Here is a 279,165-nt window from a genome sequence, read left to right on the forward strand (position 1 = left end):
TTTAAAGTTAGCTTCTTCGAAAGCTGTTAGCCATAGTTCCCCAGCTCAGATGTAATAGAAAATGATAAAGTTCCTGGTTTGTTTGCCGGCTTGTGCAATGGGAAGAGGAACGTGCCGGGATGTGAGGCTGTTTATTTCTAGAAAACAGCTACCTTTTCCCGTTCTAGTTATTACCATATTTCAACAAGTGCTATTCTTTTAGAAAAAGAGGTGCCGGAATTCACCATGAACACCTCCCTTGTTTTCTTATAATGGCAATGGTGCCAGAACTGAGTTCATAGCTGTCAACTTACAGATTTGAAAATAAGGGGCCAGCAGCCTCGAAAATAAGGGATCAGCAGCCAAAATAAGGGATTTGGGCTAAGCTTATACAGAAATCCGGCACTCATGGAACCATGCTGCTTTGGCTGCGACTGACTGTGTTTTGCAGGGGGTTGGACTAGATGATTCTAAGGGTCTACAACTCCGACCAAAGAAGAGTGGCAGACAAAACTGATGAATGATGTCGAGATGGCAAAGCTTATAAAAATAGAGTTATGAAAGGGATGCAGACGGGGAAATCACTACATTAAGATGCTGCACTGGTTGGAGGGTATGCTAAGCAGCACGTTGGTGCTGCCGTCGTCCCGGTGTGAGGAGTTCCATTGGCCCTTCCCCGCCTGAGAGAGAGTGAGGGAGGGAGAGAGACTCTCACCCACGCCGCCCGCGAGCCTGGCATGAGGTGGTTGCGGCGCTGCGGCGGCCGCTGAAGCACTGCCCTTCTGTGTCCCTTCCCATCCCCTCCTCTTCCTCCTCCAGTGTGGTGTAGTGGTTAAGAGCGGTAGTCTTGTAATCTGGGGAACCGGGTTCGAGTCTCTGCTCCTCCACATGCAGCTGCTGGGTGACCTTGGGCTAGTCACACTTCTTTGAAGTCTCTCAGCCCCACTCACCTCACAGAGTGTTTGTTGTGGGGGAGGAAGGGAAAGGAGAATGTTAGCCGCTTTGAGACTCCTGAAGGGGAGTGAAAGGCGGGATATCAAATCCAAACTCTTCTTCTTCTCTTCTTCTTCTTCTTCTTCTCCTCCCTCAGGCCGCCTCCTCAGCCACAGCCACCGCTGCCGCCTCCGACTTCCCCTTGCAGCGCGGTGGAAGTCTCGCAAGAAAGGGGCTTCCTGCCCACCCACCGCCACCCGTCTCCTCACGACGCGCCCCTGAGGAAAAAAAGGGAGAGACAGAGACACGGCAGCTCGTGCACGCTCTCTCTCGAGGCGGAGGACCCGGAACCACTGCTTCCCTCCCGAGCCGGGCGAGCATGAAACCCGGGAAATTTAAGGGACATAATCAGTAAGGGACAGCAGCGGGACACAGTGCTGGGATAAGGGAGTTTCCTGCCAAATAAGGGACAGTTGACAGCTATGACTGAGTTCTGGTGAATTCTGGCTGAAAAAAAGCACCTTGATTTCAATCTGCTTTTACAATCTCAGGTGAAATAGGATGTGAATGTTAAATATATAGACATGCAGTGCTTTCAGATTGCCTTCCAAACAAATGGGCATGAAATAGGCATTTCTCATTCAATTCATAGCACTGACTTCGCTGGTGATTGACCGACTCATTCTTCAACAACATGTCCTTATAAAACCACGAGCCCTTAGTGACCGCCGTGCAGGAACTTGGTGGTAAATAGTAACCCACTATTGACTTGTGGTTGCTGTTTATCAGGCCGGCTCAAATTACATTTGGAGAAAGAGGGCTGGCATTCTTTGCGTGAGTGTGTCACCTTGTGAATGCTAACAACATTCCTCTGATTTCCAGACGTTATTTTTGAACATGGAGCTTCCCTTCTCTAGTGTCGTTGAGAGCAAGCAAGAACTATTTCAACTGCTAAGGGAGGCCATGTAGTCCTTATAGGACTGTACCATGCAGAACACGAGAGTAGAGGCATTGCCTGGCATACCCTCCTGTATTCCTCAGGTGAAAATAGGGACATTTCTCATTCACTCCCCTAAATTATGTAGCCAAGATAGCCACCAACTTTAAAGGAAGTGAATTTATTTGACCCTATCTACATCAAGCTACATTCTATCTTTATCACCAAATTCCGAATATAATTGCACATTGAATTAATTAACATTATTTTTTAATATATTAATGGCCATGTGATGATTTTAGCTTATAAATTTTATTGTTTAATGTCTTAACCTGTATATTAAGGTACTTTTATAGCTCTGTTTAGAGTAGGTAATGTCTTGATAATATAAATGTTTTAATTTTTTTGTATTAATCCAGCATATTTTCTTTTAATTGTTTAATGAGTCTGTGTACATTGCGGCAGCCTTTGGCTATGTGCAATAAAACTGACTGACTGACTGACTGACTGACACTCACTCCCCCCAACTGACCCTCCTCGACCCCCCATTTTTGCCATGCAGAGCATTTCCTGTCAGACGAAGGTTGAGTGCCGCCATATCAATGGGTCATAGCACACACGCCTTCCACCATCCTGAGAAAACTCCTTAATCCCCCCTTTTTTATTACTCTTTGGTAGATTTGCAAAAAGAAAAACACACACCAATAAATAAATTTTAGAAAGGGGCAAGATTAGATGTGGATGGACAAAGCATTTTTCATCAAGACTCCTTGCACTCCACTCCACTCCTCCTTTCTTTCTGCCCAGGGTGGCTTCAAATATCACCCCACCTGAATTGCCTCCACAGCCAATCTCCTCCTCCTCCTCCACCACCTCCCTTGTCAACTCTTCAAGCCAAAAAAAATGCTTTGATACCACCCCCCATAGACCATTGCCTTCAGCACAAAATTGACTTCCTCTCCTCCATATCCCTTGTGCTTCATGGCTTATTTCCCGAATAAATACTGCACTACAGATATGTTGTATGCAAAAATGTGTACATTAGGATAACTTTGTGCTAAAATGCTGCTGGTGAATTTTCATGAGGACACACACACACACACACACACTATACAGGGCCAAATTAAGATTTTTTAGAGGCCATAAGCACTTAAAAGATTTTGGTGCCACTATATATATCTAATTCAAAATATACACAACAATAAATCCTATATCATTAGTCTCTATTATTACTATTTTATTATTATTATTATTAGTAGTAGTAGTAGTAGTAGTAGTAGTAGTAGTATAAATACAGTATATGATATATTTGGCAATGGAAAATTTCTGTGGTGTTCCCCTTCCCTTGATGTCCTAAATGCATGCTTATTTTGCTTAATGGCTAATCCAGCCCTGAGATATATCTATCATCTATCTATTCATCTATCTATCTATCTATCTATCTATCTATCTATCTATTCATCTATCTATCTATCATCTATCTATCTATCTATCTATCTATCATCTATCTAATCTATCATCTATCTATCTATCTATCAATCTATCACCTATCATCTGTCTATCTATCTATCTATCTATCTATCTATCTATCTATCTATCTATCATCTATCTATCTATCTATCTATCTATCTATCTATCTATCATCTATCTATCATCTATCTATCTATCTATCTATCATCTATCTATCTATCTATCTATCTATCTATCTATCTATCTATCTATCATCTATCTATCTATCTATCATCTATCTATCTATCATCTATCTATCTATCTATCTATCTATCTATCTATCTATCTATCTATCTATCATCTATCTATCTATCATCTATCTCTATCTATCTATCATCTATCTATCTATCTATCTATCTATCTATCTATCTATCTATCTATCTATCTATCTATCTATCATCTATCATCTGTCTATCATCTATCTATCTATCTATCTATCTATCTATCTATCTATCTATCTATATCTATCTCAAATGCTTTCTTCTGGGGGTACGTGGGGGTACGCATACCCCTAAACATTTTGTGAATCTAATGGGAGAAGAAACTAAAATTTTTAATGTTTCTAGTGTCTTCTCTAGCACGGTGAATCATCAGTTCTGTTGCTACCCCTGATGGCAGCCTCGTTTCCTGTCACGGTGTTTCCTGAATCTCAGACAGAAGAGAGCATTTAATGTGTGAAGTAGGAGTTGGAATCTAGCACGGTGATTGGTCAGTTTTGTTGTATTTACTGTATTTAATTCCCCACGCTTTGAACTATAAAATGGTGGTTTTCTTGAGACAAAATGAGAGTACCCCTAAGGGAAAAAAAGCACTGTATATATCTCTGTGTGTGGAAATGTTGTGAACTGAACTCAAGATTGGAAAAATGGGGGGATGAGAGAAAGCAGATTTGACATATTTGCCTATCCCAGTGGGCTAGTTGCCACGAGGCCCCTTCCTCACACGTGAGCAACACTTCTGAACAAGGCTTATAAACCCCAGCTTTCTGTCTTCCACAGCTGCTAAACAGTCTGTCATGTGCCAAGTTAGCCTGAGGGAAAGGTTTCTCACTGTACCTTCTGGGGTGTGTTACATGAACAAGGAAATTTTGACCAGGTAGCACTTTCAGATGAGTAATCCCACTTGCTTTGCATAGCTGAGGTACCGCAGATCATGCATCCTGATGAATGTTCAAACAGGCATCAAGTTAACTTCCGTCCAGTAGTAGTTTCACCCATAGAGGCTTTCAACCAGTAGGTGGAGTCGGAGCCATTGACAGGGAGAGCCAACTAAGTTTTGTTTAATAATAATAATAATAATAATAATAATAATAATAATAATAATAATAATTTATTTGTACCCTGCCCATCTGGCTGGGTTTCCCCAGCCACTCTGGGTGGCTTCCAACAAAGATTAAAAATACATCAAAATGTCACACATTAAAAACTTCCTGAACAGGGCTGCCTTCAGATGTCTTCTAAATGTCAGGTAGCTGTTTATCTCTTTGACATCTGATGGGAGGGCGTTCCACAGGGCGGGTGCCACTACCGAGAAGGCCCTCTGCCTGGTTCCCTGTAACTTGGCTTCTCGCAGCGAGGGAACTGCCAGAAGGCCCTTGCTGCTGGACCCTCAGTGTCTGGGCAGAACGATGGGGGTGGAGACGCTCCTTCAGGTATACTGGGCCGAGGCCATTTAGGGCTTTAAAGGTCAGCACCAACACTTTATCCCCATTCTCCTCCCTGGTGGGTTCGACAAGGCACAAACACCGAGATTCACCTCCCCGGACTGTTTGTAAATAAGAAGGCAGGCAGGAGCGGGCTGCCTGAGGGCAGCAGACTGAGGTTGATGGGGCAGTGCAGCCCATTCCTTTTCACCACCTGAGGTGAATTGGGAATTGTTGCCGCCCGGCCCACCGCAGTGCCTCATCATCGCCATACCCTGGTCCTTGCCAAACTCAGCAGGAGCCGCGGGCATTGATCAGAGTGTTGCTAACTGGCTTCTTCCCAGGGAAGAACTGAGTGCCAACTGGCATACAGGAATGCTCCAACTCTTGCCGAATTGGCGGGAGCCGGAGAGCTCCTCAAATTGTTGCCGCTCTCTCTGCTTTTCTGCCTGCAGATGGGGAAGGTGGGCGGCAATGCCGCATGCTGGAGTCCCTCCGTCTAGGCAGCAGAAGTGGAGGATGGGTGGGGCGCCGCCTCTTGCAATTCTGCCGCCTGTGGCAGGTGCTTCACCCCATGTCATAGGTGGGCCGGCTCAGGGACAGTGCCCCATTGACGTTAATGGACTAGACTCCACTAGTTGCACCTTGAATCTCAACAACTGGTGATACCAGCACAAACTGGAGGGAGGGCAGTTGTGTTGCAGGAGACCCCCTCCCATTGCCCTTCTGCTCCATATGCCATGGCCAGAGGCAGTAATACTTCGGAATACCAATTGCTGGAAACTGCAGGAGGAGAGAGCACTTTTGTACTCCGGTCCTGCTTCTATGTTTCCCACAGGAATCTGGCTGGCTACCATAAGAACAGGATAATGGGCTAGACGGGCCATTGGCCTGATCCAGCAGGCCCTTCTTATGCAAAGAATGTTGCCTGCCTGATCAGTCATTTGGGGAGGAGGGGTAGCAGGGGAAGGGATGCAGTACTTAACTATAAATGCTGTCATAAATTCCTGTCCCTTCCCACACAATTCCCTTGTAATTTTCTTATGACAAATATTTGGTACTCCTCCTTGGAAACCAAATTGTCCCCAGGGTCAGGCCTTCCAACTCCCTATTTTGCATCCTTCACACACCATCAAGCCATTTCTGCCAACATTTCGAAGTCCAAAGTAGTAGATTTACAATCTGATCCTATATATTTATACAATGCAGTCATACCTTGGAAGTTGAATGGAACGTTTGGAAACCAAGGCGCAGCTTCAGATTGGCTGCAGAAAGCTCCTGAAGCCAATCAGAAGCCATGGAAGCCACGTCTATCATTCAGGTTCCAAAGAACATTCACAAACTGGTACACTCACTTCCAGGTTTGTCTCTCTCTTCTGTGTTTTCTTCTCTTTTTTCTTTGGCATCTTCTACTTTGGGTCTTTATGAAGCAGGTCCAAGGATTGTTTACTCATGGGGGTGGTAGGTGGCTGGTGGAGGACTCTGGGTGGGAGGCAGGGAAATGTTGATCTCCCAAGGTGAGAGGCTATGAGGGGAACAGAAGGATCCCAGGTGAGAGCTAGGAGGAGGTGAGAGGCTACTTAACTACCTTCTGTGGGTGGTCAGGGTTAAGAACTACCTTCAAGAGAGGACTCCACATTCTACTTATTCTATTTGCCCTTTTTGTAGATTTTTTTTAAATTTACATTGATTTTCTATATCTTATTGTATTATGAAAAACTTTTATAAAAACCACACACACACACACACACTACTGGAACAGGCCAAAGACTCATTTATTCCAGCATCACATTCCTACAGTTGCCATATGGGATTTCTGCATGCAGGACCTGAGTGCTACAGCACTTTTCCCCACTAGTGATTCCCAAGAACTGGTATTCCATGAACAGTGGAAGTAGAACATAGCCACTGTGACTAGTAGTTACTGAGAGCCTTATTCTCCGCAAACTGGAAGGCCCATTGCATTCAGCACTCTGCATCTTGGAGTGGCTTGCCAGATGCCTCTGGGATGTGAACAGGTGTATTGTGGACTCCCGTGACCTTGGAGTCCTGTAGACCTCCAGAGGTTGTTGAGCTCCCATCAGCCCCCGCCAGTATGGTCAATGGAAGTCGTTGTCCATTGTACAAAGTTGTAGCAACATCTGGAGGACCGCAGGTTCCCTGTCCCTGACCTAACACATGCTGGTTATGCTGCGGATCAAGGAAGCAGCATTGCCTCCGTCAGATCCTGACACTGCAAGGCCCTGGGGGAGCTGCAATGCCACAAGGATGCTCAACCTCTTCGTGAGATGGGCCAGCGAGCTTTCTGCTAGCAGGTGTTGAGCACAGCTGGTCCATTCTCCAGCCGAGACAAAACAATGCTGGCTGTTGGGGTGAACCTTGGGGCAGCTATGCTTGGCACTTGAAATTGCTTCAGGGTGTGGAGGAAACCCGATCCACAGAGCCTGCTGCCCACTGACACATGTGGAACATGCCGGTTTATATGTCACCGAAGCTGCTCACACTCCAGTCTTATGATCCTGGGCTATGGAATAATTTTTTCTTTGGAAAAAAAAGTGTGGTGTGTGAAGAGGGGCAAGAGAAGAATGCCATTTGGCATCTTGAGTGTGAGCGTGATGGCAGAGATTAGAGACAAATATCTCTGTGAACTGTGCCCCTCGGATTCCAAAGACCGTAAGAAAGGATGCCAACCGTAACCTTATATCCTGCATGCCGGGGAGATTCGGAAAAGTGTGGCGATGATGGACATTAACTGTGCATCATTCCGGCTTCTGCAACATCTGCCTTCTCTTGTGCTGGAATCTGGGGCTTGATGATGGGTCAAGTAGCAGCGGCTGCAGTGGGGGCTTCAAGGTCAGCAGCAGCGCCAACAAAGGGGGCGTGAACAAGGAGGCTGTTTGTTATTGTAAATCACCACCACCACCTGCCAGCTCGTGCCTCTGGGGAGATGCATGGAATTAAACCTCTGACTTCCTTAGCAAAACAAGTGTAAGATGTCAGAAGGGTCCCTGATATTGAGGCATCTAATCATAAGCCTGCATTTTTATCAAAGCTTCTATATATTTCAATCAAGGCTTGTATTTAAAAATGAGCTTAAAAAAAAGGATTTTCAAATGTTTCATGCCAGGCAAAAGACCAGCTGCCTAAAAGAACCTTGGCAAGATGTTTTTCCTCCTAAGACAAGAAGGGCCCCATTGATTTATAGTAGAAAAACAATTCTCAAAGTCATAAAAAGGGAGAATTACATATGCTGCCCCAAGGCTGAGAAAACACCATTAGGAATGGGGAAGATAATACCAATGTGCCTCCCAGTAAAATGAGCCAGATCTTCTTTCTAAGGTTAAAAGGCCAGGAGCAATGGGGAGAAACATTTAGCTGGAAAGAGAACATTTTTGGGGGAAGTCTTTTTCTAAAGCTGTTTCTTAAACTAAGAGAGTTAAAAAAGGTTAAAATGTGTTAAATGTTGGAAAGGCAACTGGCTTGGCAGAAGAAGCAGCTTCTTCCTATTTTATTTTGAGGCTGGAGAGGAGGGGGAAAGGGGGAGGTGCAAACTGAAGAGGCTTCTTTTAAAAGCTGTGTTTTATTGAGTTCCTTCCTTTTTACTTTGAAAAGCTTTATTCTTTTAAGAGGCTACCTATGATAAATGTATGAAATATATTAGCTTAAATATATTGGCTTAAATGTAATTATGCAAAGGATTTAAGGAATGCTAGATTCTTATTTCATATGGTTGTAAGAGTTGTATTTATCCTGAAATTAAGTCAGCCACCAGCCCCCCCCTTGCCAGACAGAAGACGCCATCCGGGCAGTCTTGATATATGGTTGTCAGGCATTTGTTTAGAAACATTAAATGAAGGAAATCTTTCAATGTTGATGTGAAACTCAAGATCCTTGACATCTGTTGAACATAAAATGTAAGATTAAACCATTTGTTTTAGAAGGCAATAGGGCAAGAAGGGCAAGAGGTGAGCTGGTAATTAAGATTCCATGTAAGATATATTATTACTTATTTGTCATTTATATATAGCTCTTTGTCTCCCATATAAGGGCAAGGAAATGGGTGTATCTTTTGTGGGTGTATCTTTTATGATTGGCTCTAGCAAACAGCCAATAGGAATTTCAACCAGGCTGATTGGACAGAGGCAGCCACAGGAGGAGCAAAGGGGGCTGGATTAAGGGAATATAAGTGCTGGCCAGAATGGCAGGAGGCCAGGCCAGAGCTTGGTAACCACGTACCACTGAGCCTCTTATTTATTTGTCTGACAAATAAATTACTATTTTAATTTCTCTATTGCTGCGTTGAATATTTCATTCCAGCTAAGCGTTAACCACAAGCAGGGTGCTACATTTTATGGTGCCCTGTGACTCGGATAAGTGGTCTGCTGGAACGCAGCCCCTTCGCCCTACTGGGCAGGGTACAAGAGAGAGGACAACTGCTTACCCAAAGCGCGCACTGGTAATTTTTTCCAGGGGGAACGCAGAAGACTCGTCTGTCTGATACCCTGCTCACTGGCGGCGACGGACCGGGGGAAACAGGGAACCAACCAAGGGTAAGTGCACAAAGGGATTTTTGGCCCTCCAATTAATTGGGAGGAAGAGAAGTCTTGATCAAACTTCTGCGTCTCAGTAAGGGGAAACTGAGTACGCTAGGTGGTTGGGTACATCAGATGGTGATCTGGTGTAGGGAAAGGGAAAAATTGGGAGGTAGAGTGTGGTGAAGTATCCAGCGCATTGTATGTGTGAGAAAGTACAGAGCAATCTGTAGCTGACCCGAGTGTGGAGTGGGCAGTACTTCGGTTCCTAGTAAGGCGACTTCACTAGGCAAGGAAACCCACGAAGCGCGTCTGTGAGTGACTGAGTGGATACTTCACAGGGCCATACAATGGGAGTTGGGGGTTCAAAGGGGGAAAATACACCTCTTGAGTGTATGTTAAATAATTTTAAGAAAGCCTTCTCAGGGGCATATGGAGTCAAAATGACGCCAGAGCGCTTGAGAACGTTATGTGAACTAGAATGGCCAAAACAAATTACTGGATGGCCATCCCAGGGAACCTTTGATATAAATTTAGTAAGCAAACTTTGGACTGATATCGCCAAAGAAACTGGAGGGTGCCCAGAACAATTTCCATATATAGATTCCTGGCTGAGCACATTAAATAAAAATCCTCCATGGATAAGGGAATGCAAAGTCAAACGATGCAAATTATTGGCTGTAAAAGCCGAAGCTAGGAAAGGAATCTTGCCAAATAAACTCAAACCCATTTTTGAGGGGCCAGAGGAAGAGGTGCTTCCACCTCCACCCTATGCTCCACATCGAAGGGAGCTTAATCCAAACACTCCACCAGTTGTAACCCCAAGGCAAGAAACTGGAATGAATAATGGGAGTGGAGTCACAGAGCTTGATTCCTTGATAGATTATGATAAATATCTTCAGGAGGCATTGGAGTTCTATAATAAAGCCCAAGCAGAAGTGGTTATTCCACCTGTGACTCCTAATAGACCTCCATCTACAGTCTCCTTTAGTGGAACAACTGATTGCCCACCCCAAACCCCTGTGCATCCAAGTCCCAGAGAAATATTACAGAAGTTACAGGGAGACCTTGCTCGGTCAGCAAGCAATACAGCCAGGCGTATAAAGCTGCTAAAAGAACGCCTTGCGACAGATACCATCCCCTATGATTTGAGGCCCCTAGAGCAAAGTGAAGAGAAAGATCACGTAGTAGCCCCTCTTAGAAGAGTATTTGATGCACTTGAGGAGCCTGCACTGGTTAATGGGCAACCCGGACCACGGCCACCTCGAACTTCGACCCTGCAATATATTCCATTCACAACTACAGATCTGATGAATTGGAAAACACACACCCCATCTTTTGCAGAAAAACCTCAGGCTATGATGGACTTGGTGACTTCAATAGTAAATACTCATAGCCCTACTTGGACAGATTGTCGCCAGCTCCTAAATACTCTGTTCACCACTGAGGAAAGGAGAGACATAATTGAAAAGGCACAGATATATTTGCGTGAGCAGGCCAGAGCGGGAAATATTTATAATATTGACCGTCATCTCCAAGATAACTTTCCCTTGGAAGATCCTAATTGGGATCCAAACAATGCAATTCACCTGGCCAGACTCACCACCTACCGCCAGACACTTGTGCAAGGTATCCGCAGGGCATGCCAGAAGCCCACTAATATGTCTAAAGTCTCAGAAGTAGAACAAAAACCAAATGAGAGTCCGGGAGACTTTTTAGAGAGGCTGCAAGAAGCCTATCGTATATGGACTCCTTTTGACCCTGAAGCCCCTGAAAACAGTAGAATGATTACTGCTACATTTGTGGCCCAGTGCGCTTCTGACATTCGTAAGAAAATTCAGAAATCAGAAGGATGGGAAGGGATGCTGATGAGCCAAATTATGGCCATTGCACGCCGAGTTTATCGGAATAGGGATGAGGCTGAGAAGCAAGAGAAGAAGAAGTGGCAGAAGGAAAAGATGGTAATGCTAGCCACAGCAGTGAAGCAAGACCACCGCCCCTTAAATGGAGGGCGAGGGCGAGGAAGGAATCCACCACTGGGAAGGAATCAATGTGCAAATTGCAAGAAGGAGGGTCATTGGAAGCGGGAGTGTCCTGAACCCCTGAGGTTGGAAGAAGTACGCCCAGGCCCAGGCCCAGGCTCCGGCTCCGGCCCAAGAAACCAGGGACGGGGACGGGGAATGATCCGAGATGGAAGATATCAGAGACCAGGACAGGGACGGAGTAGAGACAATTTCATTGGACTGGCAGAAGAGGATTTTACCCAAGACTAGGAACGACCGGACTCCATAAAGTTAGGCTTCCAGGAGCCCACGGTCACGATTCAATTAGGGAGCCATTTAATAGACTTTATGATTGATACTGGGGCTGAATACTCGGTACTCCCAGAACTATTGCAGAAAAAGGCATCTAAAAGTGTAGTCATTAAAAGTGCCACTGGACAGTCAGCCAAGAGGTCTTTCCTCCAACCTTTGGAATGCCAGATTGGGGGACATCGTTTAACCCATCAGTTTTTGTATATACCTGAGTGTCCAATACCTCTCTTAGGTAGAGATATGCTGTCCAAATTGCAGGCCCAAATCACTTTCACTCCTCGAGGTCCAGAAATGAAACTGCCATCAAAAGCAGCAGGAATAATTACCCTCTCAGTACCTAAGGAACAATCATGGCGCCTAATGTCAGCCTTGCAAGTCCAACCCACATTGGATACAGAATTAAACAAGCTCCTCCGAACTCTACAGGTGCCACCAGGAGTATGGGCTGAAAATAGCCCACCAGGAATGGCTAAGAATATAGCTCCAATTGTAGTAACCCTAAAACCTATGGCTACCCCTGTATCTGTAAAGCAATATCCCTTACCCCGGCGAGCAGCGGAGGGCATCCAGAAACATTTGGACCGCCTATTAAAATATGGTCTGCTTAAGCCTTGCCAATCAGAATGGAACACACCCCTTTTGCCTGTTCGAAAACCTGGGACAGATGAATACAGGCCAGTGCAGGACTTGAGGCTCGTAAACCAGGCTATCGAGACCTTGCACCCAAATGTACCAAACCCATATACCTTGCTGAGTTTGATCCCACCAGAAGCAACATTTTTTACTGTATTGGACTTGAAAGATGCATTCTTCTGTTGCCGGCTGGCACCACAGAGCCAACCTATATTTGCCTTCCAGTGGGAAGACCCTTTGACAGGAACAAAAGGCCAGCTAACCTGGACAAGATTGCCCCAAGGATTCAAAAATTCCCCAACTTTATTTGGCACTGCCTTGGCGAGGGATCTAACAAGTTACCCCTCAATACCGGGAGAAAAGGTGGTTCTGCAATATGTGGATGATCTTATACTAGCTGCAAAGGATTTTGATACCTGTAAAGAAGGGACAGAGGAACTGCTCCACTTGCTCTGGGAAGCTGGCTACCGAGTTTCCCAGAAAAAGGCACAGTTATGTTTAGAAAAGGTCAAATATTTGGGCTTTGACATCTCACACCAACAACGAGCATTGAGACCAGAGAGGAAAGAAGCTATTTGCCTTATCAAGGAACCTACCACAAGAAAACAACTTAGGGGATTCCTGGGAACAGCAGGGTTTTGTAGACTATGGATACCTGATTTCAGTAGTCTGGCCAAGCCCTTACATGAAAGCACTCGAGGTGCAGAAAAGGACCCATTCGTATGGGGACCTGAGCAGAAACAAGCCTTTTTAGTTATCAAACAGCGACTTATGGAGGCACCAGCCCTTGGATTGCCTAATTCGGAAAAACCCTTTCAGCTGTATGTACATGAACAGAATGGGATTGCAGCGGCAGTCCTGACCCAGAGATTAGGAAGTTGGAACCGTCCAGTAGCTTATTTGTCTAAACAATTGGACTCAGTAGCAAAAGGATGGCCTCCATGCCTAAGGGCAGTAGCGGCCACTGCGAGCCTTGTCAAAGAAGCTGATAAATTTACCTTTGGCCAGACGATGTATGTGAATGTACCTCATGCTGTTCTGACACTCATGGAATATAAGGGTAGTTATTGGCTAACGAACCCAAGGATGGCTAGATACCAAGGCCTATTGTGTGAAAATCCCAGGATTCATCTACGAGTAGTGAATATGCTCAATCCAGCGACTTTGCTGCCCCTACCAGAGGTAGATGATGAGGAATCACATGATTGTCTCCAAATAATGGATGAAGTTTATTCCAGTAGACCTGATCTGAAAGATGAACCATTAAAAAATCCAGATGTTGTATATTATACTGATGGTAGCAGTTACCTGCATGAAGGTGCCAGACGAGCAGGATATGCTGTGGTCACCAATGAGGAAGTTGTGGAAGCTGAAGCTTTGCCTGCTGGCACCTCAGCACAAAAGGCTGAACTTATAGGTTTAACTAGAGCTCTGCAATTGGCAGCCGGATGTAAGGCAAACATCTATACTGATTCAAAATATGCCTTCTTAACCCTGCATGCACATGGAGCTCTATGGAAAGAAAGAGGTCTAATCGGAGCCCACGGGAAGGCTTTGAAATATGGACCTGAAGTAGAAATCCTGTTAGAAGCAGTATGGGCTCCAGAACAGATTGCTGTAATACACTGCAAAGGTCATGGACGAGGGAGGGATCCAATAACCAGAGGAAATCATGCTGCTGACAAAGCAGCCCGAGAGGCAGCCCAAAAGCCTGTGGGAGGATTTATAGCAGCCCTCATACCAGAGGTAGTTCCAGAAGAAGTTAAACCTCACTATACCCCAGAAGAGAGGAAGTGGGCTGAACAGGAAGGAGCAGTTGTGAAGGACGGTTGGATGATCCTGCCGGACAATAGGATTTATGTACCTCATCATCTAGCAGGCACAATTGTAAGAAATTATCATGAATCTACTCACCTTGGCGGTACTGCAACTAGAGAGAGTCTCAGTCGGAAGTTGTATATTATTAATCTATCACAATTAGCAACTTGCATTTCACAGAAATGTGTTCTTTGTGCTAAAAACAATCCCAGGCAGGGACCGGTACAACCTCCTGGAATTCAGCATGTGGGATACGTCCCCATGGAAAGCCTAATTGTGGACTTCACAGAGCTGGTCCCTTCTAAGGGATTCAAGTATCTCCTTGTGTTTGTAGATACTCTTACCGGATGGGTTGAAGCTTTTCCCACCCGAACTGAAAAGGCACGAGAGGTAACTAAAAGACTCCTCACTGAATTGATCCCAAGGTTTGGATTACCTAGATGCATTGGAAGTGATAATGGGCCAGCGTTCATTGATCAAGTAGTACAAGATGTATGTCGAGTCCTACAAGTAAAATGGAGACTGCATACAGCATATAGGCCTCAGAGTTCAGGGAAAACTGAAAGAATGAATCGGACTCTGAAAACCCAATTGGCAAAATTAACCCAGGAAACGGGATTGGGATGGGTAGATGTGTTACCCATAACACTGTTTCGTGTTCGGTGTGCACCCACAAAAAGACTTAAGTTGTCACCTTTTGAGCTCCTGTATGGGAGACCGCCCTCCTTTGTTCAGGATATTCCAGCTGACCTTAAACAAATAGGAGATCATGTGACACAGGAACAAGTGCAATCTCTCTCCCGTGTTTTTGTTTCTCTTAACAGGTGGGCCCTCGAGCGCACGCCGTGCAGCATTGCCGAGCCGATTCATCAGTTCCAGGCTGGCGATAGCGTATGGGTGAAAGAGTGGAAACGTGATCCACTTGCACCTAAGTGGCGTGGACCTTACACCGTCTTGCTCTCTACTCCAACAGCGGTGAAGGTAGCTGAGGTGACCCCCTGGATTCATCACTCTCGTTTGAAGAAGTCTGAAGGCAGTTGGACGTGCAAAGGTGACCCCTCTAATCCTTTAAAACTAACTCTCTCCAAAAACCCCTGTATCTAGCCCTACCGGGAACGGGCTAGGTCACGGGCAACATTTGACGACCGGCCTGCTGCAGCCACAACCTGGAAGCTGGCTGACCTGCGCACGCCTGAAGCTTGAGGAGCGTCTGAACCAGCGACTGTGAACGGAAAGATTCTCTAATACAATTGATTGACTGCCCCCCCCCTTGTGGAACAATTATCAGAGATATTACTCATTGGGGATCCTCGGGATATATGTTTTGGTCTTGGTGGTTCCCCATTTCTGTCACTGGGGGAATTATATTGGGGCTAATAATTATTTGCTATCACAATAAGGTAATCTTTTGTGGAAGGAATGCATATACTAGACATCAACATGATTTTATTATTAATCCTGATCCCTTGGGAAGGGGAAGGGTCCTTGAATCTGACCAAATTGGCTAAATATGGATTCAGCCATGACCACAATATGTGGGTAGGTTTAGCTGAAATGGTAGCTAATGTTGCAAATAGGACCAATTGCCTTGTTTGCTCTCTTGGGCCAGATGATTCAGAGGGAGGTATGCCCTTATTACCGATACCATTAGATGCCATTGGTATGGTAAGCGAAATGCCACACCAAACTGAAATACAGAATTTCCCCGGATGGAACTCAACTAAACCATTACGAGTTATACCTGTACAAGGGGAATTCTGTGTACATAAATCATCAGATGCAGCTGATTCTCCCATGATAGGCTCTTCTCATTGTCACTATACTTGGGATTATAAGAAGAATAGTCATACCTGGGCACACGGTACTACCTATCGAACTCGGAATGCCTTGCCCTGTGCACCTCCTTTTATTCATGCATGGAAAGTGGTGTGGAACATAACTGTGACAGAAGAAGGCAATCTAACATACTGCACTGTGAACTCTCTACCCCTTTTGGTATTTCGCCTTCTGTATTCCCCGTACCAAAAACCTCAGACCCGATGGTTGTGGTGGATATGTGGAGAATGGGCATACAAGAAACTCCCTTCCAAATGGAGTGGGACTTGTTTCTTGGGTTGGGTATTACCACCAATGTGGATTATGCCCACTAGTTCGGCCAGGCGAACACGAAGGAATGCTGATATTTCTCATATAGCAGGAGGAAGTACCCAAAGTTGGAGCGGTACTGATGATTGGCCGCCAGAGCGCATTATAGCCTATTATGATCCTGCCTCCTGGAATCCTGGTGAGCTCATACAAGGGGCACGGGATCCTATTTATAATCTAAACAGAATAATTCGATTGCAAGCAGTAGTGGAACTTGTAACCAATGCAACGGCCCAGAGTTTGAGACTTATTGCACAACAGTTGGATGAAAGTAGAGCCGCCATTTTGCAGCTGAAAATGGGAATGGATTATGTACTTGCCAGGCAGGGAGGCCTATGTGGAGTCTTGAATTTGACAGGGAATGCCTGTTGCTTTAACATTTCTGATAATGGTGAGGCAATCCGTGTGTTGGCCACAAAGATGGAGAATATAGCACATGTCCCAGTACAAACATGGGAAGGATGGGATATGGGATGGCTCACCAATTGGTTACCTAATGTCACAGGACTCAAAGGGATACTATTGTCTTGCTTGTTTTTCTTGACAGTAGTAGTATTGGTTTTATGTATGATGCCATGTATCATTTCATGTTTTAGAAGTACAATTAGCAAGATGGTTTCAAATGAAACTCTACCTCATATCATGGCCCTATACAGAGCTTTACCTCAGGAATATGATGAAGGTCAAGCTATCAAGGACACTTGGGATGAAGGTCCTTGAGCTTGAAAGGGGGGAATGAGGCATCTAATCATAAGCCTGCATTTTTATCAAAGCTTCTATATATTTCAATCAAGGCTTGTATTTAAAAATGAGCTTAAAAAAAAGGATTTTCAAATGTTTCATGCCAGGCAAAAGACCAGCTGCCTAAAAGAACCTTGGCAAGATGTTTTTCCTCCTAAGACAAGAAGGGCCCCATTGATTTATAGTAGAAAAACAATTCTCAAAGTCATAAAAAGGGAGAATTACATATGCTGCCCCAAGGCTGAGAAAACACCATTAGGAATGGGGAAGATAATACCAATGTGCCTCCCAGTAAAATGAGCCAGATCTTCTTTCTAAGGTTAAAAGGCCAGGAGCAATGGGGAGAAACATTTAGCTGGAAAGAGAACATTTTTGGGGGAAGTCTTTTTCTAAAGCTGTTTCTTAAACTAAGAGAGTTAAAAAAGGTTAAAATGTGTTAAATGTTGGAAAGGCAACTGGCTTGGCAGAAGAAGCAGCTTCTTCCTATTTTATTTTGAGGCTGGAGAGGAGGGGGAAAGGGGGAGGTGCAAACTGAAGAGGCTTCTTTTAAAAGCTGTGTTTTATTGAGTTCCTTCCTTTTTACTTTGAAAAGCTTTATTCTTTTAAGAGGCTACCTATGATAAATGTATGAAATATATTAGCTTAAATATATTGGCTTAAATGTAATTATGCAAAGGATTTAAGGAATGCTAGATTCTTATTTCATATGGTTGTAAGAGTTGTATTTATCCTGAAATTAAGTCAGCCACCAGCCCCCCCCCTTGCCAGACAGAAGACGCCATCCGGGCAGTCTTGATATATGGTTGTCAGGCATTTGTTTAGAAACATTAAATGAAGGAAATCTTTCAATGTTGATGTGAAACTCAAGATCCTTGACATCTGTTGAACATAAAATGTAAGATTAAACCATTTGTTTTAGAAGGCAATAGGGCAAGAAGGGCAAGAGGTGAGCTGGTAATTAAGATTCCATGTAAGATATATTATTACTTATTTGTCATTTATATATAGCTCTTTGTCTCCCATATAAGGGCAAGGAAATGGGTGTATCTTTTGTGGGTGTATCTTTTATGATTGGCTCTAGCAAACAGCCAATAGGAATTTCAACCAGGCTGATTGGACAGAGGCAGCCACAGGAGGAGCAAAGGGGGCTGGATTAAGGGAATATAAGTGCTGGCCAGAATGGCAGGAGGCCAGGCCAGAGCTTGGTAACCACGTACCACTGAGCCTCTTATTTATTTGTCTGACAAATAAATTACTATTTTAATTTCTCTATTGCTGCGTTGAATATTTCATTCCAGCTAAACGTTAACCACAAGCAGGGTGCTACAATATGGAACTAGAAATATTTCTCTTAGCTGGTGATTTCCAAGCTGGGTGCTCCAGAACCCAGGGTTGCGGGTAGGTCAAAGACCATTTAATATTTCTGCACAGAAAATAGTAGAACTAGCTGAAAGGCAGCACACAGAGATCTGCATTGATTACTGCAATGCCTCTATTAGAATATCATGATGGGACCCTGAACTTCTGAAATCTCTATCCAGCATGCAAGGAAGCTGCCTTGTATCAGGCCAGACTATTTGTCCACCTAACCCAGTATTGTTGAATGGTAGTGGCTTCCAAGTGACTCCTAGCTGCTACCCAGCGGTTCAGGACTGGCTGGATGATGAGGAGGGATGAGAGGCACCAGGTGGCGAGCCCCCTAAGGGAGCCTCAGAAGAGGAAGGTTCAGAGCAGTGGAGGTGGGACACTGAGGACAGGTCAGAAGATAAAGAGGGGCCTCTAAAGAAACAACAGGCATGAGTGAGAGGGGCAAGCCAAAGGCAGAAAGCAGTTCTGACTCAGCACATGAAGCTCACCAAGAGCTTGCCTGTCCTACTGCGTTAGGCTCCCCTCCCCACTTATCTCCAAGGTCACACAAAAAGAATTGTGCAAGTGGCAGAACAATGAGCAAGGGCTCCTTCCCACCATAGCTTATGCCTACATGGGCAAGCTCTGAAGGAGGAAGGAACTGAGGGGGAAGGGGGAACTGGTCTTGCCAAGAGGCTTTTTTGTGTCTATGGTTTTCTTGAACAACAACAAAAAATATTGAACTTCCTGACCTGTGCCCATGTCAGCCCTGACACCAACTGTGGTGTTTGCCCTCCTAGGTGTGTGACATCATACTGGGTTCATAAGGAAAGGGTTAACTAATTGTAAAGTGACTAACCAATAGGAACCCAAGGGGAGGAGTTAGAGTTGTTAAGAAGTCAGTCTGGAGTTAGAGAAGAGAGAGGATATGTCTGTGGGTTGGGCTAGTCTGGTGTGAGAGAGTGAGAGAATCTGTTAAGAGGAGTCAGTCAAACAGTTGAGATAATCCGTCAGAAGGTATTAGGAAGGTATAGGCCGGTAAAGAAACTAAAGTTAAGAAACTGACAAGAATATTATCTGAGAAACCATAAACTTGTTAACGCTTATGAAATAAACTTGTTTTTTTGGTTCAATTTTAACAACTGTCTGGACTCAGTGTTTTACCTGAGAGTAACGGGTTGGTGGCAGCGGGGAAGCGAGCACAGTGGTGGCACAGGGATCAATAGACCGTCAAACATCCAGGGACCCTGTGTGATTGCCACACCGACCCTTTAAAAAAAAACCCACACACAACTGAGGATACTGAGGAATTGAAGCTGAGACCTTCTAAATGCAAAGCACATAGAATCATAGAATCATAGAGTTGGAAGAGACCACAAGGGCCATCAAGTCCAACCCCCTGCCAAGCAGGAAACACCATCAGAGCACTCCTGACATATGGTTGTCAAGCCTCTGCTTAAAGACCTCCAAAGAAGGAGACTCCACCACACTCCTTGGCAGCAAATTCCACTGTCGAACAGCTCTTACTGTCAGGAAGTTCTTCCTAATGTTTAGGTGGAATCTTCTTTCTTGTAGTTTGGAACCATTGCTCCGTGTCCGCTTCTCTGGAGCAGCAGAAAACAACCTTTCTCCCTCCTCTATGTGACATCCTTTTATATATTTGAACATGGCTATCATATCACCCCTTAACCTCCTCTTCTCCAGGCTAAACATGCCCAGCTCCCTTAGCCGTTCTTCATATGATATTAATCACATGCAACTGAGAACTGCCCTTAATGCCTGCAAATGATGTCCTGATAATTATTATTGATGTATCCTGAACCTCACCACCAAATAACTTGCCCAGCCTTGATTGGCACAAGAAGACAATCTGCAAATGTTGGACAACAGTGACCCTTAGTGGCAATATTAAGTTTAACAAAGCTGTAATATTTTAAGCTTTGAACATGTCACAATCAAAACCTAAGGGTTATTTTGCATTCAATTTGCCTCTGACCAGGGCGTGATTTTGAGTGGACAAATTGCTGGAAGGGACAGGGTTAAACAGCACCCTCTTTTCATCACACTTTGAGTGACAGCCTCCAAGCATTTGCATGCAGTTTAATGTAATGAGTAATTTGGCTCTTAGGCATGATGACAAATGCTGACTTGTCGCTTGAGATGGCAACCTTATGTTGAGTTCACCCTTCTGACCCTGTAATGAACATACATGATGTGTTGGCATCCTTTGTGCCTGTGGCAGCTGGTAAGGGGATGCTAGGGTGGGGGGCAGGGGTACATGTAATATGACAGTGTCATTGCACATATTTCAATAATGACACGTTTTAGGGAGAGGAGAGTGTCTCAGTGTATGTATTAGGTTGCTTGTGTGTCCTATCCCAAACCATGTCTCATCAGACAAAGGATGTCCCACAAATCAGGAGCAGAAAGCATGTATCCTACAGGTGGTTAAATATTGAATTTTGCAGGCACTTTCAAGCCAAATCTGTGCAGGTCTGAAGCAAATGCATACAGAGAAAATGTCTGTTCACATATGTGCCTCTTCTTTCTTTAAGAACAGTGTGTTTTCAGTAGGTCAAAGAGGATACCAATGGTCTATTATGCTCTGGACAGACAGAACAATCTTCAAAGAATCTACTTTTGAGTGTATTTAAGAATGAAAGAAGAACCCTGAAGGTGCATCTTGTTTTCCCTGGGAGCCAATGAGATGCTTATAGGAAGCTCAGAATGAAGGCATGAGTAAAATACAGTGGTACCTCAGGTTAAGAACTTAATCCGTTCCAGAGGTCCGTACTTAACCTGAAACTGTTCTTACCCTGAAGCACCACTTTAGCTAATGGGGCCTCCTGCTGCTGCTGCGCCACCAGAGCCCGATTTCTGTTCTCATCCTGAAGCAAAGTTCTTAACCTGAAGCACTATTTCTGGGTTAGCAGAGTCTGTAACCTGAAGCGTATGTAACCTGAAGCGTATGTAACCCGAGGTACCACTGTTGTCTTATCCCATGGTTGCTCCTCAGCATCGCCAGCATTTGTGATTCCTTGGCAAAGTCCTCTTCCTGGTATCATCTCCATGACATCATCCTCTGGAGAAACTTCCAAAGAAAGTGGATGATAGTCCTGGCCTAGTTGACTGCAGTAAAGGTGGATGCCTCCCCCTCCCCAACATGGCTCCTTTTGAGCTTGCTGTTTGCCAAATCTTCTGCAGTTTAGGCACCATCGCCAAAAAGGCCTTCTCCTTAGTATCCACCCAACTCACTGCTTTGGTCAAGGGAACCTAGAAAAGGGCTTCCAATGAAGACCTCAAAGTCTGGACATGGATATACATGAGGAGGTGATCTTCCAGATAATCTGGCCCCAAACAATTTAGGGCTTTAAAGGTTAATACAAGCACTTTTAATTGGCCCCCAGAAATGGACCAGAAGCCCATGCAGATGGTGAAACACCAGACCAGGTGGAGTTTCAGTTCTGTTTTCAAAGGCGATCCCATGTATAATGCATTGTAGACATCCCATTGGGAGGCTACCAGAACACAGGCACCTGTTACAAGGTCATTAATGATCCGATAGGGTCACACACAGCATTAACATGGGTTAATAAATAAACGGATGAATGACTAATTGAAAGACTAAATAGTCAATATATCAGCAGACAGTCCATGTGCCTCCAAGAACTCTGTGTGCTTTCAGTGACAGTGCTGCACTTAAGAGCTTGAGACCAGGTTACACTTTCACAAGTATCTAATAATAATAATAATAATAATAATAATAATAATAATAATAATAATAGTTATAGTTATACTCCACCTAGCTGGATGGGTTTCCCCAGCCACTCTGGGTGGCTCCCAACAGAATATTAAAAGCACGATAAAACATCAAACTTTAAAAGTTCCCTAAATAGGGCTGCCTTCAGATGTCTGTTTTGCGTTTGTAAGGAGCCAGTCTTTTAGTGTGGCAGACATTGTTCTTGGAAACTCCCTGCCTACTGACACTAGGCAGGAGGAGCCCTCACTATGTTGTTTCAGTCACCTGCTGAAAACCTTTTAAAAAAAAATCAAGGAAGCCAGCCCAGAAATATAATTCTATTGCCTAGATTCATTTTACTCCCCCCCCCACTGATTTTACTTGTGTTTTAATGTATATTTAATGTCCATTTGGCTTTTTTAATAAAAGAAATCTTAGCTGCATTTTATTTAAATTTTTATTATGTACAGCAGATTTTTTGATTAGGCAGTTTGTCATTCTTTTTAAACCAACAAAGACAAGCCCCCACTAATTATGAATGTTGTTATGAGTTTGTGGTGCTAGACATTTCTAAATTCCTAGACTCAGTAAGTGTTAGAATTTAATCAAGCCTTCAGAACCCCTGGATCGAGCAAGGGTAAAGAAAATAAACCAGGCCAACTTCCTCATGATGTAATTGCCTAGGAGATGAGCCGTTAAGAAAAGAAAGGAAAGGTAATGAGCCATTAAGGATGCCAAGGAGAGAGGGCTCTGTGCTGGACTGCAAATGAGGAAGGGCCCCACTGAGGAAGGGCCCCACTCATTTTGTCATGGACAAAAGCCAGAGTTTAGAGTTGGAAAATGTGTGCAATGTGAGTTAGAAGATGATTTCAAAAGCTGTGGGCTGGAAAAGGCAGGGGAAAATGCATGGCTGATTTCTGCTTGAATCCAAGGCTGTGGCTATGAGCCAAACAAGACCGACCTGGAGTATTAATGCTGTGAAGCCCTCCATCACAGGCTCAGGTTGTATATAGGTGTAAATAAACTATATATCATAAAGACACCACAGTCTCCGCTGTGCCTTATTTCCAAAAGGAAAGATGGACTTTGGGTAAAGACCTGGAACACCTGGAATCTCACACTGCTTGGAGACTGGGGTGACATGTAACTCTGGCCGTTTCAGCCCCTATTCTGGTTTTTATAAGAATTATCTAGATTCTTTGTAGTACAGTAGTACCTTGGTTTAAGAACAGCTTAGTTTATGAAAAACTTGGATTAAGAACGCTGCAAACCCGGAAGTAGGTGTTTTGGTTTGTGAACTTTGTCTTGGAAGCAGAACATGTTCCTCTTCCTGTTGAGTGTGTTCCATTTGTAAACTGAGTCCCCCGCTGCTATGGGAAAGCACACCTTGGTTTAAGAATGCTTTGGTTTAAGAACGGACTTCCAGAATGGATTAAGTTCATAAACCAAGCTACCACTGTATGTGCGCACTGCAAAGGAATCCTTGCTATTGAATCTGTTTGTAGTGCTTAGCAGATAACTGAAGGGTTAACAGGGGGGAGGGAGAGAGAATGTGCCTTCTGCTGATTTTTTTTGGCAATCCCCTAATGTCCCTTGCTGTTCCTTAATTAGATTAGTTCAATTAAAAGAACAAGATCCTTTCCTGTTTACCTTTGCCTAAGAAATCCCCAGCTTTGGCTTGTGTCGCTGATTCCTTCTGAGAGAACAGAAGGGTTCAGCTACTCAGCAGGGGCAAGCCAGCAGCTATTATTGGCGTCCAAAGGAGATTAAAATCAGACAAAAGGATGGCTCCAAACAAGCACCTACTACTGACCAATTTATTATTAGAAAGGAACTTTAAACAGTTGAAAGTTCTTATATACACTGGAAGGGAATGTGTGAGTAGGAGAGAACAGAGCATGGGATGCACGATGGAGCTGGTCCTATGAGCCAAGGGGTTGCATTTTTAATACCACCCTTCCTCCAAGGAGCTCTGGTTTTGTACACCTGCTTCCTCCCAATTTATCCATACAACAACCCACAGTTAAGGCTGTGGAAGGGTGGGTGTCCCCAAGTCATTCAGTGAGCTTCATGGTTAAATGGGGATTTGAAACCAGCCTTTCCACTAGCCTTGCCACTCTCAAGTTAAATATATGAAACTTCCCAGGTTTTGCTCCAACCATTATGCCGCAGAGGAGGCTCCTATGAAATAAATCAGGGATGGGGAACCCGTAGTTCTCCAGATGTTTGTGGGACTATGACTTCCAGCAGCCTTGGCCAATAGGGATGATAGGAGCTAGAGTTCAACAACATCTGGAAGTCTGCCAGGTTCCCCATCCCTGAAATAAATTAAATCAGGTAGACTGGGGGAGATGATTCTTGGTGCAGCTGTGCTTGAAAATACTGTACTCGTCCACCCTCTCTCAAAATTAAATACATGATATTACAGAGAGAACCAAAAGATGGTGCTGTTTGAATACTGGAATCCTCCTAATGCTTCTCTGTCCAGCGGTGATCACTACTGAAATACTGAAGAACACTGAATATTGAAATTAGAAATATAATAAATCAAATCAAATCAGGCATTATGTGCATGTGTATTTAATAAACTGAACAGAGTGAAAGTAAATGAGTCATGGGGCTGCAGAGAACTTAACAGGGCTTAGATTAATTTTTGTTTCCTATTTTGTTGATGTTGTTAATATTGTTGGGGGAGGCAAAGTTGTTAAGCGTTGCTGCTTTGTTAATAGTGTTTTATAGGCTGCAATTGTTCCGCTGATGATTTGTTAATTGTTCCGTATGATTTATGCTGTGCTTAGGATGTTATTATTATTTACTGTTTGTAAGCTGCTTTGGGATTCCTTTGAATTAAAAACGGCGTGGAAATATAATAAATCAAATCAAATCTATTGACTTAATGCTCAATGAATGAAAGTGCCAGATATTTCTATTTCTGGGAAACTAACAGTGTGATCTTATGCATGTTTAGCTAGGAATACGACCCACTATGCTCAATAAAACTTGCTCCTGCATATGTCGAATCTTCCTTCCTGAAGTGTCTTGCTGCCTGCGCTCTTTCTGCTGCCCTGATGTCCTTGTTTCCTCTGAGTTGTTCCAGCTCCTTATCTCTCGTCCTTCAGATTGCATGCTTGTTGAACTTTGGGTCAGTTTATTCAGGTTTAATGACTCTCCACTGCATGTTTCCATTCCCTACAGCAGGGAGCATTCAATATACTCCATCCTAACGGGGTTGATTTTGGGTCAGTTGCCGGATTGCCAAAGGAATGATTAAGCTGTTTGCAGCAAGTTTTTGTTTCTTCTTCTTCTTTTTACGCAGGATTCAGTCGCGTTTCCCTTCCTTGCTAAGTAGCAACAGCTGCCAACCAACTGTGAGCTGGGGGCAGCATAACCCTGTGTTTTGAACTCAGGTAATCTTTTTGTGCAAAATCCAGTTACTCTTGTGTTTTATAAAAAGGAAAGCTGGAAAGCAAAATTCAGCAGCAGTAGCATTTTAACGTGAACTGTTTTGAACTGCACAACCCACACAGATATGCAAAGACTCCAATTGGCTAAGCTCAGCCACAGCATGCCATTTCCCATGCTGCTAGGCCACCACATGAGGAGGGAGCCAGGACTTGCTTTCTCAGCAGCCACCCGCCACCCCCACCAGGGCAGATGAGTGGTGGCAGGGAGATGGCAGTGAGGTTACTTGGAGTATCAAATCCAATGTGATTTTAAAATTATTATTCTGGAAAAATCACCTTACTTTGCAAGAGGAAATGGTGATCTTTTGCTTGACGACGTTTGTGCGGTGTTGGGATGGAAGATATCGGAATGTGTCTGGCTCTTTTCCTTGGGAGCCGGCCAGTCCTACTGACTAAACTGCCCCAAAGTCCTGTCTGTCCATTCTGGAAACAAGGTCCCATTGTGAAAATATTTTTTTGCAAAAAATCACAATGAGAGATTGATTTCCAGTGCTCAAGCCAACGCCATTTTAAAGCAAACCACAGAGGGCCATGAATGGAAAGAACAGCGAGATGGAGTTCCACAGTGCCAGAGGGCGACAGGCCTTCTGATGTCTGTCTGTCTGTCTACAGATAGGTAGCCGTGTTGGTCTGCCATAGTCAAAACAAAACAAATTCCTTCCAGTAGCACCTTAAAGACCAACTAAGTCAGTTCTTGGTATGAGCTTTCGTGTGCATGCACACTTCTTCAGATACACTGAAACAGAAGTTTCCAGACCCTTCTATATAGTGAGAAGGTGGGGAGGGGTATTACTCAGAAGGGTGGTGGGAATGGGTGATTGGCAGATAGCTGTGATGAGCCTGTTGACAACTCTTAACGACTGCAATAGGTATTACAGGAAAAAGCAAGGGGTGAAAAGGTGAAAAATGGCTTTGTCATGTATAATGAGATAAGAATCCAAGGTCTTTGTTCAGACCAGGTTTTTCCATGGTTTTGAGTTTGGTGATAAGTTGTAATTCAGCAGCTGGAAATTCATAGTAATTCAGCAGCTTGTAATTCATAGACTGGAAAGAGAAGCTGCTGAATCACATGCTTCTTATTTGCATGCGGGTTCCTGTAAACGCCAGGTGAGTGCAGCTAAGGATGCACACACCTGATACCTACTGAAGTTCGCAACCTACAACATCTGTTCTTCTTTTCTGCTTGCTAGGTCAGCAGCCACTCTGTGCAAGGCCAACATTTGATGCCCTCCCCCTCAGCCGTCACAGCGCCAGCTTAAGCCAGGGTTCAGGAAGAGGTGCGAGGTTCTGGCTGTTAGAATTCCTGCTCCATGATTGCAGTCATGGGATTGTTGTCTTTCACATGATGGTGTATGTTTTGACTCCACAGAGTGGGAAGTGACGGAGACAGGATGTTTGTGTTACTGTGTTCCATGAAGCGGGACTGTTGTCCTTTGCCCTTTTTTCTCTTTGCTGCCTGATGCTAGAGAGAGAGGGAGCCATGTTACAGTGCTCTGTGTGTGTTTATATGTAAATAAAGTAGATTAGCCAAAATGCTGAGTTGCTGAGGTCTGTTACACAAGCTGCGCAAACTCTGTGGATCCCTAAGTGTGCCAGTGTCGGCTGGCATCGGTTGCTGTGATGTTCGGGCTGAAGAAAGCTTTTAAGCTCCCGAACAATCAACCAGGAGGGAGGGAACATGCCAGTTGGGCATGTGTCTCTGCCAGGGTCCTACTTGAGTGTAGGACAAGTTCCTGACACTGGCAGGGTCCTCCCACCTCTCTCCCAAAGCCCAGTATGTGCTTGTCTGGCTTTGGGAAGGAGGTAGGAGGACTCGAGGACCCTGTCAGAGCCTTTGCGATCCCTTCATGGGCAACTGCTTCCCAGGCTTTGAGAAGGCACCCTCTTGGCTGCATGCCCCATGCCCCTGCACCACTCTCACTGCCCTCAATCTGCCCCTGTTCCCGGTGACAGTGTGTATGGCACTGCAGGAGAAAGCAACTAGGTGAGACAGACAGACAGGAAGTCCAGGCCACCAACAAGCAAGCGCTGCCAACTTAGTCTCAACCCCTATAGGTCCTAAAACCTCACTGAATGAACTTAATAACAACACAGCTATATTTGGAGGGCTTGCAGCCTATCTGAGGCACCCCTGTTGGGCTCTGGAGCCCTGTTATGTCACCCCTTGCCTGCAGAGCTGGCAGCCTCTTGCCCATTTTCGAACCCCCACCCTTGTGGAGTGTTCCCTCAGCCTCCTCTCCTCTCCGCTTTCCTTGGGAGTCTTCTGGGCAGCTATTGCTGCTGTCCCTGGTCACTGAGCTGCCCCCCTCCACCCCAAAGAGAGGTGCCTCCTCACACTGCCCCACAGGGGCCTGGGACTTGTCTGTCCATTCCCAACTGCAAGGGGCTGGCTGGCGGACTGGCTGGCTGGACTCCCTCGCCTGCTTGCTTCCTTACTCCGAGGCCACCTCAGCTCCTGGCAACCAGCATCCCGTGGCCAGACCCAAAGGCACCATTTGCCTGTAATAATATAATAATAATAATTTATTATTTATACCCCGCCCATCTGGCTGGGTTTCCTCAGCCATTCTGGGCGGCTTCCAACAGAATATTAAAATACAATAGTCTATTAAACATTAAAAGCTTCCCTAAACAGGGCTGCCTTTGGATGCCTTCTAAAAGTCTGGTAGTTGTTCTCTTGGACATCTGGTGGGAGGGCGTTCCACAGGGCGGGTGCCACTACCGAGAAGGCCCTCTGCCTGGTTCCCTGTAACTTGGCTTCTCGCAGTGAGGAAACCGCCAGAAGGCCCTCGGCACTGGACCTCAGTGTCTGGGCAGAACGATGGGGATGGAGACGCTCCTTCAGGTATACTGTAGAGCTTATAGCCAGAGCTGCTGCAACAAAAAGTTGTGCAAGCCTTTGGGAGGCAGAGATGCAAGAGAGCATCAGAGGAGGTGGTGGAGGAAAGAGGGATAGAGGCCAGTGTTGTCCACGGCACCCCTGATCATCATTCAAGGCACCCTAGGGTGCCACGGCACACTGGGTTGAAAACCACTGAGATATGGCATGATGGCTGAGCAATTGGCAATGTTATTTTTGTTGGTGTGTGGTGGTTTTGAGCTTATTATTTTAGTTGTACATTGCACTTACTTTGATTGTGACGGTTTTGTAGTTCATTTGGGTACCATTTGGTAAAGGGTGGGCCATAAATGACCATTGTCATCATTGCTGTTGGGGCACCATACTCTCCAACATTTATCCAATGAGAATAGGGACGTCCCATTCCATAATGATAATTTTTAACTATTTATACCCCACACATCTTACTGGGTTGCTTCAGCCACTCTGGGCAGCTTCCAGTACATATATATTTTGCTCTATAAGACTCACCAGACCATAAGACACACCTAGTTTTTGGAGGAGGAAAACAATAAAAAAAAAAATTCTGAATCCCAGAAGCCAGAACAGCAAGAGGGATCTGGCTTCTGGGATAGCCTCTTGCTGTCCTGGCTTCTGGGATAGCCGCGGGCAGCCTCTCCCGGGTAGCAGGATGAAGGCTTCCCCTGCCCAGAAGAGGCTACGCGTGGCTAAGGCAGAAGCCAGGCTTCCCCAAGAGCCGCACTCCCTTTAAAGAGCACACAGAGCGTGTGTGTGGCTCTTGGGGGCTTTTATCTGAGGAGGGAGAAGGGCACACGCTCCATGGGGCTCTTTAAAGGGAGCCTCCCGCCTGCATTTGTTCCATAAGATGCACACACATTTCCCCTTACTTTTTAGGAGGGGGAAAGTGCGTCTTATAGAGCAACAAATACGGTAATAAAACATTGAACATTAAGAAAAACTTCCCTATACAGGATTGCCTTCAGACGGCTCAGGGGGTCTGATAACTCCATACCCGCCAACATTTCTCCAATGAAAATAGGGACGTCCTAAGGGAAAGTGGGACATTACGGGATCAAATCAGAAACCAGGATGGCTTCTCTGAATCAGGGATGTCCCTGGAAAATAGGGACACTTGGAGGGTTGGGGGCACTGGCTCAAGAGAAATGGCTGGGGGGGGGGCAAACCACACCCCTGGGATCTGTCACCACACCCTGTCACTGTAATTATAAGACTGGCCCTGGGTGTGGGAAGCAGCCAAGGGAGCCTCTCACTCTTAGAGTTACTCCACTCTTAAACTATCCTCCTTGGCAACCCGGACGGCAAGTTCTTAGGTAAGTATTATCACATTTTTGTTTTTTTTATAAGGTCCCTGTCTAAAAGGGTAGAAGCAGTGAGCGAGGTCCCAACTCAAGAAAAATGGCAGCTTAAGCCGACAGAATATGTGCAGCTTGCAGACTTAACATATAGAATAAGAGAACAAGAAGAACATACGTTTGGAGAAGATTGGAAAACGTTTATTGACTATTTGGGGGGGAATTGTGTACACTTGAAAACATTGGCAGCATTAAGATAAATTCAGCAGTGTAAATAAGTTTTGATGGATGCAATAATGGAATACTGAATGGTTTAGTTTTTTGTAAATTATGCAGGGATTTATGATATGCAAAATGAGTATTTTAAACTGTAAAGCAGAAAATTTAATAAAAAATATATACAAAAAAGAAGAAGCAGCCTACTGTTTATTTGTGCCCACAACTGGATTGCTAGAGAGAGAGAGAGAGAGAGAGAGAGAGAGAGAGAGAGAGATCTGCGGTTTATACATTTGTTTAGAATTACCTTACCAGAAAAACCACTGATGCGCATTGTCAACACAATGCTGTTGAAACCAGGGCAAAAGAGAATGGCATGTTTCTCATAAAGGCCACTGGATTCTGTAATCATTTCATTACATAATTAGAGGGGGGAATCAATGTTCTTGGATCAAGTTCAGATGCCTAGTGACCTGCAGCCAAAAATGGGTTTATTTTAATGTACAACATTCTTGTGTGCAATTTTGCCTAATCTACACATTGCTGCAAGCAATTTCTTCTGATATAATGCATTTTGGTACATTGTTTCAACTTTAAAATACATTTATTTTCCTGCAAACTACCCTCTAATTTAAACCTGTGTGTACATTTGGGTTGTGCATCACAACATATGAAGAAGTGTGCATTTCAAAGGGCAGTTTTGCTTCACACATTTTAGTGACAGAGGAACTGTGGATCTATTTGGGCTCAGCACAGGTCCTAGTTTGGCCCATGAGGCTGTTCCCCACAAGCCATGCTCACCTGCCACATACCTGACTGTGACGTCAACATATGAGAGTGCTGGAGGTGAAATAGTTAAACAGGTTACCCAATCAGAACCCAGGGGGTGGAGTCAGAGGGACTATAAAACCAGCTCTGGGAGGGGCTAAGGGAGAAGTTTGTTGGGAGTTGGGTGGGAGTGGAGTGAATTGGGATAGAGTCTGTGGGTAGGTTGAGTTAGTGTAGCGAAATAAGCTGAGTCAGGAATAGTTAGGGGCTAGGAAGACAAGTAAATATCTGAGAGATGGTTTAGTGAGTGAGAGCAGGTAGCGGAAGTTATAGGTCTGTATAGTTACCCCATGATTGTAATTGACCAATACTGTTTATGAAACCACACACTTGTTAAACTGCAATAAATAAACAGAAGTTTATGTTCCAATTTAACCCTGACTGGACTCAGTATTGTACCAGGTAGGGCCTGGGTGGTGGCAGCGAGAAATAAAGTGGTGGCACAGGGATCAATAGATGGTGAAACGTCCGGGGACCCTGTGTGATAGCCACACTGACATCCTAGGGGTAGGTACAGACGCTGTCTCCCTGCCAGCATCAGTAGATTAGGATCAGTTAGCTAGGATGGGTTTGCAGCAGAGTAGCATAACACACCTCCCCCTAGGCCGACCTTCTGCAACCTGGTGCACATGTTTGTACTACAACTCCCATCAGCCCCAGCGAAAACACCTGAAGGGCACCAGGCTAGGAAAAGCTGCTCTCTGTGTAAATAAACAGAAGCCTGCTGGTTCTAGAAGTGAACTTTTCTTCTGGGAGATCACATATTTTATCCTGTTGTTTAGACCAAATATACTCCATACGTTGCGTTGAAACATCTAGGAGAGGAATTCAAGTTACATGCAGAATATGAGATGAAATCTGGTAAATTTCAAAGGTGCATGAAGTTATTAGAGAATATATTCGGAATACTTTAGAACTGCAGCCAGAGGGGGTGGAGTATGTGTTGGATGTTTTACTTTTTACATTTGTTGCGTTGAGATCTGTGGTTTGAGATTCGGTTGGTTGGTCAGAGATGCTGATGACTCTCCATTGTGTCTCTCATTTTCCCACAACCCCCTGAACAGGGCTAGGGGGAGGCCAGTGAAATGAGGTTTGATCCAGACATATTGATGAGGTGTGGAGTGATAATTTGTAATTTAGAAACAGTCCCTCGTTGGGGACCACGAGCCAACCCCTTTCTTAAAAGTTAGTAATTTATGGACCTACCCCAAGAATTCATGGGAATTCTGGAGCAGAGGAAGGCTTGAGGCTGCTGCTCCAAGCCTGTTGATTTACCCATCTGTCTATTGACTCTGCAGATTATTGTTGTGAGTTTGGGGGCAAGTTAGGGTGCATGATGCCTGGCCCCTTTTAATTCCTGGATCCAACAAGGTTAAAATCTAATGGAGGATCCCATTGCTGAATTAGCCAGACAAGGTCCATAAGGTATCTGAAGAAGTGTGCATGCACACAAAAGCTCATACCAAGAACAAACTTAGTTGGTCTCTAAGGTGCTACTAGACAATTTTTTATTTTTTTATATATATTTCTACTGCTTCAGACTAACACGGCTACCTACCTGAATCAAGGTCCATAAAGGTAAAGGTAAAGGGACCCCTGACCATTGTGTCCAGTCGCAGATGACTCTGGGGTTGCGGTGCTCATCTCGCTTTATTGGCCGAGGGAGCCGGCATTTGTCTGCAGACAGCTCCCGGGTCATGTGGCCCGCATGACTAAGCCGCTTCTGGCGAACCAGAGCAGTGCACAGAAACATCGTTTACCTTCCCACCAGAGTGGTACCTATTTATCTACTTGCACTTTGACATGCTTTTGAATTGCTAGGTTGGCAGGAGCAGGGACCGAGCAACAGGAGCTCACCCCGTCACGGGGATTCGAACCGCTGACCTTCTGATTGGCAAGCCCTAGGCTCTGTGGTTTAACCCACAACACCATCCACGTCCCCACGCAATGGCTGCTAGATATGGATTGTTAGTATGGCTTTCTGCCAAAGAACAAATGGGTGGGGCCCCTCCCTCACCTGGCCAGATTGTATGTGAGAGACAGCTGAACTAGAAGCAGGAAGCAGGCAGAAGCCAGAGAGTGAGAACCATACTTGATTTCTGCTTGAATCCAAGGACGCAGCTGCACAAGACCTTCTGAGGTGTTAATGCTGTCTATTGTCATTTTGTGTTCTTGCACTCAAAAGAGTGTCTGTGTGTGTGTGTGTGTGAGAGAGAGAGAGAGAGATCCAGATACAGTGGTACCTCAGGTCACATACGCTTCAGGTTACATGCACTTCAGGTTACACACTCCGCTAACTTAGAAATAGTGCTTCAGGTTAAGAACTTTGCTTCAGGATGAGAACAGAAATCGTGCTCCGGCGGCATGGCGGCAGCAGGAGGCCCCATTAGCTAAAGTGGTGCTTCAGGTTAAGAACAGTTTCAGGTTAAGTACGGACCTCCGGAACGAATTAAGTACTTAACCCGAGGTACCACTGTAGTAGCATTTGTTCCAAATGTCTCTGTCTGTTAGGGATCTTTCCTGTTCCAGTCAATCAATGAGCAGGGAGTAGATGCATCTTCTACATATGCTCAATAAGGCATATGTGGTTCTCATCCTCCCAAAGTTAGGCTTCTTCTTGGTCTGACAAAGCCATGTTTTGTGGGGCCAAGATTGTTTTGTCTGAACTGGAGCACAGAGCAGAAGATTCTGCAGTGTGTTTCAGGGTGCAGAGGAGGTTGGGGGGAGTCTCAAATCTCCCCCACCCCTATTTTTATCTGAAATGCTGGAGGGCATATGCACTGTTTGAACGAAGCATTTGGTTTCAGTTTGGAAAGTTTTAGGGATCTCTCCCTCAGCATGTGGTTACCGTTTAAATTTTATTGGTGTTAAATGTTTGCATTGAACCCCGTCAAAATGCTGCTGTGACTTTATACACTTTGCATAATATGAACCTAAGGCAATTTAAAAACATTTTTAAAGTATTTGGTACGGAGCTGGACAGCACTGAATAAAATTATTGTATTCTTTCTTCTCTTCTTTTTTGAATAAGCAAGAACCCAACCAGAGAAGACTGCAGATTATCAAGTTTAGCATTCCTAACTTCTCAAAAGCATGTTTTCCTTCCCTTTCAGCTGCTTCAGTAAAACCAAGTTGTTTAGGAAATTTGGCATATACTTCATGCATAATAGGGAATGGTTTGTATGCATAGAATGCTGTTGTTTGCCTGAGAACTTAGTTGAAGAACAGAAAAACGGTGAGCAAGCGAGACGAGACCTTTGTGTTTGGACCAGCTGTATTTTGAAAGCCAAAGTGCGAGCTTTCAAGTTAACACAGAATGAGCGTTGAAGCAAATGTGCTCTGCAAAGTTATCCTCTGTGATGCTTTATATTGAACGGTACCCAGATATTCTCTGGATCAGAGGTTCTTAATGTGTGCCACCATCCTTTGCCCTTCCAGGCTGAACTTCTTGCAGGAAGCATTCTGTTTTAGCCATGAGGATAAGGTGTGGTGTCTGCTTGGTTGTGGGACATGGGGTGCCCACAACTATTTTTCCTGTTTTGTAAATCAGGTTGGTGATCCCTGCTTTGAATATTTGCCCAATATTCAACCATATTTTTGTGTGTCTTTATTTCTTCATGGTACAGTGGTATCTCGCGTTAAGAATTTAATTCATTCTGGAGGTCCATTCTTAACCTGAAACAGTTCTTAACCTGATGTACCACTTTAGCTAATGGGGCCCCGCACTACCACCGCACGATTTCTGTTCTCACCCTGAAGCAAAGTTCTTAACCCGAGGTACTATTTCTGATAGTCTGTAACCTGAAGCGTCTGTAACCTGAAGCGTCTGTAATCCGAGGTACCACTGTATTTACAAATTGCTCTAGAGGAACTTGAAGTGATGTGCATCTGCATCTGCAGATTTGACACCTGCAGTTGACATTTAATTGCATTTGCTTTCAGTATTGGATTAAAGAGAAGATTTGAGAGCAGACAAGCAATCGAATCTCCTGTTTGACTGCAGATTCCAACCCCTTCACTCTCTCCACTACTGCCGCCTTACCACCACAGCTAGGCGAAAGGCCACAGCTGAGTAGGAGGGCATAGATGTTGAATGCAGAAAACCCCCAGATTCAATCCCTGGCAACTCTAGCTAAAAGGATCAGGTAGCAAGAGATGGAGGTACTGGAAAGTTGTTGCCAGCCAGAGTTGACAATACTGGGGGAATTTTGATTTCTGTTTTGACTACAATCCCAATGTTCAAACCAATATCAAACTGTGGTTGGTTTGCTATGGAAGTGATTTATATCCTACCCTTCACTGATACTGATATGGGGGTTGAGTACAAAGCAAAATGAATTATGGAACAACCAAACCTATAAAACAAACGTTAAATTCACCAATCCCCAAACAGAGGCAGTTAACAACAGCAAAGGGGGGGAGGGAGTCACCCACTGTGGTTCGAAGTACACAGTTTGAAGTACAAACCACAGTCTCCTGGTTTGGATGTAACAGGAAACTGTGGTTAAGTATTATATTAGGGTGTGTGAGAAAAGAGAGGAGGGAACATACAGGTACAATTCTCCTTCTTAGTCTAATGAACTGGACTTAAGTGTGTTTCAGAATTCCATGGTCAATCTAAGATGCATGGCAATCTGCATTTTTAAACTTTGGATCTCCTTTTTGATTCAGAGGCATGAGGGTTGGCGAATAAGTGGAATTTGTGTTGTGTTCTGCCCTTCATGTAGGACCTCACTAGGAGCTGAGTTAGTGGTAAAACAAACTTTATTACCGATGAGGTCTGTGAGTTTGCATGGCACAAGAACAACTTCTCCAGTCAAGCCACACATCTCCAGGAACCAGCCTCCTGGGTCGTAGTGGTTTCTCTTTAAGGGGTCACATGCCAAATATTTGGTTGATAATGTATATATTACAGAGTTAAGCCTGAAATTAATTGGGAGAGTACATACTCTCAAGGAAGTTCTCCAAATTGCTTGAAGAAATTCAAACCTTTATTGTCCAAATTCATCCTTACCCCCATGCCTGACATTCTTGATTATGAATCCTGTTCAGTGCGGGAAACAACAATGCTCCAATCCTGTGTAACCAAACTACGGCAGGAAATAGCGTTTTATGCACCAATCCCTTCTCTAACTGGGATTACATGTGACCCTGGGTGCAGAATTGGGCCTTTTGTGAATCCAACCTGTGCAATTATTTCTCACAATCATTGTCAGTAAGGCCTCCACAACTGCACCGTGAGAACAAAACCAACGACTCTCTGAAGTTTGATAGAAAACTTAAGGCATGTGGAAAGAGAATGGGATATGCATCTTTCCATTTCCTGCCTTCTCTTTCTGATTTCTGGCCACCTCTTTGCTTGAAGTTATTATGTGTTTAGACACAATCCTCTTGCTGTCATCTATCAAATTTCCTTCTCTCTCTCTCTCTCTCCCCCCCCCCCTTTTGCTCTGAACTTTGTTCTGTTAATAATAAAGCAGGACGTGCAGTTTTCTGAAAGGGCGGGTGGGTAGGGGGAAGACTCAGGCGAAGAAGGAATTCAAGGTCAAATGAGAAATGTGTCCCCTTTCTCACCCGTTTTCAAAATGGATCCCAAGATGTTTGGTGGGTGGGGAGAGGATTCTGGTATTCATCAAGCATAGGAAACTTGGATCGCGACACAGAGATGGGAAGAGATTTCTGTACCCAGGAAACTTGCGGCGCTGTGCAGAACACTTCTGTTGTCGTTCATTTGTTGTGTTATTAGAGAAAGAGGGAGAGATCAACTGGCGTTGAGGGAACCTTAATTCACTGGTGGGGAACATAATTTGCACGCACCGTACTGCTGGCAGTCAGAGCAGATACTACTGGGCTGGAATGAACACAGGCTTCCCTCAATCCATATGTTGAGATTGAGAACACTGGGTTATAGGAAGCTGCTTTCTCCTTGGTCAGACCCTTTGGTCCATCTAGGTCAGTACTGGCCACACTGACTGGCAGCCGGTCTCCAGGGTTTTAGGCAGGGATCTCTCACAGCCCTATCTGGAGATGCCTGGGACCTTGTACATGCAAAACACTGAGCTATTACCCTTCTCTATGAGTTGCTGGCAAAGAGGACCTTGTTTCAGATTAGAGCTGAGCAGAAGTGGCCTCACCAGATTGCCCACGCTATTTGTGGGTGGTAAAATGAGAGGGTTATTTGCCCAATATTCCGAGGGGAAGGAGACAAAACTCTCCAATAGTTGTTTTTCCACCTCAGGAACTTCTCCTCTGAGAAACATTGGCTCACTTAATTTTGAGTGAAACTGTACCTGAAAGACCACCTGCCTTGTATAATAGCTCTGTAGGGGAAATTCAAGCCACGGTGCAGCATCCTGTAGTATACCAAAGGGCAGTGATCAGAAAGCGGGATTTTCTACCATTGCCCTGTGCTGTGGAATGCCCTTCCCTTTGATATGTATGATAAAGAAGTACCATCTACCCATTGCCTCAGACATGAGCCCCCAGTCTCTGGTGTTAAGTAACCTTCTTTCTTTGAATTTGTTGTTGTTGCTGTTGTTATGAAGAAAAAGTAATAATCATAAATAAATAAGAATAAAAATGTGCACCCCACCACCAAGACCATTGTAACTATCCAACCTCCTCCCAAAATTTCAACACCTCTTGCGATGGTTTGACAAATGATTTGACAAGTAGGGCTGCCATATTTCAAAAAGTGAAAATTCGGACAGAAAAGTTGAGCTTTGTGGAACTTCCGGTTGACAGCGATCCGAGCGCAAGCGGGGATTTTCCCTCTTGGGAGATCCCGGGTTTTTCGGAGGATTGGGGGTGTCACAGGGCGCAGTGACCCCTCGAAGTAGTGTCAGGAGGGTGTTCTGACACTCAGGTTCCCGCAGGCAGCCGAAACGCGAACCTCCCGGCCGTCAGGTAGCTCTCAAAAAGAGTGACGAGAACGGCGGGGGGGAGAGCGGGTTGCAGGGAGGCCATAGCTACCTCCGAGAAACGAAGCCCCGGGCTTGCAAGGAGAGCTTTCAATTCTCGATTTGAAAGAAATTCGGACTTAATTGGATATAAGAAGAATTTAAAATCAAGGAAAGAAACCGGATGAAAAAATTGAAAGGTACGAGACCAGCTTCTCTATTCGCAATCAGCTTAGACGCATGAAAACAACAAAGCGATCAAAAGTGAAAGTAAGTTACCGCTCGCGGCTGTTGTTTCTTCTCCCCTTTAACTGAATAAAAAGTACCCTTTTTGGGGGAGATACAATTTATCAAGGAAGATCTAAAGGGAAAGGGGGGACAGAAGAACAAGACGGAGTTATTTAAGTCCTTTTTGAAGCTTGTGAATTTGATTTGGCGTAACTAGACTTTGCAGCGGTGGCGGAATAAAAACTGCGTAACAAAAGGGGATTTCCAGACTCCATTGTTAAAGTTCTATGAGACTGTCGGATGTTTGCCGTGGAAAGAAGGTTTTTTTTCTAAACTGATCTGGACTGGCGTTTCAGGATTGAATACAATTCGGTATACTTTTTGACTGTTTAATTCTTTTTTTGTGTGTGTGCCAATTTCTTTTTATTGAAATACCTAAATATTTGAGCAAATTAAAACAGTTTGGAGACCTTGCCCCTAGTGGTCAGAACGCATATAACAACTTGTTTTTTTCCGGGTCTTTATTTTATTTTTTTTCTTTAATAAATAGCCCTTGGCTGTTGGATTAAAGGAATTATTGATTCATACAAATTTGGATTAGCCTAATTGGTGGCAGAAGAAATATTTATTCATATCGATTTAAGGAATTAGCCTAATTGGTGGCAGAAGATTGGTTTGAACATTAATATTTTTTATATTTTTTCCTCTTCTCTTTTGGATTTCCTCTAACTCCAGTAATTTGCAAAAGTTGGGTCATAGTTAAAACAAGTACCTATATCTATGGATTAGCCTAATTGGTGGCAAGAAGACGTTTACAGACAATTTGAACTGTTGGGATTTAATTTGACTATATTCGATTATATTAAGATTTGGACTGGACTTGATGGACTATGAATGGTTGATAGTGGTATTTGTATTTTGAATTGTGAAATTTTGAAAAAGTGTCATTTAAATGTTTCATAAGAATTTGTTTTGAAGAGGGACACAGTAGAAATTGGGGTCGGGATCCAACTGAATCAGGGAAGTGGGACTGAACTATTAGAAAAGGAAACGGGTTAGAAAGTAAGGAGAAGGAGAGAATGTCTCACCCACAGAAAAAAGCTGGGGAAGGAGGAACACCGGGAGATAGAAGAGGTTCAAAACCTGAGGCAGATTTCAAAGCCGAAATTTTAAAAATGTTCGCAGAAATTAGACAAAGCGAAAAGAATTTGGAGGATAAATTAGAACATGTAGACACTAGAATTGAGCAGGTGGATAACAAAATAGGTAAAATGGACCAAAAGATTGATGATACAGTAAAAGAATTGAAAGGCCAAATAAAAGAAGTCAGCAAGAGAACACAATCTGTGGAGGAAGGATTAAAAAAGACAAAAGTGGAGATGAGGGAAGTTAGGAGAGAAGAGGAGAAGATGAAAGCAGGAATTTCAGAAATGAGCAAAACGCAGGAGGAGTTATGGGATGCAATCTCCATGAACGAACTGAGGCAACGGGAGGTGAACTTAAGGTTGAGAGCAGTTCCAGAGGTCCAAGGAGAAGATATCAAAGACAAATTAATAACGGAAATTGCTCAATGGTTGGAATTACAAAAAGAAGATGTAGAGAAGAGAGTTCAAAATGCATTTAGGATGAGAGTAAGGACAACAAAGACAAGGAAAGTTACAGGAGATTGCTTGATTACTTTTAAAGACAAAGACATGAGGAATTTAATACTCCAAAAAAACAGAGAGAAACGACTGAACATTGATGGGAGTTATATAATTATTTTTAAAGACATACCGGTCAGATTGCTGAAACGGAGAGACCCATATAAACCATTGGTCCAAATTCTGAAGAAAAACAAGATTGAATTTAAATGGGAATTCCCTCAGGGGATTTCTTTTGTTTATAAAGCCAAGAGACACAGACTTACAAGTCCCGAAGAAACAAGTAAGTTTCAGAGACGCTACAAAGAATTGATGGTAGAAGAGGAAGAGGAAGAAGGTGCGGTAGGAGGAATTGACCCGGCGGGAGGAAAATTTCTAAAAGAAAAGTATAAAAAGAATAGAGAGACGGATGAAAAGGAGGAGGAGAAAGAAGAAGAAGAAGAAGAAGAAGAGGAGGAAGAAGAAAAGGAGGAGGAATTATAGAGAGAGAAATTTAGAACAAAATTTTATATTTTTTAATTAATTATCAGAAAATATGGCATTGAAATTATGGAATTGGAACATTAATGGGATGAATGATAAGAAGAAAAGAAATACTATTGAACAATATTTAAAAAGGAAAAATTTGGACATCATCTGTCTTCAAGAAACACACGTGGCAAGGAAACATAAAAAAATTTTGATTAACAACAGATTGGGAAATGAATTTATATCCTCGGATAAAGAAAAGAAGAGAGGCATAGTCCTTTACGTAAGAAAAAATATAGAAGCTCAACAGATCTTTAAAGATGAAGAAGGAAGAATAATTGCAATACAGATCAATTGGCAGGGCGAAAAATTAATAATTGTCGGGATCTACGCACCAAATGGAAACAAGACTGATTTTTACAAGAAATTGGAAGAAAGATTGTTTGAATACATGGATCAAAAAATTATAATAATGGGAGATATGAACGGAGTTGTATCAACGGAAATGGACAGATTAAGAGAAAAAAGTGACAGTAAAGAAGGGAAATTACCGAAGACCTTTTTTGCATTGGTGCAAAATCTCAATTTAATTGACATTTGGAGACTTAGACACCCATTAGAAAAAGAGTTTACATTTTATTCGGAACCGAATCAGTCCATGTCAAGAATAGATCAAATTTGGATCTCGAATGAATTAACTACCAGAATCCAACAAATAGAAATCCAACCTAAAGTAATTTCGGATCACAATCCGATAAAAATGGAGATAAAGGCGTATGAAGAAAGAACATTTAGATGGAGATTGAAAGATTACCTTTTGGAAGATGAAAGAATCATTCAAGATGCTCGCAAAAAATTGATGGATTACTTTGTAGATAATATGAACAAAGGCACAAAGATCAGTACAGTTTGGGATGCAAGCAAGGCGGTAATGAGGGGATTTTTTATCCAACAGAATGCGATTAAAAACAAAAATAGAGAGAAAGGGAAGAAGGACATCCTAAAACAAATAATGGACAATGAACAAAAGCTAATCAAAAAGCCAAATAACATTAAGATAAAACAAAACATTAAAGTTTTGCAGACACAGTTTGCCATGATCATAAACAAAGAAGTTGAATGGAATATTAAAAGACTGAGACAAAGGAACTTTGAATTCGCAAACAAACCTGGAAAATGGCTTGCATGGCAAATCAAAAAAAGGAAAGAGCAAAGTATAATAAACAAAATTATTGTGGATGGCGAGGAAATTGAGAACCCAAAAGGCATCAGAAAAGGATTCTTGGATTTCTATAAGCATTTATATGCAAGACGAGAGAAAAACAATATAAAGAAGATAGAGAAATTTTTGAAAGAAAAAAAGGTGCAAAAGATCCCGACAGAAATGAAAGACAGACTGAATGCCCCAATAGAGAATGAGGAAATTGTGGAAACTATAAAACAGATGAAAAAAGGGAAGGCACCAGGACCAGATGGATTTACAGCAACTTATTACAAAGAAATGAAGGGCTCCCTGACGGTACCACTCAAAGAAGTTATGAATAATATTTTGAAACATCAGGACATACCAGAAACATGGAAAGAAGCCTTTATAACACTCATACCAAAACAAGACTCCGATCTCACACAAGTGAGGAATTATAGACCGATATCTCTGCTAAATATGGATTACAAGATTTTTTCGGGTATTTTGGCAACAAGACTTAAGAAGATATTGCAACAGCACATCCATGGAGATCAGGCAGGTTTCCTTCCTGGCAGACACATGAAGGATAATGTAAGAAATATAATAAATATTCTGGAATATCTGACTGCCAGTAATGAGAGACAGGCCGTTCTAATGTTTGTGGATGCAGAGAAAGCATTTGATAATGTTTCATGGGAATTTATGTTGAAAAACTTGGAAATGATGGAAGTGGGAGAAGACTTTTATAATGGTATAAAGGCAATATATTCAGAACAGAGAGCAAAATTGATTGTAAACAATGTAATCACAGAAGATGTGAATATAAAGAAAGGTACAAGACAGGGATGCCCTCTTTCGCCACTGTTATTCATTACGGTTCTGGAGGTCCTGTTGAGTTCTATTAGGCAAAATGAACTAATAAAGGGGGTAACAGTAGGTCAAAATCAATATAAAGTTAAAGCCTTTGCCGATGATCTGGTAATTACAGTGGAAGATCCGACAAGAAGTTTAAAAGAAGTTATAAAAGAAATTGACCAATTTGGAAGAGTAGCCGGATTTGTACTAAATAAGAGGAAAACTAAACTTATGGTGAAGAATTTGGACCAAAGTCTGATGGAAGAAGTGCAAAGAGAAACAGAGATGGAAGTGGCGAAAAAAGTAAAATATTTAGGAATATGGTTAACTCAAAAAAATATTGATTTATATCAAAACAATTATGTGACAACTTGGAACATTATTAAGAGAGACCTCGAAGTGTGGAGTAGGATGAAATTATCTTTTTGGGGCAGAATCTCTTCAATTAAGATGAGCGTGCTTCCAAAGATGTTGTTTTTATTTCAAATGATTCCAATAATCAAGGGGACAAAGATCTTCAGAGAGTGGCAAAGAATGATTTCCAAATATATCTGGCAGGGCAAAAAGCCACGAATACAATTTAAGTTACTAACTGATGCGAAAGAAAGAGGTGGCTTCGCCCTGCCAGATTTGAAACTTTATTATGAAGCATCTTGTCTCTGTTGGTTAAAGGACTGGATAATACTAAAAAATAATAAGTTATTGGACTTGGAAGGGTTTGACAACAGGTTCGGTTGGCACGCCTACTTATGGTTGGGAAAGAAGAAAGCTCACAAAAGTTTTGCCAATCATATTTTTAGAGGTGCTCTAATAGAAATATGGGACAGGTACCAAAATATTTTGGAACCAAATGTACCTCATTGGTTATCCCCACTGGAGGTCATGAGTGTTAAAAAGACAAACATGAGAGAGGATTGGATGACTTATGGAGATATTGTAATTAAAGAGGGGGGGAAATGGAAATTGAAGCCATATGAACAAGTTAAAAAATATGTATATGATTGGTTGCACTACTTCCAAACAAATGAAATGTTTAAAAAGGATTGTAAAGAGAGGAAATATATTGAAGGAGAGTCTAGATTTCAGAAAGAGATAATAAATAATGATTATAAGGTTTTGTCAAAAATGTATAAAATGCTATTGGAATGGCAAACAAAAGACGAAGAAGTTAAATCGGTTATGATACATTGGGCCAAGGATTTTGGTTATAATATACAGCTGACAGATTGGGAGAAGGTATGGAAGGAAAATATGAAATTCACTGCATGTATGACGATAAAGGAAAATATCATGAAAATGGTATATAGATGGTATATCACTCCCGTTAAACTTGCAAAAATGTATAAGACATGTAATAAATGTTGGAAATGTAAGGAGAAGGAAGGGTCGTTTTACCATATGTGGTGGGAGTGTAAGAAAGTAAAAGGCTTCTGGGAAATGATATATAATGAGTTGAAAAAGATGTTTAAATATACGTTTGTGAAGAAACCAGAAGCCTTTTTGTTAGGAATTACAGGAAGCGAGATCAATAGAAGTGATTATAAACTTTTTCAATATGCAGTGACTGCGGCAAGAATTTTAATGGCTCAAAAATGGAAACAAGAAGATTTACCAACATTGGAAGAATGGAGACGGAAATTGATGGACTTTGTTGAATTAGATAAACTGACAGGAAAAATCAGATACCAAAAGGATCACAAGTTCATACAGGACTGGAGAAAGTTTACGATTTATCTGGAAAATATATGTGATGAACAGACAACGCTAGTCGGTTTTAAAGAGGCTTTGTGAGGAGAAAGGGTGTTGTAAGAGGGGAAAGAGCTGTAAAGATTTACTAACTAGCAATACAATTATAAAGGAAATGTGAATTTAATTTTAAAATTATGAGGATTGTGGAGGGAGCTGGGGGAAGTCTAAAAGAATTTATGTATTATATTGGAAAGTATGTGTTATTTAATTTTGTAAAAGAAAAACTTTTCTAAAAAATTAATAAAAAAAAAAGAAAAAAGAAAAGTTGAGCTTTGTTGTTGTCATTTTTAAGCTTTTTTCTTTTTGCATTTTTTAATGAAATCCGCCAAAATCTTCACATGTGGAAGATGGGAGCTTGCCTACAGCATGGTTTGATGCCAGTGGAGAATAAGATCAATTTCTTTCTCCCTCTCTTGTGCATTTACAGGAGTACTTCTCCTCCTGCTTTTGCTTACCATTTCATTTTGGGATGCCCTTTTATAGAAGCACCACCATAGAAGAGGAAATGAATGCTAGGGATCTCTGCTTGCAGGGGAATCTGGTCTACAAATATCCCGCTTTTTCCTAAAGAGTTCATTCCAGTAGGATTTCCAATGTAAATTACTTGAAGGGCCCTAGGTAGCGTAATGGGTCAATGCACTGGCCTTTCCTCTCTGGATATTTATGACTGATTAAGTTCAGGTCACAGGTGAAGCAGATATGGTGGTCTACTTTTAACTCCTCATGTGCACAACACCCGATCACTGCCTGAATGAACTAGAGAAATATGCCACTTTGATTTGGAGATGTTTTAAACTAGAATGTCAGAACTCTGGATAAAGGGGACCCCAGAACAGTTCAATTTGCTGGGGTTTTTTTAAAGGTGTAATTAGTTTTAAAATTTAAAATATTTATATTCTACTTTGCTATGCCTTAGAGCAGTGTTTCCTAACCAGCTGTTTTTTGGATTACGATTCTCATCATCCCCAGCTAGCAAGACCAGCAGTTAGGGACAATGGGAATCGTAGTCCAAAAAAAAAAAAAGGCTGGGAAATACTGCCTTAGACTATACCTTTAAGGCCGGCTCTACCATTTGGCAAGGGCAGAGCCTAGGACTTGCCGATCAGAAGGTCGGTGGTTCGAATCCCCGCGACGGGGTGAGCTCCCGTTGCTCAGTCCCTGCTCCTGCCAACTTAGCAGTTCAAAAGCACACCAGCACAAGTAGATAAATAGGTACAGCTGCGGTGGAAAGGTAAACAGTGTTTCCGTGCGCTCTGGTTTTCAAATCTGCCGTCCCCTAAATCAGCTTAAGACCACGTGGGTGGCGCTGTGGTCTAAACCACAGAGCTTTAGGGCTTGCCAATCAGCAAGTCGGCAGTTTGAATCCCTGTGACGGGGTGAGCTCCCGTTGCTCGGTCCCTGCTCCTGCCAACCTAGCAGTTCAAAAGCACGTCAAAGTGCAAGTAGATAAATAGGTACCTCTCCGGCGGGAAGGTAAACGGCATTTCTATGCGCTGCTCTGGTTCATCAGAAGCGGCTTAGTCATGCTGGCCACATGACCCGGAAGCTGTACGCTGGCTCCCTCAGCCAATAAAGCGAGATGAGCGCCGCAACCCCAGAGTTGGCCACGACTGGACCTAATGGTCAGGGGTCCCTTTACCTTTACCATTAGGCAGAGTGAAGTGACCATCTCAGGGGTCCGGTTCTGAGAGTAGCATTGGCTGTTCCTCCTGAGCCCTCCAGCTCTTCCCCTCTACTGAAAGCAGGGATGGGTAATTCTATCCATTTCTGAAATGGATTCTATCCATCCACTTCTCTTCCTTACACGTTTTTCCAACATTCAGTTCGCCACATTTCCAAATCAGTTCACACATTTTTTAAAAATAGGAAGCCATCATGAAAATGCAGCAACATTTAAGTGCAAATTTCCCTGGTTCAAGTCCTGGCAGCTCCAGGCAGGTCTTGGAATGCCACCCAGTCAGTGTGGACAATACTCAGTGAGATGGAGCAATGCTTTGGCTCAGTATAAGGCAGCTTCCTATGTTTGGAGGAGTTTGGATTTGATATCCCGCTTTATCACTATCCTAAGGAGTCTCAAAGCGACTAACATTCTCCTTTCCCTTCCTCCCCCACAACAAACACTCTGTGAGGTGAGTGGGGCTGAGAGGCTTCAGAGAAGTGTGACTAGCCCAAGGTCACCCAGCAGCTGCAGGTGGAGGAGAGGGAATCGAACCCGGTTCACCAGATTACGAGTCTACCGCTCTTAACCACTACACCACACTGGCTTTTTATGTTCCTCATGGTGTGAGACTTGAATCCCTGAAGTTAGTCCCACAAGTTCTACGTTATGGGAGAGGGGGGAAATGTTGCTTTCTCCATTTTGCCAAGCTGTGCTTAATTTTACAGGCCACTGTCCTATCCCATGTCTTTCCTTAACCATATTTTGTAGCAATTGAAAAGAAGGACCCTAGATGTATTTCCATCTATGAGCTGGGCACATAGCCATTGTGATTTCTGCAATTGACAGAACCCTTTATTGACTACAAAAAAGGCAATGGGGTGTGACAGAGGCCATGTTTGCTGCTCATGTGCCTGCTCTGTTAACATATAAAATGGATGATTGTTGTTTAGTCATTTAGTCGTGTCCGACTCTTCGTGACTCCATGGACCAGAGCACACCAGGCACTTCTGTCTTCCACTGCCTCCCGCAGTTTGGTCAGACTCATGTTCGTAGCTTTGAGAACACTGTCCAACCATCTCATCCTCTATTGTCCCCTTCTCCTTGTACCCTCATCTTTCCCAACATCAGGGTCTTTTCCAGGGAGTCTTCTCATGAGGTGGCCAAAGTATTGGAGCCTCAGCTTCAGGATCTGTCCTTCCAGTGAGCACTCAGGGCTGATTTCCTTCAGAATGGAGAGGTTTGATCTTCTTGCAGTCCATGGGACTCTCGAGAGTCTCCTCCAGCACCATAATTCAAAAGCATCAATTCTTTGGCGATCAGCCTTCTTTATGGTCCAGCTTTCACTTCCATACATCACTACTGGGAAAACCATAGCTTTAACTATACGGACCTTTGTTGGCAAGGTGATGTCTCTGCTTTTTAAGATGCTGTCTAGGTTTGTCATTGGACAATAGGGAGGCTAATTTCAATATCAGGAAGAGCATGTGGGGGACAGGATCTAGACCCTCCCCCTTTCTCCTCTTAACAGTTTCCCCACCAAGTCAGTCTGGAAGAAAAATACATTGAGCAACCAACCACAGAGCGGCAGACAGGGGTGAGTTTTCATGTGGTGTTAACCCATTCATCCTTTTGGGTGTTAGAATTAGACCTCCCATCCCTTGCTTTAAATATGAATGGAGCACATAGGTAGACAGAGAAAACAAGGCCCGTAGTTATCATATCTGCTTTAAGCTCTAAGGTTATTCAGATTTTGCTGGTTTTCAGAAGAAAGAGTGCCTCCATGTGAATGTTGCTTGGCTGTGAGCCTGTTTGTGGTTTATCTCCTCTCCCAAAATATTTGCATGCAGACTTCCATACATGTGAGCTGGCCCACTGTCTCTTGCCTATCATCACTGCTTTTGCTGTGTACAACTAAGGAAAAAAACCTGAGCTTATATGCAGTCAGGGAAAAGCTGTTCAGTCATTGCTTCCAACGTTTTCACTGATCAGTGATCCTCTTTAGTGGTTAAGTACAAACCTGGTCGGCCGCAGTCATTCTTGCTGCCGGGATCAGGAGACAAGCTGTTCATCACTTCAACAGATGTTTCTGCTTTCAGAGGACTGTGGGAACCTCTCTGAATGTTTCCCCCACATCCTCTTATAGGATAAAAGCCAATATAGATGAGGTCCAAAAACAAAAAAACAAAAAAAGCTTGACCGCAACAGTATGTTATTATTGGAAAGTCAGAATGTTGGATGCCCTCAGATCCTTTTCATACAAAAAGCTGAAGCTCCAGGTTCCAGTTTTGACTTTTTAACAGGTAGGAGATTATGGGGTGATTTACTTCCATTCATTTACCCGTGGCTGTTAAATAAAATGGTTTTATTTATTTATTTGTGGTGGGGTTTTTTGGAATCGCTCCCCACAGAAACATCTCAAAGCGATTAACAGCAAAACGACAACAGCAATGAAAACAATTTCAAATCCTATACAGATACAAAAGTCTCCACTGGAAGGTCTTTGAAAGGCACCAGAATTGGAACAGGGATAGTGCCTTTCTGATGTAGAAGAGGAGGGTTTTTTCAAAAGGTGTGTCCCTCCATGGTAACGGCCTGATTTCTTCATCATATAGAACGGACCTGCTGATAAGGGTCCACGGACTGGTTGGGATATAAAGTATGAGACACTCTGTTATGTTACGAAATAAATCAAGAGGAATTCTCCAAGCACTGTGTAGCTGGAACTTTATACACCCCAAACCAATAGGGTTTACTTTGAAATAAAGAAGGGAAGAAAATTACTTTGGTTCTCATTTAAAGTTGACCTTAACCAATTCGCACTTTCCTAAACAATACATGAACCAAAACACAGCCATCCTTTGAAATCTGCACTTCTCTGAATTTTGCGATGCAATTTTTCAGCCCATTAATACGTACAAAAATGCATCAGAGGAAGGAGCACATAAAAATTCATATTAGTGAAATGAGCATATATAAATGCTTTGTATTAGAGGAAATTGCTTGCAAAAATGTGTAATCAGGAAAAATATGAATTACCCTCCTCCTCTTCCATCTTCCCCTTCTCATAAATTTTATTTATGAACTATAAAGTGAACATGCAGAGAAGAAACAGCCAAAATCCACACACACACCCCCCCCCGAACTCCAAGCCTTAGCACAAAGCTTAGATATAACTATGCAAATGTAAGTGCTATTAAGCCCTTAGTAACAAGCAAACATAAGAATACATATATGCACGCCCCACCAACAAACTAATATCAGAATCCAAACTTAAGAAAGTCTGCAGTGGAATATTTCCAAAACATTTCCAAAACATAAGTTGAATATAGTGGACTCCATTTTTTCTTGCAATATTCAGTAAAAGAACTTCAGTATATTATGAATTCATATTGCTGTCATCTTCTTCCTTTAAATCCAACAGCTCTGGCCATCTAGGGAAATTCCCATGTTTTTTCCGACTGATCGTAAGGAGATGGTGTTATTGACAACCTTCATTTTTTCTGCTTATATGATCCTAGGGGCAGCTATTGTATCCGAAGCCAATTTTTGCATGTTTCTGCTTAAATAGGCCAGCCAACAAGAAAAACATGGGCTGCGGCAAAATATAATACCCTAGAATCCTCTCTATTTGTCTCTTTTGTTCTGCCTCCACTGCCAGAGTCATTATGCTTTCAAATACCAGTTGCAGGAAACCGCAGGAGGGGAGAGGACTGTTGCGGTTATATCCTGCCTGCTTGCATGCTTTCTGCAGGCTCCCAGTCAGCCACTGTGAGAACAGGATGCTAGACTAGATGGGCCATTGGTCTGATCCACCAAGCTCTTCTTGTGTTGTTCTTGCATTACAGTGGTACCTCGGGTTACAGACACTTCAGGTTACAGACTCCGCTAACTCAGAAATAGTACCTCAGGTTAAGAACTTTGCTTCAGGATGAGAACAGAAATCGCGCGGCGGCAGTGGGAGGCCCCATTAGCTAAAGTGGTACCTCAGGTTAAGAACAGTTTCAGGTTAAGAACGCACCTCCAGAACAAATTAAGTACTTAAGCCGAGGTACCACTGTATTTGTTTCTCCCTTATAACTGTTTTGCTTCTTTGCAGTCCTACCACACACACACACACACACACACACACACACACTTCTTCCATGTCCTGGCATTTCCAGCATATAGTTTTTTGTTTATTTTATTCATCACCACTGGAGTCAGTATCATCTACTCAGTAAGTTTTAATTTACGATGAAGCAGCTGTGAATGTCAGATACAGTGGTATCTCAGGTTAAGAACTTAATTCGTTCCCTATGTCCGTTCTTAACCTGAAACTGTTCTTAACCTGAAGCACCACTTTAGCTAATGGGGCCTCCTGCTGCCACCTCGCCACCGCCCCGCGATTTCTGTTCTCATCCTGAAGCAAAGTTCTTAACCCGAGGTAATATTTCTGGGTTAGAGGAGTCTATAACCTGAAGCATATGTAACCTGAAGCGTATGTAACCCGAGGTACCACTGCACATTGACTTTATCCATAATATATGTACCTCTGACAATATATTATTAGTGACGCAAGTGACACTGTGGTCTAAACCACTGAGCGTCTTGGGCTTGTTGATCAGAAGGTCAGCGGTTTGAATCCCCGCGACGGAGTGAGCTCCCGTTGCTCTGCCCCAGCTTCTGCCAACCTAGCAGTTCGAAAGCACACCAGCGGGAAGGTACATGGCGTTTCCGTGCACTCTGGTTTCTGTCATGGTGCCCCATTGCACCAGAAGTGGTTTAGTCACATGACCCAGAAAGCTGTCTGTGGACAAACGCCGGCTCCCTTGGCCTGAAAGTGAGATGAGCACCACAACCCCATAGTTGCCTTTGACTGGATGTAACCGTCCAGGGGTCCTTTACCTTTACCTTTACCACTGGCAATCAAGAATGGATTGGGACCTTGCCTCTGTGCATGAGTACAGAGTGGGGGAAGCTCATTCTAAATCATGCACTTTATATAATAGACGCACAGTAGCACCTGACTAACACAAATCCTAAAGTGAATCATCCCTTATGCTTGATGTTGGTTCATATGTGGCTACTATCAGTCCTGTTTTGGTTCTTGTGCTTTTAGGTTGTTGTTTTTTAAAAAAATCATTATAAGGGTTGACTAAAAGGTGAAAATTGTCTTAGAATTGTCTTAAATAAATACAGAAGCCCTGAATAAATACAGAAGCTATGTTTTCTGGCCTTCAAGTTACTTTTGTTTTAATTTCCTCAAAGGAAACCGTTTTCCTGCACAAAAAAGGGGTTCCTCGTTTTTACTCAAGACAAAAATAATGGAATGTTCAAGTCCTGCTGAAATGTTGGCCTCTGTTTCTTTAAAAAGCTAACTTTTAAAGATGAGGTTCTCCAGAAGGCTGTCAAGGTGGCTCAGCAAATATATACAGGCTTGCGGAAAGATTGACAGAGCATGTGCTTTTGCACACAGAAGGTCTCAGGCAAAATCCCCAGCATTTCCAGGTTGGGAAAGACTCTTGTTTGAAACCCTGGATGGAGTTCCACTATCAGTTAATGCAGACAGCACTGAGCTAGACGGACAAATGGTCTAAGTTGATATAAGCCAGCTTTCTCATATGCGAAGGCGGCCATTTTAGAAATCTTGCCAGCAATGCCTATAAAACGAGACACAAGGAGAAGCTGTGATATCTATTTGACACTATTTCTGGACGCTCTCTCCCTTTCATAAGCTCAAAACAGTCCAGCTGCCTTGGTTTTGGCTAGTTTATTTCAGGGGGTGTTATGAGAACAAAGAAGGAAACCGGACACTCTGGGTCAGAAGTGGGAGCTACCAGTTTATCTTCTAGTTAGGCTTCATGACTCAGCTTGCCTAGGACAGCATGAGCTCATAAGCATCGCTTGTTTATCGCCAGTGGTGGGGTGGAAGTGACTAATTCTCACCTGTTATTTCATTCCAGGAATAGCTTTGTGTCGCTTGCAGTTTAGTCAGCTGCAACAGAACGAAGCAGGCTCAAATACTGTACACTGAGGGCGCGTTTTCAGACTTCCGCTATTTTCAGATGGGATTCAATCACATACCAGCAAATTCATTTCATTTCATTTAAGGTATTTATATACCTAATTTCTGGCAGGACTCATAAAGCTGTTTCAGGTTGTGCAGATCGGGTCCTCCCTTAAAGAGGGCACGTATTGTGGTGAGACCTGGACAACCGACACCCTGTGTTGTGGGTGGGTACATTTGGTAAGCCACAACACCTGATTGGTAGGTCCCTCGAAGCTGGGTACAATCTGGCCAATGGGACGCAGTCCAAATGGTTCAAGGGACCTATTCATGCCCATGCACGTGACCCAGAGCTTCCTCTTTCGGCATGTGCCTTTGGCACACCCACCGACCTCTCCCTGCTTTTAAGGCTTGTTGCGCTTGACCTTGCTATGCCGTCGTGTGTCGTCTGTCGTTGGGACAGGGGCAAGGCAGGAATTTTCCCCACTTGGCTGATTGGCTGTTGCCATTTGGGTTTCGCCTGCCGCATAGCAAATTGTCACAACTCGTAAGGTTGTGGATAGGCTCTGGCTCAGGTGATAGGGATGGGAGAACGCTCTCGCCATCCCTATATGAAGGGTATTCCGTTAAAGGAATCCAGGGACTTGATGGTTTGGTCAACCCGAGAGGGGGTTGTGCCCGTGCCTGAGTCCAGGGGAGCATTTGGGTGGCGGAGATAGCCCATTCCCGGCTTTCCACTTATCTAGGTATTCACGCTTGGCTGACCTATGCTGGAACCCTGGGTCAGCACTACCTGCATGGCAGGGAGCTAGACAAACCAGAGCCTATGCAACCAGTCACTTTCTGTAATCAATAAAGTTGTGGCCTAAATTCTGCCAAAAACCAAACCAAAAATTTGAGTCAAGTGTGAATTTTATTTAGGGGGGAGGTTTCTGGGTCTGAACATGCAATTAAAGCGGGTTAAACACTCTTGTACAACCAACCCACTTCCCTGCAGATTGCATGCCTAAAGAGTGGAGCATTTTTACAGAGCAAAACAGACCTTTTTTTTTTTTTCAGAATATAGTCCGGCCCACCACATGGTCTGAGGGACGGTGGACTGGCCCCCGGCTGAAAAAGCTTGCTGACCCCTGCTCCATACAGTAGTACAATTATGGTGGGGGCATGGGACTGAGTCAATATGACAAGGGAAGAGGCTGGCAATGAGAATTTTAGGGTGTGCTGCCATCTAGCGGATTTTGCTAATTCTGGTGAAAAGGACAAACAATAAATTTTGCTTGGGCTTGAGTTTCTAAGGGTGGAAATAGGAAAATAGTGTGTGTGTGTGTGTGTGTGTGTGTGCGCGCGCGTGCACCAAATGCCAAAATCTGCAATCCATTCCTGCCGATCAAACCATGCATAACAGGTTCTCAGTTTACCTCATTCATACCACTTTGCCATCTTGTGCCTCATGCATAGTGACAACATGCATGTGGAATCATAGAACCATAGACGCCTGCTCCCCTGTCTTCCCTAGGAAGGTTCACCTCACGCAGGATTCTGCATGTGCATCCATAACTTAGATGAGGAAGCACACACACAAATGGTTCCCCTGCTCAGTCCAGCACCTAGGTGTGTTCATGTGCCTTGTGGAGCTCTTTTTTTAAAAGCTGAGACCTCACCAACATGCAAACCCAAAACACATTTGTACCCCAACCTGCAAGACCCCAACATCCTTCAATTTCTTTACCGTGTACTGTATATTTTTTGTTTGTTTGTTTGGTTGGTTGGTTGGTTGGTTGGTAAGGAGCTCAAGGTGGAATACATGCTTTCCCTCCCTCTCCATTTTACCTTCACAACAACCCTGTGAGGTAGGTTAGGCTGAGAGTGAGTGACAGGCCCAAGGACACCCAATGAGCTCCGTGGCTGATAGGGATTTGAACCCTAGTCCAACGCTCTTAACAACTATGCCACACTAGCTTCCACATTTCCCTCATATATTCATTGTTTCAACCTCCTCTTATTCCCCCACCCCACATCCTTGTTCTCCTTGCCTCTCTTTTTCCTCTCTTGCCAGGAGACAATGAGGATAGGATGGTGAACCCTTGCTCTGTGTGGAAAGCAACCAGTAAAGTTTTCTCCAAAAGTGTAGAACCTTCTCCAGGCTTTGGGTTGGCCTTTCCAATTCAGGCTGGTCAATGGGTCCTTCGAGAGAGTGTTAGATATATAAAGGGTTTCCTCTTCAGGCTGGGTTCTTGCCAGGGCAACAGCTAGCTCTAGTTTGCATCTTGGCTTGCATTGACTCATGGCTTTGTTCCTTGGCTCTAGTTCCTGGCTTGACCCATTGCTTGCCCATTGTTGATATAACGGCACAACTCCTGGCTCCTGGTTTTCTGCTCCTGGCTTTGCTCTGACATGTTTTCCCTCAGGTCACATCCACACCATACACTGAAAACGCATTTAAAGAGAGCCAGGGTGGTGTCGTGGATATTTTGTGGGACTAGGACCACGCAGACCAGGGTTCAAATCCCCACTCATTCTTCACAGAGTTGCTGTAAGGATTGCATGTATAATATCGTGTGAGCACAGGTTCATCTTCTTACTAATCTGAAATAACTCCAAACAGACTTAAATCAAACGTCTCACTCTCCCCACAACCTTCATTAGCTGGGAGCTGTTTTCTCTTCAGGAGAGACCTCATTATGACCTCCTTTGTGCTCTGTGGCTTCCAGAGAAAGCCTCAAAGACCATCTCCCCAAGATGGCGATTTGCAACTGAATAACCTCTCTCTTGGGAGAAAAGAGATGACAAACCTAGACAGCATCTTAAAAAGCAGAGACATCACCTTGCTGACAAAGGTCTGTATACCATAGTTAAAGCCATGGTTTTCCCAGCAGTGATGTATGGAAGTGAGAGCTGGACCATAAAGAAGGCTGATCACCAAAGAATTGATGAATTATGGTGCTGGAGGAGACTCTTGAGAGTCCCATGGACTGCCAGAAGATCAAACCTATCCATTCTGAAGGAAATCAGCCCTGAGTGCTCACTGGAAGGACAGATCCTGAAGCTGAGGCTCCAATACTTTGGCCACCTCATGAGAAGAGAAGACTCCCTGGAAGACTCCCTAAAGATTGAGGGCACAAGGAGACGGGGAAAGCAGAGGACAAGATGGTTCTCAAAGCTACTAACATGAGTTTGACCAAACTGCAGGAGGCAGTGGAAGACAGGAGTGCCTGGCGTGCTCTGGTCCATGGGGTCATGAAGAGTCGGACACGAATAAATGACTAAACAACAACAACAAACCTCTCTCACATGATCTGAAGTTAAACACCACACAAGAGGGCAGAGAACATCAACAGTTAACTCCCATCAGTCCAAGGCCAGTCATCAGGGTGGATGGGACCTGTAGGCTACATTCACACCATACATTTAAAGCACTATCGTGGCTTCCTCCAAAGAATTATGGCAGCTGTAGTTTGCTAAGGGTGCTGAGAATGATGAGGCGACCCCTATTCCACTCCCAGAGCTACAATTTCCAGCATGGTTTAACAGTCAATTCCTCTTCATAGAGAATTGAAATTCTGTAGCTCCCAGAATTCTTTGGGACAAGCCATGTCTGTTTAAAGTGACATTATAGTGGCACAGATGTGACCATAGCTGAACAACATAGAATAATAGAATTGTAGAGGGTAATCTGGTCATTTAGTCTATCCCCCTGCAATGCAAGGGCTCTGTGCTGGTCCAGGGGGGAGGTTGCCGTGGGGCGAGGTCCAGGACCTGAGGTGAGGGTCGGCAGATGGTCCTCCTCGGGCGAAGCGGGGTCCACAGCGGGAAGCCAGGCAAGGACAGGAACTCTGGGGGAAACAGGACTGGATGCTGGCCGAAACAGCTCATCAACGACGTTGCTCCTGCAACCTGGGACCGGGCTGACTGGCCATTATCTTCTCTGAGGCCAGGGGCGGTCCCGGCCCCCAGGAGACCCGCCTCTCCTGGCCTTAAGGCGAGCACTCCTCCTGGGAGAAACCAGTTCCCTCCGCCTCTCTGCCCTGAGCCTCTGCAGTTCAGGAGAGGCTGAAGGGTTACTGGGCCCAGGGGGAGACTCACCTGTAGGCACTGAGTCCTCAACCACCTCTGGAGCCAGAGTGGATTCACCTGGTTCCTGCTCCTGAGGATCCGGCACAGGTGCAGGCGCTTCAGAATCAAGGCCCTGCCCCAGTTCAGCCGGCCCTGGAGGCGGGGACTCCTGTGCAGGCTGGGATTCCTCCGTTCAGTCTCTGAATCGGATTCCCAGGCCATCACAGGCTCAGGTATACAGAGGCAAATAAAACGTTTTAAGTGTGCTTTAAGTGCAATATACAATGTGACACTAGATGGCAATGGTGAACCTTATGGAAAATTCAATGTATTTTTTTTAAAAAGCATTTCCAGAACTTTAAAAAATATGTGTGTAGATTCCACCCAGGAACATTTTGCCCTGGGTGAGATTCAAACCCACAACCCTGAGATTAGGAGCCTCAGGCTGTACCAACTGACCTATCCATTTAGAGGGCCACAAGCTTTGTGTCCCTACACTATGGGAGGGAATACTTTTAGCCAGTGCTTTTTTTTCTTGGGGGACACAGGGGTACGCATACCCCGAAACATTTTGTGAATCTTTGTACTTTTGTCCATTTACTGTATTTCTTTTCCCCAATTTGAACTATAAAATGGTGATTTTCTTGAGTCAAAATGAGAGTACCCCTAAACATTTATTATTATTTTTAGGAAAAAAGGACTGCTTTTAGCCTTCTTTTCCCCCCACTGAGTTGCTATCCTCAGTGATAATAATGCTCTAGCATTGTATAAACAGCTTCCCTCCAAAGGACCAAGTCTGAAGAGGCCTTATAAACTACACATAGCTGACCCAAAATATTTCCTGTCAAAATTAAATGAGAGAAAGAACAGTGCAGTCATATGAGTGCTGGAATGATCCTGGAAACAGACAGTTTAAAAAGGCTGATCATTTATCATAGCAAGACCCTTCCACTCTCCAAAGGCCCATATAACTCTGCTTTAATATGATATCTGTTGAAATACGGCCCTGTCGCTTCATTCTAAGGTTTTGATTTGCTCCCCTGGGCACAGAGAGGGCTCATATTTTCTATAAGCATAAATGAAATTGATTAAGTCATGCTTTGACATGGAAATAATTGAACCACGTGCTGCAGCAGAGCGTTTTCTGGCAATAAAAAAAAATTAGATCTGATGTGTAGTGTAGCATGATACAATGGTATCAAGTCTCCATAATGGGCAAGGGAGAGGTTTTTCTACAAGCATAGACAGCTGCACTTGTCAGGGACTTTGGGGCTTGAATGGGAATCTCATATGTGGGGCTGGGACGTAACTTAGTCAGCTGTTGTGGACTGTGTGCAAACAGCTGGGTCAAGGCAAAATGAAAATGGTCCTGCTTTTGGAGCTTTTTCCAAGGGACATGCAGAGAGTGATGAAAACATCCAGTTGTACAGTGGTACCTCAGGTTACATACGCTTCAGGTTACAGACTCCACTAACCCAGAAGTAGTGCTTCAGGTTAAGAACTTTGCTTCAGGATGAGAACAGGAATTGTGCTCTGGCGGCGCGGCGGCAGCTAAAGTGGTGCTTCAGGTTAAGAACAGTTTCAGGTTAAGAACAGACCTCTGGAACGAATTAAGTATTTAAACCGAGGTACCACTGTACTTCTGTGTTTGCTATGGCAAGATGTTTCCCCTAAAACAGGGCATTGTGTGAAATGAGGTCAGTTTTGCTGATGACCTTTTTCAGTAGTGTATGTGTATCTCCATGTCTCCACCACCATCTTTACAAACCTTGCCTCTGCCCAGTATACCTGAAGGAGCGTCTCCACCCCCATCGTTCAAGCTGGACACTGAGGTCCAGCTCTGAGGGCCTTGTGTTACAGGGAACCAGGCAGAGGAGCTTCTTGGTAGTGGCACCCGCCCTGTGGAATGCCCTCCCATCAGATATCAAAGAAATAAACAACTATCTGACATTTAGAAGACGTCTGAAGGCAGCCCTGTTTAGGGAAGTTTTTAATGACTACTACTAATAATATAATTTATTATTTATACCCCGCCCATCTGGCTGGGTTTCCCCAGCCACTCTGGGCAGCTTCCAACCAAACACTAAAATACAATAACCTGTTAAACATTAAAAACTTCCCTAAACAGGGCTGCCTTCAGATGTCTTCTAAAAGTTTGGTAGTTATTTTTCTCTTTGACATCTGGTGGGAGGGCGTTCCACAGGGCGGGTGCCACTACCAAGAAGGCCCTCTGCCTGGTTCCCTGTAACTTGGCTTCTCGCAGCGAGGGAACTGCCACAAGGCCCTCGGTGCTGGACCTCATTAAGACTGATGTTTTAATGCATTTTTAACCTTATGTTGGAAGTTGCCCAGAGTGGCTGGGGAAAATAATAATAATAATAATAATAATAATAATAATAATAATAATAATAAAAAAAAAAAATAATAAATGATGGCAGCTTTAAGATAAATTCAACAGTGCAAATAAATTTTGATGGATGCAATAATGGAATATTGATTGGCATCACCACTTAGTGGTTTTATGTGCAATATATAAATTTTGTTAAATAAATAAATAATAGATATTGTTTAAGTGCTCACACCTCTTAACACATCCCAATTTGGTGAACAGTTTGTGAAGAAGCAGCACAAGTGGATGATTCTGTGATCCGTTTTCTACACGAACCACTAAATGCAGGTCAGGGAAAGCAATTGAACCGATTGTTTGCAGAGGAAGCTGTCAGTTAAGCTTAGCATGTTTGAGCTAAGTTAAACTTCAAAACCTTTGAAGCGATCGTTAGCTCCCTAAACAGGGAAGGTTGCCTTTGAACTGAAACAATGTACATAATGCCTGCTTTTGTCTCGAAAAGGGACTTGGCTTCAAGTCAACTTGAACGCTTCTGGTGGGTCCAATGGAAACTGTGCTGCATAATGACTGCGAATGAAGTATAATACTCTGTGTAGATTAAATGTCTTATTATTGTGGTAACACAATAGGCACAAATCCAGTCAAAGTTGAGCACTTTTAAATGTGATTGATTTCAACAGAAAAGTTAAGATCTGATTGGCTACGTGACAACTCATTTGTTACTAGTTTTGAGGGTGGCACGGGGGGGGGGGGGGCACGTGAAGGAAGACCTTAGTCCACATTCAGTGTGCTCCCACTGCAAAGTTTTGGAGACAATGCTGAGTTAGATACAGTAGACCAAAGGGTCTAACCCCGTAGAAAGACGTTTCCTGGTTTTCCTCTCAAGAGAGTTGCTTACCAGCAATGACTATTCCATGCATGTAAGGGCAGATTTGGGTTTCATGAGGCCTAAGCTACTGAAGGTAATGGGGCCCTTTATATGTCCAGCTGTCCTTTGTCAATAACAAATTGTCCCTGTTTTTTCTGTTGAAGATATGCTATATGGTAATTTATGGACCTAATAGGTATCTAAAGCCATTTACACATGCAGAATGTAAAGGGACCCCTGACCGTTAAGTCCAGTCACGGACGACTCTATGATTGCGGCGCTCATCTCGCTTTACTGGCTGAGGGAGCCGGCGTTTGTCCGCAGACAGCTTCCGGGTCATGTGGCCAGCATGACTAAGCCGCTTCTGGCGAAGCAGAGCAGCACAGAAACGCTGTTTACCTTCCCACCACAGTGGTACCTATTTATCTACTTGCATTTGACATGCTTTCAAACTGCTAGGTTGGGAGGAGCTGGGACCGAACAACGGGAGCTCACCCCGTCGCGGGGATTCGAACCGCCAACCTTCCGATCGGCAAGACCTAGGCTTTGTGGTTTAGACCACAGTGCCACCCACATCCCTGTGTCGCTGTTTTTTCTGTTGAAGATATACTATATGGTAATTTATGGACCTAATAGGTAACTAAAGCCATTTACACATGCAGAATGTAGGCACCCTATATATAGAAAAGAGCAAAGCAGTGATATTTTAGGGAGCAGGGTAGCAGGCGGGGCCCATTACTTACATCACAGGAGCCTACACAACACAAAACACTTTGTCCAGTAGCACCTAAGAGACCAACTAAGTTTGTTCTGGGTATAAGAAGTGCATGCACACTTCTTCAGATACCCCTGAAAGAGCGCAGAAAGGGGGAAAGCAGCACAAAAACAGCACCTAGCAATCCCATGAGCTTTTGCAAGTGTAATCCCAGGAGCCCTTGCGTGCCAAGGCACCTGCGCCACAAAGTTCCCAGGACAACAACAAAGCACACGGACGTGAAGTATTTTGGTTCAATGCTTCAAATGCGCCACAACTTTATTAGTTACAGATGTGAGCGCTTTGGCTTAGGCATTGGGGTGAAGCCAGGCTATATCTTGACTCCTGCCTGTCTGCAGGAAGTCCACTGAAGGTTAAACCACCAATGGGGGCACCCTATGATATACATCAAATAGGGGCACCCCGAAGGGTCCTCATAGGGGATGTGACATGGACCTAGCTCACGTCTAGGCTTCAGACAGGATTAACACTCAGGATCCCTTTAACAGGATACCCTTACTGAGGAGGGGCAAGCGAAGGCCACAACCTCCCCTCCATGCAAACAAAGGCTTACCCAATGCCTAACCTCACAAAAGTTGTGACGATTGCTACCAGGTAGGCAAAAACCAAATGGCTGGTGCCAATTTGCCAAGTGGGGAAATTCCTACCCAGCCACAACAATATGGTGACTGACAATTGTCCATAGCAAGGTCATATCAGAGCAAAGCATGAAAAGAGGGCGGATGGGGTGGGTGATCCAGCGATGGGGTGAAAGAGAGGGTGCTGACCAGCCATGCCACAGTTAAATCTCCCACGGCCACACCCACACAGAGTTCTGATTGGCTGGCGCTGTCCAACAAGGGCAGATCCCCAGCTACAACAACGCAGCTGGCATGACGCAGGGAGGAGTTGGAGAGTTGGAGTTTGAGCGAGGAGCCATGGAGGGAGCAATTTTGGTGCTTGCAGGCTTTGTGGATTTGAATGGTGCAATCCTTCACTGCTGCACAAGTACATCATCATGGAATTACACCCTTATTTGCAGCAGTGTCTAATGTGTTTCACTCTGTGGGCCAATGTGAAACACCATCCTAGTGGATGCACTGATTTGCAATATTATTTGTAATATTAATAACAATAACCCATGGTCTGGGTTATTTTCAAGAAGCGTTGCGGGTGGCTTGATCCTCAACACCCATGAAGAGTAAGGGTGATGCTTCCTGATCTGACCCTGAATTTCTTTGTAGTGTTCCTTGTAGGCAAGCAGATTTGGTTTTTTGACATAACCAGATACTGCGTTTATTACAGGATCCCTGGTTGGCTGGGATCACTCAAGCAAGGAAGATGGCTAGGTAAAACAACTGTGCTGGCTCAGGGGAGGCCCAAACTATGCACAGCTTTTTTAAAAAGTAAAAGTGTGCAGTGAGCATTTTAGCTCCTCTGGGAAAGCACCTTCCAGAAAACTTAGAAATATTTGTGGACAAATATTGGAATAGCCCTATGCGCAACATTGCATAACATTTGGAGCTGATCTGACCTTTGCAACAAACAAAAACAGTTTATTTTACATTGTATATGGATTCTCATGCTACTAAACCAGAAGACCCATAAACAGCTTTTTTTTTAACCACTTAGGTTTCACCCATCCAAATTGCTGTGCAAGCAACTATAGAGGGTGGAAAAGCGTCCCATGCCTTATAAGGAGAGTTAATACTTTTATATAACCATAGCATGACTATGTGAGCATTTTGCCACCTAACTTTAAAAAAAATAATAATAATCACAGGAAATGTGACCAACTGACATAAATGCGTTTCATAAAAGTAGAGTTATGCAACAAATGCAGAGCCTTCAGGTCATCCGAAACACGTTATCTCTCCACACATCTAGAAGTACCTCATTGGTTTTCAGACAACCTGTCAAGCAAAGAGTAACAAAAGTGTAAATTCACTCTGGTCAAATGCCAAGTGGGAGTTTTGCCAGTGGTTTGCTCAACAGGAGTAAAGAAGGGGGGATAAATTTGATTTAGTTCACAATAAAAGGTGAACTTCTCTAATTCATTCTTTACGAAACAAAATCAAAGCAAACCATAGATCTCTTTCGAAATTCGCAATCCATGAATTTTTCTCCAGCCAAGTAATATATACAAATGTACATATATGTGTGTAAAATGTGCACAATCATGGGTGTGCTGGTGAAAGTGATGTGTAAAACTGCCATATATCAGGCACAATTGCATTGCAAACTTGTGTATATTAGGCAAGAATTTTACACTTTAGGAGAAATTCACGCTAAATTTTTGATGGACTTCCCTAATCAGAGGAAAGTTGTTGCTTCCCTTTGGCAAGTTTTTGGAAATCTCTTCCAGTCAATTGCCCAGTCAGCTGGGATCACAGCAGAATAGACTGGACATATTATCTTGCCAGCTACTCAGCTTATTGAAACTATTCACACAAGAACTGCACATGCCCTATAAAGTGAAGGAAGATGCAAATAGAATGTGTGGGATTATAGTAATCCTGTCAGAAAGAGATACTGTTGTAATTTCACCTTTGTTGATAGAACCACCAAGCCTGAATTCCCTTGATGGTCAAAAATGTTTTATTATTTAGCATTCTTTTCTACTTAGATCTCACTGTTAGTTATTGAGCAAAAGCTTAAAGCAGGTTGTTGTTGTTTAGTCGTTTAGTCGTGTCCAACTCTTCGTGACCCCCTGGACCAGAGCACGCCAGGCACTCCTGTTTTCCACTGCCTCCCACAGTTGGGTCAAACTCATGCTGGTAGCTTCGAGAACACTGTCCAACCATCTTGCCCTGAAGCAGATGAAGCAGCTCCCTGGCATGCTTCTGTTGGAACTTTGTCAGTCCCCCCCCCCCCATACTCACGAAGTAGTGCGCTGAGACTTTTTCCAGACTTTTCCAGTACAGGGGTGGCTGCGTAAAGGGATCTGGCACGTCGGGGTCACCAGATGTTGGGTTGAAATAAATTACAGACGAATGACAAGTGTCATATGGGAGGCATCTCTCGAGCATGTCTCGGGGAGTCCCTTTTATTGAATATTACAGCATTGCCACATATGTGCTTGTTGCTGATTGGTTAACACAAATACAATGCAAGGGTTGCATATAGGCATTAATCATCAATAGATTAACGATTGGGAAAGGGAACATAGAATTGGACAGGTATGAAAACCTCCTTATTAAACTATTACTAGTGATTGATATAACAAGACTTAAAAGAACATAACTATCGCATTCCGTAGATGTGGTTAACCATGCATTGAGGACAGGTCAGGGTATGATGTTTCATGAACTCAATGTGAACTAAACATTCTAGGGTGGGTGAGGAAGGAACGCTTCAGCTTAGAGCGGTTTGCCAGAGTCATGTGCAGAAGCAAAACTTCCCATCACTCTGTCGTCCCCTTCTCCTTGTGCTCTCCATCTTTCCCAACATCAGGGTCTTTTCCAGGGAGTCTTCTCTTCTCATGAGGTGGCCAAAGTATTGGAGCCTCAGCTTCAGGATCTGTCCTTCCAGTGAGCACTCAGGGCTGATTTCCTTCAGAATGGAGAGGTTTGATCTTCTTGCAGTCCATGGGACTCTCAAGAATCTCCTCCAGCACCATAATTCAAAAGCATCAATTCTTCGGCGATCAGCCTTCTTTATGGCCCAGCTCTCACTTCCATACAGCTCTCACTTCCTACTGGGAAACAAAGCAGGTTATGCTCACTTAAAAACTTCCATAAACCAACAATAAAATATCCATTAAACAATCTATAAAATGCAGTAGGTTAAAAGTAGGTTAAAATGCAATGTTAAAAGTAGGTTAAAAGTAAAACGCCAGCACCAAGAACAACAATTTGCCTAAAGAAGAAACAAAACATATTTTAGGAAAAAAAAGTCCCCCCAAATCCATCCATCTTAGAGCTGTTCAGGTAAGGCACAGCCTTCAGGGAATGTGTGTTGCTAGGAGTGTGAGTGTCATATAATTCAGTGCTCATCTAAGCAGGGCCAGCCCACCCATGAAGCAAGGTGAAGTGACTGCTTCAGGCGGCAGGATCCACAGGAGCAGCAGATCTGGCTGTTTTGCCAATATGGCATACAGTGGCACCTTGGTTCTCAAACTTAATCTGTTCCAAAACCAAAGCGTTCCAAAACCAAGACGCGCTTTCCCATAGAAAGTAATGCAAAACGGATTGATCTGTTCCAGACTTTTAAAAACAACTCCTAAAACAGCAATTTAACATGAATTTTCCTATCTAACGAGACCATTGATCCATAAAAAGAAAGCAGTAATCAATGTACTGTACTATAAAATAAATAAGACATTATTTGTAGTCACAAAAACAAATTAACCGAAAAAGCCTCAAAAACAAAAACGCAAAATAAATAGCAAAAACAAAAGCGTCAAATACAGTGGTACCCTGGTTCTCAAACTTAATCCATTCCGAAATGCTTGAAAACCAAGGTGCGGCTTTTGATTGGTGCAGTCGTATTGGAAGTTCAGCTTCCGAAAAATGTTCAAAAACCAGAGCACTTACTTCTGGGTTTTCAACGTTTGGGAACCAAGGTATTTGAGTACGAAGGCATTTGAGAACCAAGGTACCACTGTAATTCCATTGATTAAGGTGGAAATAATAATAATAATAATAATAATAATAATAATAATAATAATAATAATAATAATAAACCTAAACAACAAATATGCTATAGGGTGATTTACGGACCTAACAGGTCTCTAAAGCCATTTGCACATAACAAATAGGAGCCTACACAACACAAAACACTGTTGCTGTATGTAGGTTTTATTTTATTTGTTTTTTATCTTATATTTTGGAAAGGTACATCCAGGTTTGTTTTTTCTTTAATTTTTTTGGGAGCCCCCAAGAGAGCAGGGCCTTAAGCTATAGCTTGTTTAGTTTATACGTAAATCTGGCACTGGTTGTGGCGCTCATCTCGCTTTCAGGCCAAGGGAGCCGCCGTTTGTTCACAGACAGCTTTCCAGGTCATGTGGCCAGCATGACTAAACCACTTCTGGCACAACAGGACACTGTGACAAAGCCAGGGTGCACGGAAACACCGTTTACCTTCTCACCACAGCAGTACCTATTTATCTACTTGCACTGCCATGCTTTTGAACTGCTAGGTTGGCAGGAGCTGGGACAGAGCAATGGGAATTCACTCCATCACGGGGATTTGAACCGCCAATCTGCCGATCAGCTCGCCCAGGAGGCTCAGTGGTTTAGACCACAGCATCACCTGCTTCCTTCCTCTGCCCTTCATTGCTTAGGCGTGCCACAAAAGTCAACTGTGCCTCTGTAGTAAGAAGGGAACTGAAGCCAGGAGCTGCAAATCAGCTTAATTGGTTTCCCTTTTTTATTTAGAAGACAACAGCTGTTTGTTACTATAGAAATATCCATCACTGAGTGAACTCAGAAGTAGAGGAAATAAAAAAGTTATGTACAATTGGTTCTTGGAGGAGAACCCCCTCCATCATATATTTATCAGACAAATATTTTAGATCTCTGACCCTGGAGTCTATCCCAAGATTCAGTCACTCAGTGGCTCAGCCACAAAGCTCCATGGGTGGCTTTGTGCAACTCACTGTCATCGCAGTCTGACCTACCTCATTGCATTGACATGCACACCCCATTAACAGACAAATGGGATAAAACGATCACACATTAATTTCAGAAAGCCAATTTACTCCTAATATCATGGACTGGCTGGATGCACAGGAGGAGTGGAAGGCATCAGCTGGAGAACCTACAAAGGAACCCCCAGAAGAAGAAGGCTCAGAGCCAGGGGAGGACAACAATGAGTGGGGGGAGGAGGTGTTGGAAGCTGAAGAGATAGCAGGGTTTTGTGAGCAGGAAGAGTATGTGGCAGAGAGCAGTCCAGAATCAAAGGCAGACACAGAAGAGGGTAAAGAGGCAGAGTGGAAGCAGGCTGCTGAAGAAACCAGGAAATCTCGCCCTCCTGCTACACCCTCTTCATTGCTCTGCGTGTTCTGGAAGCCCAACACCTACATACACACAGCCCAAGCTTGCACCCCCGTGAGGTCACTTTGGTGCCACTAACGCAGCAGAAACAATACAGGAAGTAGAAGTTATGAATTACCGGTCTCTGCAGCCACAGCAGGTGCTGTGATTCTCCAGAGGTTTGACTTTGCTCCTGGAGGTGCACTCCATTGTCTCTCGAGACAGATGGATGCCAACAAATCATTATACCATGCTGGTTCAATGAGTTGTTGTGATGAGTCACGCAACAGGTAAACAGGAGCTGAATACCTTGGGGATGATGATGAGTGCCAGACCTCTGAGGCCACTGAGGTAGACGAGAACATAGGGCCCCCACAGAGGGTCTACGTGCAAATATCTCTGCAGCTGTTTCTTGTGCCTCCCACCAGCCTGCCTGCAAGCCATTGTGTGGGTTTACTTGGGCCTTTCCTTATGGAAATGGACGATTTGTCAAGCACAACGTTCCCTTTGTATGGTCTTTGCGGTGTGTGTTCAGAAACCTGTTTGCTCCCATGGCAATCGGCCACTTTTGATGTCATCCGTCCAGAAACATGGTTTGTCAGATTATAAATAGCTTCTGCCCTGACAATGAATGTTTTCCAGGAAAACACTTGGAAACGTTGCTTTGAAATGGGAGTGAGCAAGTCAAGGCAGTTGAGGCCAACTGCACAGTTGTGCCAAGACATGCACCATTAGGTTTTATTTGAGGGTTTCCTCTGTTGTTTGGTAAAAATGAAGCCCAATAGTAACTTCTGCTGGGTTTCTAATTGCACATGAAAAGCAGAGGTGTACGCAGTGTGTGTGCATGTAGGAAGTCTGGCGAACTTGCTGCTGTGGACTCCTTTGAGAGGAAGGGAAGGAGCTAAATTTAATAATAAATAAATAAAAGAGCATGCGTAGGGTGAGCATGAGGTCTGCTTCTGCTATGCTCCCAGTTTGCTTTACTACATGCCACAGTGTGGTGTGGTGGTTAGAGTGTTGGGCTAGGACCTGGGAGACCAGGGTTCAAATCCTCCTTCAGTCATGAAGCCTACGGATTGACCTTGGACCATTCGGCATCTTCTCAGTTTAACTTAGCTCACAGCATTGTTGTTAAGATTAAGCAGAGAGAGGGAGAAGTGTATGCCAGTTTCAGCTCCTTGGATTAAAGATGGGACATAAATTTAATTTAAAAATATATATATATTATTATTCAGCACATTTTTTCATCGCTTGATACAATGTCTTAAAGTGATTTTGAGACAAAATCTATTTAAATGTCAAATTAAAAAAATGTACAGAAACAAACCCAACCAACCCAATAAATAATTCCACAGGCTTAATCAATTTTTATTTTATTGTTTCATTATGCTGTGGCTTAAACAGGGATGTTTTTGCTCTCTGGAATCGATTCCATTGGCTTTCCATATTTGTTGATTGTTTCTGTGATACTTTACTTTCCAGTTTTCTCCCTTGGAACCGTTGCTTTGCTTTTGTGGTTGCTTCATTTGCTGTTACACTGATTCTTGTTTTCTTGGGACTGTGATATTGTTTTGTTTTGCACGTCGCCCAGAAACCTTTTGTTGTTGGATGACTGATAAATGGGAACTGTGGAATGAAGTTCTAGACAGTGGTGGTGATAGTGACATTTCAAGAACATCGTAAAGAAAGGACAGGTCTATCGGGGCAAATGGTGTAATAAATCCTGCTTGTTCTGAGTAACAAATACCAAGAAAAAATAAGAGAGGGGTGACCAATGCCTTTATGTCTTGCTCATGAGATTACAGTAGCGCTAAACACAAATATCAAACGTATCCATTCTTAAGGAAATAAGCCCTGAGTGCTCACTGGAAGGACAGATCCTGAAGCTGAGGCTCCAATACTTTGGCCACCTCACGAGAAGAGAAGACTCCCTGGAAAAGACCCTGATGTTGGGAAAGATTGAGGGCACAAGGAGAAGAGGATGACAGAGGATGAGGTGGTTGGACAGTGTTCTCGAAGCTACGAACACGAGCCTGACCAAACTGCGGAAGTCAGTGGAAGACAGGAGTGCCTGGCGTGCTCTGGTCCATGGGGTCACGAAGAGTCGGACGCGACTAAATGACTAAACAACAACAAACACAAATAAGTGTCCCTGCTGGTGCCATGGGTCAGTGCATCTGGCTGTAAACCAGAAGATTGGTGGTTCGAGCCCACCTGCATGCTGTGGGCAGGGTGTTGAACTAGATGGTCCTTTCCAGATCTACAACTCTATGATTCTGTTCTCAGCTGTGAAATGCTAGGGAGAATCAATGACTGCACCAAGCCCAATGATTTGAGGATTTCCCTTTGTTCTTAGATCTTCATTCAGTGACTTGAATTAAGTGATTTATGCTTCTTTTGGTTTACAAGCATAATTTTTTGAGGGGTGGGGTGGGGAGGACAGCTCAAGCTTTTGCGTGGCACCACTGCGGAAGGAACAGTGTTTGGCAACCACAACGAGGCTGGTGGTTAATACTTGCCAGATTTCTTAATGGTACAAAATAGCTATTCAATAGGTATCCAACAGCCTCAGATGCAGTCTTCCCAGAAATGCGTGAATGCTCAAGTCCAAGTTGTGTGAGCCTGGGAAAACAGGGAGGGAAAGGTCACGTTTGGTATTAGAATGCCCCCCAGGCTTTTGTGGTCATTGCCATTTAAGATGCAGAGGAGAGAGGACTGGTAAAAGGGACAAACTGCGTTGCCAGCTTGTTCTGCTTAGTTTGTCTTGGCGGTGATCCTGTAGATTCTGCTGGCAGAAATGCAACAGCTGAAGCTTAGCTGTACAGTACTTCCCTGCCAGGGACGGTGGCACCTGCTGAATGCCTCTTGTACACCTGACAAAGATGCCCTGCCAGAGTGACAGGCAACCCAAAGGGACTGAGGAGCGTTGACTTGCTCTTGTAGCAGCGCCCAGAGAGCCAGCTGTCTCTTGCAGCAAAAAACACGAGTCTTGCAGCAACTTTAAAAGACTAACAAATTGATTGTGGCCCAAGCTTTTGTGGACCTCAGTCCACGACAGCCTACACCATAATAGACTTGTTAGTCCTCGGGGTGTCACAAAAGTATTTATTGGCTTTGTAGCTTACTTAAGCTGTGTAATGCATTCGCAAGTGGGGCCAGGGACGCGGGGGAGGAAAGATGAAGTGGTTTCCTGTAAAATCACAAGGCAGCGCTGATGTAGGACAGCCACAGGCATTATTGAATCGGTAAAAGGGAGGGATTTTTCCCCAGTTTTTTGTTTTGTTTTTAAGAAGCTTTTAGAAGAGTAGCACTTCAGTATGCATGTATAATGGGTATATGAGCAGTGTTGAACTTATTATTATTATTATTTATTCAAATCAAATCATTGCAGGTAACGGCCAGCATTAAGAAAACCAGATTGGAAGCATACGGAACACATTATTCAAATGTGTATAATAGGGTAAAAGAGAAAGAGAGAAAATAGGAGAGTGCAATAAAGCTACTTATTCAATTTATATCCCAACCTTCCTCCTGCGGGAGCCCAGGGCATCAAAGTGGTATGTTGTACAAAGAGATATATTATATAAGGATAATCTATAGCAGATATATTCACTGAGGTGGAGCACACCATCGTGCAAGTTGACACAGATATCCCATTTTGTTTGGGGTGGTTCATTTCTAAGTGTGCACAGGATCGAATCTCTAGATGTTTGTGTCCATGAAGTTAGTTACGTGAGAGCTGGTTGTGCTTATTTATTGCTGAATAATTGGCACTCTGTGTATGTTCAGCAGCTTTCCTACCCTACTCCGTTGAGACTGTTTTCGCAAATGGTTTTTGCACCATTAATGCAGGGCACGAGCCAGACAACATTAAGGACTTTTATGCCCCATTGATTTAAATGAGAAAAGCCCCTTTAAAGAATTTAACTCTGGATAGATTGTGCTTGCGTTGTGTTGCGTGCTCTCCTTCCCCCAAGGAACAGGGAGGTCAAGGTGACCTCCAAACCGCTCCACTATCCTTTTTCTTTGGAAGAGAAAGCATCTCGGTGCTTTTGAAAAGATCTGTTTAATTACAAACGTCCGGGTTAAGAAGGCAGTGCAAGGGCAAAAGGGGCAAGCATGTGGGCAGGCAGCACAAATCCCAAAGCAGCTTTCACACCCGTTGCCTCTCTGCACTGCTGCCAAATGAAACTGGTATCAGTTCTCTTTTCCCATCCTGCAGGGTTAGCTATGTATGGAACGAGCGCTTTCAGTAGGTCGGGCATTCAGTCTCGTGATTACTATACAATTTGATACATTCTGGTGCTGGAGGAGACTCTTTGAGAGTCCCATGGACTGCAAGAAGATCAAACCTATCCCCTCTTAAGGAAATCAGCCCTGAGTGCTCACTGGAAGGACAAATCCTGAAGCTGAGGCTCCAATACTTTGGCCACCTCATGAGAAGAGAAGACTCCCTGGAAAAGACCCTGATGTTGGGAAAGATTGAGGGCACGAGGAGAAGGGGACGACAGAGGACGAGATGTTGGATATTGTTCTCAAAGCTACCAGTGTGAGTTTGACCAAACTGCGGGAGGCAGTGGAAGACAGGAGTGCCTGGCATGCTCTGGTCCATGCGATCACAAAGAGTTGGACATGACTAAACAACTAAACAACAACAACAGGGCAATGCCCTGGGCTAAGCTTGGCTGGTGACCCTAAGCAAAAGAAAAAAGAAAGACCTTGTATTGAGATAATCTGCCTTCTGATTCTGCCAAAGTTCTGGGAATACTGAAAAGAGTATCGCAAGTCTGGTGTGCTTTCAATGCAGGTTTGAAGTTTTAATGATGTACAGGCTTTTGGACAAAACTGTTCTTTATACACATTGCATGGTTGGTAAAATCAAGCCAGGGAGGGTTGGTTCGGTTAGCAGAGCAAGGGATTACAGGGGCAGAGTCATTTCTCTCCGAAAGGGGCTGGTGAACTAGCCAGAGGTTGAGGCTCAAGGGATCTCTGTGGCCAGGAGTGCTTTCAACCAGCTCTGGCTGCTATGACCATTCCTGGACTGGGAGAGCCTAATGACAGTGGTCCATGCATTGGCAACCCCAAAACCCGATTGCTGGTACATGCTTTATGTTGGGCTTCCCTCGCATCTGGTCCAGAAGCTGCTGCAATTACTGCTGTGGCCAGACTGCTCACAGGAGTGCATTACTAGCAACATGCTACTCTGCTGCTGGGAGAGCTGTTCTGCTTTCCGATTTGCTATTGAGTCAGGATCAAAGTTTTTGTCCTAATTCACAAAGAACGTGGGCCAAAGTAACATAAGGACCATTCAGTCCCTTGTGTTCTACCTTGAACCCTGAGATCCTTTGATGGGGCACTTCTGGTGGCAACCCACTTCCCTTGAGGGTCAGTTGGTCTTTACTAGGGGCTAATTCTTGAGTGTGGCAGCTCCTGACATGTGGAACTCCCTGCCAGTAGATATTCGGCAGTAACCCAACCATCCCGGCCCTCTTTTGTTGTCTTTCGAAAATAGCACTATCTGCACCAGCTTTCACAATATGTCCCCCCCTTAAACCAACCAATATGTACTAATGTTTTACTGGTATTTTAAATTGTGCTTTATGGATATTTATAGACTGGTTTTATTGTATTTTATGTGTTGCAAGCCACCCTGCTATATAGTATTTTACAAAAGAGCAGATAATACATTTTAAAATAAATAAGAAAGAAAGAAAGATAGATAGACAGACAGACAGACAGATAGAGGGGGTAAAAATGGATTTTCAAAGATGTGGTTCATTGTCTAATCTAGAAAATCATCTCTCCCATCTCTGAATGTTTCCTGACTTAAGTTCAATAAACTCTGAAGACTTCTTGGAACAAAACATGTTTAATCTTTTTTTAAAAAAAACAAAAAACAAAAACCAATAATAATAAAGTTGGTCTCACTCAGTTTCCAAGCCCCCCAATCATCATCCAAACCACTATTCTTAAGTGTTCTTAACCTCAGTAATTCACTGCAGAGAACCCAGGCCAGTAACCAAGTAAAAGTATGAAAAAGAAGAGAATGGTTCGCTCCTGTTTGTTTTGACAGACTGCAGTCCTACAGCCACACCATTAAGGCTTCGCTTCGCTTCAGAAGGATTAAGGTCACAGTGAGCAGGGCTGCAGATAAAAAGACCAACAGCACTAGCTCAATATATTTTGGTCCCTCGGTCAAAAAATCAGAATGGCACTTTCCACACCAGCTAACACAGAGCTGAATAAATCCACCCGGAGGTTCTCCTGCACAAGGCCTTGTTGGAAGGGAGGAAAGGTGAAAAAAAACATTACTGAGCCTTTTGTAATTAAAATTAATCATAATGAAAGGGGAGAACATCCCAGTGGATTCTTCTCCATGGAGTGGATTGTCTTTCTCCCACTCTGCCACCCTTAAAGGCAGGCAGAATCTGATGCCAAAGGTAGCTGCAGCCCTCTATCTTTTTTTGATTGTTTTGACTCTTTTCTTTTCTTTTTTAAAGAGATAAGTTTATTCCTTTCAGGGCTATAGTGTTCAATTGCTTTGTCAGATCAATTTGCCGAAGCAACTTTTCCTCAACTGTATACAGGCAACTCCCTATGTACACATGTTCAAAGCATGCACACACACACACACACACATGCGGACCCGGATGTGGCATGCAAAGGGGCAAAAACCTTTTAAAAAGTGCAAAAACGGCATGAAAACAGCTCCTAGCAATCCCCCGGGCCTTTGCAAGTGCAATCCCAGGAGCCCCTGCACCTTTGGAGAGCTGGAGTTTGAGCAAGGAAGTTTGGAGGGAGCAATTGTGCTGTCTACCATCCTTTTCAATGGTGTTCCCAATATATGCAGTTTCACTTAAACTCGCGATGCCTCAGAACGTAACCCCCGCGTTAACGCGGAGCTGCCTGTATTCATTTGTGTTTGTCTCTACAACTGTACTGGCCCTCCGCTTTTTCAATGAACAATGACTCTCAGGAGAGCAGGAGGGAAACACCCTAAATGACCACATTCCTTATGGGTTGATCACAAAGACGATGTTGCACAGAGGGGAAGGAAGGTCTGGCAAGGGATGGATTATGTGGGATATTTGATGTTTTAGGTTAAGGTCTAAGCCAGGGGTCAGCAAACCTTTTCAGCAGGGGGTGGTCCACTGTCCCTCAGACCTTGTGGGAGGCTGGACTATACAGTATTTTTGGGGGGGGGGGATGAACGAATTCCTATGCCCCACAAATAACCCAGAGATGCATTTTAAATAAAAGCACACGTTCTACTCATGTAAAAACACCAGGCAGGCCCCACAAATAACCCAAAGATGCATTTTAAATAAAAGGGCACATTCTACTCATATAAAAACATGCTGATTCCCAGACCATCCACGGGCCAGATTTAGAAGGTGATTGAGTCGGATCCGGCCCCTGGGCCTTAGTTTGCCAACCATGGTCTAAGCACTGTAGGTGCAGTTGGTGGAGGGAGGGGGAAAGCCCAGGTATTTGTTTCTGGGTTGCGCTTGGAAAGTGTGCACGGAGGAATAAGAAGTTTATACAGCCCCAGGGACTGTTTATCTTCCTTCTCCCACGCTTAGAAGGATGACCTGAGCCTCATCAAAGAGGTCAAGAGTGATGAAGCACGAACAGCTCTGATCCTTTCAGGGTGACTGATAGGCAGCAGGACGCTTTGAAGGCTCTCACGTTCTTCAGCTCAGAACTTCTTGTAACGAAACGCGATTCCTATGTAAATAAAACAGTCTTATCTACTGCCACACAGTTCACTCTATCTGCAGTTGTTTTGCACTGGGTAAGAACTGGGTATTCCAAACCACCATAGATGCTCATGGGGGGAAAATGCTTTATGTCTTCTAGATTGCTTTTGTACAGAAATCCTCCTTGACATTTTCTCCTTAGTCAGCAGCTTTCCCCTTTTTTCAAAGGGGCATTTTTAACCAACCAATCTTTGGTGGTAATCCAAGATGCGAGCTGTAATTATGTGTGAAATGGGGAGAGTTGTCTCTCATGCCTTTCCTTTCAGTAGCTGAGACGCTTCGTAGAGGCAGGGTGGTATTAAGAACGCTGTTCTTTACTATACAAAGGCAGTTCAGAATTAAAGCCCTTTCATGAGTATATCTGTGCTTCCGAATTAAAAAAAGGGGGAATGGAAGAGCACACCTGGTACTCCCCATTCAAAGGCAGTCATAACATGAGGCAGAGAGTAGTGGCGGGCTCAGACATGGGTAATTTGGGCACTGTTTAAGGGCAGAACTTACTTAAACTGAACCTCTTTAGGAACACAGATAGCGCTGAAAGGCTATATATAAATATCAAGCAACAAAGCCAGTGTTAATACAGTACTTTTACCACCTGGCCCAGAAAGTAATGATTTGTTTTGGGGTTTGTTTGTTTTTTTGCAACAGCAGTCTTGCAACTTTATGTATATGGGAAGACATTCTAAGTCTGTCCTTTCCCCTTGAGGAGAAAACACCAAAAATGGAGGAGGGGGGTCATTTTGTGGCCTGAGAGCTGCCTGATCTTTAAATATATATATTTTAAAAATGAGCAGAGTTCTAATGCTACCCACCAACATTTAGCACCTTGACAGCAGACTGAGCAAACAAACATTCACCCCTGCCGCCCATCCCGGCCCCCTCCAGGAAAGCTGCCTACTTGAAGTTGAACATGCCTGATCTACAATACAATTTTATTTATTTTATAGTACAGTACATTGATTATTGCTTTCATTTTATGGATCAATGGTTTTGCTGGATAGTAAAATTCATGTTAAATTGCTGTTTTAGGGATTGTTTTTAAAAGTCTGGAACAGATTAATCCATTTTGCATGGCTTTCTATGGGAAAGCGCGCCTTGGTTTTGGAACGAGCTTCCAGAACAGATTAAGTTTGAGAACCAAGATACCACTGTACCAAGACTGCAGGTTCAATCCCCATATGGGGCAGCTGCATATTCCCACATTGCAGGGGGTTGGACTAGATGATCCTCAGGATCCCTTCCAACTCTATAATTCTATGGGTCTATGATTTTGTCTGGCAAGCTGAAATGTGTGTGCAAATGGAACGTTTGTCATAGTGCAATGCAGAATTCCAGCCACTAGGACACATCCTGCACTTTCCTTCATATATGAATGTCACAGGAACAAATGAGTTCCCTTGATGCATCTAGTTCAGCATTTTGTTCCCAGCAGCAGCCCGTCAGCCTCCTCAGAAGCAAGGACGGTCATCCCTATTTGTTCTGGCACTTATAAGTACAGAGTCTTTGAACACGGATATTCTGTTCAGTTACTGCAGCTAGAAGTCATAGACAAGCGGGTCTTGCAACAAAAGGTTGCAGTATGAAGTGCTCCTGTTCAGGGTGCCAGCCAGCTGGCTGGGATCCTCAGTCCCATTATCCTATCCACCACCTCTGGTTTTCCATTTCCTCTCCCTCTCTCCCTCTTAACAGTTAGCATTCCATACCCATTGAGTATCTCATTACGCTGTTTGGGAAATACCCCTTCTCCACCCCCCAAACATATATATTTTTAGTACTTCTGTAAATTGTGGAGTTTCCCTGAATCTGCCGCTACCTCCCTTTTGTGAATGAGTGATGCTGTTTTGGCAGTGTAACGACCCACACTCCTCTGAGAGAATGAACGTTTGCCATGCTTATCATACAGGATGAGTCTCGGGCCAGTCATACGTCTTAGTAACGTGGACGATTCATTTGCACACGTAAGCAAAGATGATTGCGAAAGCCATTTGGCGTATTAAAATTAACACAAAGAACAGCCTGCACCGCCAAGTTAAAATAAATAAATGTTTCTGCATACAGAATAGTTTACAATTGTGGCGTGCGGCACAACACACACAAGCACACCCATTACGAAGGAAAACACACAAGCCAGCCGAAGTGTGTTCAATTTCTGTTTAAACAATTCCGGGGAGAATTGCTGACATGCCCTGCTGAATTCTTTGGCTCGTATCTAAAAATGCTCCCAGATTTCTTTTTCAGCTTTCCCCCATTCTATTTCTGCTTGGTTGTTCAAGTCAAAGTTAAGGCTGCCTTAGTTGAATGGAGAGCATCTTCACAGCAGAAAACACTCTGAATTTACTTAAGGAAAACTTGTGCCAGATTATTTCTGCCTGGGGCAACATAACTTCTAATATTTCCTTGACTGCATCGTGGTTCATTTTAGGATGTAGCCCCTGTTCTCTTAATGGATTTGGCTGTTCGTTCATTACAAAGGAGATAAAACAAGATCAGAGCCACATTTTTTGTGCGTTAGCTAGTAATATGATTACCAATGGCAAAAAAAGGGGGGGATCCACTGCATTGTATCACATCATGAAACTTGGCTGGGGTTGTTGCTGAAGAAAGGATTATGATTGAGGCAAAAATATTGCAACTCTGAGGATTACTTCTAATAATCCATCTGGAGCCAAGGTGACTCCTTGAGTTCTTAATTAAACAGAGCATTTGCGGAAATTAGGACCTTTCTTAATTAAACAAAAGCAAACAGAATGGCTGGCTGAGCAATTACACTGAGTTATTATGATTATTGATATTATTGTTGCCTTCAGGTTAGCACTGAATTATTCTTCTGTCAGAGTTCCATGTAGTTAAGAAACCTGCACACTTTTTCTCTAATCAGCAAATATTCAAGTCATAAAAGATAACACCCTTATCTGCTGCAGAAGTTAATATTAAGATTGTAAAAATGAAAAGCAACCAAAATTGACATTCCTGCTTACCAGGGCTGTTTTATTCATTTATACATTTAAACCCCACTTTTCCTTTGAGTAGCTCAAGGCAATGTGTCATGCCTCCTCGATCTATGCTCACAACAATCCTGCGAGGTCTAGCACTGTAGGAGATGTTAGTACAGGTTTGGTCAAACAGCCTAGGAAGTTTGGAAGTTCTTCTCTCTCCCCCGTGCAAACCCTTTCACAAGCAAGAGTTTCATCCAAACACAACACCAACGTGCCCACTGGCCCCACATCCTAGACATGCAGTGTTTATGTGAAAGAGGGCCTATATATGTTCATGGATGTGCATATATATATATATATATATATATATATATATATATATATATGTCAGGGCCTGGCTGAGCAGCGGCTGGATACCAATGAATGGGCACCGGGAGAAGCGGGGTTGGAGACTGTCTTGGAAAAAAAGGATGAGTGAAATGGGAGAACCTGTAACAGCTGGGAGACAAGAATCAGAGGCAGGAGAAGCTGCAGGATTGGAGAGTGCAGGAGAACAGGTGCAGCAGGAGGTAGAGATAGGTCAGGCTGGTGTAGGACCCACGTACCTACGGGACCGCCTCTCCTGGTATGCCCTGCGGAGGACCTTAAGGTCCACAAATGACAACACTTTGGAGGTCCCAAGTTGCAAGGTAGTTGGACTGGTCTCAACTAGGGCCAGGGCCTTTTCAATACTGGCCCCGACTTGGTGGAACGCTCTGTCACAAGAGGCTAGGGCCCTGCAGGACTTGACATCTTTCCGCAGGGCCTGCAAGACAGAGCTGTTCCGCCTGGCCTTTGGTTTGACCCTTATGCTTCCCTCCCCTTATGGTTTTGATCTATGGGCTACTATTAAAATGAGGCTGCATTTTAAATTGAATTTTAACCTGTATTTTAAATTGCTTTTTACCCTCCTATTATGTTTTTATTGTAATTTTACTGGTGTTAGCTGCCCTGAGCCCGACTCTGGCCAGGGAGGGCAGGGTATAAATAAAAAAATATTACTATTATTATTATTGGAGTCCAGGGCTTCCACACCTCGTCCTCCTGCCCCCCCCCTCTTCTCTATGGACTCCCAGGTCCAGGCTAGGATTGAAGAGGGAGGAGCAGGTGGTTACATGAAGGCATAGTCTTCACCTGCTTGCATGTAGTTCAGGTGGGGGAGATACATAAGCTGAGGTGGAGGGATGTGTCTCTCTCTGTTTCAGCCACTTCTTCATTGGGTGCACACCTAGGAGTACCTGAGAGATGTAGGACTCATGGACATGCATTTTCCTAACTTGTAAATGTACCTCTGACAATAAAACAGTTCATTCTTCACTCTGGACTTTCTTTGCCTGACAGCACTATGACAATACAGGGCTTCTACATTTGGGTGGAAACATTGACCAATCAGGGTTCCTGTTTGCGTGGAAGAGTTCTGTGCACATACATCTGTATAGACCCCCCCCTTTTTACAAACACAAAAGTGTGCCCAATCAGTGTGCTTGCATTGCAGGGTATGGATAGTAGAGGTAAAGGGACCCCTGACTGTTAAGTCCAGTCGCAGACAACTCTGGGGTTGCGGCATTCATCTCGCTTTACTGGCCGAGGGAGCCGGCGTTTGTCCGCAGACAGCTTCCAGGTCATGTGGCCAGCATGACTAAGCCGCTTCTGGTGAACCAGAGCAGCACACGGAAACGCCGTTTACCTTCCCACTGGAGTGGTACCTATTTATCTACTTGCACTTTGATGTGCTTTCGAACTGCTAGGTTGGCAGGAGCTGGGACCAAGCAACGGGAGCTCACCCTGTCGCAGGGATTCGAACCGCCAACCTTCTGATCGGCAAGCCCTAGGCTCAGTGATTTAGACCACAGCACCACCCACATCCCAGGGTATGGATAGTAGGCATGATCATATCCACCAAACTCATTCGAAGAGGCTGCCAGGCAGCACTGCTGATTTTAATTTCTTTAAGCTTTGCCTTGAATGTCCTGGCAGAAAGGCGGTATATAAATGCTGTTAACAGATAGATAAATAGAACATGTTTTAAATATGAAATATCACTCCTGGCTTGAGACGCCCTTCCTGAGAAATTGTGCTGAGGGTATACGGCAGAGAAGCAAGAGACTCCTAGGCTCAACATCCTGCTTTAATTCCCTTTGTCAAAAGGTGTCTGGAGATAAAAGTCTGCCTGGGAGCAACATCTTCTGACCTAGAAGCTCTGCCCCTTAACCCCAAATGCAGCAGGGTTGCCTGTGGTCACCCAGTCACGAGGGAGCACTGTGCAAACTCCCCCTCCCACACAATGGCAGACTCTTTGAAAAGGGCAGCAATAGTACTAGTAGAATCGCCACACCAGCAACACACTGCTCAGGCTGAAGACCACAGACGCTCAAGGACAGGGTTTCTACAGGGCAGGGATGGAGAAATTGTGGCCCTCCAAATGTTGGTGGACTCCCTCCCATCAGCCTCATCCACCACGGCCAGTGGTCAGGGATGATGGGAGTTACAGACTGACAACATCTGGAAAACCACAGCTCTCCCATCCCTGTTGTATTGGAATTGATCCTTGAGGACCAGCTGGTCAGATGTTCAGGCAAGCTTGTGCCATACATAGTCCAGGGGTGGGTAGAAAGCAGATCTCTGGCTGATTTGCAGTAGATTGACAAGGATTTTGTCTCCCAGTTGTTTACTAATACCCCTTATAATTCAGGCTGCTGAGTTTAAGAAAGCACAGGGAGAAAACCAGGAGTGGATTTTTGTGTGAGAAGACGGTGGACTCACTTCTGCTATGGAAAACTCAGTTCTACCTCCTTTACGAGCTTCTAAGTGTAAAATAAATAAATCAGACAGCATGGGCGTAGCCAAGGAGGGGTGGGGGAAAGCTGCCCTCCCCCAGATGAAGTGAAACAATAGAAATACTTAACTAACTGACCAATCACGTCAGTTCTCCCCCACTCAACAAAAGCCCTGCCCCCCAACCCTAAGAACTATCCTACTGATGCCCATGTCAGGCAGTCCACTTGAAGAATGATGGGAGAAGTAAAAAGGCCAGTGTTTAACACACAGGTTGTACAGATGCATAAAGTAAGGAATGAAGGTGGAACGTAGCAGAAATCCATACCGACTCTTGTTTCTAAGTGTACCTAATGCAGCTGCTGCCATTAGGGTTTTTTTAATATACAGTGGTACCTCGGGTTACAGACGCTTCAGGTTACAGATGCTTCAGGTTACAGACTCTGCTAACCCAGAAATAATACCTCAGGTTAAGAACTTTGCTTCAGGATGAGAACAGAAATCGTGCGGTGGCAGCACGAAGCTCCATTAGCTAAAGTGGTACCTCAGGTTAAGAACAGTTTCAGGTTAAGAACGGACCTCCAGAACAAAGTAAGTTCTTAACCAGAGGTACCACTGTACATTGCAGATGAGAAAAAGAATAAAACCTAGTAGGTATAAACAGGCAAAACTACTTTATACTGAGGCAAAACCACTGATCCACCTTGCCCAGTACAACAAACTCTGTCTGGCAGCAGCTGCCCAAATCCTTAGGCAGAAACTTTTCCCTAATCCGCCCTTACTGTTTGACTTTTTTCTTTCGGAGTGGAAATACCTAGGATCTTACTAGGGACCTTTTGGATGAAAAGCACATGCTCTATTTCTGAGCCACTTTTTATTTAATGATCAAATGAGAATTCCAAACATTCAATTTTTCACTATATACTTTGTAGCTGCTAAGGTGTTATGATGTCTAACTCAGTTCTGATGAGAACTGCTGGGATATTCTGGTTCTCCGGTGCCTCTCCTGTACAAACAGGCACAAGCAATTACATTTGTTCGCAGAGATCTATGCTCTCTAGTACCGGGCAGAAAACGGAAAGAAAAGGTTGACTCTGGACTCCATCAGAAAAACTACCAGCATTAGTTCTTGGAATGGCTGGCTCTGTTAAATATCTTTCCCTGTATAAGCAGGACTGCAAAGTCAGTGATCAGAGAAACAGATTAAGAGAAAGGTGCTTTAAAAAAAAATTATTTGGAATCCTCGAGGATGAAAAACAACATGAAAGAAGAGATATTCCTAGCTCCCAACTTCATGGGCATTAAGATCCTTGCAGGGAAATAGGTTGGGAGACTCGAATGCGACAACTGTTTTCTCCTTGATTTCATGAACCAGACAGATATTGAATCCTTGTCTGGCAGTGCCCCCCGGGGCAGGGCTTTTGGGCAGAAGTCCAGAGTCCCACTAAACAGCCCCCGAATGGAGCATCAACATCCTTGAAGTAAGTGAAATAAAACACACTACTCTCTCAAGATGGGAGTTCCCTGTACAGACCATTAAGTCTAGAGCCTAAACTTGCTTTTACAAGTTTGTGGGTGCTAGACACCCTAGATTTCTGGGTCTAGATGGAGTCAGAATTTAATTAAGACTAGGTCTGGGTCCCAGGCTTATGTGCATTAAGCTAGACCCTTTGTATTAGGCTGTGTGCTGGACAATGCTAATCCCCTGGAATCAACAAGTTGAAAGGCTAACTTCCAATGAGGTGATGGCCTGGGGTAATGAGTTTGCAGCAGGAGTGATGTAATGTAGAAGTAAAGCAGCAGGCTGGAGAGAGAGAGAGAGAGACAAGGACAATGTTGATGTCTGCTTGGATCCTAGGCTGCACCTATGGGAGAAGCCAGACGCTCTTGGAGTGCAATGTTGGGAAAACCTCCATCGTAGGCTCAGGTTGTATAATATATGTGTAAATAAGCCATATATCCTAAAGACACCACAGTCCCCACTGTGCCTCATTTCCAAAAGGAAACACGGACCTTGTGTAAGCGTACCTGGAACCTCACACTGTGAGGTGGGGTGTAACATTATTTAACTGCACAACCAACCGGGCCTCTTGCACCTCTCCATCTGCTCACACAGCCTCTTCCTTTTGCCATTGCTAACTCGCGCAAGTTAGCTACACAACTTCTATATCTTCTGTTCACCCCCACTCCCAATCCTCCTAACCCCTGTGAAATATACTCAGAGTCGCAAAGTGATTTCATGCTCTTTATTCAGCTCATAGTGGTGAGGAGGAATGAATGAATGTCCCCTCAAAGTATCTGCTTTATATACATTATTTACACAATGGGCTGCACATGATTGGCTAATTCCAGGATTCTACTGTAGGCCAATCAGGTTGTGGATTCACTTCTATCTGGAGCATGATTGGGTGGTTCCTGCTAACCAATCATACTGCTGCATTGTTCTAGGACCAATCAGACTGCTGCATTCTGAATCCTATTGTTCTAGGACCAATCAGACTGCTGCCTTTTGGAGCCTATTGTTCTAGGACCAATCAGACTGCTGCAGTTTGGATCCTATTCAACTCAGTACATAACACCCCTCCCCTCTAAGTTCCAGTCCTGCCCGGAAGGTCGCATTCATAGTCCTCAAGGTACGCCGGTGGCCTACGTGTGCGTTGCGGCCTGGGGTGTTCCCTGGTCCGGGGTTCAGGTTCTGGCTCGTGTTCCAAGGATGGGGCTGTTTGGTCTGGCGCAACCGGCTCGCTCAGTCGTGGTTCTGGTTCCGGTGTCCTTTCGGCCTCGCGGGTCCTCTCTGTATTTACTGATTCTGCCTCTCCTGCTTGCCCCTGCTGCTCTATGGGCCTCACTGCCCCACTGTTCCCTTGGGACTCCTCTGACCTGTCCTCCTCCTCCTGGTTTTCTCCCGGGAATCGTCGCCGTATCTGGTCGCAGTGGCGGCGCCAGCATTGCCCCCCATCTGTTAGCACCTCGTACGACACGGGGCCCGTGACCCTGGTGACTGTGGCAGGTACCCATGCAGGGCCTGCCCCAAAATTCTTTGCGTACACTGGGTCCTGGGCCTCGAAGGTCCGGGGGTTCCTGCCTTCCCCCCCCCACTACCTCATCCTGAGCTCTATCGGGGTGAAGGCGGTCCAATCTGATTGCAAGGCGCCGACCCATTAGTAGTTCAGCGGGGCTCCGGCCAGTCGTTGAGCTGGGGGTGCTGTGCTGTGCTAGGAGGAATGTGGCAAGGCGGTACTCCCAATCCCCTTGCGTCATGCGGCGAAGGGTGTCCTTGGTGGTCCGCACCATGCGTTCTGCTTGGCCATTGGTGGCAGGGTGGAATGGCGCCGAACGGATGTGGCGGATGGCGTTCTGCACTGTGAAGGTTTGAAATTCTCCTGATGTAAATGCAGTCCCGTTGTCTGAGACGAGAGTGTCAGGGAGCCCGTGGGTTGCAAACAGCCTGCGTAGTACCCGGATGGCTGCGGACGTAGAAGTGGACGGTACCAGTGCGACTTCCAGCCATTTGGTGTAGGAGTCCACCACTATGAAGAATGTTTTCCCCTGAAAGGGGCCAGCGAAGTCCACATGCAGGCGTGACCATGGTGCTCGGGCGGACTCCCAGGACTGGACTGGGGCCCTTGGGGGATCTGGGCGGGATTCCTGGCAGGCCTGGCAGTGTTTGACCCAGGCCTCTATCTCTCCGTCGATCCCCGGCCACCACACATAACTCCTGGCAAGGGCCTTCATTCTTACTACCCCTGGGTGTGTCTCGTGTAGGGCTGTGAGGACCCTTTTGCGGAGGGGCTGGGGAACAACGACCCTGCTTCCCCATAACAGGCACCCCTTGTGGGCTGACAGTTCATGTTTGCGGGTTGTGTAGCCGGCGAATTCTGGCCCGGGGCTGCGGCTGGGCCATCCCCTCCACACCCAGTCCAGGACCCGGGAGATGACCCTATCTTTCTTGGAATGGTGTGCAACTTCTTGTGCCTGAATGGGGCGGTCAGGAAGCAGCTCCAGGCTCATAACCTCTTGTGCAGGTGCTGGGTCGGGGCCTGTTTCCGGTAGTGGTAGCCTGCTGAGGGCGTCTGCATGGCCCATCGCCTTTCCAGGGCGGTGAATCAGTGCATACTGGTAGCTGGCAAGGAAAATTGACCACCTGAGGACGCGAGGAGACAGCACTTGGGGGGTCTGCTTTTCGGGGGCAAACAAGCCAAGCAACGGCTTGTGGTCAGTCACCACGGTGAAGGGCCGCCCGTACAAGAAATCATGGAATTTTTTTACTCCCTTCACGATTGCCAGACCCTCCTTGTCGATTTGCGAGTAGTTCCGCTCGGTTTCGTTGAGTGTCTGGGAAAAGTATGCTACCGGTACCTCTCTTCCATCCGGGAGTTGGTGTCCCAGGACAGCGCCGATGCCATAGGGCGAGGCGTCGCATGCTAGCACCACCGGCAGCCTCTCGTCGAAGTGTGCCAAGACCGAGTTTGAGACAAGCAAGTCCTTGACTGCCTGGAATGCGGCCTCCTGGCGCTGGCCCCACACCCAAGGGGCCCGCTTGTCCAGGAGTCTGTGTAGGGGCTCCGCTACCGCCGCCTTGTGGGGAAGGAAGGAATGGTAAAAGTTCAATAATCCCAAGAAGGCCTGAAGTTCAGTCTTGTTCTTGGGCGCTGGGGCATCACAAATGGCCCGTACCTTGTCCCCAGTCGGGTGAACCCCTTCTGCATCCACCATAAATCCCAGAAAGTCCACTTGAGGCACTCCTAGTAGACATTTTTCCCGCTTCACCTTGAGACCCGCCATCTGGAAACGGTGCAGAACAGTGCGGAGGCGGTCCTCAAACTCCTCTGGTGTGGGCCCGGCAATCAACACATCATCAAAGAAGGGGGTGACACCAGGAATCCCTTTAAGGAGAGAGTCCATTAGATTCTGGAATATGCCTGGTGCCACGCTGACCCCGAATTGCAGCCGCTTTACCCTGAACGCTCCTCTGTGCGTCACAATCGTCTGTGCCTCTGCTGTGGCCTCATCTACTGGCAGCTGTTGATATGCTTGGGCCAAGTCCAGCTTGCCAAAAATTTTCGACCCAGCCAGGGTGGCAAGGACATGGCTGACCACTGGCACTGGGTATGCATGGGCCATGAGGGCCTTGTTTATGGTACATTTGTAGTCTGCGCAGATGCGGACCGAACCATTAGGCTTGACGGGTGTGACGATTGGGGTTTCCCAGGGGGCATTAGGCACCGGCTCCAGCACTCCTTGCTCCACGAGTCGGTCCAATTCCTCGTCTATACGGGGTTTCAGGGCGAATGGGACCCGGCGGGCCTTGAGCCTGACTGGTCGTACTGCGGGGTCAAGCTGTAGAGCAATGGGGGGGCCCGTATACTGTCCCAATTTCCCATCGAAAACCCCCGGAAACTCCTTGCATATGGCGTCCACGTCCACTTGTAAGCTCATGTGGTTCACCCCGGTGATGGCTAGTCCCAGTGGTCCAAACCATGCCAACCCCAGTAAGCTAATGTAGGGGCCCTTGACCACAAGCAAGTCCAGTTGCCGCGTCCGCCCTCGGTATTGCACCCTGAAGGTCCCCACCCCCATTGTGGGGACCTTACGTTTCTGGAAGTCCCGGAGGGTGAATGGGGCCGGCCTGAGTTTGGGACCCCCAGTAGGACACAGTTTCCTTAAGGTCCTTGCCGAGATTATGGATAGAGTTGAACCCGTGTCAAGCTCCATGCGGCATGGGGCCCCCTCTATCTGCACCTCTACATAAATTTTCTCTACGTTGGGGTGGGGCAACTGGTATACCTGGAAGTCTGTGAGCTCCGTCGAGTTGCCTTGGTGCGTTGGGCCCCGGGACCTGGGGCTCTTGGATTGGTCATCTGATGCCTGGCTTCGGGTGGGCCGAGCCCGACACACCCGGGCGATGTGTCCCAATTTTCTGCACTGCCTGCACTCTGCGTTGCGGAAACGGCAGGTCCTCCTCTCGTGACTTTCTCCACAGCTTGCGCAGTTCCCTCCTTCTCGTCGAGGCAGCTGTGGTATGTGGGCTGCTTGAGTGCGCTGCTGTACTCGGTGCACCTCCTCCCTGTCGGATCCCGAGTCGTTGGTGAGGTCTTCGTGGTGGACCCTCGGTTGGGACGGCTGGCTCAGCCGTGCCTCTTGCGTCGACCTCTCAGCAGCTTCCGTTGCCAGGGCCTCCTCCAGAGCGACCTGGAACGTTAGGTTCTTCTTAGCGTAGAGGCGTCGTTGCAGCTTCTCATCCTTCAGGCCACCGACGAGGCGGTCACGAAGCATGTTCTCCAGCTCTGAGAAGTTGCAGAACCGGGCAGCTTGGCGGAGAGAGGTCACAAACCCAGTTATGGTTTCCCCAGGGGCTTGCCGCTTTGCGTAGAAGGCATTTCGACGAGCCACCACTGAGGGCTGTGGCGAAAAGTGCCCCTTCAGCTGTTCCATTATTGTTTTGTATGGAACAGTAGCGACGTCTTCAGGCGCAAGGAGAGCCCGGGCGATTTCAAATGTCTCCTCTCCGCAGACGCTGAAGAATATTGCCCTCTTCTTGGCGTCTTCTTCATCGGTGACCCCTTTGGCTTCTAGGAGGAAGGTGAAACGGGAGGCGTACGCTTCCCAGTCTCCAGATGCTGGGTTGAATGGCGAGAAGCTGCTGTCAGTTGCCATTCTGAGTTCCTTGTGTCCCGGAGCTGAAGCCTGGATACACGGTGCGAGGCAGCGGTGCGGCAGGTGGCGGTGCTGCGGTGCTGTGTGTGGCAGTCAGCTCAGCGGGATCCCACCTTCGTCGCCAGTGAAATATACTCAGAGTCGCAAAGTGATTTCATGCTCTTTATTCAGCTCATAGTGGTGAGGAGGAATGAATGAATGTCCCCTCAAAGTATCTGCTTTATATACATTATTTACACAATGGGCTGCACATGATTGGCTAATTCCAGGATTCTACTGTAGGCCAATCAGGTTGTGGATTCACTTCTATCTGGAGCATGATTGGGTGGTTCCTGCTAACCAATCATACTGCTGCATTGTTCTAGGACCAATCAGACTGCTGCATTCTGAATCCTATTGTTCTAGGACCAATCAGACTGCTGCCTTTTGGAGCCTATTGTTCTAGGACCAATCAGACTGCTGCAGTTTGGATCCTATTCAACTCAGTACATAACACCCTGGATGGTTCTTTCCACTTGCCCATCTGCAACCTCTGGCTCCCTCCCCCCCCCCCACCTTCCTCCATTCAAAGCCTCCTGGCCATTCCTGACTCTATAGCTCCTGATCTAGCCTGAGTCCCCCAACTCCACCCACCTTTCCAAAATGCTTGGCTTAATCTTCTGGCTGCCTTGGAACATGCTCCTCCTGTTATAGCTGGCTCTCTCTTCTATCCACCTCCAGGTTCTTTGAGTCCTCCTGCCTCGCCTTCTTTGGAAAACCCCTCCCGCTCCTTCCTGGAAAGATGGTTATGTCAGACTATCCCTGACCAGCAGGTTGGGTAGTAGCTGTAAAAAAAAAAACAACACAAAAAAACCCCTGTCCCACATCCTACCATAGCTGGATACTCCTCCTCCCTTTGCGCACATGCTCTCCCTACATCTCCCCCCCCCCCCCAAATCTCTTGGCTAGACAGAAACCAAGCTTTGTCCCACAACTTTTAGATCTGCTCCTCTGCTGTACCTCTGACCATCCTTCCTTTTCATCCTTAATCTTCGAGGAGCCTGGCTCCTTGTCTCCGCCCCCCTCCCCGCGAGAGAAGCTGCTTCTCCCTTGCTGCTGCCCCAGAGCCAACTTCCCCAGATCCCTGCGCAACAGCGGGCCACCCCTCCAGATCTCCATCCCTCTTATCTCCTATCTTCTGGAGAACTGTGTGTGTGTGGAGGGGAACCTCGTAACACCGGAATCCTCCCTCTCGCGTCGCTTTGGGAAGGAAACACCCCAGCCCCCGTCCGACAGGCAGCCTCTCCGCGCACCAGCTGGCGACCCCTTTCTCTGTCCTCTCCCCCTCCTCTCTCCGGCCCCACGAGCTTCGGGGGGAAAGCCGATCTCCCCACTTCCTGGGGTCGCCCCCCTCGGCGACATCTGGCTCCGTCTCTCCCGATCCCCCCCCCCCCGCTTCCTCGGCGGGCAAAGCAACCCAAGATCGCCTCTCGGAAGCATCGGGTCGCCCTCCCGCCCCCCCCACCCCCTTTTCTCTCCTCCTCGCCTAGCCAAGCGCCGTCCATTGCATGTCTCTTCCCTCCTCCCGCTGGTCACGCCGCCGGCCCCAGTGACTCGCTCCCGCCGCAGGGGGCACCGCTCGCCTCCGCCTCCCTCCCTCCCTCCCTCCTCCCTCCCTCCTCTCTTCTCTCTCTCTCTCCGCGCGCCCTCGAGCGCGCCACGCAGCCGGAGCGGTCGGGCGCTGCGCAGGGGAGCCGCGAGGCCGCCCGATGGTGCTGCGGGGCGGCGGCGGCGGCGGCGGCGGAGGTGCCCGGCGCCTTCTGCTGCTGGCGCTGTGGCCGCCGCCGACGTCGCCCAGCGTGCTGCGCCTCTGGCTGCTGCTGCTGGGGCTGCTGCTGCTGGCGGCGCTCGGGCATGCGTGGACATACCGCGAGGAGCCCGAGGAGAGCGACAGGTGGGTGGGGCGGCGGCGGTGCCGGGTGTGAGGGAAGGGCCTGCCCCGCGTCCCCTCAGCTTGCCTTCTTTCCCGCGCCCGGGGCTCGTGCGCCTCCGCGACGGCCGGAGCTGCCCCCCGTGAGGGGAATTGGACTTTGGACGTCTCTCAGGCGACGGTTTAAGCACGCTCTCTCTCTCTCTCTCTCTCTCTCTCTCCTCGCAGGGAGGTCTGTTCCGAGAGCAAAGTGGCCACCACCAAGTACCCGTGCCTCAAGCCCAGCGGGGAGCTCGCCACCTGCTTCAGGTCAGTCCGCGCCGCCGGTCGCCCGAGCGCCTCTTTCAGCCGCCGCGAGGGCGGAGCCAGCGGGGCTGCGCGCGCGTTTGCGCGGGGGGTTTCTGAGGCGCTGAGGAGAAAAACGGAGGGGGGGGTTCGAGGGCAGAGGCTAGTTGAAGAACCCCCCCCCCCCCAATATATCCACACACACACACACACACACATATCTCACACAGGCACCATACTTCTCTTTCTTAAAAAAAGTTTTTATTATCAAAATAATTCAGCATTAATACACACATGTTACGAATATACAAACATACATTTCACACAGTCCTTAAAAATGTTCATACATACCCACACACAACCCCACAGATACTTCCTTGTCCCATCACCATCCACCCTACCTTTGTGTTAGACTTCCAATCTACTCAGTTGCAACATCTTTCCACTTCTATTACTTTCTTTCACACACCTTAAACCCAATTTTCTGCTTCTTTTTCTATTCCACATTGTTATCCATCTTATTTAGTGTTTCAGTATTTAAAACGGAACTTGTTTATTCTAATAGGAGTTCTGATTTTTCAGGCACCATACTTCTCATTCGTGTGTGTGTGTGTGTGTGTGTGTAATATTATCTATATAATATATCTATCTATTAGGGTTGCCATGTTTCAAAAAGTAAAAAGCAGGACACCGCCGGTTTTTAAGGAAACCACCGAAATTATTGAGCTTTTTTGAGGAAACCCTCCAAAGTTATTGAGGTGGTGTTTTTTTTTTACAAAAATACCAAAGACTTTTTCGATTGACTCGCCTAAGATCCAGGACAAAGCGCCATCTTTCAGAAATCCCCACCCCCATGTCAATTCTACCTTTGAAATCCCAGGAATGTCCGGACGTACAGCAGCCATAATATAGATATAATGGGAATTCCCGGACATATCCAGAATTTCTCCGTTGGAAATAGAGTCCGGGGAAAATGTCTGCAAATTGGTAAAAATGTCCAGGGAAACCCGGGCATATGGCAACCCATGTTGGAAGTGTTGGTTTTGGGGGGCAAATTTTCTTTAAAATAGCTCAGAAATTTTAAATTCCACCCCCCCCCAAGAAAATCTCAGCAACTTTGCCAAAGAAAAAGCTCAATTTATGTGTCCGGGTTTTCACATTTTGAAATATGGCAACCCTAATCTATCTATCACACAGGAAGCATGCTTCTCCCACAGCATGTCTGAGCCCCAGAGGCTTGGGACTATCCCTTGTTTTATTTATATCTTCATTAAAAAGCATTTATTTTTACTGTTTTATTTGTAGACCACTTAATCACAGGTGTCTCTGTGTGTGATGTGCAAGGAAATCAATAGTACAATGAGGTTAAAGGTTAAACTACACAACCAGAATTCACTTAAAATGCCTGCTGAGGTCAGGCATGAAATTAATATATTCCTGCTGAAATCAATATATTAATATGATCGCTTAGTATTAACAAAAGAAGGGCAGTGTCAAGTGGTAGCAAGGATAACACTAAAAATAAATAAAACAGTAGAATAAAAACAGTAAAACGGAGAAGAATGGGGGATCAGAAATAGCAGAGTTCAATCTTCTGGGTTAGGCAAAAAGACAGATCTTCACAAGATGCCTTGTTAACTGAGGCACCTGGGAGACCATGGTGTTTAAAAGCACACCCCTGAGCTTGTGCAGAGTGTTATTTTCCTTCTTACACCACTGCCCAGAGAAAGGGAAAGGTGCACACACAGAGAGAGAGAGAGAGAGGGAGAGAGAACACGCAGGTGAACAGGTAGCAACAGGAAGAAGAAGCAGCAGCAGCAGCAGAACTTGATGGGCCTCAAGGGTTGACAGGAGGCTGTTCTGGGCTGTGGGCCTTGGCAGACGCCTGGGGTGCCAAACCCTGGTCTGGTACTCTGGGTTGAGCCAGGTGTCTGGGTTGAGCCATTATTTGCCAGGTGTCTATCACCTGACACCATAAGGACATCATGTGGTTGACAGGTGCATTGTTCTGCTGGCTTGTCGAAGTGGGGCCACGGGGTGTGTGTACGTGTTTAGGAATCTGTCCTGCCAGGTGGATCCAGTTCCCTGCCCCTGAGCTGCCAGCAAGTTCTGTTTCCTCAGCCATTGACGCTTCTGTACATCTCCCTTGCTTGTGGGTTGGCCGCTCTTTCTCTCTCTATGTGAGATAGCATCTCAGGGCAGGGCTCTCTTTGCACCCCGAGACTTCCAGTCGCTCAGCTATATTATAAAATGTGAAGGGAGCCTTTGCAATTCCATTGAGGGGGGGCACTTGGAAGAGTTGAGTGTCAAGGAAGAAACCTTGATTGCCTCTGGATCCCTGGCATTTGTCTGGTGCGTGTTTACATACACAAGTTTCCACACTTTAAGCCAGTGTTTACTGCTTCAAATCTGGAGTATATCCCAGAACTACTCTGCTTAGAAATTAATAATTGGACCTAGTATAAGCTCAGTAACAAACAATATACCAGGCAATCTTATATAAGGGGGTTGCTATTTATGGCTTAAATTCCTGCATACATTTACTGTGATGCTGCAGTGGTGCCTTTTTTGATTCTGCAAGCGCAGGCATACAATGCTAACAAGCCTGTTTGCAATACTTTAAATGGTGCTTGTGTGCATAGGCATGAAGGCCGGTCTTTAGTGGTGTGCTGTGAGCATCTGACCACATGTATTTGAGCATGCAACCATAGACAACAATTTGTAATGCCCTCACATGCATAGGGGAAAAGTTTCTGTAAAGATGAGCAGGGAGACTGCTCTCCTCTTCCCCTGGTTTTCAAACCACATTGTTTATTATTTCTGGTTACAACAGGAGCACCAAAAACCCAGGCGCTACAGAGTCACACATTAAGTAAATAATTAAATGGGTTTGTGAAGTAGGCATGTATACTAAAGGTATACATCCCCCTTCTAAGATTAAATAAGGAGGGTGGTTGTTTGTCCTGTTTTGATAATGCTGATATAAAGAATCAAAGCATGTTGCCGTACGCTCCCTTCTTTCTTTTTTTACCCTTTATCCTTAAATATAAGCAAGATTAGGTCTTTGGAGTTTGTTGAATCTTGCTAGCTGCCCTATTGAAGTTTCTGTGTTCTGGTACTGAAATGGTGTTCTTGCAGTAGAAAATGCCTCTGGGATTTCACCCTGAGTGTTTACACAACCCCAGTGTCATTGCTGATACAGGAACCCTTTGGTATCTCTAAGAAATAGTGATGGCTTGTACTGTGGACCTAAACAAACTTATTTGGAAGGAAGGTTGCACTCCTAATATTATTCACCAGGATGCAAGCCCCATTGAAATCACTGTGATTTATTTCTGTCTAGACATGATTAGGATCTGGCTGCAAGTCTTACTGATTTCCATGAACTTATTTCTCTGAAAGCTCTTCACACATTTTAATATTTTTTTTTAGTGCTCACCTAAAATGTAAACTCTGAATGCAATAATGATGTGTTTGCAAATGCGTATAATAAGCGTAACTAAGGAATCAAGATTTTCTGCAGCTCTCAGCAAATTTTGGTTTAGCCTGCTAAGTGTGGAAGATAGATGAAGACCACAGTTTTAGAGTATGTTCATCATTAAAGGCTAGTGCTGGTTTATTGCTCTGATGACCTGCCGTGGTTTGACACTGAAAAACCAGCTGTAGTAGTTTACGGTTTTCCCCCCAGGGATAGAAAGGAATTACTTCTTCCTTCCTGGGCAGAAATGGGTTGGTAGAATAGCTTTTTCAAATACTCTATCACTACTCAGTCGGTGCAAGGAGATATGGGCTAACCATTACTTTATTTCTCAGCCTTTGGGGCAAAACACAGAGAAACCTCTACACTGTCTACAGCAATGCCTAGGCAAATGTTACAGAAGTGAAGATCACTGTGTGGAAAAACTGAATGTGCCCTGAGCGATTGCAAGATAAACGATCTTGCCTTTTAGTACTGGAGAAATATATATCATATATGGTGCAGTAGTTTATGGCGCTTAGTGAATATGCATGTAAAATTCTGTAACTCATCTGCCACCTGCACTTGTTTGGCTGATGCATGTGGCCCTCCCTGACTCAGAAACTAGAGGCGTCATGACCATACTGGTTTGTAGAGAACTGTGCAGTTCTGAAGTTCAACATGCAAGAAGATTTCATGAACTGCGTGACAATGAATGCATAGTTTATAAGGGACTTCTCTGGTTGGGCCGTCTTGCTTTCTTGTGGGAAAGGCTACTTCAATTTATTTGGCAGGGATGCTGTTAGATTTCCAGTGCCTTGGAACATTGACAAATTTTAATAATTTTAAATATATTTTAATAATTTTAATAACACATTTTAATAATAAAAAGCAAAAGCGTTAAGAAGTGAAAACACATAGCAATGCCGGCTAATGATTTATCCACAAGTCCCATTATTACAGGGTTGTGGAGCCTGTGGACCCTCCGGATGTTGCTAAACTACAAAATCCATAACTGCATATCATTGACGCTGTTGGTTGAGGAAGATGGGAGTTGTAGTCCAGCAAGGCCAGGGACTGGCTGGACACTGAGGAGTGGTGGCTGGATACTGAGGAGTGGGCACTGGGAGAAGGTGGGTTGGAGACCCACTTGGAAGAAGGGATCAGTGAACTGGGCGAATCTATAACAGCCAGGAGACGAGAGTCAGAGGCAAGAGAAGCTGCAGGATTGGAGGGTGAAGAACAGGTGAGGGAGGAGGGAGAGAGAGGTCAGGTTGGTGGAGACTCAAGGGCTTGCACACCTCCTCCTCCTGCCCCCACCTCTCCTGCTCCGCTGTCTCCCTGGTCTAAAAGAGGGCTGAAGCGGAGAGCAGAAGGCTATACGCAGGGGTAATTTTTCACCTGCTTATGTGCAGCTCAGGTGGGGGAGATACCTAAGCCAAGGTCAGGGGTGGGCCTTTCTGTTGTGGCAACTGCCTCATTAGGTGCCCATCTAGGAGTATCTGAGAGTTGATGAACTGATGGACATGCCTTTTCCTAACGTGTAAGTGTACTTTTGACAATAAAGAGTCAATTCCTCCCTCTGGATATCCCTTGCCTGACAGCGCTGTGATAAGCAACATTTGGAGAGCCACAGGTTAGCTACCTCTGCCTTTATGACATGCCTTATGACAGTGAGGAGCCCACTCCGTGTTTTAGTACTTTTGCATCTGTGCAGCACAATCCTATGTGTGTTTATTTGGAAGAAACTTCCACTGACAAAATGGTACATGGTAAAATAAGGATGACAAATTTCACTTAACATGAAACTTTATTTTGCAATGAAATTGGGGAAAAGATCCATGAAAAGAAAAAGCTCTGCATAACCAAGAAGGGCCACTAATTAAGAGAAGAATGGCAAAGGAAAACAACTTCTTTATTATATAATGGGTGGGCTTTGGGGATCAGGTAAAACAAGTTAATAAAATGTTCACTAAGTGTTGAGAGAGTTTAGATGTATTTGTTATGCAGTTGAATCATTGTCAGAAAGTGTATATACCTGAATCTGTATTTGATTGGGATGTGGTCAGAAGCTTAAAGGACTTCCACATAGGAGATAAACAGAAACCATGATCCTGTAGCATCTTCTTAAAAAATTGTAATTCTTTGTTTGCTGCACTGGCTGAGTGTGAAACTTTTGCCACATTTGTGCTGTGCTGTGATGGTGCTTTGTCAACAGTTCAGTGCCATGTGTGTCTGGTAGAGTCTCTTATGCTGAGATGACCCTAGAAGGATTGTGAGAAATGTCCTGATTGTGGCTCATGTTATGTGGCTGTCAAAAGTGGTGTACTCTTGGTGCTAAAGCTCGAGGATAATGTGTTTCTTTGAGACGCAGCGTGTGCCTGAAGAACAGCTGATTGCATTATACATGTAAACATTTGCTGCAGGCCATCTGAGAAGACATATGACTGGTTTAATGGTTGCATGCTGTTTATAAAAATTGTTAACTAAATCCAGGCAGACAGCAGTGATTAACATTGGAAAGGGTCTGTCATTTTCCCAAGCTAAGTCCTTTGGCCTCTGTTGATGTTCAGTGTTTAGAGAAAGCTGGATCTGTGTGGCAAAATGAAATTACAGCTCCATATGTTCTTCTGCTGTAGGGTTAGTTATGTGGGGGGAAATTGCTTTAGTTTATATTTTAATGTGAACCTATCCAATTTGCACTTGTTGAAACATTATGTGAACCAAAACACAGCTATCTTTCAAAACAAGCACCTCTCTGAATTTTGCATTGCAGTTCTCCAGCCAGATAGTATCTACATAAATGCATGTATTAGGGAGAAATGCACATTAAAAAGCAATATATTAGGGGATATTCCTTGCAGAAATGTGCATACTAAAGACTTCTTTTTAAAAACCCACAGATGTAAAAATGATATGCAGAGCGGAATTCAATTTCTGTTTAAATTTCTACCCTGCCCTTCATCCCAAAGAAGCCCAGAGCAGCAAACATCAAAATGTTAAAACAATACAATTACAAATAAAATAAAAATGTATTTAAAAACATCTACAAACATGTAAAAACCGTTTAAAAACAATCACATACTCTCATACTTAATTTCAAGGTTGCAAACAGCAGTGTCTTTCAGCTATCAGATACCTGAGTAAGCAGGAAACTCCCCCCCTCCCAATTGCTCCTTATGCTCAACAATGAGGGGGACAGACACAGCTGACCAGGGATGGAGCCACCACAGAGAAGGCCCGGTCATGGGTCAATGCCAACTGAGCAGCAGTGGTAGGTAGCACCACCAACATGACGTATCCTGCTGATCATATGGCCTGAAATGATTGATATTGGGTGAATTGTTCCAGTTACTTGGGTCCCAAGGTGAATAGGGCTTTTTATGCAAGTACCATCACCTTTAATTGGGCTTGGTAGTTCACTGGCAGCCAATGCAGTTATCAGGACATATTGTCTCATCAGGCTGCCCCCTATTTAACTTTTTTTTGTGACCTTTATTAGTAAAATTGTGGGACACGGGTGGCACTGTGGTCTAAACCACAGAGCCTAGGACTTGCTGATCAGAAGGTCGGGGGTTCGAATCCCCATGACGGGGTGAGCTCCCGTTGCTCAGTCCCTGCTCCTGCCCACCTAGCAGTTCGTAAGCACGTCAAGTGCAAGTAGATAAATAGGTACTGCTCCGGCAGGAAGGTAAACGGCGTTTCCGTGCGCTGCTCTGGTTCACCGGAAGTGGCTTAGTCATGCTGGCCTCATGATCCTTGGCCAGTAAAGCGAGATGAGCGCCGCAACCCCAGAGTTGTCCGTGACTGGACCTAACGGTCAGGGGTCCCTTTATTAGTAAAATTATCTCAAAATGACTTACATAAAGCACCACCACGGTTAATTAGCAAAAGCCAGCTATCAAAATAAAACAGATAATAAATCTCACTCAGAATCATTAAAACCCAGTGGCAAAATTTTGTCAGTGCCATCAACAGGCTCTGAGTGCTTTGCAGCAGTTTATCTAAGTACTAATAATTCTTGTTGCCTGTGGGGTGTTGCAGGATAAATGAGGTCAGCGAAAATGGCATTGGAGAAACATTTTTAAAAACAACAACAGAGTTAACTGGGCTGGGAAATTTTGTCTCTTGTGTTCTGCCCAGAAGGCAAGCAGATCTTCACTCCTAGGCTCTGGGAGTGCATCACAAACTGTCATTGGCAACCATTTTTGTAAAATTCAGTTGCAATTCCCATCCAATGTGATGCACAAAGTATTAAGGCTTTTATGTGTTATGGTGCTTTTGATTAAAAGAATGTCCTTCTGACACATTCTGCCCTTTCTATTGCTTCCTATTTATTGCTGTGGGGTTAGTGATGAGTTGTTCCTTAATTTAATTAGTCAGCTTCAGTACCTCAGGGGTGTGTGTGTTAATGATGGTTTTCCTGTCGTTATTTTTCCCTTTCTGTTATAGTGAAACAGCACCATTTCACTATGAAAGAGAACATGGAAGTAAAGAAAAGAGCAATTCATGATATAAAAGGGACAGAAACTGCAAGGAGGAAAGCACTAAACAACATTGCAGGGGACCTTTACTGAATAAGACTTATAGGGATTCTTGACCCTAGAGAAGGGCATACCTGGGAAACAGAACATATAGCAAGCGTTATGTGTCAAACCACCATTTTAATTTCCCTTATGTCTGATTGTGGAAAAGCAATGCCTTAGTGTTATGTAGCCAATGTTTTCCTGGGAAGCATCCTAGCAGTGTAAGGACAGATCTCTTGTTCATTGGTACTGCATTATATATAGCACTTGCCAAATTTTAGCAACTGCTTGCAGAATAATGAACATCTTATTTTGATTTATTTTCTCTAGATTTGGAAAAGCTCGTGTTAACGAGGGAAGCAGGAAAGCTTTTTTTGTAACAAGTTTTGCAAAGGATGACCAGAATGATAACGAACTAGATTTTCAAGTGCTAAAGATTAATGCAAAGGGTCAGGTGATGAGGACCTGCTTTCCTAAATAAAGACCAAGCAAGATATCTTATTACTAACCTCCTCTGCGTAACCTGATCCACTTTCCCCAAAGATAAAGCTTTTAATGCATTAGAAGTACTTTGAATCATAGTGATCACTCCAGTGGGATTAGCTCCGAGTCAACTGCACAAAAACATATTTAAAAGTCTCTGTCACATTATTTATATACTATGTGTGAATTCATGTTATTAATGTGGGAGAGAAATCAATGAAGGAAGTATTGCATTTGGACTATAGACTTATTTAAGACCGTTCTGTGAAAATGCACAAGTGCTAGTGCAAAGAGCCTCAACACTAGTACACAACAGTGCTACTTATTATTGTTGGCATCCGTCTGTCTCGAGAGACAATGGAGTGTGCCTTCGGGGTGAAGTCAGATCACTGGAGAATCACAGTGCCTGCTGTGGCTGTAGAGACTGGTAACTTGCAACTGCTGCCTCCCACATTGCTTTGGCCAGAAGACCTTCATCTGTCTGTCTGTCTATCTCTCTCTCTCTCTATCTGTCTATCTGTCTATCTATCATCTATCATCTCTCTATCTCTCTATCTCTCTATGGCATTTCAAATTGGTTGTTCACCTTTCCACAAATGCTTATGACACCCATACTTTTTATAGCTGTGGAAGAAACCCTTGGATGAGGTACGAATAGGCTTACATTGCTGAGAAACTGGATAGTAAACTGTTCATGATGATACTCACTAAAGCACAACTTAGAAACCATTTTGATCCTGCATGTCTGTGTTTGAGCTACCTACATTTCACTGGGGCTAAGTCATTCTGTTGGCTCTAGTGGTTTGTGGATAGCAGCCAAAAATCACCATGTGCAAGGAAATTTCAGAGTGATTACATCTGAAAGTATTGCTCTGTATTGTCTCATTTTGGCTTATTGTACAATATGACATGGGGCCTTTCCACATCATCACAATCCCTATCCGCAGAGGTGGGTGGCAGCACGTTCGCATTCTACCTACCTCACAGGGACCCTGTGAAATAATTCATTTCTGTCAATGCTTTACAGATAAAGAGCCAAGGACGGTGCAGTGTAGCTCTTCCAAGGCCATGAAGCAAAATCCTTGGCTTGTGTTGTGATCTGAATTTGAGTCAAGCCAACGTGTGCTATGGTAGTTTTCGAAGGGTTTTTTTTAATTATAATTAAAATAACTGTCAAAATAACTGTCAAAATTAGTGGTTGACTCTTTGCACATTTGTGAGTAAATGGTGAAGTCTAACTCCCTGCATGTTTCCTGAGAACTTGAAGTAAGTTGAGTTCACATTCTGGTTTGGTTTAGTTTGCATTTTGTTATTGAAAGGCTGCCTTTTATTTTCACAAGAGTACCTAAGAACATCTGTTAAATTATAGTTAAGCTTTTTGGCAGTACCTTCTTATGGAATACATATCTACCTCGTGCTACATATTTAAGTGGTCTTCTTGTTCTTAAGTAAATAAAGTAGTGTGTAAACAACAAGTCTTTTAGCCACATGCATGCAAGACGAGCTTTTGCTACAGTTATCTGTGTAAGACATATATCTTTACTGCTGCTGCGGCTACTGCTACTTTTGACATTTTAGTCTGTGCTCTGTATTGCATGTAGGGAATGTAATATTACAGTTTCATGGTAACATTGAGCTTTTCATAGCTGAAGTTCTCGAAAGAACACCTCCAGAATAATAATTTGGTAGGTTGCTACCAAATTAGTGAAAACGTGTCTTTGCTGTTCCTTGATCCCCCTTCGCTAGTTGTAAAGGATTCTTAGCATGTTTACAATGAATGGTGCAGATGGGCTCCTAATTTACTCCTCTCCCTGCAGGAACAACAAACCATGATTCCCAGCTTAGTGTTACTGCTGAACTGAGGGTTGTGCTTTATTTCTCTCCATACAAACCGTGACATGAAGCCAAAGTTTGTTCTTGGCATCCCAAATATCTTCTGTGTCAGCAGTAACAAATCATGAACCCCAGTTTGGACATAAAGCTAAATCAGGGATTGTGGTTTGTGTTGCTCGTGGTGTGGGAGGAATGAGTTGCCAGTTTCTGGGGCCATCTCATAGCCTCCCCCGAGGACTTTGATGAGCAGGACAGTGGGAGGAAGAGGCCGTGTGCACCAGAGCTCTCCTGCTCAAGCTTCTGACTTGGAGCCAGGCCCTTCCGCTGAGGCTCTCCCTTTGGACGTTTCGTAGCCCCCTTGCCTTCATTGGCTCAGGGTGAGGAGGCATGGCCACCCAATGCCAGTGTGCTGGTCCCATGGGTTACCCGAGAGGCGAGGTCCAAGTCCGGTCTGTGGTCAAAGGTGCAACGTGGAGGCAGTCCATAGTAGCTGAAGCTGGGTGCAGGGCAGGGAGTCGGGTGAAGTCAGGAACAGGCTTGCAAGCAGGGAGCCAGGGCGGGTCAGGAGCTCAGGCAGGGAAGCAGGACAGGGTTCAGGCAGGAACTAGCAACTAACAATGTTGCTCCCACAACTTGGGACTGGGGCTCGCCGGCTTTTATCTGACCCGAGGCATAGGGCAGCCCCGATCCTCTGCTGACTCACCGCTCCTGGCCTGGAGGCAAGCACTCCTTTTGCAGGAACTTAGTTCCCTCCTCCTCTCTGCAGCTCAGGAGAGGCTGGAAGGTTACCGGACCCAGAGGAAACCTCAGCTTCCTCTGACGGGGCTGAGAGTGGAGAACCTGCAGGCAATGGGTCCTCCATCACCTCAGGAGCCAGAGCAGACTCAGCTGATGTCTGCACCTGAGGATCCTGCACAGGTGAGGACCCTTCAAGCTCATGCCCCAGCCCCGGCTCAGCTGGTTCTGGAGGTGGGGAATCCTGTGTAGAATGGGATCCCTCAGATTCAGCATCCAAGTCCGAATCCCAGGCCATCACAGCCAGGGAGGCCACTTCTCTGCCAGATGGAGGGGCAGGGGAGCTCCACAGCATGGACTGAGCTGTCAGGGGTGGAGGAAAGCCAAGGTTGCCTTTCTGAGGTGCACATCAAGAGGCGGCAGCAGGCCAGGCCAGGAATTTTCAGCAAGACAGGTATATATGCAAGTAGCTGAACTGTCCCTACCTCTCTTTAAAATCATGATGGGTAGGTGGAGCCAATTGCTGGAAAAAACTTCATGCTCTTGCGCAGTCTCTGCTCCTGATCACAGAATCCTCAACCCTGACCTTGTTTCTGAGCTGCGGTTAGGGAACCTTGAAACGCCTCTCTTGAGTAGGTTTGTTCCTTGCTGCATCTGTGGTGTCTAAGGCTGTCTGGATTAATTTCTGCTCTGGTCTTGTTGCTGAGTTTGCACCTTTTGTTTGTTGGCTTCTTTATGCATGAGAAAGTGCATGTGTCCTTCATGGGCAGGAACAGGACAGCCTAATTCAAGACGTTCATATTAAAGTGCAAAGCCCTAAATGACTTGGACCTCAATATCTGAAAGACCACCTCCTTCTCTACAGACCCTCTCGGGTTTTAAGATAAGCAGAGGGGGGTCCTCTTGGTACTTCCACCTCTCTCAGCAATTTTGGGGGATTGGAGAGGGAATTCTCTTCGGCAGCCCTTAAGTTGTGGAATTCCCTCCCCCACAGAGTTGCGTCTGGCATTTTCATTATGCGGTTTTCGTCATATGCTGAAGACATACCTCTTTCACACCTGATATACATATATACATAACACACACACACACACACACACACACACACACACATGCGTAAATGATTTGCAATTGTTAATATTGGTGTGCTTGTTTTTTTAAATCATTGGGACCTTATGGTGAAGGATGGGAAATCATCCTAATCTCCATATTCATAGTAAACCATAAATTTTGGTTTACTGCTGGGGTCATTGAACTTTTTGAGTCCGTGGGCACATTTGCAAACCAACGAAACCTTCCTGGGCACCCCCCACCCCACAACCAAGTAGAGACCGCAACTTATTCTTTTGGCTACAATTCATCAGACACGAGAAGGGGAAGGGGAAGGGTTACATGTAAATCCACAGGTGTCATGTTGCCAATCCCTGGTTTACCATGTGAATGTTACCTTTGAGTGGTTGGTAAGTAAACAAACAACAATTCAATTCCCCCTGATGAATGGCACTTCAAGTGACCAATTCATAGTATCCCATAGCAAGATCAACCCTGGTATATCTACCGATGAGTTCTGGCCTAGCAAAATATGGCAGTGTATCTCCCAGTTGTATCACAGATGAAAACCAGGGATACAGTTGTAACATCTCTATTGTAGGACAAAAATTATATTTTTTCCTAATATATTTGTAATGCAGAGAACAAGCAACGCTGACCTTTAAATCAGCAGAGGTCTGGCTCTGCAAAGAGTAAATGAATACAGCAGATTTTGCTGTGGAGTTCAGAGACCTGAGACTCCTAGAAATAAGAAGCTGGACTGAGGCTACGGTTATTAAAGGAAGATGTTCATTTCAGGGTATTTTCCTTCTTCTCAGTTGCAGACATACTGGCGTTTCCCCTTCCAGAATTGTCTCTAAATCCTGTGGTGGACCAATCTAGGCTTAGGTTGGAGGATTCTGGAATTCTGGTCTGCATCAAGGAATGAACCTGACATACAAATTACAAGCATCTACAAGAATGTGTAACAGTGCTGGGCAGAAACCTTATGGTAGCAATCCTTGGGGGCAGCAGTTCTTTGTATGAGCTGCTGGGTGTGATATGGCAGGCTGCTCTGTATTTATTAAGACATGTATCTATTGCAATCTACATTAGTCCCAAGGTGATAAACACATTTTAAAAAGCAACAACAATAAAAGTGCATTACATGAAGCTCATGTACTGTACATATGCATTTGCAGTTGAAACAAGATGAAATCCCTCCCCCCCCCCACCATCAGATATTTATAATGCAATCCTAAGCATGTACAGGGACGCGGGGAGTGCTGTGGGTTAAACCACAGAGCCTAGGACTTGCTGATCAGAAGGTCAGTGGTTCGAATCCCCGCAACTGGGTAAGCTCCCGTTGCTCGGTCCCTGCTCCTGTGAACCCAGCAGTTCGAAAGCACGTCAGAGTGCAAGTAGATAAATAGGTACCGCTCCAGCGGGAAGGTAAATGGTGTTTCCGTGCGCTGCTCTGGTTCGCCACAAGCGGCTTAGTCATGACCCGGAAGCTGTATGCTGGCTCCCTCGGCCAATAAAGTGAGATGAACGCCGCAACCCCAGAGTCGGTCACGACTGGACCTAATGGTCAGGGGTCCCTTTACCTTTACCTTTAATCATGTACATTCAGAAGTTATTCCATGAAATTCAGTGAGGTTTACTGTCAGGTAAGTGGATATAGGATTGTAGCCTTGATCATTAGAGTCAAGGGAAGAAGTGACAGCTCTAACAAATCTTGCCGAACAAAAACAAGTAATAAATGAACAATTTTTCAAAATCATTCGCAAAACTTCACCAAGCTTAACCACAATGAATTAATTTTGCCAAAATTAATAGTGGGGACAGGTGGAATGTATGATATGAGGGGTAGAGAAGGCATTCTCTATCAAATGCTAAACTCTCTGAAAAAAGTTCTGAGTCATCCTTTCTGAATCCAGGGTCTTGCAGTTCGTAAGAAGAAGACTCGGTTAAAACTTAATCAGGCAGGACATTTTGTTCAAACAAGCTTTCCTAAATACAGAAGCTGGATACTGTTGGAGACTTATTTTATCTCTACAGTTTTGTATTACAAAGTTTTGATTTGCTCTTAAACTTGTTCATTGCAAATGCACACAGGGTCCTCTTTATTTAGCCTTTGGCTGATAATTCCCGGCTCCTTTTTACGCAAGGGTTTCCCTCCTGTGGTAATGATAAGATGTGGGATATATTGCTTTGACTTCTTGTGAGCTGCTTATTTGTTCCCATTGCGGCTGGGGGTGGGGTGGAGAGACATGTGAGACAGACAGACCCCATTTTATCATAAAGCAGCTCATTTGCGTTTCCATGAGAAGGCCATTCCTTCTGTAAATATGGGACTTGGAGGCAGACGCAGTTTGAACCTGCATTTTAATGCCATATTGTATATGAGCAGAGTTGCCTTGCTCAGCGATAGCCTGAGGCATTTGGGCACTTGAAGCAAAATGCCTTGTTACCACCCCTATAATGGGGTAGGCAAATGTGGGAATGTTCGGGGAGGCAGGAGAGGATATATTGTTTATTGATATCCTTCCTAACTTGTGCTAGCAAGTTCTATAACTTAGCAGAGTTTTAACATTCCCCTTTAAACGCACAGCAGGTAGCTGGTTTCAAGCTTGATTAAGCTTCTCAATACAGATTCCTGGTAAGATCCCTTTATTTCCCTCTTAAAACAATAAACATGCCACAATCTTATTTAAGATATATAAAAGTAGTTTACTCACATCATCAGTTCACAGTTGGATCACTGAAGGCAGACTTAGTTACAGATATATATACATGTGAGTCTATCCTATATGGAGATAATCCCTTTGTCCTCTGTTGGCTGATCATCTAGCTAAAAAAGCTGCTGGTTCATCAAAGAAAGGAAGTCAAAAAGAGATAGATGGCTGCATGCCTTGTGCTTTTGTTACCTGCACAGGTAAGGTCACACCCACCACTAGTCACATGCAAGAGGAAGTATGTGCCAGCACAGGAGGAAACAGGAAGTTTTCAACTGGCTGGCCCAAACATCCCCTTACATGTCCACTCTAGGAAAACAAGGAATGTTTTACTTGGCTTCTACTTATGTATCACATCCCACAGCAAATTCCGTAAGGAGGCCTTTTCAGAGTCTTCTCCACTGGGACGGTAGGCAGGGTGAGCTGCTTTCTGCATCCCCCCTCCCACCTGGGAGTGGGGCTTTGCTGGGAGGGGTGGAGAGATGACCGCCTCCCCTCTCGCTGACTTGGCGTTCTGCAGAGGTTTGTTGCTGTTCCCTTTCTGCCCTTAGAGACTACGGAGACCCGTGACAAAGCTGGATAGTGGAATGGGTGTGTAGCCCTTTGTGGGGGTGCCACTTGAGGCAGGTGCCTCCTCCTGCCTCATGGGTGAGCCGGCACTTAATACTGATTTAAGAATAAAGGAGGCAAACAAACAGAGCCTGGCTTTTCATGTAGTTATGTCGTGCATTCTGTTTCTCAGTGTTCAGAATAAAATATTGCACTATGCTGGCAGCAGTATGATGTAGAGATGGCTAATGATGGATGTGTTGCTTCATTGAAAAACATTTATTAATACTCAATATTAATTTTGTTTTAAATAGGAAAGTATTTTCCAGCCAAACCCTGTGGTTATATGCTGACATATGATATAGTAATAACAGGCAAAACTTTTGTAGTAATACATTTTGGCAAATGATGTGAAAATAAAAGATCCCTTTTTGTTTTCCAAAGGCAACAGCAAAAGCAAGACATGATACAATCTTGTTATGGGTCCAAGTGCAACAGCAAGGTTCCTTCAGCTAGTTCTACTGCGGTTCTTTAACAGGAGCAGTGTGTTTCTAGTTAAAGTAGATGATATAGCTGTGCTTAGCTCTTTCTGATCTGATGGTTGAGATTCTTCATTTGTTAAGATATGAATTTCAGTACATAACTCCTTTTCCCTCCCTTACTAATTCGCTCAACAACAAGGAATGCTGTGGCATCATTTATCAAAAGTTGGGAGACCTAACTTCCAGTGGCAGTGACTGAACCTTTATTTGCATTGGAAAGTCTACTTAAGTATAAAAGCATACTCCAAAATGATCAGGAATCCCTTTGATTCCATAAATCTCTGGGGGCGTTCCATCCTAAAGGGGGAGACTGGTGCTGCTATACCAAACTTCACCAGATAATGGCCTGATCATGACATCAGGGCTAATTCACACCCCATCTTAATATCCAGACCAGCCTCCTCACACCAAATCAAGGGCCCTAGATGGAAGTACAGTAGTACCTTGGTTTAAGAACAGCTTAGTTTATGAACAACTTGGATTAAGAATGCTGCAAACCCGGAAGTAGGTGTTTTGGTTTGTTAACTTTGCCTTGGAATAAGAACATGTTTTGCTTCCTGTTGAGTGTGTTCCATTTGTCAATTGAGTCCCCCGCTGCTATGGGAAAGCACGCCTTGGTTTAAGAACACTTTGGTTTAAGAACGGACTTCCGGAACGGATTAAGTTCGTAAACCAAGGTACCACTGTAATATAAAGGAAGAGTTGAGCTTTTCGTTAGGAGGTATGGAATAATTAAGAGCTAGAGTTGAGAGTTGGCATAATTTAGTAACCAAGAATGTGAATTGGGATTACCCTGGTTTCAATCTCAGCCCTTGTCTGCAGTCATGAGCTACTTGATAGTAATACTTACATGATGTGGTTGTATGATTACTTAGAAACCTTATGTGAAGCACTTGGCATAAGTTTCTACAGTTTCAGAATAATTGGAAGCAACAGTATTGCCTAAGCCTGGAGACTGGTTTTCTTCTATGGTATTTTATCTGGTGAAAAGAAAGTTATTTTTTAAAAGTTTTCCATTGGTTCAGTGATATGGGAAAAGACTCCCTCTGCCATCTTGAAAGTAAATGGGTAGGCTTCATAGAATCATAGAATCATAGAGCTGCTGCGTCACACTGTTGGCTCATGTCAAGTTTGTGGTCAACCAAGACTCCTAGATCCTTTTCACATGTACTGCTCTCAAGCCAGGTGTCACTGTTCTGTTGTGTGTATCTGTGCATAGCACACTAATGGCAGAAAGAAATTGCTTCCACTTGCTTTCCAGAACAGAGCTGTGTTAAGCACAGTATATGTATACATCTGTTGAGTGCAGTTTCTTACAAAGTCCAGTACTGTATGCGGAAAAGACTCTTGTGTTTCATTCCTTTCCCAGCCTGTGACCTTTTCCATACAAGGCCTCTGTCCTGCCACTGAAATCCACAATATCTGCAGCATCTTTGAAAACAGGATTTAATATTTGTTCATATACAGGAAATTCCCTGAGTCCTTATCTTAATTATTAAAACATTTGCCGGTAGGGGGATACAGTATTTCAGACCTTTGATTCCAAATATGAGAAGGAAACATTCAGCCCGATAACATCAAGGTAAGACCGTTTATTCAGCAGAAATACACTTGTGCTTTTGTCAGGCGCTAATTGGGGTGCTAACTGAAAAGTACAGTTGTGTAAAGTCTCCTGTAAAAAAACAAAAAAAACCTTCTGTGGAATGCAGTTGCTCACAAAGTCCAATATACTGAAAGACTGCTGTGCTATGCATTTCAAAAGGATGAAAGTCGCTGCAAGAGAGCTGGAACTGGGCTGCTGAACCACAAAGGGCAACATTCTTGCCGCCGTTCATCCTCAGAAGTTTCTACACCATTGCAAATTGCCAGAACACCCCTAAAGGATATGCTGAACTGCTCCCCCAGCTTATTTTGTTCTGTGAGCTATACAGATGTAACTCTTAAGTGGGGAACCTACGGCCTAGATGCCAGATTTTTTAAAAAACCTCATTCTGGAAATGAAGGCAGAAAGAAAGCCTACTTTCTTATATGAAAATGTATATTTCCCCTTAAATAATAATATCCCCTAATTTCCCCTTATCCGTTAATTAATATTTATAAGCCACCTTTCATCAATACGGGGGACACAGGTGGTGCTGTGGGTTAAACCACAGAGCCTAGGACTTGCCGATCAGAAGGTCAGTGGTTCGAATCCCTGCGACGGGGTGAGCTTCCGTTGTTCGGTCCCTGCTCCTGCCAACCTAGCAGTTCGAAAGCACGTCAAAGTGCAAGGTAAATAGGTACCGCTTGGGCGGGAAGGTAAACAGTGTTTCCGTGCACTGCTCTGGTTCACCAGAAGCAGCTTAATCATGCTGACTACATGACCCAGAAGCTGTACGCCGGCCCCCACGACCAATAAAGCGAGATGAGCGCCGCAATCCCAGAGTCGGCCACGACTGGACCTAATGGTCAGGGGTCCCTTTACCTTTACCTTCATCAATACAGATATCATAGCAGAAAATGGAACGCAAAATAAAAACAAGCCAATCAAATAATAATGCAAGTAACACATCTCCTAGTCAGCTTTGCAATTCATTTGCAGGATAACAGAATAAAGCGAGGACTGAATTAGGTCACGATAGAAACATGGTGCAGCTGCTTGTGAAAAAAGGAGCACTCTCATATTAAAATATCTTTTTTTTAAAAAAAAAAACAACCCTTTGGAGTAACTTTAAACGGAAAATAAATTATTTATAAATTATTTATTTACATTTCGCCTAAAAGTCTCCCAGGGAAGAGATTCCACAGCACTTCTGGGCAGCATTTCAATGGCCAACCATTCTGACTGTTTGACGATCAGGAAACATATCCTATCTAAATCTGCTTTCCTGGTACTTGAACCTGTCATGTCTTGTCCTTCTCCCAGTGACTATAGTAAACAGCAGTCCCTGACCTGTGGTTCTTTCCCAGATAATTTATAATTTAAGAAACTGGTACAGTTGGGGGGTGTGTGTGTGTGTGTGTGTGTGTGTGTGTGATGTGGTGGGGGGGAAGAGGCCTAACCCCCCAAAAATTGATGTATTGTGTACACTATTCTGTATGACAGATGGGCTACCCTGTTGAATTCCAACTGCTGAGCTTGCAAATAAATTGGCAAAATTGTATCCGTTGTTCATTGCCAGTAACATCCATTGTGCATGTGATACCGTAGAAGCACATATAGTATCATCTTCAATCTACAAAGTTCACAGACCTGATATATTTTAAAGGTCACTGGCATGCAAAGATAGAATCATTAGTTTATAGGCCACTAAGACACTATCTTGGCAGAAGTAAAGACAGAAATATTGCAGCTCTTTATTATTCTAAAACACAAGAACATCATCTCTTTCTTGATTTCATAGAACATTCTCAAAAAAACCAACAACAACCCAGCAACACCACCCAGCAAAGTTTCATTAAATCATAACCCAACATTTTTGTACTTTGCACTAATCACATAAATGTCTTGGTTACAACAAATGATTCTAGAACAGCAGATACCTTCGTATCAGTTTTGCATCAAAATCATCATAATCATTTATTACTTATATTCTGCCCATCTGACTGAGTTGCTCCAGCCACTCTTGGTGGCTTCCATCATGATAAAAACACAGCAAAGCATCAAACATTAAAAACTTCCCTAAACAGAGTTGCCTTCAGATGTCTTCTAAAAGTCAGATAGTTGTTTATTTCTTTGACACCTGATGGAAGGGTGTTCCACAGGGTGGGCACCACTACTGGTTCCCTGTAACTCCACCAGTGGCGTAGCGTGGGTTGTCAGCACCCGGGGCAAGGCAAGTAATTTGCGCCCCCTAACCCGTGGATTTGCGCCCCCTAACCCTAACCCCCAGATGTTGCGCCCGGTGCGGCCGGCCCCCCCTGCACCCCCCACGCTACGCCACTGAACTCCACTTCTTGCAGTGAGGGAATCACCAGAAGGCCCTCAGAGGTGGACCTCAGTGTCTGGGTTGGACAGTGGGAGTGGAAATGCTACTTCAGGTATACAGGGATGGGGTCATTTAGGGCTTTAAAGGTTAGCATCAACACTTTGAATTGTGCTTGGAAACTTTTTTTGGTGATGGGTGCTCTCTGTCTCTCCCACCACCCTCTTTTTGGCAATGTATAAGCGGCTACCATACTGCATATATAAAGCACAAACTCTGTTTTGTTTTATGTCTCAGTGATATAGAACATGTGCAGACCTTGGAATCCAGAAGAAGGTTTGATTTGCAAGCACCAGAAATGCAAATACCATTGTTGGTAGCATGCAGAAACCCTCCAATTACAGCACAGTGGTACCTCGGGTTACATACGCTTCAGGTTACAGACTCTGCTAACCCAGAAATATTACCTCAGGTTAAGAACTTTGTTTCAGGATGAGAACAGAAATCACGCAGTGGCAGCACGGCGGCAGCAGGAGGCCTAGCTTCAGGTTAAGAACAGTTTCAGGTTAAGAACAGACCTCCAGAATGAATTAAGTACTTAACCCGAGGTACCACTGTATGTCTTTCTGTGCTCCTCATGGTGACATCTTTTCTTTCACAGCAACCTTCCGTGCACATCAAAACAAGAGTAAGAAGGAACCCAAGGGAGCAAATACAACTGCACAGAATTAGATTTTTTTGTTTCAATTAGGGATGAAGAGTTGAGCCAAAGGCTTCGCAGAACAGGTATTTTCTGAAAGGAGAGGAGTGAGGTGTGGCACCTTGGACTAGATGACTCTCAGGGGTCCCAACTCTATGATTCTATGATTCTTTGATTGTATGAACTGGTGTTCTAGGAGGAATTCCAGATACAGCAAGTGAAATGGATATGGATGCCTGATCCACTCCAAGGATTTCCTATGGTAGTGCAACAACAGCTGTTCTTTATAACGCAGCCTAGCCTTTGTAGGTAATATACATTCAGGGAACTAGGAGACAAACCTGGCACAGGATAATTTACGGTGGAGGTAAAACAAAACTTTTTAACTTTGCTGGTCATGAAGTCATACCCCCTTCATTTTTGGCTCAGCTTGCATTTTTGGCTCAGCTTGAGGAATGAACTTTGTTCATTGTGCCACTCAAAATTCCCTCTTTACCTTCAATGAAAACACTTAAAGAATAAATAAATAAATGAGCACTTGTATTATATATGATATATTCTAGTATAAAAACACTTTGTTGTTGTTGTTTAGTCATTTAGTGGTGTCCGACTCTTCATGACCCCATGGACCAGAGCACGCAAGGCACCTCTGTCTTCCACTGCCTCTCGCAGTTTAGTCAAACTCATGCTGGTAGCTTCGAGAACATTATCCAACCATCTCGTCCTCTGTCATTCCCTTCTCCTTGTGCCCTCCATCTTTCTCAACATCAGGGTCTTTTCCAGGGAGTCTTCTCTTCTCATGAGGTGGCCAAAGTATTGGAGTCTCAGCTTCAGGATCTGTCCTTCCAGTGAGCACTCAGGGCTGATGTCCTTAAGAATGGATAGGTTTGATCTTTTTGCAGTCCATGGGACTCTCAAGAGTCTCCTCCAGCACCATAATTCAAAAGGGAAAACCATAGCTTTAACTATACGGACTATTACTGGGAAAGCCATAGCTTTATCTATACGGACCTTTGTTGGCAAGGTGATGTCTCTGCTTTTTAAGATGCTGTCTAGGTTTGTCATTGCTTTTCTCCCAAGAAGCAGGCGTCTTTTAATTTCGTGGCTGCTGTCACCATCTGCAGTGATCTTGGAGCCCAAGAAAGTAAAATCTCTCACTGCCTCCATTTCTTCCCCTATTTGCCAGGAGGTGATGAAAACACTACTCAGGTGTATTTTGTTCTTTCCAGCACTGTGTTCTGCAGGACAGTGTTGGGAGACAAGAAGAAGTACTCTGACTGCCTAGCCAGTGTGGGGAAGCTTGTCTTTCTTGCAGTGTTAAGGCGGATAAGCATTCTCACATTGCCTAGGCAACCAGGTAACTTCCCACTCTTCCAGTATAGTATGTCTTCATGCTGGACAGCAAAGTGCAGGAAAGAACAAAATTGCTATGTGATCATCATGGTTGTGAACAGCCCCCAAATTGAAATTCTTGAAGCAAACTCTTGATTTTTCATCCTAGATACCACTCAAAACCTCCCTTGAATTTTCTGCTGGAAAACTCAACTCAGTCCTACGGAAGATACAAAAACCTATACTTGACCTCTCAAGGAGGGGGGAGATTTACAAATCACAGTGTAGATTTGGAGTTCTCTTGCAATACAGCATGCATGCATGCCTTTTCCATCCCACTGAAATAATTTTCAAAACAGAGCCTTGTGGCTCCACTAATATCTCGGTGGAATGTTAATGGCTTTAAGATTCCATTAAAGACCCTGTAATTTCCACCATTTAGGCCAGTCATTAAGCAGATTACACCACAATTCCCTAGCAAGAAAATAAAGGTTACTTTCCGTAGCTTGAGAAGAGATGGCAGTATTGTTTCCTACACGGTGATTTGACGAAGCATTTAATTTAGATATTATTGCCCTTGATGGAGAATGCATTAAAACAACTTACTGTAAATCAAACAGCAAATTGCTGAGGAATAAGTAGTTGCCTGCTTGTAACACGACTTAAAAACTGTGCAGATTTACTGAGCGGAGAAAGCAATCTGTTACCCATCAGTACCGCTGCCTGAGGAGGCCTCTTATTTAGAAACAACATGCAAGGAGTGAATATTGCAGAGCAGCCTTCTCCATTGTGCTGGCTGATGGGAAATGCAGTCCAAAGCTTCTGGAGAGCACTGGTTTGGGGAAGGTCTCTGTAGAGTTTAGCTTGAGATTATGTGACTCTTCGGTTGAGGGCAAATTGTGATGGGATGTCAGAGAAGCAGTGAGAGATGCAAGACAGAAATTCCGGAGAAGTGAATAAACAGATGACACACAGAACCCACACAAGGGAACCGAATCACTCCCTGCTGAAGGTATAGACTAAGAGAAAGACAAATAATGGAGCCACTGAGCAAAGAGTGCCTTTGCCACAGTTGCACCAATGTTAACACCAGCAACAAAGAAGAAACTTACACTGGGTCAGAGCAAAAGAGCCGGAGTTCAGCAGCCAGGAGTTTGATAGGCCATAGCTGTCACCTTTCCCCCTTTCTTGCGAGGAATCCTATTCGGAATAAGGGAATTTCCCTTTAAAAAAGGGAAATGTTGACAGCTATGTTTCTAGGCACAATAGATACTCTCAGGGTTGGCTCCATGTTGGAGGGGGATTTAGGCAGTGGCCTAACTCTCCCCCCACATCAATTAGATCAAGACAGAGAGGATTTGATGTGGAGCCATAATCCAGTGGAACACCACATGTTTGGATTGTGCTATAAGTCCCCAAACAAACACTTGAAAAACAGCATCGATATCAATGTCTTGACTGATATAGAGATCCCAAAGATATGAAGCATGCCCAAACCCAGCAACGCTGTGGTTTGGCAGCTCTTCCCTATTCCCTTGATTGAGTAAAGCTGCACCAGAACGCAGAAGGATTTGAGTTTTAGTGAAGAGTTATCACTGTTTGCTTTGGAGAAGGTATTAATTTGCTTAGGGATGTGGGAAAAGCTTTCGCTTTTATTTTCACTCCTTTCTACCTTCCCATATGTTTGCATAACGTGTTGGGGACACTTATCTGCAAAGGTGGGTGTGCGGGTTTTGCAATGCGGATTCAAATCCACATGCATAGTATTACTACCTGCAGTTGTGAAGGTCCTAGGGTGGGTTACAGCAATGTGAAAATACAGTACTAAGATCAGTTAAAACAATTTGACAGGATAGCAAGATGGGGCTAAAAAACTGACGATGAAAGCTGATAAGGCAGAGGTGCTATGGGTGGGCAGTTCCTGTGTCCAGAAACTAGGTGGACGATCTGTTTTGGGAAGGGTTGCACCTGAAGGAACAGGTTTGTAGTCTGGGAATACTGGATTCTTCCCTGTCGATGGCGTCTCAAGTGGCTTCTGCGCCTGCCCAGCTTAGGCTGGTTCACCAACTAAGTCTGCTCCTAAACTCAGGTAGCCTAGTCTCAGTTGTTTTTGATCTGGTGACATCCTGACTGGACTACTATAATGCATTCTACATGAGGCTACCCTTGTAGATGGCCGGGAGTCTGCAGCTAATGTCAAATGTGGCTGCTGGGTTGTGGCAGCCTGATCATGTGTCACTGGTCCTGAAAGCACTGTGTTAGCTGTCAGCGAGCCTCCAAGCCCATTCAGTGTGTTAATATTCACATACATAGCCCCAAATGGCTTAAGACCCAAGAATCCTAATGACTTACTCTCCCAGTGTCAACCACCTCAGGCCAAACTATCAGCAGGGAAGACCCTGGTGGTGGTGCTGCTGCTTCATCTGGCTACTGCCCCGTTGGCATTGACCTGTGTCAGGGCCTTCTATGTGGTGGCTCCCCATTTATGGAATGCTCCCTTGTTTCCTTCATTATTAACTTTAGAAACATTCTTGTTTATCCAGGCATTTGGGGGCACAAACATACTGTTGCTGGCAACATTGAAATTATTAGCTGTGATGGTATGTGAAGTTTTTAGATGTTTCAAATTGATTTTAAATATTCTTAAATATGTTGTTTTTTATCTGTATTGCCTAAATGTTTTTGTTGTTTGCTGCCCAGGTCTACTTTGGGAGCAAGGGTTTGATAGAAACTTACTACCACTACCGCTACTACTACTATCTAATAATAACACAAACATTCAGATCTTTCTCTGTTGTTTTCATTGGGGTCTCATGAATCATCTGAAAGTGCATGTTGGATCACTAGGTGGTCCAACCACTAAATCACTGGTTAAAGATAAATGCCAAAGGGCACTCATTTCTTTCATGTTTGTTCAAAGCAGTCACATTTTGGAAAGGTATAACGTGCTCTCCATCAAATGTATACTGAACAAGTTGCCCTAAACAGGTGTCTGAAGACAAAATTAAAGATTCTCCCCTCCATCCCAGAACAAAAGCCCCAAATTCATTTTGACTTCAGTGGAGCCAGACTGAATGCCTTAGTCCTTGGACCAATTCCCGTTCTCCATCCTCTCAATATGTCTGACTGTAGCGCAAACAGATGTTTGTTGCGTGTGGTAATTCTGTGCATGTCTATTTTGTTTCTCAACCAACTGGAAAATACAGTATAATTTTAGTTAGATGTATAAACATGATTGTTTTGGTGTATAATATTTCCTGACCTCCATCGGTCACTTATCTTCCCTCAGAGAAAGCATGCGTTTGCTTTCTGCCCTGATGATATGAATTTGGCAACGTGAGAGATATGGTGAAGAAATCTAATATAAACATGAAAGCTGACACGATAATGAATATTGGCTCTTTCAAATGCTGTGTTGTTGGATGAGGTTTTGATGTTGTCCTTAATGGTTTTAATGAACAAGGAAGCTAGGATTGTTGTTTACATGTCACACTTAAATAGTTCTGAGCTTAAGCTGACATCCAGAATCCACTACCCCATTTATTTACTTCCTATCCTGCCTTTTTTCCCAAGGAGCTCAAGGTAACGTACATGGCTCTGCCCCCTCCTCATTTCATTCCCACAACAACCCTGTGAGGCAGAGAGGCAGTGACTGGCCCAAGGTCACCTGGTCATGGCCAAGTGGCCATGTGAGGATTCATATTCTGGTCTCCCAGGCCTTAGTCGAGTGCTCTAACCACTACACCACACACTAGCTCTGTTACACCACACTGGAGGCAGCAAATAGATTGGGGTATTTTGCTGAAGTGTGTGTGTGTGTGCATGAAAATCCTACATCATTTTGGGAAGTGGCGCTGACCCGTTTGGGACATGGGTAGCGCTGTGGTCTAAACCACTGAGCCTGGGGCTTGCCAATCGGAAGGTCGGTGGTTCGAATCCCTGCAACCGGTTTATGGCAATTCTCTCTTCTTGTTATCAACAGTTTATCAGATTCCCCCCCCCCCCTTTTAAAAGTACATCACAAACAGTAAACTTGCCAGTAGAGTTTTCTCTCTCTCCAGGTTTTCCAACACCTATCTCTGTAATTTAGGCTAAAAATTCCTTAAGTAAATAAGAAGAGCTCCATTGTTCTTCCACCCAAATCAACATTTTAAAAAGAAATAAAAATGGGTGAAAGCCTCTGTTCTCACTTCCATTAACAGAGGGGTCGCCAATGGGCTGGGACTGCCTTGAATATGATTATTTGGAGGCCTGCTGACCATGGCTGCTTGGGCTTTCTCTAGACTTCATTTGAGTTCACATTCAAAGTTTTAGCTAAGGCCAAACAGTGAAATATCACCAAGTCTGAGAGCCTTTAGGGGAGGTAGGATATGTTCCCTGTGCTGCAGACTTCCAGCTAGTTGGAATTCATAGAATCAAAGAATTGTAGAGCTGGAAGGGAGCACGAGGGTCATCTAGCCCAACCCCTGCAATGCAGGAATCTTTGCAACCTTTGATCTCTTTGAGCAGCCTCAGATATGAATTAAACTGGAAAGTGAGCATCATGGTGTCTTGTTATCCTCTGGGACCTCCTTGCAAGAATGAGTGAAGTGATTGTCATGTCCAAACAGTTGTGTCAACTAACCATCGTAACTTAAAGTACTGTGGTACCTCGGGTTGCATATGCTTCGGGTTACATACGCTTCAGGTTATGGACTCTGCTCACCCAGAAATAGTACCTCGGGTTAAGAACTTTGCTTCAGGATGAGAACAGCAGTGGCGGCGCGGCTGCAGCGGGAGGCCCCATTAGCTAAAGTGGTGCTTCAGGTTAAGAACAGTTTCAGGTTAAGAATGGACCTCCGGAACGAATTAAGTACTTAACCCGAGGTACCACTGTATTGAAGGTTGTAGAAAAATATAGAGTGCAATTTTTCATATCAATCTCTAGGTGGAGATGGTTGATCAGTGTCATAACCATAGCACCAGCGCATGGCAAGCTTAAGACTTGCTCTTCAAGACTGGGTACTAACCAACCATTTAGGAATGACTGTCTTAGTGTAATGGCTTCTGTTAATAGCTAAGCCAGAAGCAGACACACCCCTTGACTTCAGTGCCCTTTTCACAGGTTGCAAAAGATTCCCATTAATGACTGGATGTACTGCTTGGACAGATCTATAGTTCTTTCAGGGTGGAAATGGAGGATGGCTGCGATCAGAGGCAAAGCATTTTCCCTTCTTTTAGGCAGAGGAGGTGGAGTCACAAGAAAAGAAGTGCCTGAATTATCTGGGTAGTGGACAGCCATGCAGGCAACAGTGTTAATGGCTCTAATACAGTAGCTTCACTCTTTTCTCTATCCTCACATGTGTTCAGGCAAGGTTCTGTCCTCAACCTGTCCACTCTGAGCGAGGGTAGTACATTGCCCTTGCTCTGATTTGGCTTCATTTGCTCTCCTCACAACTTGATCCCTAACTGCTTGTGGCTATTACATTTTGAGGAAGAAACCCAGTAGGAAAAACAAGGGTATTGAAAAGAATCTGCTGGAATGGATGTTTACACTGAGCAAACATGCATATAAAGGTAAGCTTTGAAGGGACTTTTGAGAATATTTTGGGATCCCCAAAAACTACTTTTCACCCAAGAATATTTGGCAGTGTCTTAGCTTCTCTCGCTTGCAATGGAGACATCCCACTACTTGCATGCACACATAATTTCTTCTGAGCGGATCACTTAAAGAGTTACCAAACATTGTTTGTTTGTACTGATTCTCTGTTGTACTAAATCACTGAGCTACTACTTCCTCATGTAGGAAAGAAAAATAGCTGTTGTGATTTTGGAGTGTACTTTTCATATCCACAGAGACGCAAAGTAGATTTTTGAAATGTTTTCTTACATTGCAAACCCGTCCAAACCATTTCCGCAGTGGGAATATGTAAATGGTACATTGCTGTAAAATTTCCAGAAAAAAAATAACTGTGGTTGAACCGAAGTGGGTGGGAGTGAGGGAATAAGTTTCTTGTACTGTAGACTTCTACCTAGTTGGAAGGGACAAGCATTGGGGGAAAGGTGTCTTGCCTTTGCCATTTGGCTTCTGTTGCACAAGAAAACAACACTAAGTAATCATCTGTAAAGACTAGTTGCAGCTCAGACTATTCAAAAATCTCTGTTTTCCACTGTGGGACACCTCCTCCTTGTTACTCTTGCTGCAGATATTGAAAGGAGGTGTCAGGTGAGTCCAGGAGTAGAAGAAACAAGAGAGAAAAGGATGGCAGATTCCATACCAAAAGATGCAAGTTGGATCCTTTCCAGCTTAGGAGACTGTTCAAAGTCATTGCCATGTAGAACATGTTAAAGTAACCCATTCTTGATGCAACTAAGGCATGTGTTATCATGGCCAGCTATGCCTTTTTGAGGAATGCACATAGCTGACACATCAGCTGAAACAGGGCAAAAGCAGCTGTGGACATCCAGATGCAAAGCTAGGTTCAGGAGTATTCAGAAGCAACAAAGCTGATTTTTTTAATCAAGGATATGACTATGCTAGGCCAAACCAGTTGCAGTACTGTTTCTGGATCAGACTGCCCCCCCCCCTTTAACCATCTCAGTGTTGTCTGGATTGAGCTTCACTTTATTAGTGCTCATCAAATCCCTTGTAACCTCCAAGCGTTGATTGAGAACATCAACGGTTTTCCTGGAATCAGATGGAAAGGACAAAGCGATGAGTCACCCACATTCTAGACACTTTATAGACCCTGAGAAGCACGTACGGAATGAACCGAGTGATCCGCAGTGTAAATACCCTTGTGTTTTTCAAGGTTCAGCATGAGGAAATGCAGTATCAAAAAGAATTTAATTAAAATAAACACCTGAAGGGCCCAGTGCAGTCTCTGAGTCTTGTCTTAATGAACTTGGACGAACTTGCACAAAATAGAATAACAAGGCTGAAAATAGCTATATAATTTTAATATTCCGCCCTCTTCCCCACTAGTTTACATAAGAAGCTGGCTGACTGCTGGGGTCATGCAAAGCACATGTTATCAGAGGTTCACTGAGGGTGGGAAGCATGGCAAGGGTCACATTTGAACCCCAGCCCAATGCCCTTAAAATGGACTGTTATCTGAAAATTGCCAACTACAGAATTGATAGGAAGATTTGAGAGGCAGGTAACTTATTCTTCAAGCTGAAGGCTTGAGATTTATACACAGACATATGCATGCTTATACAACAAAAAAGGACTACCATTATCTCCTAACCTGTCAAATAAAATCTCCTGGCAAATCACTAAGGCCGATGGAAAGTTGACACTTATCTCAATATAATATAGGAGAAGAGATATCAAGGTCATCAAATCCAAATGTTTGCTTCAAGGCTTCCCCGCTTAACCAGGGTTTACAGTTGTAAATGGGATGATAGCACTATTAGTTTCTGTGGTGTGTGCACATTAATTTATTCTGTAACACTGTGAAATCTGGTCAGTCATGTGCTGCATGTTTTTGTTGCAATGCAAATTCTGAAAAAGCTGTGAACAGAGACAATACAGTGGTACCTCAGGTTACAGACGCTTCAGGTTACAGACGCTTCAGGTTACAGACTCCGCTAACTCAGAAATAGTGCTTCAGGTTAATAACTTTGCTTCAGGATGAGAACAGAAATTGCGCGGCAGCAGCAGGAGGCCCCATTAGCTAAAGTGGTACCTCAGGTTAAGAACAGTTTCAGGTTAAGAACGGACCTCCGGAACGAATTAAGTTCTTAACCCGAGGTACCACTGTAGTGAGCTTAATGTACACAGCAAGGCAAAAAAATTAAAATGTCTTTCATATCAATTTTGGCTCTATGTCTCTAGCACTACATAAATTCTAAACACAGAGAGCAGCAAGATAGTTTGCAATACAGACTGTATACAGAGTGTTTATAAATTATCCTAAAGTTCTGCATGCCAGGAAACCAACCAGACAACACTCTTTTGATGAATCATTTGCTTATTAATGATAAAGACAGTGCTAGATCAACTGGTGAGGCTGATGACCACCTTGTTTGTTACAGAAACTGTACATTTATACTTACTGCCTCTGCAATAGCCACCATAACAGAGAGAGGAAGAATGTGTAACTGAAAGCGTGATAAGCACATGCCAGGGAGCAGCGATTACCATTAAGGATGTTGGACTTGTATTTACTATACGTTTTCAGACATATGCTTCCTCTCCACATGTTAATGATGTATGATGTGGAGACAAGCAGTGGGCAAATGGGAAATTGTTTTCCCCTAATTATGAATTGCACCACAAGGGTGAAGAGTTAGTAGAATGGCCATTTTTTTCCTTTTTGGGGGGTGGGGGCGGGGAAGGCCAAATAGGTAATTGCTGACAGAATAGATGTGGAAACCTTGCCTTTGTGTGAGTGTGAGGGGTGATTTATTTATTTATTTATTTATTTATTTATTTATTGAATGCTTTCATACCCTATATTTCTCTCCAATCAAGATCTGTTGAGGGGGCAGCACAATGAGGAGGATAGAGATGTATGGATGAAGTGATATAGACAAAGTGATATATAAAAGTTGACTGCTGGAATTTAATCTTTCAAGACTGCTTTATTTTGTTGTTGTTACTGAGACACAGATCTCTTAAGAGGGAGCAATCTTGTCCAAATCTATCAACACAAGCAACAACTTCAGAGTTATTTTAGCATTTTAAAAAAAATCATGTAGTAAATCATAGCTAAGGTCTTTGAACTATTTTTACTTTTGGACAGATTGTGATTAAAGAAAAGGGGGAAAAACAACAACCCAACATTCTGGCTTTGCAGAATGTCTTGAGCTCTGTAGTTGCATACTCAGCAATTCTGCTCTGTTTATAAATAATGCCATAAAGACCTGAGCACTTATGAGGTGGTGGACATATCCAGAAGATTCATATGACTTATCTTAATAATTTCAAAAGACGTTTCGTAACAGCAGTTTCATATTTTCAGTCAGGGGATACTTTAAATGTTGGGACTGGAGTAGGGAATGTTGATAGGGTTTTTCTTCATCGGTTCCTTTTTGAGCCAAACTGCATTTTGTGCAGGAAAAGCACAATCAGAATCCTTCCTTTTTCTTTTTCTTTTTACCAAAATGCAGTTGCAGAGGGCAGCCAGTTTCTTTAGAGTGTTTAACCATTCCCCAGTGCCGTATTCTTGATCAGAATGGTCCCTGAAGCTATTGCATACCCCAACTGAGAAGATACAGATACCTGTATAATCAGATTTCCCATGTAATGTGCTGAAAGCTGCTGTATTTATCAGTCAGTTGCTTGGGAAAGGAAGAAAAGATATATTATATACAGTCATTGTCAGGCATTTTGGGCCAGGTAGGTAAGTGAAAACAGATGTGGATTCATCGTAGATTCTAGCAGGTGCACCTGGGGCCCTCACATGAGACCCTAGAAGATCCTGTTGACAACACAAAATTCTCTACTTCTTCAGATTACTGCTTTCTTCTTCTTCAGGTTACTGCTGTTTTTTTTAATTAAAAAAATAGCCACCAATATGAGCCAAAGAAAGGACAATTATGTAAGATATTGGCATTACGAGAGGTGTTCAACATTAACGGTATGTAACAAAATACAACAAAGGCTCTAACTAAGTGTCTGTAGCCACAAAGATTCAAAACATAATGCTCTTAGCAAAGAAAAAGACTCCTTGCGTCTATAGTCGACTGTGCATGTCAATGTACAGCTCAAAACATCTGTGACAAATGCACTGTTTTAATCAGTGCTGGCTCTGGGAAGCCTAGATTCTCTGTCACCAATGTACTGATCCAATCTACTGTGGGTTCTTGAAGATGTATAATCTCAGGCTGATTCCATTGGGAGGCTGGTCCAACAGCATATTATGGTTCATCTTTTTTCATGGAATGTATTATCTCTGGTGGTCATCAGTAAAACGATTTAGTCATGTCATCAGCACTCAGTTTACTGAGGTTTCTTCCTGCTAACCACTGGGAGTTAGTGGTTTACTTTATTTGGCTCTTCTTGAGCCAAAGAGTGACTGAACTATTAAGTGGTGCTTTCCCTCATTGAATTAACCTTTATACCTCTGGTTAATTCATCCTTTCAGAGGACGCACATTTAGTAAATCCAGACTTCTCCATCTGGATAGGCAGCTGCAGTCCATACCTAGCCCACCAAGTCTTTCTGCCCTACAAAAACCCTCCCAGCATCGCCTCGAATCTCCACGGCAGCAGGCTGGGGGGAGCTGGAAACACAATCCCTTTGTTAACCATTATTTGTATTCCGGGGACTTTATCAGACTTAGTTTGCAACTGTCTGCACACTTATTCTGAAGCAAGTCCCACTGAATTCAGAGAGACTTTCTTCAAAGTAGTCTTACATTGGACCAGGCTGCTGTTGAAATAGTGGAGTTAATGTTCAGTGTTTAACCACTGCTTGGAAAACCAGGTACAGTGTTTTCCTCCCCAGTCTAACTTCTGCGCTAGATGCTATCTTGTTATTCAAACTCACAGATAGCAGCGTACACAAGTAAAGGCAAGTTGCAAGGGGGGTGGGGATAAAATAGCATGCATTGCACAATAATGTTCCCATTTTTGTTTTTTCTTGGTCACTGGTTATGAAATCCTTCACATTTGCATCTGCAAAAATATTTCAGTTACAGCTGCCAGCTATGTATCTCAGGTAATAGATATGTTTGCAAGTCAGTTGTGAGGCAATCTCACACAGTCCAGTTGGAACAGCTGAAGCTCACTGAGGTCAACAAGACAATTCCTAAATTTGCATAGGTGCACCTTCAGGATGGAAGATCCGTCAGATTTAGGATATTTGTCAGACGTGTATTGTGTCTCCAAATAATAATAGTTGCTCAGGCTGGATAGAGGCTATCATCTTTGATGACTTATTGACTTCTCAAGCATGGTATTCTGGATATCCTTCTTTAAGTGTAAACAGAACCATTCAGCCTGCCTTACTCTCATGAAGATTTGGGATGAATGCCTGATAGATATTATTTCAGTTTGGTCCTGTTGATGTTCCCAGATCTAAGCTCCAGAACAGTGGTTCTCAAACCTTTTTCTCCATGGGCCACTTGAGAATTGCTGAGGGTCTCGGTACATTGCAGGGGTTTGGACTAGATGACCCTCAAGCTGCCTTCAGTCGCTGCAGGTCTATGCCTCTATTTCTTTAGCGTGATGATCTGAAGGGGGCTTATAAGCACATTTGCCTGGATGTGTTAATAATAATAATAATAATAATAATAATAATAATAATAATAATTTATTTATACCCCGCCCTTCCCGGTTCAAAAACCAGGCTCAGGGTGGCTAACAACAAATTTAAAACACTTAATTATAAAAGCAGCATAAAATACAGTATGAAAACATGAATAACAATAAAATTCAAAAATCAATTTAGGGGAAATAAGCATTAGATAATCCCCAGGGCTAGCTGGCTGAATTGGTCCTACTTGGGCCAGTGAGGAGGCCAGGGGAAAATTAGCTGTGGGGTCTCAGAGCGGGTGATCTTCATAAAAGGGGAAGGGGAGGGGAGGGAAGGGAAATAAAAGATCAGGCTGAATTCAAATTAAAGGCCAGGCGGAATAGTTCTGTCTTACAGGCCCGACGGAAGGAGGTTAAATCCTGAAGGGCCCTAGTCTCATGGGACAGAGCATTCCACCAGGTCGGAGCCATCACTGAGAAGGCCCTGGCCCTGGTGGAGGATAGTCTGACTTCCTTAGGGCCCGGGACCTCTCAACTATGGTTATTCATGGACCTTAAGGTCCTCTGCGGGGCATACCAGGAGAGGCGGTCCCATAGATACAAGCCTCCTGGTGATTAGAAACCCTTGAGTTCCTAATTTGTGAGGAAGTCTGTAAGTGCTGCTGGCAAAAGCCTCCTTCATGTAAAACATGCAAAGTCTGATAGTGGAGGGTGCATGCCCAATGAGAGTCGACAGAATCACAATATCACAGATTTGTAGAGTTGGAAAGGACCACAAGGGTTATCTCGTCCAACCCCCTCCAATGCAGGAATCCTTCACACAACGTGGGGCTTGAAGCAACAACCGTGAGATTGAGTCTCACGCTGTCAACGTGTGTACCCCCATCCGCCAGCCCACAAGTTTCCAGACTGAACGCCTGAAGAAGATTCATCATAGGCACCTCTGTACAAATCACTCACATGGGTATTGTTACATTCCCCATTTGTGTCTCACAACAAGGTTTGTCATGCTTATTGAAACCATGTGAGGGTATCCAATGATTCGCTTTTTTGTCTGCTTTCTAAACAGGAAGTAGATGCCCATACAGTTGACAAAGAGGCACCAGGGGGATATTTATTTATTTTGGTAACAATTTTATCAACAAACAATCCTGGCATAGATTTTTATGTGTGATATCTATTCCTTTCTTCTCTTCACTTCAGTTGTTCTTCCAAGATGGATTCAGATCACTGATGGTGTCCCAACAGCTGCTTAAAGCTGTAATGGCTGGCTCCTAACTATGGGGTTAAGGGATGTGGGTGGCACTGTGGGTTAAACCACAGAGCCTAGGACTTGCCGATCAGAAGTTCGGTGGTTCGAATCCCTGCGACAGGGTGAGCTCCCGTTGCTCGGTCCCTGCTCCTGCCAACCTAGCAGTTCGAAAGTGCAAGTAGATAAATAGGTACCGCTCCGGCGAGAAGGTAAACGGCGTTTCTGTGCGCTGCTCTGGTTTGCCAGAAGCGGCTTTGTCATGCTGGCCACATGACCCAGAAGCTGTACGCCGGCTCCCTCGGCTAGTAAAGCGAGATGAGCGCTGCAACCCCAGAGTCAGTCACGACTGGACCTAATGGTCAGGGGCCCCTTTACCTTTACTTTAACTATGGGGTTATGCAGTTGTCTATAGCTCCAAGTCCATCTGTTCCACCCCTCTGTATTGGCTGTGAAATCACAGCAGGGACAAGATTGGGCTTAACTATGTAATCCGATGTGACATGTCTCTGCCTCCGCTTATGGCTACAGACACCATGCAGCAAGCTTTAAGGCACTACGATGAGCCCCTTCCTTGTGTTAATAATGGCTAGTTAAACTGAAGTAGCCATTTCATATATGGCACTTGTTTGCCTTCGTTGCATTATAAGCTGATCAGGCTTGACTCATCTTACGTTTTGTGCAGTGTCTGGGTTTTTGGGTGATTTACAATTTATAATACTGCTAGTCATTAATAATAATAATGTGAACATGAATTGCACTCCAGCATATTTAATTGCTTTTGCAGGAGGAGTGATGCCGTAAGAAGAGATGTTTCACTGAAATATTGCACTTTTATCTCTCCTATCTCACATGTGTCTAAAACTGAACATTCCTCGCCAATACATCCCTCCTTTTTCATTACTTTAAAAAGGAATTTCCAGTGCTTTCACAGTTTGAAAGCATACATGCATATCTTTTTTAAATTTTCCATATATCAGCATCCCTCATATTCTTAATGAGACAATGATCTTTTTAATTTATGCGTGTTTTTGGGGCACGTTAGAACTGTACTTTCCCATAGAAGCATCCCACAATTATAGCCTTGGCTCTGCCTTTCTAACTTTTTTAAAAATTGAAACCTTGTCTTATCTGAGAACTCGTACCCCAGGGACTGGGATAAAATAAATATCAGCAAGGATTTGGCAGGAGGTAGTTCACAAGAGGGGATTCTCTAGTGCATTCCTCTGGCTGCCCTCAGCAAGGAATACATATATATCCTTTAACACAGAAGCTCTGTGGAGGTAAATTAATTAAAGCTATTGGGGCCAAATCCCCCATTGCCTTCTATAATCAGAGGTCAATTTGCTCCGTATCATGGCTGAATAAGCAAGAATTATACATACCTTTTGGAGTTGTTCGTGACTGCTTGAAGATAACACGCCTGCTTCAATTGTTTGTTTCATGCTTAGCCTGTGCTTTCTCTAAAAAGTTCAGAGCAGCTTACACATAGTTCCAAGCAGCCTCCTATCCAGACAGCTAGTGGATAGCTCAAGTCTGTCACACTCATTCTCAGGTTTGAGCCCCATGTCGGGCAAAAGATTCCTTGCAGGGGGTTGGACTAGATGACCCTCATGGTCCCTTCCAACTCTTTGGTTCTATGAGCATAACGCCTGTTGCAGCTTCAGCAGCAGGACCCCATCATGTGCCTTTTAACAACTCCCTGCATTTCAAGGAATGCAGTGCTTTTGCAATCCCCAAGTTACCTGTCCAGAAAATGTGCAGCTATTTACAAAATACAGTGGTACCTCAGGTTACAGACGCTTCAGGTTACAGTCGCTTCAGGTTACAAACTCCGCTAACCCAGAAATAGTGCCTCGGGTTAAAAACTTTGCTTCAGGATGAGAACAGAAATCGTGCTCCGGCGGTGCAGCAGGAGGCCCCATTAGCTAAAGTGGTACCTCAGGTTAAGAACAGTTTCAGGTTAAGAACAGACCTCCAGAACGAATTAAGTTCTTAACCTGAGGTACCACTGTAAGTGTTTATTTGCATTTTTTCCCAAGGAGCTCATGGCTACCCCCATTTTATCCCCACAGATAAACCCAGGTCTCCCTACTCCAGGGATGCCCCATTGCCGAAGCCTCCCTTATGTGGGTCGCATGGTGGCCATTATGAAGTGGCTGCAGTTTCTTGCTGAAATCTTGCGACATCTAGCTAGAGGTGGCCACTGCCACCACCACCACTGCCTCCGCCAGCTCCCCGCCTCTTGGGTTTCTGCCGCCCAAGTCAACATTCCCCAGTCCACCCAATGGGCGTGCTGACCCTGCTTCATACACGTAAAACACATTACTTCCTCCAAAGAATCCTTGGAGCCAGAGTTTGCTAAGCGTGCTGAGAATTGTAGGTGTGCTTGTGGGAGGGTAAATCACAGCTCCCAGAAATCCTTTGCACAGAGACATGTGGTGTAAACATGTGATTTTCAAAGCGTGATGTGTACGCAGCCAGTCTCAGCCCAGGATGCTAATCAGAAATACTAATACATTGTAAATATCTTTGTAAGTTTTATTTTCTTCTGTGGCTGGGCCCTAAAACCAAAGAAACTGAAATTTAAGAGAGGGAGCCCTTTGTGCTTGTAAGTGCACAATATTTGAGGCTGAATCAATAGATACATCTGGTTTTTATCTCTCTCAGAAAAATGTGAACAGAATTGAGTAATCTTGGAATATCTTGCTGCTTAATGGAAAATTAAATCTCCTTTTTTCTTTCCTCACAAGTCCAAATAAATAGAATAAACAACGGCCTGAGTAAATCCAGACTATTTTGCTTTATTCAAAATACGACAGGAGACAAAAACTGTGGGTGAGGGTTCAGAAGGCCAAATCCCCCATTGCATTTGATGATTGGTTGTTAATTTGCTACACTCTTATATTATTTGTGTAAAGGGGTGTCCAGTCCATCCCAAAATTTGGAGTGCTACAAGTCAAACCCTCCCTTTCCGCAATATAGTTTTTCACAATTACCAGTAGGTAGTTTACTCCTTTTGAACAATTGAAGGAATTACAAATTTGTGAGGGGGTTCCTGTCTTTAATACATAAACTGCTACTAAATCCCTCTTTTGGCTTGATTCATAGTCAAAGTTATTGATGGGAACTTCATTGGAATGCCCATTAAATGAAGAGCAATGTTATGGACTATGAAGCAAATCCCTTTACAGTGGTACCTCAGGTTAAGAACTTAATTTGTTCTGGAGGTGCGTTCTTAACCTGAAACTGTTCTTAACCTGAGGTACCACTTTAGCTAATGGGGCCTCCTGCTGCCACAATGCAATTTCTGTTCTCATCCTGAAGCAAAGTTCTTAACCCGAGGTACAATTTCTGGGTTAGCAGAGTCTGTAACCTGAAGCATCTGTAACCAGAGGTACCACTGTATAAATCTTAATCAGCTCAAACTCAGGAAAGTTTGTTCATGGCTGGTACCTTCTTCCACGGCAGGTTTTTGGTTTTTTTAATCAGCCACACACTTGTGGAGTATGTGACTTGTTGGCATCTATAAACACATGTAGTGGGATTGTCCCAAAGTTGGGGATTTGATGACTAAAGTGTTTACTGAAATCTATTTAATAACTAAGCATACTATATTCCCTCTTCTCCTTAGTTAGCACTTTAAAATTTATAAATGGAAGCTGAAAGCAAGAGTTGCAAAATAAAGAACGTATTTCACATCTCTTAACAGCAGCCAAGTCTTCAATTGCCAAATTTTGGGAAATCTTTAACTTGAATGATTTAGATTACTGGTACTCTGAATGTCTGGCAAATTCCTCTTCTCTAAAATAGTTCACACAAATCTAAGGTATCTATGGGGCCATATGCAGTATGGTATGACTTTATCTCATACACAAATGTGGATGCAGACAGACATTCAATTCCAATATGATATGCCAATGTTCGTATTTTATGAGGCTTTCCTAATATGTTATTTACTTTTCAACTCTTAATAGATTAACAGACACATAGGAGGTGGCATGTTTTCTTTTTCTTTTTCATGCTTACTTTATAAGTCTCTGATAAACATATTCTGTAATGGGCGTATTATTACTGCTGAGCAGTACTGCACCATTTCCCCATCCTAGCTGTGACCCATTTCTAATTTAGCTTGTTTTCTGTATTATTACTTTTTCTTTCTATATTTCTATATAAATATAACCGAGAATTTAATGGAATGTTTAAATAAGTAAACATCATAGTTTTGTGTGCAAACATAATAGTTTCATGCTTATAAACTTCTACACTTTACAACTAAAGTGGGGTGATGGGTAGAATATTATTTAGATTATCCATAATATAGAAATGTCAGCGTGGGAAAAACTATGAGGGATAACTATGAACTTCTCTGCCTGCTACCTTATTAAGGAAAATTTACAAAAGATGATGTACCGGTGGTACTTGACACCTAGCAAATTGACGAAAATGTACAGAAAGGGGTCAGATCTATGCTGGAAGTGCCACATGGTAGAGGAAACCCTGATCCATATGTGGTGGCTGTGTAAATATGGTAGAGAATTCTGGGAGACGATTCATACAGAATTAAAAAAAAGATCCTTAAGATCACATTTCCCAAAAGATCTGAGGCATTTCTGTTAGGGATAACAAGTGATGATATCCCCAAAAAGGCACTCAATCTCTTTTTGTATGCGACCGCCGCAGCTGGAGTGGTGTATGTGAAAAAATGGAAAGAAAAAGAGATACCCATGAAATTAATTTTGGCAGAATAAATTCATAGAATAGACAATAGTAACTATGACCGTGAAACTAAGAAATGGGGATGAGTCACGAGTAAGAGATGAGTGGAAGTGTTTTGAAGAGCATCTCAGAGGATGTAATAGTCAGTTTAACCTACAAGTAGGAATGAACATATGAGCAGCAGATAACATTAAATAAAGGAAGATTTGAGATGAAAATGGGTGGAGTAATAGAATATGCAGCTGACAAAAAGACTACCTAGAATGCCATGGAGAGATGGACTGGGAAGTCCAAGGAGAAGAGATAATGATGAATATTGTATGGTGTGTGTGTGTATACAAACCAAACATTATCCAATCTAGATTGTCCAGATTGTGTTTAGACAGGACTGAAACTCTCTTGTGTGGTAGTTGAGGGGCAGCAGAAGGTTACATATGTGAGCAATTAGTCCTTTCCTATACTTCAGATATTGTGTGCAAAAGATGAATTTGCACATCATGTTTGAAGGGATATGTTTATGTTCCCAGTATGGGTGCAGCTGAAGTACCTCTTCACAGATGAGCTGTGCAAAAGAGTTTTCCCTTTCCAGAAACTATTGAAAGGGGTTAAGGAGTGCATAGTTCCTATAGTTTTAATCATTACGCAGCAAGTGCAAGTGAGGAAAAACTTCATGTGCTGAAAATCCCTCCCTTCTGTACAACTATTAAAGATACAAAAACACTTTATCTTCATCGTCATCATATTGGAGTACCTTGAAGACTAAGCTAGGTTTTACCTAGGGCAGACTCGTTGAGATTAATGGCTAACTCAGGGCCATTAATTTCAGTGGGTCTACTCTGCGTAAACATTCGTTGAAGACAACCCTAGCATACTGTACTTATTATGACATAAGCTTTCATGGAACTGGGTCAATGAAAGCATATGACAACAGCTAATTTGCTAGTCTTTAAGTGCCACAAGATTTTGTTCTTTTTTTTGCTAGCCCAGCTAGTCCTCTGGAAGTTATTAACAGTACGGAAACCCTGTTATCCTAAGTATAAAAGAAGGAAGAGGCATTTTTCACCTAGTGCATTTTCTCCATCATCTTTGTGCATCACATCAGAAGCCATCTGGAATGATCATGCTTCATTTTACAGCACTGCGTAATGTGTTCAGCTAAAGCAAGCTTGCAAGAATTCTTCATGATTTGACTATTGCACTTGTGTGCGGAGCTAGTAGCCTCAAAAAGCAAAAGCAAAAAAAGAGACTGTGTGTGTGTGTGTGTGTGTGTGTGTGAGAGAGAGAGAGAGAGAGAGAGAGAGAGAGAGAGAAATTGGAGATTGTCTTCCAAGGAACCCACGAATGAACCCCTCTCCAAGGCAAAATAGTTGTGTTCTCCCTACCTTTGGCTATCCACTTGCCCCTGATAAATGTCCTAAATTTCCACACCCTTGCATTTGAAAGGTAGTGTCTGTTTTACACTTTACTCATGTTTTAAACTCATTTGTTCATTGTGAGGTTGTGTGCTCAAGCAAATTTAAAATCCAGATGGCCTGTGCATTCCTTGGAATGTTATTATGTTCATGCTATTAACATAGTCTGCTCTCATCTTCTTTGTTCTTGTAACAGATCTCCTGGGTTGCCAACTGGCAGCATGGACACGAAGCAAAAATCTCTCTACCACCACAACCAAATGATTTAGGCTAGAAATGCTAGTGAAATGTCCGGAAAACAAATCCACAAATAGAAGGCTAATATTTTAATGGTTCCATGGAGTTTCCTAGTTTTGAAATTATGTGAGAAGCTAAAGAGTTGAAAAGTGTAATAATAGTGGCTGAAAAGAGAGATTATTCTCTATGTGCACTCATCTAACTTTCCCTACCTTTTGCAAGCAGGTTTCTGTATTGGTTCAAGCTATTGGTCCAGCTTAGACATACATAACTTGGCTTATTAGGCTGAGACATGTGCATGTTGAGATATACACATGTCTTCAGAAGAGGTGTGAGGATGGGGCAAATAAGAGGAAGGTTTGGTATGGTATATCTTGACTTAAAAAGCCAAGATACACCTTTAATAATAAAAAATACATAAATTAAAAGAGTTGGGTGGACAAAACATTATAGCCTGACATAGAAAGGATTGCACTGTGGGTGGCAAATGATCCTCTGTAGGGAAGTCGTTCCAAAGTTGGGGTACCTCTTCTGAGATGTAGTGTTAGATACTTTAGCTCTGACACTGGTATCTGAAGAGCCTCAGCAGAATATCTTAATGTATAGATAGGTTACAGTGTGGTGCTGATTCTACAGAATTATGCTTTGAGCGAAAACAAGTATTTCTGGAAGTATCAAACAGGAAAAATATTGCTCTTTGGACCCTCTGAGGCAAGCACATCTAAAATAAAACAACTTAGGAGATCAGTACAGTATATGACTCCCCTAGATGTGTTGAGATCAGGTAAATCTAGAGTAACAAGTCATTTCATGCATCTATCAACTCCCATCGGAGTTCAAAATGCAAAACCTAACACATTATGAGGTGTGTGTGTGTGTGCAGTTGCAATACCTCATATGCCCATAACTAATACATGGATTAAAATAAGCCATAAATAAGTGCTTTAAGATGATACAGATGTAAGGCTTGCTCTAGTTTCATGGGTCTGTCGAAGAAAAAACACAATGTGTAGGGTGGAGTTTTATCATTACGTGCCTTTTCCTTCTAAATTACTTTTCAATATTTCAAACGTTTTTAAAGGTTACAACCCTATGTGCACTTTCCTGGTATTAAATCCCATTAAATGCAATGAAACTTACTTCTAGGTAATTGGTTGGTTCAAGTATGGTTAAAATAAAGGTTAATTGTTATTAGAAAAAAGATATGGAAATAATTTGGGTGGATTTTTATTTGACTCAACTGCTACACCCTGTCTCCCAGACAGAGCCTTTTGCTTTTAAGAACTCTGCTGCAAAGTATGTAAACCTTCCTATAAGGAGTAAAAAGGTAAAGGTAAAGGGACCCTTGACCATTAGGTCCAGTCGTGACCGACTCTGGGGTTGCGGCACTCATCTCGCTTTATTGGCTGAGGGAGCCAGCATACAGCTTCCAGGTCATGTGGCCAGCATGACTAAGCCACTTCTGGCAAACCAGAGCAGTGCACGGAAACGCCGTTTACCTTCCCACCGGAGCGGTACCCGTTTATCTACTTGCACTTTGACGTGCTTTTGAACTGCTAGGTTGGCAGGAGCAGGGACTGAGCAATGAGAGCTCACCCGATCACGGGGATTTGAACCGCTGACCTTCTAATCAGCAAGTCCTAGGCTCTGTGGTTTAACCCACAGTGCCACCCACGTCCCTATCCTATAAGGAGTAGGCAAGAGCTTTTGCTGGATGGACTTTATGATGCAGCAGCAACTGGGGTCAAGGCAGGCAAGAAATCCAGCATCTAAAATCCAACTTATTTGCAGAAGCAATCTCTGAAGAGGTGGTGGAATCTCTTGCTTAGGCCTGACAGAGGCACAGATTTGTGCTTAACTTGAATGAGTTTCACCAGGGCTTCAGTTCTGAGCCTACTTTGAATGCTCGAGAGTAGGAGGTATGAAATAATAATGGAGTGTGCTGTGTCGTCCTTCATCTAGGAGGCTTGAGTTTGAACACCATGGGATAGGTGACTTGACAAAAGGTTCAAGGTTATCACATTCTCAGTGTTGCAAAAGAAAGTTGGGTAATAAATTCAGTAGAGGTGATCTATGCTGGTCCTAAATGTGGATAGAGAATGTTTCTCCTGCTGGTATATCCATGCAGCCCTGACCCTACTGCTGCCCTGCCCAAGTTGTCCATGAAGGCAACAATAAGGCCATTTTCAGAAGGACAGGTGCATGGTTCTGTTCCACTGCATGTCCCAGTTATGCAACCGTGTGCACTTTTTTGAGCATGAGTAGCCCTCCAGCCTCCTCATAATACAATAGAGAACAAAAAGAAGAAGACTAGAATAGCTATGTTAAGTAAGTACATAAACAGTACCGTGGAGGTTAAATCACCTGCGTTTTATGGCAAGGGGGAAAGTTTTGTTGAGTGAATGCAGGGACTGGAAGAGTTTATGATGTAATCGTAATATTTATAATGAGAAAAGCTTTTGATAGTCACTTAATGTAAAAATACAATAGTTCCACACCCTAACAATAGCATTTGCATGATTAAATCAAATCCCCTTTAAATTAAAAAAAATCAATTGCCAAATGGAAAGCAGATGACCGGTTTTTTAATAGGTAATTGTGAAAGTCACGCACATCGTTGTGGGAGGGGATTTTAAAACAATGTGCATGATTAAACATCACTTTCAAAGTGTGTATTGAAAAATGTCAAAATTAAGATGGACTTTAAACATCATTTAGTTATGCTTATGTAAGTAACATGCAAGAGGATCATTACAAATTGTTTAATTATGTGTCTGCTGGAAAAGGTTTGTTTTTACTGATTTCTTGGGTTTAATTATTCTGTTTTGTATTTTTGATTTTGTAAGCTGCCATAATAATGATAATGATAATAATTTGTAACTCAACAGTTAATGACTTATTTTTCAACAAGCTTTAGTGTTGGGTTCTTTCAGATCTGTCATGCCACGCAGTGCATTTTCGTGTAGAGTTCTTTAAGTATACATATAAAGATATAAAGTGTGAATGCAGGAAATGTGCTTGCTTGTTAGGGAGCTCTGATTGGCTGCAGTTCCCATTGGGCATATGATGGGTGGAAAACTTAGGGTAATGTCTGCAATCTCCCCCTACTAATCTGATTTGTGGGAGAAGCTTCACTTGATCAGTTTTAAGTGCACATCTCCACAAACATCCTTCCATTCCTCCTGAAAGATCGCAGTAGTGCATTCAAGCTGCAGATGGAGCAAAACTTCATTGGTCCATATTTTCAAGCAAGCTGATTTAATTTGCACCTCACAAACTAACTGGAATATTGTTATCCTTTGCTTTTGCAATACCATTTTTGTATCAAAAATTGTACCAAAACTTATAAAGCAACATATTTTAGGATAAAATAGGTTTAGAAATGTGTGTGTTGCAATAAATTGTGTATTCATATACCTTATTTTGTGATAAACTATGTGTTGTGATAAAAACTTTTGTATCTTAGTATGAGAGGAAGGGTGGGATATAAATTCAGTCAATCAGTAATACAGATTAATGCAGAAACAGGAGAGAATACTTAAGAGAGAATAGACATGCACTGGAAATGGACCGATCTGTCCATCCCATCCCTAAAGTGGGGTTCCCAGGTGGTCTCCCTTCCAGGCATGGACAGGCATTTGACCTGCTTAACTTGAGCATTGAAGGGGCATAGTGCTCTTTCAGACATCGATAGCTCAGTATTTTTAAAGCTCCATGAAAGAACTTATGATTTGCTTGCAGAGAATCCCAAGCTTGACTCTTGATGCCTTCAGCTTAACCATGGAAAGCCACTGCTGGTCAGTATAGATAATACAAAGCAGTGATGGGACAAGTTTGCCTAACCAGGCAAAGGCACCTTGATCTAAGGCAAATCTAAATCTAAGGCAAATCCCTGCTCTCAGAAGGCACACCATAAGAATAGCAGACGTGAGGAAAGAAAATGAAAGTTAACATCCCAGTGTCTTCCCTGCCAGTCCCTTTGTACTATTACCTAACATTTCCTGCCTGAGAGCAGCTGACAGTGATGCTTTACCTAATAACAAAGGGATCTGAGAGTTAAGCAAGTGCAGTCAACCGAAAGGTTGCTATAGCTCTGGGTTGTAATAACTCCTTATTTGCTTAAAAAGGTAAAGGTAAAGGACCCCTGACAGTTAAGTCCAGTTGCGAACGACTCTGGGGTTGAGGCGCTCATCTCGCTTTACTAACCGAGGGAGCCTACGTTTGTCCGCAGACAGTTTTTCCAGGTCATGTGGCCAGCATGACTAAGCCGCTTCTGGTGAAACCAGAGCAGCACACGGAAACACCATTTACCTTCCTGCCGAAGTGGTACCTATTTATCTACTTGCACTTGACATGCTTTCGAACTGCTAGGTTGGCAGGAGCAGGGACCGAGCAACGGGAGCTCACCCCATCGTGGGGATTTGAACTGCTGACCTTCTGATCAGCAAGCCCTAGGCTCTGTGGTTTAACCCACAGCGCCACCCTCCCATATTCCCTTACATTTACTTAATTGTCAAATTGCTGGAAGATCCAGTGTGTTCCCTGATTCCTATAGATGCCTAGTACATATGGACCCAGTGAAAACCAGCACGAATATTAATAATAATAACAGTAAATGTAATTATTTATACCCTGCCCACTCTGAGTAGCTTCCAGCAAAATATAACATAATAAGACGTCAAACATTTTAAACTTCCCTAAACAGGGCTGCCTTTGGATGTCTTCTAAATGTTGTGTAGTTCTTTATCACCTTGACATCTGATGGTAGGGTGTTCCACAAGGAGGGCGCCACTGCTGAGAAAGCCCTCTGCCTGATTCCCTGTAACTTCACTTCTCGCAGTGAGGGAACCACCAGAAGGCCCTCAGAGGTAGACCTCAGTGCCCAGGCTGAACAATGGGGGTGTGTGGAGAAGCTCCTTTGGGTATACAGGTTTGAGGCCATTTAGGACTTTAAAGGTCAGCACCAACATTCTGAATTGTGCTCAGAAATGTACTGGGTCCTGGCCGCCACTCCCAGTCTAGAATGATAGCTAGCTGCTAAATAATATAGCTTCGGCCATTCCTTTGAATGAGGGAGAAAAAGGGTTGAAGGTCTAGCAACAGCAGAAGGGAGAAAGGAACATCTAAGTGGGCTCAGGCGCAACAGAAAAACTGACCACTAAACCAGGGAAGCAACACCTAATGAAAGAACTCCAGGCGCTTGAAGGAAGATTTATTTCATTCTGGTGCATTTCAGAGCAAACCTTCCGCAAGGGCACACTTTGAACAGTGATTCTTATTAAGTGTATAAGCCACTTTAGTTCCAGGAGTTACGATACTGGTTTAAGCACTTGATGATAATTGCTCTTCCAAATGTGCCCCAGAGAAAATATTGTTCTGAAACGTATTGGGCCTGAAATAAAACTTTCCTTCGGACGTAACAGGCCAGACAAATCTTGAGACAATTATCCAGGAAAATCTTGGCAGGATAAATACATTTTATTTGTATTGGAGGTGGGCATGCATCGCTGGGCACTATGTGCAGCCCGTGTTATTCTCTTAGAAGCCTAGGTCTCATGTTTTGATTTATTTTTAGGAGGGAAAGGTGATGTGGAGGCCATTTTCATGCAGCTGTTTTTTCTGTATGAAGACGACATGATCACTGTATATCACAATCACGTCTGAAACTGAGGTTTAAGCAGAAGGAAGGTCTTACTTTGTGGTAGAGCACATGGTTTGCATGTAAAAGTTCCAGGTTCAATCCTGAATCTCTCCAGGGAGGGCTGGGAGCAACCCCTATCTGAAACTGAGTCAGATGGACCCTATGATCTTTGTTGTTTTTTAATTGTTTTTATTTAAGTTTTTTTGGGGGGGGGTTATAAAAGTATATGCACCATCTCTATTTCCCATGATCTTCGTTGACATGGCAGCTTCTGTGTTGAGGAAGGGCTGTAGCTCAATCCTTAGAGCATCTGTGTTGCGTTGAGAAGGTATCGGGTACAATCCTTAGGGTGGGACCTTAGGGTGAAGGTTGGGTCACAAAGAACTAAAATCTCTGGCACCTCCAGGCAGAGCTGCAAAGGTCTCATGTCTTAAACCTGGAGAGCCACTGTAACGCAGTGTAGCCAATGCTGTGCTAGATTAATGGATCTGTTTCCCAGGTAGCGGCAGAATTTCCAAAAAATCAGAAATCAGAGTCACCTGAACAGTGGCTCAGATTCATTGTGTGCTGATTACCATGATTTCTAGGGACAGAAGTGTGTGGACACCTCTACATATTCACTTGCATGTGTTTTACACCAATTCTAGCTAGGACTGGATAAATCTTGAAATTAAAAGATTTCCTAAATGCAGTTCAGTATCATCCCAAACCACAGATGAGCCTGTTTCTACCCACAGACAACCAAATGGATGTGGGTCTTAATGGTTCTAGATGAAAAGTAACTGAAGTGGCTTTAAAGGGGGAAATTTGACAAATAGTTTCTTTGAAACCATAGCAAAAGAGGTCTATTATTGCCCTCATGTTCTGTGGGCTTGGCTAGAACTTCCTGGCAGTTGGTGGACTAGCAGATATACATTTGGTCTGATCCAGCATTGTGCTCTTAAGCCATGCTCTTAATCCATGCAACCAGTGTACCTTGTAAACTGGGTCACGGCAGAAAACATTATCTTTGCTATCAACTTGTTATCTAATTGGATAGGAGGGTAATTGAATGATATCACCGGCTGATTTTAAAAGATGAGGGGGCTTGAATGTCCTTTCTGGATGCATACAAGCCTAAGAGTTGTGTTGGGGAAACACGTTGTTGAGAAGTTTGGACCTTCCTCCACTTTTTGTTTTTTAAAAAACGTTCGCTTGGTTTTCCTCACTTGACCTTTGGGAAAATTACATTTTGCAAACATAAGCAGTTACTAAAATAAAAGAACCACACTTTTTTAAGGTAGTTAAGTTTCCTTGCTGGGTTTCACAATTGTCCTCAGTACTTTCTGACAGTTCTCTGTGCATATGAACAATATGACAACCTAATACTAGTATTATAATACATATTGCAATAAATATTTTCTGTTTGGCTGCTTTGGTGTTCCCTTAGTAGCTGGACTCAAGGCCTATTTATTCCAGTGAAAGCCTTTCTATTTCTCTCCAGACTGCCTTGACTTTTTAATTCTTTTCGCACACAGACACACAATGGGAGAAGGAGGCAGCCTGAAAATTCATTTGGTTAAGGTACAGGCACTTGCCAATCTTCTTGAGATCCCTGGTTAATTACCTCCTTCCTGAAACCTAGTCTTTTGCAGCAGAAGCAAGGCAATTCATTCTTTATTATTTTTTCAGGCATTGACCTGCAGTGTGTCGTGGTTTTTATTATGTGGGCACTTGAACTCTAGAGGCAGCATTAAAACCCTTTTTATTATACAGCGCATCTCTAATCCCCAAAGCAGAGATTCAGGCATCTTCCAGGTCTGAATGTTTGACCTGAAGTTTTATTTTATTGTAGAGGATAGGGATTTCCCTATATAGATATAGAAATGATGGTTACCTCTTCCATTTCATATCCAGCTTAAGTGTATGTTATTCACTTGGAAGTGTGTTAATTTTTTAGCGCCTGTGTTATTTTTCCCCTTTAATTTCCCCATTTTCTCTCAAGCCCACCCACCAGCCTATCCCTCTGTTTCTTACATTTCCGCAATTCTTTTTTGCTTCTTGAACTCTTTATTTCCTCTACTATTCCTTCTCTTTGTGCCTTTTACTCTGTTGCTCATTAACTTTGGATTTCATTAGAGCTTGGTAATCATTGGACTGGTTCTCTTCCTTTATTTAAAAAATAGTTTATTGGCAGACTCATTTATTTCAGCCAGCCTCCCTGACCAAGTTTTTGATTTTGGGTTTCTCCTCCAGTTTTTTTTTCTTCTTCTCTGTATTCTGTTTCTATAATTTACTTTCGACTGTGAAGCTAAGATGGCAGGGATTGCATTCTTAAATACTTTGTACAGTGGTGCTGGTTACTGTTGCTCATGATAATGACAACAGCAGGTTGCTGGTGTATTTTGATCCTGTCTTACTTGTATCTAACCTGTCTTGCAAATTACCATCTCCTTTCTTTGGGAAGTGGACCTGTCACCTGCAAGGGAGCGATCTGAATGTTCAGATTCTGAAACATTGGCCTGCTCTCTGTTGTTCTTGGGAGGCAGAAGATGCTCTAATTTTTGACACTGAATGCAGTAGTGCTGTAGGGAAATCTGAGTTTTGAGCTATGTTCTTCAAAATGTTTTCTCTGGCATTGCTTCCAGAGCCTGATGACCACTTCTGTTAAGAAAAAGCTGGCTCAGGAGAGGGCATTTTGGAACAGAGAAGCAGCAGGAGAAGGAGCTACATAACCTCCATATCACCTTTTTTCCTGCTGCAGACCCTCACACAGCTGCTTTCTCCTTCATGTGGTTCCATACACTTGTTGGCATGGGGAAACATAAGTCCTGAACCCTGCAAATGGGTGGTGGTGGCAGCTTAGAAGAAGAGTTTCAGCAGAAAAGTGGTCTTCTCCTGGTACTGCCAGGAGCCAGAGTCAGGAGTAGATCAGCAACAAAGAACCCTGGTGTCAGTGAAGTTAACTCTTTATTCAGACAAACCAAAACAGCGCAAGTCTAGTGATCACAGTGAAGGCTCCTCCCCTGGTTCTCTCCCCAGCAGCCTGAGGCTCCATTGTCTTGTCTCTCCTTGCTCCACACTCTTCACTTCTCTGCATGTTCTGGGAGACCAGGCAGGAGGGGAGCTGGTTGCAGCAGGAGGAGGAGACCCCCGACTTCTTCAGCAGCCTGCTTCATCTCTGCCTCTTGCCCCATCCTCTCCAACCTACACTTCTGCCTCTGGTTCTGGATTGCTCTCTGCCCCGGCCTTTTCCTCCTCACTCAACCCTGTTACCTCTTCAGCTTCCAACACATCAAACTCCCAGTCTCCCTCTTCTCCCTCTGACCACTCATGGTTGTCTCACCACCAATCCCCTGGTTCTAAGCATTCTAACCTTCTAACCTTGGGGGATCTTCAGCTGGTGCCTCCCAAACACCTCTGCATCCAGCCAGTCCATGACACCTGGAATGCATCCCTCTATTGTGATGTTGCATTTTGCCTGCATGGAGGTGTGTGTAGAAATCTCTGACTTTCGCATGGTTGGAATGTGGCTTACTACATACCTGAAGGGGTGTCTCCATTACCATCGTTCAGTCCGAACACTGAGGTCCAGCACCGAGGGCCTTCTGGCGGTTCCCTCGCTGCAAGAAGTGAGGTTATAGGGAACCAGGCAGAGGGCCATCTCAGTAGTGGCACCCACCTTATGGAACACCCTCCCACCAAATGTCAAGGAAATAAACAACTGTCTGACTTTTAGAAGACATCTGAAGGCAGCCCTGTTTTTAATGTTTGGTGTTTTTAATATTCTGTTGGGAGCCACCCAGAGTGGCTGGGGAATCCCAGACAGATGGGTGGGGTATAAATAAATTGTTGTTGTTGTTGTCCCAGACAGATGGGTGGGGTATAAATAAATTGTTGTTGTTGTTGTTACTGTGTGAAGGTAAGAGTGACATCTGTTGCTCCATCCACTGTTGCCTCTGGCCCTGACCATGTGGCTCTCAGAAGGTTGTTCTTGAGACATAGTGGTCTTGTTGAAAAATGTTTTCTCCTCTCCCTGCTTTATAGGGAGCACCCTGAACAGGTCTCGGAAATATATAGGCAGCCTGTACAATGTGGTGATATTGGAGTATTATACTTGAGTATTTTATGCTGTTTGAGAAAGCAGAGGTCATTCTGGCAATCCTGGGCAGGCTGCTAAAACAGGGTGGATTATCGACCACTCAACAGAGCCTCCCCATGTGGCCCTCAGCATGGTTTGGTTCAAGCCACGCCCACCTGCCCATTACTTGATGTCATGTGACATAAGGTGTGAGACTAGTAAATCCAGAGGGCCAAATTGAAAAGGAACACTCTGATTATCACTCTCCAACCGCTGGAAGGATACTGCGCTTTTTGAATCTGGCACTTTTTCCTGTCCCCGTGTAACAGAAGGAAAAGGTGCTAAATTCAACAGGCACTACTTCTGGAAAGGAAGGATCAGGAGAGGGCTCTTAGAGTGCGCTTCTAATTCTTCCTTTGCAGCTGCAGTCACGGCTTGAATTCAAGCCATGGCTGCAGAGGAAAAATCTTCCTTTGCAGCCAGTAGACCACAACACATGGTTGGTATTTTGCGTATGGGCTGGGTTGGGGACGAGGGTTCGACAGCCTCTTAAAAATAATTTAAGGAATTAGACTCCCATGTAGTTAAATAATTCCCCATACCCACATTATGGCTTTGCATTTGAAGTGTTATACAAAATTGCCCACAAACTAGGAAAACCACAAATGTCTTCTTGGGTAGTCTTTAGGACAGCATATCATTCAGGAGACTAGCAAAATATATATACACACAATATTAACTGTGGTCTTCTCCCAACCATTGTATGCTTTTGTTTTCATTCCATTGTGTTTTATAGAACTGAGCACATTAACTAAGATAGATTTAATTACGTGTGAAAAAAACCCCAAACCCGCATGATTGGCTGTATCTAATCTTTTGTTTTCTTTTATGGAAAAAAAATTCCAACTGTCTGGTACTGTGCAGTCTGTGCTCAGTCAAAAATGGAACAAGATGGTTCATATGTTTTGCCATTTGCGCTAAAAATGAAAGCATATTGGCCTGGATCTTAACTTCCCTTCTGGAAATTGTTCATGCTCATGTGATGGGCGTTTTCTGTCACCCCTTCCCTCCACAGCCTAACGTGTCTGTCTGAAAATCTACTCCTGCAGAATGGGTAACCCAGATTGTCCTTGTTTGAACAAACTGAACAGCAACCTTGGATCCAAGCTGTTATTTTTTTAAGGAATCATGGAAGTGTAGAGTTGGAAGGGACCATGAGGGTCATCTAGTCCAACCCCAGGAATCTTGCCCAATGCAATGCAGGAATCTTGCCCAACGTGACACTCAAACCCATGACCCTGAGGTTAAGAGTCTCATGCTCTCACCTATTTTATTAATGGACATCTCCTTGATATCTTTGCTGCTGACAACAGCAACAAAAAAATCTGCTAGCTTTCTATAAAACTTGGAAAAGTCATTGTTTGCATCAACATTTCCCCTGCTTTTAGTTTTATTGTTTGGTTCGAACAGTTTGCATTACGATTAAGAGAAGATGAAGAAGAAATGGAAAATCATGATGCAAGTCCAACCCACATTTAATTTCTTCCTTCCTCCCAGCCTTCTACATACAGAAACAGCTTACAAGATATTCTCATATAATATTGTAATTCACCCTAAGACCTTAGGATGAAGGGCAAGCAATAAAACAAAAATAATATCTTCAGTATCAATTTTCTTTTAAAAAGGGGCAGGGCAGAAGAAAAGAATGAAGAGAAGACAAAAAAGCTGGTAAAAAAGTGAGTTGAAAGTAGTTTTGCAGAATATTTAAGGAATTTTTCCATTCCTTGTCCCTTTGACATGTCACATTTTTAAAAGTTGTTGTTGTTTTTAGCATCTTTCTCAGTTAAATTGATTTACACATTGATACATGTACATTTTTAGAGGGTGGTATGGTGGCATCCTTGATTAGTTCGATCTTTGCAAATTCTGAGGCAGCCTGATTTGCACCTCTTTGACTTAAGTGCAGGTCAAAACTTGAATTTTCCGCAGACTTTCGTGCTTCATGAATATTTCAGTACAGTCTGTTGCTCCCAAAAATAATAATAATAATATAATAATAATCAGAATACATTTAAAATGCACTTTTCAATAGAGAATTCCTTCAGAAACAAGCACCTCAGTATAAATATAAATACACCCTCCCCTGTGGATTATTATTATTATCATTTTCAAAGCAAATCTCAAAGGTGGAAATGGAACAGGATGAATTTATGAGTGAGTATATGTGAAAGTGAGAGAGACCAGAAACAAACTGGTCAACCCATTCATAGTTTAGTGTTTAAATATTTGGAAAGCATTTCTAAGACACTTGGGGAGGATGTCACAGCCCACAAGGGGGAAAGATATCCTGAGACGGCCTGTGGTTGAAGGATGGAGTTGGTACATTAGTGTGGCCTCCATAGCTGTGTTCCTTTGGCTGCAATGCTAACTCCTCTTACGTGATAGTAAGCTCTATTGAATTCCCTAGGACTTGGATTCTGAGTGGACATGGTTAGGATTCAGCTTTTAAGCTCACTTCAGACTCAGATACAAACTTCCTCCCCAATCAGTACTATAAAGCAGTGGCAAGAAGAAAAGGTGGGGAAAGTCCATGAATATGAAGGGCGGGAAAATCACTCATTTTCAATGACTTGATATTCAAATTCATGCAAAATGCAAAGCTGCCCCTGGGTTGTAAATTTGGGCTCCTTTGTATTCTCTCTTGCATTTTACTGCTGTGAAGAGAACAAGATATTAAAAGAAGCATGAGGCGGTTTTTTTATTGAGCGGAACCTCAGTTTGGAACACACCTCAGTGGCAATTTGAAGGGAGTTCTTGGCTCTTGTTTATAGTGGCAAAGGGAATCATAGGCACTTCTCAAAGAGCAATTAAAGTCCACTTAGAGGGCTTAATTTGAGCTTGGAGACTTACAACGTTAATTCCAGTGCTTGGAATTATGAAGGATTTCACTGTAAAAGATTAAATAAACCCCTTTTCATTGTGACAGTTTGCTTCCCAGGAAGACATGTGGTCATTAATTAGTCTTTTACAAACCTAATTAGATTTTGTTGTTGTTACAGTTGTTGTTGTTTTATTTAATGCTTTTAATTATTGTTGCACTTGTTTCTGAGGTCCTGGGACTTCGTATCTGTTTTCAGATCCCACAGTAAGCGTGTCCCTTAGGAGCACCTTGCTTAAGAGCTTCTAAAGTGCTGGCCAGGTTCTTAGGCATCACACACTTTGCAGTCCTACTATATTTCTCGTTCCACTTCGCATTCTCTCCCTTCCTTCAAAAGAAGAATTAAAGCCATGTGAGAATTCAAACTCCTGCTGCAATAAGACCTCTTCAAAGTTTTAAAGAAGAAAATCTGACACAAAAGCAAACCTTTATTGCTGATCCGCTATCTGGGAGATAAAACATAACAAGTATGTCCAGCAGAGCATAAAATCTAAACAGATGATGTAGAGTTTGTGGAGAATCCAGTGATGGGGTGGGTGCATTGGTTAGGAAAGCCTAGAGCAAAACTTTTGGAGATGATGCTGATTCTCATAATCCAAGTAACGTCCCTGTAAAACATTTATGGATGATGCTGTCTTTTTTTAAATACAGTGTCAGTCACAAAAGACCTTTGCAACCACCCCACCCTTGATTTTTATCTTGTTATTCAGTAGGATCAAACATTGTCATGAATTTAGCATTTCATATAATACTGAAAAATGGCAAACTTGAACCTGCCCAAAAAGTGAACCTGCATGATGCATGTGTTTGCAGAGGTAACTTTTTTTTTTTAAGTGCACCCATCAAACATCATTGGATATGTCTTTAAAAATGTAATGTGAATATGAAAGTGTCCCCAAAGGAGGGTTTGTTGATCTATCCACCTATATGAAGCAAATCTGAGCTGGGACAGCAAATTAGATGTTTAAGAAATTAGCAGGCACTCACATGTATATTATTGTACTCATGGCCTTTTCTGTTGTAGCACCCATTTAATGGAATGTCCCAGAGGTTCCACTCGCCTCTATTTTGATTACCTTTTAGAGGAAAAAGAAAGCATTTCTGCAAGCTGATGCGTAATGCAAGCTAGCTGCAAGTTTGCTGACTGTTGCAGCTGACTGTTTTGTTAATGCCTATTATTTTGATTTTTTTTTTCCAATTCTGAAATGTTTAGAACCCGAACTTCATGTGCTTTTGAAGGTTGCTTGCAGTAGAAAGTGTACTCCTTTTGGAGGGGGAGACACAGAAACTTGAGAGCATGGGCACTCACAGAGAAATCAGGACTATTTTGATCCCCCTTGATTGGTTTGCTCTCCTGGACAAAACTACAAGCCATAAACCTTGATTCCAGCCCATGCCTAGTATGAAGAGATCTAAACCCATTTGCCCAGGTTCACATGTCATTCTACACCATGCTATGGCTTAGTTCAGTGTAGTGTAGCAGCTGAATGAAGGGAAGAACTGAACCCTGTCTCAATTTCCTCTGCCCAAGCCTGGCTAAGCCATGGCTATGAATATAAACCGCAGGGACTCAGACCAATTGTGGCTCCCTATGTCATGTGCATAGCTTAAGTAAAAGACCTGTTGCCTATTATGGGGACCATTGAATGTATGTGGTAGACAGCCTTGTATCTAGTATTTCAGTAACAAGTGAAGCAGCCCATAAAACTGGCCCGTAAGAGCTTAACATTTATCTGTTCAGTGACACTATGCTATACATTATCTCTGTAAAAGTTTTGCTTGTTATTCTGTTGCGTGGTGTTGGGAATGACTTTTGCAAATACTTATCTGACCACAAAAAATGTGTGATTGGGCCAGCATATGGTACATATCACAAACGAGTAAAGAATGTTTACTGCTTTACTTGAAGGCAATTTGTTATAGGATGTCATAACAGTCTTTTCTAGCATACATTAGATTACAGCAATAGTCCGATTTTCTAAAAGTTTTTTTGGGGGGGGGTGAAACACGCAAGGAGTTGTAGCATGTGAACTCTCAAGAAAGCACCTCTTCAAGTAGAGTATGGGGTTGTTGTTGTTTTAAAAAAGTATTGATATATTGATGTAAATTTAGAGTATGTTTGCTGGAACTCAGAGCACTATATGTAGTAAGAATGTATGTTGTTCGACACGGTACATACTGGATAGGCTTCCAAAATCCCACATTTACTCATACATTGTAGCATATCTGGGTCTTGATGACCTTGTGTGTGTGTGCTTGCTTGGGATTTGATAACTCTGTGAACTATTAAGCACCTAGCAGGCCACAACATTGATTTGTAAAACGTGACAAGTAAAATTGAAGGGCACACTTTTTCTTACCTTTACCTAAAGTTATTAAGTGGTACATTATATTACTTTCATTATCTTCAGAAAGACACAAATATTGATTATCTGATGGTATGCATTTTAAGTTAGAAGAGATTGATTGATTGATTGATTGATTGATTGATTATGCAGAAAGAGATCAGTCAACTTATTAAAAATTAAGGGCAGTTCAAGTTATATATTGTTTTCTTCTACTTTCAACCTCAGTATCGAGAAGCAAAAGAAAAATCTGGTTCAGCATTCAGGATACAGGGAAATCTTGGAAGTTCTGTTTGCATGTCTTAATTGTTTAAAGATGTTTGAAATGCTCTTCTGAAAAATTAGAGCATATTTCAAACATAGACTTCCCCAGTGGAAAACCATTTTGTGAGTTGATTAACAATATTGGATAAACTAATGTATACTGTGTCATCTGTTTTACACCCACTTTTATTTGTTATTCTAGTAAGCTTGGCTTCACTTAAAAAAAAAGTCAGTCCAAGATCTATACCAAGATCTATATCAATAGATTACACATTTCAGGAAAAACAAATAAATCTGTCATTTTATGGTGCAATTTTCTCCTTATCTTCCAGTATTTATTCTTGAATTAAGTTTTATTTTGCTCTGAACAAGTAAAAGTCAAACTAAGGGCAGACAGAAATTGCAAGGAAAATAGTTTTTTAATTCATAGTTCGGAATAGTTTTTATTATGTTTGTAAGCGTTGTTCAGGGAGAGCTTTCTGACAGTAAGAGCTGCTTGACAGTGGAATGGACTTCCCTTCCTTGGAAGTTTTTAAGCAGAGGTTTTAATCAGAGGGCTGATTTAGCAGGGTTTTCCTTATGTTCCTAAGTATATATAGCTATCAGGAATTTGTTGTTGTTGTTTAGTCGTTTAGTCGTGTCCGACTCTTCGTGACCCCATGGACCAGAGCACGCCAGGCACTCCTGTCTTCCACTGCCTCCCGCAATTTGGTGAAACTCATGCTGGTAGCTTCGAGAACACTGTCCAACCATCTCATCCTCTGTCGTCCCCTTCTCCTTGTGCCCTCAGTCTTGCCCAACATCAGGGTCTTTTCCAGGGAGTCTTCTCTTCTCATGAGGTGGCCAATGTATTGGAGCCCCAGCTTCAGGATCTGCCCTTCCAGTGAGCACTCAGGGCTGATTTCCTTAAGAATGGATAGGTTTGTTCTTCTTGCAGTCCATGGGACTCTCAAGAGTCTCCTCCAGCACCATAATTCAAAATGAGGGATAACTCTGGAGCTGGGGAGAATCTGATACCAGAGGAAGAAACCCATTGCCTTCCACTGCAAGCCTGAATAACAGGACTTGGCACCTGTCATAAGCAAGCAAATTCCCTGCTTTATAAATGGCCAGACCTGACATGCAGTATTGGAAAAGCAAGGGTGCCACCAGGCAATAAGAAACTGCTCTTTGCATTCATATGCTGAAGTGTGTTCTGAAGAACTGCATTCCTGAAGCTCCTCACAAAGTCGGTACGATTGCACCCAGGAGACCTTAGGCAATAGGATAGTGGTACAGAGGATTAAAAGCTGGTAGGGGGAGGAGGTACAAAGCAACTCTTCAAAATCAGGATCAGCTTTCATTTCTTTTAAACTTCTTTCCCCCCATAACTTTTGTGGCTCTACCGCATGTGGTCTCTACCACACTGAGGATGAAGAATATATCTCTACAGTATAAACCTCCTGCAGTGATTACCCTAGCTTCAGCCCTTGCTTTATTGGCCAAGGTGACAGCTGTCAAAATACCAGCTGGCAAACTACTGAACAGAGAGATTCCAGAAGTCTATATGGAATCTGACTGTGCAAGGGAAATAATGGGAAAAGGGGGGGGGGACCCTTGCCTACATAATGATCCCAACTTGCTACTTATAAGAGTCAAGGCTTTGTCCCTTTTATGTTCCACTCACTGCATTTCCAGGACAGTTTGCAAAATACAGTGGTACCTCTGGTTACATACACTTCAGGTTACAGACTCCGCTAACCCAGAAATAGTACCTTGGGTTAAGAACTTTGCTTCAGGATGAGAACAGAAATCGTGCGGCAGCAACGCAGCAGCAGCGGAAGGCCCCAGTAGCTAAATTGGTGCTTCAGGTTAAGAACAGTTTCAGGTTAAGAACGGACCTCCGGAACGAATTAAGTACATAACCAGAGGCACCACTGTAAACACAAAATTCCATGTCCAGGTGATCCAAATTTTGCTCCGAAAAAGCTGCACCATGCAACTCGTATAAAATGTGCTGATCAAACAGCTTCACATATCTTCTCTAACTTTGTTTAATTTAATCTGCATCTTTTTTCTGTAATATATAGTACAATCCTGTATGTGTTGACTATAAATAAGCCCCGCTGAACTTAATAGGTTCAGGTAAAGCGTGGGAATCCCAGTAACCTTATGCTGACTTCTATAGTTGTAGACAGGTAGCAAGCAGCCAGGAGAAACAGTGAAGCCCAAAATTTTTAGCAAGCATTGCCAGCTTTCCTTCATATTTAAAGGCTAGAATACGCACTTTAAAATCACAAAAGCCCAGGTTGTTTAAAGAATACAAAACAGTACCAATGAATTTATGCAGAATGGAAAGATATATCCTGTTGGCCAAATGAGAGTGAATATAATGTTCATGGCTAGAGTGCTAGGCTTGGAAATGGCAAACCCATATTGAAATCCCCACTCAACTATGAATGAAGCTCACAGTCTGGATTTGGAGGAAATCAGTATCAGTCAGCCTCACTTACCATACTTGTTGGGAGGCTAAAGCACTAGTCTGCATTCCTTGGTGGGTGGAACATGAGACTCTTAATTTCAGACAGTCATTTACCCTCGCTAGATTCAACATGCTGCCATCTGCCTTATTGCAGGGCAGATTCGAGGGTAAACCATATGCGGAACAAGTCTGCCCCTGCGGCTTGATGGAGGTAGAAACTGTCTCTCATGGCTTGTTACATTGCCATTTCTACAGGGATATACGCTCAGCATTTATTACCCATGCTGTGCAAAAATCTCCAAATGAATCTGAACTTCAACGTCTAAAATCCCCGGTAGAGAACAAGGATCCTGAGATCACGTTAAGGGTAGCCAAATTCTGTCTGATTGCCATGAAACTTAGGGAACAAGCTGTGCTATCATAATGATTAAGGCCTTAAATGATAATTTTAGGTTATACGTTAGGGACTAAGTTTTAATTTATATATTTGTTAACTGTTGCTATATCTGTATTGTCCCTGTTATACCTAATTGCAAATTCAAATGTATCCCTATCGTGTTTTATGACTTCCTTGATATTGTATGTGGGCTGGAACTGGTCTGTGACCGAAATAATAATAATAATAATAATAATAATAATAATAATAATAATAATAATAATTCTTAATTTCAGGGTCATGGGTTTAAGCCCCATGGTCCCTTCCAATTCCTATGACTCTATTATGGCAGTTTCCAAAAAGATCCCTTCATTGAAATAAGCACCATTAATATTAGTATCTTTAGGCTTATCCAAAGACCAAAGTACAGTACAAAACTATAAAATTCTCCTCAAAATTTGACAATCTTTCTGAACTGTGCAGATGTTTGCACCTTCAAAGCATAAGGGAAAGATAAGCTACATTCACTAAAATTCCCACTTACACACAACTCTTAAAGGACCTTGATCACTAGGCCACCGTCCAATTCTTAATTTTCCTTGAGCGAGTGAATGACAACAAGGTCGCACTGCAGGGGAGCCGTCCTGCTGCAGCTGATAGATTCTTGGACTTGGATACTGAAGCCCACTGGGTGCCCTTGGGCTAGTTTCATGCTTCTCCTTAACCTCCTTTAACAAATGTGTCAGAACGAATCTGTCAGCAATCCTTCATTCCTTTTATGATCAAGAACAATACAGAAGCAATGCTTAACCATGGTAAGTTTTTAACCCTGATTAGTATCTCAAATGGGACGCGGGTGGCGCTGTGGGTTAAACCACAGAGCCTAGGACTTGCCGATCAGAAGGTTGGGGGTTCGAATCTCCGCGACTGGGTGAGCATGTCAAAGTGCACATAGATAAATAGGTACTGCTCCAGCAGGAAGGTAAACGGCGTTTCCATGCATTGCTCTGGTTCACCAGAAGCGGCTTAGTCATGCTGGCCACATGACCCGGAAACTGTACGCCAGTTCCCTCGGCCAATAAAGCGAGATGAGCACCGCAACCCCAGAGTCGGTCACGACTGGACCTAATGGTCAGGGGTCCCTTTACCTTTACCTAGTATCTCAAATATACATTGGTGTACTTTAGGGATGGAGAATCTGTGGATTCCAGCTTCTATCAGCCCCAGTTAGCATGGCCCAAGGCCAGAGATGATGAAAGCTGGAAGTCCAATGCATTTGGAAAGCTATAAGTTCCCCATTGCTGGTTCAGTTTGTCAAGCTTAAACCCTGCTTCTTGTAAAGGAAGAAACCTGTGAAACCTACCTGCAGCTGCAGAAGCAGGGTAATTACCTTATCTGTGGCTTGCTGGTTATAGGTGTATAGTTAATTCACGATGCGGTCTGCACACCCACTTTCAAGCATGGCTCCATGTTCTTGGTTTTGGTTGACACTTTACCTTGCTTAGATTTTCAGACATAAAGCTGAAAGCAGGTTCAGTGCTATGCCTGCAGTGGGCAGGAAGTCAATTACAGTGGTACCTCGGGTTAAGTACTTAATTCATTCTGGAGGTCTGTTCTTAACCTGAAACTGTTCCTAACCTGAAGCACCACTTTAGCTAATGGGGCCTCCTGCTGCCGCTGCACCACCGCTGCACAATTTCTGTTCTCATCCTGAAGCAAAGTTATTAACCTGAGATAATATTTCTGGGTTAGCGGAGTCTGTAACCTGAAGCGTATGTAACCTGAGGTACCACTGTATCCATTTTCCTAGTAAGAGACAATGTGGCAAATGCAATACCATGTGGCAAAGGCTCTAGATATCAATAGTATGTGGAGTTTGGGTGCGTGCTTTCTGAAGCTAGGTCATGCAGTAAGCTGTAGAAGCATTTCCCTCACTGTCACTGTATGAAAGCCCCCCCCCCCCAAGGGTACTCCCTCCTTCAGTCCCCATTTGGTACATTTCTGAATCTTTGACCTTTTCAGTTTTGGGATTCAGCAGTTAGGAAGGGCTGGGTGCACTTTAAATGCATGTGCCTTATGCCTTGTGTGTATGTGTATGGGCTTTCTAAGCAATAACTCGTATTAATAAATGCCTCGTAACATAACAGGGTTTTATATGCACTGCATTCGGAAATGCAGCTTGCGTAAGAATTTGGCAAGAAACCAGGAGCTTTCCCCATGTCCAAACCCTGCCATCCCACATTTTGTCAAAGCCCTCATAAAATCTCCTCTGTTTCTGGTTTCGATTTACCAAAAATAGGCTTTTGTTCTCTAGCTTGGCTCTAAAGGATAAAAGCTGTCAGACAATGGCAACAATTTGAAACCTACTAGGCCCTTTCAATTGCCTTATACCTGTCATTAACTTGGAGGGACTCCTCAAATTTATGTGCACCTCTGCTTAGATCACCCAAGCTTGCCTATTTTCCTGGGCATTGTTACCTTACTTTAAATCATCTTATTCTTCTCTGAAGATGCCAAGTGCTTTTATTTCCTTCCTCTCCTTGTGAGCTTCACTGTTGCTTTGAAGCAATATGGTTCCCCTGATCAGTCACTAGGGCTTACCTAGCAGATGAGTGATGAAGTTTGTCTTGGCCTCTTGTGCTGACCTCTTGCAGCAGGAGGAAGAACTCCAGGGGCCTGAAGCTGGCCTTCTCATGCTGTACTAAGAAACCCAAGGGTCTGGAAAGCATTCAGATGTTCAGCAGCCATTATGCCTCACTATCGGGGTTGTGCACTCAGATCAAAAACAAACACCTTTGCAAACCACATTTCCCATCTTCTGGCATTTGATTGCCGCATCTGGAAAACATGATTCTGAAAACATATATTCTGAAACTGTATCATGTTTAAGAGAAAGAGCTATGAGTTGGGGTGCCCCTGGTTCAAACCTCACCTGATCCTTGAACTTGTGGGGTGGTCTTAGGCAAGCGGCTCTTTGACAGCCTCGTTCCTCCTCATTTTATATGCTGACAATATTAATAATGGTCTAACTTACAGGGTAGGGACGTGGGTGGCGCTGTGGGTTAAACCACAGAGCCTAGGACTTGCCGATCAGAAGGTTGGCAGTTCGAATTCCCACGATGGGGTGAGCTCCCGTTGCTCGGTCCCTGCTCCTGCAAATCTAGCAGTTTGAAAGCACGTCAAAGTGCAAGTAGATAAATAGGTACCGCTCCAGCGGGAAGGTAAACAGCGTTTCCATGCTATGGTTCGTCAGAAGCGGCTTAGTCATGCTGGCCACATGACCCGGAAGCTGTACGCCGGCTCCCTTGGCCAATAAAGTGAGGTGAGCACCGCAATCCCAGAGTCGGTCACGGCTGGACCTAATGGTCAGGGGTCCCTTTACCTTTCTTTAACTTACAGGGTACTTGTAAAAACTACTGAAATAATGTAAGCGAAGCAAATTGAGTGCTTAGGGCAGGCACCCCCAAACTCGGCCCTCCAGATGTTTTGGGACTACAATTCCCATCATCCCTGACCACTGGTCCTGTTAGCTAGGGATGTGGGAGTTGTAGTCCCAAAACATCTGGAAGTCCGAGTTTGGGGGTGCCTGGCTTAGGGGAAAGTGCCATATAAATGCACTATGCATTCAGGTACTTTGAATTGTACAGTTAGTATCTAACCTACGCAAGGCAGCTAAACCTAGTAAACAGCCAAATGTCAAGACAGAAGTCAAGCAAATACCATTATGATTTAGTTTCCAGAGGAGTAGCAGTGTTAGTCTTTTGCAGCCAAAGCAGCAGAGTCTGGTGGCGTCATAAAGGCTAACAAATTTATTATAGCATACATTTTTGTTTTATCCTCAGTTGTAAGTCTGTGCACTGGGAATAACACTTCATGCAATGGGTGAAGTCGACTGTGGTCCGCAAAAGCTAATCTCGTGATCAATTTGTTAGTCTTTAAGGTGACTCTTTGTTGATTGTGGTATAAAACGTGTGCAACTGATCAGCTGGTCTCAGAAGATACTCAGGTGCTGAAATCTCATGAGAAGGCAGATTTCATGAGGCATCGCAATGATGAGGCCTGCATAGAGCCCCTTTAAAATGCAGACGAAGTCCACTTTCAATATCTGGCTACACTGGGGAGCAGGTGCAGCCCAGAGGTGGGGCAAATACAGATCTGCAGTGAAACTGACATTCGGGACCAGGCATGCTAACGTGGCCCCACAACCATGGGTGCCCGGGGTCATGGGTGCCATGCAGCGTGCATGGCCCTGGCACCAAAATATGTGGGTGCCCAGCCCCTTCATGGGGAATTTTGTGGGTGCTTGGGCACCCAAGTCCCCAGGGAGTTGGCATCTATAACTGTCCAGTGGTCATGTACCTTTACCTTTATTATTAACAATGTGCATTAGTCACCATGTATTAAATAGATGCGGGTGGCGCTGTGGTCTAAGCTGATTAGAAGGTCGGTGGTTCAGATCCCCACAACGGAGTGAGCTCCGGTTGCTCTGTCCCAGCTCCTGCCAACCTAGCAGTTCGAAAGCATGCCAGTAGATAAATAGGTACTGCTGTGGCAGGAAGGTAAATGGTGTTTCCATGCGCTCTGGTTTCTGTCACGGTGTTCTGTTGCGCCAGCAGCGGTTTAGTCATGCTGGCCACATGACCCGGAAAGCTGTCTGTGGATAAACACCGGCTCCCTCAGCCTGAAAGCGAGATGAGCGCCGCACCCCCATAGTCGCCTTTGACTGGACTTAACTGTCCAGGGGTCCTTTACCTTTACCTTTTACCTTTATTAAATAGCATGTTAGCAAATACCTTATGTTTCGTTACTATGATTTATTTATTTATTTATTTATTTATTTATTTATTTAAAGCTGTCATGGTTTCTTGTAATTCTTATGTCTCCTGGGCTCTCCTGCTCTATCCATGTGAAGGTCAATAGAACCATAGGAAGTTCCTATCGGGAGTTGCAGTTTTATATGCAAACTTGTTAAGGTTCCATCCATTGCAGATGAGATTAACATACCCTGGCTCCTCCCTAAATGGTGAGGTCTCTAGAGTGCGACCACAGTGGTCTTGTTGTTCATTCTTTCCCCCTCTCCCATGTCACAATAGAAATTATAGGACGTTTCTTTTATCAACCAAGCATTTTCTTAGGTAAACAAACCAATTCCAAAAAAGCCACAAGAAGCGTACGTGCCAAATATTATGTTAATCTTGAGACCGGTAACCACAATAAAGTTTGGGGAGATTTTGAGTTATGACAACCGAAACTTGGCCACATCACAACCAGACGAAGGCAGTGAAATTAACACCATACACAATAATGAAAGAATGTCAGATGTGCACAAAAGGGTCTTGAGTTGCGGTAGCTGTGGGAGCTCTTACTTTGAGTAAGTATGTTTTCTTTTCTTAAATTTGGAACTCTGTGCCTGGGTGCTGTGTATAAGGCACTCGGTTCCCTTTCTCTTCCCCCTTGCCTGATTTGCATTTCTGAAAAAGCCTCCCCACTTCTGCATCGGTGGGTGGAATTATGACACCATAAATTCTAACAGATTTGATTTGTTGTATAAGCTTTTTTCTTCTTCTTTTTCAGGAGTGTCCTAAACATACGCCACAAATGCATTTATTAGTCTTTAAGGTGCCTCAAGACTCAGTCTCTTTCTGTGTTTTATAACAGACTAACAACAACTCTGTCGTCTTTCCATCCTTCTGGTTCAGCACTTGCACTACAATAATACATGGTTTTTCTGGTGTGTGTTTGTGTGTGTTTTGTGGGGAGTTACCCCCAGTGCAATTTCTCACAGTCAGCTGCATGCATGGTATTCTCGAATGAAGCCAATTAGGAAAATGTCCTTTATATTGTTCTGAGCTCCCCACTTCCCTAAGCTATGTGATATTTTAGAGCCTTTTTTTTTTTTTAACATTTCCCCTGGAAGAGAGAGTGCTAACACTTGTGGGCTTTTTTTTTTTACCCTTGCAGGCATATTGAACATAACTGAAGGCAATCCGCATGCATACTCCAACCAGGCCGCAGATTAATTAACCCTAATGTGCCATGTTCCGTACATTACAGAGGATTAGGACAGGCCCAAAATATTTTGCTACCTGAGGCAAATGACAATATCGCACACCTTTCCACATACAGGAGCTGCCTAGCGTAACAGTTGACTCTTACTGTACTAATTGTTTCTAAATATACAACTATATATATATGCACATTTTATGCAAACCTGTATCTTATTTCTTCCTCTTTTTTGCTAATGTATAAGTAACCCAGTACATAGCTAGTACCACAGATTAGATCCCTAGAGTTATGTCGTCTGCACTCCATGGTTCCTTTACAAGACCCCATGCAACCGCCTTAGGGACTCCGGTCCAGATTTGTGTAGGCATTCTTCCTTAGCCTTTTCCTCTCCCAAAGATGTCCCACAAGGCAGTGGGTACAGATTTTTCCTCAGGGTTTATTCCCGAAGCCTTTCTCATGAATGAGTATAGCCTCAAAACAGCAGAGATTAGGATAACTGTTTTCTTTTCTCCTAGATGGGCTACCTTCTCCCTCTGCTTCTCATTTCCCTCTACAGCATGTGCAGAAACTGCCTTCTTAACCATTGGACCCATTGCTTATTACTTAGCATTATTTGTTAAATTTGTATACCGCACTTCATCTGAAAATCACAAGGCAGTTCACAACACACACACACGAGCCTCCCAAACTCTGCACTGTTCACACGAAATCTGCTCCACCCTCTGAAAACAGGCAGAAGGTGACTTAGGGACAGGAACTTTTCATCTGTACATCCCCTGTCTGTGGAATCCCCTCCTAAGGAAGGACTCTTAAATAAAATAAAATAATTTTCTTTTGATGGCAGCAAAATCATTTTTGCTTTTTGCATGGAATGTAAGTTGTCTTGATTATGGTTTTATCTGTTCTAATAAATTTAATTCTGCTGTTTATCTTTTATATACTTAAAGAGTTGTCTTGTGTTATGGTATGGTAAGTTGCCCTGAGCAAATTTGCAGAAGGGCAGGATTTTTTTAAAAATCACAAAGTAAACAAATGTTCAGGGAAATCCTTTCTTTTGGGCTACAGAATCATTATCCTCTCATCAAAAGAATCTGCATTATGAATGGCACATAGATGTCAGAAGGAGGGGGACTTGAATCACTGGGCCTTGTTTCCTGATATTCTTCATAAAGAGGCTTTGGGGAAAATTCAGAATTCCCTTCCTCTCTAAACGAGATTAGCAGCTGCTGGTGGTTTTGACACCTTCACACTATGGGCACTGCTGCCATTGACAGGCGGTGTGTATTTTAGGAAACCAAATGCTTATATTCCAGGTGGTAAAATCTCCCCAGTAGTCTCTTTCCCATGGAAGATTTATATGTCTTCTGTTACTATTTTTGACCACGGATGTTATGCTTTTCAGAGCTCATGTGAAAATGATTGGCTGGCCAATGTTTATTTCCTAGTCCCTTAGCTAACATATAACTTCTGTTTTAATAGTTGTTGTCTAATCGCCAGGTACATGTTGCAGAGAGTATATCTAAGAATACTTAGAAAGGGAGAGAATGATGTCCACACTAGCTGAATTTTCACAGCAGTTTAGGTCCATTGTGCTTTTCCTCTGAGGTCCTTAATGAACCGTCTTCCTATTTTTGGCACTTAAGAGGAACGGAATGCACCATTTCAGCCAAATCCCACTGTTATTATTTGTCCAATACAGCAATGGTTACATTCACAAGTTCACTTGATATGATTTAATTACTTCTGGGAACACTTTAACCATTCTTTGGCTGATACAGTAATTTTTAAAAAGCATTAGACATAAGAGATCACTTGCATACTTCTTTCACATTCCCAACTCCCACAAGCAGCAAGAAATTCCAGTGGCAGTGGTTACCAAGGTTTGGTTTTCTCTGAAAGGAGAAATTGCTGGGTACGTATGGTGTTTTGTAATATTTTGGGTATAGTTACAGATATACTAAATGAGAATAAGTGGAGACAGGCAGCAGAACTCTTGCAAAGAGCAAATCTGCTGTTCCACATCATATAGCCAGAGCAACATCCCTGTGCTCCCAAAATGCTTCCAACTTCCAGGAACAGCTCTTAGCTGAGCTCTGCTTTTGCTGCTCATTCTGTTCCCAAAAACATTTTTATTGTTCTCACACAAGCAATCAGAGCTTCTCTCTCTCTGTGTGTAGGGAAAGGATGAGTCATCTTGCACAAAATCAATAAACAGTCTTGTCGCACCTTAAAGACCAACCAATTTATTATGACTTAACTTTTATGGACTACAGTCTACTTCATCAGGTACATGCATAGATGGGTTCATCCCACGTAGAGATAATTGATGAGTAAGGACTCTGCTCCTCAGATATTCTGCCCATTCAATGAGGCTCCCCTTGCTGGAGTCTGTACTTTTAGGGAGGGGACCATTTATAGCCCAGTGGTGTAGAACACATACTTTGCTCAAAGGTTGTCCCTGGCACAGCTCCTCTTAAAAGCATTAGGCAAGAGGTGATGTGGAAGACCTATGCCATAGACCCTTGAGAGGTGCTGCTGATCAGGGCAGACAGTGCTGGGCTAGAGATGAACAGCCTCAAAAATTCCTTCCAGTAGCACCTTAGAGACCAACTAAGTTTGTTATTGGTATGAGCTTTCGTGTGCATGCACACTTCTTCAGATACCTGTAACTAAGGCAGCTTTGTAAGGGTTGTGGTGTGAGTATGCAAAATATCAAGTTTCCCTTGGGCAAACACATCAGATGCATTCCTTAATCACAATCAGGTCAGGGAGCCATCGTGGGTAGAAGTAAAAAAAAAGGAGGGGGACAATTAGTCTGTGCTGGCCTGTAGATAAAAGGAAAGGTAAAGGAGAAGCAGGGTTATGAAGAGTTTCTTGAAGGGTAAGAGCAAGAGGTTTATACTTTTTATCTTGTTGACTCTACTCAGACCCAGCCCTCAGTCTGGAGCCTGCTAATCAGTTCCCAGCAACCAGCTTTTTTGCTAAGCAATCTGACTTGGCACAGACTTTAAGTCTCTGAAAGCAAGGCGGGTTTAGGAGGTCAGGAAAATGGGCATGAGATTGTGCAGTTCTTCTGGGCAGTCCAGCTTGCTGAAGTCGGTGAGGCTCCACCATTGCCCATAAAACCTTGGGATGACAATCATATGTTTGCAACATGCATTAAAAATAGGCGGTGTCAGCCGCGTTGTTTACCTGTGATCCTTTGGATAAAAAACAAGAAGTCTCATCCACTTTATATACCACACTGTGTCAGCGGCTGTAGAGTACTGTAATAAGTCTTGACCTAAAGGGAATAATTGCTGGCAAACTATCTTCAAAGTCAGTGCATAATCCCCTCCAAGGGGGAAGCCTGCTTTTGTGAGAAATTCCCAGCAGACCGCTGGCAGAGCTGAACAGACACATCCTTAAAACACATACACACAAAGAGAGTGATGATGATCTTTGAAGCTTGAGTGAGCTTTCATTCATTCAGGCACAATATGAAACACTGGAGGAAGCAAAGGTTGTTGGTGATGGGTGGCGATGGAGCAGCTTAGCCAAGGTGCAAACTGAACCACTGTGTGATTACTCGTCAATCATTTTTACCTGCATGCACTCCAGTGCAGGTAATAAAAGATATGCTTTCCTGCTTTACTATAAAACCAAAAATGAAAGCACAAAGGTAGCTGGCTGCAAGCCCCAGTTGCCTAATGCCTTTTTTATGGTACACAGCCATTTTCTTTTGGGAAGGCGTCCAAAGAAATAGATTGCTCTTTGAAGTATCAGGTAACTTAGTTGGGCAATTTTCATTAGCACTTTTGAGCAAATGCATTGAACCTGGGTATATTACAGCCATCTTATATTCCCAGTGTCACACATTTCGTTTTCTTCTTCGTCCATAATGCATCTAAATTCCGGCTGATGGGGATTTATGCATCCCCAAAATAGAAGCCAAAAGGGGATACAGTCCACACAAAATTTGCATCTGCTAATTTTCCAAATAAGTGGAAATTTAGAAATAATAACAATACTTGAAATAGAAATGCGAATTTCCCCATAATATGGAAGACTATATCTTCCCTTTCTCTCGCTTCTTACCATGGAGACAACCTGTCACCTCCTGTGACAGCAATTGAAAACATCTGTTTTTTAAGGCTATAAGAAATGTGGCTGTTTTCCTTGAATTTTGGTGAAGGCTGTTTTCCTTCAGGCTTCCTCATCCTCAGCCCTCCAGATGTTTTGAGACTTCACTTCCCACCATCCCTGACCACTGGTCCTGCTAGCTAGAGATCATGGGAGTTGTAGGCCAAAAACATCTGAGGGCCTAGGTTGAGGAAGCCTGTTTTACTTCATTCATTTTGTTTGTCTTTCATCAAATACTCTAAACCTTGAAATAATATTGGGATCCTTGGGGCACTTGCTGCCATACTTGTTGCTGCCACTGATTTCTAAATGGAAATGGGGGTGAGGCTCAGAAAGAGTGCTGAAAGAGTACATGCCAATCACTTGCGTGCAAACCTTCTGCTTCCAATCATCTATCATGGTGCATGGCAGTCCTCAGCAAAACCTGGAGCTTTAGAGAGTCCTACCTGGTCCACCATATGTAGCTGTTGGGTTGTGGAGCTTGCTGCAGGTGACTTATGCAGCCACCTGCAGCAAAATTTCAAGAATAAGATGTTGTTAATTGGTGGAGCTTTGGTTTCACTTCAACATCTATAGCTGAATATTTTTAAATACTATTCCATTTACACCCTCTTTGCTATCAAGGTCGTGTTTCCTGCCATAAGCTCAAGTTGCTGATTGTTCCTATCAAGGGCAACGATTTCACAGGTGGCTTAAGTAGAGAAGTTTCTTTGCTGTGTATTTTACCGTAGCCTAAGCTGAATCTTCTTTACTTTCTTTTTCCTTGCTCTCTCTCACTCTTTCACAGCTAAATATGCTTAGGTCTTTTGCTACGAAGTGGTTCATTTATCATTAAATCTATTAATCAGCAACAACGTTGTCTTTAACCAGATGAAGCAAAGCAAGATAAAAATGATGCAGGAAGTTACATATTTTGACATTTCTCAGATTTCTTGAAAAGCACATTGGATACCGTTGGAGGTCCAGGACTTTGGGAATAGTGCCTGATAGCACTAATTGCCCTTTTGAGAAATGGCTCACTTGAAACCATTGTCCAAATAGCCCTCAGGAAAGCCATTGTCGTGGACTGGAAAGAATGCACAGTGCGTATGTGATTAATTGCAAGAAAAGAAGCGGCGAGATTGCAATGAGATCTGAATTGCCAAAGTTGGTTTGCGGTAACAGGAAATTGTGAACCATATATATTCAGGTCACCCCTTTCATCGCAACTAACAATTCTAGTTATGACAGGTATAGTAATATTTCTGTTGCTGGGCTGCATTGGGTCATGAATCTGATATGTTAATGTAGCAGTAGATCATTTACAAAAATGCCATAGGCTTGCTGGCATGAAGCTTATGTTATATTACACTCAGGGGCAGGGTTGACAGGGGTTAGTATCTATATACCAGTATGTACTGGAGTTGTCCTGTGCTTATGCTTACATAGCCAAACTTACACCACTGGTACACTAAGGGGCCTGGGACGCGGGTGGCGCTGTGGGTTAAACCACAGAGCCTAGTACTTGCCGATCAGAAGGTCGGTGGTTCGAATCCCTGCGACAGGGTGAGCTCTGTCCCTGCTCCTGCCAACCTAGCAGTTCAAAAGCACATCAAAGTGCAAGCAGATAAATAGGTACCGCTCTGGCAGGAAGGTAAACGGCGTTTCCGTGCACTGCTCTGGTTCGCCAGAAGCGGCTTAGTCATGCTGGCCACATGACCTGGAAGCTGTACACCGGCTCCCTCGGCCAATAAAGCGAGATGAGTGCCGCAACCCCAGAGTCGGTCATGACTGGACCTAATGGTCCAGGGTCCCTTTACCTTTACACTAAGGGGCAAGTAGCAGCATATTGAATATAACCCTGGAATGACTGGCCCAATACATTTTGGCACCTGAGGCGAACCACAAAATGGCGTCCCCCCACTCCCTGCCAGGGAATATGGGGTGAGTGAACATCAGGAAGAAAGGGGAAAATAAAGATCTACCTTGGGATTTGTTGCCCCTTTGGATACTGCCACCCAAGGCAGTTACCTTCCATACTCCTTGCCTCATGGGTGCGCCGGCCCTGAACCCTGGGGTACATACATGTACAAATAACTGTACGGGGGGAAACACCTAAGGGGAAAGGGGCTTTTTCAGGGCTGTAATCTCACATGGGGCCCCATGCGTGTCACGTGACTCTTGTGGGAGTGTGGACCCGGATCACAGCATCCTGGTTTTGGTCTGTGTCTCATTGGAGGGTATGGTTAAGCTCTTCTCTCAGTGGGAAGAGGGAACAAAAAGGACCAGAGTTTGTCTCCAGGAGCCTCTGTGTTTCCATGGACCAGGTAAGCCATAGTTGGGCTTACAGTGTCACGTGAACCAGGGCTGTTCAGCATAGTTCCAAGCACTCTCTTTTTGCTGCCTTGGAGAAATGGCTGCATTTGCTTCATATTTTTAAGTAATAAGTGAAGCAATTTGGAAACCGAGATTATTATTTTTTTTGAAGTGTGAGAGACAAACATTTATTAAAGTAAATACTGCTTACTAAAAGCTGCTTTCTAAACAAAGTAGACACAAGTCTTTTCTTCTTTTGCCTTTCATATTTGCTATAACTATGTACCAATGCTTTTCTAAAAATCTGGCATTTATTATGGAATGCCAACTCTTCATTCAGGTAATTCCACTGAAAACAATACTTTCCTATGAGAAATGCATTTGGAGCAGTGTTTTTTCTTTTAATAACCATTTCATGATGACTGAGACATACGTCTATCCTTGAACATCTGCCTTGGAAGCAGACTTTTTTATTTATTTATTTTTTTAAAAAAACCTGTTATTATTTGGCAGGGTGGATGTGGGTTAGTAAACCATTCCACAAAGCAGAAACTTTGCATTAGGAATTCTTCAAATGTGGTAAAGATAAATATCTTCAAATGTGGTAAAGAGAGATCTTCCACATTTTTTTTGCAAGTAAATGCTTTGAGCTCTTTTAAAATGCCTTTTAATGATTCACAGTATTTAATGTGTGCATGGGTTTATAGTTAGTGGATATAAATTTTGCAAATACATGAAACAACACCGTAAAATATGTGTTATAAATGAAAGGCAGGGTCCTTTTTATTTACTATGTTCTTTGTAAAAGAAAAGCACTTAGTAGAAACGAACAACAATCGTCGTGTAAAATATTGTTTACAATGTCTGTTTTATAATTGTGGTATTTGCAGACTGCAATTCTTATATGAATACTGCCACTGTACAGATTGTTAAGAACAAGAAAGTTCATATTTCCACGCAAACACACTAATTCAGTAGTTTCTTGCATTGATGGAAACACATATGCATGGATCAGGAGTTTTCTTCAATGACTTTGGTGGAGGAGATTCTTAATAATATTAATAATAATAATAATAATAATAATAATAATAATAATATTTATTATTTGTACCCTGCCCATCTGGCTGGGCTTCCCCAGCCACTCCGGGCGGCTTCCAACAAAGATTAAAAATACATTAAAATGTCACCCATTAAAAACTTCTCTGAACAGGGCTGCCTTCAGATGTCTTCTAAAAGTCAGGTAGTTGTTTATCTCTTTGACATCTGATGGGAGGGCGTTCCACAGGGTGGGCTCCACTACCGAAAAGGTCCTCTGCCTGGTTCCCTGTAGCTTTGCTTCTTGTAGTGAGGGAACCACCAGAAGGCCCTCAGCGCTGGACCTCAGTGTCCGGGCAGAACGATGGGGGTGGAGACGCTCCTTCAGATATACTGGGCCGAAGCCATTTAGGACTTTAAAGGTCAACACCAACACTTGGAATTGTGAATACAGTATACCACTTTGCATTTATGGAGCTATCCTACCCAAGGGAAACGCTTGTCAGTAGGAAAGGTCTGTTACTGATGCATACAGGCATGATTTGTGGCCACTGAGAAAAATGGAAGATGTACCGTTTACTGAATGGGATCTCTAGATGAAGTATTAAATGGTTTGCCTGCATCCTGTAGTCTTTACGGGAATAGTTGTGCTAACAATGTCAGATAAGCATTAACATATGTGTAGGTAAGTTTATATATGATGAATTAAGTCTATCTGCTCTCAAGGACTGGTGATTAACCTGAATGGACCTTTGTGAAATTAGAATGGACATGTTACAAAAGCATGTGTTGCGAAATGAAAAAACAACAAACAGTATTTCTATGGCTATGCTGATTTCTTGCCTACTTCTTGGAAGCAAGCATAAAAATGTTTTCCTAGGGGGTGTAAAAGGTCATGGTTTCCTCCAGAAAAAAATAAATCTGAATGCATTCATTTGGAGAATATTCCACTGGGTAATTATTTTTAATAGAGATAGAGAGGAATGTAGTAGGGCTTTAAGGTTTAGATTAATGCTCTTTGGGAATTTGGGGGAAAACTTCTCCTTTTGTTTCTTGATTGGCTTGCCATAAAACAAGGCTCATCAATTCAATGAGCACGTGCAAGTTAAATTATATTAAATGATTCCAGAGGTCAAGAACACAGTTCAGAAAAAGTTCTGGTCTGGTCATCATTTATTTTAATAGAACTTGTGTAGAATTCTGGTATATGCTAAACTGTAGCTCTATGTTGAAGAAGCATGTCACATGAATATAGAAACTGCCTTAGATTGAGTCAGACCATTGGTCCGATATTCTGTACCAGTCTTCCCCAACCTAGTGCCCTCCAGATTTTTTTGTACTGCAGTTTACATCTGCCTTAGATGGTGTGGCCACATGCTCAGACTGGCCCCAGTTTTCCGAGGCCTCAGGCAAAGGACTCCCCAAATTCTGTTACCTCTTCTACTTTTTTTTTTTTAGCAAGATATACCAGGAATTACCGTATTTTCGCTCTATAGGACGCACTTTTCCCCCCTCCAAAAATGAAGGGGAAATGTGTGTGCGTCCAATGGAGCGCATTCAGGCTTTCGCTGAAGCCTGGAGAGCGAGAGGGGTTGGTGCACACCGACTCCTCTCACTCTCCAGGCTTCAGGCAGCTATCTGCAAGCCTTCGGAGCACGGCAGGATAGCAGCCTGCAGCCTGAAGCCCAGGGAGCGCAGCGCCAACTCCCGCTGTGCTCCCCGGGCTTCAGGCAGCTATCCGCAAACCTTCGGAGCGCGCCCCCAGCCCCGCAAGCTCTGGGAGCGGGAGCGGGCTTCCCTTGCCCCAGCCCCGCGGCTAAAAATGAAGCCAAGACAGCGAGTGGGATCCATCCCGCACGCTGTCTTGGCTTCTGCCAAAGCTGCGCACAGCCTCTCCCGGCTGGAGAGGTTGCGCGTGGCTAAAGAGGAAGCCAAGACAGCGAGCGGGAAATAAAGAGAGAAAAATTCTTTATTTCCCCCCCTAAAAACTAGATGCACCCTATGGTCCGGTGTGCCCTATGGAGCGAAAAATACGGTAACCTTGAATTAGCCTTCTGCATGCAAACCATCAGCTGTACCACGGAGCTATTATTACACTCAGCAGAGGATTTACACGTGCATCTTTCAACTGCAGAATAGAATTGCCAGTTCCCTTTAAGAGCTCAGCAGAGACTCAGCAATTGTAGCTCTGCAGAATGGCTTAGCAATCACTCCCTTTTCACATGGCATTCTGGGAATTGTGGAAAACCACTGGGACCCATGCTTTCGAGGCCCGGAACAAACAGAAGTGCAGGCAAACCCTCTGTTGCTCTTCCCCTTGCAGTCTCTGGGCCTGATCTTACTCTTTGCTGAGCTGCTGTATGTGAAAAGCATTCACACATTTCCAGTTTGGCCCTTACATTATTTGTCATTGCTGATAGGTTGTTGTTGTTGTGAAGAGGAGATATCTGGCAGCAAACTTCATTAATCAGCATTTCAGAGGAATGCAGGGGAGGAATATGCTTATTCGCAGTTCACTTTCTCTTGTCCTTGCTGATACAAGGTCTTTCCACATTCTGGTATGAAAACACAACTCCTGCTTTATCGTTGCCTGAAGACACGATGCAGCTGTGCTCCTGCCACGCAAGCAACTTGAACATTTCCTATGCTGCCTGCTGTTGCAGATGAAAGGGTCATGGGTGCTCGGGATGTTGCCCTCTAACCTTCGTGACAGCAGGTATCAAAACTAGTGTGAAAGCAAAGGAAAGTGTGGCAGAGCCATCACGATCCACCCCCACAAAACAGAAGGCCTCGCTAAGGTGCAGCAGTCACGAAATTAAAAGATGGCTGCTTCTTGGGAGAAAAGCAATGACAAACCTAGACAGCACATTAAAAAGCAGAGACATCACCTTGCCGTATAGTTAAAGCTATGGTTTTCCCAGTAGTGATGTATGGAAGTGAGAGCTGGACCATAAAGAAGGCTGATCGCCGAAGAACTGATGCTTTTGAATTATGGTGCCGGAGGAGACTCTTGAGAGTCCCATGGACTGCAAGAAGATCAAACCTCTCCATTCTTAAGGAAATCAGCCCTGAGTGCTCACTGGAAGGACAGATCGTGAAGCTGAGGCTCCAATACTTTGGCCACCTCATGAGAAGAGAAGACTCCCTGGAAAAGACCCTGATGTTGGGAAAGATGGAGGGCACAAGGAGAAGGGGATGACAGAGGACAAGATGGTTGGACAGTGTTCTTGAAGCTACCAACATGAGTTTGACCAAACTGCAGGAGGCAGTGGAAGACAGGAGTGCCTGGCGTGCTCTGGTCCATGGGGTCACGAAGAGTCAGATATGACTAAACGACTAAACAACAACAACAACAAGGTGCAGGACTGGGATGAAATCAACCGCATGGCAGGGGAGGTGAGAGGAAGGAAGGCCCCAGAGAGTGCAGAAGGGAATGGACACTGGTCTCGAGATACTTCGGATGAGTGACAGGCCTAAACTTCCCATCATCCCTAGCTAGCAGGACCAGTGGTAAAGGAATGATGGGAATTGTAGTCCAAAAACAGCTGGAGACCCATGTTTGGGAAGCCCTGATCTAGATGAAGACAGCAGATGGGCGCATGCATACAGCAAGCTGTTAAAGGCAGAAATGATGGGCAAAACTAGATTCGAAGCCTCAGTCCAAACAAATATGGGCTCGTGGGAAGCTGGTGGGAAGGCACTGCTCCCATAAAGCAGCCATGTATCCTATAGATGGCATTCCTCTCTTCTCAAGGCTATCAGAGGACCATCCTCTTTCTGAAGGTGTCTTCTGTTCAGTCCAAGTTTGGTTTAAAGAAGAGATGGCTAGCCTGGTGCCCTCCAGATGTTGGTGGGGTCTGCAGCACCAATCATTCCCGACCTTCAACCATGCTGGCTCGGCTGATGGGAGTCTGAAGAACCGCAGGTTAGACTTAAAAAATAAAGAAGCGTAAGAAGGGGACTCTGAGAACTTTCTCTGATCCCTATGGGGGTAATGTTTAATATCTTTTATATTGTGTGTGAGTTAACAAAGGACTTTCTTCCTCTTCCCTCCCACAGCTAAACTAGGTGAAGGAAGTTAAGCAGCCGGAGCAGATAAATAATATGGAATAATCATATGAGTAAAGTTAAACTGGAATGAATCCAATAACTAGGAAGCAAATTTGGGTGGAAGTAGGACTATGTGGTGGAGGAAATTATTGTCCTGGAGGTAGTGAGGGATATGGAGGGTGGTGCTGTTATTGATCTTCTGTAAGCTTTTCATAGGCTTCACTGAGAGGATGAGCTCAGAGGCAAAACAACAAGTATATAGAGGATGAGGTCATTTTTTAGGTATTCTGGTCCCATACTGAAGAGGTCTTGGTGTACTAACACCAGCACATTGAATGTATCCTTGTAGCTAACTGGCCACCAGTGCGAGTTTTTAAGCAGTGCCATAATATTGTTACAAAAGCCCGGCACCTGCCCCCTCTCTCTGCCAAGCAGTGGCCAGAGCGCATGGGGTCACAGGCACACGTACAGGGTCTGTGTCTCTTCGGAGAACAGAAGACACAGCGGAGGCTGTAGTGCTTTAAGAAACAGGGCTTATTCGCCTATTTACACCTTCCGCCTGCATGGAGAGGGTCCACATCTTACAGCATGGCCCAGAGCATTGCAGGCAGTCCTTCCTTCACGCTCAGCAAAGTGGATCTGTCATTTTCTTCTTCCCATAAGCCCCTTGCCCTCCCCCAGAGCAGTTGCCTGGGACAAGGAGTTGTTGATGACCCTCGGTGGCTGTCTATCATAATGCTAAGAGCTCTGGTCTTCCCTCAGCCAGCCAGACTGGTTTGGGTAAGGCAACCCCTTGTGGCTTATATTCTCCCTTCATATCACAAAGGACCCCAGATCCTAGCATTTTTTAATTCTTGGGTTTAGGGGGATTCCCACTATTCAAGCTGTCAAGCCACTGCCTTTTGCACCAGCTGCAGCTTCTGGGTCTGCCTCAAGAGAATCCCCACACAGAGAGCACTGCAAAAACCCAATCTGAAGGGCACCAGATTGTGGCCAGGCTATCACAACCCAGGAAGGGCCATAGCTGCCTTACCAACCAAAGCTGGTAAAAGGCACCGTGAGGCACCGTACAATTAGAAAGTTCTTCCCAGCATCCATCTTAATTGTTCTTCATTTCCTTCCTCCTTATTGAATACCTCCTGTCAGCTCCTGAGTGCATTTGGCATCTGGTTTGCCTCCTAGGGGTCTGAGATCTCTCGGTGGTTAGCGTTATCCAACACAATCGGTTCATTTTTTTTATTTTAAAGGAGGATAGCTCTTTTGTTTCATTTACAATGTTTCTACTGCCAAGAGAGAATTCTTTATTTAGAACAGATGAGGCTAGTCCAGTGGTTGATAGCACCTCACATCATTCAGATGGGATATTTTCAGCGTTGATCCACAGGAAATGACAAAAGAATTCACAATAGCCCTTTGTGCCAGACAGGGTAAGACATTTCTTAAGATTTTATTGTTTTGTGTGGGGGGTTTTTGTATACATTGATGTGGTTGGCTTTTGCATTTGGATTTTCACACAAAATTTGCAATGGCCATTTGATTTATATGTCACTTTCAAGGCTCCTCTAGAAAAAAAGCGACCAAGGGCTAAGCTAGATGCAATAAATCCTCCCTTTGAGAATCACTGGTGTATGGGGATCAAGAGTAATGTTATGTGGGTATTACTATTTACAGTATTATAAACTGATATAAGTAAGTAAACTGAAATAAAAGAAACATCCAATGGGGTTTTTGCATGCCCAGTCACAGTGCCCTCACCCCTGGGATCAAGGTCTTTAAGGGAAGAAGAACTGGACACCACAACAATTTTGGTTACAACTTTATTAATTTCAGATATAGGAAGCCTTGGCATGGGCATTGGGTGTAAAAAAAAGGTAAAGGACCCCTGGACAGTTAAGTCCAGTCAAAGGTGACTATGGGGTTGAGGTGCTCATCTTGCTTTCAGACTGAGGGAGCCAGCGCTTGTCCACAGACAGCTTTCCGGGTCATGTGGCCAGCATGACTAAACCGCTTCTGGCGCAACAGAACACCGTGACGGAAGCCAGAGCGCACGACAACACTGTTTACCTTCCCGTCACAGTGGTACCTATTTATCTACTTGCACCGGCGTGCTTTCAAACTGCGAGGTTGGCAGGACCTGGCACAGAGCAATGGGAGCTCACCCCATCGTGGGGATTCGAACTGCCGACCTTCTGATCGGCAAGCCCAAGAGGCTCAGTGGTTCAGACCACAGCACCACCCACATCCCCATTGGGTGTATATCCCTCTCAGCCACCTACTGACCACTTTATATGGGTGGGGAGTGGACCTGAGTGAAACTGCTGCACTCAGGCCCGCTCTCGAAGTCCCTCCTCCCGGGCTGCAAGCCAAAATTTCAGCCGGGGAGCAAGCAAACTGCTTCAAACAAGATGGCATTGCTCTGATGTGTGGTGGAGTTGCCACAACAGGCTACAACTGCCGCCACCCCCCCGGACTGTATAAGTGGCCTTTATGACATTATTGGACAAATATAGCTTAAGCACATTGCCCATTAAAGGTGCTATAGATCTGATTAATAAAAATAGATTTTTTTATGTAGTCTAATGCCCTGACATCTGCCTTTTATGATTACTTCTGTCTCTCTGTGGCTGCGAAGCTGCTGTGGAAAGATGTAAGTAACATCTCCCTAAAAATAGTGAAAAGCTAATTTGGAAATTGAACCAATTCCAGACTTTCTCAATTTATCCATAATGATCTTAAGTCCAGATAGGGAGATAGCCTTGTGGTCTTCCTTTGCTCTTAGCTTCACACACCATGATTTCCATTTACAAAACAAAAACCTATTCTTGTAGGCTTCATTATTAGCTTTGGCTTTCATTCCATATTAAAAATAACAAAAACACTCAGGTCATTGTCCAGCCCTCCTCGTTTCTGCAGCAGGATGTACTAGCAAAGGGAGTTGCACACTTACAGAGAAGGCACAATATTGCTGTTAGCATTCACCGCAGGATATCATAGAATCATAGAACTGTAGGGTTGGAAGGGACCCTGAGGGTCATCTCGTCCAACCCCCTGAAATGCAGAAATCTCAGCTAAAGTGTCCATGCTTAAAAACCTCCAAGGAAGGTGAGCCCATCACCTCCTGAGGGAGTCCATTTCACTTTTGAACAGCTCTTACTGTCAGAAAGTTCGTCCTGATGTTTGGTCAAGTTGTTTCTTTGCACCTAAGTGTCTGGTTTAAATTTTTGCCCCTTTCCCTACCTCCTAGGGACGCGGGTGGCGCTGTGGGTTAAACCACAGAGCCTAGAGCTTGCTGATCAGAAGGTTGGCAGTTCGAATCCCCGCGACGGGGTGAGCTCCCCTTGCTCGGCCCCTGCTCCTGCTAACCTAGCAGTTCAGAATCACATCAAAGTGCAAGTAGATAAATAGGTACTGCTCCGGCGGGAAGGTAAACGGCGTTTCCGTGTGCTGCTCTGGTTTGCCAGAAGCGGCTTAGTCATGCTGGCCACATGACCCGGAAGCTGTACGCCGGCTCCCACGGCCAATAAAGCGAGATGAGTGCCCCCAGAGTCAGACACGCCTGGACCTAATTGTCAGGGGGTTCCTTTACCTCCTAGTTCAGGCGAAGCGCTCTCTCTTTCATTACCATCCTACGCCATGCCCTAGAACCTATTGTTGGGGTATCCATTGTGATGCCTTCCAAAGTTGTTAGACTATAGCTCCCATCATCCCTGGCCATTGACCATGCTTGCTAGGCTGATGGGACTTGGAGCCCAGCAACATCTGGTTCCCCATCCTTACTTGGGATAGAAGCCCAAGTGCTTCCTTAGCTGTTCCAGAATACATGGGGATCTGCAAACTTTAAGGCTCCACCACCACATGAAAATCTTCTGCACATCCAAAACTGACCTGGGTTAGGCTTGAACTTTCGCCATTCACATGCTAGCTTTCCAGAGTCAGGGGATTTTCGGGGTGGTGAAACACTCAATATATGATTTTCCCACTTTGCAGCTCAAGAGTGGTGCAAGCTTAGGCGGTAAAACATTTTGCTCCTCTTCAACAAGGAAACATTTTGTAGCCGTGATTGTTCAATCACTTTTCATCTTTTAGCAAACACATAGATTCAGAAAAATAAAATTTCCCATTTGTTTTTTGTTTTGTTTTTTTTTATTCTAACTAAAATGGAGAGGGGTTAAAATGGAAATGCATCTTATTTCTTACGGGGATCAAAGTAAATTCATGGAGAACAAACGGCTTCTTTCCCCTCCCTTGCCCAGCCCTAACCACTTTAGCTTCCTGCAGACTTCTTTATTAGTTTCTGTGAGTAGTCTGTTTCCTATGATGACTGAAGGCAGGGCATCAAACTAGGCCTGGTATCTAGGGTTCTTCACAGAGTCTTTTATTACAGATGAGGAACAAAATACATTCCAGGATGCTGTCACTATTTTGCGAGGCGGCGGGGATTTGAGCACATATTGGAAAATTAAGTTTGCGCAATTGAAGTGGATTAAAGCAATCTGTCTCCTATTTTTTAAAAAAATGGATATTTGTGGTTAGGAAAGCGACTGGGAAAAGCACTGAAATGTGTGGGATGAATGAATGATTTAATGGGAAGACGTACAAACACCCTGCAAGCAAATCTTGAGTAAATTCAGAATGAAAACTCATTGTTATATAACTGCACTGTGGACGAATCAGAAAGAATGTTCAGTATTTTCTTAAAACAACAACAACAACAATACTATTGATTGTTGCAGTTATGACAAGACACGTATCTCAAATATAAAACCACACACAAAAAACCATAAAACAACATTTTGAGACTATATGAGTTGGGGGGGGGGAATTGCTCAATAAAGGCTCGGTATGCTCTAAGGTCCACATAAACTTTGTGTTTGCAAATAAGGATGGTTGCTCCATAAAATAGCTGATCTGGAGGAGTGCCAGTATTCACAGACCATTCTAGATAATACTTGCCTTTGAAACTATGCCTCATCTCTGGCAAGCTAAACCTTCTGTAACTTGCAGGACTACATTCCCAACAGGTGGTGCACAAATGTACAGGAAAACAGCAGATTATTTCTAACAAATTATATACGTACAATCCAGTGTCCTCCCCCAGGATTTTCATAAACATGTGAAAACGCCAGCCATATGTTTCTTTATTCCATCTCCTTATTACTAAATGAGTGAAAGCTAAAAGTATCTCTGTGTTACCGTCTTTGGTTTAACCTGAAATTACAGGAAATGGCACCATGACTGAATTTACAGACCAACTTTTCATTCTTTAGTAATTTCATTCATTGTATGGTATATTTATGTATAGTTACCTGGCTTTCTATACCTATATCTAGTTATTTCTGACCCGAGAAAGGACCACACTTGCCCAATGAACATCAACTAGAATTAATGGACACCTGTTGTTGTTTAGTCGTGTCCGACTCTTCGTGACATCATGGACCAGAGCACGCCAGACACTCCTGTCTTCCACTGCCTCCCGCAGTTTGGTCAGACTCATGTTTGTAGCTTCGAAGACACTATCCAACCATCTCGTCCTCTGCCGTCCCCTTCTCCTTGTGCCCTCCATCTTTCCCAACATCAGGGTCTTTTCCAGGGAGTCTTCTCTTCTCATAAGGTGGCCAAAGTATTGGAGCCTCAGCTTCAGGATCTGTCCTTCCAGTGAGCACTCAGGGCTGATTTCCTTCAGAATGGATAGGTTTGATCTTCTTGCAGTCCATGGGACTCTCAAGAGTCTCCTCCAGCACCATAATTCAAAAGCATCAATTCTTCGGCGATCAGCCTTCTTTATGGTCCAGCTCTCACTTCCATACATCACTACTGGGAAAACCATAGCTTTTACTATATGGACCTTTGTTGGCAAAATGGATACCTAGAGTTACTCATATTCCCAGGAACTCATCTTCTTCACAATCCAGCTGTGCTGATGATACAAGCTGCTCATTTTTGCCCTGCCTTGCCATAGCTTAGTATGTGAGTTGGGGCCTGGAATTCTGGAGCACTTTGAAGTGCACCTAAATGATCTAAAGATACTAGAATCTTTAGTTACCATCTGTTAGACCAGCCTTTTACAGCTGTGTTTTTAGGGGGAGGTTATTTCTTGGTTGTTTTTAATTGCTTTGGGTCACTCAGTGAGAAAAGTGACTAACAATTATTATTATTATTATTATTATTATTATTAATAATAATAATAATAATAATAGAATCCAAAGAAAAAATAAATGCCACCTTGAAACTAGAAAAGTGCTGTGTGAAAGAGATTCCAACTACCTGTCGGGTGTTGGGTTTCGTTATGAATGTTTCTGTGGTTTAAGTGCCACACATTGGAAATCACCCATCCCCAAGCAAGGCTGCTTTGTTTAGTTTCACATTGTTTGATGCAGTTATGCTTCTTGTTTGCATTCCCCCATGATTTTTCTTGGCAAAGGGGGGGAGGTCCCCAATTTGTTCTATAATTGTTAGGTTGTGGGTGAACATATTAGACGACACAGCGATTCTTCAAACAGCTCTTGTTTATTCACAGGCCAGGACAGAACTGAACTGAAGGGCTCAGTCAGCCTGCTTATATAGAGCTCCAGTATCACGTTACTGTAACAACTTTCTAAAACTATCCAATCACTGAACGTCACTTTCAATCCTTCATTTGCATAACTATCTACAGTATCCCCCTGCTGGCCCAGGGTGAGAACTTCAGTACATAACAATAATTGCCCTCCACCTTGGCTGTTCCTATGTGGTAGGAAAAGCAGGGAGGGTTTTTATTACTTAATGTTGCTTTTAAAAGCAGCATTTCGAGCTTTTGAGTAACTGAACATTAACTCCCTTCTTTTGGCAAGCGAGCTTATGGAGGGCATTACAAAAATCATTGGCTTGAATTGCACGTTTTTCTCTGTACGTTGGTGTGACTTGGGCTAAATGGTTTTGCTAGACCCTTTCAATCCATCCATCTCTTTATTACTGGACCCTATTGCTGGATTTATTACTGGATTCTTTTTGCTGGACTCTAAAATTTGGGTTGAGCCAGGACTATTGGATGTTAGGAACCAGTTCCTTGCTTTCTATGCCTCTAGAATAATGATCAAAAGAAGGAACGTCGGATGCTTGGAGGCAGCCAACAGGAATCTCTGATCAGAACTTGGAGGCTGGTAATTCTGGGAAGCCAAAACACACCATTTATGTAATTCCTGCAGCATTCTTCATTTCCTCAGTCTGAGTAGCTTGTCTCAGACTGCAGCGTCTCAGGACCACTTCTCTATCTCCCCTTGCATCTTTCCCTACTTGTAATCTCCTGGTATTCCCACGGAGGACCTTAAGGTCCACAAATAACAACACTTTGGAGGTCCCAAGCCTCAAGGAGGTTAGATTGGTTTCAACTAGGGCCAGGACCTTTTCAGCACTAGCCCCAACGTGGTGGAACGCTCTGTCACAAGAGGCCAGGGCCCTGCGGGACTTGACATCTTTCCACAGGGCCTGCAAGACATAGCTGTTCTACACGGCCTTTAGCTTGGACTCGGTCTGACCCTTATGTTTCCCTCCCCTTATGGTCTTGATTTATCAGCTACTTTAAAATGAGTCTCCATTTTAAATTGCATTTTAACCTGTATCTTAAATTGGTTTCCCCCATTCCCTCCCCCCCCCCTTTTCCTCCTATTATGTTTTTTAGTGTGATTTTATTGGTGTTAGCCGCCCTGAGCCCAGCTCTGGCTGGGGAGGGTGGGGTATAAATAAAAACTATTATTATTATTATTAATTGCTTCCTGTACCTCACTTTGCCCTCTTACGTAACGCATCTGAGAAGCATAGCTATGGCACATGCTGTTCTTGTAGGAGGCCCCAGGTCAAATGACCAACATTTCCAGTTAAGAGAGTTTGGGAAACCCTTGAAGATCTGCTACCTAAACCCTTGAAGATCTGCTACCAGGCAGAATAGGCAGCCCTGGGCTAGATAGATCATAGAATCATAGAATCATAGAGTTGGAAGAGACCACAAGGGCCATTGAGTCCAACCCCCTGCCAAGCAGGAAACACCATCAGAGCACTCCTGACATATGGTTGTCAAGCCTCTGCTTAAAGACCTCCAAAGAAGGAGACTCCACCACACTCCTTGGCAGCAAATTCCACTGTCGTACAGCTCTTACTTGTCAGGAAGTTCTTCCTAATGGTGGCTAACATGGCTATCATATCACCCCTTAACCTCCTCTTCTCCAGGCTAAACATGCGCAGCTCCCTTAGCCGTTCCTGATAAGGCATCGTTTCCAGGCCTTTGACCATTTTGGTTGCCCTCCTCTGGACACGTTCCAGTTTGTCAGTGTCCTTCTTGAACTGTGGTGCCCAGAACTGGACACAGTACTCCAGGTGAGGTCTGACCAGAGCAGAATACAGTGGCACTATTACTTCCCTTGATCTAGATGCTATACTCCTATTGATGCAGCCCAGAATTGCATTGGCTTTTTTAGCTGCCGCGTCACACTGTTGGCTCATGTCAAGTTTGTGGTCAACCAAGACTCTTAGATCCTTTTCACATGTACTGCTCTCAAGCCAGGTGTCACCCATCTTGTATTTGTGCCGACTCAGTGAGAACATTTGTATTTGTGCCGACTCAGATGATCCGACTCAGTAAGAACAAGGGTGAGGATGTGGACAGGCTGCTTGCATGAGTGAAAGCAGCCACCTTGATCCTTGCCCACCCTGCTTCATAAAAGCGAGCCAGGCAGGGCTGGGCAATGGGATTTGCGAGGTGGTGAATGCTCAGTCAGTTGAGGCCTGTCTTTGCATGCAGGGAAAGTCCCTAACTCACTGAGAGCTTGAAACCCATCAGCTACCCTCACTTGGTTTAGCCGGACAGTCCAAGCTGTTCCTGGGCTGTGGCCACTTGCATGTTCGACTACATCTCCCATCATCCCCGACCATTTGCCATACTGTCTGGGATCGATGGGACCTGGAGTCCAGCAACCTCTGGAGGGCTACAGCTTCCCTTCCACTCTTCACACCGGTGCAGCTAAAAAAACAAAGATCATGGCCACTGGTCCCATCACCTCCTAGCAAATAGAAGGGGAAGAAATGGAGGCAGTGAGAGATTTTCTTGGGCTCCATGATCACTGCAGATGGTGACAGCAGTCACGAAATTAAAAGACGCCTGCTTCTTGGGAGAAAAGCAATGACAAACCTAGACAGCATCTTAAAAAGCAGAGACATCACCTTGCCAACAAAGGTCCGTATAGTTAAAGCTATGGTTTTCCCAGTAGTGATGTATGGAAGTGAGAGCTGGACCATAAAGAAGGCTGATTGCCGAAGAATTGGTGCTTTTGAATTATGGTGCTGGAGGAGACTCTTGAGAGTCCCATAGACTGCAAGAAGATCAAACCCATCCATTCTGAAGGAAATCAGCCCTGAGTGCTCCCTGGAAGGACAGATCCTGAAGCTGAGACTCCAATACTTTGGCCACCTCATGAGAAGAGAAGACTCCCTGGAAAAGACCCTGATGTTGGGAAAGATTGAGGGCACAAGGAGAAGGAGGCGACAGAGGACGAGATGGTTGGACGGTGTTGTCGAAGCTACCAGCATGAGTTTGACCAAACTGCGGGAGGCAGTGGAAGACAGGAGTGCCTGGCGTGCTCTGGTCCATGGTGTCACGAAGAGTCGGACACGACTAAATGACTAAACAACAACAACATGACGCAGAGGAGATTCTACATTAGGTAGGGTTTGTGTGAGTGCTTTAAGAAAATGCCTGATTACCCAGAATATCTCTGTAAACACTGGGGAAATGTAGCAGTGCAAATGGTACAACGCTGCTTGTCAGCACTCTTAATTACTGTGCTCGGAGTTAAAATAAATTAGTTTACATGGAGTTACAAGTTTGTGTGGTTGCCATCATTATGACTTTCCGATAAGCGTTTTGGCCCCTTTTCTCGAATCCGTAATGCCAGTGATTTGAGGTTTCGTTTATTCAGTGTTTATTCAGAAGGAGACGTCCTGAGGGCTAACAGCTTAATCAGTGGCTTGTGGGGATAAAAATTAAGATGAAGTGGGGGGAGAACCTTGGGGCTTTTGTGGTTTTTGGCAGCAAACTGTAAACATTTCTTCATGGACAAGAGCTGAGTATGAAATTTTACTGCACAGTTTTAATGAGGGAGATCTCAACCATTTTACTGCCCTTTTCCGTAGCTGTCTGAATGCAATGACAAAGACCTGTTTGTAAATCTGTGCCACTGGACATTTTTTTTGTAGGCAGGGTTGTAAAAAGTGTTTTCAGCTGTTTTGTTTATTGGATCTTGTCTTTTGGTTAAAAAACAAAACAAATGTTTCTTTGCCATGCAGAATTTCAGTATGTAACTCGGTGTGAAATGACAAGAGGCCAGTGGGGGTCTGCATTGCTAAAATCCTTGCACTGACTTGAAGATGATGCTTGCGACTAATCCCTGGTAACTGCAAAATGTTCTTTTTAGCTGCTAGCATGTGCCATGCTCATATCAAATTCTGGGCTGACCAGCATAGGGCGATAGAATGTCCACCATTCTGAAATATTTTATAGCAAGTTTTTTAGAGAATGGTTAGGTTGACAGTAGTCAAGGGGGGCAGGGAGTGGTGGAGATGGGAAACCCCAGCTAAGGGATTGTTTAAATGACAATTTGCCATTACAGTGGTGCCCCGCAAGACAAATGCCTCGCAAGACGGAAAACCCACTAGACGAAAGGGTTTTCCGTTTTGGAGGTGCTTTGCAAAACGAATTTCCTATGGGCTTGCTTCGCAAGACGAAAATGTCTTGCGAGTTCCTGCAGGGGTTTTTTCCTCCCCCCGCCCTTTCTAAGCCGCTAAGCCGCTTATCCGCTAAGCTGATAAGCCGCTAAAAGCCGCTAAACCGTTAATAGCGCTAAGCCGTCAATGGGCTTGCTTCGCAAGACGAAAAAACCGCTAGACGAAGAGACTCGCGGAACGGATTCTTTTCGTCTTGCGAGGCACCACTGTAGTTAAAAACCTCTGCTGGCTTTCTGAAATGTTGCCTCTGCAGATGTTTCAGTATTGAAATGGCTAATCTCATGCATTTGGTTCATGCCTTGGTATGATTCTGGCCTTTGCTGTGCTGCTCATTTTATGTTGGTGTGGGGTAGCATTTGTACCTTTAATACTATTATTGCGTGCACACTTTTTAGAATTCGGCAATCGCATTTCGTTTTCCTTGTTAATCTGGTTTTTAACTAATTTTAGCTGTTTTGTATTTTATGGTGCTATAAATAGCTTTGATGCTTCCCCCCCCCCCCAAACAACGACAAAATACATTTATTATTATTTCTTGTTTATTATGTATAACCCTTTCTGGAATATTGTTAACTTTGTTACGTAGGCCACTACAAAGTATTGTTCTTATGTTTTTATATCTTTTTTGTAGTTCTATCATGTACTATTTTTGTTGTTGTTGTTGTTGAATTAATATGCTGTTTATAGCTTTGGGGGCCTTTGAGCCCAAAAGTGGTATATAAATAAACAGCAGCAATAATTCTGTTCGCTAAGCAATTTACCATAGCATCTAGTTGTAAGGAATACCAGGGATCTTAGCAGTGATGTTTATGTAACGAAACATGCAGGTAACTTAAATGTTCCAAAAACGGCATGCAATTTCCAGAGGTGGTGTATCAAAAGATAAAAGCTCCGATATAATATATATATATATATATATATGCAGGTTTTGGTGTCCTCGGGTGTCTTCCCGTGTAAAAGTTGGGGTGTCTAGGCGACGTTTCGACAAGGTCTCACTCGTCATCTTCAGGCTGGTGCTTTCGGCTTCTTGTTACTGGAACAGAGCAGGATCTCAGTGTTTGAGTTCCTATAAATACTGTAGAGGGGGTGTGGTGTATAGCCTCCAATGTTCTGGGCAGAGAGGAAGTTCCCAGGCTAGTGTGCCTTTTCTTCTTTTGTTCCTTAATTACTTGAGAGGTATCTTGAGTGATTTCTTGAGTGATATCCTGAGTACCACTTAGGTGGGTCATTAGGTGTGGATTAGTTGTTAAAGTCTTTGTGTCTTGACCTCTTGAACTTTGTGAAGAGTTTTCCTGAGAAGATGGCTGTACTGTACTTAGTTGTGCTCTGGCTTGGCTTCGTGTATAGGGGCGAGCTGTGGTTTTGTGGCTTGTGTCAGCCAGGTCTGTGTAGGGATTGCAGGGGGGTGCAGCATCCGGAGGTGCCACCATGGATTGGCTACTGGATGGTGTCTGTAATTCATCTGTGGAGAGGGTCTGGGTTTGGGTCTGGTGTGGTTGATTGGTGTTGGCGTTCTGTGTGCCTCTGGATCTGGTGTCAGTTTTTGTGGGGAGGGCTAATTTCCAGATGTCTGGCAAGCGGGATGTGTCGTCACGCTTGTTCATGTTGTGAGGGTGTTTCTCTATCTCGATGGCTTCCATGATTATTCTCTTGTGGTGATGTTCCGTGTTAAAGAGCAATTTGGAATCTGCAAAATTAATTTCGTGTCCTGTTTCTTTCATGTGTTGGAAAAGAGAGGAAGTTTTTTCTTCTTTTTTGACGGCATTCTTGTGTTCTGCGATACGTGCATTTATTCGTCTGTTTGTTTGTCCAATGTACGTGGCTGGGCAGACTTTGCAGGGTATTTCATAGATCCCTTGGTTTTCCAACTGGATTTTATCCTTGGGGTTTCTGAGGATATTGGCTATTTTTTGGTTGGTGCAAAAGGCTGTTTTGATATTGTGTTTATGGAGGATTTTGCTAATTTTATCTGTAGTGCCCTTGATATAAGGAAGGAGGGCCATGCCATTGTTTTCTTCTGTGTCTTGGTTTTTGGGGATGTGTGAGGAAGCTATCCAGTTTTTCCTTCCCGTGTGGCCAAATTACAAAGGTGTCGTCAACATATCTGAGCCAAAGTTTGGGTTTGTGTTCTGACTTGTCTAAAGCATTGGTTTCAAAGTGTTCCATGTACAGGTTTGCGATGACCGGTGAGAGGGGTGATCCCATAGGTGCTCCTTCTATCTGTTTGTATCTTTGTCCATTGTGGATGAAGTACGTGTTGGTTAGGCAGTGGTTGGTCAGGTCCAAGATGTATTCGGGGGGATTGTATTTGTTTTGAATAGCTGTCAAGGCTTCATTAATGGGCACTTGTGTGAAGAGAGATACAACATCGAAGCTCACAAGTAGGTCATTAGGATGTAGGTTTTGCTTCTTGATTGTTTCTATGAACTGGAAGGAGTTTGGTACGTGTGAAGAGATGGATTCTGCATAGGGCTGAAGTTGCTTGGCGAGAAATTTAGCGAGATTTTGCCATGGTGGCACCTCCGGATGCTGCACCCCCCTGCAATCCCTACACAGACCTGGCTGACACAAGCCACAAAACCACAGCTCGCCCCTATACACGAAGCCAAGCCAGAGCACAACTAAGTACAGTACAGCCATCTTCTCAGGAAAACTCTTCACAAAGTTCAAGAGGTCAAGACACAAAGACTTTAACAACTAATCCACACCTAATGACCCACCTAAGTGGTACTCAGGATATCACTCAAGAAATCACTCAAGATACCTCTCAAGTAATTAAGGAACAAAAGAAGAAAAGGCACACTAGCCTGGGAACTTCCTCTCTGCCCAGAACATTGGAGGCTATACACCACACCCCCTCTACAGTATTTATAGGAACTCAAACACTGAGATCCTGCTCTGTTCCAGTAACAAGAAGCCGAAAGCACCAGCCTGAAGATGACGAGTGAGACCTCGTCGAAACGTCGCCTAGACACCCCAACTTTTACACGGGAAGACACCCGAGGACACCAAAACCTGCATTCCTGTACCCGTGAAAATCTACGAAAGCATATATATATATATATATATATATATATATATATATATATATATATATATTTATATATAGCTCCCTCATAGTTAGCTGCAATATACACACAGCTAAAATCAGCCATTTTCTGGGAAATTTAACTTGAGGTATGCAGTGTTTGCTGAGTGCAATGAGTGATCTGTAAGATTTGTAAAGGCTTTGAGTGTGATCAAATAATGAAAATATACACACTGTATTATTCTATCAAGGAGGTGATATTTGGCTAGCATACCACCTTCATTTGCTAGTTTTGTAAACATGGCCATCTGGGAGTATGCATGATCCCATACTGGGGGGTTCCCTGCCTGGGGCTTTTTGTAAAGTTCATTAGCACAAATTAGATTCCTGAGAAATTTAACTTTTATTGTTTATTAGTTTCTAGCCCTTATGGGTATAGAGGAGATTTAATGGGTGAAGGTGGTAAAAATACAGCAAAAAAGGGGGTAGGGGAATCAAGTAAAAAAAAGAAAGAAACCATATTAATTATGCACACAATCCAGCACTTCCTTGTTGAAACTTTCTGGTTGAAATGTAATTTCACTGGCTCAGATTTATACATTCATATATACCAAGTCTTTTCGAGGGCTTTATCACATTCAACTTCTGTATTTGGAGGTTAAAACCAAGAATATTTTAGAATCTGTTCAAAATGCAATCCAGCAAATTGTGTCAGTTTTTGTACAACATGCAGACCAACCGTGGTACATCCTGGCTTATTATATTTGTTTTTGTTTACAGATGCAACAACCCATGGGCTTTGTAGCCTTAAAAATGTTCAAACGCTTTGCTGCTCTTGCTCATAGATATTTTGCCATAGTAAATTGCATTTGTTAGCACAGAGTTTCATGGGATTATGAGCTACAGTTGGCATGAAAAGGTTAGAATTTTCCTATGGTTTAGCTGGGAGCGAAGAATATACAGGGAATGAATACTCCCTCATTTTCTTTTAATTGAAGAATTATCTTCATGTACTTTTTCACGGTGCAAAATTTCATTTGCATGCCCTATTAAAATGCCTTCTACTCAGTGGGTTGATCTTAACTAAAAAACAGTGTTTAATTTTATACAACATTGCCCATTACTAGCAGTTCTTCTTCATTTGCCTCTTGCTGCTGAAGCAGTTGACTACACAATCCATACTTTAAGGATCTGAAACAATGACTCCCCTGTTAGGCTGTATGTTTGTGCTTTACTCTTCATTATTATCCACCCTCCTGGTATAATGGAAATTGTTCAAGCATAATCAAAGACTGATTTTGTTCAGAATATTGTTGTCTGTATTGGCATAAAATGCATTTGACTGATAACCTGGTTTCATTGTTTACCCACATTGGAATGGTTTCCATCATTAATGTGACTGCCACAGTTCCTTTAGTATGTTGAACAATTAAAACAATCCCTTCTTGGCTAAAGTTTACTTATTACATTCTATACATAGGTAGGCAATTCAGAAGAGATCTGCAGTAACCAAAAAAACAAAGCACCATTCTAAATATTGATGGTCTTGGCCAGAATAGACAGTCTGGTTGCCATAACTTACACACATGGTAAGCTATTCATGTAAACAAAATTCTCCCGTTAGACGATACCTTGCAGTTCCTTGCCTTGTTACGCAAGAAAGTTTGGCACATTTCAGATGTCATAATTTAGCGAATTTAAACTTGTATAACATATGGATGGAAAACATGCAATAGGACCCAGGCTATTTTAATGTGGAAAGCATTCAGACATTGATTTCATGGATGAGGCTTTCACAAATAGATTGCATAGGGCTACATCGTGAAACAGGATTGCCTGGAGCAACCTTTCCCAACCTGTCCAAACATTTTGGATTACAGCCCAGATATTTCAGACTGCAGCTCCCACCACCCTTGGCCATTGGCCATGCTAGCTGGCTAGTTGTAGTTCAGTACTGTATATCTAGAGGAAGCAGTTCCCTTCTGGCTTGGACCTATTTGTGGGTCACTGGAAAAGGAGTTTTGAAATAAAAATTTGCAGGGTCCCAGTATCCGCACCTGAATCCGTGAACATAAGCTGATAACTTTGGTGCAGGTGCGAGAGTGGTAGGAAGCAGAGCAGAGTGTCTGTTAGCCTTCTTGCTAGAATGTGCATTTGATCTGTAATAATGCCTTTTGCTTTCCTTTTTTTAAAAATAATTTTTATTGAATGATTTTATGTTACAAAAAACAATACAGCCATACTACCACTAAATATAATTAAGAAATAGAAATTACATACATCAATATTTGGTTTGTTATTTGTTATTTACCGTCTTATTTCCTCCCAAACATTGCATACAAAAACACACATATGTGTCTGCAAATAATGCCTCTTGCTTTCCTGAATGGAGAATGGAGGCATGTGTGTGCATGGAAACTTCTGAATTTTGCACAGTAGAAATATAGCATACTGTGCACCCACTTTTTGCTCCTAGACCTACCCATGTCGCATGTGGACTACACCTCCCATCATCCCTGCCAAGACTGGCTGGGATTAATGGGAGCTTGAATCCAGCAATCTCTGGAGGGCTGCAGCTTCCCTTCTGCTCTTCACACCAGTATCTGCACAGTGCAGCTAATGTAGTAGGCATGGGCCAGAGGAATTTCTACATTAGGAAGGGTTTTTTTGTCAGTGCTTTAAGAAAATGCCCGTTTATCCAGGTTATCACTAGACACTGGGATTCCCGTTGATGAAGCCTTACATTTCCAAGAGACAGAACTGGGCTTTTGCTTCTTTGCAAGTAAAGGATTGCAAGCAATTAGTGCCCGTGAAAAAAAAATAAGATGACAAATAAAGAGCTTTTTACTCCTCAAGGCTTTTGTGGGTAATTAGTAGCTGCTGTATTGATCTGTTTTCTGGTTTACTTATGTTTATATTTTAGACTGCTTCATGCTGGTACAGCTACTTAATGGTTTAATTGTGTTATTATTATGTCATGATGATTTTTTATAGTTGTCTACCACTGTGAGTGTTTTAATAGAAATGTGGCTTATAAATATTTTAAACAGATAAGTGAATGCCTGCCTTATTTATGGTTAAGCAAGCAATTTCAAGGCACCCCCTCTTCCTTCTTATCATTCTTCATCTTTAAAACAGACTGGCAGCCCTTTGAGGACTTGGTCAAACATATGCTTATCTTCTGACAGCCCTTCAAATAGAAGGAGGGTACATGGCCACCCTACCAAGAGCTCAAAAAGAGGAAGAATCAGGCTTAAACTGGCTTAAAGGTAAAGGGTAAAGGGACCCCTGACCATTAGGTCCAGTCATGGCCGACTCTGGGGTTGCGGCGCTCATCTCTCTTTACTAGCCGAGGCAGCTGGCGTACAGCTTCCGGGTCATGTGACCAGCATGGCTAAGCCACTTCTGGCGAACCAGAGCAGCACACGGAAACACCGTTTACCTTCCCGCCGGAGCAGTACCTATTTATCTACTTGCACTTTGACATCCTTCGAACTGCTAGGTTGGCAGGATCAGGGACCGAGCAATGGGAGCTCACCCCATTGCGGGGATTCGAACCGCTGACCTTCTGATCAGCAAGTCCTAGGCTCTGTGGTTTAACCCACAGCGCCACCCATGTCCCTTAAAACTAGCTAAACTGGCTTAACTAGTCATTAATTCTCCAGAGAGAGTCCAGGCAAGTTCAATTTTGCAAGGAGAATTGTCACGAAAATGTAGTTCCCAGGATTCTTGGATCAGGGGAGCCCTGACCATTAAACTGATACAAAACCACATTTGTAGTTTAGATGTGAGCAGAGAGAAGAATTCAAATGGGTAAATAAAAATGCAGCAGGTATCAGTCAGACCATTCCTTTGCTGAAGCTTAAAAATAAAACCAGCCATCAGAAATTACTTAATAATATGTAGGCAGTGGGAACCCTTTAAAAAACCATTGAGCATATGGATCAGTCCACTCAAAGCCAAATAATGAACAATACACCATTGAATGAATAATATCCCACTGTCTTACAAGAAAGGGCAATCTGACTTACATAAAGCTTCCTTTAAAGGAGACCATATGCCCAAATATAATGAAAAAGGGTTCAGCTCCATAAACTTGATCTCCTTCAGAATCTCATAAAATGCATTCCGAGAGGTTGGAAGTCCTTTATGCTATCTTGATCCTTTACCCCAGTGACCTCTGGAAGAGCAACAGTAAATATATCTATGTCACAGATCATCTGGCCACTCTTCCAAGTACAGTGGTACCTCGGGTTAAGAACTTAATTCGTTCTGGAGGTCCGTTCTTAACCTGAAACTGTTCTTAACCTGAGGTACCACTTTAGCTAATGGGGCCTCCCACTGCTGCCACATGATTTCTGTTCTCCTCCTGAAGCAAAGTTCTTAACCCGAGGTACTATTTCTGGGTTAGCAGAGTCTGTAACCTCAAGTGTCTGTAACCTGAGGTACCACTGTAGTATGTATGTGCCCCTCATTGGGGTTTTTTGCTTCATATTCAGGTTCTTGGTTCATTTTGGGGTGGGTGGGGGTAGGGTGGAAGGTTGAAGGCCACTCCAATTTTTCCCCCAGCTCCATCCAGCCTGGTATCTTTCTTTATCCCAACCCCATCCTCTGTGAAGCTCCTTTTTATTTATTTATTTTATTTTATTTGGTTTAGGCTGAAGCCAGATTAGACATGACACTAAACCCATCTTTCCATCTAATATGTAGGTACTTCCTTTTGCTTTTTGTTTTAAAATGCAAAATCAGCTATGGCTGATAATTAATGGCAATTGGAGAGGAATTTTAACCCTTCCTTTCGCTTCCATGTTGCAGGTTTGAGGAAGATCCTTCATCTGAATCTAGTATTTGCATAATGGGGAGGTGTCCCTTCCCCAAAAGCAAATGCCAATGACAGAAGGAATTGCCTTTTTGGGAGGGGGGAATCCCCAAAACTTTCCAGTGAGACCTGGGGATGGTCAGTGGCCACAGAATGCTGTTGGATCTGTATGTGGAAAATTAGGAGGGATGAGGAAATGGAATGAAAGATTCTGGACTGGAACCCAGAACAGGAACATTCCAATTGCAGGTCTTACTTGTTCCAAATATTTCCAATTTAGATTTCTGAAATTTAGCTTTGAGAGATACTTGTCAGAAATGTTGTGGCTGCATTGCTGCATTATAAGGCAGTAAGTACAGTGGTACCTCAGGTTAAGAACTTAATTCGTTCTGGAGGTCAGTTCTTAACCTGAAACTGTTCTTAACCTGAGGTACCACTTTAGCTAATGGGGCCTCCTACTGCCGCCGCACAATTTCTGTTCTCATCCTGAAGCAAAGTTCTTAACCCGAGGTACTATTTCTGGGTTAGCAGAGTCTGTAACCTGAAGCGTCTGTAACCTGAGGCATCTGTAACCCGAGGTACTACTGTATCAACTTGACTAAATCCAGTATTTTTACACCTCACGTCTCCCCTCACCTTCAAATTCCCACATCCAACTTTCCCAATACAGTACTTAGGAAAAAGTAATGATTAGATTAGGAAAATATATATATTCAGATTTGTTGTGGGAGAAGGGTGAATAAGCAAATAGGGCACAGAAGGATTTGATTGAAATACATATAGGCACATGCATGCACACACATGCAAACATATTGGATGATATTCAAGTAAATAATTGTGTTGGCACAGTAATTTCTGGGTGGTCTCCCCCTTCTGCCCCCCCTCCCATGTGTGTGACCTGCACGGTTCCTAAATCTGCTCCACGGGGGGGGGGGGGGGGAATCCTGAACAAATTTAGAGGGCACACTGGTGGATGAGAGGGGGGAAAGTTCTGTTGCACAATGAGAAATCCTGTGTTGAATATAAACCATTTGTTGCAGCTCAACAAATAGCCCAGGAAGGAACAACCAAGTTAGCTATGCAAGACACTACAGGAAAAGTAAAAAGTAAAAAAAAAGAATAATAAAGAGAGCCTGAGGGATGAGGGAAATCGTGAAATCTATTCAGAGGGGTCTTTTCTGGCCTCAAATATGGCAATCACCCAGGACGTTGTTTCTCACAAATCCCCAAGTCAACACTCATTGTGTGGGGGGTTTCTCTTCCTCTTCCTCGCTTTGTAAGTAGAATGCAATAGAGCAGCTTTGTAACCAAGAATTCAGTATAGATAAGGTGGATCTGTACATTCGGGAGGTGGGGTGTGGGAAAAGTGTGATACAGCACTTTAGGAATTGTGCGTCTTCAAAAATGCATATTTTATTGCCATTTTACAGTAGGCTAACTGAGGCTTTGAAGCGGTTTCGTTGAGGCCTCTTGGTAGCCCATTACCAAGATTATACTTCAAATTCCCTTCTTGCAATTTGAAATATCTTTCAACCCACTGAATTAGGCTTCATTTGAGTCTCTTAAAATTGCAGGAACATTCCTTTTCAATTTAAATCTCATCTGTTTGAATGTTCAGGAACATTGTGCACTGGCTATAATATCTAAAAAATCTCAAGCACTTCATATAGTTATTTTCTTGGACAAATTGTCTGGATGTTTTAATTCTGACATTGTCAAACCCTTCAAAAATGCCTTGTCCAGCCAAACCAAAACACACATCCCTCCCAGATGCAGGGAGTCCAAATCCTTCCACACTCGTGACTGAGAATCACTAATTTTAGTGCCGGCTGAAGTTCAAGATATCTTTCACATCCCTGCAAGCGCATAAGCCCTGCTCCAAATCCTGTCACTGTGATTTGTGTTTAGAGGAATATGCAAGCTGAAAATAAATCGTCCTTTAAAACATGCGTGATTTTGTTAAGTCATGCAGCCAACAGAGAAGCTGTGGCTTGGTCCGGGATTGTGTGTGGCTAGAGAAACCACACACAGGAGCCCCATTGAAGCAGCTCATGAGCTTTCCAGAAGGAAGAGTGGATTAGAAGTTTTAGGGGTGTTTTTTTAAAGGGCCTCTAAAAGCTCCCCATGTTAAGAGCTAATTTTCTTGCAATCTGGCTTCATAGTAGAATACAGTGGTGCCTTGGTCCTCAAACTTAATCCGTTCCAGAAGTCCGTTCCAAAACCAAAGCATTCCAAAACCAAGGCGCACTTAGAATCATAGAGTTGGAAGAGACCACAAGGGCCATCGAGTCCAACCCCCTGCCAAGCAGGAAACACCATCAGAGCACTCCTGACATATGGTTGTCAAGCCTCTGCTTAAAGACCTCCAAAGAAGGAGACTCCACCACACTCCTTGGCAGCAAATTCCACTGTCGAACAGCTCTTACTGTCAGGAAGTTCTTCCTAATGTTTAGGTGGAATCTTATTTCTTGTAGTTTGGAACCATTGCTCCGTGTCCACTTCTCTGGAGCGGCAGAAAACAACCTTTCTCCCTCCTCTATGTGACATCCTTTTATATATTTGAACATGGCTATCATATCACCCCTTAACCTCCTCTTCTCCAGGCTAAACATGCCCAGCTCCCTTAGCCGTTCCTCATAAGGCATCGTTTCCAGGCCTTTGACCATTTTGGTTGCCCTCCTCTGGACACGTTCTAGTTTGTCAGTGTCCTTCTTGAACTGTGGTGCCCAGAACTGGACACAGTACTCCAGGTGAGGTCTGACCAGAGCAGAATACAGTGGCACTGTTACTTCCCTTGATCTAGATGCTATACTCCTATTGATGCAGCCCAGAATTGCATTGGCTTTTTTAGCTGCCGTGTCACACTGTTGGCTCATGTCAAGTTTGTGGTCAACCAAGACTCCTAGATCCTTTTCACATGTACTGCTCTCAAGCCAGGTGTCACCCATCTTGTATTTGTGCCTCTCATTTTTTTTTGCCCAAGTGCAATACTTTACATCATCCAAGTCGTTGATAAAGATGTTGAATAAGACCGGGCCCAAGACAGAACCCTGTGGCACCCCACTAGTCACTTTTCTCCAGGATGAAGAGGAACCATTGATGAGCACCCTTTGGGTTCGGTCAGTCAGTCAGTTACAAATCCACTGAGTGGTAGCATAGTCAAGTCCGCATTTTACCAGTTTCTTTACAAGAATATCATGGGGCACCTTGTCAAATGCCTTGCTGAAATCAAGGTAGGCTACATCCACTGCGTTCCCTTCATCTACCAGGCTTGTAATTCTGTCAAAAAACAAGATCAGGTTAGTCTGACATGACTTATTTTTCAGAAATCCATGCTGACTATTGGTGATCACAGCATTCCTTTCTAGGTGCTCACAGACTGTTTGCTTAATGATCTGCTACAGAATCTTCCCTGGTATTGATGTCAGACTGACTGGGCGGTAATTATTTGGGTCCTCTCTTTTCCCCTTTTTGAAAATAGGGACAACATTTGCCCTCCTCCAGTCTGCCGGGACTTCGCCTGTTCTCCACGAATTCTCAAAGATGACTGCCAGTGGTTCTGAGATCACATCTGCCAGTTCTTTTAATACTCTTTTAATACTCTTGGATGCAGTTCATCTGGCCCTGGAGACTTGAATACATCTAAACTAGCCAAGTATTCTTGTACTATCTCCTTAGTTATTCTGGGCTGTGTTTCCTCTGCTGAATCATTTGCTCCAAATTCTTCAGGTCGGGCATTGTTTTCTTTATCGGAGTAGACTCAGGCAAAGAAGGCATTGAGGAGTTCAGCCCTTTCTGTGTCCCCTGTTTGCATTTCACCATCTTCTCCTCTGAGTGACCCCATAGAAAGTAATGCAAAATGGATTAATCTGTTCCAGACTTTTAAAAACAACCTCTAAAACAGTAATTTAACATGAATTTTACTATCTAACGAGACCATTGATCCATAAAATGGAAGCAATAAACAATGTACTGCAGTCACACAGTCAGTCAATCAGTAGCTGAACTGGGTTCCACACAGTCACAAAAACAAAAAAGCCACAAACACGCAAAATAAATAGCAAAAACAGACAGTGCAACACTCAAAACGGAAGCGTGGCACTCAAAACAGAAGTGTAACACTCAAAATGAGCACATTCGGGTTCCGAAAAAAGTTCGCAAACCGGAACACTTACTTCCGGGTTTGCAGTGTTTGGGTTCCAAGTTGTTTGAGTACCAAGGCGTTTGAGAACCAAGGTACCACTGTACATGTTTTGCATGCAGAATGCCATCAGTTCAATCCTGGCTCAATCTAGTGAAAAAGATCAAGTAGCAGATTATGGGGATACTAAAGACCCACTATCATTCAGTGTGACAGTGCTGCACTAGATGAACCGATGGCCTGACTCAGAAATGTTTGAAATCAATTAATATGCACCATGTTCATGTTAACAACTTGAGCAAACAATTAGTAATGTATTCATGTTTGAGGTTTATAGTAGAAATGTGTTGTGGTCTTAACTTGAACAACTGTGTTACTTGCTGGGAATGGAATAAACTCTTTGCATATGCTCAGAAGCACTTTTTCCTATTACTGTCTTTGAGAGCATGTGACTGGTTTGAGCCTTATAGGGCCCTGACACATCAGTGACTTCTTAGCTGATGCAGTTACATAAACAGCTAGCTTTCTGCAACAGTTTGAGCAGGATACCAAAAATACAGCAGGTGTTGAAATTTCAGTTTTGGCAAATGGCAAACCTGGCATAAGATTCTCTCAATGGTTTTGTGGCCACTCTAATGTAAATACCTTTCGGTCTTAGCTGTTTGGCTCTAGCCACTCAGGAACTATTATGCCTATTTAATTTCCTTTTAAAAGAGTCTCTGGTTGTGAAATAAAGCTTAACAAAAATGCCCCAGTGTAATCTTTCCTTGACCGCCCCAAAGCCAGAGAAGGAAATTATAGGAATCTAACACATACTTGATATATTACACAATGGCCTGTTGTTTCCAAGTGGTTGTCTTGTTATATTTTTAGGAGGACTGACTCAGGATTTCTGAGTATTTGGAATTGGCTGAATCATCCCTGCCAGAAGATAGGCACCCAGTGCTTTTATAGTACATTAGTTTGCCTTGCAATGACATTAGCATTTCTTTTGAGACGCAGTGTGTGGAGAGTGAGATTGCACATTTTAGCCACTAAAGTAAGACACAGTGAAGTTCTTGTCTAGCGCAGTGTGACCCCTACACAGCCTAAAAAGCTTTTTCTTGAACAGGACATCGTTCTGCTCTGTGACTGCATGATTGCAAGCTACACATCTAAGTTGTTCCGAAAGAGGCTCAGTAGCCTTTTGTCATATCACCCTATGAGTCCACTTGGCCCCACGCAGTCTGCTCAGCCTGGCTATACCTTTCCAAGATTTCTGGGAGTGATGGGTCTCCCATCTCTGCTTGCTTGACTCCTGGAACCTTTATAGCGAGAGATTCCAATAGTACAGCAAATCTTGGGATTTATTTTATTTGAATGCATTCCCACTCCCTTGTCCTGGAGCCACAGGGTCAGTAAACAACAGCCTGGATACTCTTGATGATGGTGGTGGTGAAACATATCCAAATAAACGACACCCTGTTAGCATTTAAGAAGAGTTTGGATTTGATATCCTGCTTTATCACTACCCTAAGGAGTCTCAAAGCAGCTAACATTCTCCTTTCCCTTCCTCCCCCACAACAAACACTCTGTGAGGTGAGTGAGGCTGAGAGACTTCAGAGAAGTGTGACTAGCCCAAGGTCACCCAGCAGCTGCATGTGGAGGAGCGGGGAAGCGAACCCAGTTCACCAGATTATGAGTCTACCGCTCTTAACCACTACACCACACTGGCTTTAATTATTATTCCGATTATTGCATTGCAGGGGGTTTGACCCTGGGGGTCCCTTCCAACTCTACAATTCTATGTACCGTATTTTTCCGTCTATAAGACGCCCTCATGTATAAGACGCCCCCTGTTTGGGGGGACTCAGATTTAAGTAAATGGGGGAAGATGGCCCAGGGTATAAGATGCCCCCCTAATTTTTGACATTATTTTTTAGGGGGGGAAACCTAGTCTTATACATGGAAAAATACGGTAAATACCTAACCAAAGTTATAAAAACCTCTACCAGTCAACCACAGTCTTCAGCCAAATTCACCCACACTGCTGGAAATGTAAACATATGGAGGCGACCACACACAACAAGCCAGTTTGTGCTGCAGGTAGCAATAGGCACAGAATGACTTTGTTTTGAGATGAGTCAGGGCACAGTGGGAGCGTCCCTCACGGAGTTCTTTCTAGCAAGTTTACAGGAAAGCTCTGTGAGCTTCAACTCCTGTCATGTGCCTATCCAGCAAAACATGATTTTTTTGATCTGACTGGACTTTAAACATCCCACAGTAGCCGCCTCGTAATAAGGCAGCATGCTTACAAAACACTTGTTACAATGAAGTGGCAAAGGTGGTTCAGTAGATAGGCTTTCAACTTGCATGTACAGTGGACGCTCGAGTTGCAAACGTGATCCGTGAGGGATGCACGTTCGCAACCCGCAGCACCGAATCTGTACAGGATTCAAAAGCTCAGTACAGACAGCTTTTTATAGCAGTGGAAGGAGTTAGAAGTCATTCCCTCTCTTGTCTCTATGGGTCTTTAACACCTTGCATGTATTCCATTGATCCTTGTGCCAGAAAACGTCTGGTGGATTGGGCCCTGTGTTAATTGTCAGAAAGGCTGCAGTTTGTATTTTCTACCTAAGGCACCCAAGTATCTCAGGCATGTGTTGGAACTTCCATCGCATTATCATAAGAGTTTGTTTTTATTTCAAATATTATACTTTTCTTTTTTTTAAGATAACCATTAATATGTTTTTTTAAGATAACCATTAATATGTTTTCTTCTTTAGCATCTTTCCAGCATGTGTAGCAGGATCCCTAGCAACAAACAACCTCTGGTTGAACACATCTAAATGTAACCTTGGCTCAGTCACTACAGTGTAGTAACACTCCATAATTCTCCATTAATATTATCTTCCTAAAATATCATTTTTAAGATGTTATCAGTATTGGGAGCTGTTCATAGGGGGGAAAATACATTCATAATGACTTTTCTATCTGCAGCATATGTTGCTATCATCCCCATGAGTAATAAACATTTGCTTGGCTGGAGAAGAAACGTTTGCTCACTCAAAACACTATTGGTTGTTCTCCCCCCCCCACCTCCTTTCTCCCTTCTCCTCTCAACCAGCTTATTAAACCGGTGCACTTAATTTCAGAACTGTTCAGCTTTAATAATGCCCTTCCTTAAAACAATGGAGCAGGCATATAAAGGGAGAGCAGCATCTGGATCTCTCCACTTATATATTAGTAGCCACACATGAAATGTTTTCTTTACTTCCTTTATGGAGCTCTTAAATAGTTCACATTAAAAAGTCAATCCAAATTACTCCTGTTGATGTTAGCAAATGTTTCTGGTTTCTTTGTGTGTGTTTTTTTAAAAAAGAAAACTATTCTAACCCAGACCTCATTGGTTTGGTATGTTCTAGTTAGGTTTTCAAAATCATGTAGTCTCATTGCTTGTTTCTCCACATTGGACTGCACCAGGACATCAGTAGAGATCGTGACATCGTGACATCACAACCCCTGCTGTACTCCAGACTGCATGCCCTGGACCCAGGGTAGCAATAATAATAATAATAATAATAATAATAATAATAATTTATTTCTACCCCGCCCATCTGGCTGGGTTTCCCCAGCCACTCTGGGTGGCTTCCAACAAAAGATTTAAAATACATTAAAACATCAGTCATTTAAAACTTCCCTAAACAGGGCTGCCTTCAGATGTCTTCTAAATGTCATATAATTTATTTCTTTAACATCTGATGGTAGGGCGTTCCACAGGGCGGGTGCCACTACCAAGAAGGCCCTCTGCCTGGTTCCCTGTCACTTCACTTCTTGCAGTGAAGGAACCGCCAGAAGGCCCTCGGCACTGGACCTCAGTGTCCGGGCAGAACGATGGGGGTGCAGACACTCCTTCAGGTTTTCAGAGCCAAGGCTGTTTAGTCTTGTCTGGAGGATTTGGAGTTGGGAGGTGTCTTCTGGCTCACCTGGTCCAACATCCTGCTTGATGCTGGAAATACATAGCTAGAGCATCATCAGTGGAAGGCTGCCCAGCTTGAAGACCTCCAGGGACATGGAAACCACCTCGCCCTCAATGTCATTGCTGTCCGTAATCTTCAACTGAAATCTGCAGTCCTGCAACTTATGCCCATCTGATCCTGCAGTCTGAGATAAGAGTGCAGGATCAGATGGGTGCAGGATCAGATAAGAGATAAGATAACATCTTCTGTCTTTTGAAGGAGCACAGGGATCTGAACCTAGAAACTCAAGAGAGAGTATTGCAGGAAAACTAGCCACACTATCAAGGAAATACCAATTGGGAAAGTGATAGCTTCCAGGTAAGGCTTGCTTACTGACCCAAACAACAAGGGAGGCTCTGCTGCCTCTTTTACTTCAGAAAGCCCTGCCTTATACTTAGCAGAATCTGAAGCTGACAGCAGTGCTGCTTTCTTGTCCTTCCTGCCACCAGCTTACTAACTGATAGTCATTCCTATGTGAAACTATACACGGACATCATTAAATGAAAACAGACAGATGTGCTTTAATTATTTTGGCATGGCGGTGATGTGGCACAGTCAGTATCCAGATAACTTTTAAGTGATCTGCACTCCCGGTAAGACTTTGATTTACTGTTTAGTACGGCTGTCTCCTGCAGCACGTAACAAGCAGCTTTTAAAACTCAGAACCATTTCACACAAGAATTTGCTCTACAGTATCACAATGAACTGTTGTTCCAAGAAATAAAAAGCCAAACTGCAGTAATGTTAATTGTCTGAGTACAGACACTTAGCATACAAGCCACACACAAGAGAGAAGTATCAGTGTGGTCAGCTGAGCCCCCAAGATACAAAAAATAGAGAGAGAAAGCACTAAGTGGGTGAGGGGAACCTCCTAAAGTATCCCAATGAGGAGAGAATGTGCTCACTTGGCGTGGAATGCTGGCTTTGACCGCTGGAAGACAGAAAACTTGGGGAGAAAGAGAAATGGAATACCTAAAAAGGCATGGTTGAATACGTAAAAACACAGAACAGGAGCACTCCCTACTGCAAAGTTTTGTTGCAAGTTCCACTTGTAACTCCTCCTGAAGATGGTGCAAAAAGCCTTCAGTTCCACTTAAAGGAGGTCTCTAGAAAGTGACCTGTGTAATTGGCACACTGACTACATATATTAGTCTTTGCTCTCCAGACATTATAGACTTGAGGAATTTTAGAGTTCGAAGGAACCCTGAGGGTCATCTAGTCCAACCTCCTGCTATGGATGAACCTCCACTAAAGCATTTTAGACTACAACTCCCATCAGTCCTGGTCAGAAAAAAAAAGGCAAAGGGTGGTCAGGTCCAGTCAAAGGTGACCATGGGGTGCAGTGCTCAACTCACTTTCAGGCCAAGAGAGCCAGCATTTGTCCACAGACAGCTTTCCAGTTCATGTGACCGGTATGACTAAACCGCTTCTGGTGCAACAGAACACTGTGACGGAAACCAGAGCGCATGGAAACGCCGTTTACCTTCCCACCACAGTGGTACCTATTTATTTACTTGCGCTGGTGTGCTTTCTAACTGCTAGGTTGGCTGGGGCTGGAGCAGAGCAACGGGAGCTCACCCCGTCGCAAGGATTCAAACCGCCAAACTTCTGATTGGCAAGCCCAAGAGGCTCAGTGGTTCAGACCACAGCCATTGTGGAACCTAAGGCGAAATAGTGTGGTTCCCATGAGATCACTCATCTAGGAGCTGAGCAAGGCCACTAGACTTCCTTAGCTTCAGCAAGTTGGGGGCCTCATGTGCCTTCAGACTGACATGCTTTACAGGGTTATTGTAAGGGTTACCAAGGGAATGTAAATGAGAGGCATGTTAAAAACACTGTACAGTAGTACCTCGGGTTACATACGCTTCAGGTTACAGACTCTGCTAACCCAGAAATAGTGCTTCAGGTTAAGAACTTTGCTTCATGATGAGAACAGAAATCATGCTCCGGCGGTGTGGCAGCAGCAGGAGGCCCCATTAGCTAAAGTGGTGCTTCAGGTTAAGAACAGTTGCAGGTTAAGTACGGACCTCCGGAATGAATTAAGTACTTAACCCAAGGTACCACTGTACTACTCTATTCCCCCTTCCTTTTTCTTGTTTCTCACATTTTGCAGGGTGCGTGTGTGTGGCATAAGTGAACAAGAACAACAAAACAAGTGCATTTCTAGAAACAATCTGAATAATTAAAACAATTTTTGGTGCATTTTTTAGTCTGTCCTTTTTTGATACTATACTCTGAATTCATTGTCATAACCAGCATATCTAAAGTTAAGTTGTCAGATCTGTCTTAATAACGTCTCCCTCCAGTGATGTTAATGTTCAAAAGTCGATAATAAATCTGACATCTGTCACTGAAGGAGACATTAAGCAAAGTATGACCCCCCCTTTTTTTTTACATTTTTCAGTCTGTGGTCTGAAGCGTAACCTCAGCAGACTGTAAGTAAGCAAACAGTGTCCATGGGAGTCTGTTGGCCTGTCTCGAGAGAGAGAAGGTAGATTCTAAATGGCATCTTGCGGTTTAAAAAGAGCATCGCGTTGCAGGGAAATGCCAAGATCCTTCATTCATAACCACGCTAGATCAGGGTCATTTGAACGTTTGTTTCAGATAAGCATGGATCTTGGTTACACCATTGCCACCTGGAGTTGAAGCAGTTGCAAAAGAGAATTCCCTGAAATTCTTGCAAAGAAAAATTAAAACCCATAGATGCACGCACATGCAGAAAAATAATAATTTCACATTTGTTTTTGATATGCTTTGTACCTATTTCATGTATTCCATCAAAGTTTTGCTTTTATTGTGGAATGTCACATTTTCCAAGCACTCAAAAGCACAGTATTTTGTGAAATTTTTCAGTACCTGCTATCTTGGACAGCTTTAAAGGAGGAATAGGCAAGATCATAGAGGGTGTGGGGCTTTCAATGGGTGCTAGTCACAGAGGCTGTGTTCTACCTCCACTTATCAGAGGTAGTACGCCTCTGAAAATCAGTTGCTGTTGTGCGCAGGTCCCGCTTCTGGGTTTCCCATACATAAAGGTAAAGGTATCCCTGCCCGTACGGGCCAGTCGTGTCCGACTCTAGGGTTGCGTGCTCATCTCGCTCTAGAGGCCGTGAGCTGGCGCCGTCCGAAGACACTTCCGGGTCACGTGGCCAGCATGACGAAGCTGCAGCTGGCAAGCCAGCACAGCACAAGGAATGCCGTTTACCTTCCCGCTATAAAGCGGTCCCTATTTATCCACTTGCACTTTGACGTGCTTTCGAACTGCGAGGTGGGCAGGAGCTGGGACTGAACGATGGGAGCTCACCCCGTCGCGGGGATTCGAACCGCCGACCATACGATCGGCAAGTCCTAGGCACTGAGGTTTTACCCACAGCACCACCCGCGTCCTTCCCATAAGTATCTGATTGCAATATTAAGTCGTTGGCAACCCAAATTTTAGCAGCATTTGTCAAGGCTCAGATGATTTTAGACTAGTGGCATCAAATGCTGTACATGCTATTCAAAAAATCTCTTAGGGATCTGCATGGAGTATACACAAAGCCCTACCTGCTTTGGGTGCACGATTGTTCCTGCATGTTACTGGCAAACTTGCAGTTGATTCAGCCTCTAAAATGCTGCTAAAATGCTTCAACCTCTAAGCCTAAATATATGTAGCTGAAATGATAACATACTATTATCCTTTTGATCTCTTCCATCATTTCCCCTGACTCTGTTGTCTCCCAATGGGGCAGGGACTTTTCCTTGCTGTCCTTGTTCATGGGTGATGCTATGTTTCAATATTGCAAACACTAAATAATTTCCCAATAATTTATATAATGCTGTTTGACTTTGTTAAAAAGTTTAGAATCTATTTGGGATACTGCCAGGCTTCAACTCTGCCTGGTACATTTATACATTCCTCAGGCTCACTCTTCTCTTCTGTGTTCCTGTGTACAATAGGTGTTCATGTGTGTCTGCATGTTGTGTGATTGGATTTTTATTAGCGTTTGAAAGGCAGTTTATTACCTGTTCCTTGTGCAGCATGTTTGTGATCTTGCTGATGAAAGATTCTGCATTAAACTGGAGTGGAGTAGATTTAATAAATCTAAAAACCCACCAGCGACTTGTTGCTGTTTAACTCAGTTGACCTAGCAACAGAGCCGCAGTCAACTAACGAGCTCCAAATTCCTCCTTTGGCACTTGGTTCATTAGTGGAGTGGAATTATGGCTTTCTATCTAGCATGCATTTTTTCTGTGAAACTGGAGTCGCAAATGAAGAGTCATGGAAGTTTAAGAATTCCATGAGAGTCTGGACAGATGTGCAGTAATTAGTACTGGATTTTGGCTCACCTTTGTTTAGACAAATAGCTGACAATGTGCCATCAGCCAGGCAGTCGATTTATGAACTTGGAAAGAAAACTGGCATGGAGACTAATTGAGAATTGGATGGTGGTGGAAAGAACATTTGCATTGTGAACCTCCAAGCATTTCAGTTTCAGCTCTGGCTATATAACAGAAGACCACTGTGGGGAATGATAGTGGAAATGTAACACACTGGGTCCTTCCATCCTTCCTTTTTTTTTTTTTATAATAATTTTTATTGATTTTACAACATAAAGAAAAAACAAAACAAACATAATGTGACTTCCCCAAACCTCCCCTTCACTGCATCCAAATTTCAAAATTTTTAGCAATTCTTCATCCCATTTTTATCTTTAGTTCTCTTTAAAAAGAGTTTCTGCTTTATAAATTTCGATTTATAGCTGTAATTCTTAGTGTCCAATCCCCTGACATCTTAACATTCCGAAATTTTACAACAATTTTTAAGATAGATTTTAAATTTTTTCCAGTCCTCCTCCACTGTCTCTTTCTTCTGGTCACGGATTCTGCCGGTCATCTCTGCCAGTCCCATAAATTCAGTCACCTTGGTCTGCCATTCTTCCAGAGTAGGTAGTTCTTTAGTCTTCCAATACTTCGCCAAAAGGATTCTTGCTGCTGTTGTTGCGTACATAAAAAAGGTCCTATCTTTCTTTGGTACCAATTGGCCGACCATGCCCAAGAGAAAAGCCTCCGGTTTCTTTACAAATGTCCACTTAAGGATTTTCTTAATTTCATTATAGATCATTTCCCAGTAGGCCTTAATCTTTGGGCAGGTCCGCCAAAGGTGATAAAAAGTTCCTTCACATTCATTACACTTCCAGCAATTGTTATTGGGCAAATGATATATCTTTGCAAGCTTGACTGGGGTCATGTACCACCTATAGATCATTTTCATTATGTTCTCTTTCAGGGCACTACATGCCGTAAATTTAATACCTGTGGTCCATAACTGCTCCCAGTCAGCAAACATAATATCATGACCAATATCTTGTGCCCACTTAATCATGGCTGATTTAACCGTTTCATCTTGTGTGTTCCATTTTAGCAGCAGATTATACATTCTAGACAAATTCTTAGTATTGGGTTCTAGCAATTCTGTTTCTAACTTTGACCTCTCCTTCTGAAATCCTAGTTTTCTGTCCGGTCCTTCCATCCTTCCATCCATGGAAGGAATGCTGTCCTTCCATCCATGGAAGTTTTTTTCAACCATCAGTGGCTTTTGTGAATGGAAGGAGGACAGAAGAGATTTTCAGAAATTTCCTCTTTCCCCTGCAGTCTCTGTTGCTGTCCTGGCACATGCTCCAACCTTCTGGAGTAAATTTCAGGGATGCAATGGAAATGGGTGAAAAAGCAAAAGTCACCTACCTCTTCCTTCCATTCAAGGAAGCCTCCACTGGATCAAAGTGCCTTCCATGAATGGAAGAACACTTGGATGCAGCCCGTTGACTGTAGATTGACAGCCGACATTTATTTCAGAACTTTGATACATATCTCCCAAGAAACAGCCAGTAAAAAATGGCTCAGCATTCAATGAGGCCGTACCAAATAGCAGCAATGTTTTTTTAAAAAAATAAGTGTATGAATTACAGTGGTGCCTCGCAAGACGAAATTAATCCGTTCTGCGAGTCTCTTTGTCTTGCAGTTTTTTCGTCTTGTGAAGCACGGCTATTAGCGGCTTAGCGGCTTAGCAGCTATTAACGGCTTAGCGGCTTTAAGAAAAAGGAAACAAACTCGCAAGAACTCGCAAGCCCATAGGGAAATTCGTCTTGCGGAACGACTCAAAAAACAGAAAACTATTTCATCTTGCACGTTTTTCGTGTTGCGAGGCGTTCGTCTTGCGAGGTACCACTGTATTGCTGAACTCCCACCAGCTACTGGTTACTTGACATGCTTGCAAACACAGATGGTCGCTATTTGTTCATACAGGATTTTGGCAAGGAGGCAAATGTCTCAGTGGGATTTTTGTGCGTGTTCAGATAAATAAGCATTTTTGTGACCTGCAGTTCACTGAATAATTATGAGATTATTCTGAATTCAATGTGCTGTACCTAAAATTATACAAGATCAGAAGTATTACATCCAGATCTCAAAATCCCTATGACCAAATATATTTATACTGTTTGTCAGCTATAGATATATACTCTTTAAGGTACCCAAGGAGTGGACCCATAAATGACTAAATAAGAAGCAGAGTTAAACATAATTTTGGGGGCAAAAGTTATGCTTTCAAGAGCTGCCTAAAATTCCCATCTTTGCATTTGTGTGCTATTCACAACCTCATCTGCTTTTTCTTAAGGTTCTTCCTTGTTCCTTGATCCACCCAATCAGGGTTCACATTGCAAATGTGATGTTGTCATAATGCCTTCAGTCAATCATATTTGTGCTATTGACACCCAACCCCCCAAAAAACCACTGAAAAAGGAATACTAGCTATATTTGCAAATGTCTTCTCTCCATTTCCAATGTTTTGACTTAACCATATAAGAAGAGTGCTTTGGATGCAATCTGGTATCCAAACAAAATGGCCAAGGCATGTTTTCACTTGTTGGCTCACAGCCAAGTGGCCACTAGGGACTGTTCTGGACTTCTTTACAAGTGTACCTGTGCAATATATGTGTTTCCAGACATGCACCTATCTCTTTCACATATTACATTTCTGGGGTGCATATTTAAAATAATGTTACACATCACCAGCAATCTCTGCCAAGCAGTGACAAGATTCCAAGGGGTTCCAGGCACTCACCCAGGGTTTGTGTTTCCATTGGAAATTAGGCATAGCAGAGACTGCAGTGTCTTTAAGATATATGGTTTAATTTACACATATATACACCTGAATCCACTACGAAGAGAGTTCAGAGCACTTACATCTCAAGTGGGTCCTTTGCTTCCCTCTTAGGAGCAGTAGACTTGGGTTTACAAGCAGAGGGACCAGCCATGCTGCCTGTGTCTCTGTGCTATGGCTTCTTCCAGTGCTTTTTTCTGAGGTTACTGAACAGTACGCAGTACTGGCACCTTTTCCTTTCAAATGTTCAAAGTATGGCACTTACCGTAACAACTTCATTGTGAGTGCTGGCACTCCGCCCCCCCCCAAAAAAAAAAACCAAAGCAAAACAAACAAAGCCCTCCACTGGCTTCTTCTGAACTGCATGGCCACCTCTCCACTTCTTCTTTCTTCTTGCCAGAACCACTTACAGAAAAACAGTACAACTGCCCCTTCCACTTACAGCACCACAACCTCTTGTTTCCCAAGCCTATTGCAAAGCAACCAGCTTTTTTCTTTTATCAGGGCCCATTGCCTCACCATTATCAAACAAAGCAGGTCATTATCAGTCTCTTGTGTCTTAAACGACCCACCCCATAAGTGAGCCATCACCAAGTTCCGTCTCATGAGAAAGCCAGCTGGTATTATTTCCAGCCCCTGCTAAACTCATGAATTTGTGATTTTGCTCAAATTTTAACCTTTTACTGAATCTAGAGGTTTGGGGCCTTGCCTGCCCCCCAATTTATAACATCATCTTAGGAATACACCTAAAAACTGTGGCTTTGTGAAGAGGTTTTGAGGGACTTAAAACGCACAGTTGCTCAGAGCCACAAAACAGGCATTGTGTTTGATGTTTTGTCAGATCAATGACAGCCTGTTTGCTAACCGTTATGAAAATATAGTTGTGTAATTTGCTCAGAAAATGTCTGTCAGCCTTGTTCTTCTTGCCTGACAATAGCTTTTGTCAGGAAAATAACTCTGCTAATCATCCACTTCGGTGTCAACCATTTTGATAAATTGCTTCTGGGAAACATAACTGGCGTGCAGAGTGCCATGGGTCACTTCAGGCCTTGCATTTTAGAATTTCACATATGTCAGATTAATTTCAAGCCAGCCACATTGTTTTCTGTGTACTGGAAACATTACCTATCCAAGCTTCTTACACATTCAAGGCACGATGTAGTGCCTGCTGCATTTAGAAATGGCAAGAAAGTCCTCAAAGGTTCAAAATATGGGCACTTGGAAGGATCAGAAAGCCAATATTACTACACTAGCTCTTTGGTTTTGCACTCTCTCTTCCCTGGAGGTTTCTTTTCCATGGTGTAAATCGTGTCTGTGGTGTAGCTAAGGTAAATGTAAAGGACCCCTGGACGGTTAAGTCCATCCAGTCAAAGGCGACTATGGACTTGCAGCGCTCATCTTGCTATGAGGCCGAGGGGACCAGCGTTTGTCCACAGACAGCTTTCCAGGTCAAGTGGTTAGCATGACTAAACTGCTTGTGGCGCAGTGGAACACCATGATGGAAATCAGAGTACACGGAAACGTCATTTACCTTCCCGCTGGAGCGGTACCTATTTATCTACTTGCACTGGTGTGCTTTCAAACTGCTAGCTTGTTAGAAGCTGGGTCAGAGCAACAGGAGCTAACCCCGTCATGGGGATTTGAACCGCCGACCTTCTGATCGGCAAGCCCAAGAGTGTGATGCGGCAGCTTAAAAAGCCAATGCAATTCTGGGCTGCATCAATAGGAGTATAGCATCTAGATCAAGGGAAGTAATAGTGCCACTGTATTCTGCTCTGGTCAGACCTCACCTGGAGTACTGTGTCCAGTTCTGGGCACCACAGTTCAAGAAGGACACTGACAAACTGGAACGTGTCCAGAGGAGGGCAACCAAAATGGTCAAAGGCCTGGAAACGATGCCTTATGAGGAACGGCTAAGGGAGCTGGGCATGTTTAGCCTGGAGAAGAGGAGGTTAAGAGGTGATATGATAGCCATGTTCAAATATATAAAAGGATGTCACATAGAGGAGGGAGAAAAGTTGTTTTCTGCTGCTCCAGAGAAGCGGACACGGAGCAATGGATCCAAACTACAAGAAAGAAGATTCCACCTAAACATTAGGAAGAACTTCCTGACAGTAAGAGCTGTTCGACAGTGGAATTTGCTGCCAAGGAGTGTGGTGGAGTCTCCTTCTTTGGAGGTCTTTAAGCAGAGGTTTGACAACCATATGTCAGGAGTGCTCTGATGGTGTTTCCTGCTTGGCAGGGGGTTGGACTCGATGGCCCTTGTGGTCTCTTCCAACTCTATGATTCTATGATTCTAAGAGGCTCAGTGGTTTAGACCACAGTGCCACCCGCAGCTAAACTCAGTTTTGTCTGCTGAGGCTCCACATATTCTGCTGAGACATCACATGGGTGAACTAACAACTGACTTCCACAAGTCCCAAACAACATCCTGGGAAATATATATATATTTCTGATTGTCTGAACCTTTCTGATGTTCACATATAGCAGTAGCCTAGTTTAGCTTGTGAAATACTAATCTAATGAAAAACGCCTCAGAGATATTCTGCTACATGTTACCGTAGGCAGGATGGAGGAAGCAAACAGTCTTCTTGGTGCACCCTTGAAAGGTCTTCCGCCTTCCTTTGTTTTTCTTGAAGATAAAACTTCACAGCAGCATTTTACAAGAAGGTTTAATGAAGACCAGTGTTTGCAAAACAAGGAAAAACTTCCTCCAATCCCCCACAGCACCAGACATCCTAAATTCATTAAGAAGAATTTGTGCTCAGCTTAATCTTTGAAACCGTGTAGGCCAGAGTTTTGCTTTTTACATAGTTTTGATAGTCTGCTGCTAATTTGAAAGGGTCAGTTCTTACAGCCAAGGCTTGTAGCCCTTTGGACACTTTGCAGGTTCACCTGCGTCACTGACTTTTAGAGGAAGCCTGAAACTCTGAATTGTTGGTTTACGAAGTTAGTGGGAAATTGCCTTAAAGCCTCATGTGCTATTTATGTTGGCTTCGGCTTGCTGTTAATGTGGAAGAGACAGCAGAAGAGGGGCATTCTGAGAAAAGCAAAAGCTTCTTTACGGAAAGTACTGTACCTGTAAGGCTCATCATTAAAACCAAGCAAAAAAAGTGTGTGTGTGTGTGTGTGTGTGTGTGTCCCCTTCTGGAATGGATGGCATTTATGGGAAGTTAATCTGCTAATCTTCCCTTTGAGAGCCAGTGTGGTGTAGTGGTTAAGAGCGGTAGTCACGTAATCTAGGGAACCGGGTTCGTGTCTCCGCTCCTCCACCTGCAGCTGCTGGGTGACCTTGGGCCAGTCACACTTCTTTGAAGTCTCTCAGCCCCACTCACCTCACAGAGTGTTTGTTGTGGGGGAGGAAGGGAAAGGAGAATGTTAGCCGCTTTGAGACTCCTTAAAGGGAGTGAAAGGTGGGATATCAAATCCAAACTCCTCCTCTTCTTCTTCTTCTTCTTCTTCTTCTTCTTCTTCTTCTTCTTCTTCTTTGCTAATCAACCCAAAATGGTTATATGAACACACCCTTAATGCTCAGTAGGGAAACTTACATTTCTAAAAAGCCATGTTGGAGCATCTTGGTGCTTCAACCAAGCTGAAATCAGGTCTTTTCATCTCCGTTTGAGAGCTTCAAGGGCCAGTCTTATGTTTTGGAGCCTAGTGCTCTATTTCCTCTCATTTCGCTCTTTCCTGGCTCATTGCCTGGACCAGTCATCCAGCAATGGGGAGCATGGGGTCTCCAGATGAAGAAGCAGTTGCCTCTTTAGGTGCTCGGTGGTGGTTGCCTCTGGGGATTCCTGTGCAGGGCTGGATATATATATATATATATAAAATTGTCCAGTAGCACCTTAGAGACCAGTAAGTTTGTTCTTGGTATAAGCATTCGTGTGCATGTATCTGAAGAAGTGTGCATGCACACGAAAGCTTATACCAAGAACAAACTTAGTTGGTCTCTATGGTGCTACTGGACAATTTTTTAATATATTTGTACTGCATCAGACCAACACGGCTACCTACCTGAATCAAAGGCTGGGTATGTTTTGCCTCCGGCTTAGCACCAGGGACCATTGCTTAGTCCACCTCTTTCCCTGCTGATTATTCTGCTCTGCTTAGCCCTTTTTCATCTAGGTCTACTATGAAACTAATGGAGCTTAAACGTCAGGGCCCCTAATCTAGGAAGGGGCCCCAGAAGTGACTTTAAATCCATCCATTGCTAAGATCACAGAAAGGAAGGTTGTCTCTTGCAAAGACCTGGTTTTTGCTGACCGATGTTGAGAGATCTATATCCTTTCGAACATCTAAATTTCTTGTGAAGGTTTTACAGATTCGTGTAACAAAACTTGAGGGGGAAACAGGAAATGATTTGTCCACTAGGGGTTGGGGATTAGAAATGTTAACCGTTATTGGTAGCAGTGTTCCTGTTGTTATTATTATTTCATGTGTGCAATGGCTGCTTGCTAAATAAACCACAATAAACCAAACTGACTGACTGACATGTTGCTTTTTTAAAAAATGGGTCTAGTAGACCAAATTTGAGTTGCACAGCTCAGATTGATTACTTTTTTGTTCTGTATATTTCAACAGTCCCAAAGTCAGTAGCACAGATGTTGTAAAAGTGTGATGATCTGTCATGGAACAACTCCATTGAAGAAGATAACAGCGGTTTCCAAGACCTTGTTGCTGGTTCTGAAGGGGTCCCCATAACAGTTCCAGCTTCAGGGCCCCCAGAATGTACATCCACCATGGCCTAGGTCAGAGTCAAAGCTGCTACTCAGGTTGGGAGTCATGCACCCTGCTGGATCAGACCAATGGTTCTTCAAGCCCAGCATTGAGGGTGGCCAGCCAGACCCTCTGGGAAGACCACAAGCAGGACATAAAGGCAATAGCCATCTCACTATATTCCTCCTCAGCCCTGGAGTATTTGGATGTTTATTAAGAGACCTATCTGTCTTAGTCAAAACAAAATAAAAAAAATCCTTCCAGTAGCACCTTAAAGACCAACTGAGTTAGTTCTAGGTATGAGCTTTCGTGTGCATGCACACTTCTTCAGATAACGAAAGCTCATACCTAGAACTAACTCAGTTGGTCTTTAAGGTGCTACTGGAAGGAATTTTTTTATTTTGTTTTGACCATGGCAGACCAACACGGCTACCTATCTGTAACTGGAACTATCTGTCTTAGGTCTGTCTTCTATGAATTTTTCTGATCCCGTTTTAATTTTTTATAAGCTAGTGGCCATCACATCACTTCGCTGAAGAATCCCATAAATTAGCTGTGTTGTAGTCTGAAGAATGATTCTCTTTTGGCTTGTCCTGAATCGTCTGCCAATAAGTTTTGCTAGATGGCTCCAAGTTCTAGTATTATGAGTTTGGGGCGGGGGGGACATTCTATCCACTTTCTCAACACCATGCATAATTTTATAGCTCTCTGTCTTAAGACTTGCGGTTTAAGGGGCAGAAGGTAAACTCGCAGTCCTTAGTTTGACATCTGATTTCTCTAACCACATCTGCAAGATGTTCTGGAAACCACACTTTGAAAGGGGGGGAAAGCTAGGTCATTCGCTTAAAGTGTAATTTAAGAAGAAGCTGGACTGAAAAGGTTACTTTTGGTTTACATATACAAGATGAAGGTTTCCACTGCGTTTAGAGTCTCCTCTTGCATAGGAAAGCAAGATTTATACCCACTAAGGCATCCATTAAAGGGCCACCATGAGAGAACTGTTAGTGAGCTATGAAATATCAAGCATTAACAGTGAAATACTGTGCATGTTCACACAAAAGTGATCTTGATGGGTCTTAATCCAAAGTAGGTGTGGCTAGCATTGCATCCTAAGGTTTATCAATTTATCTGGGATTATGCTCCATTGATGGGACGCGGGTGGCGCTGTGGGTTAAATTACAGAGCCTAGGACTTGCTGATCGAAAGGTCGGCAGTTCGAATCCCCGTGACGGGGTGAGCTCCCGTTGCTTGGTCCCAGCTCCTGCCAACCTAGCAGTTCGAAAGCACCCCAAAGTGCAAGTAGATAAATAGGGACCGCTCTCCAGCGGGAAGGTAAACGGTGTGTCCGTGTGCTGCACTGGTTCGCCAGAAGCGGCTTAGTCATGCTGGCCACGTGACCCGGAAGCTGTCTGTGGACAAGCGCCGGCTCCCGGCCTCTTGAGCGAGATGAGCGTGCAACCCTAGAGTCGGCCACGACTGGACCTGATCGTCAGGGGTACCTTTACCTTTACTTATGCTCCATTGAACTCAATGGGCCTTACTTCTGAGCAGACCTGCATAGGATTGTTCTGCCTATTATTTAAAGCTCCTGTAAACTGAAGGAACCACCCACAGAGAAAGCTCTAACTTTGCCTTCTTCAAATCTCTGTGCTTCACACAGTCCCATTTTCAATTATGTTTTTTTCCTTTGATTGATTTGTACATCCTATTATTTCCCCCTCATTCTCATAAATGAACACACACACACACACACACACACACACATATATTTTAAAAAATCATAAGCATCTGTTGGGATAGTCAGTTCTGCCCCCATTTGTTGCTCATGCAGCCAAAATGTCAATAATTGCAAATATATGGGAGGTATCAGCAGACATGGGGCAACTTCAGATTTTTCAGAAATACAAAACAAAAAATGGGGAGGGGGTTGGCCACAGAAAGACTCTAATGAGAAGTGAGTGTGTTCCATGTGTTGAGAGGTGGGAAACAGAAAACTGGGAGGGAAGGGAAATAGGAGTCAACAGAAAAGGAAGAGGGACAGAGAGAGGTGTGGGTATAAAACAGGTAGACAGAACCATCTCATTGTATGGATTGGTCATTTCATGGTTCATGCTGTGATGTTTCTTTTAAAATGTCCTTAAGAGCTAGAAGTGAGGGCTTCCCATGGAAATCAATGGGGAAATTCAAGATTTTAATACTGCTGGGATTAGGCACCAGGGTGTCTGCTCCCCCCCCCAAAAAAACCAGCCATTAGAGGACTGAACATGCAGAACGATGAATATCTGTTGGAAATGGAATGGGGAACTGACTGGTTAATCATGTGCCCTACTGCTGACCTTTAGCCCTTCCCCTACCAAAGCAGCATAGGATAATTCTGAATCTTGCTCATACCTAAAGGAACCTCTTTCCAGATAAGCAGGACCACATGTTATGCTACCCCTCTGCAGACTGAAATATGTTATTAATGTCAACTCTTGTTTTCTGCTCTCTTTAAATCATGAACATCGTTACGACAACATTAACCTTCGCAAGTCTCAGTAGCTGAACTTTTGTTTTCCCACCAGTCTGCTTTCAGACACCCTTTATCAAGTTAGAAGTTCATGTGGATCACAGGTTTAGGGCATCTTGTTTCTAAAGATGCATGTACACAAGGTTGGCTTCAGCAGCCATCATGCTTCGGCAGATACCATGGCCTTGGGACTCACAACTGACAGCTGCCTTGGGCTCCCTGTTCATTTCTGACATGCCACTCTAAGCAGAGCTGGGCCATAGGGTGTACCTCTGGAGGCCGCCATTTTAGTTTCCCACTTCCACAAAGGAGTGAACAAGCTGGGGCATTGTGGGAAATTAAAATAGTGGCAGAACTCAGCCGTCTAGTACTGCTGCTGCCCACCATATGGTAAGCCTGCCAGGACCATTGACAGACAAGAGGGTTTCATGAGCAGAGGACACCTGGCCCATGGCACCTTCACAACTGGAGCCAGCACCGACTGTACAAATAGTAGCTGGAGAAAGATCTTAGTTGCAAAACATTTTTTGTTGGCATCTGTCTGTCTCACGAAACAATGGAGCGTGCCTCTGGGGGTGAGGTCCAACTGCCACATTAGCAGCACCAAAGTGACCTCCCCAGGGCGCAAGCCTGGGCAGTGTGTATGGAGGTCCTGGGCCACCCAGACAACAATGCCCCCCTCTCAGCATCGCTGGTGGGGTCCAAAGGAAAACAGAGCAATACATTTGGCACTAGCGAAAACGTAGCATAAACAGTGAGCAGGCTGGTCTATAATTTCTCCCTATGGCACACTTATGGTTGTTGTTGTTGTTTTGAATGGGAGTGCCCTGTCCCTTCCAGAGAGCTCCTGCGGTCAATCTAGTACAGTCTATTTTATGGCTTCAGAATTCTACCATCTCATTTTCTCACTTTACTGTGGTAGTTTCAGACCTGCATTTCCATTCATGTCTCCCATTTGTATTTTGTTCTGAGGGTTATGCTTTTTTTGTTGGGGGGGGGGGATTAACAGGATTTATCCCCGGAAAAGACTCTGATGTTAGGAAAGATTGAGGGCACAAGGAGAAGGGGACGACAGAGGACGAGATGGTTGGACAGTGTTCTCGAAGCTACTAACATGTGTTTGGCCAAACTGCGGGAGGCAGTGGAAGACAGGAGTGCCTGGCGTGCTCTGGTCCATGGGGTCACAAAGAGTTGGACATGACTAAATGACTAAACAATAACAACAAATATATGATTTAATCACCCAAACCCCTAAACAGTTTACATAATATTGTTGTAACCTGCCTCAGGCCTTGAAGCAGAGGAATGGGAATAAATGTTTTAATACAATTCAATACTGTACTGTACTGTATTGTACTGTATACAAGACAACACAACACAACACAAATCACAACATTACAATAATGAAGTAGCTGAAGCTGAAGCTGTTGCTTGTATTACTGGCCTTTCTGAAAGTAAAACAGGTAATGTCATAAGCTATGCATACTTGCTTGGGGGAAAGGCCATTGAATTCAGTAGAACTTATGTTCAAATAAACATGGATAGGACTGGGATCTTAATTTACTAATTCTGTCTAATAGATACTTTTCCGTTTTTGTCTTTTTAGGAAAAAGTGCTGTAAGGGTTATAAGTTTGTTCTTGGACAATGCATTCCTGAAGGTACGTTCTTAAATTATTCTTTCCAACACTTATCACTACAGTGGTTCTGTCTTCCTGTACTTTAATAAATATGGGCTAAAATATTGGTTTCTCTACATGCTTACCTGGGAGTAAGTCTCACTAAACTCAGTACGATTACCAAGTATAAATACATTGGGTTGGGTGGTTAGTGAGTATAGACCAGGGATAACCAATGAGGTGTCCTCCAGGCTTTGATGGGACTACAGCTCCCATCATCCCTCACCACTGACCATGTTGACTGGGGCTGATGGGAGCTGGGGTTCAACAATATCCAAAGGCAACCACATTGACTACCTCTGCTGTAGAAAATCATCCAGTAGCTGCTGTCGTGTCCCCAGTCACCATTATAACGCCATAATTTTAGACATTCACTAGACGTATCTGAGCTTGACGATGTCTCCTTTTGCTTCATAACAGTCTCCACATTATAGGCCTTCAAAGTCATGTGAATAAACCAACCCAAATTTACCATTTCAGTTTCTTACTTCAACCATCTCTTCTGAGGATAGATATCAAATCCAAACTACTCCTCCTCCTCCTCCTCCTCCTCCTCCTCCTCTTCCTCCTTCTTCTTACGTTGTTCAGTACCTTGCAGCTGCACTGCTTTGACGGAAAAGAACTTGGCTTTTTAAAACACCCTCCCTGTTTTCTATTATTTATTGTATATTACCCTGCCCATCCTCTTCAAGGATCTCACCTCCCTGTTTTATTCTCACAACATCCCTGGGAGAATTTAGTAACTAGCCCAAGATGGCTAAGCATGGATTTGCATCTGGGTTTTACCCTAATATTTTTGCACATCACAACAATTGGCTCTAGCAGACATAAGCCCCTCCAGCAGACATAATGTGCCACCCAAATGCCATCCTCTCTTCTTCTCTGGCTCTGTGCTTCACCTCTCCCCTGGGCCCACCCCTTGGAGGCCCTTAGAAGGCAGGGCTTTAAAACAATCAAGGATGTGGTTTTAAAAGGAACAGGAGTGTTAATTTTGCACCACCTTTTAAAATACTGCATAGATGAGCTCAGCCGGCAGTTTATCATTTATTAAAGTTTTACACTTACTGTGTGTTATTTGGAACAGTAGTGTTTTATGGGCTGTATGCTCTCTGCTTTGGCAATCAAGGACTGATCTTGTACCATTGTGAACATTATGTTGCCAAGACAGATGCATGTGCTCAACTCAACGCACTCTTTTGCCTCTTGCAGTCAACAAAAGGGATTCACCTTGGTTTTATCAGGTTGATTTATTATTGGCAGATGTGCTGCTTCAGCAGCTCAGAGTCCCGGAAATCTTGGCAGCCAGACACAGAGCTGATAATGCATTGGGGCAAAACCAAACTATGAATAAAAATTTTAGCAGGTGAGCAAACTCGACCGGTGACTCACCTATCTTGGCTCAATGCTGAGAAAACACTTGGAATCGTTTGTTCTGCAAAATGGAGCTCCAAATGGAATAGGAGCATTCTGACAACTGAGAGGCATTTTGACTCCATCGTGGCTGCACATTGTGTCCAGCTTCAATTCATGGTGCTGGTGTTAACCTTTAGAAACCTTAATGGCTTGGGACCTGTTTATCTCAAGGACCACCTTCTTCTGTATGCATGCTCTGATTGTCTCCAAACTCCTTCTTCCGATTCCGTAACACCACAAGGCACACTTGGTGGTGTCCAGGGACAGGGCCTTTTCTACAGTGGCACCTGCTGCATGCAACACTTTAGCAAACATGCAGCATCAGACCCCATCACTGCTTTTGACAGCTAGTGGAGACGTGGCTGTTCATTGCTTAAAGGGGCCTTAGGCTTAATATTTCCTTTTGTTCTAACATTCTGAAGTTTTAATTCTGATAGCTGTTTTGCCGTTGTTACTGTGGCCTTGGGTTTTATGCTAATATTTTGATTTACGATGTAAACTTCGAATTGTTCTGTATTTTATAACTGTTGCCTTTTTTTCTTTTAAAAAATCACCTTGAGTTTCTTCTGGAAAATAGGTGGGATAGAAGTTGTTGTGCTTAAACAATTTAGCAATGATAAGCCTGAGCTGCGATGGAGCTCCGTTGCATCATACACAGTCAGCACAATTGCAGTAAGCTTGGAACTGTAAGACTCAAAGTCGATTCTGAATGCATGAAGCAAAATAAACATTTGGTGCTGTAGTTCACAGAGTGATGGTTTACATGTTCTCTCCCACTTAAATGGAGATTAGTTCCATGCGAGAGAGAAATGTCACACTTGAAATGCCAGTCATGTGTGGATGCAGCTGCCAATGCCTGCAAGCTGGTGTATTACTTTTCCAGTCTAGCCCAATGAAAGGAGGATGCAAAGACCCTCTTCCCTTGGAGAAACACCCCCCCCATGGCTGAATATATACGGTGGAGGCCATAGAAAGCAGGACAGAAACCCCATATCTCCTCCTAGCTGCCCTGTAGTATCACACAAACCATAGCATGATTGTGCCCTATGATTCCTTGTCACCACTAGCAACAGCCAGTGAATTGGAGCTGAGGCAGGGAAACTTGCAGAACATTAACCATCTTCAGGTGGTCTTCCTGAATGCCTAAAGGGGCAAGTGGGAATGCACTCCACCTGGCTACCCCCTCACTGGTATCTGCACCACCCCCATATCAGTTCCACCCATGACCTTCATGTGGGTCTGAAGAGCAAATTTCCATGGCTTTGGAATCCTGCCCTCAGTCAGGAACCCTGCATGGTTAAGGGGTGGCCCATCAAGTCCAGCATCCTGTTCGTACAGTGGCCAACCGGAAGCAGGACCTGAATGCAACAGCTCATCTGTGACTGCCTCTGGCAATGGAACCCTGGAGAGCCACTGCCTCCTGAAATCTACTCTCAAAACCCCAAAGAGCTGTTGCCAGTCAATGTACAAAATATTGAGCCAGATGGACCATTAGTTTGGCAGGCTATAAAGTACCTTCCTTTGTTCCAACAGTGTGTCTCCCCTCTTTCAGCTGATCCTACCTATCTCCAGTTGCATCTTTGTTGTTGTTTAGTCATGTCCGACTCTTCGTGACCCCATGGACCAGAGCACGCCAGGCACTCCTGTCTTCCACTGCCTCCCACAGCTTGTTCATGTTGGTAGCTTCGAGAACACTGTCCAACCATCTCGTCCTCTGTCATTCCCTTCTCCTTGTGCCCTCAATCTTTCCCAACATCGGTCTTTTCCAGGGAGTCTTCTCTTCTCATGAGGTGGCCAAAGTATTGGAGCCTCAGCTTCAGGATCTGTCCTTCCAGTGAGCACTCAGGGCTGATTTCCTTAAGAATGGATGTTTGATCTTCTTGCAGTCCATGGGACTCTCAAAAGTCTCCTCCAGCACCATAATTCAAAAGCATCAATTCTTCGGCAATCAGCCTTCTTTATGGTCCAGCTCTCACTTCCATACATCACTACTGGGGAAACCATAGCTTTAACTATATGGACCTTTGTTGGCAAGGTGATGTCTCTGCTTTTTAAGATGCTGTCTAGGTTTGTCATTGCTTTTCTCCCAAGAAGCAGGTGTCTTTTAATTTCGTGGCTGCTGTCACCATCTGCAGTGATCATGGTCCCAAGAAAGTAAAATCTCTCACTGCCTCCATTTCTTCCCCTTCTATTTGCCAGGAGGTGATTGTCCTTGTATCCTGTAAACCACTAAATTTGGTTCTGGAAATAGCATTGTGGAGGTGTACAGTGCATTCACTAAACTGCGTGCAGCTTCTCCACAGCCCAACAGTTACAACCATCTACGGTTCTTAGCTTAGTATATTTCTTTTAACCAACTTCTATTCGCAGATAATTTTCTTGAGAGTTCCCCCCCCCCCAAAAAAAATATCCTTGAAGTTGATGGAAGAAAAACAACAACATTATGTAATTACATTCATCTTCTTTTTCTTCCAGGGGTATCTGTTTCTTTGCCTGTTGTTTTGTCACACATAGCAATCCAGTGTAAATAAAAATTTGAGGTCTATGTTTTCTTGATTAGTAACAGGAATATAACTACATTGGTAACTGAAGGACAAACACTAATTTCCCAAATTACTTTTGCAGTGTTGTACAGCTGCTAATAACAAGCACATTTCTCTCTCGTTAGATTATGATGTCTGCGCAGAAGCTCCTTGTGAACAACAGTGCACAGACAACTTTGGACGAGTCTTATGCACATGCTACCCTGGTTATCGCTATGACCGTGAAAGGCACAAGAACAGAGAGAAACCCTATTGCTTAGGTGGGTGGAAAAGATTGCACCTGAAATTAATGCAAGGTTACTTGCCATAAATTCAAAGATACGGATTTGTATGCGCTTCCAAAATTTGGTTAATTCAGATTATTATTGTTTTTTGATGCATTTTTCATTTGCATTACTGATACATTTCAAAATGTAAACAAAAATAATGTGAAAAGGAAATAACATCCGGAATAATAAAAAGTAACAATTTTGAAATAACAAAAACAACTACCAGAAAACGTTCCTTAACTGACTTCCCATCCTCTCCTTCCATGGTTCCTTTTATCCCTTCTTTTCCTCGCATTTTCTTGGTTCATGCTATCGCAACTCCTTATATAAACTCTAGTTATTTCTTACACTGCTGAGAATCTTACCATCCTGCTAGGTTGATTGTCTGCTTATCATACTTTTTCATATATTCAATAAAGAATATCCTGTCCTATATCTTTTATCATTTTGATTCCTTATTCTAGTAGTCATTCCTGCTAGCTCTTCATATGCTAACAGTTTAATACACCATTCTTCTTTTATTGATACCTTATCTGTTTCCATTTTTGCGCTAATAACACACATGCAGCAGTTGTCGCATATAGGAACAAAATTATCTTCTTTTGATAACTTCTGTTGTTATTAACCCCACAAAAATCTTCTGGATTTTTAGGAAAGGATTTTTACAACATTTTTAAAAGTTTGTTATAGATCATTTCCCAATAGTTCTAAATTATGCTGCACAACCACCACATGTGATGAAAAGTTCCCTCTGCTACCTTGCATTTTCAACAATTGCCCTTTGTTGATTTTGGCATTTTTGCTAATCTATTTTAACCCTGGATCCCAATAACTCCTTTTCAAAATATGAATTTTATTCCGCAAATCCATACTTTTTAAACTAACTTAAATGTTGCGTTCAAGTGATGGTAAAGATCTGTCACTTGATCTCTATACTCTTTAAATTTATATTCCTCCCTAGTGACAGTTAGCAAGTCTCTATATGTACTCCAATTTTTCTGTATATTATTATTTTTTCCTTGCAAGGGCTTCTGTTGGTGACAGCCACTTTGGTGTTTTCCTTTCTACTAAATTTTTGTATTTCCCCCATATCCTATACGGATTTTTCCTAATCAAGTAGTTTGAGAAACTCTCATATATCTTGCCTTCCCGTACAACAGGGATGCACGCCACCCAAATTTTAGGTCATGCCCTTCCAAGTCCAATAGATATCTGTTCTTTAGTAAAATCCATTCTTTCAACCAACATAAACATGATGCGTCAAAATATAATTCTACGTCAGGCTGGGCAAAACCACCTCTCTCTTTAGTGTCAATCACGATTTATGTTTTATCCTTGGTCTTCTCCCATGCTAAATAAACTTAGATAGATCTTTTTGCCATTCCTTAAAATTTCAGATGTCATTAACTATAGGTACAGTCTGAAATAAGTATAGCATCTTTGGGAGTATATTCATTTTTATGACTGAAATTTTACCCAGCAATGACAATTGCATTCTACTCCAAATTTGCAGATCTTTTTGGATTTCTTTCCAAACCTTTACGTAGTTAATTCAGATTAATTCAGAGGCTGCCTCCACCAACATGGCCAACAGTGAGGGATGATGGAAGTTCAGAGTCCAACATTGATCCGGAGGACCATATGTTCTCCATCCCTGATCTAGAGGGCCACAGGTTCTTAATAACCTGGCTGCCACTATCTCTCCAGCAACTTAGAGGTATTTCTCATCACCTGCTGTCTGAACCTTTGAACTGCAGATGATGGGGGTTGAGAGTTTGGAATCTGTTGCATGCAACATATAGTTCCACTGAGCAGTAGTCCCTCACTAATCAAGTGCATTTAATGCAACAGTTTTAGGAAAACTTTATTTCTTATTTCCCTCCCTTTTTTTTAACCCACTGCGGCATCCATCCCCTTTCAGATATCGATGAGTGTGCCACAAGCAGCGAGCCTCTCTGCCCCCACATCTGTGTCAATACCCTTGGCAGCTATCGGTGTGAATGTAATGAGGGGTACATACGTGAAGATGATGGGAAAACATGCACCAAAGGAGAGAAAGGTATTACAGTGCTGTTTCTTAAATTATTTTGGTCCAAAAGGATCCACTGTGCACTGATAAAATCAGTGAAAAGCTCCAAGTCTAAAGACCTTTGCTCAGAAGGAGGTGCTATTAAAACTGCATATTTTTGCCTCCAGATCAGTTGATTCAGAGCTCTTGCCATTATGTTCTGAGCTGGTTGTTCCAGCTCAGACTACACGGCCATCAGCCATTCCTGGTGAAGCTGAGTTCCCAGAAGGCATTGCTCTTCTGCATATGAAGCTGAAGTCATAGACAAGCTGAACCATTCTGCCTTGTGAAGTCAGCTGAAGCTATCTATTAGATTAGATTAGATTAGATTAGATTAGATTAGATTAGATTAGATTAGATAAATTTATTGTCATTGTCCGTATATACACAGTATACACAACAACGAAAATCAAACACCCAAGACCGGATTTCCATACACATTTGCACGTATCTCCAACACTCTCATCCTATTCAGACATAATCTATTAAAACATACATAATCCAGAATATAACACAACCTATTAGAAGCATAGCATAACCTAAAACCTATCTCATGCCCCTGGTGTGTCAGCTATTGTAACTGAAAACGTGGTGCTTTCTTGGCTGACTTCAGTTTCCCTTCCCCAGTAAGAAAACGAGACTAGCTAAACCTTGTTCTTGTCCAGCAAGTCACAAAAAAGCAGAGAATCAGTTCCTTACAGACATTTTGAGGGTAGAGGATTCCCATAACGTTTGAATGTCTAAGATCCCAAAAGTACTCTACTATAGCCTCCTTTTTATAATCCAGCTTTGCAAAACCGAGTGTCCAGGTGACAGAGTTTCTGCGCCTTTAATAGCTATGCAGAAGAAATATTTTAAGCAGGTATAATTCCAGTCCACCATACATGAGAACAGGATTTTCTCCCTCTGACTCTTAAGTCTACTTCCAGTAGCACCTTAAAGACCAACTGAGTTAGTTCTAGGTATGAGCTTTCGTGTGCATGCACACTTCTTCAGATACCTGAAGAGGTATCTGAAGAAGTGTGCATGCACACGAAAGCTCATACCTAGAACTAACTCAGTTGGTCTTTAAGGTGCTACTGGAAGGAATTTTTTTATTTTGTTTTGACCATGGCAGACCAACACGGCTACCTATCTTAAGTCTACTGTTTGAAACAATCGGCTTAGGAATGCCATCTTGTGGCAGATAGAAGTTCATGCGCCATTGCCAGCCTACAAAAAAACCATTTGCATTGCAATAACCTTTCCAAAATAGCTGGCTTAAATTGCAGCGGAATTTAGGTCTTAAAGGCAGATCGTCTGATAAATCCTTTCTTACAATGTTAATAATATACTGATTTTTTTTAATTAAAAACAACAACACAACACCAGTATCTCACCCAATCTCCAAAGATAACACACAGGATGGAGTAAATGAATTAGTGTGTGTTTATTTTACAGCGCCAGAGGGATGAAAGCTGTCTGCTGCCCTTAGCCGTCTGTGAATTTGAGCTGCAGGTTTGAATATGGGGAGGGGCACCAAAGAAATGGACCATCTTTGTGACATGAAGATCCTATTGCATAATGTAGAGAGGGCACGGCGTAGCCACATAATCAAATGAAAACTAATGGCAGATAATACAAGACAGATGATAACATAAGCCTTGTGGTGTGGGAGGAATGCATGCAGGCACTCAACATGGAAATAATAATAATAATAATTTATTATTTGTACCCCGCCCATCTGGCTGGGCTTCCCCAGCCACTCTGGGCGGCTTCCAACAAAGATTAAAAATACATTAAAATGTCACACATTAAAAACTTCCCTGAACAGGGCTGCCTTCAGATGTCTTCTAAATGTCAGGTAGTTGTTTATCTCTTTGACATCAGATGGGAGGGCGTTCCACAGGGTGGGCCCCACTACCGAGAAGGCCCTCTGCCGGTTCCCTGTAGCTTTGCTTCTCGCAGTGAGGGAACCCCCAGAAGGCCCTCGGCGCTGGACCTCAGTGTCCGGGCAGAATGATGCGATGGGAGTGGAGACGCTCCTTCAGGTATACTGGGCCGAGGCCGTTTAGGGCTTTAAAGGTCAGCACCAACACTTTGAATTGTGCTCGGAAACGTACAGGAAACAATGGGTAGAATTCAACTTTGTGCTCTTTGCATTGTTTCATCTGCTCAAGCGTTTCCATTTGCCAGTTGAATAGGTCTCCCCACTCCCCCCCCCCACGTGCTGTTTTGGGGGTTCTCCTGACCCCTCAGTGGCCCATTGTGGGGGTATGGGAAGCCCATGGGAGCACAAAATCATCACTGTGCAAATGGATGTCCTTGAGGACGGGTTCTGCTGATAGGGCTGGCTAGGTGAATCCCACCTGAGAACTTCAAGTAAATGTACTGCCCCATCAAACAGTACAGCGGTACCTCAGGTTACATACGCTTCAGGTTACATACGCTTCAGGTTACAGACTCTGCTAATCCAGAAATTAAGAACTTTCCAGGTTAAGAACTTTGCTTCAGGATGAGAACAGAAATTGTGCTCCAGCGGCGCAGCGGGAGGCCCCATTAGCTAAAGTGGTGCTTCAGGTTAAGAACCGTTTCAGGTTAAGAATGGACCTCCGGAACGAATTACGTACTTAACCCGAGGTACCACTGTATTATCTTAGGAACTGCTGCTGCTGCTGCTGCTGCTGCTGCTGCTGCTGCTGGGTCTCGTTTTCTTATTGTCTAACTTCAGACAAGAAAGGACCACGTTTTCAGTAATGATAGCACACACACACAAAGCGCTTAGGTAGCTTCAGCTGACTTCACAAAGGAAGAATATCTGTGACATCAGCTTCATACGCGGAAGAGAAATGCATTCTGGGAGTCCGGTTTCACTGTCACTGAGGTGGCAAATAATTCAGAAGCCTCTCAGTCCTTCACACTTCTTCTGTAGAGTTTGGTACAGAACTTTGAGAGCCTCGGCTTTCATTTTTATTAAAACAGAGTTTCCAGTACTCAACACTATGGAAGAAAACATAGGAGCATTGACTTATTTCAGCCCCTCTCTGTCTGGAAAAACAATTCAACTTTTGGGGGAACTGAGTTTGCATTTGCATTAAATCTGTTGTATGCTGAAGTTCAGTCCTTGTGCAGGAGATGGAAGAGCTTAGCAGGTGTGGAAAAAGATGTGGTCTTGTACGACTAGGCCCTCATTAGTTCCTGCCCATCTTTCCTACATGGCTGGGGGAGGGAGGTCAGGCTCCACTTTTCCTGTGACTGTGTGACCCTTACTGGGTTCAGTGGTTTCACAGAATCATTGAATTTCCGGTTGAAGGGTCATCTAGTCCAACTCCTTGCAATTCAGGAATCCTTCCCACAACCTCTGAGTACAAGAAGCGACTATTCATTGGACCATGTTCTTGCTGGCTACAGTGTCCTACTTGCTAAGAGCAGGAAGTAAGCCTCTCCCTCAAGCTTTTACAGGGATCAGGAAATGCCACTTGATTTGCTCTGTTGTTGCTGCATGTAGTCTCCCTTGGCAGATGAAGTGCCTCTCCCTTACTCTTAACTCCTTTGCCAAAGAGATGTGTTGTGGAAGATAAACTGATCCCTGTACCTGCAACCCGCCAGGTCACCCATTGCAAGCTTTAGCCTTTGCTGCCGGGAACCAAGTGAAAACAGCCCTAAACATTTTGCTACTGGCCAGGAAGCTACAACTGCTTTATGGCCTCTGCCCTCCTTTATCTGATTCTCACCTTTATGCAGACCGCATCCTTGGGTTATGACCTCAGCTGCTGCCAGTGTAAGTTGTGAGGCTTAACTGATGCCTTTGTAGGGTTCTGGTGAATGTCACAGGCTGCCGTGTCTTAAATTTCCAGCAGCTCCTGCATGTTATTACTTCTGCGCAAGCAGCACAGGGGGATTCAAGTTAGTTCTGGGCCTCAGACCCTGGCAAGGGATTTCAAGGTAGCCTCTATAAACAACACACAGTGGGTGTGGAACTTGCAGCTTGTTGGGGGGGGGGGCAAACTATTGAGAAAGCCTCATAGAATCAGGTGGGTGTGGGGAGGAGAACGTGTAGATCATCCCTGATGAATGCAGGACCTGCATAGAATCATAGAGTTGGAAGGGACCCTGCGGATCATGTAGTCCAACCCTCTGCAATGCAGGAATATGCAGCAGCCCCATACGGGGATCAAACCTGCAACCTTGGTGTTATCATCACCATGCTCTAACCAGCTGAGCTATCCAGGCTGAGCAGTTCAGGATGCAAATATGTAGCATCCCGGAAGTTCGACTTCCAAAACGTTCAGAAACCAAAGCGCGGCTTCCAATTGGCTGCAGGAAACTCCTGCAGCCAATCAGAAGCCCGCTTAGACATTCAGCTTCCAAAAGAATGTTCAAAAACCCGAACACTCACTTCCAGGTTTCGATCTAGCCTCAACCTGTTTGTTGCCGATAATTGTGTGTCGAGACCCCGAAACCAACCCCTTGTTGATGACACAAGCAGACAGATATTAGGTTAATGTTATTGGGCAAATTTAGGCCACAACTTTATTGGTTACAGAATATAAGCGGTATTGGCTTAGACATTGGAATTGACCCGACTATATCTGACTCCTGCCCATCACGCAGGGAGTCCTCCACTCTTGCCTCAATTTACTTCTAGCCTCAACCTGATTGGTGCCGATAATAAGAATTAATAAGTACATTCGGTGCTTTTCTGGGGGTACTCATGGGTACTCAGCACCAGCACCATTTTTTCCAGAAGAAAAGCACTGAGTATATTGTGCCTTTCCTAAAGATTTAAAGCTCTGTAAAGAGCGTCTTATTCTGATACTTCTTGCGATCTCTTGTTATTCTCTGCGTTTCAGTGGCTCCAGCAATGTACCAGTAGATATTTCAGAGTTACTTTTTATTGCGATTGTGGCTCTGACCCTTTCTGCCATGAAGTGTTCCATTGCGCAGCAAACATAATCAGTGGTGATAAAGGCCGGCTTTGTGCAAATTGCAAGCAAAAGGTCTCACTGCATGAGATATTGGCACAATTTACAGCATACAAAAATTGGCCCTTGAAGGGGGATTATAAATCACTGTGGGTCCTGTACAGTAAAGACTCAGATAAAAGTAGAGAGGTAAACACTCTTCCCCCCCCCCCCCGCCCCAGATATAAAAAGAGTTTTACAAAAGGGCATTAAGACCTGCTAACTGGAAACAGCTGCTGCTAAGACTGTTTGCAGCGAGCTTAGGCTGGATCTGTGCAGCCTTTCATGGTGATTCACAACTGGGAAAGGTTGTTAATACCAAGGGCACCTCTTCCTCTCACGGAATAGCCAGGAAGGAAAACTTCAAAGGCTCATCACCCCAGCACAGCTTTCTTTGGCATTTCTCTCCCCTGCTTTGTTTTCTTCCCTCTTGGGGGAAAAATGCATTGGAATATTTGCTCTCTCTCTCTTTTTCCCTTTTTGCAGGGTTTTCTGAGAAGGCTGACAACGTGGTGAAACCAGGGGCCTGCTGTGCCTCTTGCAAAGAGTTCTATCAAATCAAGCAGACAGTGTTGCAACTGAAACAAAAGGTACAAGAGTCAGTGGCGGAGGCGTGGGGTGCGGGGTCCAGCCCGGGTGTCATCACTGAGGGGCAGTGACAAAATGACAAAAATATGAGTTTGTAAATTTTATATATATATAAAAAAATGGGCTCACAAAACTTTTTAGTTTAGTCAACAAATGTGACAAAACGCAGCTGGCACTGGGCGCCACACCATGGGGGCTGGCACTTACCACAGCGTGCCTGAGCCAACGCGTCTCTCCTGGGAGTGACATGGTGGCTAGGGTGCCTGCAGGCTCCACACTGCCTAAAACAGCAGCGTGGGACTTGTATCTGCCCTCCGCTTCTCCCTCAGCTGCCCTACAGCTGAGGGGGAGGCGGCGGATAGAATCCATACAGCGCGCCCCGCCCCCATGGCCGGCTCACCCTGCCCCTGGCTGCAGGACCAGGCACCTGAGCGACAAGCTACGCCGCTGACATGAGTTGAGAAGAAAGACATAATGGGCTTGGCCAGAATGGAGTTTCTAAATAAGATATTTCATAGGTTTGCTGCAGAACAATAAACCCAGATATAGAAATTCAGCAAGTGAATTTGTCTTCTAGGAAAACGGTGCAATCTTGTTCCTTGGAGGCTTAAAAAAACACAGTCACTTGGGGATGTTTTCCTAAAAGATAGTTCAGAAGAATAATCTTAATTTAGGGCAATGAGTAGTCCTAGAACCAGATTTTCGGTCCCTTCCAGTTGAGTGGCCAGTTTTACAAGAGTCAGTTTAATCACATTTTGTATTTACCATATTTTGGGGGTACATTAATAGAATCCCACATAATGAAGTTGAACTGTAAATATTTTTCACACAGTATTTTCTGATACAGGAGAGGTTAAATCCCCAAAGGAAAGAGCATGGATGCTATGTTTTCTATATGACAATCAGTTCTAGATTATTTTATGGGCAATTATTCATTTCAAAGCTATATAATGTGACAGATTGCCGGGGGGTCGGTATCTATTTTTCTCCCAACGCATGGTAATTATCTTTTTTATAAAATAAAATTAAAATCTGAGACACATGTGAAACTGAGACACATGTGAAAACTTGAGTTTTGTGAAGGTTGTCATGTGTGTTTTGCATGGGATTGTTTGGAAAAATATATTAGGTGTGGTGGATCTTGCTATTCAGCTAGAGGACATAAGAGAAAGAGTCCTTTTCCAGGGTTTTGTTATTTTGTTTTAATATAAGACTAATATAAGCCAATTTTATTCTGTAAAACCTTCAAAAGAAGAATCCGCAAGGGAACTGTATTGTGTTTTATCTCATGCAAGAAAAACTCACCCTGGCCAATATCATCAGGAATCTGATAGCATGATGTGAGGCTAAGCTTGAAGTGTGAATCTTCCAACTCTAGGCTTGGAATCTTGGAGGGTGGGGCAAAAGGCAGCTGAAATTTGGAATGATTTCAAGCGGGGTGGGATTCCTAATATGTTTTGGGGGCTTTTCAGGTGGCAGTAGATGTTCTGGGGTGTTCTAGGTGTTCCAGAAGCCACCATTTCCCTACCCTCAAGAAGATGCACCAGAATGACACTACAGTGCTGGGTTTAGAGCAGTATGGGGAGATAAGAAAGAGTTTGCAGTGAATGGTGTGTGCAGAGTGCAAATGGGGCTGCAAAATATGAGTGAAGTATTGGAGCTCAGCTGCTGCCTGATGGACATGACAGTTCTGGAGTTCTCAGAAGCTTACTGTATATGTATGCATTTATTTGCTAAATTTATATCCCACCTTTCCTCCCAAAGGAGCCCAGAATAGCTCCTTTTTAGCAGTTCGTTGGATAGAATATCAGCAGTGGTAAGCAAATTTCCCTGGAACACAGCTTGCTTATAATCACCGATCTCTCCCTTCAGTGTGGAGTGCTTGGTCCTGTTCTCAGCTCACCTTATATCAGAAGAAATTCCGAAACACCTGGAGAATAGCCACTGTGAAGCGAGCCCTAAATCAGGCATAGGCAAACTCGGCCCTCCAGATGTTCAGGGACTACAACTTCCATCATCCCTAGCTAACAGGACCAGTGGTCAGGGATGATGGGAATTGTAGTCCCAAAACATCTGGAGGGCCGAGTTTGCCTATTCTTGCCCTAAATGGTGCCCCAGGATTCTCTGCAGCACTCAGGGATTCTATGCAGATATAATGGAAATAATTCCTCAGAGATACATTTAAAAACAAAACAAAAAAAAACCTTCTTCCCCATCATCCCCCTCGACAGAGTTGCAAAACTAGTCGGAGAGAGGGAGAGCCCTTTGCCAAAAGAAATAAATAGCAGGCAATCCAGGCATGCAAGCATTCCCATGTGTGGAATAGCTCTCATTGCACATGTTGCTTGCGCAGATACATGTAAGTATGCATTTAATTAGAAATAAGTGTTAGCCTGGACCCAGGCGATCCATCGCCAAGCCAACTGAGCCATGGTTTCCGCACGGAACTTCTTCAAAAGTACATGTAATGCAGGCCATGGTGGGGGTTAGATCTCATTTCTGTGACTATTGTCCCTTTTGAAAATATTGTAGGGAGGTATTCTGTTTCCTTGTGAAGAAAGATTCATGCATGAAGAGAGACTTGGGAGTGAGATCATTTTCAAGAGTGATTCCAAGCCTGAATCAAGAAAGTGGAATGGAATAGAAATTAGATCAGTGCATGCTCGTGTCTGGCTAAGATAATAATATTCATCATCAAAGCACAGGGCAGATGCTTCTGACCCTGATATAGTGAAGAGAGAGTAGACAGGAGCTCCTCTCGCTTTGTTGGCCGAGGGACCCCTGACCATTAGGTCCAGTCGTGACCGACTCTGGGGTTGCGGCGCTCCTCTCGCTTTATTGGCCGAGGGAGCCGGCGTACAGCTTCTGGGTCATGTGGCCAGCATGACTAAGCCGCTTCTGGCGAACCAGAGCAGCGCACGGAAACGCCGTTTACCTTCCCGCCGGAGCGGTACCTATTTATCTACTTGCACTTTGATGTGCTTCCGAACTGCTAGGTTGGCAGGAGCAGGGACCGAGCAACGGGAGCTCACCCCGTCACGGGGATTCGAACCGCCGACCTTCTGATTGGCAAGTCCTAGGCTCTGTGGTTTAACCCACAGCGCCACCTGCATCCCTTGAGGATAATGGAGGCTGGAATAAAAAGGATTCTGGGTGTCTGCAGGTTTCAGGCCCTTGGTTTAAGCAATCTGCTGTAACAAGGTTGAATAAGAGCTCTGCTGAAGACTTTGGGGATGGGGGTTACAAGTCAGAGCAGACAGTAATTACTACTACTACTACTACTACTACTACTACTACTCAGCCGGAATATGAATCTAGGAATCTGTCCCTGTGAAAAACTAAGGGGTGAATTTTCACTTTAGTTTTTTTTATGCTTGCCTATGTTTAATCAAAATACATTCTCTCTTTATCCAGAGTGCTCATATGTAGGATAACATACGTCTCTTTAAGAACTCTGAAGCAGCAGCCAGATATTTTTTTAAAAAATAAACTTACATGTACTGTACACACACCATACACCATTCATATTTGGTGAGAAGGGTATATATATATTGTGTTGCAGCGTATGTACCCAGGTACAAAAGGTAAAGCTATTAATTCCAGACTGTTGTCTAAACAAAATTTAAATACTCCTTCCAGTAGCACCTTTAGAGACCAACTAAGTTTGTTATTGGTATGAGCTTACACATGAAGTATTTGTTTCGACTATGGCAGACCAACACGGCTACCTACCTGTAAGTAGACTATTGTCTACTTCTTCATGTTTGGGTATTTTTTGCTTCCTTGAAGCTGTCCATTCACAGTAACTCTGTGAAGTAGATAAGGTGGTGGAGAGAGAATAGGGGACAGCGCAAATCAAGCCCCTGATCCGCCATGTCCAGAACTCTGCTGGGCTCCACTGACCTCTGCCATGAATCTAGTTACAAGTAGGTAGCCATGTTGGTCTGCCATAGTCAAAAGAAAAAAATATATTAAAAAATATATTAAAAAATCCTTCCAGTAGCACCTTAGAGACCAACTTAGTTAGTTATTGGTATGAGCTTTCGTGTGTATGCACACTTCTTCAGATACACATGCCATGAAGGAAGCTCAACCACCAACAGAGAAGCTCTGTCAGAGAGAAGTGCCCCAATACACCTTCCCAAGCAGCAGGAAGGAGCTGACACCAGTATCTGCCCACAAAAAGTTCTTAAGAAGAATGGTTTGGAGCAGAGAGGCTCCTGTGCCTACCATGCTGCTATCACATGATGCCAGTAGACCTGATCTGGGCCTCTTTTCTGTTCCAGCCTAGGAGCTGGCTCAGAAAAGGGGCATTTTTCCTGACCCAACCTTCCTCTAGGTGCAAGTTCCAAGTCTGTGGATGCAGCGCCAGCTACAACACTTCATCCAACCCCTGGTGGCCAGGGGTTAGGATTGTGCCTTGAGTGACCCATCAAACAGCAGTGAGCTTCTGAGTCCAAGTGCAGCACCATGGCTCTTTCAGATTGATGGACTAAGTAGCTGGGTCATGAACTGAGGATTTCATTTTGTGCTGTCTTCCAAGTCATACGCAACAAAAACTCAACTAGATGTCACTGAATATGCTGCGTAGCTAATGGTTTGTGGTGTTTTCCTTCTTGCAGGTTGCTTTGTTGCCAAATAATGCTGCTGACCTTAGCAAACCAATCACAGGGGAAAAAGTACTTGCATCCAATACATTAATACCAGGTCCTCCTGGACAGCCAGGTGATCAGGGTCCTCCAGGTAAAGCAATAAAGTAGTTAAACTAATTTTTATGTTTATCATATTTGTATACTACCATTTGTACAAGGAGCTTAGAGTAGGAACAACCATGCATCAACACACACACACATATATGTGGTATATACGTATACACACGCACACACACATACACATACACATAGTTAGAGCCTCAAAGCATGCCTTGTTCCATCTGGTTTATCCCATCCCAGGAGCTGTCCAAGGTGCTGCAAGCTTGATTCTTCCACACCTCCTCTCCTAACTGAAAATATTCCATTCCCAAGCTATATATTTGTTTAGTGATTAGTGAATCTCTGGACTGGGAATTGAGAAAGGTTTCTCAACTTTCCTTGCCAAGCTCAACCTGTCAGATCTCACTCTTTGTGCTCTTTATATGCAGGAGAGCTACAGTATTTATTCCATTTATTGCATTTCTATCCCACCTTCCTTGCAAGCTGGGAATCAAGGCAGCTTGCGACATTTTAAAAACATCCTTGTGAAATACAAAGTAATAAAAACACATTCAGAACCAGCATTAAAGTACTACTATTAATACCGTGCAATAAAGTGCAATATCATTAGAGTCAGCGTGGTAGAGTGGTTAGAGTGTCAGACTGGGACCTGGGAGGCTAGGGTTCATATCTGCACTCAGCCATGAAGCTTGGTGCGTGAACTTGGGCCAGTCACTCTCTCCCAGTCTAGACTATCTCACAGGCTTGTTGTGGGTATTAAATGGGGGAGCAGGGAGAAACATATAAGCCTCCTTGAGCTCCTTGGAGAAAATGCAATCTATCTGTCTGTCTATCTATCAATCAATCAATCAATCAATCAATCAGTAATGTGGTTGTTTTGTTTTGTTTATGTAATTGCATCATAATCTTTGAGCTGAATAGATCTTATTTTGTCCAAGATACAAGGCAGATGGTGCAATCCTCTGGGCTCCTGGTTAGTCTCCCAGCAATTGAGATACAGGCTAAAGCAGGGGTGCTGCTTCTCCCCATTGTTGTCCTAACTCAGCCCCCATTCACCAGCCACATATATGAACCCACTGAGAGCTTTAACCATCTCCCTTTTATTGCAGGTGCCACAGGTCCGCAAGGGAGCCCTGGATTTCCTGGATCTCCTGGCCCTCCAGGTCTGCCAGGCCCTAGAGGAGCAATGGGGCCTATGGGACCCTCTCCAGACCTGTCCCATATTAAACAGGGCAGAAGGGGCCCCGTGGTCAGTATTGCACCTCCGTTCCATAAATGCACGCAGAGTATTGGTTGAGCTATTGCATGTTCATAAGGACTGTGGTTTTGTTTTTCAGGGTCCTCCGGGAGCACCAGGAAGAGATGGAGCAAAGGTGAGCAAGCAATTCTTTCCCCTCTAGCATGTGTCTTATGAAATGTTGCTCCCAGTTCCCAACTAACTGGAAGGCAGCAGTAAAGCTGGCCTATCCCAAGAAACAACAAGCAGAGCCCCCTTGTGGCTGAGTAGTGTGAGAGTGCCTTGCAAGGGAGCTTCTGTATGAATCGGGCGTACAACATGGCCTGCCTGCTAATATAGATTGTTTTCCTGTTGTTCCTTCCTAACCAGTTTGATGGTCATGTACAGGCTGAATCTCCACCTGATACCCCTGATATCTCCCAAGCTCAGGACAGCTGCAGACCCAAATCCTGATACAGTAATGGAGCCACAAATCCATCCTATTGAGCATTGCAGTTTATCTTTTATCACAGATTAGTGCCATATCTCCTTAGATGTGTCTTGAAATTGAAGGTTCCATGCTATCATGATATTGTCCATCTGTTATATTAACTGGAAACATTTTTAGCCTGCATCTAGGGTGTAAATGAATCTATTGTTCATTTACTTTATGGTAAATTTGATGGGAACTATTCCCAATACAGATAGATTTGGCTTTTGGAGAGAAGTTGTTTTAGAGTTTTTCCCTGCTCTGGAATAATCATCAAAGCTTGGTTCAATTTGCTGATTTCAATACTTACAACAGATAAAAAGATTGTCATTGGAAATATGATACTTAACTTTGATATGTAACAAATGGTAAATGAAATCAAGGCTTCACACTTAGTAGTGTGAGAGCCCTACTGAACTCAGTCAGAAATACACCTAGTGTAAGTCCCATTTAACTCAGTAGGATGTTCAAACACTTAACCTTTGCTTCAGGTGTAACTTTTCAGATCACTTAATGCATGGTTTGAACGATTATTTAGACATTTGTTTATTGAATTTGTTTTCTGGCCTTCAACTCAAAGGTTTCCAGGTTGTTAGATAGCAATACAGTATATTAAAAATATACAAATCCATAGTAGGGGTGGGTGGGGAAAACACCAATTTAAAATAAGTATCATAAATGAAATATCAAAATATGAAAGAAACTACATTACAATCAAGCAGCAACCCACTTCTCAACCAGTTTCATATGCCTGAGAAAACGAATGCGGGTTGCTTTCGAAGGATGGAATAAGTGTCCAAATTATGGTTCCATTTTAATCAATGAAAATGATGTTTGTTACAGGGTGACAGAGGAGCACCAGGAGAAAAAGGAGCACCGGTAAGTATCCTATCCAATTGCAATGCAATGTTGTTTATTTATCCAATTCCAAATGTTTATTTACTTACTACCGGTTGGACTAGACGACCCTCTAACTCTACAATTCTATGCTACAACATAAAGAGGGGGTATCCAACTAAACAGTTGCACTAGCATAAACCCGTTGAGCTACACAACATAACTTCCCCTCCCTCTCCTCTCTCTGTGTAGCCCCCCATGTGCTTCTAAATCTGTTGCAGGATTGCTCCCAACCCCCCTCCCCCCCCAGATCAAATTTAGGAGGTGCACGGGGAGAGGAAAGGCAAAGTTCCATCACACAGCCCAAAGTGCTTGTGCTAGCATAACTGTTTAGCTGGATACCACCCATAATAGCATGAAATGAAGGGCTGCTTCATATATTTCTTTTTCCTACATCACTGTTAAATATACTAATATTAACAGCTACAGTGACCAAAATCTGCACCTCAAGATTGCCCCATCCAGACAAATGCACTGGGCATGGGAACGCTGAAAAACTGACCCCTCCCTTCCAGGGCTGCTGATAATTGTATGGGTGGAATTGTCTCTCCCATATCTGTATCCCTTTGCCCCTCCAACTGCAATCAGTTGGAACAGTCTTCATTTATGCTTTGGAATTGCTCTGAAGCATACACGGGGCTCCAGACTGAGGACATTGTTTAATGGTTAGCAGTATGAAGGTGTGAGCATCTGTCTGTTTTTCAGTCCCAATAAGTGCCTTCTGTGCTCTTCCCTTTAAACAATTGTTGACGTTTCTTTTAATGAAATAAGTGGTGAAGACATGAACGTCTCGTATCAGACACTCTCAGTTCCTATACAAAGCCAACTCTGTGCCCACAATAGTGAGGGTAACAGAATCTTACACACTAAAGCATTTCTCATTTCTTATTTGAAATTTGCATTCGGAAAAGATTCAAGTACAGATTGCTTTTCCAAACTTCAATTTTCATTAGTTTCCTTTCCTCTGTTTTGATAATCTATCCGAAACTGGTGCTGTGACGTACTGTAAGTCATTAGGAGCACGAGGGACTAGTAACTTAATTGTCACACCTCTTAATATTTCTAGGGGCCACCGGGTTCTTTTGACTTCCTGTTGCTAATGATGGCCGACATCAGAAATGACATCGCTGAGCTGCAAGAGCGGGTGTTTGGCCACAGGACTCATTCATCGACTGAAGAGTTTCCATTACCTCAGGAATTTACAAACTATCAGGACATAGTGGATCTGGGATCCGGAGAAGATTACAAACAAAGGACTGCGTCGAAAGACTCCCGAACATACGGAGAAGGCAATCATTAAAACGAGCTTGTGACCTGGAAAGAGTAAAACTTTGCAGGGCAGTGGTCCACAAGTCATTTAAGCCAGCGTACTTGCACATATTCCAGTTTAGCCCCATGGAAATGGGCCCATGTACACGATTCACTGAAGTTACTGTCTTCCCTTACTTTAGCACTGCAGGCAGGACCAAATTAAGAGCCAGCTAGGTGATCAGCACTCAGTGAGAATTATCCATTGTTGGAATGTGCAGGTGGAGAACTGTATATCTGCATACAAAAAACCAAGACCTGATTGTAGGTAGAAGACATATGTGTTAGAAAGGAACAGTCCTTTCTACACGTTTCCTTAACATGCTATCTTTGGTCTGCATGCAGTTGTTGGTTTCTAAGATAAGGAGCGTTCAAATGTTTGAACATCTGGTTGCTGCCTGAAGTGCTACAGCTCAGCAGTTTATGATGGCTATATATTACCTTCCATATCAGAGGAAGTGTGCTTCAGAATAGCTATTGTTGCAGAACACAAGTGGAACAGCGCCATAACATTCATGCCCGGCTTGTGAGCATCCCAGACGCATCTGGTCAGCCACTATTTGGAATGGAATGCTGTCCTAAATAGACCTTTGCTCTGACCCAGCTGCTCTCTTAGATTGTTAACAACAGATGCATCCCACGAGTCTGCTTATAGTGTAACTCGACTCTCGAGAGCAAGGGGCATCAGGAATTTGGCTGTCACCCAGGATTCCCATATCATACTCTGCTCACATCTAGAGGAAGGATTGTGCAAATATAGCTATGAACATCCACCTGCACTTCCTTCCTCCTGTTCCTTTTTTCTTTTACAGGCTGGACAGGATACTGGTTGACCATGATTATATATCTTCAATTTTTCTACATCTCAGAACACATTTCATTCTCCTTTGTCTTCCAGTAGGGGAGCAGCTGCTGTATCTGTGACTTTAAATTGTAGGCAGTTTTAAAGGAGCTCAGTTGAAGGAGCAAGTTGGGTGTACTCCACCTGTTGAGACACTCCCAAATAATTATGCCGTGCTGTTGGCCTCCATTTCCTTGCCACCCAACTCCCTAATGCTGCATAAGGATGCTGGTGGGAGTTGAAGGTGAGGACATGTACAATGTGGAGTTGTAAATAATTGTTTGCCTTCTCACCTTCACCATGACACTCCCTTCCTCTCGTTGCACCAAGGATACAGGGTGTGCAAGGCAAGGAATGGGACTTTCTGCATTCACGCAATGAATGGCCTAACATTAGCATAAAGGAGGAAATTTTACATCTGCAATGAGTGCTCAAAAATAGGCAAGGGTCTTCAAGTGCACCAGGGTAATTTTCTGCAGCCGAGTGACCTGTAAGCTACCTTAGGTACTAGTTCTGCAGCTTAAATGATTTGTGGACTGCACTGTTAAAAACAGTTGTACAATATTTTAAAAATGCACTGATAATGTATAAAGTTTTATATGTTTTATTGTCCAAAGTTTCTCAGTTCCCTTTTTTACAGAGACGTTTACTGGTAGTAACACAATCCAGCTGTATTATTTGTTAGCCCAAGAACTAGCCCCAGAACTGTCTAAACATGGACTCGATAATAGATTCTACTTTGGAACAAAAAGTAAAAAATAAAAATCCTAACGCATTGGTAATTCCAAGTGCAGTGGAATAATTTGCAGTCAGAGGTAGCTAGAAATGCGTGACGTTTCCTTTTTCTTAGCAAAACAGTGAAGTTTGGAAAAGTGGCCAAGTGTCAGTGTTATTAGCCAGTTCATAAATTGTACTTTCCAGCCACGAGGCAATGACCTTGAATGATCCCCATTTTAGGTGCAATATAAAATTGCCTGTAATCAGACTTCTAATCCATGTATCTTTGGTAAAATACAAACAGTCATGTAGTCAGTTCTCGTTCCATATTCCCCTGGCTGCAACTTGTACGCAATGCCAATTTAGTGCTGGCAGGGGAAGAGATTATGGCTGGTCCATGGTCGAAAAAGAATATACTGAATATATCCCCTACTTAATAAGTCCTGATTTGAGGGCTGCAATGCTCAAGGGCTTTCGCATCACTAGTGGTACTTCAGAAAATCTCATGAATCTAGTGCAGTTCGCTTGATGGCTTTTTTTCTTAAAAGCATGTGCAATGGGCCAATTGGATTGGCTCCTTGGGTTTTTAGTAAGGGGTGGCGGACAATTAAGGCATGAAAGCAGAATAGCAAGAAGAGGCAGTGTGGGCATGATCCAGCAGACCTTAAGTCCCATTGCTTTCAGTGGGAGTGAGCCAAGTGCAGGCTTTGACTGACTCATGCCCATTCTTATTTTACGAAAAGAAAAGTATAATCAAACCATTCACAACGTTTAGTGTAATGAGAATATTCTGTGTTGTCAAAAGATGGTTTAGCTTTGCTTTTTGCTTTTTAAAGGCTTAATGTGTCTACAGAAAAAAATACTAGTTCCCTAGAACATGTTTTTAATTGGCCACAATTCCAAAGATTCTATGTATTGCTGATTAAGCATCATTATTAGAAGTAGATCCATTGATTTCAGTAGAAAGGCGGCTTGATCCTGTGCATGTTTACATAGCAGCAAGAACCACTGAGTTCAAGGGGACTTGCTCTTAGCTAAAAGTGCATAGGATCTGCACATATGACAGCTTAGCCCCTTGGTGTGTATGCTTCTGCAGTAGGTAGCAGTAACCAAAAATTAGCCGAGATGCAGACATTGAAAAGTTTTTGCTAAAGATTTCCCAACTGGCATGAACAAACACACAGAAGAAAGGAAGAAATAATATTCTATAACCTTTGAGTAATCCCTCAAGATCTTAACGCAATCCCTGTCCGAGACTGTCTGTAACTGTGCAGACAGTTCACTAGGAATTTTCCCCATGCATGCCTCACAGTAATGAGTGGATCTGGGGCAAACTCATTCTCAGTAGATTTGTGGCCAATCTCTCTTTGAGATCATATTTCACAGTAAATGAGCGGAAGCAACTGGAGGTTAACAACGTGACCCATAATTTTATTACTTTCCTCCCTTTTTTTGTAATAATAAAAGAAACAGAGCTTTGTCCCTTTGTACACATTTAGAAAGCTATGCAACACACAATTATTTATGATGATTATATGAAGTACTAGAGAGTATAAAAAGTGACTGTGATTATGCAATGTATTTGCAATTAAAGAAGGATATTTTTTCTTATTTCGGTATTGAGTCCTTTGTATCTTTTCCAACTTATTTTTGAAATGGTGTCTATGAAGAGAGGCCAGCAGAGACAAACACTGCACATTGCTGGAGGGCAGTGAGTGTGACAGGCTGACATATATAAGCTATTTTTCTCAAGCAGGTGCTACAGCTTTTACTGGCTGACTATACAAAGTGGGGAAAGGGGATATCCTTCAACTGTGTGAATGAAATTCTCAGGCCATAATTATGTTAGGTGTAGTTTAGCTGTAAAGCAAATAGAAAAGTATGTCGTTTTTGTGGATGTGGCCTGTGACAAACCACAGTTGATGGGCACCTCATACCATCTCTCCCCAAGCTGGTGCCCTAATGGACCACAACACCCAGCATCCCTCACCATTGGTCATGCTGGAATCCAACAACATCTGGAGAGCAGCTGCTTGGGAAAGGCTGCTTCAGAAAGCCAGCACCCAGGTTCCCTGGATCAAGGGTGGGGCTCTATAGATTAGGGTTGCCAGAAGTTCCCGGGGACAGTCCCCGGATTTGCAAATCTGTCACCGGACAAATTCCATCCCTGGAATGTCCCCAGATTTGCAAATCTGTCCCCGGGAAACGTGGCAGCGGCAGCCTCAGCAGCCCAGAGTCAGCCTGTTAGCACAGTTGGCTCTGGCTGGCTTCAGGAGCTGGCTGGCTTCAGGAGCTGAAAAATGTCGCCTGCCATTTTTCCTGCGCCACGGCAGTGAGCAGTGAGCAGCTCCTGAAGCCAGCCAGAGCCAACTGCACTACAGACTGGCTCCTCCTGGGCAACGGCCACCCGCCCGTGACTCCCGAGCCTCCCCTGATCTATCAAAACAAAGGGGGAAGGAGATCAGGGAAGGCTCAGGAGTCATGGGCAGGCGGCGGGCTGTTGCCCAGTTTTTTTAAAAAAAACTCTGCACATTTATGTTTCACAGGGTGCAAAAGAAGGGCTTTGCACCTTTATACAATATGCATGTGTGCTTGGGCCCTGGGGCTTTTGCTTCACCATCCCCACTACTGACTCCCTGTTGCTACTCAGCTTTTTTTAAAAAAGTGTCCCCAGATTTATTGAAAAAGATCTGGTACCCAGGATGAAATGCCAGGTTTACAAAGGAAGGGGTGGGCTTCGTTCTTGGAGATAACCGCTTGGTTCTGTGGGGAAATGCAAACTTCACACCAGTGCCCCACACCAAACTGGGTGGACTGGTTCGCAGGTTTCAGGCTCCGGGGAGAATACAATGTGTTACGGCTTGCAGAGCTCAGGGAGGTGCACCTCCGTCAAAAGTCCCTGGAAAAACAGAGGCTCTCTCTCTATTCACTCCTGCCTTCCATAATGCTGAATGATGCATTAGCTTTATAACATCAATCTAAATGGCTTGCACCTATAGGGAATCTGCACTCAATTGCTTGATCATTCACCAGTTTGGCTTGGGATGAGTAGGACTGGGCTCAGGGTGGGTTGATCTAAACCAAAGATGAAAATTTGCAAGGGGAGGAGCATTGGTTTGAATGAGTGGGGGGAGGGGCTCCAGCCTAATTAGTCTAGGCACAGCTCCCAATTTGGCCCATAAGGCTGTTCCCTTCCCTGCTCCACACCAGATGTACGTGTGCATTTATTTATTATTCCATTTATATCCCATTTTAGCCTCACTCTCACAATGACCTTGAGAGGCAGTGACTGGCCCGAGACCACCCTATGAGCGTCATGGCTGAGCGGGGATTTGAAGCATGGTATCCCAGATCCTGGAACGTGGGTGGTGCTGTGGTCTAAACCACATAGCCTAGGGCTTGCCGATTGGAAGGTCGGCGGTTCGAATCCCCGCGATGACGTAAGCTCCCGTTGTTCGGTCCCAGCTCCTGCCAACCTAGCAGTTCGAAAGCACGTCAAAGTGCAAATAGATAAATAGGTAAACAGGAAGGTAAACAGTGTTTCCATGCACAGCTCTGGTTTCGCCAGAAGCGGTTTAGTCATGCTGGCCACATGACCCGGAAGCTGTTTGTGGACAAACGCCAGCCCCCCTCGGCCAGTGAAGCGAGATGAGCATGCAAGCCCAGAGTCGTCCGTGACTGGACCTAATGGTCAGGGGTACATTTACCATTTACATTTATCCCAGATCCTAGGCCAACACTTAAACCACTACATTGCATGGGCTCTTATACATGTGGGGCAGAAGCAGACATGGCCACATAAAAACTATCAGGAGCTTAAAAGTGAACTCCCAATTATCCTTTTGCAAGTGGGGCAAAAGTCAACCCTACTGGCATCAACTGCACATGGGAGTTCTCCAAGGGCAAGGCCTAAGTGAAGCCAAAGTTGGGGGGGCAGTGTTTGCTCCATTTTGAAACCAAACAGATTTTCCTCTCTGGAAGAAAGTTCTGCTTCAGGAGCAAGCCAGTTGACTCTGGGAGCTCTCCTTCAAAGGAACTTGCTCTGTGTGTGTATAGCTTAAAATGGAGCTCCCCCCCCCCCCCGCCGTTGAGGGAACCTAATGTAATGCGTTTAGCAGTTGCCCAGAGTGACCTCCTCACATTAGAAGTGCTACATTAAAGGATAGTAGTCTTAGAGGAAAAGTGATCTTTGTATATGTCAAATCTGATTCTTACCATATTTATTTCTTCCAGAAAGAAAAGCAGGATAAAAAAATATTTTAAAGCAAATCAATCCAATATGGAGCATTTCTCTCCTCTTCCCCCTCTCCACTTCTGGGAACCACAGCTATAAGGAAAGATTTATAGGAGAGCAACAAAGGGAAGTGGGTCTGTAAGCCTAGAGAGAGAAAACAAGGACAGGCATGTTACAGTTATGTAATACAATGGTACCTTGGATTTTTAACATCTCCGTTGACGAATGCTTCGGTTTTTGAATGCCATAAACCCAGAAGTAAATGCTTCCATTTTCAAATACGCCTCAGAAGTCAAATGGCTTCTGCTGAGTGTATATGTTATTTTTCTCAATTTTCTCTATGAAATTTGCAGGCTGCCCTTTATGCCTCGGTTTTCGAACGTTTTGGAACTCGAACAGTCTTCCAGAATGGATTACGTTCAAAAACCGAGCTACTACTGTATTTGAAAGGATGTCATAAGAGGGACAGGAAGTGTTCACTTTGGCCATAAAGTTTAGGACATAGATAGTGGTAACATCACAAGGATTTCTGCTTGCACAAAAGTAACTTTCCTCCCCACTCATGTGCCCCATGACATCCCCAAATCTGCTTCAGAGATTTGGGGATCCTTTACAATGGCTTAAGCGGAAGCTTCGAGGAAGGAGAGGGGAAAATGTTCCATTACACATGCAGAAATCCTTGGGCCAGTGAAGCAAGTCACTTGGTGCTACTTTGAAATACAACCCAGAGTTGAACATGGAGACTAGGAGAATTCATTCCGTTGACAAGTCACAGGCATGGAGATGGAGGGAGACTATGCCTTTACTTAAACAAAGCTAGGTAAAGGAAACTAATCAAATAGGACCAGGCCTATAACAGGGTGGGCATGTTACAAGTTTTAAGCTGAACTCTAAAGAAAAGCACTGCCCCAGAAAGTCGTGGGATTCCTTTCAAGAAAAGCATAGGACATGCTTCTGACCCAGAAAGCTGAATGTGCCCTCCAGCTGCCATAAATTAAAAGCCTTCCTATAACCACTACTGCTTATATAGTCCCATAAAGCAAAACGTGTATACTAGTGGCCTGCCATTGGACAGCTTTCGGAATGTATTTAGCTTAGCAGCTCCACAGGCACGATTTACCTTAAAGTAGATTGCAGCCTCTCTGGGGGGCACAATGTCCCATACCTGGACCATTATCTGGCTATCTTGTATCATGGACTGTAGGCTCTCTTGGATGGCTTCCAACAGCATGGTTCTAATGAAGACATTATTTTAAAAAAACATTGTCTAATGGAGACCAGGAGAGTTCCCAGTGAGGAAGATGGACCACATGACTCCTTAAACATTTTGGTTAGTGATATCCAGAGAGAAGCAGCCAGTGCTTAGAAATGTTGTGACTGCAGGACTGAGAATGTTTGACTTGTCCCTGTGCCCACCACCCAGGCACAGTTTTTGTCCTCCTTCAGTAATTGCTTTTGATAAGGAGAGTCTATCGGCGTAGCTGGTTTCTGTCCACCAGCTCTATACGTTGAGAGCCTTTTGTTCTGAGTGGACCATTCTGCTACTAGACCTGTTCCATCAAATCCAATGACTCCTCATTTTGGAAAGCCCAGAGCATGAGCATTGCGAACAACAATCCCAGGAGACGCATTTATTTCACTTTAGTGCATGGTGGTCGATGAGATGGAGGATTGCATTGCTCATTGTGGTAAGTCAAAGGCTTGTAGAGCAGATGTTCTGGGATACTCTGAGAATTCCTTTTGTTGTTGTGAGTTGTATATCTGGTTAACTGAACCTGCCTCGTGTCATTCTCCCCCACAACTGAAAATAACAATGTTTTTACTTAGTAACAATACACAGGACTGAGCCAATTTCTTTTTGTTTTGTGAACCTTGAATGGGAAATGAGTTTGTCCTGTTCAGAGAGACATTTAGTAGCAATATTCTGGACAACATAGTCAAACTACAGTGGTACCTCGGGTTACATACGCTTCAGGTTACATACGCTTCAGGTTACAGACTCCGCTAACCCAGAAATAGTACCTGGGGTTAAGATCTTTGCTTCAGGATGAGAACAGAAATCGTGCTCTGATGGCGCAGCAGCAGCGGGAGGCCCCATTAGCTAAAGTGGTGCTTCAGGTTAAGAACACTTTCAGGTTAAGAACGGACCTCCGGAACGAATTAAGTTCTTAACCCGAGGTACCACTGTATTGGTAAGTTGGTTATAACATTCCACCAAGTGGTGCAGGGAATATTTACTACTTTCTTGCTTCCTCAAGGGTTTGTTTGTTTGTTTGTTTGTTTGTTTGTTTGTTTGAATCAAATATAATTGTTTCACCAAGAGGTTCCATCCTTACCATGATGAGGGGCAATTTGGCAAATGGTCATGTGCTGTCACCTTACATTGCCCTCTGATGAAAACAGGTTCCACCTTTTCCCAAGCACTGAAACTGTCATGTGCCGCATGACACGACCCATATGCGTTCCAAGTTGTGATGGAGAGAAGCATGTGTTGGTGATTTGCCTTTTGAAAGCAGTGCTGATGTTGCACACAGCGAATTAGATCTAGGTTATTTAAAAAGCAAACAACAGATGGAAAGCATTTCACAAAGAAAATGGCTTCTTCTCCTTTGCTTTCCAAGCCATGTGAAAACTCTTTGCAGATTTCTGCCGCAACTGATTAGCTTTTAGACTGTCAGAGACTTTTTTGTCCCAAGGTTACTGCCAAATATTTGGCTCCAAAAAATCCTGGAGGCATCCTTTAGTTCAGCTCTTGCCTTTGGCTGCAGACTTCCACTACCTGACGCCCTCCAAAGGTTTCACTCATTCATAAGGTTTCTTGCCTACCCTTCACAGTCCCATCCCAGGACAGGTTACAACCATATAGTAGAAAATGATAAAAACAGATAAAACCATTGGAATTCTAAAACAAGTAAAGCCATTCCAAGTGCAACAGAGCAGTATAGAGTCGATAAAAGAGATGGGTCATTGGAAACTGCTTTATTCCTAGTCAGACCATTGGGTCCATCCAGTTCAGCACTGTCTAAAATGACTAGCAGTGGATCTCCTGGGTTTCCAATTCCCCCATCACTACCCGGAGATGCTGGGGACTGAACCTAGGACCTTCTGAATGCAAGGTGTTGCTCTGCAACAAAATCCTTCCCCAGTGTCAGGCTTCAGGGACCCAGCTTCCTTCCCACCCCACCCCCTTGGCAGGAGATACGCAGAACAAAGAGAAAGGAGTCTCTTACCAGTTAGAGATTTTAATGATCACAGCGAGAGAGTAAATAATCCATTCCTCGGAATGAAGGGGCTCCCAATTAAGGGTTCCACCCACTTCCTTCCTAGTCTCCCCTCGTCACTTCCGCATCTTGCAACCTGATCTCTCAACCGCTATGCTTCTGTGCCGCCACCTTATCTGCTCTCCTTGACCTTGGGCTGAGCAGGTGGATGCTTTCCAGCAACATTGAGTCTCTCCCAGTTCTTCTCCTAGCTGTTCACCACCCAGTTCTTCCCAACTTCTGTCTATGTCCCTCTGCGAACCGCTGTTCCAAATCTATACTGTCCCACTGCTTCTGGGAAGATCCAGGATCCTGATCAGGGGGAGGGGAGGGGAAGGCTCCCACCATTCCTCCTCAATGTCGCCCTTCTCCGCACGGAACCTGAAACCCATGCTGTTACTTATAAACAGTCCATGATACTGGGAAGTCCCTCAGGGGTATTGACAGAAATATATAAGAAACATCTCACAACAAAAGGAAATCTTCAGGCATGTAACGTCCACAAAAATGTTTGTTCACAAGGAACCCCACCTCCCACCCCATCCCAGTTAGAATGCCAAGACATAGGAGGACTAACAAGCAAGCAATTTTCAGTGGTGGAGAGGAAGAGCAGGTCCAGCAGGGTCTGGTCACTGATGCCACTCCTGGAAGGAAGACTCCAGATTCTTAAAATCCAGATTAAAAAAGAAAAAGCAGCCAAAGATGCCTGGAATGCATTTGTATATCAAAACCAGATAAACAGCAAGGAAGATGGACAATCTGAGCTACCAAGCCTTTTTCACACATATACTGATAGCCTGACTTCTGTGTCTCGACAGTAAAAATTGTACCATCCCATCACACACGTACACCCAATATTAAGAGATTATTTGCAATTAAATTTATTTCCAGCAAATTACGGCACTGAATGTGTAACGCATTATCGACTTCAGCCTTTGCTCAGCCTTTGGCTCACAAAGCAAACAGCTTGACTGATGCACTGTGTTTGGGCACCATCCAGCCATTGTTAAGTCCCATTGATTGCCTTGGATGAATTAATGGGGTTTTAAAAGTGCTTAAAGTTGGCTAGATTGGTATCCTATATTTGAATCATTAGACTTTATAGATAGTGCATTAGTTAACTATGTCATCTGATTGTTCATTTGGACTGGATTTCCAGACTTTGCTGGGGTTCAGAGGGTTGTAGCATTTTAAGAAAACCAAAACATTGCAGTAATTTTGAAATATAGCATCGGGGAAGGAATATACACGAAGCATAGGCTACGAGTACTGGATCAGAACTTCGAATCAAGGTATCATAGAATCATTGAATTGTAGTGTTAGAATGGACCTCAAGAGTCATCTTGTCCAACCTTCTCGGATGCAGGAATCTCAACTAAAACATTCTTGACACACGGCTATCCAACCTCTGCTTAAAACCCCAATGCACCAACTTCTGAAGGAGTTGTTCCACTGTTGAACAGCTCACACTGTCATAAAGTTCTTCCTCATGTTTAGTCGGAATCTCCTTTCTTGTAACTTGAATCTGTTGGTCCTGGTCCTACACTCTGGAGCAGGAGAAAACAAGCTTGCCCCATCTTCTATGTGACAGCCCTTTAGATATTTGAAGATGGCTATCATATCTCCTCTCAGTCTCCTCTTCCCCAGGCTAAATGTACCCAACTCCCTCAACCAGGTCAGGTTCTCATAAGATTTAAAGAACAGCAAATACCAAGGGAAAATAGGGGAGGGGGAGACACTCCCATTGTTCCTGAAAACATTATATACATACAGTTACTCAGCTACTCCAAGAGACAGGTCTTCATACTAGGGCACCATTGCACCAGTTCTCCATAGCTCCTTCTTCTAATCTGCTCACCAGGCTTAGGGTAGCCCTATGGTTTGACAAAGTCCCTAAGACCCCCATGAGGTCTGAACGTGCTTAGTGGCTACAGAACACTGACTGACAGGACTGGGGACAATAACTGGGTGAGAGGACAAATGGGGCAGAATATTCTGGAGGACACTGAACAACAGCACTCAACACTGCAACATATTGTTGCTTTATTATATATCATAGAGTCAAAGAATTGTAGAGTTGGAAGGGACCTCAAGGATCATCTAGTCCAACCCCCTGCAATGCAGGAATCTTTTTGCCCAACGTGGGGCTCAAACACACAACCCTGATATCTGTAATTGTAAGCTGCCTCAAACATTTTTCATGAAAAAGGCAGACTAGAAATATTACAAATAAATGTTTTGGGCAGTGCTCCAGAAAGTTTTGCTCAGAGTAGACCTCCTGAAATTAATGGACCTAACTTTATCCTATTCATTAACTTGGTAAACTCATGGCAAAATTATTTGCACCTGTGGCTCTCCAATGATGAACTAAAGAGTCGATTGCAAGAGAAAATTCCCCCTTGAAAAGTCCTGTGGTCAGCCAACATTGACACCTCCACGTGTCACAGAAAACCTTCAAAAAGAATCTCAGGAGTGCCACGGTTACGTCACACACAGCAGTCCTTAACAGCGGGTGAAGGTGGAAACACTGCATTTCTGATTCTAACCCGAATCACATGGCACATTTGTCGGCAATGGAATGTGACCCTGGGAAGGAATGCAAAGCAGGCATGGAAAGACCTGTGAGAAAATAGGTGAGTAATATCTAGGATGATTCGTTGCTCTCCTGCTGCTGGCCAATATATATCAAAAGGAAAAGAAACAGCCTTCTAGAGGATATGAAAAAGTCTGGCGTTTCCCATCCATTAGTTTGCAAGTAAAACGACCTTGGGGAGCACGTAGGTAGAAGCCCAGATAGCATAAGAGCTGATCAAAATGTGGAGGAAATTAAAGACATGTGTAGCAAATGAAGTGCGAGGCTTATCTACAAGGAAATGCAATATCTGAAGCGTGGAGAACCTTTGACCCTCCAGATGTTGCTGAACGACAGCTCCCACCATCCCTACCCAAGGGCTATGCTTGCTGGGGCTGATGGGATTTGAAGTTCAGCAACATCTGGAGGGCCAAAAGCTCCCCACACCCACCTTAGACTTTAACATGGCATAAGGGATGTTACCAAAAGCAACTGAAACCTCATGTATGAAAATGCCCCAAACCAGTAGTATTTCATAGCCAAATTCTGCCAGGAAGCACTGTGCCAAAACAGCAGCTCAGAATACTACTACTACTACTAATAATAATAATAATGGCAGCCACACTCCCGAATGCACTGGTCTTCAACTAGTAAAGCAGAACACATAACTAGGTCATGACCCCATCTAGAAAATACATGATTAAAACAGGTTTACTCACATGAAAAGACTTGCTAGGATTCAACAGTTACAGTGATGAAAATCAGGCAGGCAAGAATCCTTAAAAGTCACAGAAGTCCATTTTCCAGCTCATAGTGGTATACACTCCCTTGAGGAGAACTCACTGACAACCTATACCATTGTAGGAAAGAAAAAGAGCATGTACAGTGACAGAAAGAAGAAGATTAACTTTTCTATTGTTCCCCCTCCTGTCACAAAAGTTTACAGGATGTGACGTCATACATCCCCCTGCTTGTGACTCTCTAGCAATCATGCATTTGTGATTTTGGCGGCAGATTATCGCACACTGGAGACACAGGCATTTTCTGGGCCAAGGCGTCTCTCCCCCACAAGAAAAATACCACAATGGTTGTATACTGTACAGCAAACCAGGCATTTGTAACCTAAGCCGTTTTGCATGTTTGCCCCTGTCAGCCACATGGGCAAAATAATGCCCCAGGTGTGGGCAGCATTCCTAACCCCTGGCATCAAAGCCACCTGAATAAGCCCCACCAGCGATCACCACAATATCCTTCTATTCTCCTAATGCAGCAAGTTTATCCTTATTCCAATTTAACCTTTCAGGAAAAGAGGTTAATGAGTTGGGATTCCAAATTGGCCATCCTGATTCCATGCCAGACCCATTTGCTCAGAAGGCAGCCTAGATAATCTGTTTATTAGGAGCGGAGAAAAATCCCCTTTGTGGCCATTTTTTATTTAATGACTCACCTCCCCATAAATGGCTGCTCTCCCCTTTATACCCATTTTGTTCCCACGGGGGCCTTCATTGTCAGAGATATCAATGAAGTGTCTGCTGACCACACACTTGTATCCAAATATTTGCGCTATTCAGAAGTGAATTGCTCATTCAACTAAATGCTCAATTATGCCAGGGTTCTTTTAATTAGAGGGAATACTTGGGCCAGGTAGCCTGCATGGGACGAGGAACAAATTTCTCAGCATATGGAACGCATGCACAGCAATAGGGTACTCCAATCGCTCTATACATGAAGTAGCCTTTAAAGATGGTTCAGAGGCTGCGATTGGTGCAGAATGCAGTGGTCAGAATGCTGAACGCTCTTTGAGATTGTGAGCAGAGTACAGCATTGCTATATCAACTGTGCTGGTTCCTCGTTTGCTTCTGGGCCTGATAGAAAGTGCTAGTGTTTAACCCTGAAGCCATGCTGGCAGATGCAGCCCCAAACATCTGTAGGGGACCAGGTGGGCAAAGGTTTTTTAATGGCTTGGCTGGCTGGTTGCCTGGCTGGCTGGCTGGCAGCCTGAAAAGACTGTCTTCACTCATACAAACTTGCCTGAGCCTTATGATTCTCCCCTAATTCTCCCCTGGTCTCCCCGCTGGTCCAAATAGGACTAATTTAGCCAGCTAGCCCTGGTGATCATCTAATGTTTATTGGATGGATTTCCCCCCTAAATTGATTTTTGAATTCTGAATTTATTGTTATTCACGTTTTATACTGTATTTTATGCTTTTTTTGGTTGCATCAATTAAGTGTTTTAAATTTGTTGCTAGCCACCCTGAGCCCGGTTTTCTGAACCGGGAAGGGCGGGGTATAAATAAAAATGTATTATTATTATTATTATCATCATCATCATCATCATCATCATTATTATCATTATTATTATTATGACTCTTGAGTTGAGCTATTGTTTAGGGGTTTTGTTGTGGGGGGTGTTGTTATTGATATATTATTGTATCTATATTATTTAGATCTTTTAGACTTATGTAAGAAATTGAGTTTGGTTGTGCACTTTTTGATGTGTTTTATTCATTCATGGCTACTTTTGTTATGTTTGTGATTATGTTAATATTTTCATGTTGTACACTGCCTTGAGCATGGTTTTAACTATGGAAAGGTGGCATACAAAATGCTTTGTAGGGTCTTTGGAGGGTCTGCCCCATCACTATTAGAAACATAGTTGGATGGGTATTAGGACAACAATGGGTGTGACTTCCTATTGTATAGTAGGCTATATTTCATCCATGCAAAAACCAGACATTGATAATTGCATATGTACAGTGGTACCTTGGTTCTCAAACTTAATCCGTTCGGGAAGTCCATTCCAAAACCAAAGTGTTCCAAAACCAAGGTGCACTTTCCCATAGAAAGTAATGTTTGTGAAAAAACTAATAAAAATATTTTTTTATTTTAATAAAAATTAAAAAAGAAAGTACTGCAAAACCGATTAATCCGTTCCAGACTTTTAAAAACAACCCCTAAAACAGCAAATTAACATGAATTTTACTATCTAACGAGACCACTGATCCATAAAATGAAAGCAATAATCAATGCACTGTACTATAAAATAAATAAGACAGTATTGTAAATGATAAAAATTAAAATTATTATTATTATTCTTACCTGCACTGATGTTAGTCATTGTTTGGATGGGGGGCTTTTATCCTTTTCTGCAGTCACACAATCAATCAATCAATCAATCAATCAATCAGTAGCTGAACTAGGTTCCACACAGTTACAAAAACAAATTAACCGAAAAAACCTCAAAAACAAAAAGGCAAAATAAATAGCAAAAACAAAAGCGCCAAACTTAATCTGTTCTGGAAGTCCATTTGACTTCCAAAATGTTTGAAAACCAAGGCACAGCTTCTGGTAGGTGCAGGCACCTTGGAAACAATAGCCGACAACCGCATCAGATATTTGGCTTCCGGAAATTGTTCAGAAACCAGAACACTTACTTCCGAGTTTTCGGCATTTGGGAACCAAGGCATTTGAGTACCAAGGTACCACTGTACATATCCACCTAGGCAAATAAAATGGCATTGTCACGCATCAAGGACACATTCCATCCAGACAAAAATACTCAAAATGGTGTGGCTCAGGGCAGGTGTGGGACATGGCTTGGGGAGGAGAGATGGGAAAGTCTTTTGGGCCACATAGAGAGGCCTAGTCACAGCACCCAAGGCCTTCCCAGGACACACAACTGTTTCACACTGAGGTTTTCTGACAGACAATTATTCCCAACAATGTTTTGTGTGCGCGAGGTGAGGGCCCATGCTCTAGCACAACACCTTACTGTACATGCATAAATGTTTAGGAATCTGTGTTTGCGTGTTCAGATGAAATGTGTAATGTGTAGCCACAGCAAACACAATTGCCCTCTTTTTGGTTTTTTGTGGTTTTTTTAAAATCAGGAAAAAAGAAAAGGAAAACACCACAGTGCACTTGTCTCCACTCTGGGGTGACCTCTGGAGGTGTGGAGGGAAAAACTTCCCTGTGAATCTTTTCTCCACACTGTAACTTCAGCGAAGCTGCAAGCTGGTGCTTCATCTTGGTTTCATTTGTATCTTTCGCTGCATTGAATTGCTCACAGACTAGGCATTTAGTCAGAAATCTTGCTAGAGCTAGTTTTTCTTCAGGACCATCAAACCTGCAGCTAGAAAAAGCATAGGGGGTGGAGGAAGGAAAGGAGCAACACTCATTCCATTTTGCATTTAGCCATTTCGAAGCTACAAACATGAGTCTGACCAAACTGCGGGAGGCAGTGGAAGACAGGAGTGCCTGGCGTGCTCTGGTCCATGGGGTCACGAAGAATCGGACACGACTAAATGACTAAACAACAACAAAGTTCGGCCATCAGAAGTGGGGCCAGTAAGTGGGGCCTGATACTTTGGGTGGGATTATATATTGACTGCTTTACTTCTGGTTCGAATATTGCAGGTTTGCTTGTTTCTTGTTGTTGTTCAGTGAAAAGAATATAAAATCTTAGAGAAAAGCAAGACAAATTTGGATAAGCTTCGCTGCTGGAGTAAATATTAGCCACAGGAGGAGGCATCTGGGCCATGGGGCCATTGCGGGGGGGGGAGCAAAAGTCTAGCATGTATTTACTCATCACTTGCTTAATCTAACATGTGGTTTCTATCACATAGCCAGCCCCAGATTTGGGTGCATGACAACATCCCTAAGGGCAAAGCCAAGCCAACTGAAAGTTACCACGACACTTCCTCATACCCTCCAACATTTCTCCAATCAAAATAGGGACATCCCATTCCATAATGATAATTTTACTGTTTATACCCCACACATCTTACTGGGTTCCCCCAGCCACTCTGGGTGGCTTCCAACAAACAGTCGTACCTTGGTACTTGAACTTAATTCATTCTGGGAGTTCGTTTGACTCCCAAAATGCTCAGAAACCAAGGCATGGCTTCTGGTGACAGATTAAGCCAATCTGGGCAGTTCTGTCCTAGGTGAATATGGGCATATTTTTGAGCAAATCCTTCTCCCAAAATGCTTTTCAGTGTTTAAAATAGCATGGTTGGAAATGTCCCAAATTAAGTTCACCTGGAACTTTATTCCTATGTAAAGTGGAGGTTTTAGGTCTCTTTCCCCCAAAATTTCTTGGTTAGCTTCTGTTCTTGTCCACAAGATGGCATCAGCAAGTTGCAAATTCTTTCCTTTCCGAGGGAATGCATAACCACAAATGGTCACATCAATGGCATTTAGAACATGTCCGGACTCCGTAACAGTGCACTTTTTGCTGAAGGAAGCAGAATGCCAAGCATTAACCTTAACCCAGACTCAGATAAGGGAAAGAAGGAGCTCAGGGTTTTATTCCCTTGCTCAGGAACTTCATTTGCGCTTGCAGGTGAAGAGCTTTGTTCACTCTGAGTCTTACCTCCATTCCTCCTCCCATCACCACCACTGCTGGCCTGTACATGGTCACAGTTCCTCTCTTTGCATAGTCTCCATTCTTCTGCTTCCAGGAAAGTGAGCTTTAACTGCAAGTATAACCCCGCCCCCCCCAATTGCCTTGATACTTAGCACTTATATTGTACATTTGACAAGTCCAGGGCACTTCATGGAAACAGTCTCAGAAACCCAATGCAATAAGCCACTATTACTATGACATGTTGTATGGGCAGTGGCCAGGGCCAGATTTAGGTTTGATGAGGCCCTAAGCTACTGAAGGTAATGGGACCCTTTATATGTCCAGCTGTCCTTTGTCAACAACATTGTCACTATTTTTTTGTGTTGAATATATGCTATATGGTAATTTACAAACCTAATAGGTATCTAAAGCCATATGCACATAAAAAAATCTGTATTTTATCAAAGTAATTTATATAGAAATGAGAAAACCAGTGATATTTTAGGGAGCAGGCTAACAGGTGGGGCCCATTACTTACATCATAGAAGCCTACACAACATAAAACACTGTTGCTGTATGTAGGTTTTATTTTGTTTTGTTTGTTTTTTATCTTATATATTGGAAATGTACATCCAGGTGTTTTTTTCCATTTATTTTTTTTTGGGGGGGGGGCCAAGAGAGTGGAGCCCTAAGCTATAGCTTGTTTGGCTTATACAGTGGTACCTCAGGTTACATACGCTTCAGGTTACATATGCTTCAGGTTACAGACTACGCTAACCTAGAAATAGTGCCTCGGGTTAAGAACTTTGCTTCAGGTTGAGAACAGAAATCATGGTCCGGCGGTGCAGCAGCAGCAGGAGGCCCCATTAGCTAAAGTGGTGCTTCAGGTTAAGAACAGTTTCAGGTTAAGTACAGACCTCCGGAACGAATTAAGTACTTAACCAGAGGTACCACTGTATGTAAATCCGGCACTGACAGTGGCTAAGGCTTAGAGAATGGCAGTTGACTAAAGACTGCCAAGGGAACTCATGGCTGCTGTAAGATGCAAGCTGCAACTGCGAGCTCATGCTCTTCTGAGCATGCTAAACCAGCTTTCCCTTTCTGCTTTGATGCAGGCCAAGAAGCTGTAATGCACAACAGGATAGGGCCCATTCTCAGGCTGAGCTCCAGATGCGACAATAGGTCAAGGGTCACCAATGTGGTACCTGTGGACACCAGTGCCCTCCCCACTACTTCCTATGACACCTGGGAAAGTCAGGTAGGCCAATATTATTGCAGGTGACAGGTTGAGGCTGAGAGATGGTTGCTGGATGAGGGCTACATGGCGAGGTCATGGCAGAGTTAATTCTTCTGCTGACGGTTTTGGTTGTGCTTTTTTCTGCTGGATGTATTTGTTGTTTTTATGGCTGGCTTTTATTAATGTTTTGTGGAAGTACTATGCTTTATTTGTAAGCCATCTTGTTTTGACTCGTAAAGGCAGCCCAGAAGCATTTCAAATAAATAAAATAAAAACACGAGTTGCGTTTTTCTTTTTAAAAGATACATAATCTCCTTTTCCATAGAGCCTTTTCCATCCAATCCATTTAGAACCACCAGGCAAGGAAAAGCTCGGGTCTAGAAATCATCAGACTTTTCCCCAAGAGTGCTGATGGGATTATGAAGATGTGGGAAACTGCTAAGCTTGTAAAGCTAATAAATCTTGTTAGAATTTGTGATGGTTAGCAACGAAAATATGGTTTTTAGTCTAACTGTGAAAAGAAAACACATTCAGTTCTGCGATGCATTTTATAGAACGGTGCTCATTCGGGTTCGGAAGCCTCTTTTGATAACAGTGGAACTTCAGCACTTTGACTTTCTATTTTCTTTGTGTGGCATTATATTAAAAACAAGACATCAATCTGTATCTTTTTCATTAGGTTTTCCTTAGTTGTAAAGGACACAACTAAAGCAGTTACGGTACATTTTAAGATACATTAGAATAGCACTGAATCAAAGACATCCTACGCCACAGTGTTTTTCTGCTTTCAGGCACCATTGTCTATTGCTCTGAATGCCTTTTGTGGAGAATATACACTTCCGACATGGTTTGCCATTACGTCTGGATTTTCCCGGACATTTCAGCAATTTCTTTTTTTTTTTTTATAAATATTTATTAAGGTTTTTTTTTAAAATATAAATGCACACATAAAACAATCTTACTTTTATAACAACAAATTCTTCACTTCTTTGGACTCCCTCACGTCCCCCTCTCCCATTTACATCATTAAGAAAAAAAATTTTTCCAAACAAATTATCAACTTGTTTACAATCTCATGTCCACACATTCCAATATAGTTTAACACTTTTTCCAATAAAATTTTTATATTTTCTTTAGTCTCACTTATCATCAAATTTAAATCTAGTTTAGTGGTGGCCAGTTTTTTATAATCTAGCATCCTTCTTAACATTCAAACAAATTACAATGTTTTTGTAGATACATCTTGAATTTCTCCCAGTCTTCCTCCATCTTTTCTTCTCCCAGGTCTCGGATTCTGCCAGTCATCTCGGCCAGTTGCATATAGTCCATCAGCTGCATCTGCCACTCTTCCAGTGTGGGTAAATCTTGAGTTTTCCCATTTCAGCAATTTCTGCCCAGGCACTGTTTACGAGAGCCAAATCCCGGCTATGTCTGGGGAATTCCAGACATATGGTAGCCCTACTTTACCCCCTGAATACTTGATTTTTCCAAAAACCTAAATAGCTGGTGGCGTGGGGATAGAGAACAAGCCAAATCAGTCCTCTACCACCTGCCATGCTGCCTATTTGCAATGAGAGGGAATTTCCCTTCAGTGCCCATAGAAGTTTTCTTCCCTATAGAAATAGCCAGTTCAGATCTGTACTGTGGTTTTTTTTTGGGGGGGGGGGGCTGCTCCTTCTCCCTTTCCCATGGTCTCAGTTTAGTTCTCTGTATTCACACCATTTTATTTTATTTTAAAATCACATGCACAAAGGATAAAGTAGGGCTGCCATATTTCAAGAAGCAAAAATATGGACACAAAAGTTCTGTTGCTGAAAACCTGGACATTTTGCTGATTTTTAAATCCCCCCCCCCCCCCGATGCTAATTTCACTCTTTGAATCCTGGACGTGTTTGGGAAATTCCGGACATACAGCCACGCTAGAGAAAGGCAGGAATAGGCCCACATCTTGTTTGGTCCCGAGCTAAAGCAAGTCTCTCTCTCTCTCTCTCTCTCTCTCTCTCTCTCTCTCTCTCAACTTTCCTGCAAGGTGCGGGGGGAAATGCTGAACTACCTCGCAGAGGTGTCGTAAGGATTTTGATCATTCAGAAAGCACTACATGAATGCTAAATATATTATTTTGGCACTTGGTGGGCCTTTTCCCCCTGGTGTATGTCCCAGCACTGGAAGCACCTCAGATAGCTCAGTTGGTTAGACCATGGTGCTGATAACACCAAGGTTGCAGGTTCGATCCCTGTATGGACCAGCTGCATATTCCTGCATTGTAGGGGGTTGGACTAGATGATCCTCAGGGTCCCTTCCAACTCTACAGTTCTATGATTCTATGATTCTATTAGTATTTCCACAGAATATATGCTGTGACAGCATTTATAATTTATTATTATCACCTAGTATTCTGTGTGTTACAAGGGACGCGGGTGGCGCTGTGGGTAAAACCTCAGCACCTAGGGCTTGCCGATCGCATGGTCGGCGGTTCGAATCCCCACGGCGGGGTGAGATCCCGTCCTTTGGTCCCAGCTCCTGCCCACCTAGCAGTTTGAAAGCACCCCTAAGTGCAAGTAGATAAATAGGTACCGCTTTATAGCGGGAAGGTAAACGGCGTTTCCGTGTGCTGTGCTGGTGCTGGCTTGCCAGAGCAGCTTTGTCACGCTGGCCACGTGACCCGGAAGTGTCTCCAGACAGCGCTGGCCCCCGGACTCTTAAGTGAGATGGGCGCACAACCCTAGAGTCGGACACGACTGGCCCGTACGGGCAGGGGTACCTTTACCTTATTCTGTGTGTTTGCATAAAGCTGCTGTTCTATGCACGTCTACTTAGAAGTAAGTCCCGTCTGACCTCAGTCGGGTTTACTTCTCGGATAGGATTGGGGCTACGTCTTACTCATTTTTGATTAAATAATCTGGGAATTATTTCACTGTTGGTTCTGAGGGAAGTCACCGCATATTTCCATTTGTCTCAGGCCACCTCAGGTTAACAGGGAGTTGCAAACGATAAGGCCAGGGGAAGACAAAAGGAAGGTCTGTTGCACTCATCATCAAAAAGCGCAGGCCTTGTTGATTTAATTGCAACCCTATTTAAGCTTTGTTTATTAAGACCAGCTATTTGCTTTGCAGAGGCTCAGGTGCTGTGTTGCTGTCCGTTCTGGGGTAGAAGAAACCTCACAGTAACTCAGTGGATGCAGTTAATAGTCAACAGACTACGTAGGCCAGCCTTTGAAAGCTTTTAATATTCTCTGAAGTGCTGCTTGTATCCAATTATAACTCACTACTTGCCATCTTAATAATTTAAATCTGTCCACTCATTTGGGCAGGCGAGAGGCTTTTTTAAATTTTTTTTAAAAAATGCAGTAATCAAACCATGAAGGCTGTTTTTTTTTTTTTTTTTTTGCTTTTGCTTTTGACAGCGTCAAATTAAAACTTAAATGGGCGATCTTGAATGAGTTACTGTGCGAGAATAAAGGCATTAATGAGGTAATTTCATTATGGAGGCTCATCCAAGCCTATGTGAAAACAAGGGGGAGTTAAATGGACAGGAAAGCTGCGGAGGAAATTAGGGTTCCTTCCACACTAATTAATGTTTAAAGGCATTTAGTACAGTCACCAAATTAACTGCTCCAAAGAACTCTCATTGGGGGGAAAAATACATTGTTGCCCTTCCCCTGTAATTAGAAGACAGTACAAGGAGAACACTTAATGAGGATAAAGCCGGCCTTTAACTTAGTAGTCCCGGCCACTGAAAACAGGCTTTTATGGAGGCCTAGGTTTAAGGAAGCACTGAGCGTACAATATAGGATTGTTTAGGCCCTTCTGCTCTGTGAGCTGTAAACAGGTAGCCCCTGAATGAGGGACTATGAGACTTCTGGGAGGCCTGTCTTCCCATCAAAATAGTCCTAAATTCCCCCAAAAGGGAAGAAAGAAGGGTGAATAGGCCCCGGTCTCTTAGAGCACTGAATGGCCAATGCTGTCTTAAGCGATTACATGATGCTATGCCACCCCCTCTCATTGAGTTATCTTTACACTGCTTTTGTCTCCTCTAATTGAAGCTGATGAGGTGCTAATTGGTTGCTTTTTTTAAAAAAAAAAAAAAAAGGAAGAAGGAGGAGAAGGAGTGGGGGATTTTTAATTTTTTATTAAAGTGCTACTTAAGCATTGGCAAACAGAGCGAGACAGCGTGAGTGGAGTTAATGAGGGTTTAACCGAAAGAGGGGAGGAAATATAAAAAGGACAGAAATCTTTTTGAGGGACTAAGCAAAGCAAGGAGGATGTGTGTGTGTGTTTTTTTATTTATTTATTTGTGTGAGGAAAGAAAGGCGACCCGGGTTGTTTGAAGGGGAAGATGTTTTCACGACATCGCTTTTGGGGCAACTGGATTTGGTAAGGGATCCGGCCCAACCAGTTTTGATTTAAGGGCAACACGGCAAAGACAAGCAACAGCCTCAAAGCCCTGTATGAAACTTGCCGGATTTGATTATTTGCTGTATGTTGTTGTTCCATGAAGGAGCACGTCAGGCATGGCACTTGAGGCAACTTCAGACAAGAGAGGCAGGGCAGGGTAAAGGGCTTTATCCAGTAGAGACACTTTGAACCTCCCATCTTTGCTGGCAGGAGGAAATCACAAAGGCCTTGTTTGCTCTCCTCAAAAGCCTTAAGAAGGAGATTTACCTGAAATAGCAACAATGTCGCTTCTGTGCTGCTGCCTTCACTTTGCTCTCGCTTTCTTTCTGCAGACATAAGGGCTAGAAGCTTATTTTTCAGTTTTGAGCTGCGATTTCCCACAGTTCTGAGAGAAGCATCGCAGAAGTCGCATAGGAAGAAGGACGAGAGGGGGCTAAATGGCTTTGAACCTTTATTTGGTACATTTCTCTGGTGAAAATAGGGACTTCCTATTCCATTGTTATTTTATTTTATTTTACTTTTACTCCACCCATCTGACTGGGTTTGCCCAGCCATTCTGGGCAGCTTCCAACATGTATAAAAACATAATAAAACATTAAACTTTTTTTTTTAAAAAAAACTTCCTTATACAGGGCTGCCTTCAAATGCCTTCAGAAGGTTGTAGAGTTACCGGTACTTATCTCCTTGGCTCAGGGGTCACGTAACTCCACACTCTCCAACATTTCTCCGATGAAAATAGGGACGTTCTAAAGAAAAGTGGGACATTCCAGGATCATCTGAAAAACCAGGACTGTAAATCTGGGACTGTCCGTAGAAAATAGGGACACTTAGAGGGTCTGGTACATAGCTTCCCTTTTTTTAAGGAAAATTCCCTTATTCCGAATAGGATTCCTCACAAGAAAAGGGAAAAGTTGACAGGTATGGTCTGGTACTGTGGATCATTTGCTTATGATTTAAATATTCTTTGGTAGGCATATTGCTGGAAAAGTGGTATATACATTTTGTTAAGTAAATAAATAATAAAAATGTGTGTTCAGCTCCTTCTTGCCCTGAGTGGGCAAGTGGCTGAGGGTGTCAGCATGGCGAGGGCAGGGCTAGACTAATACATGACCCCCCTCCATGTGTTATTCTGGCGTGTGGGGTCTGTAAGTCTTAACCCCCATAAGGCAGCTTTGTGACATGTTAGCAACCTCTCAAATTCCCTGGCTGAGGCAAAGATCTGTTGATGGCGAAAGGCTTGCTCTGAAGTATGAGCCAGCACATTTTCCTGAAGTTCTGCAAGACTTTTTAAAAAAATGGGGTGGTTTTTGTTTTTTTTAACAGCTTGCGCTAATTAACTGCAGTGCAAAACTGTTTTTGTAGCAGCCTTAATTTAAGGAGCAAATATAAGAATTTCCCTTGATAAAAAAAAATTATTTTGTCACACGTTTGGGTTAAGTACCGATGTATGCAGCCGTTTCTTTTTGTGCTGGCCTTTCAACAGCCAAAGTTGAGCAAGAGTAACAAATCATTTGAATTCTTGGGTTTTATGACTTGCATTTTATTGAGGATTTCATCTGAATGTTGCCAAATGCCCACAAGCCCTTGAGGTGAGGTGGGCTAAGGATACATCTAGACACGTCTCCTCAGAAGTAAGTCTCACTTGAGGCGGTTTATTCTAAGGGAAGTAAATGAATAAATAATAGACTTGTAGAATTATAGAGTTGGAAGGGACCAAGAGGGTCATCTACTCCAACCCCCCGCAACGCAGGAATTTTTTGCCCAACCTGGGGCTCGAACCCATTACTGTGAGATTAAGAGTCTCATGCTCTACCAACTGAGCTAATGTCCAAAGCCACAATAACCAGAAACATAGTAATCAGTGCATTAGGTCCCGGCCACTTTAGAAAAATAACTTTTACCTATATCAATCTCTACCATTGTAAACAAAGCGAGATTGATTTGACTTTTGCTTAGCAGAAATACCCATTTAAAGACTGCTTTCTTATATGTCAGAGGCTTGGCAGAGGAAAGCATGTTGGCAAACAGCCAGAGTCTGGCTAAATATTTATTGTGTAACTTGTAACCCTCCTCTATTCATAGTCTAAAACCGAAAGCTAGTTGTCTCCAGATTCCTTTGAATTTCATGCTTTTGCTTTTCCTTTCTTATTGTCATGAAAATTGAGGATATCCTCCTAACTGCAGTCGGGAAGAATGGGGTGGGGGTGGGCAGGCATGACAGAAACTTCCTAATGAACAAATTGCAATTAACTGATGTAAATAAGGGTTAATCTAATGCAGTAACTACAAAAGCAAATGGAGGCAGCAACAGGCTTGAAGTCGCCAAACAGCCCTCACACAAACCACCAATGAAAGGAAAAAGGAATTCCTTGGCTGGCTGGCTGTGAAAAGCAGGAATAGGCTACTCTAGGGCAAGGTAGGGGACCTCCTTTCAGCCCAAGTGCCACTTTCCCTTCTGGGCAATGTTTCAAGGACCACATGCCAGAAGCAAAAAGGGATAGCACAGTAAATGTGAACATTACTTTTGTTCCGTAGGTTAGTTTCATCACACTCACACTTCCCTCTCTTTCCCCCATCAAGGCAACAAGAAGCATTATCAAAGTTCAATAACACATAACCAGCCATGCAAAAACACTTGAAGAGGATGTAAAGCAAGTTGGGCCTGGGGAGGATGTATGAATCCCTCAGGCCAGAGAGGTCCAGGAAAGACACATTTTAACCCCAACCCAACAGCCTGAGGTTCCACTTCCCTGCCTTAGGAGGATGGAAATACATTAAAAATAATATCTAAATACTCAAAGCAGCATTAAAAACCACGTGAAGCAGCGCTGACTGACCTGAACTGACTGCTGGTATATTTCTGAGCTCAGTTCAAGGAATTATTGTCAGTATATAAAGCTCTAAAATGCCTAGGAACAAAATGTCTGAAGGACCATCATGCTCCTCATACACTGCAATGATCTGGAAAAGTCCTTCTGACTATCCCAGTGTTATCTCGTATTTATCCAGTTTCTTCATGAACTAAGACTTCCACTCTTTTGGAACACTATTCCTATTACAGTGAGATGGACACCAACAATTTTTAAAATTTCATTGCCTGCTAAGAACATGTTTGTTTTGCCAAGCATCCTCAGAGAAATTATCATGATTCAATGTTGGTCATTCGTCCATGGGGTCATGAAGAGTCGGACACGACTAAGTGACTAAATAACAACAGCAATGTTTTGATGGCTTTCTTGTACATCATTGTGATATTTCCTGTGATTTGGCAGGTTAGAAACATTCTCATCAAGTTAAACAAATAAACCAAGTAATAATTTACATAGCAGTAAAGTCAGTCTTGATTGTGTAGATCGTGGAGTTATGATTTGTTTTTTATTTAACAATTCATCTGCATACACAGTAGAAGGATGTGGTACAGTAGACTGCAGCACTTCGGTGTTCTGGTGGAAAATGTCATTTTAAAATGTCCCCCCACTTTAGAAACTAGATAAATAAGTAAATGAAATGAAATAAAGTATTATTGGTTATAGTTATAATGTTGACCACTGACCTGATTATGTGTTTTGGTTAGATTGAGAAGCTGCTTCAGGACTTTCAGGCGCCTATTTTTGACCTATTGTGAAAGATCACTACTCAAAGATCGTGCCAATTCACAAAGTGAGCAGAATAACTGTGGTATCAGTACAAGGTTTGCTGTTCTCTGGAATGCTTCTTGTTCTCCAAGACAGGTAATACAACACCTAACCAAAATCACAGGAAGTTATCATCTGAATGTGACTATTGTATTTAAAAAGTTCATGTGTTTTCATCTTTCAAATACAGTATTGGAAGGGTGGCAAGAGAAGGAGAGGAAAACATGGCGGGTCACTTGGGTTATTTCTCAAGGATGCATTCTGAAAGCCAAAGTTCAAAGCCCAGGGTGCTTCTACGGATTTGCACGGTTCACTTCCAGGTCACTTGCTTCATAAGATTCTAAACCCTCCAGCCACCAGTGGTCAAAGGGACTGCAAGATGTCCAAGCTGGCTTGGCTCAAATCCTGCTTGAAATAATCATCAACAAAGTCAGTTGTTCATTTTGACCCAGAGGTAGTGGGTCACCCAATCAATATTAGAATTGATTTAAAAGGGTGAATGACAAGGAGATAGTCATTCCTGAAACCAGTGCAACAGGTTTACTGCTCTCTTTTTAAAAAAAATAAAAAAAATGTAATGTTTAATAATATGTACTCTAAAGTGAATGATCTCTCTCTCTCTCTTTTAAAATAAGTTAAGATATGTTCTGGAACAGATTGGATCACGATCTAAGCATTCACATGAAATCAAAAGTTTCTTTGTTCTTAATAAAAAGCTACAGGTATTGTTGCAAAGTTGATAATATAGAAATGGAGTAAGTTTAGGGCATTCCCCATTGAAACCACTTGAATTTGCACAAAAGCTCCCATTCATTTTGGTGGCACTTGTGCAGATTGTTCCCAATCATTTCTGTTGTGGGTTTTTCTTGGTTATTTTATTTGCTGTTCCAACAGCAAAGCTAGACTGGCAGCAGTCCAGATAGTTCAGTGCAACTAATAAAGAGCAATAAGCAGTGGACCTCCTGAGTGGGAATGTGGTTGCCATCCATCTTGAAAGATGCCTCCAGAAAGCTCAGTGGTGATCGGAGAGACATTGCCTGTGCTGTTGTGTGCAGGTCATGCAATTTTTAGTGGCATGTTCTTTAACCTATGTCCAGTTAAATAATCTTTTTTAAAAAATGTTCTTGGAGACGTATTTTTCAGAATCCAATTAGGTTCAAAAGGATTTTTTAACATATAAAATCTGTCTCCTTGACGATCTGAGTGAGTTGCTCTGACTTCAACTCTCTAATTCCCATCTCCTTTCCCTGCCAACAACCCTCACTTGTTTCATTAAGGAGTGATAGTTTGTGTTACATTTTAGGCCACCAGGTGGGGTAATCTGATCAGGAACCAGGAAGGAAAACATACGTCAGATGGAATTACATGCAGTGTAAATGTTTCTGTGCCGAAGTATTCTGATATTTTTCCTACCGTTGACTTTCCTTGTCACCTTTCCGAGTAGGAGGGATGCTGCCTGAAGGCACCCTGAGAACAACAGATGGCCTAGCAGCCTTGGGATTTGCATGGAGGGTTCATCCTTCCTCCCACTCCAAGACTCCTGGCCTTTTTCCTGGCTCCAGGTAACATCCCGCCTTCTCTGAGTCTCCATCCTCAGCCTTCCTCTGCATTCCATCCTGGCTCAGGGCCAACTAGACTTGGCATTAATTGCAGCAAATGCAATTGATGTGTATGTTTTTCATTGCATAAATAGCAGCTGCGCAGGGAAGCCTGGAGAGCCTCTGCTTAGGGCAGGGAGGGAGAGTTTAACTCCTTATGTTGGCCTAGTGTGGGGCTCCGAGGTGAGCTTGGCTGTCTGGCTGGTGTACCGGCCACCCAGCGCACCAGCAGCCACCCTGTCAGGCCTGCTGGAGGCGGTGGCCGGCTGGGCCTTGGAGTTCCCTAACCTATTGGTATTGGGGGACTTCAACATCCATGCTGATGCCACTCCCTCCTCGCAGGCTCTGGACCTGGTGTCTTCCATGGCGACACTAGGGCTCTCCCAGTTTGTTTCGGGCCCCACACATCAAGCAGGCCACACGCTGGATTTGATCTTTGGCATCGGTATAGATGTGATCATGTTTCCTTCGATGAAGGTGCCATGGTCTGATCACTATGCCCTGAAAGCCAGGATTGACGTTCCACCCCCACCCTGCTTGGGTGGCGAGCCAATTTGGGCTCGCCCGCAAAGGCTGATGGACCCTGATAGATTCCGTCAAGCCTTGCGGGACCTTTCTCCCCCTGGCGACTCATTGACTGAGCTTGTTGAGGCCTGGAATACCCAGCTCCTGGCAGCCATCAATGAGATCGCACCTAAGCGCCCTCTGCGACCCCGCAGAAACCGGGCTCCCTGGTTTACCGAGGAGCTCCGGAAAATGAAGCGGGACCTCAGACGGCTAGAGCGAGTATGGCGGGGTGCCCGTGACGGAGCCTCAAGAACATCTTATAGGGTTTTTATGAAAACCTATGAGATGGCAGTGAAGGCCGCTAAGAAGTCTTACTTCTCGGCCTCCATTGCATCCGCTAGCTCTCGCCCGGCGCAATTATTTAGTATAATTCGGTCTTTAACGTCCCTCGAAGGACAGCCAAATTTAAATAACAATTTGACACACAGCTGTGAGGCATTTGCGAGCTTTTTTGCGGAGAAGGTCTTGTTGCTCCGCCATGACCTCCCTGCCAATTTGGATACAATAAAGGAACTGGAGGCCCCTCGACTGCCCTCGGGTTCAGTATTGGACCACTTTGACCGGATATCCCCAGCCGATGTGGACAGACTCCTCCGAGCTGGAAAGCCCACCACATGTCCTCTCGACCCGTGCCCGTCCTGGCTGATTAGAGCGTGTCCAGACGAGGTGCGGGCCCCCCTGGGGGATATCATCAATCTGTCCCTTGGCACCGGGACATTCCCAGGGGAACTGAAGGAGGCAGTGGTGCGCCCGCTCTTAAAGAAAACATCATTAGATCCCTTAGATCTATCCAATTACCGCCCGGTTTCGAATCTTCCATTCCTGGGTAAGGTGATTGAGAGAGCGGTTGCTGAACAGCTTGGTAGGTTTCTGGATGAAACATCGGCTCTGGATCCATTCCAGTCCGGCTTCCGCGCTGGTCATGGGACTGAGACGGCTCTGGTCGCCCTAACAGATGATCTCCGCAGGCAGCTGGATCGAGGCGGGTCGGGGCTGCTGATTCTTCTAGACCTGTCAGCAGCCTTCGACATGGTTGATCACGAACTCCTGGACCACCGCCTTGCCGACGTGGGGATCCAGGGCACAGTCCTTCAATGGCTGCGCTCGTTTCTCTCCGGTCGGGGACAGAGGGTGGCGCTTGGGGGGGAATTGTCATCCCGCCACTCCTTGGTGTGTGGTGTGCCCCAGGGTGCAATACTCTCCCCAATGCTTTTTAACATCTTTATGCGCCCCCTCGCCCAGCTTGTCCGGAGTTTTGGGCTGGGCTGCCATCAGTATGCTGATGACACCCAACTCTATCTGTTGATGGACGGCCACCCGGACTCTGCCCCAGACACATTGATCAGATGCTTGGAGGCTGTGGCTGGATGGTTACGTGGGAGCCGGCTGAAGTTAAATCCTTCGAAGACAGAGGTCCTCTGGCTGGGACGGGACGACAGGGGGCTGAGGGGGCAACTCCCATCTCTTGCGGGGGTGCAATTAGTGCCAGCACCGTCCGTTAAGAGTTTGGGTGTAATCTTCGATACCTCCCTCTCCATGGAGGCGCAGATTGCAGCTATAACAAAGGCGGCATTCTTTCATCTCCGCCAAGCTAAGCAGTTGGCTCCTTACCTCTCACGCCCTGACCTAGCCACTGTGATCCACGCGACGGTCACCTCCAGACTGGATTATTGTAACTCGCTCTACGTGGGGCTGCCCTTGAGACTGACCCAGAAACTCCAGCGGGTGCAAAATGCTGCAGCGAGACTCCTTACGGGGTCTTCGCTTAGAGATCACATTCATCCGGTGCTATACCAGCTGCACTGGCTCCCGGTGGAGTACAGGATCAGGTTTAAGGTGCTGGTTTTAACCTTCAAAGCCCTATACGGCCTAGGGCCCTCGTACCTACGGGACCGCCTCTCCTGGTATGCCCCACAGAGGAACTTACGATCTTCAAATAAAAACATCTTGAAGGTCCCAAGCCACAGAGAGGTTAGGCTGGCCTCAACTAGAGCCAGGGCTTTTTCGGCTGCGGCTCCAACCTGGTGGAACGCTCTCTCACAAGAGACAAGGGCCCTGCAGGACTTGACATCTTTCCGCAGGGCCTGCAAGACAGAGCTGTTCCACCTGGCCTTTGGTCAGGGCGCAGCCTGACTCCCTCCTCTGGCAATCTTTACAAAACTTTAGTTTATGGTTGCCATCAATTTTGATTTTAATTCATTTTAATCCATTTTTATAATGTTTTATAATGTTGTACTATTTTAGTGTTGTTAGCCGCCCTGAGCCCGGCTTCGGCTGGGGAGGGCGGGATATAAATAAAATTTATTATTATTATTATTATTATTTCCCTGACATGGTCCTACCAAGAAATACCCCTCTGAAGCTGCTATTTGCATTTCAAAGAACGTCTCCACTGATACCCATGGGAACTTATCTTGAAATGCAATTGCAAGCTTAAGGGTGGTGCTTTTTATTTATGTAAGGGATGAGGGATGGGGAATTATTATTATTATCAGAGTTCAAGCACGCATCCCAGCTAAGCAAGGCTGGGGAGGGGCAGTGGCCAGGTGAGAGTCCCAAGATCAGGAGGGCTGCATTTGGACCCCGGGTATAAAGTCCTCTGCCTCTGGTTTATAGTGATTCCCCCTTCCTTCCCCTGCAGTTGCCAGTCTGCTCAGGCGTCCCTGTGGCAGGTATTTGAATAACAGAAAACAGGAGCAATTCCATTCACTGTCAAAACAAATAGAATAGCTTGATGCTAGCAGTCTAGAAGTTGGCATGAATCCTTGAATTGACTCTGAAAGGCAAGGAGAGTTCAAAAGTCAGGAACATGAAATGACATAAGTGGTGATAAAGTAGGGGCTTTATATAAGCCACAGAGGTTGGGATTGATGGAGGTTGGAGTCCAACAACCCCTGAAGGACCCCAGGTTTCCCACCACTGTAGAGCTAAAAGTAAAGGTAAAGGTAAAGATAAAGGACCCCTGAACAGTAAAGTCCAGTCAAAGGCAACTATGGGGTTGCAGTGCTCATTTTGATTTCAGGCTGAGGAAGCCGGCATTTGTCCACAGACAGCTTTCTGGGTCATGTGGCCAGCATGACTAAACCGCTTCTGGCGCAACGGAACACCGTGACAGAAACCAGAGTGCACGGAAACGCTGTTTACCTTCCTGCCACAGTGGTACCTATTTATCTACTTACACTGGTGTGCTTTTGAACTGCTAGGTTGGCAGGAGTTGGAACAGAGCAACAGGAGCTCAATCCGTTGTGGGAATTCGAACCACCGACCTTTTGATCGACAAGCCCAAGAGGCTCAGTGGTTTAGACCACAGTGGTTTAGACCTTACAAATCACACCAATTCCTGGGCATTATCCTGAGCACAAGCAAAATGTCCCTGCTGCAATCTTCCTCAACTATCCTATTGCCTGCTAGTTATTGATTATTGGTTGGCAGACATCCATCTGTTTCTAGCCTCGGTTTATCTGGCCTGATCTTATCTATGAGCAGGTTTTGTGTGTACCAAACACAGTGCTTTTTTTCTTTTTTAAAAAAAGTTTAGGGGTACTCTCATTTTTACTCAAGAAAATCACCATTTTATAGTTCAAATCAGGAATAATAATAATAATAATAATAATAATAATAATAATAATAATAATTTATTATTATGGTTTCCCCAGCCACTCTGGGCGGCTTCCAACAGAACACTAAAATACAATAACCTATTAACCATTATTTTTTTAAAAAATAATATTTATTACTTTTAGAGCTTACAAAAAAGAAAAGGAAGAAAGAAGACAAAAGAAAAAAAAAGAACAAAAAGAGAAAAAACAATACAATACATAAGCAATACAAAACACAACCTTAACACATTAAACTAACACAATAAACTAAACCAAACCAAACAAAAACAATTTAAAAACATACATCATACCTTTTCCATATTCTATCTTTAATTCCCTTGTATCATTGACCTCTTCTCACCTCCCTCTTTGTATTCCACTTCCATTAATTGTTTCAGCAATTCCTTTCCATCTTTCTCTATTTTCTATCATATAAATGTCTTAACATATTTTTAATCTTATTTCCATTAAAATTAATATACTTATTTAAGCTTAACTCCTTATAGCATTTCAGCTAAAGCCATAAAATTTCCTTCCAACATTTTTCTATCACTCATTAATTTACAATATTTCTATATATAGACTTTCCAATCTTCTTCCACCATCTCCTCTCCCCAGTCTCGGGCTCTGCCAGCCACTTCCGTCAACTCCATACAGTCCATCAACCTGGACATCTTATGTCCAAGGCTCTTAACTCTTTTCCACGTCCCTTCTGCCAGTCTTCTTCATATTATTTGATGCTAAAGAGCAGATCTCGGGGAAACTCCAATCCAACAATACTAACCTATTAAACATCAAAAGCTTCCCTAAACAGGGCTGCCTTCAGATGTCTTCTAGAAGTTCAGTAGTTATTTTTCTCTTTGACATCTGGTGGGAGGGCGTTCCACAGTGTGGGTGCCACAGCCGAAAAGGCCCTCTGCCAGGTTCCCTGTAACTAAATACAGTAAATGGACAAAAGTACAAAGATTCACAAAATGTTTAGGAGTATATGTACCCCCTGCGTCCTCCCAGAAAAAAAGCACTGACCACACTGATCCAACCTGATTCTTAGCCCCCAGACACTAGCAGAGAAGACTTCAACCTTTTTACCCACTGGTGCAGGTGTCTCTGGGTCTAAGACTGGAAGACCATGAGGCTTTGCCCGTGCTACTGTGGAATTAACTCTCCTGCCCATGTTAGAATAACTGGCTCTACAAATACGGCAACCATAAACTATAGTGCAGTCCTGTGCTTGTCAGCTCACACTGAAGCAAGTCCTACTGAGTTCAATGGACTTGCAGATGTGTGTATAGGATTGCAACCTAATTTGGTTTAAATTGGCAAATATTAGGGGGTGGGGAAGAGCATGTAATCATTTTCCTGTTTTGCTAGGTGAGTGTCATTTTGATATTCTGCTTTTGAAAACTCCCCCCCCCTTTGAAAACACATGTAAAAAACATTGTTTGCAACCAATCAGAGAAGATAAATTATGAGGTATGAAAGCCGCCTTTAAGCCTAATCATCTATGTTCTCCAATACTATTGTTCTGTTACTGTTGCATTTCAATTTGCAGTTCTGCGATAACATAATCTGATCACCAAATAACTAAACTACAGGACCAATTGCTTATTAACCAAACAAAAAGGTCGGACGATTACCGACGGAAACCAAGTGCACCTTTTTATTGTTCTTATTAGAGTCTAAGTGGAGACAATAAACAGAGCGAGACACAATTGCAGATTATAAGGGAGTTAAAACTGTTTGTTCAGGAGCTGTGCTGAGACACACAGTGGATTGGCAGTTGCACAATACTTTTGTCTAGCAACTGCTTGTTTTTGCCTGTGCTACTGGTCCGGCAGCTGCCAGATGAAAATGTAGAGGACAGGTATGTATTTGTACTTGGAAGAAAAATATCCCCATGAAGGAAGGATGTATAGCTCAAAATGAGGGAGAGGGAAGTTGGTTACTATCAATGAATACATTTTCTGTACACTTTTCACAGGTTTTGTTTGTTTGTTTTTGCGTCACATTTTGGTAGCATCCTTTTCCTTTGTGGATGCTCTTTAAATCACACCTTGTGAGATTGTGGCTTGGTCAGCTTTATCCTCAGGACCATTTTAGCCACTGCTTTAAATTCAGGAAAGTTTTCACCAACTTCCTTGACAATATACAAGCCACAGACAGGGTCTGCCTTTCTCCGAATGTAATGTACATGTTAGGTTGTTCACAAGGACGGGAGACTGGGGATATGTGACAATGTGATGAAATCACCAGTGAATTATGTTGGCATGCAATATAGTCCAATTAAATGAAATTAATTCGCTTAAGAGTCAGTGTTCTCTCTTTAAGTGCTGGGTAACATAATTAAATTATACTTAGATGAGCAACACTGCCTGTCTTTCCCTTCACTGCAATTCAGTTAAACATTCTCTGATATGTTAGCACTCTAATGTACTCGTTTTGCATTTACAATCATGACGTGTCTTGTGGGCTGCTGATCTGTGATTCTACCTTCAGGGCTGTATCCAGCGCTGCTGCTTCACTGGAACAAGGAATTTTGTGTGTGCAACAGAATTTTCTCCTCTAACCCCTTGAAGTGAATTTTTGAGGGTGTGCAGGGAGAAGCCTCATTTTGCCAATGGAACCTCAATGGTGCAGCATTGGATATAAACCTCTAGTGTTTACGAAGCTGTTTTCAGATGCTGTGTGCAGCTGTATGAATCTGTTACTAGTATAATGCAGTGGTTTCCAATTAGCTAAGTACCGTGGACTGCCTGTTTTTCAAAATCCAAGCCATGGACCCCCTACTTTTGAAAATGTTGATATACAGGCAGCGAGCATTTTGTGTGGGGGTTCTGTACCTGGCCCCCGTACACACCAGCAGAGGGTGCATAAGCACATCCTGTTATGCCCCCATTCTGCTCTGCCCCTATTCCACCCCATTCCATCCTATTCCGGGTCTAAAAGGACCCACGTGCCGGTGGTTGCGTGTCGATTGGACACATAAAAATGGTATCGCCTGTACCTATGGCAGTTATTGTTACATGAATAGTGCCACAGACCCCCTAGGTGGGTTATGCAGGCCCCGGGGGTCCACAGACAACCCATTGGGAACCACTGGTATAATGTATTTATGTTGTTTTTTTTCAATGGTTTGAAGACCTCTGGATAAAAAACGACTAACAAGTGTACAATGGTACCTCAGGTTACAGACGCTTCAGGTTACAGACACTTCAGGTTATAGACTCCGCTAACCCAGAAATAGTATCTTGGGTTAAGAACTTTGCTTCAGGATGAAAATCGTGCAGTGTCGGTGCAGCGGCAGGCCCTATGAGCTAAAGTGGTACCTCAGATTAAGAACAGTTTCAGGTTAAGAATGGACCTCCAGAAATTAAGTTTTTAACCCAAGGTACCACTGTAATGAATAAATAATAGTAAATAACTCTGCCCCAGGCAGAAACCTATCTAGCCACTTTGATGTCTTATTTCGCCTCACAACAACACTCTCATGAGGTGAGTTTTTAATGTTCCCATTTTCCACGGGTAATTGAGGCTGAGAGAAAGTAATTTGCCCAAGAATGCTCACCAGGTTTTGAATCCAGGTGAGTTGTTATGCTTCTTTACCTTTTCCATAGTTGATCAAAGGAACCCTGCACAATGTGCTGAAAAGGGAACCCTTTCTTGGCAGTGTGATCCAGGATATACTCAGAGCATGAGGTTGAGGAACAGATACAAAGGGGAGCCAGGCCAGGGAGCAGTGGTGGGTCCTGCTAAGAGTACAGAAGCCTAGGAGAATTTCCAAAAGATGCTGAGTGCAGGTGCTGGGTTGCATAATATTAGTGTTAAGTTGTGGGTGAACATATCAGACGACACAGCGATTCTTCAAACAACTCTTGTTTATTCACAGACCAGAACAGAACTGAACTGAAGGGTTCAGCCAGCCTGCTTATATAGAGCTCCACTAGAACGCAACAGTAACCATTTTCTGTAACTATCCAATCACTGAACATCACTTTCAATCCCTTATTTGCATATGTGGATCTGAACTATCTACAGTATCCCCCTGCTGGCCCAGGGTGAGAACTTCAGTACATAACACCCCTCCCCACCGAGATAAGGCGTTAGTTACAATCGTAATGGTTTCCTTATATACAGCACTACACGTAATGGTTTAATTAGGCACAAATGCATATCAGTTACATTTCACCTACTTCCATTAGACTGACAGTATTACATGTCCAACAACATAGTTCTTTAAATAAGCTGGGCACTTGGTAAACTCTGCCAGACTGCCGGGGAGCAGTAACCAGGTCTGGGGGGCTGCCCGATTTTTGCTGAGGCTGTGGCGCGACCCTAAGTGGCGTTGAAACCAAGTCCCCTGGATCCGCTGCTGTGGATGGAACATCCACAAGTGGAGTTGGCGGAATATCAGGCACGGCAGTGATCTGAGTCTGTGGGAAGTCCGGCAGACCCTCTGAAGTGGCTTTGCTCAGCTCCACTCAGAGGGTGGCTGCATCTGGCTGTGCTCTGTTGTCCATCCATCCCATCCTCGTCGCCAGAGTTAAGTTGTGGGTGAACATATCAGATGACACAGCAATTCTTCAAACGGCTCTTGTTTATTCACAGAACAGAACTGAACTGAAGGGTTCAGCCAGCCTGCTTATATAGAGCTCCACTAGAACGCAACAGTAACCATTTTCTGTAACTATCCAATCACTGAACGTCACCTTCGATCCCTTATTTGCATATGTGGACCTGAATTATCTATAGTATCCCCCTGCTGGCCCAGAGTGAGAACTTCAGTACATAACAATTAGCATATGCTAATTTACTTCTCTATATGTATCATTTAAATAGAAATACATCTACAATTCTATGATCTAACCATAGTGGAGAAGACGATTGCCTGATTATCTGTGGGAGGGAGTCTGCTGTCTGAGAGCTAAATGTTGATGGCTGATTTCAAGACTCCTGCTCTCCCTTCTTATGTTTCTTTAAACCAGGTATGGACAGGACAGCTCTTCAAATAGAGGTAGCCTTCCAGTGGAGGACTGCTCTCTGACAGAATTTTGTCCTCTGTAAAGTAGGACACAGGGCCTCAATAGGTCATTGTGTGCTAAATTGGGGTAAACTTGGCTACATAGCATTTTCAGGGTGTGTTCAGCTGTGGCAACTTCCACGGTCCTCATCCATGTAAACTGCCTGTGTCCTCCCTACACAGGTATTTCCAGACAAGCGGTCAGTAGGAGGCAAGTAACTCAGGACGAAGAACCTCCTTTGTTGTACTGCTGGGACCAGCCACATTGAAATAAACAGTATACAGTGGTACCTTGGTTTACAACCATAATCCGTTCCGGAGGTCCGGTTGTAAACCAAAACAGGTTGTAACCCAAGGCGTGCTTTCGCCAATGCGGCCTCCAAAAAAAGGGGGTTATGATCCAAAAAAAGGGACACAGGCTTCCGGGTTTGACGTGGTTGTAATCCAAAACGGTTGTAATCCAAAACGGTTGCAAACCAAGGTACCACTGTATCCAGATTTTTTTTATTTTTTTATTTTTTAAATAATATTTATTAAATTTTGTTTGACAATAAAGATATATAAAAACATATCAATTTCAGATATCATCATTTCATAAACATCCTTGGACTTCCTCACGCCTCTTATTCCTACTCTCTAGACTCATAAGTTTTACCAGCAAATTATTAACTTAATTTAGTGTACCTAATTAAAATTTCCCAATATTCAAATCTCGAATTTAATCTTTTAAATTTCTTTTGTCAAAGGTTAATTATAGAATACCATTTATCCACAATTTATCTTATTTTTCAATTACATTGACTTTTGTACATAAAAATTATTAATTTGTTAGAGCCATGATGTTACAGATCTTACATTTTTCTTAACATTCATACAGTTTACAATACTTTTGCAGATAGTCTTTAAACTTCTTCCAGTTCTCCTCCTCCAATTCTTCTCCCTGGTTTCGGATTCTGCCAGTCATCTCATCCAGTTCCATATAGTCCATCAGTTGCATCTGCCATTCTTCCAGTGTGGGCAAGTCTTGAGTTTTCCAGCCTTTAGCAATGAGTATCCTTGCTGCTGTTGTAGCATACATAAAAAAGATTCGGTCCTTCTTTTGCACACTCTGGCCGACAATGCCGAGGAGGAAGGCCTCTGGTTTCTTAAGAAAGGTATACTTAAGTACCTTTTTCAGCTCGTTATATATCATTTCCCAGAAAGCCTTCACTCTAGGGCACGTCCACCAGAGGTGAAAGAATGTTCCTTCAGCCTCTTTACACTTCCAACATTTATTATCAGGCAAATGATATATCTTTGCAAGCTTGACTGGGGTCATGTACCACCTGTATATCATTTTCATAATGTTTTCTTTCAAAATATTACATGCCGTAAATTTCATACCGGTGGTCCATAACTTTTCCCAGTCAGCAAACATGATGTTGTGCCCTATGTCCTGTGCCCATTTTATCATAGCTGATTTGACCGTTTCATCCTGTGTATTCCATTTTAGCAGCAAGTTATACATTCTTGAAAGTATCTTAGAGCTGGGTTCTAGCAGTTCTGTTTCTAACTTTGATTTTCCCACCTGAAATCCTATCTTTTTTTTTCCAACTTAAAGACTTCTTTAATCTGAGCATAATGTAACCAATCTCGCACTTTATCTTTTATTTTCTCCATACTCTGCAACCTCCAGCAGATTTATTTTATTTTTTTAGTCCAACACTGTCCAAATCTCAAATGTTGAGATTTTTCTTTCCTGGATACTTCTTCTTTAATAACCTTAAAATATTGGTGTATTCAAAAACAGTCACATCAAAATATGAATGCATCCTGCAGCATTAGTGTCAAAATAATATTACAGTATGCAGAATGTATTAACTTGCCAAATTCAACATGTTTGCACCTCTTTTTCCTCCCTTAAGAACAAGTCAGCTTTCTAACAATATCAGTATCTGCAAATGTGGGGGTAGACCCTTTAAATTAGAAAAATATGAATTTTTCTTCTTCCTCCTTTGGTCAATTATTAAAATTAGGAACATTTGGTCTGGAAAAATTCTCTCTCTCACACACATACAATCATTCAATTGTTTCAGTTCCAATTTAGTTATGTTTTAAAATGCTTTGCAGTCATTCTCTTTACACATCTGTGAGGCAGGTCAGTTTTACAGATGAAGCTGAAAGTTTATTTGCCCAGAGCCATCTGTGATAAAGCAAAGATGTTAGGTCCAAGGCCCAGTTTACACAATTAGGATCATACGGTAAAGCTTTTTCTGAACTATATATACCACACAGGTTAGCAGGTAGCATGTGCTCTGTGTGTTTGTGGACACTGTTTGAATGGTCCCTTATGGCAGGGCAGGGAAACACCTCCCTGGGCAAAAAATAAATAAATAAAAATGGCCCTTGCTCCTGGCATGCTAGTTTTGTATGTACAGGGTCAGGAAAAGGTTTCATGCACGTGTGTATCCCATGATCCTTTTGATTAGACTGGTTTGAAAGCCAACAGTGGCACCCATCACACCATAAGTTTAAAACACCATTATGCCATTTCTTTGGGCTTCCCCTAAAGACTCCTGCCAGTAGTGATGTATGGAAGTGAGAGCTGGACCATAATAATAATAATAATAATAATAAATTTTATTTATATCCCGCCCTCCCCAGCCGAAGCCGGGCTCAGGGCGGCTAACAACAATCAACAATCAAACCATCAGATATTCACACATTCTAAAAATATTACATTATAAAAATCAATTAAAATCAAATTAATGGCAACTAATTAAGCAAGATTCTAAGCAGGTTGCCAGAGGAGGGAGTCAGGCTGCGCCCTGACCAAAGGCCTGGTGGAACAACTCTGTCTTGCAGGCCCTGCGGAAGGATGTCAGGTCCCGCAGGGCCCTAGTCTCTTGTGACAGAGCGTTCCACCAGATTGGAGCCGCAGTCGAGAAGGCCCTGGCTCTAGTTGAGGCCAGCCTAACCTCTCTGAGGCCTGGGACCTTGAGGATGTTATTATTTGCAGACCGTAGGTTTCTCTGTGGGGCATACCAGGAGAGGCGGTCCCGTAGGTACGAGGGTCCTAGGCCGTATAGGGCTTTAAAGGTTAAAACCAGCACCTTAAACCTGATCCTGTACTCCACCGGGAGCCAGTGCAGCTGGTATAGTACCGGTTGAATGTGATCTCGCAGCGAAGACCCCATAAGGAGTCTCGCCGCGGCATTCTGCACCCGCTGGAGTTTCTGGGTCAGTCTTAAGGGCAGCCCCACGTAGAGCGAGTTACAATAATCCAGTCTGGAGGTGACCGTCGCATGGATCACAGTGGCTAGGTCAGGGCGAGAGAGATAAGGGGCCAACTGCTTAGCTTGGCGGAGATGAAAAAATGCCGCCTTTGTTATAGCTGTAATCTGCGCCTCCATAGAGAGGGAGGTATCGAAGATTACACCCAAACTCTTAACGGACGGTGCTGGCACTAATTGCACCCCCGCAAGAGATGGGAGTTGCCCCCTCAATCCCATATCATCCCGCCCCAGCCAGAGGACCTCTGTCTTCGAAGGATTTAACTTCAACCGGCTCCCACGTAACCATCCAGCCACAGCTTCCAGGCATCTCGCCAGTGTATCGGGGGCCGAGTCAGGATGGCCATCCATCAACAGATAGAGTTGGGTGTCATCGGCATACTGATGGCAACCCAGCCCAAAACTCCGGACAAGCTGGGCGAGGGGGCGCATAAAGATGTTAAAAAGCATCGGGGAGAGAATCGCACCCTGAGGCACTCCACACACCAAGGAGTGGCGCGATGACAATTCCCCCCCTGAGCGCCACCCTCTGTCCCCGACCAGAGAGAAACGAGCGCAGCCATTGAAGGACTGTGCCCTGGATTCCCACGTCGGCAAGGCGGTGGTCCAGGAGTTCGTGATCGACCATGTCGAAGGCTGCTGACAGATCTAGAAGAATCAGCAGCCCCGACCCGCCTCGATCCAGCTGCCTACGGAGATCATCTGTTAGGGCGACCAGAGCCGTCTCGGTCCCATGACCAGCACGGAAGCCGGACTGGAATGGATCCAGAGCAGATGTTTCATCCAGAAACCTACCAAGCTGTTCAGCAACCGCTCTCTCAATCACCTTACCCAGGAATGGAAGATTCGAGACCGGGCGGTAATTGGATAGATCTAAGGGATCTAATGATGTTTTCTTTAAGAGCGGACGCACCACTGCCTCCTTCAGTTCCCCTGGGAATATCCCGGTGCCAAGGGACAAATTGATGATATCCCCCAGGGGGGCCCGCACCTCGTCTGGACACGCTCTAATCAGCCATGACGGGCACGGGTCAAGAGGACAGGTGGTGGGCTTTCCAGCTTGGAGGAGTCTGTCCACATCGGCTGGAGATATCCGGTCAAAATGGTCCAATACTGGACCCGAGGACAGTCAAGGGGCCTCCAGTTCCTTTATTGTATCCAAATTGGCAGGGAGGTCATGGCGGAGCAACAGGACCTTCTCCGCAAAAAAGCTCGCAAATGCCTCACAGCTGTGTGTCAGATTGTTATTTAAATTTGGCTGTCCATCAAGGGACGTTAAAGACCGAATTATACTAAATAATTGCGCCGGGCGAGAGCTAGCGGATGCAATGGAGGCCGAGAAGTAAGACTTCTTAGCGGCCTTCACAGCCATCTCATAGGTTTTCATAAAAACCCTATAAGATGTTCTTGAGGCTCCGTCACGGGCACCCCGCCATACTCGCTCTAGCCGTCTGAGGTCCCGCTTCATTTTCCGAAGCTCCTCGGTAAACCAGGGAGCCCGGTTTCTGCGGGGTCGCAGAGGGCGCTTAGGTGCGATCTCATCGATGGCTGCCAGGAGCTGGGTATTCCAGCCCTCAACAAGCTCAGTCAATGAGTCGCCAGGGAGAGCAAGGTCCCGCAAGGCTTGACGGAATCTATCAGGGTCCATCAGCCTCTGCGGGCGAGCCCAAATCGGCTCACCACCTAAGCAGGGTGGGGGTGGAAAGTCAATCCTGGCTTTCAGAGCGTAGTGATCAGACCATGGCACCTTCATCGAAGGAGACATGATCACATCTATACCGGCACCAAAGATCAAATCCAGCGTGTGGCCTGCTTGATGTGTGGGGCCCGAAACAAACTGGGAGAGCCCTAGTGTCGCCATGGAAGACACCAGGTCCAGAGCCTGTGAGGAGGGAGCGGCATCAGCATGGAAGTTGAAGTCTCCCAATACCAATAGGTTAGGGAACTCCAAGGCCCAGCCGGCCACCGCCTCCAGCAGGCCTGACAGGGTGGCTGCTGGTGCGCTAGGTGGCCGGTACACCAGCCAGACAGCCAAGCTCTCCTCGGAGCCCCACACTAGGCCAACACATTCAATGCCGGGGATCGATGGCGATAGTAGAGCCCTGAAAGAACAATCTTCCCGGATTAATAATGCCACCCCTCCCCCCGGCCCACAGTCCGTGACTGGTGGAGGACAGAGAAACCCGGGGGCGCCATCTCTCGTAAGGTAACAGTTACCCCTTCGCGCACCCAGGTCTCCGTCACACAAGCCAGGTCGACCCCCTGCGAGGTAAAGAAATCTCGCAGGGTGGCGGTTTTGTTGATCGCCGAAGAATTGATGCTTTTGAATTATGATGCCGGAGGAGACTCTTGAGAGTCCCATGGACTGCAAGAAGATCAAACCTATCCATTCTGAAGGAAATCAGCCCTGAGTGCTCACTGGAAGGACAGATCCTGAAGCTGAGGCTCCAATACTTTGGCCACCTCATGAGAAGAGAAGACTCCCTGGGAAAGACCCTGATGCTGGGAAAGATTGAGGGCACAAGGAGAAGGGGACGACAGAGGACGAGATGGTTGGACAGTGTTCTTGAAGCTACCAACATGAGTTGGACCAAACTGCGGGAAGCAGTGGAAGACAGGAGTGCCTGACATGCTCTGGTCCATGGGGTCACGAAGAGTCGGACAAGACTAAACAACAACAACAAAGACTCCCGGGAGATGTGCTTTGCTAGGAGTGCAGAGAATTGCCCAGAGACCACTATTTCCCTCTCAAGAGCTACAATTCCCATAGTTCCCTAGAAAGAGGGCTTGTTCTTTAACCCACTCTGGGAATTGTAGCTCTATGATAGTAATAGGGGGTCTCCTAACAACTCTCAGCACCCTTAACAGAGTGGCGGGGAAACCCAGCCAGATGGGCAAGGTATTATTATTATCATCATCATCACCATCATCATCAAACTACAGCTCCCATAATTCTTTAGGGGAAGCCATGACTGTTTAAAGTGGCATCATAGTCTTTAAATGTGTGGTGTGGATGGGCTCTAGTTCCAAAACCAGTTGCTTGAGAACAACCTTGGCCAACAGGCCTATCCTTAGGAGACACAAGATATAACACTACAGGTTAAGGGGTTGGGAAACAGTTACGCAGGTAATTCCCGCTCACATACTGAGACTGTCACAAAATCTGTGGATGACGAATGAAGCAACTTGAGTTAAAAAATAAAAGCTTTTGCCCCGCGTCACTTGTTTCAGCCTCCCTTGACCTAGCTCAGCAGATCTCTCCCCTTGGACTTCTGTCACCAATGTTTCTCTGTGGCAACCAGCTTTGTAATCTTTTGTTTTCCATTATCAAATCGTTAAATGGTCATGTAATTGTTATTTCCATTTCCATGCCTCGAACATGTTTTGGAGGCAGTCACCATTCCCAGTTCATTAACTGACTGACCTCGGCATTAACACCCCCCTCCGCTGAGGTTGCCTTGGAAACAAAGCTTCCTGTGCGTAATCCAAGATTATCTAGCTCTTTATCCTACATGTGACCCTTAATTACTTGCTAAATTAGAATGGTTTTCTAAAAATCACAAGAGGAGGTTAATATGTTCTTCCAGAGCTGGTCAAGCTAAGATGACACTAAATTCACAGGGAATTCAAAATACATGATCCCTGAAGGCGTCTCTTTCAGAATGAAGATGAACTTTCCCAATGAGAGGCCGTCCACCGCAAGACTGCGTCTGTCACTCACTTTCCTTGTTCAGCTTCTCCAACCCACAGTTAATCTGCCCTGAACAAATTAACTAAGTAAATATCGGGTAAATTAATTATGGCACTGAATTCATTGTCCGTTTGTTTTCTGCAATTAACGCTGTGATCTAAATCAAGATATCTGCTCTTGTGTACTGAAGAGAACACACCAAGTCTACATCATACCACCAAAGATGAAGATCTGTAAATTAAGGTGGCAGTGGTGGGGAATGTCTTTTTGAAAATTGGGGTGTAAAATGCATAATTTTATTGTGGGAGTTAATTTTTCTGTAAATAATTTTTATTTGATTTTCATAAATATAAACATACAGCAAAAACCAATTCAGAATCCAAATATCAAGATTACTCTGAATCTCCTGACTTCCCCCCATCCCTTTCACGGGTCCTGTTGATAATATTTTTAACTGCATATCAATACGTCTCCAATTTTTTTCTTTCTAAATCATCCATACATTCCGTTACATTACAAGTGTGGTTAAAGCCTGCCAATGTTTTAACCTGCTTACAATGATCTCGTATATAAATTATAAACTTTTCCCATTCTTTTTTAAAGTTCTTGTCTTCTTGATTTCTGAGCTTCCCAGTTAATTTTGCCATTTCGGCATAGTCCATCAACTTGGTTTGCCATTCTTCTCTGGTCAGGGTTGTCTCTTCCTTCCATCTCAGGGCTAGTAGTATCCGTGCGGCTGTTGTCACGTACATGAATAATCTTTTCTGGTCCTTTGGAATCCCGGTACCTATTTTATTGTGGGAGTTATTTTATGGGGATTGGGAAGGAGGAAGTTGGAAGGAATCTCCAGAGCAAACACGTTGCCTTTGAACACAGCTCAGTGAATGGCCAGTATTACTTCCTTGAGGGATGGGAGGATGTCGTCGAAGTAGGGACATGCGGGCGGCCGCCTCCCTTTTCTCTCTTTCCCCCTCGTTGCTGCTGCCATGGCGCCGGCAAAGAAGCTTGTGACAAAGGGTGGCAAAAAAAGAGAGCAAGTTCTGATGTTCACGCTAGACTGTACCCATCCAGTAGAAGATGGCATCATGGATGCTGCCAAATTTCAGCAGTTCCTGTAGGAGCAGATCAAAGTGAATGGGAACCTTGGTGGGGGTGTGGTGACCATTGAGAGAAGCAAAAGCAAAATCACAGTCACCTCAGAGGTCCCTTTTCCCAAGAGGTACCTGAAGCACCTCACCAAGAAATACATGAAGAAGAACTTGCACGACTGGCTCTGTGTGGTCACCAATAGCAAGAAGAGCTACGAGTTGCGATATTTCCAGATCTTTTTTTTTTTTCTCGCATAATTTTTATTGTTTTTTAAATCATAACAAACAAGAAAATAAAACAGTTTACACCTTGTTGTCACAGCTTTCTTTCTATAAGACTTCCTTCAGCTTCCCCTGAAATCATCCATACCCTAATTTAACAAATTCACACAAATCCTAGCTTATATTGACATTATTTTCTCTTTCCTTCTTTTTCTCTTTAGACAATATTCCAACCTTTTCACAGAGCTTTTTTAAACCCAACTAGCGTTATCTGACCTTCACTTATATTTTCCAGATATTCCACAAATTTCCCCCAGTCCTCAATGAACCTTTTGGTCTTTTAAATATCTAATTTTCCCCGTCAATCTGTCCATCTCCGTGTATTCTAGTAGTTTTGCTCTCCATTCCTCAAGCGTCGGTATGTTCTGTTGTTTCCAATTTTGAGCCAATAGGACCCTTGCGGCCGTTGTTGCATATTGAAAGAATTTACTGTCATTGTTCTTTATATCACTTCCTGCTAGGCCTAACAGAAAAGCCTCCGGCTTTTTCCCAAAGTTATATCTTAATATACTTTTCATTTCATTATATACACTTTCCCAAAAGCCTTTGACCTTTCTGCAGTCCCACCACATGTGGAAGAAGGATCCCTCTTTTTCCCTGCATTTCCAGCATTTATTGCAAGTTTTATATATTTTTGCTAATTTTGCAGGTGTTATATACCAACGGTAAAACATCTTCATGAGGTTCTCTTTTAACGTTATGCAAGCTGTAAATTTAAGGTTTTTTTTCCAGAGTTTCTCCCATTCTTCATAGTATATATTATGGCCGATGTCCCTTGCCCAATGAATCATCACAGACTTCACTTCCTCATCTATCAAGTTATACTCTAATAGCATATTATACATTTTAGAAAGAATTTTGTAATCATTGTTTATTATTTCAGTCTGGAATTTAGATTCTTTATCCACGTATCCTCTCTCTTTAACGTCTTGTCTAAACATTTCGTTTATTTGGAAATAGTGTAACCAATCATAGACTTTTCCTTTAACCTGGTCATATGGTTTCAGTTTCCATGTCCCCCCTACTTTTGTTAACAATTGTTCATAAGTTATCCAATCACCTCTCATGTTTACTTTTTTCACGCTCATAACTTCCAGTGGGGATAGCCAGTGTGGTACTTTAGGTTCTAGTAAAAATCTATTCCTCTCCCAAACTTCCATTAGAGGGCCTGCGATATTTCCAGATCAGCCAGGATGGAGAGGAGGAGGAAGAAGAAGATTAGATGCAAAGGAATCTGGCAATATTTTGTACATTGACTTTTCCTTGAATAAAATACGGTGAAAGTTGTTATAACAACAACAACAACGTATTACTTTCTTGAGAAATCCAGTGAGTGGCACATCTCACAGATCCATAAGGGTCAAAATGGCTAAATGGTCATCACTTGGGAGGAATGCTGTACTTTCACCAGCATTGCAGGTCACACACTGAGTAGGGTGGAACTCAATCAGCCTTTGTCAGCCTGATTCCTTCCAGATGTTTTGGACTATAACTCTCATCAGTCCCAACCAGCACAAGCTGGTGAAGACTGAACAAGGTGACCTCCATTTTCCTTCCAATTCTGTGATTCCAACCATGTTGATAAGATATGCTTCAAGCAGCCTTGAACCACCTATGCTGAGGAAGCAGCCCCTTTGGGTGAATATGTCAGGTGCTTTTGTACAGTAGAAGGCAGTTCATCTTTAGTGTACAGTGGTACCTTGGGTTACATACACTTCAGGTTACAGACTCTGCTAACCCAGAAATAGTGCCTCAGGTTAAGAACTTTGCTTCAGGATGAGAACAGAAATCGTGCAGTGGTGGCGCGGCGGCAGCAGACGGCGCCATTAGCTAAAGTGGTACCTCAGGTTAAGAACAGTTTCAGGTTAAGAATGGACCTCCACAATGAATTAAGTTCTTAACCCGAGGTACCACTGTACTGCAATTAAATAACTCACCTGGAGAGGTGGGCTGTTATAGATACATGTTTGAGCAAACAATACCTTCATAGTTGTCTTCAAAATCCCCTAAAGACCTGTGAAACAGTCATAGAATTAAAAGGGGGGAAAACTTGTTAAAAGCCATTTAATCAAATTCTACTTAACTGAGCCGTGTATGAGAAGGCATACAGACCTAGGTATAAAAGCAAGTTTCAAAAAGTAAAAACGATTTATATCAATCAAAAACGTAGCATTACCAGCCACTAAAAGCACAAGCAAATTGAGCAGACTTTGCCTAGTCCCTGAGGGTGACAAAGCTGGCATCAGGCAAATTCCACCATCCGGGTAAAATCACAGAAAGCACCCTCTCTAGTAGCCATTTCAAAATTTCTTCTTCTTCTTCAACTTCTTCGGCAAATGTTTTGTATTATGAACCAGCAGAAATCACACCGACTTCAGGAGAAATGTGACTTGGACCATTTTATTTCTATCCCCTGTTTTGTTAAATGTTATTTTTGGAAATATATCAGGGGCTCTCTATTCAAAAGTAAGCAGCCTAACCCTACAATTAAATGTTAAGAGTTAAGGATCGCCAGCTTTGAATTTGGAAAGCTAATTTGCCTTGGAATTTCAAAGAGCCTACTAGTGATCTAACAACAGCAGTGAAAATATTTCTGGCCACTAGGTCTTAAAAGTGAAGTGACCAACCACCCTTTTAATGAGCAGAGGCTCCATGAATAAATCCTGCACAAGGTGCAAAAAAGATGTGCTAAGGCAGGGATGGAGAACCTCTGGCCCTCCAGATGTTCTTGGACTGCAGCTTCCTTCATTCCTAACCCCTGGCCATCCTGGCTGGGGCTGATGGAGTCCCAACAACCTCGGTGCCACAGGTTCCGCAACCTTGACCTAGAGTTTCTAGGAGTTTCTGAATGACTCCCATTCCTTTAGGCAGTGCAGAAATGGGACAGTTCCTAGCCAGATCTTCCCCTGCGCCACTAGTGATGGCAAAGGGTACTCCTTCCCCCATCCCTGAAACATGAGAGCTTCCCTACTGAAATTCCTTCTTCAAGGGAATTATTCACCCATTTTAAAATCAGCCCCACATTTACAAGCCCACAGTTCCCTTCCAGTGCCAGCTACTTTCTCTTTAATGTTTGCTCTGACACTGAGCCATGGCTGGCTTGCCTTTGTTGCTTTCCATCACTCTTTATCCTTGTACCTTCAAGGGGTTTGTCTGTCCGTCTCTTTCTCTCTCTCTCTCTCTCTCTCTCTCTCTGTGTGTGTGTGTGTCTAGGCTGCCTTCCAGCCTTAATTTGATTAGTCAGCTGCAGAATTAGAAATAAGGTAAATTTCTTTTTCTTTCTTTCTTGCTTTCTTTCTTGCTTGCTTGCTTGCTTGCTTGCTTGCTTGCTTGTTTGCTTGCTTTCTTGTCTGAGGGTTGCCATGTGTCCTCTTTTTCCAGGACACATGCTCTTTTTCAGGGGTAAAATTTGAGACAAATTGCATTTATTTGCTTTGAATGGCCATCATAGCGTCCTCTTTTTCGCTCTTCAAAATATGGCAGCCCTATTTTTATGCAGGTTTCTTGTGCCGGCCAAAGTATTTGCATAGGTATCCTTCGCTCTGGAAACGTAATATATTGCTACACACCACCCAACCTCCAAGTGTTGCAAGACACCAGGGATTTCATCACTCGGGGTTCAGTTTCTTTGGGATTGAGTTCAAGCTAGTGGTTTACCTTTCTTTGGACAGACCATGAACTGTAACCAAGACTTCCCCTAAAGCTAAACCATAAACCCCAGCTGTGATGACACACCTAAGCCCAACAATGACTCAGTTCAGAACAGCAGCAAAGTAACTGGAAGAGGAGCAAATCTCATCTTAGCTCTTTTTTTATCTTGTAAACTGAGCGGCAAATTGGGTATATTTTCTCCTGGCAGAAAGGAGATGTTTTTGAAATACCAGTATTTTCTAGTTTACATTTTATTTTAATATTGTGTTTTACTTTTGTTTTGTAATTCATCCATAGAGCATATGCTGAAAGGCAGATACCAGGCCAAATTCAGTGTATTACTATTAGTATATTAAGCTTGGGACCAATTTACCTACAGGATCGTCTTACTCTAAATGTGCCCACTCAACTGCTTCCATCAGCAGAATTGGCCCTGCTACAGGTGCCACATAATACCCATTCCAAATCTGCAAAAAATTGATCACTTAGTGTGTCATTGCGGCAAAACCTGCACTTTGGAACTCCTTGCCTATTGAGATCAAGTAGGTGCCTTCCCTGTACTCTTTTTGGTGCCTGCTAAAAAGCATTCTTGTTTAGGCGAGTTTACCCAGTTGCTTAGAAAGTTGAGGTAATTTTAATCTGTTTTAGTATTTTAACTCGTGTCAGTGTTTTAAGGTATGGTTCCAGTTACAAATAGGTAGCCGTGTTGGTCTGCCATAGTCAAAACAAAATTAAAAAAATCCTTCCAGTAGCACCTTAAAGACCAACTACTGGAAGGAATTTTTAAGGTATGGTTGCGATTTTTTTCTTGATTTATCTTTTTGTAAAGCATTTTGAGGTTTTCTATATTCAAGCGGTATATAAATTTTAAGAAATAAGTGACATAAGTATAAATGTAGTTACAGATCCACACACACACACAAATAACACTGAACTATACAGACCATTGATCTGATCCCACAGGGCTTTTCTTATATATAGACACATAAACCTGACACAACATTTATTTATTATTTTTGTCTCCTGCCTTCTTGAGGAAACTCAAGGTCCCTCTAATAATATTTTCACAACAAATCTGTGGGGTAGGCTGGGCTGAGGAATAGGTAACTGAACTGTTATTAACCAGTGAGCTTCATGTAGCCTGACAATAGATAATATCAACTCTTAACATGCAAGGCAATGAGAGCACAGAAAACACATTCCATGACAACAATGTTTGGAGAGAAAAAACACACCCAAATAAAGTGCTACAAATATTAATGGAAATCATGCAAGATATCTTTCAACTAGATTATTGCTTGTCTGAGAAACATGGTGGTTCAAAGATATCTTGCATTATGTGTCATGTTCAATTGAAGGATCACAATCTATCTGCTTCGCTCTCTCTGGACCTCAATATGCCCAGAGGCTACTAATGAATTTCCCCTGGGAATAGTATCAAAAGCGTTTGGTGTGTAATAAACACAGCATCGCAGTAGGAGGCTGTCATCCCTCCCACCCACCACCCACATGTCAGATTGCATTTTGGGATCTTCCCTTTTGTTGTCTGACAGAAGGCAGCCCTTGATTAAAACCTACTTGATCAGGATTAAAACAATTCCTGAAAGAAAGTCTGGGATTTATTTTCTAGAATTGGAGCCAGCAGCCACAGAGATGACCTTCAGGTTCAGAACAGGAAGTTTTTATTTCTGTGAATATGTCCCATTTTTCAAGAAATCTTAAATCTATAACAGATTGCGGGAGGGCAGAGAACGAGAACATTGTGGTGGACAATAGCACAATAGACAATGTCCGATGATGAGCTTAATGCTGCAATCCTATACCCACATAACTGGATAATAATAATAATAATAATAATAATAATAATAATAATAATAATAATAAATACCCCACGTTTTATCCTGATAGGACTCCAGGCAGCTTACTACTAAGTAGACAGGTATAGGATTGCCCTATTAGATACTTTTCTCTCCTTGCCCTTATACCTGGGTGAATTTAGATTTCATGTTGCCGATGACCCTTTCAACCAATGTTTCTTCAAACATTTCCTAAAATGATATGCTAATATCGCTCATTTTCTGAGTGCTGATCCTTGTGTAGCCAAAATGGCAAGATCCATGCACAAGAGGGAGGTATTTCCAGGCTTGGGGAAACTCCCAAGGTTTGCAAAAGTATAAAAAAATATATTGAGATGAAAACCTCCTTAAAAGGAGTGATGGGTTAGGATCGGCTGGAACTCTGACAAGGAATGCTGCACTCCATGCTGCAACATTTTGCTGCAGATTACACTCGTTATTCCTAATGTGGAGGGAAACAATCAATCCTTTGGTGTTGAAACCTCTTTCTTTCTTTCTTTCTTTTGCAAAGGTGAGCCATAACAGGACGAGACATAGAATTGGGTGGCTGAGTTCCTGAGATAGTTGAAAGAACTGACTTCACAGGTAGGGAAAACATTCCACCCCTAAGAGTGAGTGCAGCAGAGCTCAGTACTGTGTTATCAGATGCCAGGGTGGTTCTCCAAATCTGGAAGTTTTTAAAGGCCTTGGCGAGAATATTATTATTATTATTATTATGGAGATAACTTTCCTTCGGATTGGGGGGGGGAGCAAAATATTAACCAGATAGATTTTGCAGACAATCGATGTGTCATTTTACAATCAATTTATACGCGCTTCACTATGAACTCCTCACGTCATTAATTCGGATAGCAAAACGCTATGTTGCTTGCGTTA

At 43.6% G+C, this 279,165-nt stretch overlaps 1 protein-coding gene across 2 annotated transcripts; it reads left to right on the plus strand.

Moving 5' to 3' along the window:
• Positions 1–87,537: 87,537 nt before the first annotated feature.
• Positions 87,538–230,600, plus strand: CCBE1 (collagen and calcium binding EGF domains 1; the record flags this gene model as incomplete). 2 transcript variants are annotated; one of them, XM_081881587.1, is made up of 11 exons in its annotated part: positions 87,538–87,722; positions 87,927–88,007; positions 206,914–206,966; positions 211,066–211,200; positions 213,131–213,268; positions 218,707–218,810; positions 223,431–223,551; positions 224,630–224,769; positions 224,858–224,893; positions 226,070–226,105; positions 227,190–230,600. In XM_081881587.1, the coding sequence occupies 11 exons, from the start codon at positions 87,538–87,540 to the stop codon at positions 227,421–227,423; spliced, it is 1,263 nt and encodes a 420-aa protein (XP_081737713.1). In that variant the 3' UTR covers positions 227,424–230,600. The 2 variants fall into 2 exon arrangements, with proteins under 2 accessions (XP_081737713.1, XP_081737714.1); XM_081881588.1 differs by lacking the exons at positions 87,538–87,722; positions 87,927–88,007 and adding an exon at positions 151,996–152,069.
• Between the last annotated feature and the right edge of the window lie 48,565 nt (positions 230,601–279,165).

The sequence above is a fragment of the Podarcis erhardii genome (genome assembly GCF_964252035.2).
Source record: "Podarcis erhardii genome assembly, chromosome: 11".
Lineage (NCBI taxonomy): Eukaryota > Metazoa > Chordata > Lepidosauria > Squamata > Lacertidae > Podarcis > Podarcis erhardii.